Source organism: Arctopsyche grandis, chromosome 8 (assembly GCF_051622035.1).
Source record: "Arctopsyche grandis isolate Sample6627 chromosome 8, ASM5162203v2, whole genome shotgun sequence".
Lineage (NCBI taxonomy): Eukaryota > Metazoa > Arthropoda > Insecta > Trichoptera > Hydropsychidae > Arctopsyche > Arctopsyche grandis.
Window position 1 is genome coordinate 27,902,052 of NC_135362.1, and position 288,358 is coordinate 28,190,409.

At 33.0% G+C, this 288,358-nt stretch overlaps 1 protein-coding gene across 1 annotated transcript; it reads right to left on the reverse strand.

The window, feature by feature from the left end:
- Positions 1-12,769: 12,769 nt before the first annotated feature.
- LOC143915705 (spondin-1-like) lies at positions 12,770-222,659 on the reverse strand. The gene is made up of 14 exons (XM_077436459.1): positions 222,468-222,659; positions 179,928-179,988; positions 113,777-114,004; positions 62,931-63,142; positions 52,687-52,878; positions 52,396-52,602; positions 52,015-52,269; positions 49,721-49,895; positions 26,078-26,264; positions 18,568-18,757; positions 17,198-17,363; positions 15,240-15,652; positions 14,254-14,404; positions 12,770-14,052 (listed from the first exon to the last, which is right to left on the reverse strand). The coding sequence occupies exons 3-14, from the start codon at positions 113,976-113,978 to the stop codon at positions 13,862-13,864; spliced, it is 2,541 nt and encodes an 846-aa protein (XP_077292585.1). The 5' UTR covers positions 113,979-114,004; positions 179,928-179,988; positions 222,468-222,659; the 3' UTR covers positions 12,770-13,861.
- Positions 222,660-288,358: the final 65,699 nt, after the last annotated feature.

A 288,358-nucleotide genomic window follows, 5' to 3' on the forward strand; every position in this document is an offset into this window, starting at 1 on the left:
ATTCATAATACCTATCAAATATTAACGCATTATTGAATTATAAAGCATTCGTAAAACATTAGAACTGTTAAAACTTAACTGTTATATTACAACTGGCGCAAATTGTTAAAGGCATATTTGCACTATAATTTACAAGTTGAATTGTTTTCAAATATAAATGACTTAAAACGCCAGTTGGAATATATTACAACTCGTGTTGTGACCGTTGATTTAAACGGGTGGTTTCAGAAAGGATTTGATACACGAATTGAAATGAAGTTTGGAAATTTATCTGATTTTCATTTAAACGGTTACAACAAATTGGCAACCATACTCATTTTTTCGCAAATCTCGAGTTTTCAGCAATCTAGAATTTTGCTGAATTGTATAGAATGCTGCAAATTTATAAATTTTACCATAAATGTCTCTGTGGCTGTTAATTGATATGTATTTACTGAATCTCGCTGAATTGTTTTAAATGCTGCAAATTCACAAATTTGACCAATAGATATCTGTGTGGAATATTAATTAATATTTATTTTATTAATTACATACTAGGAAGGCATTACATGCAACCCCAATGCGCCTTCCTGGCCAATTACAAATATTGCAGCATTTTTTATTCATTATATAAGTCACTGAATTACGAGACATTGAAAAACTCGCAAATCAATGAGACATCTATCAGATTGTACACAAACTTATTTATTGCACATTAATCAATCACAAATTATAGGTGAAATATTGTATATAGGAAGGATTTTAGCCAATTTTTACCGGGAACCGTTTCAACAATGAAATCAGAGAAAATTGGCAAACTCTGATAGGAAACCTGGAGCACAAATCCAGGTCTGACCAACAGCATACTCTGAAAAATTCATTTTCACTTGAGGTCCGGCCCTGGGATCGAACCCGGCACCTCACGACGCTAAGCATAAGCTTAACGACCGATCTATGCTGCTGGCTAATATGTATTTATATGTGCTGGATATGTATAATATATATGATAATATGTGCTGGATATGTATTTACATATGTACTTCGTATTATACTAATGTTTGTATTAAAATTTTGTAAAATATTTCTGGTAAGAAATGTGCAATAGGGTTACCTGTTACTCGCATTCCTGGTATAAATAAAAAATAAAAAATAAAATACGTATTTTTTTGAGACAAAATAAGTAAACATATTAAATTTTTAAGATATCATGCTTTTGTAGGAACAAATTTTTTTTTTGAAGCACAGAAAAGTAATTTGAATTTGCTCAAATCTAATTGTCGGAAGTGAATTGGTTTCCAAGTCAAATATTTACTCGCGGGTTGTATGAAACCCTGTGCGATTCACATTACGAGGATGCAAATATAATATCATGGTGATATTGAACGTTGACGAGTAGCAAAACAAAAAAGTTGAATTCGTTCAAAACAATCCAGTAACAAGGGAGAGTAATGTTTCCGAAACATAAATTACGTTTTTGGAAGCGCGTTATACATATTACATGGATGCGACCGAACGAAAGTTTTTCCATTTCCCGCACATCCGACGGAAACGAAATTTGAAAATTTATCCCGGCCTTCATCGTGAGCGTCCTTCACACGAGACGGCATCAAAAATTCGCAGGTTCTATTTCCAACCGTGGGTGGGGGGGAAAGTCCGAAAAAACCGAGACCTTAAGGCTCGCGCGCGACTTCACCTCTCGAGCTTTCCCGGAGCTTTTTATCCATCAACAAGTTTCAATTTGAAATTCAGGGCTCGTAGCCGTCTAGCGTCGAGTTCTGAGGGTCTTAACAACCCCCAGCATCCCCGAGTTGCCGCCAAAATTTCGTGTTAAATGAATTTTTCGCGAGTCTTGTGTTTATACAGTGACGGCGGGTGAGAGGCGAATACCTGAAAAGCCTCCGTCGACCAAATGAATTTATGCCCGTCTAACCGGCTTTATTTTATTTTGTCGATGAAAAGGAATGGAAAATGAAATAAAAAGCATGGAAAAAAACTCGGTTGAATAAACGAATTAAACGCTTAGCCGGTCGCGGGTGCGGAATGGCTTAAAAGGAGATTTTTCGTACGACGAGAGAGAGGGAGGAAATAGACCAAACCGGAAATTAACATTTTTTTTAAGTACGTTTCATTTTGTTATTACATTTGGATTTTTTCACAGACATACTATATCTTTGTATTTTTTTTTCGTATCAAGAAAATACGTACATATTTTCCAATATAAACAAGCATATTGAATACACTTCATAAAATAAACACAGAAAATTATCGATTTAAAAGGGCTGTATACCCGAAACCTTAATTTTGCTGTCGTTCCTTTTTCCGATATATATATATATATATATATATATATATATATATATATATATATTGAGTGAATGTGACAATATATGTATATCAATATATATATTGAGTGAATGCGACAGTTGCGCTTCGACCAGATAATATGTATTTTAAATCGACAAAATCGAGGTTTCGTATTCTCCAGTTTTCTCATTTGAAACTAAACTAATTTTAAAAAAAAATCATCATCGGTATGAGAAAGATATTTTCTATGTTTGTGTGCTCGTATTTTTTTAAAAATCAACCGTTAAATAAGCACGCTGGACTCTTTTCGTGAGTGTAAAAAAGAGGCGATTTTATAGATGTTTACACCCACGAAAAGAGTCCTGTGTGCTTATTTAACGGTCGATTTAAAAAATAATAAATACGCACATAGTTGCACAGAAAATATCTTTTTCATACCGATGATGAAATTTTTTCTTAAAATTGGTCCAGTTTCGGTGGAGAAAATAGGAGAATACGAAACCTCGATTTTGTCGATTTAAAATACGTTTTATCTGGTCGAAGCGCAACTTTCGCATTCACTCAATATATATATAGATATATATTGTCGCATTCACTCAATATATATATCGAAGAAAGGAAAGGCAACAAAATTAAGGTTTCTGGTGTACAGCCCTCTTAATAACACATTCTACATAGTATTGGAGCATATGCTAAAAGGAGCCGCGGTTTTAATAGGTTTTCGAGGATTATCTCCAGGCTTAAGTGCAGTCCGCTAACAATTGAGACCCCCGAATTGACTTAGTGGTCGGTAACGGCATTCGGTCACTTCCCGCTATAGTTCTCAGAACTGACTGCAAAAGCGTGGGACTGCGTATCTGGTACGTAACTATAACAATAGGTAAGCAAACGCGTCGTGGAAGATGTAGTGATTGACCTGCCTTTTATAAGCAGGTGCTTAGGCCACATGAAGGCTTTCTGGACGGAGCACTGGCAGTGCGTGGATCTCCTGAATGACCCAATAAACGCTGTGAATCGACTTTGGCCTTTTATTTTGATCCTCCACCCACCCCTACGCAACAGTATCATTTGAATAACGTGCGGTACATTTTGAAAACATTTTTTAGTATTAAAAGGTTTTATTAGTTTTACTTCGCTAATTAGTCTGACAAACTTCCTACATTCTTCCGATCGCTTTGAAACTTTGCCATTTTGCGAGGTTTGGCCACCGATAGAGATTTCAACTGCTTCCACTAATTCGAGGCTGAAATATAATCGTATTAAACACGTTTAAGTATTCAAAAATTTTGGAGACGGTGACAGCTAACCCATTTACAATAAATAGCCTTGTTTGTTTGACTTTAGGCCCTCACTCATTTTGTCAGATTTTAATTGTTTAAACGCCTATAACTTTACCATTTTCAAACTATATCTTATAAAATTTTCATTATAGGCTCTCATTACCTCTTATATATATTTTTAATTCACTAATAGGTTATATAATGAATGATAAAAATATGCTTTTATAAAATTGAAATGGCCGATGCATTGTTCGTTCTTTGGCCAAGGCATTCTCCACCCTTGTTTGACGTCTCTCTTTTCTATCTTTGTTTCCAACTCTCTGATTTCGCTTTTTTGGATTGTTTTTTTTATGATTGAAAATATATTACTATATTATAAACACATTGGAATTAATTTAAATAGCATCAAATCAATTTTTTATGCTTGTTTATGTATTTAAATATCGTATTATGCACATTTGTATAATGCGATATATTTGAAAGTGGAGGAAGTCCAATTTTCAGTTCCAAAAACACTATTTCTGTTTGACTTAATTCACAAATTACTATCACTGATTTTTATTCGATATGTCCAGAATCTTGGAAAAGCAGAATAAACGTATACCAGTATTTTTAAATATTTTTAAATGCAAAACATTATATTCAATATTTTACGAAATAATTTTCGAAATGAAGAAAAGTGGACCTATGCCACTTTTAAATATAACGGCTCATATTTACATACTTATTAGGCTGAAGCGAAAAACCCAAAATTTAGGATTTCCCATAACAAAACTAGTAGAAAACTTTTATCAAATCGAAGAAATATATAATAAATAAAAAAAGATCAATTTTAAACAATGTATTGTGCCTCAAATTAATCGATTTATCTCGACAAATATCGCAAAAAGTTGATATTATTTACATTTTTTTTTAAATGTTTTAACTTTTTACTATTTAAATTAAAGCACTGAACAGTAACATATTATAGTTTAATTCAGTTAGATATGATTATTTTTAATAGATTAACGCGAAATCAATAAGTTTTTTACAAACCTCTTTTTATATGGGGAAACAGTCATAACAGAAAGTCGACATTTTTCATGATTTCCTTTTTGTATTGATTATAAAAATAGTCATGAACTTCCTTGGGTATCTATATTTATTAAATATACAAAAAAATCCGAAAAAATATACGAAATAAAAGCAGACCAAAATGTCACACTTCAGCGTATAATAATAATTCCTTTCAATTCTCAGAAATTTTACACTCCATTGAAAGCCCCTCGCAACAAAGCGTTGGTAACACGCCACTAGTCGGAAAATTTTATTAATATTTTCCCAGCAAACATTTTTCATTCCTCCAATCCTCGTCGGAAATAGTTAGTTAACTCTCTGTGAATATCCCCGCATTCAACGCTTTCCCAGAAGTGTGCTTATTACGGCTCACGTGGGTACGAAAGGTAACGTTTATCCCCAACCCTATCCGCAGTGCTGGGGATATTACAGAATTGTATTACCTTCGGGATCTCCCCTTCCTTTTGACGCTTTATATTTCATTCCGGACCTACAGTGAGAGAACGTTCACTGTTCGTTGGCATATGGCGTACGCAGTTTTCGGGCAAAGGGCTCGGCCCATCACAAAATATGTTGCAAGCATCAGCACCTGTCTGCGAATATCACGTTCGGCCCTTTGTATATGTGTCCATCCAATCGCCTATATCTAATAAGCTTTCGGACGAGAGGTTGGGTGATCTACCTGAGGCAAATTGGATCGGCCGTAATACGTGCGTGCTATTGACAGTGTATTATTCGGGTATTACATATGTACATACGAGTGTAATATATTGGAGTGATTTTCGCTTTGCTGAAGGTTACTTACTTATTTTTAAATACAAGCTCTTTGATGAAAGTATTGCTGTAATGTTATTATGTAATTTATGAATTTCCATTGTATTATTAATCAATAAGCATTATGTGCCAAAATATTATCCTTTGAACATGTCATGTCGTTCTGAAAACAATACACAAGATTCGAACAAATCCTTTATCACACAGAATATATAAAGCCCTTGTCGAATAGGACGAATCCTCACAAGCTGACTCTATTTTTCATACAGATATAAGATGGTTAAGTAAAGATAAAGCTCTTCGCCGATTTTTTGATCTTTTGGAAATTTTGAAAAAATAAATTTTCATTCCAAATGGTCATTAGAACAATTAGATAACCTTTATTGGCTGAAAAATTGAACAATTTAAATCTTGAACTTCCGGGGAAAAATATTGTAGATATAGCAGAAATGTTTAGTCCTATAGTCCTATATATGTACTATAGTACTCATACAGCCTTCAAAGCTATAATTAAGTTCTGGATAAATAACACTGTTCGACAAATGACGACTTTTAAAATGTTTCAGAGACGGAATATGACTTTTATTATAGATCTATGCCCAGTGAACACGAATCTGGTAATAAAAAGTGTTGATTGGCTCGAGATTCGGAGATATATGTGTCTTTTAAATCGCGCGATTTTTCTATATCTTGGTGTTGTTTGGTCGATTTCTCAAAATCTGTTAATTTTCTGTTCAAAATGAATATTGGAATCTATAGTCGGGTATTTTATCTTTCATTTGTAGTACTTTTCAGCTTTCAAATCTCTCTATGTAGTCGTCCAGTTCAAATCAAAAGTCAAAATTACGTATTTTCACTTGTGATTTTTTCCCACTGTTAATACTATATTATATTGAGTATTTTCTATTGAAACATGTTTATTAAGATAGTTTTCTGGCCACACTATTTTTTGATTTCGTTTAAAACGGTTAATTGGATGTGTGGTGAATTTTAAACCGGTAAAATTGTGACCAAAAACTTCGTATTAGTAGAGCACAAATTTGTGTTGTGTGCGCTGCATTATTGTACGCTGCATCATGTGCGTCATTGTATACAACGATATAGTGGTCACAAACTTTTTTCAATGTGTTTTTAAATAATTTTGTAATGAAATAATTAGAAGGATTTGAATTTAATAATATATTTATAAGAAAAGTCATATTCCGTCTCTGAAACATTGTTCGTGCCGAACAGTGTAATTTATCGAAAAATTCTCTTGTAAATTTTTCAAAGATGAAAAAAATTGATTGGTGAAAATGTTTTTGACCTAATATAATTTATTACTAGTCTAAAGAAGCATTGAGAGCAATTTTAAAGTGGATTCCAGCAATTTTCCACTATCGAACCAGTGTCTACATTTTTTGTAAATCCTTTTAATACACTGAAATTGCTAATTCCATAGCGGAAATTCTTCAAGAAGAAACATCAAAAGAATCTGTCAGATGAGAAAAATCTAGTGGAAAATATAAAAGTTGAGAAGGTAAATTTGATGAAAGTTTCCAAACATTCAAAGGTGGTATAAAAATATTGAAATAAGGCATTTAAGAATGTGGTGGAGGAAACTGGTATTGAATAATATAGAGTATTTCCAGTTTCCTTGTATGTATTATAATATAATCATTGATTAAACTTTTACTTTATCTATGTACGTAGTAACAATATATAAAGTTTTGTGATAATGCAAAAATTCGAACCCGATATTTTGACTGATTCGAAATCAGAATCGATCATTGATCACGTTAGTCCTATCCAACTAAAACTAAATTTCGGTTACTGAAATTCTTATCCATGCTACGTAATTTTTTTTCAAATTTTTAGATTGACTGGAAATGGTACGTCCCCTTATTTATTTTTTTTTGATTTTGAAATGCTTTTAATTATTACGAAATTATGTTCAAAACATCTTATATCTATTTTAATAGTTACTTATCTACTGATAATTTTACAATTTTAATTTAATTTTGTTAGTAATAATATTATTATATATATAAAACAACCTCCCGTTATAGGTGTCCTCTTTTTTATGTTTTTGAATCAATTATCTCCCAAACCGCAAAACAAATCAGACTGAAATTTTTTCACATGTAATATAAATTATAGATTTGATACTTTAATATTTTTAGCTGAACCGGAAGTTGTACTTTTACTCTAGAGAATCGAGGTTTTTTATGTTTTTCTCAGAAACCTTTTGATTTGTTGAACTGAAATTTGATATCTAGTTTTGTAAGTAGTATGATTTGATATCAATAGCATTAAGTGAATCCAAATATATGTGGTTATAGATTTTGAAAGAGTAAAAATCGTTCATTTATTTATATTATGTTTATAGCGTCGTTTTGTAGAGCATTTGTTGTAATTGTATCAGTTGAAAAACGTGTGCAAAACAATGTTTTTAATTATCGTCGGAACAAAACGAAAGACAGCCAGCAGCGCTCGTCGGAAAAGCATTTTTCACGTCGACGCGGTTTTCCCGGAAGCGGAAGCGTAAGCAAGAGAAACGACAGCTTTTAAAACGACACATTACATTGATTGATAGACGCGAGAGAGTAGCAACAGCACGCTCTATTTACCTTATTTTCCTCACCTACATATGTACATACTAGCACACAAGCTCGAGTATCGCACAATCTCCATTTTTCTCCACGTTATCGAAATGGGTGGTGGCGACGTGGGGTTTGTATCGGTTTTTTTTTTCATTTTATTTTTTTCGTTTTACTTTATTTGGGCGTGCACACCGTGCGGCGTGGAAACGAAAAGCATTCTTCGCTCTCTGTAGTTCGACCTGATAAATCACTCTGAATGGTTGCCTTCGAATTTAGACTTAATGATTTGCCTCGGTATGTTCGAAGGCGATTGTATTGATTTGACCCAAATAATTTATAAACTGAATTCGATTAAGAATTTGCGCCGGTTGAATTTTTCCAAATTCAATTTAAAGAAAAATTTTCATATTAAACATAATATGAACGAGATCATGCAAATTACGTGCGGCATAAATACGAGTTGGTACATAAATTTTAAGACATTTTTGAAACTTTATTTTTATTATATTTAACCCTCCCTCATCGAAGTGGGGTATGCGAGTGCCCCAATTTTTACGTTTTTCGTAATAACTATGTGGTTTTCAAAGCTATACATCCTATATTTCTTGTATACTTAGAATGGACTACAAGAAATTTATTTTAATAGATTTTATGTGATTTAGAAAAGGGGTACATCGTAGTAGGATTTAAAGACGGTAGCGATAAGTCATGTTTTTGACTGTTCGCTTGCATATTCTTGTTGATCGATGAATTAATGCGAGAGAAAGAGACAGCTATATTTTCGTAAGCTATTGTTTTCGTCGGCTTAGGCTCGTGGCTATTGAGTCATGCAGTCGCCTGTTGGCCTTACCTGTGTGCGTTTGCATGTCGATGGTTGTCGTTATTTTGCATATGCATATGCAATTATTTCGTAAACCAGAATTAGTAATTTTTTTTAAAACAACATTTCATTATTTTATTTTGACCTTTTAAGATAATTTTTATTTTATTGATATCTAATGTGTGTAATATAGTTATAGTGCTATAAATAAATGAACAAAATTCAACAACCGAAAGTAAAACTTTTGTCTTGTGTAAGTTTCCCTACATTTGCACTCAATTTGTATCGAAAATGCTCTCGTAACGTGTATGTGTGAACGTGTTATGTACATATGTATGTTTGATGATCGAATTTTGTTTTTTATCCTTCTTTTATTCCTCAAATACATAGATAAAGTCGTGGGTTGTTCACATCCGATTTTTTTTAAATATTGTCTCTATACAAAATGTAAAACAATTGAGCAATTATTCAAAAAACAATATACACATTTTAAATCATTACTCAATTATTATTCTTACTAAATATATAATTTAATTTATTTTTATATTTAATTAAATTAAAATATGTGTTTTTAACATGTTTTAAATTAAAGTTATTTTATTAAATAATTTAGAATTATTTTTAAATAATTATATTCTCCCGTATTTGTGCCGAATTCACTATTACGTATATTGTTGCTTATGTACATAATAATGTATTGATGCATTGCCATTAGTCTTTCATTTAATTTCAAACAATAATTTCAGACGTTAGCTCTATCCAGAGACGTACACGCTTTCCATTTTATATACCCTTTATATCATAACTGAGGTCTGCCCGAATTGCAAATCACGCGGTCTAGTAACATTTCTCTGCTAGCAACGAGGAATTTAATTATTAGAATTTCAGTCATGAATTTCGAGAATAAATTTTATGATTGTACGACTCAAGGTGTATTTTCGTACGTGTCTATTCGCAATAAGCCCGACGTAATTCGAGCACCTCGAGATGGAAAATGCTAATTAAAATGCAGCAAGTGGATCGGATTAAGCGCTGGTAGAGAGGTCCCCTCCATTGCTCGAAATTAATCGAAAAAGAGAGGGAAAATGGTCTTTTTGAAAGCCGTTATGTTCCCGTCGGCGGTCGCGCAAATTGACAATTATTTAAAATTTCAGGATTTTTAGCTCGAAATTTCCCTCCGAAGGATAAAACCATTCCGAAAGTAAATATCACGGCTTCATTTGGAATCACGTGCCGTTTTCATTGTAATATTTTCGAGCCATTATAAATGCAATTTGCTTTAATGTGTACGCATTTTTTACACTAAGCTGATTTTACTCAAGATTTGCATTTCACATAACTTTGACAATCCAATTTGATTAATTTTCCTTTTTAATTTAAATCGAATTATATTTATCATCATCTAATTGGCTCAAAAGATTCCAATCTCATCCATCTCACCCTTCACATTTGTCTAATTTCGTTCAATCATATTTCATGCAGTTTTTCTTTCATTCTTTTACATTCTTTCGGGTACCATTTCAGCACTTCCTTCTAGCATTATCTTTCGTTCATTATAGTAGTTACGTGATCTACCCATTGACATTTCAATCTCTTCACCCTTTCTACTATATCCATTACTCTTGTCATATGTATTTCTCACCTTCGTATTCCGTTTCCTATCTCTGTTGAATCTACATTCATTATAATATACCTATAATCTATGAAATAAAAATGCTTTCTTACGTCAAGCATAAGTAAAGACTGAGTTTAGCCAAATATGCCACAGGAGAAAATAATTTGTGCAATAAATGCCTTTATTATCTCTATCATATTGTTTATATGCTACAGTCGAAGTGTATTTTCAATTGTAATATATTACAACTGGCGTTTTAAGTAATTCATATTCGAATATAAATTAATTAGAGAATTTAGCTCTATAAGCGCAAATACATTGCCAACAATGTGCGCTAGTTGTAATACATATAAAATCATTGAAAGTTGAGTTTTGACAGTTCAGATGTTTTTATGAAGGATTAAGAATTAAATAATGCGTTAATATTTGATAAGTTTTATGAAATATGGTAGTAAGTATCGTCATTGAATAATTTTTTTAAAATATGTGTCATTCCAACCCAATTTACTAGTCGAGTAACATTTTTACGAAAATTCAACCTTTCCATTTAACCAGCTGCCAAATTATAGTTGCATTGCATTGCATACATTGACTAGTTGGAATACAGTGCGCCATATTAATCAATTCACATGGGTTGGACGGAATATATTCCAACTAGTCAAAAAATATAACAACTGGAAGATACACTTCAACTCTAACATTTATTTATAACACTAATCTTTAGTCACAATTCCTTTATCCATACAACGTTAAAATGAGAAAATCCTCAATTTTAACTACTGGCAATTGATTTCGATACTATTAAAAACACAGATTACCTAAACACAATCTGCTTTAGATCATCGACTTTAGAGAGTCTTTAATTAATATTATGTATTAGATGTATTATGACCATTTATAAGAATTGTAAATAGGTTTTTGAGCTATTTTTCCTATTATGCTGTACATTAACATTAGAATAATATAGATCATTAGCTATTAAAATAGATATAAGATGTATTGTGAATATGACCAGAGTCAGTGGTATATTTGTGTCTGGATTACATCGGAATAAATTGCAATCGTACTTGTACGTATGTGTATTCCCAAAGGATGTGTATAATATATGATACTTACATTATTCAGGCAGCTTTCATAGATACGAGACAAAGTTAAGGCCATACATAGACTATAACGTTTCAGCAATAGATCGAGGTCACCAACCTTTTCCACCTATGCACATTTTATTATCAAACGAGCGCGTTTTAAGTGCCTTCCGGTACGAAACCCCAACCCTTAACCCACCCTTTCCCGAAAGCGCGCTCTGAATACTAAGTCAAAAGCAGATCTCCACCCCCTCCCGGTTCAAAACGTAAATATTACCACTCTTTTCTTGCTGTGCTATTTTTCGAAAATTGTACAGGAATAAAAAAAGATTTGAACCGGCTTATACTCGTATCGTATATCGCGTTACGCTTTTCCCAATATATTGATAGGAGGGTGAAGGTTTTAACACGCGTTGTGTTTTTTTCGGTTGACCCCCATTTTTTGTTGTAACAAATTGAAGGGATAGTTCGGATGGACTCGATATAGGTACCCAATTTCGCGAAAAGCGATTTTGTGGAATTGGGGGATTAAGGTCCCACAGAGTCGAGTCTCGAAGTGACAAGATCATTATTTACGCAATTTATCTCCTATGAAGAGGGTATAAATTAAAGCGATAGCAATAAACAGACCATGTTCTCTACGATTTTAAGAGAATCTTGTCTTTTTGTTTCAGTCTAGTAGGTATTGAGTTTGATATTACAGCCGCTTTAAGAATTATTTATTATTATAGGTGAGCTTGGTGGTTTTCTCAGATTTTCTCTGGTGGTTGGGGATTCGTTCAAATGATCTTATACGGCTTTGAAGATACATAGAGTCAGACAGTTAGTTTCATCGTTTCTCAAATATTATTTCAGCACACAAAGTCTTTGACATGTAGAAAATTTCTAGGCTTCAAAGCAAAGGAAATGGAAAATTAAACACACAAGTTTTGTTAATTAAAATTTTCTTACGTATATATATGTATATATATATATATATATATATATATATATATATATATATATATATATATATATGCATTTATATTATAATAATTACAACATACGATAAATCATTCACAGTTTTTTTTTTATATTTACAACCATATCGTTTATAAAAGATTTTATTGTCACTCCTCTCATCCCCCATTTTTGCTATTATTATTATATAATATTAAAAACTCAAGTTTTAGCATTAAAATGTACATTTTTTATAACAAACTCGCAAGGGTTAGAATAAATTATATCTAAAATTACGAAAATCACAAAGGCTCATTTGCTTTTTTTTTCTTTTTGACTTGCTAAAAATTTAATATAAAAATTTTCGATGAACATTTTCCTCGTACATGAGTTTTCGTACCGCTTCCATTTAATTTTATTTTTGCTAGTCGCATAAAACATTCCAATTTGAAGGTGTGCAATTTTTATTTTATAATTTATATATGTATGTATGTATGTATGTACAAGGTTCATTTTAACGATTAATTCCTAACCTACTTGTTCCTGCTTGATATAAATCACAATCGCATTAAATTTGACGACTGCTAACATGAAAGCTTCTACTGTGTACAAATATTTGCTTTTACAATAATAAATAAATTACAATGTATACGTATTTATACATTATCGATTTATAAAAATACTTTTTAAGGGAAAAATTGTGTGATATATATATTTGTTTTCATTAAATTTAAAATGAATATGAATATTTTAGTATATACAAAGAACTAATATTTTAATTTTATGGAAGACTATACCAATATGTCTACGGTGAACGAAATTTTTCTTTAAATTTGAAATTAAAATAATTAAAAAAAAAAAATAAAAACACTCTTTTACAATACGTGAAATGTCTAATAACAATTACAAGAGCGATAAGCATTATTTTCTTCAAGTGCTTTACAAAAATACCAATACTATAATCGAATCTTTTCGTATAAAACTCTTTTCGAAAGCATTTTAAAAATGCCATACGTGATATATATTTTTTATCATATTAAAAAATGTATACTAAAAAAGCATATCACACCATTCGTTTGATATGATTCAATTTTTTTTTAATTATTATTTGAGTGGTTTGATCTTTTAAAATAATAATATATGTATATTATATTTATATAAACGTGTACTATTTACATATGGGAACATAAAATGCTATATACATTGTTGAAATTAAATTAACATTCACTGTGTATACCTAGTATACTTACAAAAGCTTCGAAGATGCTCCCACAAATAATTCATCTCGATACAAATTAAATAATAAACTTATATTTGGACCCCTTAATTATAAGGGTGTGACGATAGGGTGTGCCTAAATATACCTCATAAGAGTACCTTCTTCTGCCACACATCATATTTACAAGATTTTAATCATAATATTGGATTTATTCAAAGGGACAAGGCATCAATTCGCAATTGAGCCTATCCAATCTAACACCGCATCGAGCTCCACGTCCTGAAGGAGCTCGCAAAATCCTTCTCGTCCTTTGTTTAACGGCTCTCGACCCACAAGTTTCCGTGCAAGGACTCCAAGGCGACCATTGCGAAAGGACGCAATCGATTTGAGTCGCTGGTACTGAAACAATGAATAAAATAGAAATATTTTCATCATAACACATACATACACACGTAGATAAAACGACATCACAATTTTTACGTAGATTTTTAGTATTGACAAATAAACCAAGCGACACATAGATCGTTAGTGAAATTAGTTCAAAGCTACATATGTATGTAATCAAGACGTGACAGATGAAAGCGATAGGTTGAAACTTACCATTATATGCAGATCCAGGTCCCCATGTGGGGTTCATCGAATCGTTTGGATCTCCTTCACTATTATCTCTGTAATGACAGTGACCCAAATTGCACCTCTTCCTCTTGAGCAACCTCTTGGGACAACTCTTACCACCGTTCATTGGAGTTTGCTATAACGAAACAATAAAAATCAATACAAAAAATACTATACAAGATGGCCCGATCTCCATAATTACACTATAGTAAAGTAAACGGTCTAGAATGGGGAACTTGAACAACCTTGAAAATGAACATTTTAATCAAAAAGTAAATATCTAATAGCAAAAAGGAAATACAATATAATACAGTCATTTTTTAAACATAATATCATTCAGCTAAGCTCAACGCGTTGTCAGACTTATCTAATCCTTTCCTAAGTATAATACCTGAAATTTATTGAATTGCATGCTGATTTTATCCTTTAAATTGTGGATTAGTCTATAAACATAAACGTTCTTCTTTAAATAGGAAAAAATCGCACATTGATGAGAGTGAAGGGCCGACAACGTCTTCAAAACGGGACATGACATGTTGCGGTAACTTTTCTCAGATGATTTATATGGACTTTTGTTTAGTATAATCCATACATTTTGAACCAAACTATTCAAAAACCGTAAGACTTTCGAATAGTCTTGAGGTAATGCTGAAAAAACTAACGAATCATGTATCGAACCAAAAGATTTCATCTAAATGAACTTATAAATCTTCAAAAAAAAAAAAAGATTAATTTGTATAATCTTATAAAGACTTCCTTTAATCAACTAATGAATATTTAATTTTCAATTAAAGTGTTAATTTCCAAGTAACTCTTGTATTCGTCTAATTGTTTCATTCCCATCGTGTACAAGTTTCAGACGAAACAAGTTCAACAGAGAGATTTGCAATGTAACATAAGATGTTGCGCCATTCCGTATACGTATTATATTATAATTAGATATACATATAAACTTCAAAGTGGATTCGTACTAGAATTTCTCTGATCTTTTCAGTGACTCCTTCCCCACAAGTTGCATTGCATTTGCTCCATTCTCCCCAATCGCTCACTCGACAATCTACAACACCGTAAGCTTCTTCGATCACATTCTGGTCTTGATTGTCACTATCGTCCTCGATTCTGTGCACATGATGGTTTTGCTTGGGTCTATGAATAGGTCTTTCATTCCTGTGTTTCGGTTCTGGCCTCCTATGGTGGACCACGGTAGTCTCTCCAGAATCATCATCATCCCCATCACCCATGTCGAAGAGCGGACGCGACGCAACCTCACCATCGACTCCGCTCAAAGAACCATCACCTGTCACCTTCAAAGATGTCACAGAACCTGTATATTTCGTCGATTTCGTGTGGCTGAGAGATGTCAGGCCTCCGTTAGAGTTTGTATCTGCAAATTAGATAAGATCGTTAACATATTAATAACCGAACCGCAGACGATCGTCCGTAAGCGTTCTACCGTAAAAGTTATCGGAACTTTCGTCCTGAAGCGCGATATCGTAGTACGTTCTATCCGTGGCTGAAGCACTCAATAAGTTGTCCTCGGTCAAATCCTCTTCAAGGATCTTCTCGATCCTGCGTAAGTCCTCTACGTGAGCAGCGTCCAAAGAAACAACACATTAAATAAGGATCAAAGGATACGGAGTGATAGTTGCGAAAATAATGCACGACTTTGACTCCCCACCAACTCTATAAATTCTATACGGCATACACAACTTAAAATTTATAATATTACTCATTTAAAATAATAAACAAAAATACGGCCAATTTGGAAAATAATAGATCAATCAAATTAAAACAATATTAAGGGAGATATCAGGTGACCAAAGGAGCTCAAATCATATTGTATGCAGCGTTGAACAGTTTAAAGGTACATACATACGTATAGAAACGTCCTTATAATAATAAGATTAAAAGCTTTTTCAAATAGGTTTATGTTTGTACATATAAATGCCTTGTATTTTCGGTTAAAGTGTAAGGATTGATTGATAATGCTTACATACATATAATATATAACATATCAAATATATAACAAATCTTCCGAGTATCATACGAGTTTCTTAATTTCCATATCTATCTAAATGTTAATAATGAGAATAATGAAAATTATATGCCAACCCTAAAAGGACAACATAACTTTGGAAAAGTGATTACTACTCTAAAATAATATATAATTTTATATGCTGAAGGTATTTTAAAACAATAGGTGAATTAAATTTCAGCTTGTTGAAAATTAAATGAGATGAAATTTAGATAGGCGATAAATTTAAAATCATCAAAATATCACGATAAGCCATTGAATTGTATCAAGAATATATTGAAATTAAGCTACATACTTGCATGATTGCTTTCAAACCTATTTTTTTTTTTTGAAAAAGCTTAAAATGAACTCTGAAAGAATTCAGTATTATAGAAAGCGTTTCTGTATTAGTCAAATTGGATAACCTTTTAAGAAATATTTATTAAAAACATAGATAAAGTAAATGTTTTTGCAAATGATTTGATGTTTTGCCTTGGATCGTCAATTTGGTCTGTTATACAGTTAATTCTATGAAGTGTTGGTTTATACAAATATAAAAGCATAATAATTTGATCACCCGATAACAACTGAAATATATTCATAGTTCGTGCATTATTTTTGCCAAATGTCAAAACAAGCACCTTTGTACGTTTGACACACTCGCGAGCATTCTTGATACGTCAAGAAATTATTCCTATTCCCTCTGCAGCCAGTGTAGCCAAAAGGCTCACAAGTCTTGGCCGAAACGTCAAAGAACCACCTCTCCATATATCCCCGACAAGGACCAACCACTTTCGGAAGACTGCAGATGACTGAAAAGTGCATGCTGTTAGTAATTCGGTCAATGACGTCAGACGTATACAATTTGTTAGCGATTGTTAGTCAATGTTTGCAAGATTTTACAAAACTACTCACATCTGGCATCGCCAGGGTTGATCTCACAACTGGTTAAAGCAGCTTCGCAATTCACCTCGTCTTTCATTGGAACATCTGCACAGGCATCTTCAGGTTCTTTATTAGCATCTTCAGCGTTATCTCCGTTGGTTTCTTCTTCTTCGTTCTCTTCATCACTATCATCACCCTATTAGAATTCATATATATTTTAAAATGAAACTCCATTCGCCTATTACTTATCTAAGATTTAAGACATTCGAAGAATGTAACATCTTATATATTGTACTTTAAAGTTTTCCACTAACGGAAAGATTTGCCTATACACATATTGGCAGAGATAACCCCATTCCTTATCCTATTCGTAATTGTCAAATAGTACAGTAGCGTCGCTAGGCCGGTGCGGGGAATGCAGTCTGCACCGGATGACACCATTTTTGGGGTGACATTGCAATTTCTGTATATATATAGCTTTCTGTATTTATACAGCTACCGCGAATCCGTCTGGTGTGGCTATACATATATAGCATCAAATTTGAGCCTTCATTGACTTTTTTTTGAATTCCTGAGAATTCAGTGTACATGCATATGTACCTAGAGGTAGGAAGGTTAACTGATTCAGTCAGATGGAGACAAAATCCAGAAAAAACGTATGAACTTTGCTTCTCTTTTGTCGGTTCTCTGTTGCAAATCATAACAATTAACAAATGTTAATAATCAATAAAAAATATTATTTTTTAATATGAAGTATCGTTACTATTTACATATCAATATTTTTTGGCTGATTTGCGTAAACTATTTTTTTTAAAGTAAGTCTTAAAGATTTTCGGGGATGCTTTATGAAGTTTCTAATGTCAGTCGTTCAGAAATTAGGTAATTGGTGATCGTTGATTACTAGTTTACCATCATTGATCGCCTGATCGCCAAAAAAGTCTCGGCAATTGAATAAATAAGCTGTATACAACATCCAATAAGTTCTTGCGACTCATCGACCAATGACTTATTTGTGTTGAAAGTAAACGCATATTCAGCGGATTTTTTCATTGCTTCATTTGAAGCGGGCTAATCAGCGAATCAACAATAAACTACTCCTACCATAACTCGCTGCGTCTTTCAATCCGATCTTCGAAATTTCTCTTCATCCCCACGTTAAAATTTTACTAAAAAATGGACCGAAAATTATAAAAAAGATTTTCAAAATCGAATTGGAGAGATTTGTCTCTCGATATATCTATCGTGACATCTTTTCAACGAGGAATTTCACAGCCAGAGATCCTACGGGAAATTTACTAGGCGATGGATCTCTCCGTCAGTGGATAGCTTAAGAAGAAAATTGCAATTTACCTATACATAAATCTGTAACATTTTCTATAAAAAATATTTGCTGTACTCACCCCAGACCAAAATTCTTCATGGGGTTTGGCAATATTTTGCCCTTTCAACTCGTACGTTTCAGGTTCAACCAGTGGAGTTCTGCTCCTAATTTTTTTACCCATACCACAAGTGACGGAACAATCAGACCAATCTGACCACTGACTCACCAAGCAATCTTTAGGCACCTTTTCAACTTCGTCTGTGCTGAAACTATATCGAAAAAAATATATAAATTAAAAAAAACAATAAAATAGTATCATACATATAACATACACATATAACTCGAATGAAAATAATTATAAAACTATACGAGAAGTATAATATAAAGAACATTTCCGGTGGTGTAAGTAGTAAGCGATACTCTCTTGAAAGTCTCTCTTTTGAAACTGTATGAAGTTACAAAACAAACAACTACGTAATATCAATGTACAAGTATCTTTGAGAGAACTTTGGCTATGCTTCTACGGCCTCATTACACCACTGTTAGTATATAATAAAATTTTATGATGCCATGCAATCTAAAACATTCAAATAATAAAACAAAATAATTTATCAACATATAGTATTCATGTATAATATACGTAAAATGTAAGGTTGGATATAATAGTCTGTTCGCGACGTGCCTTCTTAACATTCCAAACAGGATGTTTTGATAAAAAAATTAATTATGTAATATACAGGAACGTTTATAATTAATTAAATACACGTTTAATATGATATTATATACTGACGTGTATATTTTAGCGAAATTGATGTGAATGTTTTTGACGTTAAATTGGTACGCTGTGTAATATATCGACCAAAATATTAAGGTTTTTATTTTATAATATACACATGTACATATATTATATAATATAAAGCAATTATACGGTTGGGAAATAAATCTGAAAGCATTAAAAGACATGTACTTTATTTTTAAAATGAAAAATATTTCATATAACCGAGAGTGTTATATAAAATGAGAGTATTAAACTGTGAACAACGTGAAGCGCTAATCGTTGACGTTAATTAAATTTTGTATCTAAATTAATGAATTTTGTTATCGTTAACGAACGAACGCAGATCATTATCCGTTACATAAAACGAATTGTTTAAAAAGTTCCGACGCAATTTTTAAATCTCGTCAACGATGCTAAATTTGATTATGTCAAAGGAAACAAAAATAAAACGCAATTGAATCGAAATATATAATATGCATAGAGAAAAAAAATTGTGCAATGAAACAAGTGCAGGCGAAAAGATCATGCAAATATATAATAAGATTTCAACATCGTAATTATTATATAATAAACATGAATTTTAAACTCGAAATAAAATTAATTAAACTACGTAAAGTTCAAGACATACATTTTTCTATTTTTGGGTATTTATATGTGGAAATTTATTATATGAAATTATTTTGAATATATTTGTACTCATTCAGTCATGCCCGATTTTTATATGAGATGGTAAACGTAAATGGACACGAACTAATGCAATCCTTTAATATTGTATAATTACGTAAAAAGATGTATTAAAATAATAGAGCGTAGAAATTGGGTGATTGGTGCTCGTCGACTAATGGTTTACTATCACTAATCATCTGATCTGATCTCGACCAATAAACTCTGTATTATGAGTACCTTCTGGGTATAAATATTAGGCGGTTTTGATCCTTGCTTCATTTGGAGCTGGCAGGCCGACGGATCAATAATAATAAACTACCTCTACCACACTGCTGCGTCTTTTACACCAATCCACGCTACAGTACGTTTTTCTGCCAAACTTTTTATTATTATAATAAAACATATTTGAATATGTTTAAAATTATTTCCGATAATTTTTTGACATTTTGTAAATTTCATTATAATGTTGTTCAAGGATAGCAATCTGTTTACAGTAATTTCCGTTCAATTTTGAAAAGGTTAAAAAAATTAAAATCAATCAATAGAGACGATGGAAATTTATTAATAAAAATTGGAAAAACGACGCGAAACCTTCAAAATAATTTAATTAATATTGAAAAAGTATCAGTTTTTTTTATATTTATCATTATTATATAATACAGACCGTTCAAAGTTCGCCACAATATAATACAACGTTCTAAATATTGCAAATAAAAATTCAATATACCCAATATTTAATCGCTATAGTTCTTTATCAACTCAAAATAAAATAAAATTATATCGTGCGCTCATATTACCATTATTAACCTATGCTTCACCTGTATGGAATAACGCCTCGAATACTAATCTTTCCAAGCTCCAAGTAAATAAATCAAAATAAATTCAAGTAAATAAATCAAAATAAAATACAAAATAAATCCCTAAAAATAATTTATAATACACCCATATATACTAACTTGAAAAAACTGCATGCCATAAATAATATTCCGTTTGTTACAGACATTACTAACAAACTAACCAGTAGATTCTATGACAGAATCACTAATAACCATACTAACACACTTGTGAAGAGTCTCAGTGATTACAAAAAGATGTCTATACCCTTCAGGTATAAACACAGATTACCTAAACACAATCTGCTTTAGGTCATCGACTTAAGAGAGTCTTTAATTAATATTATGTATGTATTATGAGCATTTATAAGAATTGTAAAAAGGTTTTTGAGCTCTTTTTCCTATTACGTAGTACATATTAACATTATAATAATATAATACTATGATTACTAGCAAAATTAATTTAAAATTGTAAAATAGAAAATGATCAGTAAATCAGTAGCTATTAAAATAGATATAAAATGTATTGTGAACATAATTTAGTAATAATAAAAAGCATTTAAAAAAAAAAATTCAATATAATTTCTCATCATAATTAAAGCACCTATAAAGTAAATAATAAAAAAACTACATCTAAAAAAAATTCTAAGTACAGAGAACGTCTATATAATAGTAAACATTGTATGCGATTGTATACCCAGAAGGATCGACTTCTGGACATTCCTCTCCAGGGCCGTAGCAAGGAATCGTCTGCTGCAGTATAGGCCTCATCCTGTACCCGACATGACACTTTTTATAAGCACCCTTATGTCTGAATTTTCTAGACCGCACCCTGTTTCCAGGGGCGCACTTTCGGCTGCAGCTGGACCACTCTGACCACTCGCTCAGAGCACAGGGACCTTCCCTCTGAGCAGGATCCGGCTCGTACTCCGACGGTACCCTGGATACATATTCAACACATCGTGTCACAAATTGCCGTCGGTGATACACGCAGTTTGGAAATCGAGGAGTCTGCGAGCCGTAACTCGATTAGGGTGTGCTGACGTCGTCGACGTAAAAAGAAAGGGTCCCCTTAAACGTGACACGAGACCCATTTGCCAGGGGAGAATAGCCCTTCGGAGGGCCGCATTTAAAACGGCGGGTCCCCATTAAGAGGCGTTCGTGCTCGGCGAATGGGGACCCGGTGTAAATCTTTATGTGGGACACGGCTATGGAGCGTTCCTGTTATGCTCTCTTTCTATGTAATTAGGTCTGCTGGTGACGGACGTGAAACGTGGTCCATGATGGTTTTTGTGATTTCGAAGTGGAGATAGTGTATATGATTTTTTTTATGCGCTTTCGGTTGAGTAAATTTGTGATTGAGCCAGTAATGGCGATCGTTTTTGGTTAATTACGCACAAAATGAACGTCGTCTCACTTTAAATGTGGCGTGTTTTTAAGATAAAATTTTATGCGTATTTTTAAATCATATATACATATATCGAATTATATATCATATTTTATATGATAACAGATAAACCCCAATGCGCCTTCCTGGCCAATTAAAAACAATGCAGCAAAGTCGCTGCATTACGAGACACTGAAAAACTCGCAAATTAACAAGACATCTATGAATTCTACATAAATTTTATTGAACATTAATCATACCCAAATAGTGGTGACATAGTAGGTAGGAAGGTCTTTAGCCAATTTAACCGGGAACCGTTTCAACAATGAGATCAGAGAAGTTGGAAAACTCTGATAGGAAATGATCGACCTGGAGTCACAAATCTCCAGGTCTGACCAGCAGCACTACAGATATTCTCAGAAAAATACTCTTTCAATCGAGGTCAGCTCATGGGAACGAACCCGGCGCCTCTCAGTGTTAGGTAGAAGCTTAACGACCGAGCTATGCTGCTGGCTTTGTGAATAATTTGGATACAAAATCGGCCAAATGTCCGTTCGACCAACTGTCCATCGGCTTAGTCCGTCAACCAAGTGTCCATTCGCCCAAAAATTCGCGCACGGGTACAATTGGGTGCTTTTTACCGGTATATTTGGCAATTTAATTACTGAGCAATTTTTCGCCTCGATTTTATATTAAACAAATTTAGGCCCAATTTATGTTTAGTACTTTCCTTTTTTTATGAAATTTATTTTATTTTATTTGTACATACATATTTTTATATACATATTTGCCTAACATACATATTTTATATACATAAGGCCTAACAGGTAAACCCCAATGCGCCTTCTTGGCCAATTACAAACATCGATATACAGATTTTAGAATTTTAACAAAGCATCATTAAGACTATATCTATCCATAAATTTTTGATAAGCTAACATTTTCGGAGCATTTTTTTTTACATATGTTTAAATCTTCAAATTTCGAGATTTTGAAAAACTCGAAATTTGGAGGCATTTACAAAAAAAATCCAAATTATAGATGCTGAAAACTCGTAAATTGCTAGAAATTGTTACAAATTACGATAGACCGCTGATCACTATGTTCGAAAGCATATACATATATACATATTTATACTAGCCACTAGTCCATGCTACTGGTTAAATCATGTATGTAATTTAATATAACCAAATTTAATAAAAAATGTCAATTTATGAATACTTCATTGAAAGATAAGACTGATTGGAGTTTCTTTACCATTGATTTTAAATTTTAATCAATGCGATAAAATATATAGTGAAAAACATTTAATTTAAATCGCTTGTTTTAGTATTGCAATAAATATATGATAATATAATATATATAAAGACGGTAATCTGTGTGTGTGTGGGTGTGTGTGTGTGTGTCCTAACTCTCGCCGAACATAATGAATGAATCGATATAAATCGATAAATTCATTTTTCGACGAGATGACTTTGTCGCGACTCGAAGCGATCACCCCAAATAGCCCGATGATGTTTCATCGGGCTATTCACTAGATGTATAATAATGATAAAAATAAATAAGAAAGATTCAACTTAATGTAAACTATTTTTTTTTCAGACAATGTGTATAAGTTAAGTTTAATTTTATCGATATTATTATTAGCTGGTATATGAAATATTACGTGAAAAGATTAAGGCCTTGTAATAGGCTTAGGTTTGAATAATTCACTGTTATACAATGCGAAATCGAAGATTGAGGAAAAAGAGCTCGGAAAGTAAATAGAAGTTTTTCGTGTAATCCTCCGACAGATTTTAAACGGATTACGAGCGTCCAAAACCGAACGATAAATATTTGAGATTGAGGGCTAATGATCTTATCAGGCCCGAGATTGGAGGCAAAAATCGTTCTGTGGAACCAGCAAACCGTAAAATTGGATTCATTATCGCGATTTGCCGCCGAGAATTGTCTCGATAAGGGACAAAATATCTCCTTTTTTTCCAGCCCTCGAGCCATCCGACACAAAGCAGAACAAAAGCTGTAAAGTTTAATTAGCGATTAAAGCAAAGGGAAAAAAAATAATTCAACTAAAAAAAAATCGAATTAGATCTCGCGTTCTCTCGAAGTTAAAGCGGAAAATATCTAATCGAAGAAAATCTCCAGAGCACATCGGAAAATAACCCAGCTGAAGTTTCTCGATTACAACAAATCCAAAGAACGATCTGTTCTCGTTTAATCTTAGCGCACACGTAGCTGTGTGTGTGTGTGTGTACGTGCACGGAGAAAACTCTCGCAAAGTTTTCGCGGCGTCGGGAAATCATTTGAGTGAAAAGTTTTCCGGGTCTGAGTGGCGCAGGTGTGTCTGAGTGAAAATTACACGGCCAAGGTGTAAAATCAAACGGATCTGGGTCGTTAAGCCCCGGTACGTGTGTTCCCTTCTCGTCATTAGGCCAAGTTACATCTGGTTCAGACTGTTAATTTGACAGTTGACACCAAACGTTCCAAAGGTCAATTAAATATCACACTGTATTTAAGTAATTTTCCCGGAATTTAATTCATCAAAGTCAGTTTTAAGCATTGGTCGAATTACATACATACGTTCAGTGAACTAATCAACTATTCAACACAAGTATTAAAAAAACTTGTATTTGATGAAAAAGATTGCTGTAAATATAATAAAATCTATAATATTTAAATGGTCATTAACTATTACAAAAATTAAGTGATAATAGTGTACTATATACATACATATATACATATGTATGTAGATAAAAATGAACGGTAAGAAACCGTTTATTTTAATTTAAGTATTTTCCGACCAACATACAATAGTCTGTGGTCGGAATATATCAGTATAGTGATCGATAATATAACTTACTGATCATCTATTTATAAATCAAATCAAATGAAACTATTAACCAAACAAACACAGGCCTATTTTATATGATATTAAAGTGGTCCTAGATTTGCCTTTAAAATTAGATTTTTAGAATAATGGAGTGCATTTTGGGTGAATGAATACGAGTTTTAAATCAAAAATGCCACTGTGCCTTAAGAAAAAGATCTTCGATCTGTGTTTTGCAAATGATGACGTACGAATGTGAAATTTGGAGATTGAGTGCCAAGTTGCTACACAAAGTCCAAGGCACTCGAAAAAGTATGAAACGTTGTTTGCTTGGCATAACGAATAAAGACAGGAAACGGAATACGTGAGTTAGAAGTATGACAAGGGTAGAGTGAATCGTCTGTTGGAATAGTTGTCTTAATTGTTTTCATCAAATCTTACATTTTTTCCCTCAAAAAAATCCTATCATCTTTCATCAAATTGATTATTTTCAAAGTATTTTCGGAATTTCTTATCACTAGTGGCAATATTGAAAGATTATAAATCTTCTACTTTTTTTCATTATCTAATCATCATCATCATCTACTCCATTCACCATCTGGTTGAAAGCCTCTCCAACACGCTTCCACTCACCCCACACATTTTCCTAATTTCGTCTACCCGTTTTTCCCTGTTGTCTTCCTTTTACCCTTTTGCATTCTCTCGGGTAACATTCTAGTACTTCTTTTGCCCACCTTTCGTCCATTTTTCTAGCCACTTGGCCCACCCCTTGCAATTTCAAACTTCACTCTCTCCATTACGAAGATATATCCACTACCCTTATCATACTTACCCACGTATTCCTGTTACGTATTACTTCTCTTACCCACGTATTCCGCTTCTAATCTCTTATCTTTATGCTGAACATACAGCGTTCCATACAAATTTGAGTGAATTGACTTTATGCAGCATATTGGCGTGAAATGTCAAATTACATACATATATATATATAAAAAGTAGAAAGTGTACATGTTCAATCCGTATTTTTTTCATTCATTTTTCAGTGTTCTCAGAAAGGTTTTAAATATGCATGTTTTTAAAATATAAATGGATAAATACCTGCAATGTCTTCTAGGACCAATACACTCCTGTGTTTGAGACTCCATTACATTGCATTTTCTAGATTCTGCGAGGGTAGGATTAATATAATAACGTTGACGAGTTTGAGTTCCTTTTCCGCACGACTTTGAGCACTTGCTCCAAGAACGCCATTCTCCCATCGCACAGGGATTGTCTCCTCCTGCACCTGAAACAGAGACCATATTTAAGAAAAAAAATACAAATACAATACACCGGAGTTGAAAGGCTCTATAGAAGCTTTCACCCAGCAGAACGACAGACTATAATGATGATAGATTACACAAAGCACGAAGAATCCTTGGATATGGCGAGATAACGTGTCAAATACTATCGGATATATTTCATTCATACGAAGCAAAATTTGACAAATTGTCACTTACATTCCATATAATAATAATACATTAGAAAAGTGTCACAGAAACCACTTGTCACGCTCAAACACTACAATATTCAGTGGCACATTTCCGACAATGTAAATCACGAATAGAACTTCATTCGAACGCGCTATGAACATTTCAATTTTGACATTGATTAATAGCCGACTGGCTTGCATAAATTCACGTCAACGAAATTGACAAACTATATATTATCCCGTCGACCCACGTTGCATCACAATATACATACATAAACGGACCTTTATAATATATTATGACTGCAATGTGGAACGCCGTAATACAAAATCGATGGTATTGATTAAATTAATAAAGAGCACATGGTGTTACGCAAACGTACCTTACGAAATGTATATGTATATGTATGTATGTGCTTTCGGACCGATATTCTTATTGGAAACAGATAGTCGGAGATCGTTGTGCTTTTCATGGCCTGGCAGACAGGGAAATTGGAGGGTGGCGAGCCCTTATTTAGCGACCCGCCCTTTGTGTATCGGCGTCTCATTCAGAACACGTATCGGCCGATCAGGTATTGTCCCCAAATTAAACGTGAAGAGTGAAACGTTATCGATGGGAACCCTCTTCGATTCGTATTGAAAACGGTTTGGCAGATGAATGAGTCGGAAGGGGGAGAAAAAGGGAGAATTTGACTTAATTTTTATATAAATTATTTTTTCTTACAATTAAAAATTAATTAAATAAACTTATATGTATAGTGTGAGCTGTAAAATTCAAATGCCCAAGTATTCGATAATTGGTTGTCTAATTTTTTTAAATATACATATGTACTTACATATGTGACTACTTATATATTTTGACAGTATTTTAATAAATGTATGTACATATATTTTATAATTTTTATTTCATTTAAGATGGATTATCGTATGATTTCGTTTCAATGCATTTTTTTCATAATATTGTACGTGCGTATAGCGGTTGATAGAATTTGACTTTTATTTTTTGGTAGTTTTGAGTTCGTGTTTTCAAATATTTACATAAATAAAATTTTAATATAAAATACGTAAGTTGTTGATATTATTAATTTATTTATGAAATACGTATATATTTTCGGTCTCCGTGACGAGATTAATGTGCGCGCGCAGAATACGGGAGGAAAAGCATGTTCCTCTTGTTCCTGTTGTATCTTGCTCGCGCAAATTAAGTGAGTATGTACGTAAGTATGTACCGTTTACCATGCACCATTTTTTTTTGATCTTTTGACTTAAGATCTTTCGTTTTTCGATCTTTGCCTTCCGATATTTCTGTAATTTAACATTCTGTCTCGTCACGTAGACCCATATATTTTACAAATATTCATGAAAATTTATATTTTTTAGGCAATAAAAGTAATTGTCAACGTCAAGTTATGGACACCAAAACTTAAAGTAATATTATTACAAAACACGCCCTTAGAATGTTAAAACACATTGCAAGAATGCGACAGCAGCTTGGTTCTCGTAAACTTACGCTATAACGGATCGACTATTAATATTATTTATTTAGAAAAATCAGATAATATTCTTTTAGTAATAATCAATTCATCATAATTTCTTATTCTGAAGGTTAAACAGAATACAAATTATAATTCAGCTTAAAATGCTTAAAATATATTTAATATTAATAAAAAAACATCACTTTATTCTTGAATTTGAATCAAAGCACTTGATAGCCACTGTATGCTACAGAAAGCTAAACTGGAATCAATTCTCAAAAGCTATTTTTATGTACCTTTGATTTTGATTTTTAAATGCTTTTTATAATTACTAAATTATGTTCACAATACATCTTATATCTATTTTAATAGCTATTGATCTACTGATCATTTTCTATTTTACAATTTTAATTCAATTCTGTTAGTAATCGTAGTATTATATTGTTGTAATGGTAATGTACAGCATAATAGGAAAAAAAGAGCCTATTCTAATGTTATGTACCTTCAGTGCCGTTGATTAGTCGCATTTTTCAAACACAACCCAGTGTTATGGAGATATCATATTTGCGCTCTAAAAATGCAATGTTTTATTTTTATTTTTTACATACATATATACAAATATACCAGGTAAACCCCAAATGCGCCTTCCTGGTCCACATAATTATTACATAGATACATGTAAATCTAAACAATATCTGACATATATGGTCAGATATTACAAACATCGTATGCATACGATAAATAACAATGAATAACTTTCATGTAACAATACGAATTTTATATTCGATAAACAACCACAGACACATCTATGGTGAGCAATATGGCGAAACCTAAGATATAAAAATAACTAAAGGTTTTTCGCAACAGAAAATTGGATAATAAAGCCAATTTTACAGGAATCGTTTCAAATCAGAAAAAATTAACAAATTCTGATATGAAACGACCGACCTCGTCAAACCAAGGTCTGGCCAGCAATGAGACTCCAGCGGGAAGCGAGCTCGTAACCTATAGCACGAGATAATACAACACTTACCACTAGACCACACTGCCGGTTATATGTATGTAGTATAAAAATAAAATACTGATATAATTCCATATGTTTTTACATACAAAGCAGTAAGGTTCCAATATTGAAAATGTTAAATTATTGAAATTTAAGTATCGTTTCGAGCATTCGTCCGTGCGAACCGTTAAGTTCCTCCACCCTTTGGCATAGGCGAGTTTGGGGAGGAGGTGATGGGGATGGTTTCTACCCTGATTACTCGTCGAAGCACAATACAGATTATTAGCCCTCAGATCGAAGGACGTTTCCGCCCTCCGTAGCCGCCGTTTCGGCCCTACGATTAGCTTTGTTTCGCCAATTCGCCGGAGGTCGAATCGATTCGGCGGGAAGCCCTTTGTTCTGCCGTTTGTTATACGACCTCCTAAGGCTCCTACCGATTTCTCTTTAGTGGAAAATATAAATAAAATATATAGTTTGTTCTTTATTGGGCTTTTAAATCACATTGCACGGCAGAAAAAAGTCACATAAACTCGCAAAACTCGGACAACTGTCAAAAGCGTCAATTCTTACTAAAGAAATTATCATGAAATATACGAATTTTAAAACATAATATATGCAAAAACATATAATATTACAATACTAACATATGTAAATAGTTCAGCGTTAAAACGTGTACATTTATTTCAGTAGATAGACGAATATGTATCATATGTCTGTATAGGAATGTAAATAGGTTTCTTTTGAATGTAACTCGACAAGAATAAGTAATATGCATATGTATAGCATAATTACATAGACAAAATGCGACTTAATCGACCTACAATCAAATTTAATCAACTGTAAAATCACTGCGAAATTGGAAATGAATGCATTATACAAGTGAAATGTTGTTCATTTAGAATTTGACGATCATTAAACAATAATAAATTAAGCTTAACTTGTATTTCAAAGCAATTAAGCAAACATAAGTGTAGAAATATTTACCATTTGTATGTATGTATGTCAACGCAAAATCTATTTAATTTGGTATACTATACCATAGTAATCTTGCTTATACCGTGGACTATAAATATTAATTTTTTAAATTACTTTTATTCACCAGAGCAGCGCCAGGCAATCCCACGCTCAACAAATCAATACAAAATAAAATTCTGAATAGTATCTTTGTACATTAAAAATGCACATATCATTTTAAAAATTTACTATATACGTACAGCCACTAGCGCACAAAGAGTAACTTTACGTCTTGATACAGATTGGCCAAAAAATAGGTCCAAATACACACGCATATATGTAAAGACGATCTTTACAAAACAAGTTTTTCACTCCAAATTCAATATTTTTCATTTCAAATTAAATACTTTTATAATATTGATATTGACTTTTAAAATTTACATTGAAAAATATTCAATTTGATTTGTAAAATATTCAATTTGGAGTGAAAATCTTGTATGCTATAAGTAATACGCCTCGAAAAGATACTTGAATTAAAAATAGTCGATTTTAATGCATATTTAATTTAATCGAGAACAACACCAAGGATTGTTTATGTAAAAAAAATCTAATTTAATATTTCAATCATCACAAAAAGCGCATATATGTATGCCTGATGACCAGAACAAGAGTATCATTAGCCGGTCACGATCTGATACAATTAGTCGGGTAGAGACCAACTCGAGGGGGAGAGTGGGGTGAGACGAGGAGAGCACATTCATTTGCACAATCGTTGCCATGGGGAAGCAGGGGTGACCATAATTGCCGGTCTTTTTAGCGGGACACGGCCTCCCTTTTGGGCCGTTCTGTACCCTCAGGCCTAATGGCCTATTCAATACCTCTCTACACGCGGTTTCGCAATACAAAACGAAATATCGCGATACCACCCAGTCTCCCCCTCACCCTCAGTACCTCGTTTCAACCCTCCTAATTAGCTCGAAAAAAAGTGTGACGGAACCCAACCTCCCATTGTATCAGTGCAAATTCCTTTATGCATACTTATATATGTGCGTTGGTATGAATTTTTCGTTATCGTCTTTATTTGGGGGATGGGGGATGGATTATTCAGCTTTGTGTACGTGTGTTTTTCGCGTGTAATGGAAAACCACAATAGGCTTTTCAGATTACAGCACGCTCAAAGTGGGCTTTCGTCATACAACTATGCATGAAGAATGTGCATATGTATGTATGTATTGTGTTTGAATAAAAATCCACCTACTACGCTTATAAAAGATTGGATTATCCTTTTGGAAAAACAGACGATTTTGAAATATGTCCCGAAGGAAGAATTGTTCAAGCGTTGCACAAATTGTCTACTGGGATTTGTTCTGTCGTTTTTCGTTTGGAGAATGGTAATCGGATTCTGATATGAAAAAAGTTGAAATGAAGTTGAAATCACAATATTTAAATTTAGTATGGATATAAAGCAGCTAATCGAGTATGTTTTTACGAGTACGAAATTTTCAATTTTATTTTGAAAGCTTGCCTTGCTTGCCTCTGACCTATGTAAAATTTCACGTTTAGCTAATCCACCTATGAACTTTTCTTTTTTCAAAAATTTATATTTTCCCATGATGTAATTATGGATTGCCCCTAAGCGACACTTATGGTATTAAACTTAATATTTACATATATAAACTAAAAATTTACATATATAAATTTATAGATTATAAATTTGAAATCATATTCAAATAGTGGTGACATAGTGAGTAGGATGGTTTTGCCAAGTTGATGAGGAGCCTTTGCAACAATGAAATCAGATAAATAAGTAAACTCTGATAGGAAACGATCGACTTGAAGCAACGAACTACTGCAGAAATACTTCCAAATATTTTTTTTTCAGTTAAGGTTAACCCAGGGCTTAAACTCAGGAGCCTTTAGGTGGTTAGAATTAACGCAACCACCGAACTATATATGAAAATACATGAAAAATATAGAGTGAAAAAAGAAAAGGTTATAGGCGTTTAAACAATTAAAATCTGACATAGTGAGAAGGTGGCGAAAAGGGAAAAAACGATCGGACAAATGCGGTAATGTGGACAATAGACATCACCAAGAAAGATGATGGAGTATTTTAAAACGTGTCTATTACGATTATCTTTCACCATCGTAATGGCGGACTTCATTTCCACATGGCAATGAATTCAAAATGGCAAAATTTGAAAACGATCGGATAAGAACCCAAATTTCGTTACATGAAAAACCTTTCCTGAATACAAATGTGATTAAAAATAAATATTTTTACGAAGAAGAAATCCAATGAAGTATCATGACTAAATATATAAGTATCCAATGAATATATCATGACTTATTTTTAGAGAAAAAAATTAATATGAAATTTAAAAATAAATATTATTAAACGAATTTTATTTAAATTATATGTTAGGGGATTGATCGGTTAAATACCAAATATCATCTAAAAATTAACAAAGTAAAATAAATAAATTTATATATCAGGTAAAATACCATTAAACGAAATATACTACTATTATTTTACTGTGAATTTTTTTCTTAAAATGTAGGTATTATAAAACTAATAATAATATGCAATACAAATATTTAAGTATTACAGTTTGAGGCGTTATATAATATTTGAAAGTGGCAAGAGTCAACTTTTATTTTTTTTTATTTTTTTATTTTACATACATATTTTTACATACATATATACAAATATACCAGGAAGGCTTAACAGGTAAATCCCAAATGCGCCTTCCTGGTCCACATAATTATTACATATGTAGATACATGTAAATCTAAACAATATCTGACATATATGGTCAGATATTACAAACATCGTATTAATACGATAAATAACGATGAATAACTTTCATGTAACAATACGAATTTTATATTCGATAAACAACCATAGACACACCTATGGTGAGCAATATGGCGAAACCTAAGATATAACAATAACTAAAGGTTCGCAACAGAAAATTGGGAAGGAAACGCCAATTTTACAGGAATCGTTTCAATGAAAATCAAAAAAATTGGCAAATTCTGATAAGAAACGATCGACCTTGACAAACCAAGGTCTGGCCAATAGCGAGACTTAGCGGGAATCGAACTCGTAATATCAAGTACGAGATAATTCAACATTCACCACTAGACCACGCTACTGGTTAATGATGTTTTGAGTTTAACAATATTTAAAAATACTAGTGGCCTGTGATTTTTTTACTCTGCTTTTCCGAGATTATGGACATATATAATTAAAATAAGTGATAACAACTCGTGAATTAAGTTAAACAGAAATAGTGTTTTTGGAATTGAAAATTGAACTTCCGCCACTATCAAATATAAGTAATACGGTTTTTTTTAATAATCACAATTCAATACTGATTATTTCAAACGTTTGAAACTCGGCACGAAAAAAGGAGGGATAATTTATTTTTCACGATCAATTAATCAATTGTCTTCGTATTGCATGTAATTGTTATTAAAAAGACCGGAAGATATTGAGCTATTTTAGTTGAGTATATTATTTATTTAATCAAAGTAAAAAATAGAATCGATCCAATTTATTTTCATAGTTCAAAATACGAATTTAATAAGGCGCCTTCTCCAATTTGAGAATCACACTTGAAAAATATTAATTCCACGTCGCGAGCGAAACTCAATGGGCCACCGAAAAGGTTAATTTCATACAAATGTATACATTTGAAAACGGGAGACCTTTTTAATTGGAAAAATTTAATTAAAACGTTACGTCTCATCAACTCGGGCACACTTGAATTTCAACGGTGAATATTTTACGTTTTACAAACGTACGTGTAAAGAAGTGGGTGGTGAGAGACGAAGGTGTCGAAGTTCACCTTCGGAGGAGCAAAATTGAAGCTGTGATCTCTTGTGCCCGCAAAATAAATATTTAATCTCGAGTTTTATATCTCATTAGGCGCGAACAAAAACAAATAACTCCCCATTCGACTTATTAATAAGCCGGTGTTTAATTTTCCCGAGCGGAAAATGCGTGAAAATTGAATTTTCCGATCGACATCCACCCACGTCGAGTCGAGGGGATATGACGATTATACCAATGGGAAATATATTCAAATTGGTTCGATTTTAATTCCGGATAAGCATAATGCTCAAATTTGCTTGTCAATTTTTATACATACATACATACATACATACTGTCATGTTCCAAAACGCATTTTATATATATTTTTTAAATTACTTAAAAAACCAAGATTTCTTTATTATTGTTGCGTAGCGGTGGATGGAGGATCCAAATAAAATGCCAAAGTCACTTCACAGCATTTATTGAGTGATTAATTAGATCCACGCACTGCCAGTGCTCCCTAAGTACCTGCTTATAAAGAGCAGGTCACTCAGTGCATCTTCCTCGTCACGTTTGTTTATCTATTGTTATAGTCACGTACCAGATATGCAATCCCACGGTTTCGCGCTGTCAGTTCTGATAACTCTAGCGGGAAGTAGTTGGGTGCCGCTACCGACTACTAAGTCCATTCAGGGCTCTCCATTGTTAGCCGATAGCACTTAAGCCTGGAGATAATCCTCGAAAACCAATTATAACGGTAGATCCTTTAAGTATATGCTACATTATCATAAAAACGTCACATTTATGTAATTGGTAGATATGTATATTCGAAAACTACAGATTTTATTATGGGACGATGATGATTTTAAAATAAAATACGTAGAACTTTGTTTCACTAATTAACTTTGGTTCACTTTGTTCTGCTGCTGTGATGACCGTCACTTGCGGGCTTGATATTAATGACTACCACTCTCGGAGTCTCAATGGTGATGACTAACTTATGTGATCGAATCGTGATCTATGTAAATGATTTTTATCTTTTGGGCTGGGCAAAGTCCGGCATTCCTGGGTTGGCCAAAGTCCAGCACTCCTGTCTTATCTGACTATCCCTTTATAGGAATTTTAATGGACTTGTTACTCACGTATATGAATGTGAAAAAGTGAATTTGATTATTGTGGGAACTACATTGATAAGCGAGGTACATACCAATACATATATGCGTGTATATAATTATTTGTATAATATAACACTTCGTATTAACTATAATGGGGCTCGATATTAATGACTACCACTTTCGGAGCTTCGATGGTGATGACTAACTTATGCGATCGAATCGCGATCTATATAAATGATTTTTATGTTTTGGGCTGGGCAAAGTCCGGCATTCCTGGGTTGGCCAAAGTCCGGCACTCCTGTCTTATCTGATTATCCCTTTATAGGAATTTTAATGGACTTGTTACTTACGTATATGAATGTGAAAAAGTGAATTTGATTATTATGTGAACTACATTGATAAGTGAGGTACATACCAATACATATATGCGTGTATATAATTATTTGTATAATATAACACTTCGTATTAACTATAATGGGGCTCGATATTAATGACTACCACTTTCGGAGCCTCGATGGTGATGACTAACTTATGCGATCGAATCGCGATCTATATAAATGATTTTTATGTTTTGGGCTGGGCAAAGTCCGGCATTCCTGGGTTGGCCAAAGTCCGGCACTCCTGTCTTATCTGATTATCCCTTTATAGGAATTTTAATGGACTTGTTACTTACGTATATGAATGTGAAAAAGTGAATTTGATTATTATGGGAACTACATTGATAAGTGAGGTACATAACAGTACATATATTCGTGTATATAATTATTTGTATAATATAACACTTCGTATTAACTATAATGGGGCTCGATATTAATGACTACCGCTTTCGGAGTCTCGATGGTGATGACTAACTTATGTGATCGAATCGTGATCTATATAAATGATTTTTATCTTTTGGGCTGGGCAAAGTCCGGCATTCTTGGGTTGGCCAAAGTCCGGCACTCCTGTCTTATCTGACTATCCCTTAATAGGAATTTTAATGGACTTGTTACTCACGTATATGAATGTGAAAAAGTGAATTTGATTATTATGGGAACTACATTGATAAGTGAGGTACATAACAGTACATATGTACGTGTGTATATAATTATTTGTATAATATAACACTTCGTATTAACTATAATAGATGTAAAATAAAAAAATTTATAAGACTTAAATGAAATTTTTTCAATGTTAAAAAATTATGTGTTCCGAATAATCCAGGCATTTTTTTATTTAAAAAATAATAATTAATTCATGCATTTTCCTATTGAAATATTAACACGAAAATAGAACTGCACACATTTCCAATCATTGAAAACATTTTTTCCATACCCATACACGCATCCCTTCACATAAAAGCATCCCTATTTCTAAAAATAGATATTAATCCAGCTTAGTGAATTTTTTCCCTCGCTTGTATCGTCAACAATTGAAGCGTGCCAACGTTTTTACACACATATTCGTATATATGTATGTATATATTTTTTGAACGCATTTGAATTTCCCGTTTCTGATTTTTCCCTTAACGGCATGGCTGGCGAAGGGGGTGGGGTGGTAGGGTGAGGGGATTTATTTTCATTCGCTCAGCTCCAGTCGGTCGTAAGGGCAAATCTGCGATGCGAATCGGACGGGTCGCAAAAATTCAAGCCAAAAAATTGCTGACCCGCGGGGGTAGGCAAATAATGCTTATTTACTTGCCCCGCATTTGGCACCGTGTCATCGTTATTTAAACGAAACGCACCCCGTCGTAAAAAAACCACCCCATTAAAACCCGCTTTCCGTCAGCACAATATGGACTATTAAAGCTATACATAATATACACGTATAAATGTCGAGTTTTGCAAGTTAAGCTCGTGCAATTACTTTGCACGGTTTAAATGAAGAAAGAGATCGTTATATTTAATGTATATATTTGCGAAGGTAATATTGTAAATATGTCATGGTAAAAAAATACATGATTTTATGCGTTTGGGTTGAAAATTTGTGACCCGAAATTGAATGACGGTCAATCAAGTTGATTGAAAATTGACCAATTTATTGATGAGGGTTTATTCGATGGTATAAAAGCTACTTTCAAATCAGTTCACGTTTGAAAATTTTAAGTAATGTATATTGTGCGATAAAATAAGATAAAATATAATATATACTTATATTATGATCACCTGTAAGCGGACTTGGTTTCAGTCAAAACCGCGCGGTATAAAACCGCACCGACATAAGAGCGCGGCGTCAAAACCCCGTGAGACATGGTGACCACAAAGCGATAAAAAAGCGCGCCACAATTATATGAAAAAACTCGATATTTATACTTATAATGTGGTTTCAAATGTAAGTCAATTTCAATTTCTTCTTATATTCTATCTTATAACCTTTTCCAAATATTTTAATACTATATTTTAATTATGCAATGTACTACATATTTTGTCATGCCTTTATTCTTTACTTTTTAATTTGTTTTCCTTATATTTATCTTTTTCATTTTTGTAAAAATCTATTATTGGACTCGGATGTTACATATATTATTTATTTACTTTTTGTTTTTTTTATACCTATCTCTGTACATCCTGTCTGTTGATTTTTCAATTAATAAAATAAAATAAAATAAAATAAATAAAATAAGTCATATAATTTGATTAATTTATGACTATGAAAAATAATATATCTTATCGTTTTTCAAATTAGTTTAAAAAAAGTACTGTTCTTTTTAATTGACAGTAAATCGTGTTGTGTTAAATACCGACCATCGCTCCAACCAGGACCATCTTTTGACAAAACCTCCTTTACGTTTCACTTACGATTACAATTCAGGAAAAAATTTGCCTCTTATCCGATCGTTTTCATACTTTGCCATATTGCTCATTTTGGTCATTAATATAAGTAAATGGATCCACCGCCATTACGATATAGATAAAATATCGTTTAAGACGCGTTTAAAGCTTGCAAATTTGAAATCTGATGTTTATGTAGTCTTTAGTTTTATACATACATAGATGGCGGTAGTAAAATAAAATTATTGGTATTTTTATTCAAAATAATAATTTTTATATCTTAATATTATATACAAAACTAAAAAAGAGTTTTTTTAGTTTTGTAATGTTTTTTTTAGTTTTCAAAACTAAAAGTCTATTTTTATATCATCGGTCTAATTTTTATCAACAATCAAGACTGCTTTGGGATGAAATAACGATTAACGGTTTTTTTACTTACCTCTTATTAAGTTCACATGGTTTTCGTGTTAGTGGTCATTTTTTATATCTCTTATCTCTTATCCGATCGTTTTCATACTTTGCCATATTGCTCATTTTGGTCATCAATATACGTTAATGTATCGTCTGCCATTACGTTGGAGATAAAATATCGTATACAATGCGTATCAAATATCCAGAATCTCGGGTACGGTGACGTCTATGACGGTACGGCAAGCTACATAATCTATCTTCAACCTTTTCGCCTTGATATGGCCATTTCAGATTTTAATTGATTGATAATTTTATAAAATTTGCTCTATTAGACTTTGACTTGTCATTTGAAAAAACAGCACAGTTAATTGATGAAAACTTGGATAAATGAGAGATTTCATTTGTATAATTTAAATGTTCAGATACAAAAAAAAAAAACAACACTATAGTTGATATTTTAATTTTTTCACATATTTGTGACGCGTTTTTGTCGCTGCGCGTTTTTGTCGATGCCTCGATTATTTTCGGCATATAAACTTTTTTCAATTGAAAAAATCTACCCAATTTATCAATCCTTTCAAGGATTATTACGTTGCATTTTACACGTGATTAATAAATAAAAAAAGAGTGACCGCCGATAATTTGGCCCAGCATTGAATGTATGTATGTAGTATAATAGAAATATTTGAAATCGGTATCAACAATTCAGCTACTATTTTCAATAGTCAGCTGTTTTTTAATGCGGTTTTCAATGTCATTGAAATTATCATTATGAAAAAACATTTTTGCGGTTATAAATTGAGCAAATATTATCACATTAATTATTTACTACCTTAAAATTTTATTTCATACAGTATAAAGTATTCATTTTTAATGCAAAAGTTGCTTGGCGGATTTCAGCAGTTCGTCAAATTTGATCGATGATGATCTTATTTTTAATTTTAAAATGGGTTTAATCTGTGAGATGCTGATTATTTTAACGACGTATGATTGGTTATTTTTTTTATGTGGTTTTTCAATTTAATATTGTAAAAACATGTTTTTCTGTGGTAAAATGATACATACATACATATTGATAAATAATCTAGCGCTAGCCCTTAAACTTTCAGTTCGTTTTATTTATTTATTTATTTTATATTTATATAATTTTGGCTATTTAGCTAATTTATTTGTACAAAACTCAGGGAGGGCATCGTTTTTAATGCAAAATATGTGATTGATTGAATATCGCATTTACATTTTATTCCGATTGAACAAATATTACCTAAATAAAAAAAAGGTTACACATTAACGCCATCTCACTTACACATTTTTACTTTATATATGTATGTATGTATGTATGAAGTGACAATAGATTAAAACCCTTTTGAAATCGAGATTTTGACTAATTTGAACTCAGAAACGATCATTGATCGCGTGTGTGTAACTTAGTATTTGCGTAAGAGCGTGTGTATGTGTGGAGTTTGGATAAAATACGAATTCCTTTTATATTGAATGTATGTATATGTATATATACATATATACATATCGTGCTGCTTCGAAACAATAAAAAAAGTTTTTTAAAAACATACCTCTTGTATAATTTGTATATAAAATTATTATTTTGAATAAAAACACCAATATTTTTTTTACTACCGCCATCTTTTTATATAATTAATGACTACCAACTGTCACCGAGATTAAAAATCTTTGGACCTGAAATGCTTCTTATACGATATTTTATCTCTATCGTAATGGCGGAGGCTCCATTTACTTATATTGATGACCAAAATAAGCATTATGGCAAAGTATGAAAACGATCGGATAAGAGGCAAACTTTTTCCTGAATTGTAATCGTAAGTGAAACGTAAAGGAGGTATGTAATAATAAAAGTACCATGATTCCATATTGACAGCTCGAAAACGGAGCATCTTTAATCGAATCATGTAATATTTAAAAATTGATTTGACGGTTTAAATTATCATAGACGAAGCCATAAATTAGTCGCATCAGAATTTTTCTTTTTTCGCTCAATTCAAAGATAGTTCTAGTTGAATTTTTTAATTATTTGAGTTGAAAATTAGCTTTTGTTAAATTAGTAAAAAAGGTCAATTCCCCCCAAACATTTATATCAACAAGTAGTATGTATTCCTTACATTTTATCCTGTGTTTGAAAATAATCTTTTAATGATGACCTGTCATGGCCAAACCATTTTTGGTGCTTAAAAGCGTCCTGCTCGCCAATTTCTGGTCATAAAATTATTAAATATATGAAAACTTCAAAGTAAAGTTTAGTAAAATTTTCAATTTATAATGATTATTTGTACATTTCGATCCTACAATCTATGGGTTGAGTGTACATAATTTATCTATCGTTATAAAACCGCAGAATTAGAGTGTACGCAAAATGTAGTGACATCATTCACTGCATAACTGTTCAAGTGGTCAGTCGAACTTTGTTATTCTAAACACATACTGATTTCTACCGTATTTGTGATACATAATTTTTGCATTTCGCTCCGCAGAAAACTAAGAAAAAACCAGAAAGATGTTCGTAGTGAAGGCGAAATCCAATTTTGCTGCAAAACGAATAGAATATTTGTATGCTGCTTCGAAACAAGAAAAATACTACGACTCCATTTTTACTGCTCGAAAATGGAGGTACGTTCATTGGAATTAAAACATACTTAAATACAAATTGATTGGTCAGTTTTAATTACTATTTTTTCATAATTACAGCTTCCACGTGCACTTGATCGTGCTATCGGCGTGCAGTCAGTTCTTTGGGCAATACGAAGATAGAGTGAGTGAGATTTTTTCCGATTTTCAATTCATTGTAATCGAAGCAATACTGAAATATTGTTACACTGGAGAAATAAGTACGAGTTCATAAATATCCATCATAATTAATTAAACACGCGAGCTTTCGTCTTTTAATGTAATAATTAAAAATATGATTTCAGACATAGAACAAAAATACCACAAAAAATTAATAGAGCTAGCCAATCTTCTCGATGTGAAAATTCCACCGCAATTTAAAACGGTTAATCTTGATAATTGTCTGGAAGTTTTCAGTCTAACGGGAGATCCCAAATTGAAGAAAAGGGCAATGGGTTTAATTCTGAAAAATTTTGAGAAGGTGAATGTTGATTATACATACATATATAAAATAAGTTTGGACACTTTAATATTTTTCAATTCGAATTCTGTTTTAGATGTACAAAACACAAAAATTTCTCAATCTACCAGCCTTCAACGTGATCGAAATCTTGAAATCGGACGTTTTGATCGTGCCTTCCGAAGAAGACATATTCAACGCTGTGAAATTATGGGTAAATTTTGATGGTGCAAACCGTAATAATGAATTGGCACAGCTGATGAGTTCCGTCAGGTTATCCTTGCTGTCGATGGAGGTATTTGAGATTTATTGAATATTATAGTTACTTCAAAAAAATCTTTCGAATAATGTGTTATTATATTTTTAGTTTCTTGTCAACGAAGTATTGACGTTCTGTCATTCGTGTTCAGGGTGTATGACCTCTATCAGGCGAGCAATTCTGGACAACAATAATAAAGCTTTAAATGAAACAGAAAACCCTCGTAGAAAAAAAGAAAAAATTGCTCTGGTTGGAGGGCGTACTTTGGATGTGGGTTTTGTATAGTTTATAGTATAATATTTTGATTAGAATAAAAAACAATACTAACTTTCAGTTCGATAGGACTAACGGTGTTCAAAAAATCCCCAAAATACACAGACACACACACACACACATTTTTTCTAGATCAAGAAAACGTGATCAGTAATCGATTCTGAGTTCAAATCAGTCAAAATCTCGAGTCAAATTTTCGCATGATCACAAAACTTCATCTATTGTAACTACGTACATACACGATTAATAACAAAAATTCGATTATTTTATTGAGGTAAGCCAGTTATCAATAGAATTTTTGTTATTAATCCACAAGAATAGTCGAAATATGATTTTTCTAAGTGGAATATTATTTAATTTTCATATAAAGATAGTATTTATTCGTGTAAATATTTACTCGTGCTAGTATTTATTTGTGTAAATACGAGTAAATACTAGCACGAGCTTTTTGCTCGCAATTTTACCGATTTCAAGTTCAGTACACTTCCAATTAACCCTTTTAAACGAAAACAAAAAATAGTGTGATCAGAACATTATTCCGATAAACATTTGACAATAGAAAAAAACTCAATATAAAATAGTATTAACAGTGGGAAAAAATCCCAAGTGAAAATACGTACTTTTGATTTTTGATTTGAACTGGACGTCTACTTAGAGAGATTTGAAAGCTGAAAAGTACTACAAATGAAAGATAAAATATCCGATTATAGATTCCAATATTCATTTTGAACAGGAAATTGACAGATTTTGAGACATCGACCGAACAACACCAATATATAGAAAAATCGCGCGATTTAAAAAACACATATAACTCTGGATCTCGAGCCAATCAACATTTTTTATTACCAGATTCGTGTTCAATGGGCATAGTTCTATAAGAAAAGTCATATCTCGTCTCTGAACCAAAAAAAAATCGTCATTTGTTGAACAGTGTAATCAATTTAATTAATGCATAACGTGTTTTTAGGAAGCAAATACCATCGATTTATATGACGGAGAAAATAAAAGTTGGACACTGCTAAAAGACATTGGAATAAACAAATATTATTTTGCGTCTGTCATCGTAGGAGATTGGATCGTTATAATTGGCGGAATAGATTCTTCAAATGAAATGCTTACTTCAGTAACGTTTATCGATGTTGTGAAATACCTGCTTATAGTAATCGGAATTTAACAAATTGATTTGTTTTCAGGTGGAATATATTGATTTGAAAAACGGTCGGAAAAATCCATTGAAGCCATTAAATCATGCTCGTATAATTTTCTCAGCAGTGACACTTCATCGCGATTCGTCCACGGATGTCTATGCCATCAGTGGTGATGAACATAGCAAATCAGTGGAAAGGTGATTAACTTGCAATCATTTCATTCGATCAGTTGAAAGAGAAGCTAACGTTTATTGATTTCGGATAGGTGGAACAGCAAGACCGGAGATTGGGAGATCATCGCTCCTTTGATGGTGGCTGTTGATTTTTTTAGTGTATCTGCCATCGACGACAAAATTTATGTCACGGGTGGGAATAACAAAGATAATGGTTTGTCTATCAATACATTGCAAATGTATTCAGTAGAGTCCAATTCTTGGAGTTTCCGCCCCCATATGATTCAGGCAAGATCTCAACATTCGGTGAATATCAATCAATTAACAAGTATCGCAAAAAATATTAAACTATCCGAAATAAAATCACTCTATTTAGATTTCATCGTTTTTAGAGCGTCGCGTTCAAAGGGAAACTTTTTGTCGCTGGTGGCATTCACTATCAAACGTCTATTGCTGGTCCTATGAATCAGGAAATGAATTATCTTTTAGACAGTGTCGAGCAATACGATCCAAATGCAAATGTGTGGACAGCATTCACCAACCTACCGAAAAGGCCAGCCGGAATCGGTCTTTACTGTTTCCAAAATAAAATCCATTGCACGGGTGAGATTGCTGTACAACTTGATTTAATTTATATAACTTAAATGTTGAATGCAATTATTGTTTTGATTTTCAGATGGAATGAGGAGGGATGTTTGGGAATACGACTCGACACAAAAATTGTGGAAAGCTTCAAACAATCTTAACAAAGTGAGAATTTATGCGGTTGCACATGTCATTCCATACGATTCCATTATTTGATCGATTATAGTTTCTTTTGTATAACTTCAAAATAAATGTAATAGAAAATAAATATTATTTGTATTTAAAGCATAGTTTTTGTAATATTTGAATTTTTAATTATTATATTTGAATTTTATTTAAATGCTCGAATAAATATATACCTACTATCTATGCAACTATTTTTCAAAATATATTTTATTTTTATTTAAGTACTACTTGTTTTACCCGGCTTCGCTCAGTATTTGTAATATAAACAGCTTAAACATGGCGAATCTAATAGTAAATATTCATTTGTTTTTTTATTAAATTTATTTGAATCGAAAAAAATATATTCAACAAATCGAAGTTTTCGATTTCCAACCAACTATAGTTACAAACTTACAAAGTCTCTTTCGAAATTATATATATATATATATATATATATATATATATATATATATATATATATATATATATATATATATATATATATATATATAATATATATATATATATATATATATATATATATATATATATATATATATATATATATATATATATATATATATATATATATATATATATATATATATATATATATATATATATATATATATAAGATGTATTATATGTATATACGGGCGAAAGCCCGGGGGGTGCCGGGGGCATGTCGTCATGGAAATTTTGACTTGTTTTCAAAGTTCCCAACCATTTTCCAAACAACATTACTTACATACAAAGTCTCTTTCGAAATTATATATATGTATGGTAATATTATCCATATGAGCTAATGAATTTGTGTATATTTAAAAATAATTCAGGAAATTTTTATCTTCATGGATTTCATTTCTCATATACATATTTGTCTTGTTAAATAATACAGTTCCGAATTCCTAAAGTTTAATCATTAAAAATATAAACAAAAATTTACAAGTTGATAAGGAAACAAATACCTTATTTTTCTGAAGATTTTAACACATTTAAAACAAACCAATGGCTTTCAAATAGTTTTTTACACGTTTCGTCGATTAAATAATAGTTTTCATCGGATTTTTATTTTTTTAAATTTTTATTTCATACCAGGAAGGCATTACAGGTAAACCCGAATGCGCCTTCCTGGCCAATTACAAACAATACAGCATTTTTTATTATATAAGTCGCTAAATTACGAGACACTGACTTAAACTCGATAATTAAGGAGACATATATGAATTGTACATACATTTTTATTGTAATATTTACATTAATCATACTCAAATAGTGGTGACATAGTGGGTAGGAAGGATTTTTTAGCCAATTTTTAATCGGGAATCGTTTCAACAATGAAATCAGAGAAAATTGGCAAACTCTGAAAGGAAACGATCGAACATAAGTCACAAATCCTGGTCTGACCAGCAGCATTACAGATATACTCAGAAAAATTATTTTCATCGAGGTCAACTCAAGGGATCGAACCCGGCGCCTCTCAGTGTTAAGCAGAAGCTTAACGACCGAGCCACGCTGCTGGCTTTGATTTTTTTTATCTTTATCTGATTTTCCTGCAAACTTATAACGGACTTACGGTGTTCAAATTATATCCAAAACACACAAACAAACACATACCATGAAAACAGGATGTATGATCGATTTCGAGTCAAAATCTCGAAGTCGGATTTTTGCATGATAAGACAACTTCATCTATTGTAACTACAACGCCATACAAAGATAAAGTTAAAACCCAAGCATTTGTTATGAATTCTACATATATTACAATAACATAAATAAATTGCAAATTCCTTATTTGGTAAAACCTTTACGTTACATTTCACATATGCGATAAACTCAAAGGGGCGAATCCACAGATACGTAGCAGACCAAGCGTATACTGTATGTATGTATGTAAATGAAAAACAACATCTCTGTCGAAATTCCTGTGAATCACGCTATATGAATACATACATATGTACTTTATTTCAATTTTTATTCAAACAATCGTATTCGTATTTACATAGTTGTAGCTTTAATATAATGAGGCGAATTAGAAGACGACCTGCTTGGAACACTTGAATGCTCACAAGGACCCAAGTGCAATGCAAGTAAGAAGCTGCTTACATTTTTGCTGTTTATTGTGTGCAGTTAGTTCGCCGGTGCATGAAAATGATAAACGCTAATCTAGACTTAAATTTATGCACCGCATCTGCTCTGCACGGAAGATGCATTAGCAATTAAAATCGTTTCTTTACTAGTTTCTACTAGTTAAAATCGTTTTCTATATTTCATAATACACACAAATCACATGCATATGCTTAATTATGTAAAGCCTTTAGGTTACAGTCCACATATTTTTTTGACCATTGTGGCGCTTTAGGAATTCCTGTTATGCCACAATGGTCTGTTTAAAATAAATAAATAAATATGCGACAAACTCAAAGCTGCGAATCCACAGAGAGAAGACTGAGCGTATCTACATACATATATGTACATATGTATACGTATATGCATATGTAACACAATTCTGTTGAATTTCCCGTATATCTGACTATCAGACTATACACAGATATTCATTTTTTATGCAAACATTCGTATTCGTTTTTAATGGTCGCTTTTATAATAGGGCGAATGTCGCGCCCGTTGCAGTTGCATTCAATTACGAACCCGAGAGAAGAACAACTTGGAAGACTCGAGTGCTTACAAGTGCATACATACAATGCAAGTAGGTGGGTGCTTGCATTTTTTCTGTTTCTTATGTGCAGTTTGTTCGCCGGTGCATGGAAATGATAAACTCGCTGGGTTACGACTCCGCGTTATGCACCGCATCTCCTCTGAACGGAAGATGCATGTGCAATTAAAATTAAATTAAACCGATGTTTTTTACTAGTTTATGTATTATATGGTAGCAGTGCTTTTGGAGAGAAAAATTTTGAAGGCAGGATACATTTATATAAAATATACTATGTACTAAGGCTTCCAATCCCGGGATCCCGGTGTTTTCTGGTATCGTGAATCCCGGTGCTGAAACTAATCTGAATACCGGGATTACGGTGCTTGCAAAGTTTATTTTTAAATATTTTTTTTACAAAAATAAATAAAGAAAAAACATAAAACAACATTATATAATGAAAAATGGTGGGATGAGCAATGACAGTCATAGTCCATTTGTTTTATTTGACCCGTTTTGACGTCGGCTTGCCGTTCCCACGAAATGGTATCAACGGCCTGTATTGTGTCGCAGATTTTGTGCTCAACTGCAATGATATTTGTAGCATATTTTGACTGATTCGAACTCGGAATCGATCACTGATCACGTTTTCACGTGTGTCTGTACGTCAGTGTTTTTGGTGATTTTTTGAACACCGTTCGTCCTATCGAACTGAAACTTAGTAACTCTCTTTTTTACTAGCCTCTTTTCAGCTTGCTTTCGATTTTTTCGTCTGACAATATTTGGGTTCTTATCCACACTCTTTTGTGTCGATGAATAATTACTAGACGGTACAAACTATTTGTAAAAAACGAATCAATGAATCAAAGTGATGTTTTCTTACTTTATTTGATTCCATTAAAGGATGTCTTTTATTTACTCTTAGAAATCTAGAAATGGATGCGAACCTAAAATTTAAAGAATGTAGCCAAACTCTCAAAACAAGAACGCCAATATGAGAACTATTTTTTGCGTGAAACATCGGGAGAGTTTGCAAAATGCAATTGAACGGTTTTGAAATAGGAAAATATGCAATTGAACAATTTTTTCCTTTTTTTGTTATACATTTGATTCCCGGTGCCAGCACCGGGATCCCGGGATTGGAAATTCCTAGCATCGCAATCCCGGTGCTGAAGTAATCTTCTGGGATTGGAAGCAGTAATATGTACTATATACACCTTTACAATACGATTTCCTTTCAATCTCATCTCATCTACCTAATATTTTACGAATGTATGAATACTGGGGAGAAACATATTAGTTCCATATCTGTATGTATTCTGACCGACTCGTCCACTGTCAAACCCATTGGTGAATTCACAGGGGAAATTTGTAGATGTTATAAACGTAGCTTGATTTGTTTTGTAACTAAAAAGTAAAAGTTTAAATAAATATTATAATAATATAACGTCAGTGAATTTCAATTTCCGAGATACCATTCAATGAATGATAATATGATTTACTAGTTTAAGTTGTGGATGTTGAATTGTGGTGGAAAAAATAAATGCAAAGAATTTTATTTTTAGTTTCAAAAAGCTCCCAGTAAAAAGTCAAAGTATATTTAAACATCAATGAAGAGCTGAAGCTGATGTTGAAATCAAAATATATGTACTTCAAAGTTGGAGTTGAAATTGACGTGTGAACGAAATTCAAATTTACAGCTGAAGTCAAAGGCAAAGTCAATACAAAAGGCATAGTCAAATTTGGAGTCGAAGCAATTGAAATCGGAATTGAGTCTTTACAAAGTAACGTTGAGTCTGAAATCGTAATTGAGTCTCTGCAAACTTACGTACGTTGTATTTTAAATTCATTTTTGGTATATAATTTATATATTTTATTATAATATACCAGTTTGCTTACTTTGTATATATGTATGTATATAAATAATGAAGTTGAATTGATCAAAATAATACTCTAATATGAAAAGGATATTATAATAATAATATGAATACGATTGTGTTTGCAGATTGAATATTAATAATATTTTGATATTATTTGTTTTTAACACTTGCCTTACTGTGCTTAAAATGCGTTAACCGCTATGCTGGACTTCAAATGTCAAGTAAAAAATGTGCGTTTCAAGTTAAAATAATGCAAAATCTGCGAGGTTAAACAGTGTACATAATTAGCCATAAATATCATTTTATCGTGTATTAAACGTTGAATAATATATAATAATTATAGGTGCAATACATGAAAAAAATAACGACTGAAGCAGAGCTGTCATTGCAAGGCCGATATCATTCTAACACTGACCGTTGAGTACGTGTACGCGTACAAGGGGCTTTCCACGAAATTAATTATTTCTGTTGATATTGATCAATATTTTTATTTTGTAATGGTATAATTCGAATCATAGAGGTTTAGATGAGGAATATATAAAATACGAAGACCCTGCATTCAGTATATTTGAAGAAATAAAATAAAATACGAGTGCTGGTCCCTCGCTATCTATCACAGTGCAGACAAGTTTTAAGTCATCCCATGCATGAATAGATATTGAAATATGAACAATGCACCATTGATGCTTTATTTGTACGCAAAGAGAGAGACGAGAGTGTGCTTTTGCGAATGATGGTACCACATAATGGAGAAAAATGGCTCGGGCGGATTGGGTGGGTGAACGAATATGTATGTAGGTTTCCCCGAGGCCATGGGATGTGAGGTGCATGCGAGGGGGTGAGATCAGGTGAGGGTGCTACACCCACCAAGGGAGACGTAGCTATCAACATTTGACATTTCAGACAAAGGGAAGGCCAGAATGTGTGACTTGCATCTTGCCCCCAGGTGCAGCTGGCGACCCACTGAAGTTGAATGGGCCAAGAAAAAAAATATAAGAAAACTACAAAAAGGTCACCGGTTCACGCGAGCGGAATAAAATATTATTTTTAGGTACTTGTGCCTCCATCTGCGACCAGAAACGGTTTCAATTTTGAAAGAAAAAAAGCGCATGCAGATTAATATTGCATATATGCAAATACTTCACATTGAAATTTTCAAACGTTCTATTCCCTGCATATGAAACTCGCGTGGAACGTCTTGAAATATGCAACGTATGCGCTTTGACGTATAAAATAAAATAGACACAACTATCTTCGTAGCATACGTACATACAATGTAATACAACGAATCTACGAATTTTCCCATTACAGACGATCAATTCGAATAAAATCTGACACGACCGGAGAACGTAGCGATCGTAAATCTGCGACACGCGAGTGCAAAATCCGCCATTCGTATTCGCGAAACGTCACCTTGATCCCACTAAGGTGATATATTCACATTTGATAGCTCCGAAAGAATAAGTTTACACGTATAAAATTTTGTTTGTGTCGGAAAAATTGGACAATTACCTGCACCGTTGGTGTCGCAACTTTTCCCGTACAGTCTTTGTCTCGTTATGTTGAGGCGGGCCAAGGGCTTCATCTCCTTGCCTGAAGCGTCGTAGAAGGGCGAATCTGGATCCTTGGGATAGTTGGTTCCAATCCGACGTATAACTTCTCGAGGGCTTGTTGGCTGATCTGGAGACTGAAACAATAGCGGACCAACTATGACTAAATAAAAAGTCGAGTATTTATGTATGTATTGAGCGCATCAAAGACTTGACTACACAGTGAAGCAAAGATATGGGATGGATAAGAATTTAACATTTTTTAAATTATTATTAAAAATAATTCATTTACATTACATTAAAAACATTAAACGATAGAATAATATACTGAAATAAAATTACCAATTTAATGACCTAATAATGGAAAGCGAGCAAACATACATATGTATGTACATACGTACAGGTGGTTGACGAATGCTTCTACAAACGGATATTAGGCCAACGGACATTTGGCCGAACGGACATAAGCCAATGGTCATTAAGCCAATGTAATTTTTAATTGTTTAAATTTATCGAATTTTAATAAAGTCGAGGTAATTTCTGTATAATGTATCTGTTTTCAGTGAGTTTTCAATAATTTCGACACGCAATCGGCCAAATTTCCGTTCGGACAAAAGTCCATTGGCCTAATGTCCATTCGACTAAAAGTCATATGACCTAATGTTCGTTCGGCAAAGCGTCCGTCAACCAAATGTTCGCAGCCAAGTGTCCATTCGACCAAAAGTCCACACACGGTAAGGTGTCCAGTCAAAACTGCTTGGTACATAAGCGCCCCGACATTGTAGCGCGGTGACAAAACCACCTCAGCAAAAAGCGCTCGGCAACAAAACCGCGTCAAAATATATGAAATAAAATAATTAAGTTATAGTCGGAATTGAAGTTGAAATCGAAGTCAAAATCAAAGTCAAATTATTTTAATTTTTTCATATATTCTGGCGCGCTTTTGTCGGCACGCAGTTTTGTTGCCACGTAGTTATGTCTCCAGCGGATTTTTTGCTCGCAGTTTTGTCTCTCGTGCTTTTGTTGCCGCGCGGTTATGTCGGGGCGGTTTTGTCGGGGCGTTTTTGACTGTCGCGCAAAATCCGGAGTACAGGTGTGGCACAAATACGGGCGAATATATGTGCATATCTACGGTTCGGTGATTACTGGTCACAAATTACTCGTCACAAAGTCACTAAAATCTCTATAACGGAACATCTGGCAGCCGAAAAGTCCATCATACTAACGATAACTATCATAGTAACGAGAACTTGAGTGCCAAATATGGTGTATTCACGATTTTCATGGCAAAAATTGTCTTTGTGACCACCCCAATGTGACGAATAGTCCAATTACCCATATCTACATAATATTGAATTATTAATTAACTAATTATCATTTTAAAAAACCAATACATAAATTATCAAAAAAAAAAAATGTTAATGCTATTTTAGTATAAATATTAAAATTGAATATAAATTAAAACATTATATAATTTATCTCACATACATTTTTTTAAAAACAATGAACACTAACCAGTTTAAATGCATTATATACATATTTTAAAATATTAATTAAAATGATTAAAAAAAATACAATAAATTTTATTTTTTTCAACATATTTTATATAAAAAATGATGTTTATATATTCATGGGATGCGGTGCATCCGCTCTAAATTCGCCAGAAAAATTGAACGACAGATTAACGGACGGCTGCTTTAAATGCAATTCTCATCTTCTCGAATGATAGATTGCACATCAGATGACGGATAATCTTTCGATGTGCACAGATGCAATTATTAAAATTGAGTTGGATCTTTCTGGCGAGTTTAATAAGGCAAGATTCGGAACTTATCGAATCTTGCCTTATTAAACTCGCCAGAAAGATCCAACTCAATTTTAATAATTGCATCTGTGCACATCGAAAGGTTACTCGTCATCTGATGTGCAATCTATCATTCGAGAAAACGAGAATTACGTTTAAAGCTGCCGTTCTGTTAATCTGGCGATTTTAGAGCGAATGCACCAAACCCATATTTATGTAAGGTATCACATTTGCCACATTGTACTACATCGTACCATCAATATTAAAATCGAATCTGTATTGAATTTTAAAATAATTCTAAAATGTTATAAAACAATATTAAAAGTTTCAAAACGATGTGAATAAAATAAGGATATATTATAATAATTATCTCCCACATCTTCGCCGCATGTTTGATACTATGCACTACATATGTATGTATTTATATGTGTGTATGTGGGATATATACGAACCGTATACGTGACTCCACTATCGGTCCCGATGTCCCACGGGAACAGATTCCATATTAGGGATTCGATCCAGGTGCAATTGGGAAGACACAGCTCCAGTCCGGATATACCAACGATCCAATCAGGTGAAGGATCGATCCTGGACACGAGAGACATCAGATGATGATGATTCGTGACACGCAACACTGCGAAAGTCTTGCCCGACAAATTCGGATACGATATTCCACGAGCTTTGATGATAGTCCTTATGCTAGTGCTCTGAAAATCAAACACCACATGCTTACAATCCTGCCTTTTATATGTCTATATCTAAAAGATTATGTGACAATAACACTGACATACATATGTAAATCAGCAAAGGCTGCCATATAGTATAATACATACTTCATTTTTAAGCTCGCTCTCCAGCACAGTAGTTGCACCATGCTCGGCCAGCTGTCTAAGTCCTTCACTAGCTTGCTGGTCGTAATCCCAAAATCTATAGTCAGCAGTATGAGAAGCGCCTATTATGTCGCTGAATCTGGTGGACCATCCGTTTGATGGAAAGTCCTTTGGATGGGTATGGCGAGACCAAAGTCCTTCAAACGTCACCTATGTATGTAAATCCAATATAATACGTCATGTAATATTGAAATAAAATCCATTGAATATATGTACGTATGAAGAGTTTGTCACCTCGTATTTGGCCTCGTCACAGGCACAGCATGGTTCAACGATTGGTGGCTGCATATGTGCTGATCCTTGAGTATTTTCGCATAAGGTTTTGCTGAGAGCTGTATCGTCCATGAACCATACGTCACGATCTTCTAAAACGGTGGCTTTTATGGTGACACAACCACTACCTGACGGCGGGGCTATCCATAATACCTGTTGGAAAACATATGTATGTGGTTAGGTTTATTTATTTATTTTATTTTTTATTTATACCAGGAAGGCCTAACTTTAATGCACTTCCCTAGCCATAAACATTGTACATTTTTTTTATTACATTTTATACCAGGAAGGCCTTACTGGTAAACACCAATGCGCCTCCCTGGCCAATTACAAGTAATACAGCATTTTTATTACACAGGTCGTTGAATTTTGCGAGACACTAAAAACTCGCAAATTAACGAGACATCTATGAATTGTGCACACATTTTATTGTACATTAATCATACTCAAATAGTGGTGACATAGTAGGTAGGAAGGATTTTAGCCAATTTTTAATCGGGATCCGTTTCAACAATCTGAGATAATTGGCAAACTCTGATAGGAAACGATTGACCTGGAGTCACAAATATCCAAGTCTGACCAGAAGCACTACAGATATACTCGGAAAAAATATTTTTCAATCGAGGTCAGCTCATGGGATCGAACCCGGCGCCTCTCGGTGTTAAGCAGAAGCTTAACGACCGAGTTATGCTGCTGGTTACCGAGCTGTGCTGCTGGCTATTTGTATTATTATACAGAGTAAATACATATCAATTAACATACAAAGAGACATTTATGGCTAAATTTGTGAATTTGCAGCATTTTATACAATTCAGCGAAATCCGTGATTGCTGAAAACTTTTGTCTTGTGTAAGTTTCCCTACATTTATATAAATAATCCCTAAATAAAAATTAATAAAAATAAAATTTGTGCTCAATTAGTATCGAAAATGCTCTCATAGTCTGTATGTGTGAATTATTTTTATTTTCCTGACCTTTTAAATTATTTTTATTTTCTTGATATTTAATGTGTAAGGAAATTTTATTAACATAAGTTTTTACTACTCAATTTGTACCAATTATGTTCTAATAATGACTTATAAGCTCATTATTATATACATACTAGTATACATATATGTATGTAATATTGAGTTATTATTGTTATAAAATCATTAAATTTATTAAACCAAAAGTGCCTCGTTTTCCTCTTAGAAAAATCAAAAATGTGGTGACTACACGATTTCTTCCACACCACTGAACGTAACAAGTTGAAGATATATTTATTTGTATTTTTAATGAAATGAGTCGGTAAGTTTGAATTCGTAAACTGAAAGTAATATTTTTTTTAAACAATATTTCATCATTTTATTTATTTGGACCTTTTAAATTATTTCTATCTTCTTCATATTTTAAGTTGATAATACTAATAGTAATAATACTTTTTTTTAACAAAATTCGACAGCCGAAAGTTTTGTCTTGTGTAAGACACTTGTGTTACATTTGCGCTCAATTTGTATCAAAAATGTTCACATAGCTATGTTTGAACGAGTATATACATACATACATACATATATTTCATTATCAAATTTTTGTTTTTATCCTTCTTGTATTCTTCAAATACATAGATAAAGTCGTGGGTTGGTCACATCCGAATTTTTCCTTTAGCAGATTTATTATTATTGCTATTACATATTTACAGAAAGTTCCAATCAGACCCATTGTTACAATTTAATTTACCATTGTCAATAGTTTGTTATAGTATGCGCTATGGAAATTTCTAGAAAGGTTCATTTATTGTAAAAGATTCAGCAAATAAAAAAATAAGGATGAATATCAGAAAAATGGCAAAATCGAACTGACGAGCAAAAAGCGACGGGATAGGGGGATAAGGCGAGAAAAATCTCACGTTTTGATAGTGACGTTTTCCCGATACGGGAAAATTCGCTGCGACAATAGAAAAGTTATCGACGAATTTCCACCCCCACCCCTTATCCTTGTAGGCACTTTTTCCTCTGACTCATCCTAAGTATCACAAGTATATTACGCACACGGCGAAAATTAAATTTCGTATCAATTCAGATGACGGTCGATAAATTCCATTCAATGTTGATACGATAAACAGAGTGGTGTTGATCCAGCTCGTTGCGGGATTAATATCTAGGGGTACCAAAAATATATTTAAAAAAACCTCTAGCCCCGTGGTAGAGGGAGCTGAAATTGATAAAGGTTTGAGTCGACCATTTGTTCTGTTTTAAAATTTATCACGGACCAGACCCAAAGAGAATTAGCTGAATAAATTAGGGTTGACGGCACTCGAATATGTGGTCAAGGTTTCCCTATATTGAAATTGGGGGAAATTATACGAGAACTTCATTGAAACAAACTCTGCACGTATATAATAGGTATAAAATATATACAGTTTATTTTATTAATATAATAATAAACTAAATTTAGCCCTGAAGACGATTTAAAATTGCATATACAATATCATTGCAATGACAGATCATACATATGTATATCCATACTAAGATTAGTACTTACTAACATGAAATAAGCCACTTATATACAAGTGTATGGCCTAATACTGATTAACTAAATCATCGTTTTAGTTTTTATTTAAATGTTGATTTTGTACCTACATGTACATATACATATGTAGGTACAAAAGCACTATTTTAGTTTGACACAATTCACAAATTGTTATCACTTCATTTAATTCAATGTGTGAAGAATCTCAGAAAAGCAGAATAAACTTATTACAGGCCACCAGTGTTTTTAAATATTGGAAAACTTAAAATATTATATTTAATGCTTGCGAAATATTTCTCGAAATGAAGAATGTGGACTTTTGTCACTTTAAAATATATCGGCTCATATGTTGAATTTAAAACGTATTCAAAACAGAATAAGGGATGTGTTTAAATTTAAATTATTTCAGATTTCAGCTATTGAAAAGTTTTCTAAAAATGACCCGAAAAATAAAAAGTATTTAAAAAAAGTTACAATACCAAATAAGTTAAAATATGTACATACATTTTATATAATGGTCAGTATTAATCTGTATGAATTAGAAATATTTAGTATTTTTACATACCTCCTTTGCATTTCACATGGCTTTCGTGTTAGTGGTCATTTTTTATATCTCTTATCTCTTATCCGATCGTTTTCATACTTTGCCATATTGCTTATTCGGCCATCAATATACGTTAATGTATCGTCTGCCATTACGTTGGAGATAAAATATCGTATACAACGCGTTTTAAAAACGGGACCCGTAGACCTTCTTGACGTTTAACAAGCGTTCGTCCCGTGTCTTCCAACCTTTTAGCCATGAAATGGCCATATCTGATTTTAATTGTTTAAACGCCTATAATTCACTCTATATTTTATAAAATTTGCTCTAAAAGTTCTGGTTATCTCTAATATATAAATATTTATAGTTTTAACTCTCATATGTACATATATATAAATATATTGATTTTTTTGATATATATTGATTTTTGGCCAAATATGTCAGATCTGACATTTCACGGCTAAAAGTATATCTCTTCACGGAGTTTTATCTGCGAGATAAGTATTCAATAATAAGTTATGTTGTATCTAATTGTTAATATGATTTACAATGAGCTTACATACATTTAGTTTTTTACAATAAGCTTATTGTATACTTGGTAAGTAGAATTAAGTTAAAATACTTGGTAAGTAAAATTAAATTTGTATACCTGGTAAGTAGAATTAAGTATTGATAATGACCGGTGTGTACTAACCGTTTAATAAAATAACGTTTTAATATATTTAATACTATACACATTTCAACGATTTTAATTCAATAGAACATAAATTAATCTTTACGATTAAAAGAATCAAACAAATAAAATAAAGAGTTTTTGGAAAATAGTTACATATATTCTAACAAAAAAAGCCACTCCATTATATTTCATTTCATTTTCATGTAATTATCGTGTACTTTATTTCGCAATATTACATACATATGAATGTATATCGGTAGCCTGCGGGTGATACAATACATTATTAGTATAATAAGTTTGTGAGTGACGCACAGGAAATACATTTTCCGGGAAAACCACATTAATATGAAAATCTCCAACATATAATTCCCCGGGAAAACTGCGTGCACGAGCAGACGATAAAACGAATAACACGGCACATTTCCATTTCGACTCGGTTGACGGCTTTGTGTATGACGTGAGGGGAGGGATAGAGAGGGGGGAGGGGGTGGCGGAGTTGAAAAAGGGCATTATAATAATTATAATGACGAGAACAGCCCTGGCTTGGGGTTGAAGTGTTTGTGAATCCATTAAAAGGGGCCAACATCCATTCTCCAGTTTCAATATTGTTGTTGCGAACGTGAGTTTATTCCACTTCATTAAAAAATTATCGCTCAACGGCCGTTCGTTTCAATGCAAATGAAAATTTACCGAAAAAAACGTTAAAAAGTGGCTTTTCCGCAAATGAAAATTCGCAGATTTGTGTCGTGTAATTTTCCGACTTAACAACAGCCGGTCGTTTCGCGTTGAAAAATTATTTCGATCACACAAAACAACGACCATAATAACGGTGAGTGTTCCGGCTCTGAATTAGAGCTCGTTTCAGCTCAATTAATTCGTGTTTATTTGAGCTCGAATTATTTGTGGGCTTTTCTCTAAATTGAGTACAGCGTTTTTGGTTTCGGGAAAAAAATGTGGCACATTTATGACGTCGTGGCAAAGTTAGAAAATTTATTTATATAACCAAACATACATACGTACACGCGCGAAGGAAAGTTTTTCAATTTAACTTTCGGAAAAAAGTATCTTTTTAAACTCATATTCATATTTTTGCTTAGGTGTGTGTATTATATAATATCTATATAATACGTGCTATAGATATTTCAAACTGGCGATGAACATATTATATACTGAACAAGTTCAAAGCGCTTTTGAAAAATGTACTGTTCGTTCTCACAATAGACGAACCCATGTACGATGTAATTTGTTAACGACGTAAAGGGGTCGACAACAATCGTCCCCGAGTGCCGAGGACGCACATAAAAAATATTATCTAGGGAAAAATAAATCATCTCAAACGGTGCGTTACGCCTCACGCTTGACTTTATATAAAAAAAAATACATTACAAAAATTCATCGTGTTCATACAGAAAGTACACAGTTGAAAAAAAATTAAAGAAATTAACTCAATTGCAAAAATTTTATTTGCTACTAACGTATATACTGTCCGTTGTCGAGCAATGAGTATTGAAATAATTTTAATACCTACATATATATAAAAAAAATAAAGTTTTTTTTTTAATTTATTCCAGGAAGGCAACAGGTAACTCCAATGCTCCTTCCTTTTCAGAAAACTACATAAATACATATCAATTAATATCCAACGAGACATCTATGATCAAATTTGTAAATTTGCATCATTTCAAACAATTCAGCGAAATTCGAGATTGGTGAAATCTCGATATTTTGTGAAAAAATCGGTAAGGTTGCCAATTTGTTGGAACCGTTTCAATCAGATAAATTGGCAAACTCTGATAGGAAACGATCGATCTGTAGTCACAAATCCAAGCTCTGGCCAGCAAAACCAATGGGATTTGAAGCCACTAACTAACTACTAATCTATTGTGCTGGTATATATACATACTTTAATCAGTGGTGTGCCCAAGGCCAGCTCAAAGGTGCAGCAGACTAGGCAAGTGCCTAGGGCGCTATTGACAAGGAGCGCTGCGGGCGCCCCATTTTTACAAACCTCCTTTACGTTTCACTTACTATTACAATTATTATTTTTTTGATTATTAAATTGAAAAAAAAATAGTTTTCTTTGAACTTATTAAAACATTCTATATTCAACTTAATTTTTCTAATCTAAGTAACAAAACAGATTGTAAAATTAAATAATTTACGAAGAATGCTGGAAGATGACTGTCAAATATCAACGACTCGCGAATAAAACTTGTAAAACAACAAACTGTCATCGGTACAAATGGCAATTTGGACTTGTATTTTATATAAAATACTGCTGAAACATACATATGTACATATATGTAAAATAACGCTGTAAATAATCATATATGAAAGAAGAAATGTCACTATATAAAATTCTTCAATTCATTGTTATGTATAAATTAACGTATTCATTGCTGAATTTATTCATAGTTTTACGTATTTCATTTTATTTTATTCATTTTTATACATAAAACGTACGGATGCGGTGCATCCGCTCTAAAATCGCCAGACAAATTGAATGACAGACTAACGGGCGGCTGCTTTAAATGTAATTCTCATCTTCTCGAAAGATAGATGACGGGTGACCTTTCGATGTGCACAGATGTAATTATTAAAATGGTAATTATTAAAATTGAGTTGGATCTTTCAGGCAAGTTTAATAAGGCAAGATTCGACAAGTTCCGAATCTTGCTTTATTAAACTCGCCAGAAAGATCCAACTCAATTTTAATAGTTGCATCTGTGTACAACGAAAGGTTACTCGTCATCTGATGTGCAATCTATCATTCGAGAAAACGAGAATTTCGTTTAAAGCTGCCGTTCTGTTAATCTGGCGATTTTAGAGCGGATGCACCAAACCCAAAACGTACCTATTTTGAATAAAAATTTTAAATTTAATTTTTTGTTTTAATATATTTTCCTTCAACGTAAAATTTCAAGAACTTTCATGAAATGTATTGTTTAAGGGTGGGGGGGGCACTGAGACCTATTTGCCTAGGGACGCCATATACCCTCGGGCCGGGCCTGCGTGTGCCTCGACTTTTAAAAAGGTTCGATGATTATTTCGCATACGAATCATTAAAATGAAACGCCATAATAAATCTATAAAATGTATTTATTTCATATTGCATCTTCATATGTATGTATGTATGTACATATACATATGTATTTCATTTTGTATTATTGATTTTACCAAACAAACAGACAGTTAAGCATACAAAGCTGCCTGCCTCATCAGCCATGATCAAATTGCTCGTGAGCAAATTCAATACAATCGCAAAAACGGATGCACTTGACAAACAATAAAATACATGCACATGACAGACTGACACACATGAAAACTAAGGTACGCAGATAATATTTTTCACATACACCCAGAGCTTTAAGGGAGTGTTCAGTATTTAATTTAAGTACACGTCGCTGTCTAGTATTTTAATACGAACAGTAAAGAGAACTAACTCACGGCGTCTTGTTCCGACTCATAAACCAACCGTCGTAAAACAAAAGGCTTCACCTTCCCCCATCCCCATCCCCGACACTTCAAACACACACAAAACCTACCCGGGGGAGGCTGACGCTGTACCTCTACTTGTTCCCTTAACAAAATATTCACAAAGTATCCCCCGAATAAGCGCCGTATATCAACTCGTGCTAAAGTTTAACACTCGGTAATGCGCGAACAGTGGGTACTACACGTGTGCGGCTAAATTGCCATTGCGTGTGAATTAACCCTTATTTATGTGCCTCGTCCTTTTTCAAAGATAATCTGCAAAGCAGGTGGCAAATAATGCGCCAGTACGTGATCAACAATTTAACGTTAATTTTGGATGGCAGCGAGCGAAAAGAGTTAACGTCGGGTTCGGGCGAAATTTATTGTAAAAGCCAATTATGAACTTTCAAGGACATCATTATCAACATAAAACCCTTGCCTTTTAATTAGTTTGCTCACAATTTGCATAAGATTCTTCATACCGTCCTAAAGAAATGTTTTTCCGTTGTAAATTTTTGCTGTGCAACTTAATTTATAACTAAATTTAACTAGTTCGCTTAATTTTAACCCAGAATTACATTTATAGACAGTTATTTTTTAAAAATCAAACTACATAAAAAATGGTCTTCAAAATAAATTTATACATTCATCAATTCAAATATTCACAAATATATCTTCTACGAGCTATGGAATTATTTTTTTTTAAATCATCTTCAACATTCGAGTTTGTTACGAATCTTTTACTCATCTATAGAGCATACCACAGCCAGTTCAATAAAAATGATTAAAACCTTTATAATTCATATGTATACATACAATATCCATATTTCTAATTAGGTATAACTTTGCGAAAATCCGCTAATAAAATACATACTTGGCAAAAATTTCAATACCGATACTACCGGTTTTATAAATCAAAATTTGTTTTTCGTTTCTACCGGTAGTACTGAAATATGTAAAAAAATTTGAATTCATTGAATTTAGAAAGAAAAAAAACGTTATATTGACTAGTTTTTATGGAATAGTCAAAGAATTAGTCAAAACTCAACATCATTTGGACCTGCTATTTAAAGGAGCCGTTTAGTGTATCATAAATTAAAAATGAAATATGCCGAAAATATCACACTAGGAAAATGTGTGGAGTGAGATTGGATGAGATTTGAGCAAAACAGAGAAGAGTGGAAGCGTCTTGGAGAGGCCTTCATCCAGCAGTGGATGGCGATTGGCTGTAGATCAGTGGTTCTCAGGCGAAATTTTACCGTGGCCGCACATGTGATAATAGTGGTCCCATGGAAATGTCTGGTGGCGGCACCAAGTTGAATCAAATAAATTAAAGTTACAAAAAAAGTGAATCAATTTATTCATAAAATAAAAGAAATTTTAACATTTTGGTATCTATTTATTTAATAATAATGCAAATGGAAATTGCTCAATACTCCTTTCTTCCAATGCAAGCCGTATTCCTGCTTCTAAGTTTGCGTCTTTCAGCTGATTTCTAAATTTGTTTTTAATAAAGTGCATTACACTTAATGATCTTTCGCAATATACGGTAGTGGGAAAAATAGACAATATTAATAAAGCAATTGTTGCTAAATCCACTAGTGGCCACACTTGAGAACCACTGCCGTAGATGATGATGGTTATGAAATAAAAAATATTGACATAGAAGACCAATCCTTTTTAAAGTGATAAACACATAATAAATACCACGAGAAAAATGTGTAAAAAATGTGTTGACTTCGCTAGACAATTAGTATTTTAAAGCAATAAAATATCACAATCAATAGAAAAAATATTGATTCTAACAGACTATCGATTCCAATACCTATGTACTTTTGCCGCAGCAATACTAAATATAGAGTTAAAGACTGTAAAAGTAAAAAATACGTATTTTTTTTAAACGCTTACATATATTTACATATCTCATAAATTTAGTTAGGTCAAATAGAATTTAGTGGTTCAAACTTATATAGATTGACTGTTTCCTCTCCGGTATTTTTTTGTTGTTGCTCAGTGTAATCAAAAAAATTCAAGATACATACTATAAACTCGTTGCAAGAAACGGGTATAGGTTTCCAAATTGGTGGAACCGTTTCAACAATAAAATCAAATAAATTTTGCAAAATCTGGTAGGCAAAAAAGATCGACCTGGAATCACATACATATGTACATAAATACATACATATATCCAAGGTCTGGTCAGCAACACAGAAAGAGTCCATGACTCTTCAGTTGAAAGCATTATACACGAACCACTGAGCTATGTTGCTGATTAATAACTAATAAGGTTTGATTAATGCAAACAATTCTTATACACTTCAAAATGTCTAGATTCGAAAAAAATCCCATTGAAATCCGCAACGGTTTCTAATGCACATTGCCAATCATCAATGCGAAAAAATGCTTCGGAAATATAAATACAATTTCAAAAAAATCCCCAACTTGCATTCCAATTGATGCGCTTCATTATTTGCATCGCATTTTTCAATGCTTTAATTGAACCAATTAGTCTATAGGTTGAATTGAAACCAATCGACAAAAATGAACCCATACTTTACATTTTTTTTATATACCTACACCCTGTACATACTACCGCACATACGCAGTGGAGATTTAATGCAATTAGTAGAGGCTTTGTATACCATACATACATATACATATATATATACAAATAAGGGTTTTATTTAGAGGGGCATTCGGTGTCACCGAGGCTTCGAGGGCCCAGCATGTTTGTTTCGAGCTCGCGAGCTTTTGATTGCACGGCAAATTTGCATAGATACTTTGACGACCCTCCTGTGGACTCGCATACGTAAATATGTATACATATACATACACACGTATACATATACCCAAGGGGTTATGGCACCCTCGAAGATAATTCGGTTACAGGGGACAAACAAGCGTGATGAACATACGCGAGTAATTCGGTTAATACGCCGATCGGATTGGACTTCAATTCAGTTGGTCAGTTTGATGATTTGAATTTTGCAATTGGATACTGACCTCGACCAGGTTTTTGGCCATGTGGCTGGTTTGAGTTACGGCGTTTTGGCACTTGTCGCTGTATTGGGTCAGCGAGTCGCCCACTATTTGAAAGTTTCCAGCTTTCCTTTTGTGCGGTGGGATGACGTCTGATGACTCTTTGCCCTCCGATTCGGCGACAATCATGAAGCCGATGAACTTGTCGAGCATGACTCGTTGGCCGTATAGTGATACTGAAAAATAAATAAAATAACAAATTAATTATTACATATACTGTGAACGTACGATTTGACGTGGACTAAAATAAATAGTGATTTTCTCATCCAAGAACATACATACATATACGTTTAAATGGATGGATGTTTATGAAACTGTATGATATTATGTTCCACTTATATTTGCTATTAATAGAACATCCAGATTTAATACAGATTTTAGATATTTGATCTTAAAATATATCTATGTGTGTTGTTTAAGGTAAAAATTCCGACCAAATTGTGGATTACCCGATATGTAGGTATTAATTACAAATTATAACAGTAGCTGTTTTTAAAGCATGCCAAAAAAAATTGTGTATATAATATATTTAATGTATTGCTATATGAGTGATCTATTTTTATTTAAGTCTTATGAAACTAAAAATCATGTATTTTTTGGTAAATTCAGTTATTTTTGAGATTAAAAGGCATCATATTATTTATGATATTGTCTAAATTTTGCATTAAATATAACAAGACTTGAACAGTGAAAGTTAATACTACATATAAATACGTAAAATAGTTTCCTTTCACTATCAAAAATAAATTCATTAGAATAAATATTACACTTTTCCATTGGGATATATCAAAGATGGCTATTTCAGAAGTCGTACACATGCCATTGGTTTTATAAATCCCCACAGGCTAGATAAAACTATAATCTGTTCACATATAACAATAGTTTCTACATATTTATTTATTTATCCATTATATGTCAATCCCGATCATAGGTGCCAGTATAGTTTGCCTAAGGCTAGACTTATGGTCAAACTTTTGTATATATGTAAGTACCAAATACCATCATTACACATGATGATTATACACAAAATATGAGTTGAAAATACTGTAACAACCCCGTTCTGACATATCCATATGTAAACGTTCCCCTTCCTAATTCATCCAACAAAACTAAAGACTTGATAACAGTGCACCTCAATATGGCTACTGCTTCACTCAATTCAACCAGGAAGGTCGACTATCATCGATATTACATCATCATTGTCATCAGCCAGTTTTGCATCCATCCATCATTCCATCGATGACAGCCAAACTGCACTCTGCAGCCCTTCTTATCAAAATGTTGAGATTATTGATGCGAAATAGCAATTGCGAAACACAAAAGATTTTATTGAATATATCTTTCACGATAAGATAGTTTTAATACGATACTATTAAATTATTTAAAATGTTTCAAATTAATTTCTATACGAAAAAACAAATGACAATACTTAATCCATTTTCCAAGTGAATTTTCTTGACCATTTTCGAAGGCAAATTTAAACACATGACAATTGAATTCTTCCGATTTTTTTATCTCCAATTAAGCACACTGGTTGTATATTAAATTTTGCGAAACACATACACTTTTACACGATTCGAAAATTGTAAAATTTTGTACGAATAAAGGACGATCAAAACTTCGACTTGTCAGTTTCTAGGTAACCAAGCAACTGAATGCTTAAAATTCATACATTTTTATTTTTAATTTATAATTTATAGCAGGAAAGCTTAATAGATAACCCAAATGCACTTCCCTGACCAGAAACACTGTACATTTGATACAAGTATTATTAGTATTATACAAAGTAAATACATATCAATTAACATCCAAAGAGACATTTTATGGTCAAATTTGTAAATTTGCAGCATTTTATACAATTGAAAGAAATTTGAAATTGCTGAAAACTTGAGATTTGCGTGAAATTGGGCAAGTTTGCCAATTTGGCCAATTGGAACCGTTTTAAAGAAAGTCAGATTAATTGGCAAACTGTGATAGTAAACGATCGACCTGGTGTCACACATCCAAGGTATGGCCAACAGAAACCAGTGGGATTTGAACCCGTGACCACGTTGTTCAAAGCATTATATGCTAACTACTAGTCTATATTATACATATATACATATATAAAATATATTATATATAAATTTGAAGAAGAAAAAGTGAAAAACAATATATTATAGCATTATTTACATTAATTTATTTTCAAATACTCAATCATATATATATGTACATACATCCATAGTATATTATAAAACGTCTCTAAAAGTGCTTGAAAGAAATAAGACTCGTTTTATAGTAAGTATAAGAATAAGGCTATGGAATGTTTGCCGAGATTTTCTTCACTGTATTTTTATGTATGAAAAAAAAATTTCTTTGATCCTCATTTTAAAAAAGGTTAACTTTAATATTCAAAAGATTTCATCGGATTTGGTCAGCTCTTTTCAACTTTATTTATCATAAGGGAAAAATATTTCAGAAGCTTATTTCCCGGCGAACATTCAGCCTGTGGGGAAATTAAACACACATAAGAAACGTCATGTCTGCGGCAAACGAAACAAGAGCCGCACACTTCCGGTCGGGAAAACTTCTCGCAAAACGCACAGTCCTCATTCTAAAACGGAATTTATTTTTTCCTCGGGGAAATTCGGCGCATGTAAAATATGCACGGTATTTTAGCGCAAAGCAAAGAACAACACTGCGCACCTTTTCCAGTACACACCTGCAATATAAATACAACGCGAATCCACCCACTCCAAATACAAACAGATTCTGTTTAGAATCGACCTTATTAAAGTTAAATGTTTTATCGCTCAAATAATGGCGCGACGATAAACAGACGCGTATGTGCGAAAACAGGTCGATTTTCGCCTGCGGCGTAAATTAAAACAAATTTATAGGCAATTTCCTTAAGCCGCAGACCGGACGTTGCCAAGCTAAGTAAAGGCCCTTTAATATCCCCCATTCGCCCTTAATTTACTTCGTGATATTATCAATATGCGAATAATGACCGCGTTTCGTGTACAAGGGAACGCAGTGCGGCGCAAAAACGTGACACTATTAATTTCCTCGTTTCGCATAAAAAAGTAAATAAAATTGCAAAAGCGATTCAAGCCAGGGAAAGAACGACTAATGCAATGCTTTATTATTTGGAATTGCGTCTGTTTTTAATTAAAATTTGTACATCGAAGCAACGTTTCTTGCGTACAACTTCAATTTTTCCCTAATGTACCTTCTACCCGGTGGAGTGTATACAATGCTGTGTGGTAGAGCTTTAGCGTGTCATAATAGAGAACTCGACTTAAGAGAGGTCTTAAAAGAGGCCTCAAACGATGTCTCGGAATAGCTAAAATTGCTCAAAGCTTTTTGTGCAAAATGCCGAGATTAAAAATCAGGCGATTTTGAGTGTAACATGAATCAACAAGCTTTCCTTTCGCATAATAGAACCTGATCCACACTACAAAGAAAACTTTGTTTCAATTAGCTATTTACTATACGTGCATACACTGATGTATATTACTTTAAGTTATCCGTTATAAAGTGTAATGGAAATGTCCAAACCTTAAGTGAACACTTCATAGTGCTTCAAAATGTATTTAATTAAAAAATATACCAAGACTGAAATGGACTTGTTGTTGTATTTGAAAGTAAAACTTGCGGAGATGAAAATCTGTTCTAGAGTAACTTTTCTATAAAAAATTTTAAAGCTAACAATGTCCATAGTTCTATGTAAAAATATATAAATACATTTGAAACGATTACGTTTTGAATTATAACAAATATTTGATACGTACTACGATATCTGAACTTTCAGCCGAAATAAAAAATAGCTTCGACAACTGCATCGATCTTTCAAAACATATGAAAGCTCTTAATGCTCCAGCATACATATGTACATATAATATAATATGTAAGCATCAAAACATGTAAGAGTTAAAAGTGGAGAAATAAGCTTTTAAGCCTCGTACGAACATGTCGACTGTAATTCTCGTTACATTACACTTCCGACGAGGTTTATAATCTCGCTGAAAACTTTCCCTAAGTCCCTCCTTTAAACGTGTTTATACGTTTACATAAATATAATAGGATTTATGACAAATGTTGCGAAAGCGTGATATATTATAGATATACTATTCCCATACATACATAATATAAGAATTATATAAAGAGGGAATTTGAGCCAATTTCGCAGCATCAGCGACAAAGATAGGTATGTCCGGCATTTATCGACAAATTCACTGAGCAAATAAATAAAATGTCCTGCAGACAATGGCCATAAATCCTACGTTGAATGTACGTACATATATATGTATGTATGTATGTATGTTTGTGATGTTTGTTCGTAGGATTTTTCTACGCTTTATAACAGACGGAGATGAACAATGGCTCTCGAGCTGTATTTAAAAATCTTTTGTAAGTCGAAAGTTATGAGAAAATCTTGTTCTTAAAAATGTGTGGTTTAAATATTTCGCCTTTGATTAAATTCAAATTCTTTGTCATTGAGATCAAACCATACAATATGACGACGTTTATTCGACTTCAATCATTTTCCACCGAATAAAAATGTATAATGGGAAGATATAATATAATGTAACGATTTTGGTACAAAAGATGAATGGACTTGTAATTATTGTAATAAAAGAGCTGAAAATTTTGAGCCAAACTATATTTTTTATTTATCCACATATCATAGGCATGCATAATATTAATTTTCTAATTTAAGCCCGCAGTCCCTCAACCGGTAAACGAATGCACTTAATCAGAGAGCTTCGATGTGAAACTTCTCATGTGAGTTTCTCATAGTTTCAGAAGTGTACTAAAACTTGAATCTGGTGGAAATAAACTATCTGAAAAATTGAATTGAATTTATACATTTTATACATTTGTTAATTTCTCATCGTTTTCACATTTGAGTGTTAACACTCGCCGCACTGTGATGGACAGCGAGTTACCAGGACTTATATTTTATTTTATTTCTCCAAATATATTGAATGTAGTCTTCATATTTTATGTGTTCCTCATCAAAACCTCAATGTTTCGAATTATGTCAATTTGAAATATAAATATTGATCAATATGAACAGAAATAATTATTTTCGGGGAATTCAGTACGCGCCACGTTTAACGGTCAGTGAGAGAATGATATCTGCCTTGGAATGACCTCTCTACTTCAGCCAGTATTTTTACTTTATCTATGTACGTAGTAACAATAGATGAAGTTTTGTGATCATGCGAAAATTCGAACTCGAGATTTTGACCGATTCGAACTCAGAATCGATTACTGAACACATTTTCATGATCTAGAAAAAATGTGTGTGTGTGTGTGTGTCTGTGTGTCCGTGTATTTTGGGGATTTTTTGAACACCGTTAGTCCTATCGAACCGAAACTTAGTATTCTTATCGACACGACGTAAATTTTTTTCAAATTTTTAAGTTGACCGGAAATGGTACCTCGCCTTAAAGGTGTCCTCTTTTTTTTAAGTTTTTGAATTCGATTATCTCCCAAACCGCTAACTTAATCGGATTAAATTTTTTTTACATGTAATAGAAATAATAATTTTTATAACCTCATATTTTTAAATATTTTTATCTGAACCGGAAGTAGTACTTTTACTCTAGAGAATCGAGGTTTTTTATGTTTTTCTCAGAAACCTTTTGGTTTATTGAACTTAAATTTCATATCTAGAAGTTTAAGTATAATACCAAGCTATGTATAGAATTTAGTAAGCATCCCTCAACCGGAAGTGGCAGTTTACTCTTGTTCGATTTTTCTTCCACTATTTTTTTCGACCCCTTATACACGTGTGATCTTCACGAAAAAAATCAAATATTATACTTCTATCAATGTGATGAAAATAAAAAAAATCACAAAATTTAATGAACCGGAAGTGGGATTTTTATCTCCTAGAAAGATCTAAAATGTTGTCGCCTGGATCCTGTCCACACCCCTGGACGTATTAAGCTGAAAATTTTTTTTTTAATTTATTGCCCTTATTTTATATTATTCAAAGTTAAACACACGATAAAATGATTTGTATAGCTAATTATAATAATTAACCTCGCAGATTTTGCATTATATTAACTTAAAACATACATTTTTAATTGGACTCTGGGCGTCCAGCACAGTGACTAGTGCATTTTTTAGCACAGTAAGGCGATTGTTAAAGACAAACGATCTTAAAATATTATTAAACTTCAATCTGAAAACTCGATCCAATTCATAAATGTTGAACCTAAATTTTTTACATTTCTTGCACTTATTTGATATTATTCGACGATTAATATATGGTAAAATGATTTCTATAGCTAATTACAACTATTAACCTCGCAGATTTTGCACTTAATGGAATGTCCAATAATGGCATTTTCAAGAATCAAATCGAATCGTTTCTAACCATTTCAGACACACAGTATCGACATTGAATTTCGTTCGATTAATTTTGTTTTTGTCGGCGTTGGTCAGCATTCAAAGGGTTGAATAGAAAAGTGCTCGATTTCATTATACCTATCCGAAAATATCAGTAAACTTGTTTTGTATAAAAGTATATAATATACAGTACGAATGTTTTCGGTGACCGTAAAAATGCACTCGAGATAGTTGCACTCTCGAGACATTGAAACTTTTTTTGTGGAATTCTATTGCATTGGTTTATTTTGAGCGCCTTTAAAAATGATGACTTCTCGAAACTGCGCTACTATTCTGTGCAATTTAGTGCATCTTTCCGGGAACCATGTTTTCAGTCATTCTCTCGGGTAATAGCAGAGAGAGTAGCATCCAGACAATTGGTGTAGTTGGCCATTATTCTAGTCGTAGAATAGTGTTCTGTCGTAAACGAAGGCTAAGGAGACCCGATCAGACATGTGACTCCTATAGACGTTGCGCTCACCAAAGCCCATAATCAATAACGAAAGCTCTCACAAGGGGAAATGGGAGTTGGGTGAGAAGACTTTCAGGGGCTTAGCAGCCACTGCATCAGACAGGTGAGGCACAGGGGGAGTGAAAAGTGGGTGTGAGTGTCTGCGGGTACGGCAGCATGATGAGCAGAAAAAGACCCAGGGATCCCCGGTGTCAAAAGAATTATGGATGGAGATAAGGCAGAAGCTAGACGTCACCGGGGAGTATTTTGGAGCATGATGGATGTTTTTCGCGATATTTTTGGGGTAAGCTGCGCTATTATTATGGCCCACATTGTTAATCCTGCAAGCAAGATTAATGCTCCTGTGAACGCGTCTCACTACTGCTTCCTGTGTGTGTATGTATGTAATGATTGGTACTGTATAAGTCGGTATTTATTTATCTATTTTTATTTACGACTATTTTTAGGGTTCATTTATTGATATTTCAGATGTTGCAGAACTTTTCAATGGCTTCAATGTCTGGGAAGCAATTTAATTGAACGAGATGTGACGGTTTGATGAAAATTTCTTATGACGGGAAGTTAATCTCGGTTGAGTTGTTTTTCGCTTAGTAATAATATGGGATTAAAATAAAAATCGATATTTTTTTTTTAAATAATTTAGCAAAATTATTATTAAAATGGATCTTATATACTAAAAGGTTAAATGAAATTGACTTTGACACAATATAATATATGTATATTAAAGCGGACGCGATAATATATGTATATTAAAACGGACACACAGCCAATCAGTGTGGGGGGGGGGGGGGGGGTGGAGTGTCATGTGACGTCAGGCCGAGCGACAAGTGACATATACACACTTTTCATTACGATTAATACGTTACGCGCACGCCTGTCTGATTACGTACGCGTGTGCTATAAATTTCCTTACATTATATTTGTATATAACATATAACATTATTTTAATTCGTGTATCAATTATTTTCCGAAACCTAATAATAACTATTTATGGATAGTTTTAAAAACTATCCATAAATGTCATTGTAAAGAGACCGAAATTAATTTAGCTTCGTTAAAGACTATTTGCCCACGGACGGGCGCGTGGTGGTTTCGAACCCAGCCTAAGTGCTCACTGGTGGGCGCTCGGCGACGGAGTGGTAAGGTTTGGGAAAATGTTTAATATTGTTAATTACATGCAATGCTACACAAATAAGTTAATTATACAAATAGGCCGTTATATTTGAAAGTGGCGAAAATCCACTTTTTATTTCGAGAAATATTCCCCAAAACATTAAATATAATGTTTTAAATTTAACAATATCTAAAAATACTGGTGGCTTCTAACACTTTTATTCTGCTTTCTCGAGATTTTGGACATATCGAATAAAAAGAGGTGATTACAGTTTGAGTTTTAAGTCAAACAGAAATAGTGTTTTTGGAACTGAAAATTGGACTTCCGCCACTTTCAAATATAACGGTTCGTTGGTATAAATTTATATGCCATATGTGTTGCTTCTTGGCGAAATCCGTAATGGTACTATGGTAGATATAAATTTAAAAAAATATTATAAAGTGGTTGAATTTTAAAATTTTACTGAATAAGTTTTCCCAATTCGATTATCTTTCAAATGTTTCGGTGATTATTCGGCAGATCTCGCACACGTCACTAAAATCTCGATCATGGAACATCTGGCACCCGAAAATTTCATCCACCGAGAGTCACACATGCGAACTATCATACTAATGAAAGCTCGAGTGCCAGATATTCCGTATTCGCGATTTTCGTGGTAACGAATGTCGTTGCGCACATTGCGCGATCGCAATGTGCGCAATAATCAGTTTGCCCTTTCAAATATAACGACTTATATATGTAAACATAACAAAATAATATTAATATACAACATACTAGATTTAACAGGTTAATATAGCAATATTTAAATTGATTTATTAATTAAATTATGGCTTTCATTATATTATAATTACGTACGCGATCTAAAAACATGTCTCATTTACGTTTTTTTGCTAAAATTTCTTTAAGAATATGTATATATGTATATATATAAGGGAATAGGTACATCTTCATTTATTTTACTTTACAATCTGAAGGTAAGAAAGGGGACGGTAGATAATGTCAATAAATTGGTAGGTAAGCGAGTTGTAATTTACCAAATGGATTCTCAATAAAGATATATTGACTACTTTCTTTTGAATCTAAAATACTGATAATTGGATAATTCGAAGCCAAAACGATTGAAATAAATTTAGCCAAACAAAACAGACTGTTATTTAATATCATCAAACTTTATGGAAGTGCTTTAATACTATACAAAAGCAATCATGAAGTTACGAATTTCATATGTAGAAATTTATACGTGTAAAATGAATAAAATCATATTATTATATACTAGCTGTATTACCCGGCTTCGCTCGGTATTTGTAATATAAACCACTTAAACATGACTTATCTAATAGTAAAAATTTTATTAAATTTATTTGAATACTCATTTGTTTTTTTTATTAAATTGACTGTCACGAACAAAAAAAAAATATAGTAAGTCTCATAAAAAATTATATGTACACCTTCGGCGTCTACGCCTCCTTGGGCTCCGCCCTCGGCGTCTGCGCCCCCTAGGGTTCCACCCTCGGCGTCTGCGCTCCCTAGGACTTCGCCCCCGAAGTCTGTGCCCCCTAGGGCTTCGCCCTCAGCACCTAAACCCCCTAGGGCTTCGCCCTCGGCGCCTACGCCCCCAGGAACTTCGAATCCTCAGCGTCTGCGCCCCCTAGGGTTCCACCCTCGGCGTCTGCGCTCCTTAGGACTTCGCCCCCGACGTCTGCGCCCCCTAAGGCTTCGCCCTCGGGAACTTCGAATCCTTTGAATCGGAAAAAATCAAATTATTTGTTCAATGACGTCACGGATTTCTACGAACGAAGGATACATACATACATATATACAAAGTCTCTTTCCAAATTATATATTAGATTAAACGAGTATAGTAATAATTCCACTAAAGATAAAATCGAGTGTGTAATAACAAAAAAAAATGTATCGGAAATTAATCATTACATTTTCAAGCCGGCTTTGATCACATATGTTTGTGCCCATTAGTTATTGTGATGATGAAGAAAAATGACGCTTCACTCACTCGACAAAGCCTCACCAAATGAGGTTTTTCAGACTCTTCCTGAAGATATTTCCCACCGCTTTACCACCTATACACTCTTCATAACCCCCCCCCCCATTTTCCAGACAAAGAGCAATCAAATAAAGTTTCCCGGATGAATGAAACATCTTCCCCAACCGCCTTTGGAAAATCTCCCTTTTGTGAATGGATCGTCGGAGAGATTTTCCCCATCCCGCTCATCCTCCATCGCAGTCGTACTTCATAAATTCGACGTGCGCGCTCGGAAGCGATTTGTTCGAAATTATTATTATATACCCCATCTATCCATTATATCTATATGGTACATATATCTGAAGAACGTGGAAATTCCACATTTCAACGATTCGGTTCGGGCTTTCCGGTCTTTTGATGTGCGGTCAAGTCGACGTCAGAATCGCTTTCCATTGTGATGTCGCAAAGTTTACGGTGTGTGTGTGTGTGTGTTTGTTGAAAAATAAGTTCGCCTTTCGCAGAATCTTCGTAATATTAATAAAGCGAGGCTTCGGTGGCTTCGCCGCTAATGAGCGGTCTAGCCGCAAATTGTGGCTTCGCTCCTCGCTGAATGTCTTAACGCGCTAAGTGCGATCTTTCAGTCGTTAGGACTATGTAGTTTAAAGTTTGGATGGACGACAGTATGCAATTTAATGCAAATTAAGAAAATCTACAAACGAGTATGAAAGTTATCTTAAAAATTGTTCATCGCAACATCTCGAGCGATTTAAATCATCCTGAAACAACTTTGTTGTGTTCACTTTACATATGAAAATGGTCTTTTGTTGTAGTAAATGAGTTTTAATTTTTGCAATAAGAAAAATATGCATGCTAAAACGTACATAGACAGATGATGACGATTCAAAATTTTATACACGTAATTTATATTAATCCCAATTCTTAAGAAGTTATCATCAAAACAAGAATTACACTTGAATTTTGGTTGAAAAAAATAGTGGAAGAAAAATCGAACAAGAGTAAACTGCCACTTCCGGCTGACGGATGCTTACCAAATTTTATACATAACTTGGTATTAAGCTTAAACTGATAGATATGAAATTTCAGTTCAATAAACTAAAAGGTTTCTGAGAAAAACATATAAAACCTTGATTCTCTAGAGTAAAAGTACTACTTCCGGTTCAGATAAAAATATTTAAAAAATATAAAGTTATAAAATTTATAATTACTATCATATGTAAAAAAATTTCAGTTTGATTCAGTTAGCGGTTTGGGAGATAATTGAATTCAAAAACTTAAAAAAAGGGGAAAAAACTTACGTCGTGTCCATAAGAATTTCAGTAACCAATACTAAGTTTCAGTTTAATAGGACTAACAGTGTTCAAAAAATCCCCAAAATATGTTCACTGACACACAAACTTTTTTCTAGATCATGAAAACGTGATTAGTAATCGATTCTGAGCTCGAATCAGTCAAAATCTCGAGTTCGAATTTTCGCATGATCACCAGATTGAGACCATTAGCTCAATTTAGATCCATATTCAGGCTATTTGGGGTGATCGGTTCGAGTCGCGACAAAGTCGTCTCGTCGAAAAATGAATTAATCGATTTTTATCGATTCGTTCATTATGTTCGGCGAGAGTTAGGACACACACACACACACACACACACAGATTACCGTATTTATATATATGATGTAAAAATCTGGAAATTACAGAACAGTCACGCTCATTTCTCATCCAAGTAAAGTATTGCTCTATATACTGAAGGCATGACTGAAGACCTTGACTGGCTAATTCCAGAAGAGCAAGTTAAATTTACTAAAGCTGATGTACACGAGGACAAATTTTAAATACATACATATATGACAAATAATGGAGAAACGTCGAGAACTAAAGGTTCCCGTAATCTTTGCTTCAAAGATTACACGAAAGCTTTTGACTGTGTCAAATAAAAATGCCTCTTATTTGACACAGTCAAAATGCCTTTTATTTGACACAGGTTTTAGAATAGATGAGTGACCCAAAAGGAATAATAGCACTCATTCATAATTTACATATACATAATTTATATGTAGGTATACATATGTTACAGTTGAAGCGTATCTTCCAGTTGGAATATATTCCACCTAAACCTTGTACCAACTGCCGTTATAGTTGAATGTATTTTCAGTTGTAATATGGTTTGACTAGTTGGAATATTTTCCGTCTAACCCATGTAAGTTGATTCATATTGCGAATTAAATTCCGTGGTATCCGGCGAATTACATTCTAAGTAGGATGAGGAGGTTTTCGTTAAAACATCACTTGACTGGTAAATGGAGTGAGAAAGTCACAATTTTGTTTTGAACACATTCTTAGCTATCAGTTAACAGCTATCGCAATACAGTAATCGTTACCTTTATTCGTAAAATCTATTATTGAATTCTAAAGCATTCGGTAAAACATCAGAACTGTCAGAACTCAACTGTTATATCACACCATGTGCACATTGTTACAAGTGTGTTTGTGCTTGTAGATAGAGATATAATTTATTAGTTGCACTGTATTTGAATATGAATGAACTAAAACGCTATATATTACATATGAAAGCATACTTCGACTATAATATATACATGAAGCGGCAACAGTAAGAATAGACGAGTTTCTTTCGGAATAATTTCAAATCCAAAAAGGATGCAAACTCTATTCTGATATTTTTTAATATATACGGCGAAAACATAACGAGAAATGAATCCAACGGATGGGAAGGAGGAATAACAATAGTTGGCAGAAAGATTTCTAACATAAGATTCGCAGACGAGACGACGAGGATGAAATGGCTGAACTACTACGTAGAAAAGACATAGAGAGTAGACACCTGGGTCTAGAGATAAACCCTATTCGTTGACATATTTGAGTCTCTCATAAAGTCTAATGCTATGAGGAAGTCAACAACTTTGTCCAACTAGGTGTCTTGATCTCAAGGTAAGGAGGATGCCAATCAGAAAACCGCAGGTGAGTAGAAATGGCGAAAACGGCTTTAGTCAGTGTGATACAGTTATGGAAGAACCACTGTATTATGAGAAGAATGAAAATCCATCTGGCGCGATCTCTGGTGTTCCCCATTATATTGTATGGAATCAATATATATGTAGATGCTGAAAAATAGAGAAAGGGACATGCTAAATGCATTTCAATGTGATGTTTGAGACGGTTGCTCTGTATCCCATGAACTGCAGTATCTGAGAGATTCTCCACAACATGTAAGAAAAGGGTTATTTTTTACTTTAGCCATATTGCCAGGAATGTGATGAGTCTGAAGAAGCTGGTAGACTCCGAAACGTAAGAAATGGTCAAAGAACTGACCAAATTGTCCCTTAACGCTGCCATCAACAATATTTCAGACGTCATCAATGACCATAATGCTCAACATTGAGCAAACAAGAAAGAAAAAGGAGGTATAAAATGCAATGCGTATTATTAAATTCATCAAAATATAATAAAAATTCGATTTACATATATGCCAATAAAAGACGTGATGAATATATCAAGCCGTGCGACCCGAATAATGATCAAAACAAGGGCAGACTCACGATCGCATTAGTTTACGAAATTGTTTCATGAAATTCAGTATCGAAATTTTCTTTGAATATTTATAGAAACACTAAGATTTTAATGAAAATAAAACATAGTAATTATATTCCGTTCGCTTCAAGCGGTTTAATTAATGCAGTTGCACACGAAAAGTTTACGCCATGAGAAACTCTACCACTACGACTATCTTCTTCACGCAAATTTATACAGAAAACGAGGGAGAAATATGCATACACACCCACACATACATACATAGAAGTTGTAGAAACTTTCATCCAGTAAGTTTAATTAACGAAAGTGTTGACTTTCAGTTTTGGCGAAATGCGCCACCGCGGGGTAGGGGATAATTCAAACGACTATGCGAATTCGCCGCCACAAATGCGCCAATTTGCAGAGTTGCATCAAAGCGATTGCAGTCATTTGGTTGTGAAATTGGATAAATTGCAAATTTCCACAGTCAAAATCGGTCCGGGAAATGGTGAGGCGAACAGATGGGAATCGACGCTACATACATAGCATGGCGGGACAAAAGACTCATCATTTCGAGCAGAGTTTCCCGAACGGTGAGAACGAACGACATCCGTAAAATCTTGATTGGTATATCGTAAAAAAGCTCGTCTTTCTCTAACGGGAATGTAGGTACTTGATTTTGAGTGTGGCTTTTATGCTTTTTGACAAGCATTTTTATGTCCGTCTCGCTGAATTATATGGAAGATGCCTTAAAAGGGTAATAAAAGTAAACAATAATAGAACAGAACAATAATTGTTAAATCGTAAGAAAAAATATTTTATGAATTTTGTACAAAATAGCCTCCAGTGGACAAAAAAGAAAGAAAGAATGAACAATAAATGCGTTTTTATAAAATGACGATATTATATGTATGTATGTATGTGTGTGTGCTAGATTAATATATTTAATTCTTAAATATATCTTTTTCTAAAAATTCTAAGGGGTGAATGTCATCTTCCTGAAGTTCTGTGTAATCTTAAACTTAGAGTACCTGAGAAACTGAGAGAATCTCGCTCCAGAACTCTATTCCTGCCTATTCAGGCCAGAACTAATGTGCTTGATGACTCACCCCTTTCAAGAGCCATTCGACTATTTAACCTGCTTTCTGGAAACCTCGATGTTTTTACTTCATCATACAGTTCTGTCAGGCAGCATATTTTAAATGACTTCTAGCTACATACATATTTACACATGTTGTTTTCATTTTGTAATTTTATTATTTAGCATAATGTGTATGTATGTTGGTTTTATCTTTATTTATATATGTATGCTATTTTTTATTTTTATATATATGAGTAATTTATCTTTATTTATGTGTTTATGTGTATATGCATGTATAATGTTTGTATGTTTATGGATGTATGTAATGTATGTGTATGTGTTTATGTATATGTATATGTGTATGTATGTATATGTGAATATATATATTTGTAGGTGTGTATGTATGTATATGTGTATTTTTATATTTATGAATGTATGTGTATTTGTGTATACGTGTAAGTATTTGTGTATATATGGATGGTGTACATATATGTTTATATAATTGTCTTTGGCCAGGAAGGCGCATTTGGTTTACCTGTTAGGCCTTCTTGGTGTAAATTAAATAAAAAATAAATAAATATTGTTTAAATTAACACCATGAGTGAACTAAATTTTTTTATAAGAGATAATGAGAAACTATAAAGCAATTTTTATAAAATACTAGCTGAACCCGGCATGCCATGCAATGCCACAATGCAATTGTGCAATGCCACAAGGCAAAGCATGCAATTCCCGTTCCCGTTCCCGTTCTCGTTCCCGTTCCAATTTGTCAGAAAAATGCAGGCAGCGAACACATTTGAAATTATTGCGTTGCAATGACACTCATTCCCGTTTTTTCCCATTTTTTTTCACAGCAATCGTCCCGGACATGTATACAACAAATCCTGAAAGTTCCGTCGTAATCGGTTCAGTGGTTTAGGAGACTATTCGAGACATACAGACAGATAGACAGGCAGACAGTCATTCATTTTTATATAAATATATATAGATAGAGTGAAAAAAAAAAGTTATAGGCGTTTAAGCAGTTAAAGTCATAGCGAGAGGGTGGCGAAAAGTGAAAAACCATTGAAATATTATGGATAAATCCTGCAATGTGGACAATAGACGTTACTGAGAAAGATAATGAAGTATTTTAAAACGTGTCTTTTACGATTATCACCATCTGGCGGACTTGATTTCCACATATAAGAATCCAAATTTCGACAATCGAAATCAGACGTAAAAATCGAAAGCGAAGTGTCAAACTAGCCGTGTAGGTCCTAACAACCTAAAGTACTACCAACATCTTCTTACTTTCGCATATATCACGATTAGCATTTACAACAATATGAGTGACCTAAATATATATGAGAGATAATGAGAACCTATTGAACACGATATTTTTGCACCATCGTAATGGCGGAGGATCCATTTACTTATATTGATGACCAAAATGAGCAATATGTCAAAGTATGAAAACGATCGGATAAGAGGCCATTTTTTTCAGAATTGTAATCGTAAGTGAAACATAAAAGAGGTTTGTAAAAATAGGCAATTACATAATTCGAGAAAATCTAATCTAAAAAATACTAATCAATATATTGCTAAAAATCATAAAATTGGCATTTCAAAAGGGTTGTAGATGGAACATTGAAATGTTGCGTCCATCAGTTCAAAACTAATTCACAACAGCTAAAAAATAAATAAACCCAAACATAATTAATGTGCTTTAAAGGAAATAGACATATAAATTATATGGGTCTACGTGACGAGACAGAATGTTAAATTACAGAAAACACAAATATCGGAAGGCAAAGATCGAAAATCGAAAGATCTTAAGTCGAAAGATCAAAAAAATATGGTGCATGGTAAACGGTACATACTCACTTAATTTGCGTGAGCATGGTACAACAGAAACAAGAGGAACAGGCTTTTCCTCCCGCATTCTGCGCGCGCACATTAATACGGGAGGAAAAGCCTGTTCCTCTTGTTCCTGTTGTATCCTGCTCGCGCAAATTAAGTGAGTATGTACCGTTTTTCATGCACCATTTTTTTTGATCTTTCGACTTAAGATCTTTCGGTTTTTTGATCCTTGCCTTCCGATATTTGCGTTTTCTGTAATTTAACATTGTGTCTCGTCACGGAGACCGAAATTATATAAGGATATTTCATCAAAGGGTCTAGTTACACTCAACTTGGAGGATATAAGTAAGGAGATGGCGGGCAATTAATATTTAACGCGTTGAGTGCCAGTGGCGAGCGCGCCAGGACGAAATTAACCCGCTTAGCGCCAGGACGAGTCAGACCCGCGCGCCGTTAAGTAACTAAGTCGGTAATTAGAGGGGCGGCACAAATACATAAGTATATGTGTGTAAACACAAACACACACCCTACGACAGATTGTGCCGGACGGCGACCGGAAAACTCCCCGACCCGGAAAACTCCATCCGCACACATTTTCCGAACTTCAGAAATTTTATCGCCGACATGTGTCAACTTACTGCGCTGTACGTATCGTGACGATAATTAGCGTTGACTTTTTCAATTGCAAGCTTATAATGTAACTTTGACTTTTGACCAAATTTGTTAAATTGGGTAGTCACTTCGTAAGTATTACATCTTAATTAAAATATTGTTTTTATATACTAGCTGAACCCAGCATGCGTTGCAATGCCACAATAACTAAAGAGATAAATCTGACTTATCCAGCGAACAAATTTGAAATTATTCAATTGTTTGTTTATTTACCCTAACAACGCAGGTTGCGACGCGAAAGCATTTGAAATTGTTGCGTTGCAATGTCACTCATTGCCGTTCCCGTTTTTGGGGCGATTTTTTTACATTAAGCTTCCCGGACATGCATACACCAAATCCTAATAGTTCCATCGTAATCGTTTGAGTGGTTTAGGAGCCTATACGAGACAGACAGACAAACAGACAATCATTTTTATGTATTTACTTGCTGAACCCGGCATGTGTTGCATTGCCAGAATAAGGCATGCAATTCCAGTTCCCGTTTCCGTTTCAAATGATGGTTATAGCTCTACTAACGTTTCTTCAACGCCGTGTCGTCATAAACCAACTGGTAACGTGGTTACCAACGAACACATTTCCTTGAATACACAATGGCGCTTCAAACTTTCGCATCGGTAAAATCGTAATTACGAATATTATTATTAAGAGGTTTTTTCCCGTTTTTTATTCACAGTAAGCTTCCCGGACGTGCATACAACAAATCTTGAAAGTTTTGGCACCTATACGAGACAGACAGACAGACAAACAGACATTCAATTGTATGTATAGATTGTTGCGTAGGGGTGGGTTCGGGATCCAAATGAAAGGCCAAAGTCGCTTCACAGCATTTGGTCCACACATCACCACCGCTCACTCCCAAATAACTGATCTACCGTGTGTACCTCATTATAAAGGAAAAGTTGCCCAGCATAGCATCCCCGATCCGTTGGCGTGTCTATTGTGTAGGCACGTAGGTCCACCTGCACTCGCCACGTTCTGTGAGAACCTCAGCACATCCTTTGTTCGGGCACTTACTGAGTCCCGTTAGGGCGAAAACACACAGCGGTGAATGTGGCACGTGGTTTTTTTACATACCTCCTTTACGTTTCACATGGCTTTCGTGTCAGTGGTCATTTTTATCTCTTATCCGATCGTTTTCATACTTTGCCATATTGCTTATTTTGGCCATCAATATACGTAAATGTATCGTCTGCCATTACGTTGGAGATAAAATATCGTATACAATGCGTAACAAATATCCATAATCTCGGATACGGTGACGTTTATGACGGTACGTAAGGCTACCATAATCTATCTTCAACCTTTTCGCCTTGATATGCTATTTCAGATTTTAATTGTTTAAACGCCTATAATTCACTCTATATTTTATAAAATTTGCTCTATAGGTTCTCGTTATCTCTAATATTTAAATATATTTATAGTTTTAACTCTCATATGTATATATAAATTTCAAATTTGGCGTCTAGCTTCATGTAATGTAATACACGATATATATTGATTTTTGGCCAAATATGTCAAATCTGACATTTCACTGTATATATCCTCAGTCCGTTTTATCTGCGAGATAAGTATTCAATAAGAAGTTATGTTGTATCTAATTGTTAATATGATTTACAATAAGCTTACATACTTTTATTTTTTTACAATAAGCTTACATACAAACATCACATACAATTATTTTTAGTTATCAGCTGATTTAATTTTTAGATATTTTTAAAACATGTGAAAAAAATGAGCCGTGTCATGCACAGATTCATTGAACACCTGGCACGTCCCGCCCCAAAATGACCCTCTGGACCTTTTTCGGTAAAATTTTATGCTTGTATTTATCCTTGCTTGATAGTGATCGATAACGGTGTATCCAATATTTGAAGAAATGTAGGAGACCACCCACAGCGATGAGTCATGCACACGATGTGCCGTTCGCCGCTGTGTGTTTTCCCCCTTACTCTCTCCTATGTTCCCATGTTACAATATGAAGTTGTGTATGAAGAAAAAACTCATATACATATGCTGTTATGTACCTCACTTACTCATATACATATGATGCTACATCAGGCATTCAATAACTATAGAATCGACTATGTAAACCGTATATTCAATAGTCATTGCAGTATGTACATATGTACATACATACATATGTATATCCAGTGTAAACAGTTTGAGCGAAAGCTCATTATGAACAGTTTTACGCGTCAATTACGAGTTCAAGATCAAAGTGTCGTTCGAATATACTATAATGATAGTTAAAAAAATGTACAATTAAAAGTTAATATAAGGAGCTAATATTAAAGATATTGATATTGAAAAATTGAAAAGTTTTAATATTAAGCTAATATTAAAACTTGTCAACTTAATAAGATTATAGTAAAATTTAATAATAATGAAATATTGATCGGGATGCTGACTGTATCGTCTTTCAACTTTTAAAAAATACAAACAACCCCTGGAACGTGAAAATACACATATTATTAAGGTATTTAAATTATGAACTGGCAATTTATAACTCAAATCCAGGGCAAAAAGGTTGGTAAGCTTAAATAAAAATAAATACAATAATGGATTAAAATCATACTGCATAGCATAAAAATAAAATACGCAACTAAAAAGCGGTTCCGATTACTTCCAGCAAAAAATTCAAATATTCCTCTCAATTTATGAAAACTGTCGAAACATAAAAAGAGAAATTCAATATTGCACAGCAAAATTGCATTGATAGTACAAAAATGTATGAAACTTTAACAACAGTCGAATGGCCAAAGCTATATATCGAGTTTATTATGTTGAACTGAAAACTGCCAATAATTTCAAAGGACAACAACAACAACCGAAACGCAACTTAATAGGATGTTGATTAAGAATTTAAAACGTGCACATTGGTTCCGTGAGAAACTTTCGATATTCCCTTTATAAAGGGAATTGTTTTAATATTGAATACTACAACTTAAAAGCCATATCTTTGTGTGCTGTAGGCCAAAGTTTCTCGAAATGTGATTCGAACATTTCCACCATCACTGCCTTTGTTGAAATTTGTGGTAATTTTTAAGCAAAAAATTAAATTAATTTTTAAAGAGATGAATAATTTAACGTACACTTCATCAAAAGCTATACAATACGTACGCACTGCGCAATATACACTGTGTACATCGTCCTTAAATGCTCGCAGATCAAGAATACATATAGTAATAATAATATATATAAAAACGGACTCGATGTATGTATATATGTGGGTATATGGCGGACGCGTCGACCTTTATGGAGATTTCAAAAAAACAAATTTTAGAATGCCAGGAGTATATGTTGTGCCTAGAGATCTAATATATAATTTCGAAAGAGACTTTGTATGTATATATGTAACATTGGTTGGTTGGTTCATTCGTAGACGACACGATCGATTTATATTTTTTCGATTCATAGGCACCGATTCGATTTTTTTCGATTCAAAGGATTCAAAGGGGCGAAAGCGCCAAGGGAGCAGGCACCGCCGGGGGCAAAGGTTCCGGGGGCGCAAGCACCGGATTCTGGTATACATATAATTTCGAAAGAGACAAATGAGTATTCAAATAAATTTATATAAAATAAAACTATTCATATAAATTTAATAAAATGTTTACTATTAGATTAGGCATGTTTAAGCGGTTTATATTATAAATACCGAGCGAAGCTGGGTAAAACTAAAAGTAAAACTAAAAAGTAAAACACGCGAACGACCAATCAGCGTAAAGTGGCCCACGTGGACTAAAACGCTAGACCAATTAGAGCAACGACGATACATTCTGACCAATGGGTGCATTTTAAGCATCCGCTATATACCAATCGTGTATGACATGTGCTCCTGATATTGAGCACCTGACTTGGAACGGGTGACGTCAGCGTCAGATGTGCTGCGCGGGAGCGTACACACATACACACACACACACACACACACATTTATTCATCATTTTGAATAGGTGAACTGGTTGGATTGGCGAGCGTGTAATGCGAGCACTCAACATTTTACTATTAATATGTACGCGTTGTTATAAATTCACTTACATTATATTTAAATACATACATATAACATACTAGTGTTGTACCCGATGACATATTATCGCATGGATGTTGGCATATTAAGTTAATAAATAATAAAAAAAAATAAAAAAAATGTGTCATCAGTCATGTGTTTGATCCCCCGCGGTTGAATTTTTTTCAAATACCTTTTAAATATATTTAATTGTTTAAAATGGTAAAAACTACCTACATATAAACAATATAAAACACCGATAGAAAAATTAATTGTTTAATTAAAAAAAATTCTATAGATGGCGATAAATTCTCTGCCAAGCGGAAACATTAGTATCGATCAGTATACATGAAAGTTTTTTTATTTTGATATTTTTATTTATTTATTTTATTCTAAACAAACCATTGTGGCATAACAGGAATTCCTAAAGCGCCACAATGGTAAAAAAATATAACACAAAAAAAACAAAATAACAATTAAACATGAATTAATACATAATGAATATTGTATTCGTATATACGTTTTGGCAATGGTTTAGCTGTGACGTACATACATACATATGTATGTACACATATATGATAACTTTATTTTAATTCGTTTATCAACTGCTTTCCGAAAGCACCTGTTAAAAACAACGGGCACAACTCTAGTATTAAATAATCATGTTATTCATATACTTAAACCCATACGGCGTGAAAGTTTTTATGATTTTACGTTTTGTATATTTTTAACCGATACCAATTGTGAATTTATCTACCTAACAAGCAGCAATTTCATCGTACAAGTCATAGAATTATTACTTCATATCGATCATAGATTACTTACAATGTCGTGAAAAGTTTCAGAAACGCCCCTTGTAGACTTTGGATGATATTTTAAGTAGGCACGTGTACTTCAGGGTGCGTGAATAATTTTCAGGGTTGCCTCCCCACCCACCATATCAAATATTTGCGAAACATAATTCAATTTCAGTACATACCTGGCCTCGCAAACGGTCACGGTTTGCTTACCAGCAAATATATTCGACGTGGAAAGAGCTTCAGCGCCAAACTCGGTATTTGTTTAGGCCATTTCATACCTAGAGGGTCACTGTTTGACCTGAAGTGTTGACTTTAAGCCGTAAACGCTTTATTGGATATGATATTATACGGCGATATTAACAAAATGGCGCAGAGGGGGTGGTCCAGAGGATCTCGCGACGCGGTTTAGTGCTAACGAATTTCTCCAGATCGTGTATGTGTAATGTATGCATACGTCCTTGCGGAATTTAAGTGTATTTTGTTTGCGAGAACAATAGCAGTTAGTGAAAATTTCAACGGAAAACGGAAACTGTTTGTGCCGCGCTGTAAAGAGAACATTTCGAATAGTTTGCCGGAGCAATATGGCTCGTTATTATTATTCTCGCTAGAAACTCGCCATTGTACTTGAGTGAATGTTTTGATGTATACTTATACGTGTAAACGCCTTGGATGGGTGTGGGTGTTTTAATTTATTATTATAATGATATAAATTTGCAAAAATGATAATATACGCATCGTACGGAGCAAAGGAGTGTATAATTTCACGGTCGGGTTGCGTTGGAAAATATTTTGACAGTTGAATATATACAATTTTTTTTTGAATTCATATATTAAATGTACTGTGAACTTTCATTAAGTTGATAAAATATTTTGTGAAATTTAAATAGAAATGTTTATAATGAGACTTCTTATATTCAAATTGAACCCATTTTCTTCTAGTCAGAATTCTTATCAAAAGTAACCATGTTATTTCATTGAAAAGGTATTCTAATATAAATACAGTATTTTTATCTTACGAAGACGTTTTAAAAATTGTATTTGAATGTATGGGATATATAATAAATTTGTATCGAAACTGTATTGCGTAGTGACCGATAAATCTAAATATGTTTCCATCTTCTTAATTAAAGTAATACAAAACTATAAAATTGCGATAAGATAAACATTGACATCATCAAATCTTCTTTATAAGCCGAACCGCAGTACGAGAATTAGTTAGGATATTCAGTTCATTCCTATTAATATAGTTAGTAAGAGCGGAAGCCGTATTAATCTACTACGCGTTTCTCCAGTTCATCGTTCCATGTACAAAATCAAAAGTGTTCTGGTTAATTATTTAAAATACAATATAAAAATTCAGTGTTAAGTGAATCTTTTTTATTTCATATAACTTGTATAGAAATTTAAAAATTAAATCAGCTGATAACTAAAAATAATTGTATGTGATGTATGTATGTAAGCTTATTGTAAAAAACTAAATGTATGTAAGCTTATTGTAAATCATATTAACAATAAAATACAACATAACTTATTATTGAATACTTATCTCGCAGATAAAACCCAGTGAAGAGATATACTTTTAGCCGTGAAATATCAAATCTGACATATTTGGCCAAAAATCAATATATATCGTGTATTACCCTACAAGAACTAAAAGAGTTAAAACTATAAATATTTATATATTAGAGATAACGAGAACCAATAGAGCAAATTTCATAAAATATAGAGTGAATTATAGGCGTTTAAACAATTAAAATCTTATATCGCCATATCAAGGCGAACAGTTTGGAAGATACGGGACGAACGCTTATTAGACGTCAAGAAGATTTACTTTCCGCGTGTTTAAAACGCGTTGTATACGATATTTTATCTCCAACGTAATGGCAGACGATACATTAACGTGTATTGATGACCAAAATGAGCAATATGGCAAAGTATGAAAACGATCGGATAAGAGATAAAAATGACCACTGACACGAAAGCCATGTGAAACGTACAGGAGGTATGTAATAAAATAAAAATAAAGAAATATTGATTGGGAGGTTACCTGAATCGTCATCATCCTAAAAACTTTTTAATAATATAAACTACCCTTGGAACGTGATAATATGTATGTAAATTTTTTTCGATACAGAAAATATACCATCGTAATTTACCATCGTAAATTTAATATCAAAATATTTCAAAATAAAGGTTTTTGCAGTTAATAGACTTTCGTTGTATTATGTATGTATGTATATGTACATACATATGTATATGTCAGCGATATAAGCAGTTTTATATAAAAAAAGGAATTGCCCTGTAAATAAGATCAAAAAATTTTTTAGTATGAAAATTTGTGTAAATAATTCTCTTGCTCTAATTTTCAATGGAGTCAAACAGTAAATAAAATATTTTAAGACCGACCATGCTACTATGTGGAAACGATCGATATGACAATACAATAATATTGTTAGCAAAACTTTATACCAATGCTTTCAGTTGCTACATATAGTAATGAAGTGAATGAAAGTAAAGAACATATTACACATGCGCATTCATGAAAGTGATTTCCGATGATGAAAATACATATTTGAATAATGCGATCTTATTTTATTTATATCGAGTGGTTTTGCGCGAAAATTTTCACAATTAGTCACATTGAAAGTGCGACAATATTAAAGCTCAAAATGAGCCTTCGAATCGTGGAAAACTGGGGCGGGAAAACTGGGTCAAATTTGAAGCATTAACAAAAGAAAATGAATAGCAAAAGTACAAACACAGAGGAAGCAAACGAACAAAAAAAAAATCAGTAAAAACAAAATAAAACAAAGACAAAACGTCTTGGCGTAAAAAAGAGCACTACATTAAGGCACCATCACTGAAGAGGAAAGCTCCTTGTTTCATCGCGGACGACCGGAGGATCGCGTCGTAAAATCCCCGGGCTAAATTAAACTCATAAAACGGCATTAAGCACATTAATTTTGGCAGCACTAAAAACAACACAATAAAATAAGTTGCACAACCCTCTCGTCTAGCTATTCCATCGAACTCATATACGTACGTACCTCCCCTGTATGTACATATAAATACACCTTTACCGTCGCGACGGGTTAAGTAGATTTACGGTGGAAAAGCTCGCGGAAAATTTCACCCCATCCCAGATAGCGCAGATGAGTATGGCACTTTTCGCTTAAGTGCCTTTTACGGGATGCATCGAATGCTATAATTATACCTATACTAAAATATAATACTGTAGTAAAACCTGCTGGGTATTACTTCATCCTGAGGAATATTCAGGTGAAATGTCTTTAGAAGGGTCTAACTATTGTAATATGTAAGTGTGCTGCGTATATTGAAAGATCTAAAATTTCAATGAAGAAGGGTTGATGATTTTGTGAACAGGATAATATTAACATTGATAACGATTCTCAGATGAATCTTACACAATTTATATTAAACATGATGAGTATTTTTATGAGATCCCCAATTTCGCGAATCGTTTTTGCATATGAGATGCCAAAAAAAAAAATGTGTACACAAAAAGATACATGAAATTGCAGTAGTCTAAAATTGGCACATTGTAAGGACTGTTAAACAACCTATATATTTCTATATATATGTAATGTAATGTATGTACCTTGAAGTTGTTTACAACTAACGCTAATAGATTTACAAGGATATTGGAAATTTTTCGAGTGTGATGGAAATTTCTGAACATAGTTGATGTTATTTAAAGCAAAATTAAATCTAATAATATCTAGGAGAAGTTTTGAACTGATACGTTCCTGACTATAACATTTTTCGTTCATATTAAAGTTATAAAGTATCGAACATACATACATATATTAAAACTTTATTGAATCAAAATCGCCCAATACATTTAAAAAATTATTCAAAAGCTTTAAATCAAATTCTGAAGTAAGGCTTTCTATAATCCAAGCTGAGATTTATGTACTGTATATGTACATATGTCTAAAATCGATGTACAAAAGAAATGACTAGATTCCTATGATATGTGTATATTTGTCTTTCATATGAAGTGAACCGGTTCTTAATAAAAGCCGTTCTTTTGTTGGCAATCGCCAGTTTTACAAATCGCAAGATGTCGTCTGAAACACTCGTGGATGGTGAAATATCGAACAGGAACATAATAAAACTACTGGCAGCTTTCTACAGGGAACGTTGTCGTGCAATTTCTTTTGCGAAAAAATTCGTCGAGATTTTCGTGCTTTCGTGATAAAAATATACGACCTGAAACGAAAACGTAATATCGTCAAGTTCAATAAATAAATATAAACGCTCTACTATTTGAAACTACTTTGTAATTAGTTTCAAAGCCACTGAGGTTAATTTTGTATTATATATTATCATTGTGACATTAATATTCAGCTTACACTCCAATTAGCCTCATTAAGGACACCCTAATTCAAATAGTTTTAATTATATAAAATTATCATTCCGTTTCGAGGGAATGTAATGCTTTTATAAAACTTACATACATATTTTACCTATTATACCTATTTTAAAGTTTGATAGTTGAGTGTGTTTAAATTTAATTAGACCAAAATATGTGAAACAAACAAATAGCGATGAAAAAAAATATAAAAATAAATTAAATCTTTCAAAAGAACATTCAAAACACAATGATGAATATCATCGTAAAAATCTGTTTTCATAACATGAAACTTTTGACATAAAATAGAAAATATCTTCAAAATAAAACTCAATTTATTCAGATAATAATACTACATAGATGTATCAATATATACATATGTATATATGCCCATTTTTGCGAGCTTTTATTAACTTCATTTACATACATATATAGTTGAATGAGAGCTTTCTATGTTTAGATGTATAGATGTTTCTATTTTATTCAGTGAAATTTTAGATTTTGGTTAAAAATTTTGCTTACTAATCCGTCAAATCTATATGCAATCCTTTGTCAATTGTCAATTTTATATATCTATTGAATGTAAGCAAAATGATTTCGATGAATTCATACGAAACTACCCATTTTGGGTAGTTTCGTATGAATAGTAGTGAGTAGTAGGTTAAAATTAATAGTAGTATGAGTAGTAGGCTAAAATGAATTCAATTTTATTTGGATGTATTCGCTTAAAAATAATTGTTAGACTCAATTTCACACAAAATATTTTGTATATTTTTTTTATTTATACCAGAAAGGCCTGACAGGTAATCCCAATGTGCCTTCCTGGCCAGAAACATTGTACATTGGATACAAATAGTATTAGTATTATACAAAGTACATTAATAAACATCAGTCAAATTTGTAAGTTTGCAGCATTTTATAAAATTCAGTGAAATTCAAGATTGCTGAAACTTGACATTTTGCGAGAAAATGGGTAAAGTTGCCAATTTGTTTGAACCGTTTCAATGAAAATCAGATAAACTGGTATTGAAACCCCAACAACCCAATATTAAATGAATAGGGCCAACCCTTACTTAACCTAACCTATCCTAACCCTTAAATAATATTGTAGCATATGCTAAAAGGAGCCGCCGCTATAATTGGTTTTCAAGGATTATCTCCAGGCTTAAGTGCTGTCGGCTAACAATGGAGGCCCCCGAATGGACTTAGTGATCGGTAACGGCACCCAGCCACTTCCCGCTAAAGTTCTCAGAACTGACAGCGCGAAGGATGGGACTGCGTGCCGAGACCGTGGGACTGCATATCTGGTACGTAACTATAACAATAGGTAAACAAACGGGTCAAGGAAGATGTACTGAGCGAAATGCCCTTTATAAGTAGGTACTTAGGCCATACCAAGGCATTCTGGACGGAGCACTGGCAGTGCGTGGATCTCTTTAATCACCCAATAAATGCTGTGAAGCGACTTTGGCCTTTTATTTGGATCCTCCACCCAACCCTTCGCTACAATAGAAAACGATCAACCTGTAGTCTCAAATCCAAGATCTGGCCAGCAAAAACCAGTGAGATTTGAACCCGTTGCCACTCTACTCTACTCTACTAGTCCAGTGGTTCTTAACCTTGTTGGAGGTACTCACCCCCACCAGTTTCATATACGCATTCACCGAACCCTTCTTAATGGAATCCTTCTTAATTGGCACCCGAATCATATGAGTCGGGTGTGTCTTGACTTCCGGCGAACCCCTGAGGACTCACCGAACCCCTGGAGTTCGATCGAACCCAGGTTAAGAACCACTGTACTAGTCTAAAAATAATACAACCACAATCCATTAAATTATTTTCACCTCAGAAGGCAATGAACGAAAAAGTTTCGAAATATAAGTTCATTATTTATTTTTTATTTTACATACATATTTTCACATACATATATACAAATATACCAGGAAGGCTTAACAGGTAAACCCCAAATGCGCCTTCCTGGTCCACATAATTATTACATAGATACATGTAAATCTAAATATCTGACATCTATGGTCAGTATACATACATATATTACGAACATCGTATTAATACGATAAATAACGATGAATAACTTTCATGTAACAATACGAATTTTATATTTGATAAACAACCACAGAAACATCTATGGTGAGCAATATGGCGAAACCTAAGATATAACAATAACTAAAGGTTCGCAACAGAAAATTGGGAAGGAAACACCAATTTTACAGGAATCGTTTCAATGAAAATCAGAAAAATTGGCAAATTCTGATAAGAAACGATCGACCTAGACAAATCAAGGTCTGGCCAACAACGAGACTTAGCGGGGAATCGAACTCGTAACATCAAGTACGAAATAATTCAACATTCACCACTAGACCACGCTGCTGGTTATGTATATTGCAAATCGGTCTCCGTGACGAGACAGAATGTTAAATTACAGAAAACGCAAATATCGGAAGGCAAAGATCGAAAATCGAAAGATCTTAAGTCGAAAGATCAAAAAAAATGGTGCATGGTAAACGGTACATACTCACGTACATACTAACTTAATTTGCGCGATCAGGATACAACAGGAACAAGAGGAACAGGCTTTTCCTCCCGTATTAATGTGCGTGCGCAGAATACGGGAGTAAAAGCATGTTCCTCTTGTTGCTGTTGTATCCTGCTCGCGCAAATTAAGTGAGTATGTACCGTTTACCATGCACCATTTTTTTTTGATCTTTCGACTTAAGATCTTTCGATTTTCGATCTTTGCCTTCCGATATTTGTGTTTTCTGTAATTTAACATTCTTTCTCGTCACGTAGACCCATTGCAAATATATAGTACAAATATTTGACGTCCACTACGTGTGGATTGGAGCAGATGTATATAGAAAAAGAGAAAAAATTATATTCCATTTCGAATTTCCATCTTATTTCCACTATATAGAAAGTGAAGGATTGATATTAGACTCTCTACATATTTACGGTCGTATATTTGATAAATCTCCGAGAAAATTTGTACGAATCGATTACGCATTCTGGCGAAGGGGGAAAAGGAACGGCAGTAAAAGCCAAAGTTTTCCCCGGCGATACACACACGTAGAGTTCTAGCTTGATGTATGGACAACCATCAATAGGGAAGGTGGGGGGTGAGAAGGCTTTGTGCGAAATCCTCCATAAGGGTCCCTTCTCTATTCCGGGTACCTCGTCTTAATGCCCGGAGCATAAAGTGCGGGCAGATAAGACAGACACAGCAATAAATCTGCTCGAGTGAGTCTATGACGTTGCCATGCTAACGATGTCGGGATTAACGATCCTCAACTTTCGAATGCGGGAGAAAACTTGCATCTGGACGGATGCTGAAATTTTCGCTGCTCTTATATTATAATGTCAAAGAGGGCTCTTTACAGAGGGAAATCGGATACGGTGCAGTCAATATTTGTCGCGCGCATAAAGTGCAATGCATCCGGTTAACTATGTATGTACTCGTATTATATATGTAGTCGCTTTGACATCTACTTCAGCGGATCCACTTCGATACTGTTATATAACAAGGTAATTAAGTTATCACACGATAGATAATGTTAAAACTTTTTACACGTTTTGATTTTGATTTTTAAATCCTTTTTATTATTGATAAATTATGTTCACAATACATCTTATATATATTTTAATAGCTACTGATCTACTGATCATTTTCTATTTTACAATTTTAATTTAATTTTTTTAGTAGTCATAGTATCACTATGGTGGCCGCTGACTCATATTTGTATCATGTTGGGTGCACAACGCTTAGGGCCGGGCCGCACCGTGAAACTTTGTCGGCCGACTAGTTGCGCGACACAAAAAAATGTGTTCGACAAACAAGTTGACGGGTGTAGCATGTCCCATCTACCTGCATGCATTGATCTGGTCGCCCTCAACCAAGTCGCTCGCAAGTCGCACGGTGCGGCCCGGCCCTTACTGGCCGCTGATACATACGTATATGATTCACGAGTGCTGCACGACAATTGATAGCTACATATATAACATGAAAAATAGATCACTAGACCTAGACATTGTTGATGAAATTGGATCATTTATCAATGATGGTGGGTGTGAAACTGAAATTAAAAGCGTACATCCAACGACACTGAAAAGGCTGACCCAAATCTGTAAGGGCCGGGCCGCACCGTGCAACTTTGTCGGCCGACTAGTCGCACGACACGAAATAATGTATGGAAATGTGTGCAACAAACAAGTTGACGGGTGCGGCATGTCCCATCTACCTGCATGCATTGGTCTGGTCGCCCTCAACCAAGTTGTTCGCGAGTTGAGCGTTGCGGCCCAGCCCTAAGAGCAGGTTAATAAAAGTTCTGAATCTGGTTTAAATATTGATTATTTATGGTATTTAAAGAAAATATATAGACGCCTTTAAGATATAGGGCCGTAGGCGTATGTTGAAAGTATCATAGACACTCAGGAAAACTAATCTTTCTGTCATACAGGAAGTTAATATCACCAATATATTATCATTAGTCTATTTTTAAAGAATCTACAGCTTCTACAGCTTCTTCATATTTAGAAGAGAGCTTAGAAAGTCTACTTATGACTTGATATATAAAGGGTTTTCAAGGAGAAGGAAAGTCCCCTAATCGATAGACCAAGCTGACTACTGGCTCTTCTATGACTGAAGCTATAAGCTTAGCTTAGTAATGGAATTATGTACATATGTTGGAAAAAAATGTTTACCTTCTATGTTTAATGTGAATATATGTATGTTTGTTTATAATTTTGAATCGGGCTGTTAATAATACAAATACATACATATATATTATATATGTATATTAAACAAATAAGTGTGTCTGTTTCGAATATACGCAATATATGTAGTATCAGTGATAATTGAAATGCCTAAATGTAAATAAACACACCAGAAGCCTTAATACATTCGTAGATATTACTATTGTACTAATTTCTACGTGAGTATATGTACATATATAGGTGTAGATATATGTATATATACGTATGTATGTATATTTCCCGTAAGAATAAATGCGTTTCGGTAAATACAAATCTAGTATGATATTACATTATAGATATAACTGTGTTCAATCAATTATTTCGAACAAAATGATTCAGGCCGCGCTCAAAAATAATTGCATTTTTTGTGGAAAATTTCACCGCCATGGAATTTTCCGGAAATGCGGACCGACTGCTGTTTGGTCGCAGAATGTAATTTATTTCGCCATTAAATTTGTCGAGCTTCATCGCATCGAAATGGTGTTCGCTGAAAAATATAGAAAGCTTTAATTGGCGTTTTTAATTAGAATTCATCTAACAAATGGCGACAGTTTTCCGAGAAAATGTATCTTATTTATTTAATTTTGATATTCGGATATAGCAACATTTTTAAATGGTTAAATATAAAAGATATATGTAACAAGCTTTTATAAAGTTGTGTCGCTTTAAATACAACACGTTTCTAAATATTATATAATAGAAAATAAATCCTTTATTGAGTCAAAGAAAAAACATTTCTAGGAAAGTATTATATAAAAAAATTATTTTGTACGTAAATATAATTGTGCACAAGAAAACGAAAAATACAAAAATATTTATTTATTACGTTAAATAAATCTGTTAATTAACGTAATAAATAAAATATTTCAATTACAAAAAAAAACACTTTATACGTTGATTAAATTTCCAGAGAAAATCTTTAATATTTTTTATAACTTTTATTTTTTTCATCTTTTATATCTGTATGAAATACGCGAATCAATTGAATTTTTACCATAAATTCAATTATTATTTTTATCCACAAGAAAAGAGTGGTTAAGTTTTGATTTTATTATTTTTATTCTGTAAATGGCACTTCATATACGAGTGTAACATAATTTTCATTTAATTGTATTTTCATTTCACTGTACTTTTTAACTATGCACAATTTTCATATAATATACTGTAAAATTGTAAAAAATCATTTTATATCAAATGCATAGCTTACTGAAAAAACGAGTATATTTTCAATATGCATTATACATATGTATGTATTAATTTACATTGGTGCGCAGTTTGCTTGAATCTGGTTCGGCCATATGGAGTCCTAATCATTTAAGGTACACGCTAATGTTAGAGAGGGTGCAAAGAAAATTTCTTCGCTATCTCTACATGAGAGAGTTTGGGCGCTATCCCTACTTATTTCCTAGTAAGTTTGTCATGGGCTCCTTGGGCTTTGACTCCTTAGCTTCACGTAGAAACAATCATCTTGGTAAGCTTTTTCTAAAAATTCTAAGGGGTGAATATCATCTTCCTGAAGTTCTGTGTAATCTTAAACTTAGAGTACCTGAGAAACTGAGAGAATCTCGCTCCAGAACTCTATTCCTACCTATTCGGGCCAGGACTAATGTGCTTGATGACTCACCCCTTTCAAGAGCCATTCGACTATTTAACCTGCTTTCTGGGAGCCTTGATGTTTTTACTTCATCATACAGTTCTGTCAGGCAGCATATTTTAAATGACTTCTAGCTACATACATATTTACACATGTTGTTTTCATTTTGTAATGTTTTTATTTAGCATAATGTGTATGTATGTTGGTTTTATCTATATTTATATATGTATGCTATTTTTTATTTATATATATATATATATATGTATATATATATATATGAGTAATTTATCTTTATTTATGTGTATTGATGTGTTTATGTGTATATGCATGTATAATGTTTGTATGTTTATGGATGTATGTAATGTATGTGTATATGTATATGTATATGTGTATGTATGTATATGTATGTATATATGTGTGGGTATATATATATATATATATATATATATATATGTATATGTATATATATATGTATATGTATATATATATATATATATATGTATATGTATATGTATATATGTATGTATATGTATATATGTATATATATGTGTGTATGTATATGTATATATGTATATGTATGTGTGTATGTATATATATATATGTAGGTGTGTATGTATGTATATGTATATATGTGTATTTTTATATTTATGAATGTATGTATCTGTATTTGTGTATACGTGTAAGAATTTGTGTATATATGGATGGTATACATATATGTTTATATAATTGTCTTTGGCCAGGAAGGTGCATTGGGTTTACCTGTTAGGCCTTCTTGGTGTAAATTAAATGAAAAAATAAAATAAATAAATAAAATAAATATTCTATGGTAGAGCGAATTTTCGATCAACATTTCTCGTTAATTTGATGATATTCATTCACAATATTCGAATATTGTGGAATATTCCACTATCCACTAAAGGTATTTTCCCTTTAGTGGAATATAAAAATTACCATATAACGATCATAATAAATAATGCAATGCTTCGTTCCGATACAACGACTTGTCCTATTCGACATATTAAATTTAAATATCTGAGGGAAAAAGAGATTTACATGCATTAAAGTAGGAAAATTTTACTGCCTAAGATTTTCCTTACGTACGTGAGCTCTTGATCCCTTTTGGCTCAACGTGGCTAATAAGCAGCAAGGAAAGAAGAACAAAAGAAAGTACACTTTGAGTGCCCCAGGACCGAAGTGCTTCGAATATTATTATATCACTCAAAGTAACATATCGTCGAGTACCAACGGAAAAATTTATACGAATTTTCCGGGACGTATTTCTACAATTTCCCGCAAGACCAATTATTATTACGTAGCTGGATTATTTCTCTCCTCATATTTCGCTTTGAAAACCTTTCAGATCCGTCCACGATATTAATTCAACGCATACGAAAATAAAGTGATCGATTTAATAATAACAGCAATGATAATAATAATAATCCGTTCGGCGTTATTAAAAAAATATATATATGAAAAATATATGAAAAAAATATTTTACGAGTTGAGCAATATCGGCAGTGTCGAATAAAAACCATAAAACAAATATTGGCCGAGGGATATGAGGGTTTTTTGAGCGATAACTTCGGCCAAAAGTTGTAACGAAAAAATATGGCCGCGAAGAAGTTTTCTCGTAAAAGAGGAGATAATAAACTTTGGAAGACGTACCGCGTTTTCGGGGAAACTGGCGAAAGACCGACAATCTCATTAAAAGAACCACCCTTTAAGGATATGCTCAAGGAGATAAGACTTGCCAAAAGATTATGATATAAAAAAATCGTGAAAAATATTTCAGCTATGTATGTAAGTACATATTATATTATAATAATGGATTATGTAAAAACTTCGAACGATAATCATTGTAGTTAAAAAATATTGTTTTGAAATTTTTTAAAACAAAAGCACACTTTAAATTAGTACGCAAATAAGACCTTTAAATATGTATATGTATATTTTAACTTTATAAACATCATATTACATTTTTCAGCTTATAAAAAATAATAATATCCTCTGGGGATCATACATATATTTATTGTAAGACTCAGTTATTCATTTTTTTCGTTATTTAAACTAGCTGATTTTTCTTTGTCGATAATTTTATATTAGTATATGAAAAACACAGATTTCATCAAAACAAATTGTGTATAAAATGGTACCCCGACTAAACTCGAGGGACAAAACCACGCCGACATAACTGCGAGGCGTCAAAACCGCGGTAGCTAGACAAAGCCGCGAGCCGACAAAATCGCGCCAGCGGAAAGTATTTCGCGACAAAACCGCGCCACAATATTTGAAAAAATGAAAATGTCAGTTTAAACAGTCATAAACCGTTAATCTTTTTTGGCGCATTTTGTGGGTATGTCCGAAATAAAATATTTCTTCGATAGAATAGTCATCCACATTATACATACATACTTATACATATGTATGTATGTAAAAGGCGGCCTGATGCTTTGTTTAACGTTGGAAGCAGGAAATCCACATCACCAATACATTATGCTTCAAATTTGTTTATTATAACGATTCTTTTATTTTTATATCTGAACGCTTAAACACTACAAATGAAGTCAAAATCGAAGTGAGAATTGATATTTTAATTTTTTCATATATGTATTCTGGCGCGTTTTTGTCGTTGAGGGATTTTTGCTGGCGCGGTTTTGTCTCCCGCAGTTTTTGCACCTCGCGGTTATGTCGGGGCAATTACGTCATGGTGGTTATGTACCGGGCGATTTTGACTGCACATCATATAATGAGTATGTATGTATGTTATTTTCAATGGAAATATTTTATACGAAATAAAAATGAATAGTTCAGATTCCATCATCATCTTGGATATACATATTAAACTAAGAGTGTATAACTAAGTGTAACTAAGTGTGTTTTTCAATCTTATTTCTTTGTTTTTATTTTGTGTACATATTTCTTACTTGATTTTTATTATTTTTTTATGATGTCTTTTTTATTTATGATTTTATTATTTTTTTATGGTGTTTTTTTTTACGATTTTTACTATTTGTATTATAATCACATTGACGCTTTGGGGCAACCTGTCAAGTCTCTGTGGTATTGATTTTTTAAAAATAAAATAAAATACGTATAACCGTTATAATATACATATAGTAACTATGTATATTGTAACGGTGTCACCATTTTTTAACTAGTAATATTTAATTACATACAAAGAAATTATATATTAGACATATAGATCATCATAAATAAAACTTATTTTATGACTAAAATTTGAAAATGCATCATTACTATTGATAATTTAGTTCTTGCGCTCTTTTTTCCCGCGCGATTTCGACTGGACACCATTGACAACATGATTTCGGCGAGTTTCCTTAATAATTAATCAAAAATTGAACAGAATCCCTCCAAAGAGCAAACTTTCCTTTAATGCATCCTTGAATACTTCTGTTTAATTTGCTCTCGACGCCTTCGGTAAAATTTACCCACGCTTAAAAGTCCCTTTTCCTCGACTCCGGGATTCGCGCCGTTCAATTTCCTCCGACCGGGACTCCCTCGATATCCGGTGAAAGTTTCCCCGGAACAATTTCCCGAGTCGTCGACACGGGATTGTTCGAATATTTGTCACACCAATCGAGAGAGTCAGCAGAAATTCGCTTCGACTTGAGCCAAAACCGAAAATGAAAAATTCACCCCGCCCACATCTGCACCCGCTCTCCCGCTTTTCATCGCTCACCCTTCGACTTGCACGCCGCCGGAAAAGCTGCACGAGACTCATCAGGATGTAATTAGAAAAGTTTCCGGATTTAATTAGTACCGGGACAGGAGGACCGGTGCGACAGCGGCTCTTAAAGGCCGCGTTGTTAATTTTTAATTTAATATCCGATTATTAAAACAGCCTTTATGTATACATATAATTTACGTTCAACAAAGAAGCTTATATATGTATGTATATAGGTACACACACACACAATGGAAGCTACAGCTACAATCCCTGACTTGGATAGGCTAAAACGACTCCTATGGTCTATTTGCCTATCCTTTCACTGTCCTCGATGGAAAGGGGGAAAGTTGCTATATTCTAGCTTCGCATTGTAGTGAGCCGGAAACTTTTCGCAAATTGCATCCGGGAGTAACAAACGAGCGACGAAGAATGCTCCGTTGACCGCCATTACGTGACAGAAGCCCATTTCACACAGACCACTTCAAAAAAGGTCGTAGCCGAATCTGGACATGGCAAAATTTTCATATCATACAGTATTAAAAGCACAGAGTCGTTAAAATAAAGTGACAATTACAAATTATTTTGAATAAAAATACCAATAATTTTATTACTACCGCCATCTACATATGTACGTTTAAAACTAAGAACAGGATAGACGTTGGTCACTTTTCAGAAATTCAAATTTCAAACGCGTCTTACACGATATTTTTGCAACATCGTAATGGCGGAGGATCCATTTACTTATATTGATGACCAAAATGAGCAATATGGCAAAGTATGAAAACGATCGGATAAGAGGCAAAATTTTTCCTGAATTATAATCGTAAGTGAAACGTAAAGGAGGTATGTAAAAAATAAAAATCGATCGATACTGAATACAAACCAGTAAAATTTTCTCCCTACATATATGTACATATGTACACAATGATATTTATTTTTTCATTTTTTTATATAGATATATACCAAGAAGGCTTGACAGGAAGACCTCAATGCGCCTTCCTGGACAATTAATTACAAACAATGTAGAATTTTATTATTAAATAAATCCCTGTATTTCGAGAAGTTGACGAAAACGAACTAACAATTAATTTATTAATTCATTAAAGAATTAATCCATTGAGACATCTATGGATTTAGATTTTGTTCATAATTTTTACAAATTATACACACAATAAATACAGAAGATTTGTGACAACAGGAAAGATGATTTTTTACCAATTTTGAGGAAACGTTCAACAATGATCAGATAAAATTGGCAAACTCTGATAAGAAACGATCGATTTGGAGTCACAAATACCCCAAAATCTAACCAGCAGTATAGCGGATCGAACCCACTGATCACTTGGTGCTAAACATACACGCTACCATTAAGCCATACTGCTGGCTGCTACATATCACTTCAGATGAAAAATTTATTCTCACATATGTTATGGAGTTTGAAATTTATGCCACACTTTGAGAGCCACTGAAATTTTAGAGAATTTTTGAATTCAATTTTACTACAGATTTCATTGCTCGTATATTCTTAATAATGTTAATAAATATTTGTTTATTTATCAATTTACATATGCTCTAAAGTGACATTACAAAATACTCTAACGCGTCACTGTGACCCACAAATCCATAATACAAATACTGTATATAATAAAATTAGCGAGGCATCTATGTGATAGATAATAAATTTTTGAAATTATATTCAAATAATGGTGACATAGTGGATAGGATGGTTTTTCCAGTTTGATGGAGGAACCACTACAATGAAATCAGTTAAATTGACAAACTCTGATAGGAAACGATCGACTTGGAGTCACAAATACCCAAGTCTAACCAGTAGCATTGAAGATTATACACAGAATAAATTCTTTTCAATCACGGTCAGCTCACGGGATCAAACCCAGTGGCCTCTCGGTGCTAACATAGTATCAACGCAACCACCGAGCCATACTGCTGGCTTGATAAATATACATATGTATGTATATAATATTTCAATTGATATATTAAATATATAATATTTCAATTGATGTATTATACATATCAGCTTTTTCTTAGTTGACATATTATACGTATATATATATCGCATTTTATTATTGTTTGTAATTAATTGTCCAGGAAAGCGCATTGGGGTCTTCCTGTCAAGCCTTCCTGGTATATATCTATGTAAAAATAAAATAATAATTTGATTTCACCTGTTGATATTTCATCATAAAATTTATTTAGATATTAGATATTTTAACATAAAACTACAACAAAAGCATTTATGGTCATAAAACGCATCTTCGTGATTGGGTGCAAATGGTAATTGGACTATTCGTCACTTTGGGGTGGTCACAAAGACAATTTTTGTCATGAAAATCGCGAATACACAATATTTAGCACTCAAGTTCTCGTTAGTATGATAGTTATCGTTAGCATTGTTGCGTAGGGGTGGGTGGAGGATCCAAGTAAAAGGCCAAAGTCGTGTCACAGCATTTATTGATGATTAAGGAGATACACGCACTGGCAGTGCACCGTTCAGAATTTCTTGATATCGCCTAAGTACCGCCTTATAACGGATAGGTCTCTCCGGGCATCTTCGACGTCCAGTTTGTTTACCTATTGTTATGGTCACGTACTAGATGTGCCATGGTCCCACGCTACCGCTGTCGGTTCTGAGAACTCTACCGGAATGCGACCGAGTTACCACTGCCCCCGCTAAGTGCATTCGGGGGTATCTCATTGTAAGAGAAAATCCTAGAGATAATCCTCGAAACCAATTATAACAGTCACACAGTATCTGCGATGCTACTCGGCCTAATCCAATTGCACTTACGCGGTGTACGTGACATTATGATGGACTTTTCGGCTACCAAATGTTCCGTTATAGAGATTTTAGTGACTTTGTGAGGAGTACTTTGTGACTAGTAATCACCGAACCGCTGCAAATACATACATACATTCGAATAACCCTGTCATAAATAAATTTTTAATCCAAATATAACATATGAAAACTTCAAACTTGTAGCACATAGTGAAATCAAATGCAATTACAAAATACAATAAAAATCTTAATCAACAGATTTACATCCCTGTATTCCATGGATTATACTCTTGACTGCACTCCATCTCGTCATCTTCGCCGGGGATCTTAAATCAAGTGGAAATTCGTCGTTATCGCCAAGCTGTGAGACTCCCCTTTTATTTGCGGTAGCGAAGCGTGGCACGCACGCAACGCCATATACTCGTTTATTTATGACGAAACGTAGTAATTCGACTACGGCAAATATTTATTTTGCACCGCTAAGTACGCACACTGCTAAATATTCCATACACAGTCGGATTGAAGATGTTTGCGCGCGCGTAAATCGAGTAGAAAGCTCGAGCGCGAGAGTGGGGGAGTATCCCGCGTTATTCGCGGATATAATTTCCAAATGGTTCGTAGACCATCTCGCATGATTTATAGAGATGCGAAAAAATTCACCTGGGATTTTGAGGGTCCGATGTATATTTTTTTAAGCCCAAACTCGAAATACAGCCGTGCGAAACGTGAGCGAAATAAATATTCTTTTGTGCGGAGGAATTAATCGACCGAACTGAATTGCGGGATAGCTCTATGTACATATGTATGTAGTTTAAAACAATATATGAACATTTCAAGGTGGTGTATTGCACTACAAACTTTCGACGTGATCAGCTTTTGAATGTAATTAATCATTTTTAATTTTAATATTTATTTATTGTGCATATGTGATATGCAATGTGCATGAAAACAGGTTGTGAAAGGTCTTCATCATTGTCATCCTCGATAATGAGGTATACAATGCAGAAGAATACTAAAATATACTCACATATTCTACAATTACAATAAAAAATGATTTAAATTCATATATTAAAACATATTTTAACTGTTTCCATGGTTTTAAAATGTAATTATGTCGATTGTTTGATTTACTTGATAAGAATTTTGCTTATTTTTTGGCTACTATTTTGGTAATTAAAGTTGTGTTATAATTTTACGTCAGATCTAGTGAGTGTGTGCATGCATTATAATAGGTTTCATTTTGAAAAAAAAAAGAATTTAGTTCATAAAAAAATGCACTTCAATTCAAAATGTATATAAAACAAATTCTCGAAGAAAAATAGCTACACTAGTACATACATACATATTGTATATAAATATACATCAAATTGGGATTTTTTCCTCTTAGTAAATACAAAAATGTTGTGACCACACATTTTTTCCATACCACTGAACGTATCTAGCTGAAAAATTATACTTATATTTTGTATGTACTAACTTAGAGTTGATACGGTTTTGGTTAGAATTCGTAAGCCAGAAGTAGTAATTTTTTCTAAAACAATATTTCATTATTTTATTTTGAGCTTTAAAATTATTTCTATCTTCTTGATATTTAATGACTATAATATTTATAGTGATGTTAAGTAATAAAAAAAATTTGAACAAAATCCGAAAACCGGAAGTAGACCTTTGGTCTTGTGGAAGTTTCCCTACATTTGCGCTAAATTTATATCGAAAACGCTCTCACAGTGTTTGTTTCACTATCGAATTATATTCCATACTTCTTTTATTTCTCATTTACATAGATAAAGTCGTGGGTTGGTCACATTCGAAGCTTTTTAACAATGGCTACTTATTATACAATCGTATGTATGTACATATGTATGTAGAATAAATAAATATAAAATATTCAAAACACCAACAAAAAGTAACTTGAAAAATCGAATCCCCAGTACGACTTAAGTGCCAAAGTGCGTATGAAAAATAAAAAATTCAGAAAACGTAGCGCTTTTCGTTCGCACAATGGCGATAATACAATAATAAATTGCCAATTTTGACCTCGCATGTGCGCGACTTTCGCGCACAATAACGGTCGTTTTAAAAATTCAAAATGCCGCCAAACTGTATTAAGTATAAATCTTGACAATGTAATGCTGATATACGACCTAATGCTAAGAACATCGAAAATACAGAAACGTATGTGCGAGACGTGAGCCGCAATAGAACATTTTCTTCGCGTATAATATGTATACTAATATACAATACCAGACATACTCGAACGTGCGAATATTATTTCCGATGCGAAAATGGAGTGTTGTGTGTAGCTAAAATACTTGAATGCTCTTTTGTCCATAAAATCACTTTAACAACCTTAATAAAACGCACAACTACTCCAAATACTGAATCTGTACATTTTTAAATATACCTCATTGTACATACTACATATATGTATGTACAGCTCATTGGTAAAGCAATTAAGTATATACATATAGAGAAGTGCGGCTTTAAATCTCGACCTAATACGTTGTTGGTGAGATATTTATGGTATTATGATATGTATTTGATATGCTACTAACATTTTTTATGAATGTAGTTCTCGCAATTTTGCTGTATATCAAATTTGTCGATTGTACCAGTTTAGCCATATATGTATGTACGTCTATAAACGTCTATATGAATACTCACTTTGAGCACATCAATACTAGATTTTGAGTTAAAGACCGCAAAAGCCAAAAAAATATAAAAATCGCGCGGTTTTTTAAACGCTCATATCTTGTAAACGATCACTAACTAACAAAAATCATTATCATATTCGAATTCAGTGGGTAAAACTTAGTAAAGATTGGTTAGTCTCCGCTCTGGTAACTCAAAAACGTGATTAAATCAGCTTATAAATAAAAAAAACTATCACTGTTTGATCTGTGTACATATATTAAGCTTGTATTGGTTAGAAAGTTTGTTTTGGAGGAATAAACAATGAAATTTGAGGTTATGAGTTATGTATACCCATCAATGCTGGAACCACACTATAAAAAATATGGCCTTGATTTTTAGTTGGTGGAAAACTTATTGTAAATCATATTAATAATTAGATACAACATTACTTCTTATTGAATACTTATCTCGCAGATAACGATCATTGAAGAGAAGTACTTTTAGCAGTGAAATGTCAGATCTGACATATTTGGCCAAAAATCAATATATATCTTGTATTACCTTACAAGAAGCTACACGCCAAATTTGAAATTTATATATACATATGAGAGTTAAAACTACAAATATTTATATATTAGAGATAACGAGAACCTATAGAGCAAATTTTATAAAATATGGAGTGAATTATAGGCGTTTAAACAATTAAAATCTGATATGGCTATATCACGGCGAACAGGTTACAAGACAAGAGACGTCAGGCAAGTCTACGGGCTCCGTTTTTAAACGCGTTGTATACGATATTTTATCTCCAACGTAATGGCAGACGATACATTAACGTATATTGATGACCAAAATGAGCAATATGGCAAAGTATGAAAACGATCGGATAAGAGATAAGAGATATAAAAAATTACCACTAACACGAAAACCATGTGAACTGTATAAGAGGTATGTAAAAAAATTAAAATAGTAAGACCCTACATACATGATCCAAAGCAAACGCTATTCAAATACACCTGTCGACATTAAAAACACTATGAATTGCAGGGTCCATACAAATGGGCTAGGCAAATTCTCGTATTCGTAATCTGATGTAAAATATGATTCGGGGTGCACATCCGTGAGTAAATAATTGAGGGTGTGCGTGTCTGGTGATTTTTCATCACGGCCACAATGAGGGATGGCGATGGAGCCGGTCAACTGTCCGCCATTGTGCAAATGGCGCAGGGCGCCCCGGGGCCATTACTGAAAGTGAATGTTAAGGCCGGGACGCCACTGGCCGCCCCCGAGTAACAAACGACACTCATTTGTTTGGGACACCCGATCCCGAACAGCAGGCGCTCCCCGACACCGACACTAAGCCGCGCACATATGCACACGGATCGACCCGGGAATATACGGATTTTGTGGTGTCTCGAGTCCACGGGTATTACGTATTTTATCATCGTTTTGATAATTTGGTTCATTCTGTAATGCCGCAATGGTACAAACTAACGTTTAAATAAATATTATACTCATTTTATGTTCAATGTACATAAAACTAGGAATAGGATTTGAGGATTTATTCTTTTATTTGATTTTTTTCACCTTTTATATATTATTTTTACTATCTCCTTCTTATTCTTTTTCTTTTTTACATACCTCCTTTACGTTTCACATGGCTTTCGTGTCTGTGGTCATTTTTATCTCTTATTCGATCGTTTTCATACTTTGCCATATTGCTCATTTTGGTCATCAATACACGTTAATGTATCGTCTGCCATTACGTTGGAGATAAAATATCGTATACAACGCGTTTTAAACACGCGGAAAGTAAATCTTTCTGACGTTTAATAAGCGATCGTCCCGTATATTCCAACCTGTTCGCCTTGATATGGCGATATAAGATTTTAATTGTTTAAACGCCTATAATTCACTCTATATTTTATGAAATTTGCTGTATTGGTTCTCGTTATCTCCAATATATAAATATTTATAGTTTTAACTCTCATATGTATATATAAATTTCAAATTTGGCGCGTAGCTTCTTGTAGGGTAATACACGATATATATTGATTTTTGGCCAAATATGTCAGATTTGACATTTCACGGCTAAAAGTATATCTCTTTACTGGGTTTTATCTGCCAGATAAGTATTCAATAATAAGTTATGTTGTATCTAATTGTTAATATGATTTACAATAAGCTTACATACATTTAGTTTTTTACAATAAGCTTATTCATTTACTATTTTTTAAATATTTGTTTTCTGCTTTTGCTTTTTTCTTTTTATTTTATGCATGTTATTGTATTTATTTTTGTGTTCTTCTCTTTTTCAAATGTAGGACATTGTGGTGCATTAGGTTGTTCCTGTAATGCCACAATAGTCCAAAACTAAAAGGCCTTGTTCATAGTCTCGACAATGTCGCTGCGACAAAGTCGCAGAAGTGTCGCTATTCATATTAATGTCTAGTATAAATAGACGCTAGACATTAGTATGAACAGCAACACTACTGCGACTTTGTCGCAGCGACATTGTCGAGACTATGAACAAGGCCTAATAGTGTTCATAGTAAGCGCGACAAACTGTCGCGCTTACTATGAACACTATTAGACATTAGTATGAACGGCGACACTTCGCGACACTTTTGCGACTTTGTCGCATCGACAATGTCGAGACTATGAACAAAGCCTAAATGAATACATTAATAGTTTTCACTTATACATTACCTGAATGACATATACATGTTGTTATAATCACCGAGACTCTTTACAGGTTTATTAGCATCATCATATAATATCACTATGCTGTGTGTCTGTGTGTGTATCTGCGATAACGCTCTCCGAACTATAATAGTCGTTTCGATTTGACATATGTACATACATACATATATACAAATGTACGTCACAGCTAAATCACTACCAACAAAATGTACGAATATAATACCGAAAGAAAAAAATACACAGGCACACACACACATTTTTTCTAGATCATAAAAACGTGATCAGTAATCGATTCTGAGTTCGAATCAGTCAAAATCTCGAGTTCGAATTTTCGCATGATCACAAAACTTAATCTATTGTTACTACGTACATAGATAAAGTAAAAACATCTATATATATATGTATATGTATATATATATGTATATGTATATATATACATATATATATATATATATATATATATATATATATATATATATATATATATATATATATATATATATATATATATATATATAATTTTTCATATTAAACAATTAAATATATTCAAAAAGGTATTTGAAAAAAATTCGACCGCGTGCGGATTGAACACAGAACCGACACATTTCTTTTATTTTTTATTTATTTAATAACTTAATTTGCCAACACCCATGCGATGATATTTCATCGGGTACAACACTAGTTAGAATATAATAATAATACAGTCCCGGGAATCTCGGGAACGGTGCAGAACTTGAATTCTCGGAATTGAAAAAGTCCTAGTATTCAGAAACTATCGTATTCAGAAACAAGCTCAAACTGTGACACAAACCCTGCACCGCACTGTGGGGTTCAATTAAATGTAAATTTTTGGATTCGTGTCTAGAATTATAGTGGACAAAGCGTTGTTTGATTGTTTGGTTCGCTAATGCGATATCATAACAAAAGTAGAACTATATACTTAGTTTAGGGGTTTTTGTGGAACTTAAAATATCAAAATTATTTACCAAATAAAAAGCAGTTGAGTATAAGCAAATGTACAGTTTTAAATATGTCAAAGTGGACTTTACATCAATGACATTTCCCTTTCAAATAAGACCATATTATTTTATATATGTAGAGTCATTTTCAGAATTTAATCCAAAATTTTGTATATTTTCTAAGATTTTTATAAGTTTCACTGACTGTGCGTTCGGCTTAGAAAATTCCACTCTTCTGATCGCTTTGATATTTTATCGACATACGTAAAAATTAGCTCACATTAAAGTAAGCAAATTTCTCCGACATAATGCTTGGGAATTTAATCATTAATGGAATCAAAAAAATGTCACCAGAATCGTCTGTCAAATCAACTTGATGAAAGCTGGTCATCACGATTTCAAGATTTTTAATCATCGCTGGAAAGCAAACAAGTTATTCTAATATAAATATAATTTATGAATACGTATATGGTTTTAATAATAATACAAGGTATGCCCATAAAATATGCAAAGTGCCTTTATTGGTTTTTCGAAATAATTCGCTTGAATTATTTGTTACATACCCAAACAATTTTATTTGCCTCTGATTTGATTTAAACTTGTAATATTCGTATTCGTATTCCATTTTAGGTAAATTTCCTTTTATATAATACTAAACCTATTCCATTAGAATTTCCGCTTATATGATAACGAACCGTCATAAATATCCATTGTCTTATTCACATAATAAAACTATGAATTATATTTTGTTTTCACGATACAAGTTGATCTTATAAACAACACATATTATATTATAAAATATAAAATCCGAAATGGATTTTTATTTCAATATATTATTCCATTTCCATGTGATGTAAAAATATTACTCTCATTCTAGAAAGCGTTGCTTAAGTTTTATATTTTAATATATGTGGAGTAAACAACATCCAGGCTTAACAAACAACATATTTTCATTAAAATGAATACAAAAAAATATCGTACAGTATGCCTAAACAAATTTGTAATCCATGTACCTATATAAAATAAATGATATTTTATTGTCTTTATATTATACTAATGTTTAACCGGCTTCGCTCGGTATTTGTAATATAAACCGCTTCAACATGGCCAATCTAATAATAAACATTTCATTAAATTTATTTGAATAGCTTTATTGTATTTGAATATTCATTTGTACATTCATTCGTTCAATCATTTGAACAAACAATAGTTACATACAAAGTCTCTTTCGAAATTATATATTCGATTATGTACGTATATATTCAATTTCATTAATTATTATTATTATTATTATTAATTATTAGTATTATTATTATTGATTAATTAATTTCATTAAATATTCTAGTAATTAACCTGTGAATATTATAAGAATTTCAAAAAAGCTTTGATATTAAACCTTTTTGTATAATTTAGATTTTAACTATAATAAAATTCTTGGGGTATAATTCAGGGGTCATGTTAATGTATCAAAAAGTTGATTGGGATCATCATCGTCATCGATGATGACAATCAATATATCTGTAATTTTATACAATTACAATTTTTCTTAAGTTATGAGAAATGAAAGAGATTCGTTTAACTCAGAATCTTTATATTATATTTTGAATATTACACTTTTAACTACCACTAAGTATATTCGAAGAACACTTTTGATATTGAACTTGGAACGATAAACTGGAGAAACGCGCATTAGATTAATATTTATTTATTTTTTACAATTTCGCCATAGTGAAATTACAGATTAGCTCCAGGTCGTCACTATGGCTAATTTATTACAAGACATTGAAAACTCATAATTAACGAGAAATATGAATACATAATTATTACATACATACACATGTAAATCGAAATAATACCTGACATCTATGGTCAGATATTACAAACATCGTATAAATACGATTAATAATATTTTTCATGTAACAATACGAATTTTTACATTCGATAAACAACCACAGTGTCATTTATGGTGAGAAATCTGGCCATACCTGAGATATAACAATAACTCAAGGTTTGCAACAGAAAATTAGGAAGGAAAAGCCAATTTTATAGGAACCCTTTCAATAAAAATCAGAAAAATTGGCAAATTCTGATAAGAAACGATCGACTTCGACAAACCAACTGGTCTGGCCAACAACGAGACTCTTAGTGGGAATCGAACCCGTGACCATCAAGCACGAAATAATTCAATACTCACCACTAGATCGCGCTGCTGGATAATATGATCCAACTCCATTCTTACTGACTAATGGGAACTGAATGTACTGACTAATTCTTGTCATGCGGTACGGTTTATATACATAGTATATTTGTTGGTGTCAATGTTTGCCTTTCCGCAATTTTATAATTTTTAATCACTTTAGTTATTAAATCACACCGAATAAATTTCTTGCGGTTGTGGGAAATTTCATAAGACTGATTTTCGATACCAATTATGCAACACGGTAAAATTTAACGTGAAAAACACTGACGATGAAAAAAAAACATTTAATTTTTTTCTAATTATCACCATTTTCCATTCGACTAGAGGTTTCACCGCAATTTTTCAATATTTTTCCGAAATTTTCAATACGTGATATCTCTAAAGACGTCGCCTCCAGGGTGCGGCAAACGTCTACTCGTGCGGAAAATGGTTTTTATGGTTGACGAGGCAACCAAAATTGACCTTTTATTGTACGAAACTCATCTGTATTCCCATTAAAACCACAAAGAGAAAAATCCTTTATTTTTATATCATCATCATTACACAACTATCTATCTATAGTCCGCACAAACGCTGCGATACAAGATCGATATGCCACTAATCTCCATTCGGAAAAGCTCACCACTAAACAATGGCACGATATCTACACTGAAATATGATACGATATGACTACACATTTTATTTTATTTTATTTTTTACATAGATATATACCAGGAAGGCTTGATAGGACGACCCCAATACAGTATTTTATTATTACATAAATCACTGTATTTCCAGAAGCTGAAGAACACGAAATAACAATTCATTAATTAATTAATTACAGAATTAATCCATTGAGACATCTATGGGTTTAGATTTTGTACATAATTTTTACAAATTATACACACAATAAATACAGAAGATTTGTGACAGCAGGAAAGATGATTTTTTGCCAATTTTGAGGAAGCGTTTTAACAATGATCAGATAAAATTGGCAATCTCTGATAAGAAACGATCGATTTGGAGTCACTAATATCCCCAAATCTAACCAGCAGTATAGCGGATCGAACCCACTGATCACTTGGTGCTAAACATACACGCTATCATTAAGTCATACTGCTGGCTAAACATGAATCTCACATATGTATGTATGTGAAATTCGTGTTTATTGCTCCGTCAAAAAGTTAATCATTTGCCGTCAAACGGTAGAAAGCGATGGGATGAGAAGTTCAGATGAGATAATTTGCTAAGTAGAAGCCTTTGTGAGAGACACGACGTTAATTACAAATTCACTTTCGAATTTTCCTTATGTTTATGTGAAAATTGGGGACCCGCCGGGGAAAATTGAGCGAAATTACCTTCGATGAAACGGTACCATTTTGTTGTGCACAAATATATATATATATATATATATATATATATATATATATATATATATATATATATATATATATATATATATATATATATGTATATAAATTCACCGCCGCCTTCCTGTACGTAATTACGAAAATATATTTTGCCCAAAATTACCGACTTTCTATGCAAAATTACTCTCTGCGGAAAATCCCTCATAATATTCGGTATAATTTTGCATTCCTTCCGAATTGCGGCGAAAATCGCTTTCATGAAGTGAAGCCCTAATTTGACCGATTCACATGTGTTGTTACAGATCATGATATACATATTATACAGCACTCTTTCGATTATCCGGCAAACTGGTGAAAAGGGTGGCACGGATAATTGAAAAAAATGTGGTTATATATTTTATGCGAGTAAATAAAATAACATTTTTCTAATTCAGACAACAGACGTAGTGTATTTTTAACTAACAAATTGTTTAAGTATATTTTAATTATATATTTATTTAGTAATAATATTAATTATTATTAAATATTTATATTCCAAATGATAGGGAGAATAGTGCGATCCCCATCTGTTCATACATATATGTATGTAATTGATTTGTAATATATAGATATTACAAATTAATGATAAAATAAATAAATATAATATAAAAATGTAAATAATAATAATAATTTAATTAAAAAAAAAGAGTATCTATTCTATTCTATTTGAATATGAATCGTTTGATTTACTTAAATAAGCCTACCAAAGTGCAGTGATAATTTTCTATTTTCTTTAATTTTCTTTAATCAATTCAGACTTTATTTCACTTTTCTCAATCTCAATACAATCCAAAAAATCTTAAAATTTGCAAAAAAAAAATTCCTCGGCAGTAGAATGAATATTTCCAGTTTCAATTTTTGACTAAGATTACAACTAGTGACGTTATTTTCATTAAAAAAGGTATAAACAGACCAAATACAAAAACGTTATTCGGTTTAAATTACATACTACCCATATTTAGCAGCTGTTCGTTTTCAAAGTGTTTTTTTTTTATTTTATTGCAGAGTACATATATATACCATATATTATTTTTAATTTGGTTCAAAGTTCATAAACATTAAAATAAGAAAAGTATGACATAATAAACAGAATATCGCAGAATTGTAAATATTTGGTAAACGTTAAATGGAAATTGAAATGACTCAATCGTTTTCTTTTGAAAGCGAATTCAATTTTGAATACGCTTGTAAACAAAACCCAATAGAAATAATATGAATTAATTAACAGGAGCTATAGCTGTTGATTTTGTACAACACTAGCTAACACTTGGAGATCGTACCATCTTACTTACATAATCCAAATTTATATTCGCAAATGAGAAATCAATGAATTCAATCAACCGAAAATAACATTCTTTTCGTATCAATTGATTAAACACGCACTTAATTACGTTAAGATGACAACCAATTCATCATTCCACACGAATTAATCGAATCCTTAACGAAACAGCACCGGTATAAACTCGAGCACTACTTCTGAGCGCTCGATAACGCAATTAATCCGCGGAAAAATAAACGGCGTTAAATAAGATTTGTCGTTAAATTCGGCGCTTAATACATCCTCGGGGCTTAATTTCACATACGTAAACATTTTCGGTACTAATTAAACCCATAAATCTATTCCGAGGGGGGGGATGATTCGTTAACAAAACGCGCAACGCGCTTATTTCGGATAGGCGTTGTACGCTAACGGCGCGTTATAACAATAGCGAGCGAATCCGCAATTCAAAATGATATATAAAGGTCAGCGAGGACCTATTTATACATGTTTGTAATGGATGGGTGTTTAAAAAAAATGAATGATTATAGGTTACCTGTGTATTCAGCGTTGGGTAAGTAACCGAAGCCATTGGAGGACATGTTGAGGGCGAAGCGCCCGTCGTAGGGCGTAGGCCCCGAGTTTTGGCCCTCGTAGCCCCAATCACAGCGAAGGGCCCCCGCAATTGATATGAGACCCCAAAATAGGGTTAGCCGTGCTGCCATGTTGGCGGCTGCCCTCTCAGAGGGACCGGCCATAGCCGGCTTTAATGGATGTTAACGATCTGAAACAAATTAAAAACCAGTTTAGTTAATGTGTTGTGAAGAATTAAAGTCGAATATTTAAAATTGGACGGGAATGAATGAGGAAGATTCATAAATGGTACCTAAAAGGTAAGGAGTAATAAGGAAGCAATCAATGGACAATTCGATACCTTACATATTACGTATTTTGATTTTTAAATGCTTTTTATTATTACGAAATTATGTTCACAATACATCTTATATATACATTTTAATAGCTACTGATCTACTGATCATTTTCTATTTTACAATTTTAATTTAATTTGATTAGTAATCATAGTATTATATTATTCTAATGTTAATGTACAGCATAATAGAATAAAGAGCTCAAAAACCTATTTACAATTCTTATAAATGCTCATAATACATCTAATACATAATATTAATTAAAGAATCTTTTAAGTCGATGACCTAAAGCAGATTGTGTTTAGGTAATCTGTGTGTTATACCTGAAGGGTATAAAAATTTTGTTGTAGTCACCGAGACTCTTCACAAGTGTTAGTATGGTTATTAGTGATTCTGTCATAGAATCTACTGGTCAGTTTGTTAGTAATGTCTGTAACAAACGGAATATTATATATGGCATGCAGATTTTTCAAGTTAGTATATGTATATAGGTGTATTATAAATTATTATATTACGTATAACGTTCCAGATATTGTTTGTGTTTTAAATAAATTGATTACCATGGTGAAGATTCAGTCAACAAAAAAATCTATTTATTTATTTTTAATTTTATCTATTTTATTGTAGTTCTGAATGAAAAAGATTCTTCGAACACTGAATATTTATATTATACAAGTTGAAGCCGGCATATGTTGCAATGCGTTCCCGTCGCGTTCCCATTCTCGCTCTCGTTCCCGTTCCCATTTGTCGGAAAAATTCAGACACATTTGAAATTATTCAATTGTTTGTTTATTTTACCCTAACAACGCAGTTCACGTCGCGAAAACATTTGAAATTATTGCGTTGCAATACCACTCATTCCCGTTTTTCACGTTTTCGTTCCCGTTTTTAGGCATAAAACAAATCTTGAAAGTTCCATTGTAATCGGTTGAGTGGTTTAGGAGCCATACTAGACAGAAAGACAAACAGACATTTTTATATGGACTTTAAAAGATCATAACTATTCGAATTTGAAATTGGAACGATAAACTTGAGAGAAGCGTATAACTGTTTATTATTTGCTCCACTGATTCACTCGGTCTGATGCTTTGACTATACTGAATCGGATATTATGACTGAATGAATTCTTATAAACTAAATTCTTTGAGTCGGATGCTTTGACCAATTTTTGAGATTATTGTTTTATCGCAAATATTTTTATACATTGTTTTGTTATTCCCACGTATGGATTTTTTGAAAGTGAAAATAGAGTATGGGATTGTGAAAAACAAGCGAAATCTATAACAATATGTACATATATTTTACATATTTTATTTTATTTTTACAAATATGAGCCGTTATAATTGAAAGTGGAAATTCACTTTTCTTCATTTCGAGAAATAACTCACAAAAAAATAAATATATTGTTATGCGCTTAAAAATATTTGAAAATACTGGTGGTCTAGAATTCGTTTATTCTGGTTTTTCAAGATTATGGACGTGTCGATATAAAATAAGTGATAACAATTTAAGTCAAACAGAAAAAGTGTTTTTGATACTAAAAATTGGACTTCTGCCACTTTCAAATATATACCATATCGTACATATAAAGTAAAGTGATATATTAGATGAAGATATTAAAAAGATTTATTCACATTCTTACGTAAATAAAAAGCTTGTAAAAATCAGTCAAAATCACAAATTTCATATATTTTTATACTCTAACATACAATGTATAATATATTTCTTACATAAATATTTACATATAAAATTTTAAAATGTTTATAATCACAGTTAAAATTATCTTAATTTTAAAGGACGTTCACTTGCCTGAATTCTTATTAAATGATTTTGTATAAAAAGAGCAGACCACAGTTACAATTAAGTTTTTGAAGATCACTTTTAGTCTTATTTAAAGATAAACTTTATATAAAAATCTATATATTCATTCGATCTGTTGCAGGCAATTATTGTTTCATCATTAAAAATAGATGAAACAATAATTGTACGATTTATTTTAATATTTAATATGAGTTGGTATTAACATTTGTATTTTAATCTCGTTTCAAACTCCGGAATAAGACACAAAAGGAAAACAGATAAAATTATCCCATTGAATTATTCCACGAATCATTGATTTCATCAAACAAAAACTAAAACCACTACCAATATTAAATACACAGACTTATAACAAACAGCATCACTCCGAAAAATATCCATTTCGACATTTCCTAGGAAAATTCTTCAATCAATTTAAGCGATCGAGTACAATCGATGCCGATACCGATACGTTGCATAGATACGTATACATATTGATTATATTTCCAGACATATACATATATATACCCAAGTAACGGTCGAACTTTCCCCATATCACAGGAAAATAAGGAGGGGGAGGGAAAGGAAAATGAAGGTTTTGTATTATCGGAAGGCTTCGCAGGACATTCTGGACTTGGGTCAAGCGAGAGTCCCGAAACGGTCCGGAAAAGGGTACCACGGCCAACCCTAATTGAATGAACGGATCTATTTGGGAGGGTGCCCTAGGTTTTCAAACCTGCATTGTTTACATACATTCGATCGAAACAAAGGTTTTGTGCCGAAAAGCTCCGAATTATTTGGGAGGATTTCGACCGCGCAGCTTCCACGGACAAATTTGGGGGAAAATCTTATAAACAAACGTACACTTTCCTTCTGTATTTTACTGAAAATAATTAAGAGAGTTAGTTAAGCTGTAAGATGATCTAAAAGCGGAGCTTTGTACAAAAGCTTTAATCAACACTATTATATAAAAATAAAAAGCGTGTAAAAATATCATACATATGTACTTAAGAATTAACCGCTCTTAAGAAATCTACGTAAAAATATTTTTTTAATTTTATAAAATATTATATAACCATTTTGATCGTTGAATTATTTCAATTTCAGTTATTAATTGCGTAATTTTAAAAACGTTGCAATTGAAATACGCTTCGATTGATCTGGGAATTTTACCAAAAACAAATTTTTAATATTTGTACATATGTATATGTACATATATTTGTTCTTTTATATATACTGAGTGAGTAAAAATCTTTAATTTTATACTTATTTGTAAACGAATTTGTCATCAAATATAATTTAGGATAGTAAATAATTCCATAGATGCAGTAATCAGTTGGGCAATTTGTCATTTCAAGGAATATTACTATATTATATTTTTCTACGACAGACAAATCACTTTGTCAAAATATAAGTCTCAAACACTATAACAGAATCTCAACATGGTTTTTTTTTCATGAATCTTCCACCATTAAAAACAATAAAAAATCAGTAAAAAAAACTTAACCAAAAACCCACGAGTTGAAAACAAAATAAAAATATCGAACTATAAAAATCGATTGAAATTTCCATCGTTGACCTAACCACACAAAATGTCAAAGTTTCAAAACGATCGGAAGACTAGGAAATTTAGCTCAATCGTTAGCGAATTAAACCATAGAAAAGCCTTGTAAAAAATGAATATCTTCCAAAAAAAAAAACATATTTTTCCACGATTCTTCAAATATTACATATGTTTAAGTCAATGTCAATATTTACAGTGCTAAAATTCATATAATAGTTAAACAACAAGGGTGTAGGGTGGGTGATGATTGAGTTTTGAAACTTGAATGGCTTCTTGTGCTACACTGGTGGCTTGTCGAGAAATTTATCAAATATGATGTAAAGGCTTCGGTAACGACGTTATAATCCTCTTCGGCATAATAAACATACATTTCGATTATCTTCGTATGAATTTATGTATTCCCTAATCTGCGAATATGTACGGAACACGTACATTTGTCGTGATGTGTGTGTGTAATATAATATAAAGATTAATTAGTACCACATATAACGAACCACATAAATATATTCATATTTATGTAATTTTTAACTTGCTTCACAAGTAGCAAAAAACCAGACACTATTCGTAAAAATCTTGTTTTTGCAATTAAAATAATGACGGAACACTTCACTAAGTGGAAAATTAAAATTAATCAAACCAAAACAGACACGATATTCTTTAGTGTTAGAAAGCATAAGCCAAGTTCAGATCTGAAAATCCCTGAAAGTCTGAAATGGCAATCAGTAATAAAATATTTAGGAGTAACGTTCGATAAAAAAATGAGATGGGCACCTCACATTGAGTCAGCAAAATGCAAGGCGATGCGGGGTATATCCTCAATACACCCAATATTTAATCGCCATAGTTCTTTATCAACTTAAAATAAAATAAAATTACTACCACTATTAACCTGTATGGAATAACGCCACGAATAGTATCCTTTCCAAGCTCCAAATAATACAAAATAAATCCCTAAAAATAATTTATAACACACCCATATATAGAGGTTGTGATCGAGAAATCTCGAGAAATTTTGATTCTCGTTTCTCGAGAATATTTTACTGTGAAATTTCGAGATTCTCATTTCTAGAGAATATTTTATTAATGAAAATTCGAGATTCTCGTATCTCGAGAAATCGATTGTTAGAATCTCGAAAATATCGAGAATATTTTAAATCTATCATTACATGTTTTTGTTCAATAAACTGACTGATTTGTATACTTGTTAACTCGTAAATAATTTTATGAAGTATTGTAATATGTACATATATAGATAGTATTTTTATTATTTGTCCAGTAAGTTATTATTCGGTCATCATATAAGTACATATACACATGTTACAACGAAATCGCACCAGTTTTAAGCTACATATATGTGCAAGTAGGTACTAGTCACTAGTGGGAAAGTATTCGGTTGATATGAAAGTATTCGGTTGATATGGGAAAGTATTCGGTTGTATGATACCACTAAAACGCTAGTGAAAATATATTTTCCGTGACAATATGACCCCACTGTACCACACATAAAACAAAGATTTTTGATTTATTATTTATTTATTCGTGTATTTGCTCCTTACATATTGATCAATTTATAGTCAGTATTTTAATATGCATAGATGGTCAGTATTTTTATTATTTGTCAGGTCGCATAAACATGGGCAAAGCCGGGTAGTGACACTGGGAATTTTATAAAATTATTTGTTACATATTGTTATTTTTACTATTTTAAATACCTTTTATATATTTTTATTTTCTTTTCATGCCTTCTTTTTAATTTTTTTTTTATATAATTACACTATTTTTTTCTATTCAATGTTCTATTTTATATCTCAATATCTTTCTTTCATCATGTCTTTAATACATTTATAAACCCCTGATATAATATATGTACATATGTAGTGTTTGTGTCCTTTTGATTTTGTATGTTGTCGATTTTATATGCTAAAAAAATCAATTCACTATATTAAAAAAAAAAATTAAACTTTCTCGAGAATTCTCGAGAATCTCGAGAAACAAAAAAAGAAAATCTCGAATTCTCGAGATTCAAATATTTCGAGAAAATAAGATTCTCAAATCCCGAGATTCAAATATTCCGAGAAAATGAGATTCTTGAATCTCGAGAATCAAAAAAAGTCGAGAAATCACAACCTCTACCCATATATACTAAATTGAAAAAACTGCATGCCATAAATAATATTACAAACATTACTAGCAAACGAATTAGTAGATTTTATGACAGAATCATTAATAACCATACTAACACACTTGTGAAGAGTCTCGGTGATTACAACAAAATGTCTATACTCTTCAGGTATAACACACAGATTACCTAAATAAAATCTGCTTTAGGTCATCGACTTTATAGAGTCTTTAATTAATATTATTAGATGTATTATGAGCATTTATTAGAATTGTAAATAGGTTTTTGAGCTCTTTTTCCTATTATGCCGTACATTAACATTAGAATAACATAATAATGTGATTACTAACAAATTTAGATTAAAATTGTAAAATAGAAAATGATCAGTAGATCAGTAGCTATTAAAATAGATATAAGATGTGTTGTGAATATAATTTAGTATTAAAAAAAAGTATTTAAAAATCAAAATCTAATGTTCAACGTCTTTGACACAATAATATCATAATTATACCATAGACCTTTTCCGCATACAGATGGCTAAATTTCGCAGATTTTATTTATATAATAGTCCCTCTCGTGAGGGTATGTATTAATGTTCTTTTTCCGCGTTGCACATCGAACGTAGGAAATTTGACGTGAAACATGGGAAACGTCGTGGTCCATCACTCACGCTAGAACTTGTGTACAAAGTGGAATCGCGTCGGTATATTTTATGGAAATTTTTATGAGATTCATTCGATATCGACTCGAACGAGCCACCCCATCCCCTTCGCCCCTCTCATACCACCCGTTTTCGCAAAAAGCGCGAATAAATCTTCGAAATTTATTACGCTTTATTGCGCGCGACTATGGAGAAACGAATCGTTTTTTAAATGTATCTACGCATACCGTACTATCGAGGGCTGGGATTCTCAAAATGTGAATTTACCTGAATTTTTACATACCTCCTTTACGTTTCACATGGCTTTCGTGTCAGTGGTCATTTTTATCTCTTATCCGATCGTTTTCATACTTACACATTAATGTATCGTCTGCCATTACGTTGGAGATAAAATATCATATACAACGCGTTTTTAAAACGGGGAAAGTAAATCTTCCTGACGTTTAACAAGCATTGTTTAACAAGGCGTAAACTGTTCGCCATTATCAGATTTTAATTGTTTAAACGCCTATAATTCACTCTATATTTTATGAAATTTGCTCTATTGGTTCTCGTTATCTCTAATATATAAATATTTATAGTTTTAACTCTCATATGTATATATAAATTTCAAATTTGGCGTGTAGCTTCTTGTAGGGTAATACACGATATATATTGATTTTTGGCCAAATATGTCAGATTTGACATTTCACGGCTAAAAGTATATCTCTTCACTGGGTTTTATCTGCGAGATAAGTATTCAATAATAAGTTATGTTTTATCTAATTGTTAATATGATTTACAATAAGCTTACATACATTTAGTTTTTTACAATAAGCTTACATACATACATCACATACAACTATTTTTAGTTATCAGCTGATTTTTATAAATAAACGTTTGTGAGACTTTGACATTTCGAATTAAACTGTTTCGTGCGTCAAGGGGATGAAACTTGGAGATATGGATGGGGTGTCTGAGTGTCGTATAGGCAGTGATTTCCTATGGGTCTAAAAAGGTAGCGATTACTGAATATGGCTCAAATTTTTAGTATTCCATTACGAACACACAGAAAAACGATTTTGAAATATACATACATACATTGTACTTCTATATATGTATTGTCACGTTCCAATGAAAGATTAAATAATTTTTCTGTTTTAAAACTACTTGGTTAACTAACCAAGATTTCTTTATAATTATTATTATTACGTTATATTAATCTTTTCGGTAGAATTTAATTATGGAATGGAGAATTTAAATGAGATACGTAGAACTGTTTCACTTTAACTTTGCTTCACTATTTAACTTTGTTCTGCTGCTGATGTGTTGACTTCTACTCTCGGAGTCGTGATGGTATCGACTATCACTCTCGGATTCTTGATGGTGATGACTAACTTAAATATGTATACATATGTATGTGGACAAATATCCTCGACAAACAAAGAGAAATACATGCATTTATTGGAATAAGATATGTGCTATTAAAATGAGAAATCTTTCAGATGATCGGATATCAAAAGAAAAAGCGATGAGTTTGACTCTCGACAACTTTAAAACTGTAAGTGTCGACTATTTATATAACAACAGCTAAATAATAAAAAAATACATAATGATTCTTTGCATTACATTTTTATTTTCATTTCAGTTGCACAAATCCAGCCAGCTTTCGTTTTAGTGGATATCCTAAAATCGGATAGATTAAACACATCGGCCGAAGAAGTATTTAATTCAGTGAAATTATGGATAGCATCTGATGAAGAAAACCGTATGAGTAAATTGGTAGAGCTGTTGAGTTTCGTAAAATTCACATTTGTTTCTATGGAGGTATCCTTTCAAATATTTTGTAAATTAAATTTCACATTTGAAGGAATAATATATAAATAATTCTTTCGATTTCTAATCACCTAGATTTGGGGCTATTGTTCTCCACATTCGGGGTGCAATGCAATTCTCAAGCGAGCAATACAGTCAATTTTTCAAAATTACCAATCCAAATGATCAATTGACGACTGGTTATTGATCATTGGAGGATGTAGTTCAACTAAAGTAATCACTTACGCAACGTTTTAGTTATATTGTAGTGTATTCTCTTCAATTTATTTATTTATAGTGAATTTATTACTTCTCAGGTGGACTATATCGATTTGAAAGACGGTCTGAAACATTCATTGAACCCGTTAAAATAGGGCCGTGATTTATTTTCAGACGTGACACTTCGTCATGATTCAACCACTGAGGTAAACGCAATCAAAAAAGGGGTGTCAAAAGTGCGGACAATTTATCATCAGTGGAGAGGTAATCTTGAAATGAGATAAATACTTCAATAAAATGATACTGAACGAATAACTTATTGATTTCGAATAGATGGAACAGCAAGACAAAAAACTGGGATCCAAACGTACCACAACTTTTGCATACTGTGTGTTTTCATAGTGCTTCTGTCATCGATGACAGTATTATTTATGTAGATTTTGTATTTGCGGCTAGTTCTTATATTATATATTGGTTCCGACTATACATACATACATAGATGCAAGACATGCCATACTTTGTATTTTATTATTTGATATTTTTACTATATCTGCTATTATAATAATGCTATTGTTTTGTTATGATTATGTATAAATGTATTTTTGTCCGTGTATATATATATAAAAAAATATTTTTCTCATCTCCCTGTATTTTTATCGACCATTGATGGAACTCCTGTAATGTCACAATGGTCCAAACTTAAACTTAAATAAATGTATTAAGATACTTTATTTTTGAGTTTGGCCAGTAATCAAAATATACATTCTGCAAAGCTGGAAACTCAAAGTGTTTTCAGTTTCAAACAATATGGCAAAGTATCAAAGTATGAAAGCGATCGGATAAGAGGCAAATTTTTTTCAGAATTGTAATCGTAAGTGAAACATATAAGAGGTTTGTAAAAACCATTTGTTTATGTGTAATAGTACAATAAAACTTCATTAGTCCAATTTCAAAGCAATAGTCAAAACAAATTGACTGTTAGATTTAAGTACTGACCATTAAATATGAATCACTGATCAATATGCATACATATACCACTGATTATTTATTTTATTTACTGTTGATTTGTAATAATTACTTTAATGAACATTGATTTATGAATTTCAAAGTAGTTATTCTTAAATTAAGTTTATGTTTATCAATGTTTTAAATTTTTCTCTAGGAGGTTTCATATTAGTACTCTTCTTTCACACTTTCACATTTTTTATAAATATTTTTACAATCCTCTTCTATGTTTTACTTCGCAAACAATTGTTCTAAAATGCCTAGTCTTCAAATCGCTATTATCTATTGTATTATAGCCATTATATACAATAACAAGCTAATTTGTGAATAGATACGAAAGCATCAATGTTATGAGGTTAATCTTAATATGTAAATTAAATTATACTATGCTATAATAGTCCGTAATTTCCCTTTCATATTCGATTTGACGTAAAATAATATTAAGTACACGGATACATATGTATATGTAAAATATATAAACATTATTTAACAAGATTAACTAATGTTGTATAACCTTGACGTTATTTTGAAATAAGCAAACAGATAACAGTAAAGTAAAGTATAATAAACCCTGAAATTTATTACTAAATGTATTCGCATATAAAATTGCGCAACATTTCGCAGGCAGCTCAAATTCGATTACATCCTCACGCGCGAACGCATTTTGCAAACCGTAGATCTACGCAATAAAACGCACCAGACCATCGAAATTAAATCGAAGGCGATTAATTCCCGATTCGCATAAATCACCCCCGATTTAAAGAAAAACCCGACAAACAATTCGCCCTACGATGATGCGAAGCAATGAACGTGCCTAAGAGGAAAACGGCAATAAAACAATTCCGTTGCTATTACAAGACAAATGGACGTCGGTCGTCCTGAAGGGGGGGGGGGGGGAAGGAGGGGGTGGTCGGAAAATTCCGAAGGGTGTGGGAAAAGCGCCGGAAGAAAAATCATCCGCTATTATCGCCGCTATTATTTAGTGGCTTCGGTATCCGCTGCCGCTTATAGTCTGACCATCATTTATCTTCGCGGAATACCGGCTACAAAACCGGGTATTCCACAGAGAGAAAGAGAGAGAGAGAGAGGCAGAAGTAGAGTCGGTAGGTGTCGAGTTCTTCTCTCGCCAATTTTCATATATGATAAATGCCCGGTTGTATCCGGAAAATCCACAGACAAAATGCTCATCCGATGCGCTTGTTACAATGTTCATACACGCACGCATATCATCGGAATTTCATAAAACAAATGAAGAATGACAGTGATAAATGATGTGAATATTAGTCGACATCATTTTCAGAAGAAAATTCATCATTTTCATACAAACTGAAGGCATCGTTAAATGATATTGCTCAGCATGCATTTAATACTTGCATATTTATGTTCACAGACAACTTCCTATAAACATACATATATCGAAATGACTATTCTGTATTTTAATCTAGAATTAGTCACGTTTTAATGTGTTGCTGTTTCATTAATAATTTACCGCAAAAGTTAGTACGTTAAAGTCCAATGCACTCAAAGAAGTATGGAACGTTGTATGTTTAGCATAATGAGGAAAGACAGGAAACGGAATACATGGGTGAGAAGAATGATAAAGGTTGTGGATATAGTGGATATAGAAAAGAGATTGAAATGGTATTGGTGGGCCACATGGCTAGAAGAAGGGACGAAATAAGTGCTAGAATGGTACCCGAGAGAATGCAAAATGGTAAAAGGAAGAACGCAGGAAATATGGGTAGACGAAATTAGGAAAATGTGTAGTGAGATGGATGAGAGTTGCGCAAAACAGAGACTAGTGGAAAGGCGTTGGAGAGGCCTTCATCCAGTAGTGTATGGCAAATGGCTGCAGAGGATGATGACTATGAGATAAAAAAATATTGAGATAAAAAATCAGTTCTTATAAAAGTGTTGACATCAAAACAGGTCAAATAAACGCATAGTAAATAACACGTAAAAATGTGTAAAAAACATATTTTATTGACTTTTAAAATTCTCTAGATAATTAATTATAAGTATTTTAAAGCAATTAAAAATTACTAGAAAAAATATGTGACTTGACTGATTTTGACCACAGAACTACTACATTTTAAGTTAAAGACCAGGAAATCCATAAAACTGCTATTTTTTTAACGCTTCTATCTCAAAAATGAGAGCAAACTGACAAAAATCATTATCATATTGAATGGGTTAAATTTAATTAAGATTGATTAGTATTATAATTGCTCTGATAACTAAAAAACGTGAATTTTGTTGCTCAGTGTTATTATCGTTAAATAGTGTCATTCTAACTTTATTCAATACAACGAAAGCTTTTAAAAATAAATAGTATTTTTAAGCAATAGAAAATATTGGATTTATATTTATATACAATTTTTTTTAATTCAATGCAGATTAATTAGGTATGTAGGTGTTACGTCAAAATGCTGACATTCGTAATTTTATTAATTTTTAGTACCTATATAAGATATACATACAAACAAATATAGCCTTTCAAGTTTAAAAATGATTTTTTTACATTGAAATAAAAATTATAAAGTTGGATATTTAAAAATAACTTACGTATATATTTATATGTGTAAATATGTACATACTATATATGTATATAGATTCAACAAAAATATAACATATTTACGACAATAAATCAGGGTACTATTTTTTATCATAATAATTAATTCAGAATATTCATGTAATATAGATAAAACTGTACGACAATACACTTATCGATTTAGCATGAAAATTTTTTGGAATAAATCGAATGTTTACAAGCCAAGCATTTAATGACGAGGTAATCATTAAATTAATTAAAGAACATAATTTACAATATACATACATATATGTATATACATTATCCTCATATTATTTAATAGAAATCTAAATTAGACTATTTCAAGCGTTTTGATTTCTTAAAAACATTTGAAGCGCAAATTTCTTTTTCGATATAAACAGTTTAGTACAAAAAATGACAATATTATTTACATAAAACCTTCTTTATAACCGTAACCATGATTTAAAAGTATGTTTACATCATATTATACGATGTTACCGATACCCAAATTTAAAGACGTCTGTCTCTCTTAAAAACGTATACGCTTTGCGCGTAAGACGCAAAACAAATTTATGTAATTTGTATATCTGGCCCTAAAGATGAAGTCAAATAAAACGGAGACTTTCAAAGCGCGCGATATTAGAAAAAAATTTCGTCTCGAAAAAGAAAACGTTTATTTACTTTCTTTTTGTACCGGTCTCATCCGAACGCAATTGGATTAAGGTGTCCCCCTTCTCTCCCCGTTCCTTGGTCTCGCCTGGAAAATCCTATTTCCTCGTGGAGGTTTTGTTTGAAAATCACACAAAGCGATTGATGAAAAGGAAACGTCTCCCCGGAGCGTAAATATGGTCCTCCAGTCTCATTTGTCCCGAAAAAGGCAAAGGGAGAGGGGAAGGCGAGTCGTTAATTAAATCGCTATGCAAATATCGCAATAGCGTCTTAAAACCACTTAAATATCGTTTTGTTAAAAAAATCAAGTGAACAAACCTTTAATATTGAATTTGCTTATATATTGTTGCGTAGGGGTGGGTTCAGGATCCAAATGAAAGGCCAAAGTCGATTGACAGTATTTTTTTTTTAATATATATACATATGTACCATGAATGCCTTACAGGTAACCCCAATGCGCCTTACTGGCCAATTACAAACATTGCAGCATTTTTTTTTACTATACAAGTCGCTGAATTACGAGGCACTAAAAAATTCGCAAATTAGCAAGACATCTATGAATTGTACATAAATTTTATTGTACATTAATCAATCTCAAATAGTGGTTACACAGTAGGTAGGAAGGATATTTATCCAATTTTACCGGGAACCGTTTCAACAATGAAATCAGAGAAAATTGGCAAACTTTGATAGGAAACGATCGACCTGGAGTCACAAATATTCAGGTCTGACCAGCAGCACTACAGATATACTCAGAAAAATTATTTTCAATCGAGGTCAGCTCATGGGATCGAACCCGGCACCTCTCGGTGCTAGGCAGAAGCTTAACAACCGAGCTATACTGCTGGCCAACTATCCACAGGTCCACACGGAACCACCACTTACTCCAGAATAAACTGATTTACCGTGTGTACCTCCTTATAAAGGACAAGTTGCACACCACAGCTTCCTCGATCCATTAATGTTTCTTTGTCTGGGCACTTAAAGGTCTACCCCGGCGAATCTACTGTTTACGCACACACTCGCCCAAGTCTGTAAGATCTCCAGCGTATCCTTTGTTCGGGCATTTACTGAGTCCCGTAAGCCTAATTCGGGGTCTCTATTGTTCACCCACGAATGCACAGACAGTAGATACTCTCTTTCATGTTCTCATGTTACAATATATAATGTTCAAAATATTCAATTAAAAGTTTTGGACTAAAAATTAATTTGAATGAAAGCCTAGAGCAAAGTCTAGAATTGAATTTATTATAATTTATATGTACATAGTAGTTGTTAATACTAAATATTTTCCCGATATAGCTCAAGTAAGTGAAAGTCAAATAAAAAAGGTCAAAAATGTTTTTATCTAAAATAAATTCCATCTTCAAAATTGACACACAAACATTTGTTTCATTTGATCTTTTCATTACGCAAGTTATTTGAATTGCATGCCTCTTAGGTACTGTTACATTCGTGGGTGATGTGTATTTTGTTGTTATTAATATTTCCGCTGCCACCAAGCGTTTTTGCGGAACGCTACTCCGTAAATAAAACTCACTTTATTTTATAAGATGATTATCTTCTTTAATAGTAGTAAGTATACACGAGATTAGTTAGTATTACACGTTACTAGTTAGTAGTTTACTAGTTAAGTCGTCTAATCGCGAGTCACTAGTTAGACGGTTCAATTGTAAGTCAGTGATTAGTAAGAGACGGTTCGGTTGTAAGTCAGACGGTTCGATCGCAAGTGATCTTCCATATGTTTAACATCAGTATATATTTAATAGACGTAACAATTTGGACCAATCATAGTTCGTGATAAAATAGGGGGGAACTCGAGTTAAGTAAAACAATATCTTAAGACTTTAATACTTTGACCCTTGAGTGTATCGAGAAATGGTTTTCACACAATTAGTTACGCAGCTTTAAAAGGGTTTTTGAGGGAATACGATTCGAGTCGAGTCGTGTGAAAAATGCTGGTAAACTAATTAAAGACAATATTTTTAGTGTTTGCATATGTATCCCTTGAGGGTAGATTTTACGCAATTCGTTGTGCGGATTAAGAGTCGTGAGAATAATGCAGAAAAGCGATAAAGTTAATTGAAAAACGATATTTTTAGTGTTAACATATGTGTCTTGAATGTATCGAGAAATGGCTGAGTAGATGCACGCAATTTGTTGTGCAGGCTTAAGAAGGGCTTTGATATTTTTGGGGGAAACATAATTCGTCTCGCAGATTGATTTAAAGGTCGTGGGAATAGAATACAGCTAACATAAAACAAATAAAGACTTATGTAGATATAACAGTACATTTGAAATTTAAGCATTGCTCCTTTGAGTACAAAGCCACAGATCGCTTTGAATATCTTCTCATGCAATGAATACTATGTAGAGTAACGATAAATTGCGATATCGTTAAATTTAACGACGGTAAACTAAACGGTAAGGCGGTCAATTGACTAACAATCAATTTACCAGAAGTCGATAAGAACTTCTAATTCGAATGTTCAAGTTATACAGCTCGTAATTAATCAACTGAATAAGACGGAACAAACTTCGTCGGCGTGTTTTTTGTTGTTTTTTGTAGCAAATGAAACATCGGCTTAAACAAAGTTGTTGGTAGCAAAAAATTAAAATCAAGTTATCCTTGGATGTGTGTTCATTATTATAAAATACGACATTACATTAAGTTGTAATTTTCAGCGGTAAGCTGATATTAGATATTGTTTCAAATAATTCACAATGAAGACTTAATATGTACCTACATATATACATATATTGTATATGTTTATTTTAAAATTGATAACGATCATTGTATTCAGTATTATCTTGTAAAATGATGCTTACAAAATCGATTTAATTGACACTTTAATATACGTGCAATCAAATAACAGTACAAAAATGTATAACATAAAGTCTTAGAATACTTTCTTTACATGACCAAATATAAAATCTTGGATTGTATGTACATATTATATTATCTTTAAATCATGTCCGTATTTTTTCGACCCTTTAAATATATGTACAAATGTGCTCTTCACGAGAAAATTCAAGTATAATCCTTGTATCAATGTGATGAAAATAAAAATCATAAAATTTAATAAACCGGAAGTGCGATTTTTTCCTCTAAATGTTGTGACCACACAATTTTTTCCACACCACTGAACGAATCAAGCTAAAATATTATATTTGTAATTTTTATGGATTAACTTAAGAAAAAATATAATAATTTAATAGAAAAATAGTAAGTAAATAAAAATTAAAAAAAAATAATTATTGAAATTATAAAAAAAAATTTATTAGAGTTGACAAGATTTTGGTTAGAATTCGTAAACTGAAAGTATTATTATTTTTAAACAATATTTCATAATTTTATTTTGTCCTTTAATTTTTTTCTATCTTCTTGAAATTTAATATTTATAAAAATGTTAAGTAATAAAAAAGATTTGAAAAAAATCCGACAGCCGAAAGTAGAACTATTGTCTTGTGTAAGTTTCCTTACATTCCCTACATACTTTATGCTTTTTAGAATTCCAAAATTTTGTGTTTTGTCTAAGCAAGCAGTCTAATTCTTCAGTACATTTAGTAATTTCACTCAATGAAAAAAAAAATGTATATTCTTATCGATATCCTCATTCCTGAGGATCGTGACATCAATTTAGTCTTCCAATGAGGAGTATGGACGCTCCAAAGCATCTTTAGTCAACACTCATCTACACCAAGTGACAGCTACACATGTATATGTTATGGTTTGGCCAAAATACTTCAATAGTTATTAGATATTAGATAGTAAAGTTTATAACTGTTCAACTGTTTAGCCTGTGAATTGTGAAGGGGTGGTAGAAAAACGCGTTTGAATAGCTAGCTAACATCACTTCAACCTGACACAAGATTCCGATGTAATTTTTAATTAGTTGGATAGTCATTAAACTCCTCTAACTTCATGTTGGAGACATTAACTAACTTCAATGTTAGCTAACCTCCGTAAGTCGGTAAGATATTTTTGCGTAGGGGTGGGTGGAGGATCCAAAGCCAAAATAAGCCAAATAAAAGGCCAAAGTCGCTTCATACCATTTATTGGTTAATTAAGGAGATCCACGCACTGCCAGTGCTCCGTCCATAATGTCTTCATATGGCCTAAGTACCTGCTTATAAAGGGCAGGTCACTCACTGCATCTTCTTCGACGCGTCTGTTGACCTATTGTTATAGTCACGTACCAAATACGCAGTCCCACGGTATCGGCAAGCAGTCCCACGCTTTCCCGCTGTCAGTTCTGAGAACTCTAGCGGGAAGTGACCGAATGCCTTTACCGACCACTAAGTCAATTCGGGGTGTCACCATTGTTAGCCGACTGCACTTAAGCCTGGAGATAATCCTCGAAATCCAATTAAAACGGCGGCTCCTTTTAGCATATGCTATTATACAATATCAATGCGACTTAAGAGTGGAAGTGGTTCAAAATCAAATCACAATTTTTTGACGGGCAAGAATGTCACTGAACATGATAACAGAGAGATGATAGACAAACTGCATATTGTATAGCTTTATGTTGAATAAATATATATTATTTCGTTGTCAGATTTTGGAACATACATAGAGCACTTGGTAATGTGTGCCGATGCTCTCCAATTCTGTATATGATTTTTCAATGGGAAATCTATCCGCATCTTCACCTTTCTTCGGCCAATTGCCGTTGGTCCAGTGGACAATTGTTAAAGGGTCAGCCAGTGTCGGCACTTGAACCTCTCATCAGCCACTCTAGGATGCTGGGAACATGAAATAAAAAGAGGTGGGAAAAAAGCTCTCCTATCAAGCTTTGTTCGTCGAGCTCGAGCACGAAGCTTTTTGTCCGCGGCGATGCTGCACAGACACGGGTCAACGAGTTTTGGTCTATTTTGAAGCTTTGGAGAGAGCTTTGTTTTTCAATGTCGGCAATGCTCAGGCGTCCAATGAATTTCGGTCCAATTTAAAGTCGCTTTTGTCAGAAATTTAATAACTTGAGCCCTCAATACGACTAAGAGGCCGACCCGCTTCCGTAGGTACGACGCGAGAGCAAATTGAATATTAATAAGGGCCAAATATACAACGGATACCTATGAAACAGCTTTCGATGTATCGTTGCTGGAAGCTGTTTATTCTAAACAGCTGCCTTTTATATGAAATGAAATATAAACTACTTGATATTTTTACACTAAAGATATCTTCTTATGTATCATAATTAGTACACGACAGTTATTGCTTCACGCTTTCTGCTCTTAGACAAAGAAACGGGGAATAATTGAAGAGCGTCTATCTCAAAATGTTTCATTATAACAGATGATGAAACGTTTGTACGAGTACGTACTTTGAAATGAAAGGATTTTTTTTAAATAAAACGTGCCACTATCTATAAAAAATGTATAAAAAGAATTAAAATCCAATTATACCGATACGTTTCAGTGCGCTCTACTATTGAAGACGTTCAGTAAGGAGAGTAAATATGTACTATTTTTTATCTAAGCTTTTATTCTATAAATTCCAATAAAGACGATGAACCTTAATAAGCAATTTGAGAATGTTTTATTTTATCAAGTTATTTACTTTTATCATTAAACAAGCTTATGTGAGTTCGTTTTAACTAAATGATTTTAAAAAATATATAAACTTTTACATAAGATTTTCAATCTTTTGAATAGTTTAACTACAAATTGTAGTTACACTGGTTTTCTTAAAATTTTTGATAAGGAAAAACACACATACATGCGTACAATATCTAGTTTAAGTATTCCAATACCGGCTCTACCGAAACCGGTTCAACCTGTAGAACAAAATAAACTACCAGGGTACCGAGATATAATAATTATAAGAAACGTTTCGTATTTAGAAGAAAACGTTTAATCGCCTAGTTTGTATGGATTAGTCGAAGAATAATTCAACACTGAAAATCCTTTTTAACCTGCTATTCAAAAGAGTCGTTACGTGCATCGTAAATTTAAAGTCAAAGATAAAACCTGAGACTATTTTCGAATACAAATATTGATTTATAACTGACTGTTGACAAAAAAAAGCCTCGTTTCTTTCCAACAATTTTGGAAACATTTTTTTCAATTGACAATTTGTATAGATATATAAAATTTAAAATCTAAAGCCATCCCTTCCACACAAAAAAAAATTCAATACAAGGAGCGCACAATATATTACTAAGTATATTTTTTAACACACACTGATCGGTAATTCACGCGATGTAAAAGGACATTATTTTGTAACCAATGAAGTAATTGATTCAAATAATTAATGATCACCTTAAAATCAAACTGCAATTAATTATTTAATATTATATTGGGTATTAATTTAATCGCACTAATTGCTTAATCAATACTGGTAGATATCGGTATTAAATATAGTCATTTTGTTTACCAGTAAATCCAGTCTTACTTTCGTTTATTATTAACTCCTTAAAATGATCGAGACATAATTTTAAAAAATTTAATGCTAATTTTTCGTCTTTAACACTTGCTGCAATGTGATGGATAGCTAGTGATCACTTATCAGGATCACTTATATTTTAATTTATTTCTCCAAATATACTGAATGGAGGATCTTCATATTTTTTGTACTCCTCATCAAAACCATTATAATTCGAAACTTGTCATTACAAAATAAAAACATTGATCAATATCAACAGAAATAACTATTTTCGCTGGCAACCCCTTGTACACGTACCTCATACATAGTTGAGAACCGGCTCTATTTCAGCCGCGATTTTTTTTCATTTCTTACAATTATTTTATATTATTCAACGTTTACTAAATTATTTATATTGCTAATTACAATAATTAGCCTCCATAGTTTTTGCATTACTTTAACTTAAAACACAGATTGTTAACTGGACGCTTAGAGTTCAGCACAGTAGCTAGCGGATTTTTTAAAAACAGTTATCAGTAAGGAAATTTTACCTATCGGAAAAACTGAAGAACGCTCAAATATATTATTATAAAATTATAACTTTCTGAAATTCAAGATCAAGTGTGGATTATATTGGAAAATTCTTCAAACGCCAACGTATGTTTTGTCTCAGAGAAATATCAATACTGGTGAAAGCGTAGTCTTTACTAGTTTGATTTTTACATACCTCTTATACAGTTCACATGGTTTTCGTGTAAGTGGTAATTTTTTATATCTCTTATCTCTTATCCGATCGTTTTCATACTTTGCCATATTGCTCATTTTGGTCATCAATATACGTTAATGTATCGTCTGCCATTACGTTGGAGATAAAATATCGTATACAACGCGTTAAAAAACGGAGCCCGTAGACTTGCCTGACGTCTCTTGTCTTAGAACCTGTTCGCCGTGATATAGCCATATCAGATTTTAATTGTTTAAACGCCTATAATTCACTCTATATTTTATAAAATTTGCTCTATAGGTTCTCATTATCTCTAATATTTAAATATATTTATAGTTTTAACTCTCATATGTATATATAAATTTAAAATTTGGCGTGTAGCTTCTTGTAAGGTAATACACGATAGATATTGATTTTTGGCCAAATATGTCAGATCTGACATTTCACTGCTAAAAGTACATCTCTCCACTGAGCTTTATCTGCGAGATAAGATTCAATAAGAAGTTATGTTGTATCTAATTGTTAATATGATTTACAATAAGCTTATTAAATGCTTTTTATTATTATTAAATTATGTTCACAATAGATTTTATGTCTATTTTAATAGCTATTGATCTACTGATCATTTTCTATTTTAAAATTTTAATTTAATTTGGTTAGTAATCATTGTATTATATTATTTTAATGTTAATGTACAGCATAATAGGAAAATAAGCTCAAAAACCTATTTGCAATTTTTATAAATGCTCATAATACATCTAATACATAATATTAATTAAAAACTGTAAAGTCAACGATCTAAAGCAGATTGTGTTTAGGTAATCTGTTTAAATCTGTGTGTCTTTACTAATTAAATTTCACTTATTTATAAAAAAAATTCAAAATTTTAATCCCGTCTCCCACTCAACAATCCACTGTTGTTTTGAAAAGTGAATTATTTTCGTACAGTGACACTCCCGTGAGAATAAATGGCCATTGGCCACGTTCCCAGTATGTGGGTCGGTCCATTTATGAAAACGTTCCCGAACTTCGAACGCCAAACGAGAAAATCTCTCAACCGGTCCAGACGATCCGATTCCGGATTTCGTACTAACCGCTATCTACATATTTATTTACGTTTCGGACCGATCCCATTCGACGAGGCGAGAGATACTTAAAGGCGAGAGGATTGCAAGAAAATACATTACAAATACAAAATTATTATGTACGAGTGAGCTCAACCGGGAAAATCAGTCAAGTATTGAATTTTCCGCAAAAGCGCGCAATCGCTCTTCAGATCGCGGAAAATTAACTAATGGCAACTTTGTCGGTGATGGCAAATTATGCGTGACTAATTAACAATTGATACTCGTTTTCAGGTTTGATCAATGCCAGGGCTAATTAAGCATTCAACGCATTTGAACGTTTCGGTAATTAGTGCTTGAGTGTTGTGTGAAAGTTAACCAGTACACAATATAGTTAGTATCTGAACATACAAACGTAATTTTATTAACATATGTTCCTACGACTCAATTTGTACCTATTTATGTTATAATAATGACTTTGTATGTATGTATATTCTCATTATTATATACATACTACATAGTAAATGATAATGAGTTATTATTGTCTTAAAATCAATAAATTTAATAAGCTGATAGTGCCTCGTTTTCCTCTTAAAAAAGTCGAAAATGTGGTGACTACACGTATCAAGCTGAAAATATATTTGTACTCTTTAGGAACTACATAATTTAGAGTTGGTAAGGTTTTGGTTAACCTGAAACTGAAAGTAATATTTTTTTAACAATATTTCATTATTTTATTTTGACCTTTTAAATTATTTCTATCGTCTTGATATTTTATGTTCGAAATACGTATAGTAATGTTAAGTAATAAAAAAATTTTGAACAAATTCTGTCAACCGGAAGTTGAACTTTAGTCCTGTGTACATAAGTTTTCCTATATTGGCGCACAATTTGTATCGAAAATGCTCTCATAGCCGGTATGTGTGAACGTATATGTACATAATATGTATGTTTCAATATCGAATTTCGTTTTTTATATTTCTTATATTCCACAAATACATAGATAAAGTCGTTAAATTCGATTTATTTTAAATTTCCATATTTTTCAATGTAAAAAAAACAAACACAAATCCTTTCTGTTATTTATGTATATAAATTATAATCCTATCGGCCATTAGTTTGAGGGTATTTAAATTATTTAATTAATATTTTAAAACATTACAAATTATTACTTTTGAATCTTACTTTTCATCGTCAAAGTAAGATCGTCGATTTTAAACAGTTTTATGTATAACATGAAATAATAATATGTATTATTAAGAATTACAAATAAGGCTTTTAACTTATTTTGCTATTATGCTGTACACCCACATTAAAATAAGATAATAATATAAATGCTTATAATAAAAATAATGTGTTAAAATACAATGATTTTTCAAACTCAAAATCAATTGTGAAAAAAACATTTCAATATCGAAATCAAATTGTGAAACTTACAATTGTAACGATTTGATGGTATATTCATAAAATAATCTACTTTTATGTTACTGTAGTTTTTGATTAAATATACAAACTCTTTAATACCGATATTTTAGAAAATATAATAAACCACAACGCGATCTTTTTTTAAAACCTCTTAAATATGAATTTTAAGTTTTAAATACCTCATAATTGGGGTTTTGCTTTTCCAATCTCAATTCTTTTACACAATATAAATTTGAAGTAATCCAAACAAAATGACCAGCGTTGCTCAATCGGGTGGAAAGCAAAAAATACATTTTTCAGGATGTTTTAGTAAACATGAAATAAACTAAAGTAGTGTTTCTAAATTTAAAACTGTGAATTAGTGAAATGGGCAAACAAACATTTATATATAATAAAGTAGAAGATATTAATTTCGAGACTCGATCTATTATATTAACGTATGAGAAGTTAAGCATATTAAAATTTTCTTTTGATAAACTTATATATTATTAAAATTCATATACTTGTGTAAGTTTAATAATAGTAAGATGAAATAATTTTTTAAATACAATGAATGAGATTTATTGCGTGAAATATTATTCAATACAAATCGTACCTCTTTATCAATTGAGCTTCCAATTTTCGATTGTATCTCTAATTTTCGATGATTTATTAAATCGCTCTTAGCTTCAGTGAGAAAAATTTGCCTTAATTAAAGGTTAATGATCTTCAGCGACCGAAATTAAAGGAAGGGGATGAAAATGAGAGTTGGCAGAGGTATAAAATTCGACATTTCGACTTGTGGCTTACTTACGGGCCAATTAGGAGCCCTCGACCGAGTGTTATTCAAATTAAGGCGGGTGTAATTTACTTTTTATTGTACTTCCGGTCGTTTTTGCGGTTTCCCGCATAAAAAATTCAGGCTTCGTCGCCCCCCATTTTTAGAAATCCTTAATTCGCTTTCTTTGCGGTCTTGTTTTGCGTTCGCTGAATAATGGCCGGCGTCGCTTTAAGTACAGGTACTACATTGTACTACTAGCCTTAAGCGAATTGTTCCCGTCTTGTAGAATAGGAAACATACATTATAATAACGTAAAAGTAAAAAAAAATAAATAAAAAATAAAGAAAGTTAGATCGTCAAGAAAAGCGCGCATCATAACCTTCCTTTTTTTAACGTTGCGGAAAAGTTTTTTTTCGCCTGCGGCAACTTTAAGTGAAGGAACATAATAATATATTTATTTTCAACGATGCTCGTGCAAATATGGAGCGTAGTATATTTTGTTTATTTTTATTTATTTATTTACATACATATACACATTTACCAGGAAGGCCTAACAAGAAAACCTTAAAGTCAATTACAAACATTGATATACAATTTTTTAGAATAATTTTTAATAATAAGTATTGTAGCATATGTGAAAAGGAGCCGCTGTTTTAATAGGTTTTCGAGGATTATCTCCAGGCTTAAGTGCAGTCGGCTTACAATGGAGACCCCCGAATTGACTTAGTGGTCAGTAACGGTACTCCCTCTAGAGTTCTCAGAACTGACAGCGCGAAAGCGTGGAACTGCGTGCCGAGACCGTGGGACTGTATACATATCTAGTACGTGACTATTACAATAGGTAAACAAACGTGTTGAGGAAGATGCACTGAGCGACCTGCCTTTTATAAGCAGGTACTTAGGCCATACCAAGGCATTCTGGGCGGAGAACTGGCAGTGCGTGGATCTTCTTAATCACCCAATAAATGCTGTGAAGCGACTTTGGCCTTTTAATTGGATCCTCAATCCACCCCTACGCAACAGTATTATACATATAGATACATCTATGGATTTTTTTTTTTAATAAACTTGCATTTTCAGAGCATTTTTTAATATATAAATGGTCAAATTACGAGATCCTAATAGAAGATCCTGGAAATTCGAGATACTGGAAATTTGCGAGACATTTATGGACAAATTTGCAGCATTTTTATATGAATAAGTGAAATTCGATATGCTGAAAACTCGAAAATCGCGAGAAATGGGTAAAAGTTGCCAATTTGTTGGAACCCTTTTGCAAAAATTCAAATCATTCAGTATCTCGATTTTCGCTGCTTAGAAAATGTTGCAAAAATGTATCCATAAATGTCTCAGTGGCTTTTTGTCTCGTTTGACCATAGATGTCGGGTTTAATAAATGGGTGTATAGCTGTTTAAATAATTATTTGCATAGCACACTCTTCGCATGGAGACAATCTGTTAGACTATTGTGAAATAAATAGACGATTAATTAAATAAATAAAGATATGATATCTCACAAAGCCCACTAAATTCGAATATGAAAATGATTTGGCGTTTAAAAAATGCATAATTTTTTCAGTTTTTTGTCTTTTGCGGTCTTTAAACTTAAAATCGTGTCATAAAAAGTATTAGATTCAATGTCAAATGTTTTTTCTATTGATTGCAATTTTTCATTGCTTCAGAATACTTACATATGTATAATTAACTATCTAACGAATTTTAACAGTAGAAAATTAGAAAGTTAAAATGCTACTATACATTTATTTGGTCGGTTTTTTATTTCACCACACTTTATAAAGATTGGTTTTCAGTCTCAATATATTTATTTTGTATCTAATCGTACGAATTGGATTCGTAAATTATTTGTCCTAATGCTCTATAGTTACATATAAAGCATATGACTTATTTCAAATAACATTACATCGATATTTAAGAATATATATATAAATATTAATTTATTATTTGAAATCTTTACTTTTCAATTAAGATTTTGGATTAAATTTGATATGTGTATGTACATACATATTAAATATATCTTATAATGGGATTCTAACTCTGAACGTAGACGTTTTTTGGAAGAGGTTTTTGCCCGAGCAATGCCGGATAGTTCGGCTGGAAAAACAAATTAAATTATCAAAGAATTTAAGACATATTCTGATGTCGAATCATCGGAAAATTCCAGATAAAATAAATACCCAATAATACCTACATGTTTTTTAATATAAAAAAACCAACTTTTCATACATTCAATCTTAATAGGATTACGGTTTTAATTTCATTCAATTTGGCAAACGTATTTTTTTCAATATTGCTTTCGAAGAAATATATTAATATTTATTTTCCAAAAATAATAACACAGCAATATTATTCATCAAATAACATCACAATTTGAAAACATTCAACAAATTTATTACACAATACTGATTAAATCCATACATTAGTACTTTTTTTTCATCGTTCGCTCGCTCTGAATGGGCGCCCAATTTCGCGACAAACGAGTACTGATGAAAACATATATTATTAATAAATTAGCAAACGCAATCCCGTACAGAAATCAAACGATGGCAATATATTCAATGGGAAATCGCACAATTATAAAGCGATTTTCGTTTATTGATGCGAGTGTACAGGATACGCTCGGGGGAAATTACGGGAAATGCCAAATAATAAAAAGAAACGGCGTCCTTTTTGCAATATCGGCGCTTTTAGCGAGGAATGCTGAAAGAAACGTCTTCATTAAGTGTATCGATCATTTTTGCTGTGTGCAAAAGTATTCAAATGCCCGCAGGAATACAGAAACGTCAGACATCGCCGAACTCGTCTATAGACTAACATTTGTGTGCTGATTTCAGTGCTTTTGAATGGTATAATTTATATTTTTCTTAATATATATATATATATATATATATATATATATATATATATATATATATATATATATATATATATATATATATATATATATATATATATATATATATATATATATATATATATATATATATATATATATATATATATATATATATATATATATATAAGCTTTTTTGTTACAACAAAATGTCTATACCCTTCAGGTATAAACACTGATTTCCTAAACACAATCTGCTTTAGATCGTCGACTTTAGAGTATTTAATTAATGTTATGTATTAGATGTATTATGAGCATTTATAAGAATTGTAAATAGGTTTCTGAGCTCTTTTTCCTATTATGCTGTACATTAACATAAGAATAATATAGTACTATGATTACTAACAGAATTAAATTAAAATTGTAAAATAGAAAATGATCAATATATCAATTCGAGTTTTTCGGCAAATCGGAATTTGACATTTTATATTAAAAAATGCTATGTTGCTCTATTAAAATCATTCTAAAAATTGTACATATATATCGATGTTTGTAATTGGCTAGGAAGGCGCATTGGGGTTTACCTGTTAGGCCTTCCTGGTGTGTGTATGTAATTAAAAAAAATAATATCCTTAAATTTCTAAAGTGATTTCTGAACTGATCACAATCCAATAAAAATATTTGAGTCTAATAACATATTTTGTATTTAGATTGGGTCATTAAATATAAGCTATTTTAAAAACTATTGAACTTTAAAACATAGTACATATGATGTATGGGTGTTTTGTTCGTAAAAATAATATTTTTTTTACACTGATGTCTACTTCGATAGTTTCAAAAGTTTTAAAGCACATTATGAGCGTAAAATGGCTATAAAATACAAAATTTCATATGTATATTTTTCATACAATGTGGTAAAAAGTAATCAATAATTCATAATACTTTATACAATATATGTATGTATATATAAAAAATGACAACAATTTAAATGATCAGTCTTTTTCAATAAATGGTCAGTAACTTTTATTAAAATTTTGTGATAAAAGTGAATTTTATAGATAAAAATGAACGGTCAGTATGCAGCTTATTGTTTCAAGTATTTTTTGATAAACAGATAATAGTCGAGCAGGAAGTGACCGATAATATAATTTATTGATCATATATTTACCGACCAAATAAACAGAAACTACTGACCAAATAAATAAAGGCCTATAAAAATGCATAAGGAAAAATATATTTTAACAAGTTTTTACTGTATTAAGATGCATAAACAATTTTTTCAACACAAATTTTCCGTATACTTGTGTAAACAAATCTTAAATTTGTACCTTTACATTATAATTTGACCTATGTATATTAATTTAAATGAATCAAAATAAAAAATGATGACAATTTTTCCATGTTGAATATTTTACTATATATTCTGACATATATAACCAGCAGCGTGGCTCGGCAGTTGCGTTGATACTAAGCACCGAGAGGTCACCGGGTTCAATCCCACGAGCTGACCTCGATTGAAAACAATTTATTCCGAGTATAATCTAAAATGCTGCTGGTCAGACTTGCTTATCTTTAATTCTGCTGGTCAGACTTAGATATTTGTGACTCCAAGTCAATCGTTTCCTATCAGAGTTTGCCAATTTATCTGATTTCATTGTTGAAGTGATTCGTCCATCAAATTGGCAAAAACCATTCTACCCACTATGTCACCACTATTTGAATATGGTTTCAAAAATCTATTACCTATAACATACATAGATATCTCGCTAATTCTTATACATATATAGTATTTGTATTATGCTAATATGACTGGTCACAGTGACGCTTTAGAGTATTCTGTAATGTCACTATGGCTAAAATATGTAAATAAATACATAAATAACTAATCAAACTTCAAATTGTCCACTCTAACATTGGCTTAACATATATTATATTAAGTCCCAGTTAAATACACTCTGTGAGCAAACTCTCTGTAATCGTATAGGAATTTGCAGCATATAAAGCAGTTTCATTATATAAATAAAGTTGAGGTTATATGTATTGAGCACAGCATGTTACTCGCTTGCAATCTCCAACGTACCATTTCGTAAAAACACACATTCAAACCACTTTAACAACCCCATTGCACCAACAAACACCCCTTTCCGTAAGCCGATCCAGTATCCAAGAACCGTGCTAGCTTGCTTTAACGGTTATATTGGCGAGGATCAATATTTAACTTGCATAGTGCATATATGTACATATATTATACTAGCGCTGTCATCGAGCAAGTTCCGGAAATCTTTTGTCCGCAATTTAAAATTCCGGAAACCTGTCTCTAAAACTTCATACTTAAGCTTTAATTTGTTAGCATTGAATTTGTGTAGTCACAAATTCGGTAATATTATTACAATATTACGAATATTGGTGTCCTGTTGGGTGTCTCGGATCTCAATGAACCATCTGTATCAATTTCAACGTGTTTAAACCTCTTTTACGTTTTTCGTAATAATTATGTGGTTTTCAAAGCCATACACTTTATATTTCTTGTATTCCTAGAATGAACTACAAGAAATTTATTTTAATAGATTTTGTATGATTTAGAAAACGGGTACATCGTAAAAAAATACATTTATACATTTCTACGTTCCAAAGTATGATTTAAAGGCGGTAGCGATAAGTCATGTTTTTGACTGTTCTCTTGCATATTCTTGTTGATCGATGAATCAATTCGAGAGAAAGAAACAGCTATATTTTCGTAAGCTATTGTTTTCGTCGTTTTTGGCGTGTGGCTATTGCCTGTTGTGCCTGTTGGCCTTACCTATGTGCGTTTGCTTGTCGATACTTGTCGGGTATTTTATCTACAAATGAAAGATAAAATATCCGACTATAGATTCCAATATTTATTTTGAACAGGAAATTGACAGATTTTGAGACATCGACCGAACAACACCAAGATATAGAAAAATCGCGCGATTTAAAAAACACACATATCTCCGAATCTCATTTGTCAAACAGTGTAATCAATAATAATAATAATTTAAAATATACAAAACTCCAAAATGAATTGTATTTCAATCTCTTTTTCTTGTCCTTTTCTCGATTTTACAAATTCCATCATGAATAGTCTAAAAATATTTAAAATAAAATAATAATAATATAATAATAGTAGATATATACTTTTATTAAAATTTACTTTCGATAACACAGAAGGCAAACGCTAACTGGAGACTAAAAGTCTTTTAAATTGATATTTATTCTATTTACTACAATAAATTGAAATTAAATATTGTATATAAATTGAAATTTAATATACCACACTCAATTTATTCTTATTTGTTACTTTACTTTATTATTAATTATTAATTACACTGTTCGACACGAAAACTGTTTCAGAGACGAGATATGACTTTTCTTATAGATCTATGCCCAGTGAACACGAATCTGGTAATAAAAAGTGTTGATTGGCTCGAGATTCGGAGATATATGTGTTTTTTAAATCGCGCGATTTTTCTATATCTTGGTGTTGTTCGGTCGATTTCTAAAAATCTGTTAATTTTCTGTTCAAAATGAATATTGGAATCTACAGTGGGTATTTTATCTTTCATTTGTAGTACTTTTCAGCTTTCAAATATCTCTAAATAGTCGTTCAGTTCAAATCAAAAGTCAAAATTACGTATTTTCACTTGGGATTTTTTCCCACTGTTAATACTATATTATATTGAGTATTTTCTATTGAAATATGTTTATTAACCCATTTGAACCCAGAGCTCGCGTGAAAACACATGTCCCATGTGCCCAGGACTATTTTTTCGTTTATTTTCCAAAATCTTTGAGTTATTTCATGGGAAATATTTTTTATAGGATAGGGATGGATAATTAATTGATTTTTCAACATTTTTAATTTTTTTCAAGGTGGTGTCGTGAACGACCTTTGGGGCTAATGAAACATGTTTTTTAAAATAAAACAAAAATCACAATGGAGTCACATAATCAGTTATAATACTTTATCACTGGTTATTTGTAATTTTATTGTTAAGAAATTTATAAAATTAATTTTAAAAATAACAAACACGCATCTCTTCGATAAAATGATATTTTCAAATCGCATAACATAACACACGTAGGTACATATATTGTGACATATACACATCGTCAACAAAAAAAAGGGTGCACCCTTTTAAAAGAAGAAATGTCATAAACGAGATTTTGGGTTCAAAAGTCGTAAAAACAAAATACATCAAGACAAAATAATTAATTATTATGATACGGTACAAAACATTTGTCATGCAATGGAATTTCACAGTTATCACAAGCGGAAAACGTTTTATTTTTACAGTGTCCACAATTTCTCCTTTTCTGTTTGACCAATATCAAATGTCTTCCAACTTCCTTTTGATTTTGATTAACTTTGCCGGGTCTGAATGGGACCAATTGTTTTCGTTTTTGACCATAACACTTGCACAACGTCTCTGTTACCTGTCTGATAAATCCTAATTTATCAAATTTACAACCAAAACTTTTGCTTAGAATCCAAGCGTTATTCACAGCTACATCGATGTTCCAAAACAGAATAGGCATGTACCATTTTTTCCCTCTAATACTTATGTTATAGTTAGAAATATGGTTATCCATTTGATCAACCCCACCCATATATTTATTATACATATTTATACTAAATGGTTGATTGATTTCCACCCTACTTTTTTCTTTAACCGAATATCAGTTTCCAGGGGTGGTAATATGTATGTATGTGGAATTCGGAAGTTGAGACTCGTCCCAATTATCAATTTCTTCCCGTATCTCTGCAGTAGTAAAATTGCATTCTCTGGAAAAAAATATGTGTCATTATCCCAAGGAGTCATATACGACTCCGTCGACTTTTGATTTTTTTTTTCAGGAATATGAGATATATAAACGCAATTTCTTTTATGCATATTATACAATAAGTCCTACTGTATTAGAAACATAAAGATAAATAAAAAATATGTAAAAATAAAAAACTTACGTATGTTTTCTCTTCGACATATCTGCAAGTCGAAAAGCGCTCGATGTTATTCCCTCAAAACTCCAAAAGGAACTGATTTAATTTCGTGTGACTTTCTTAAAATTCATCACCAACATCTAACCAAGCGTAACGAAAGGTTTTACGGCCGGCCTGAGTGATCCCTTTATTTTACGACGCAAAATTGTAAAATGCCGTGAATGACCGCGCTGGCATACATCGTGTAAGTTCATAACTAACCGCGTGGGTTCAAATGGGTTAAGATAGTGTTCTGACCACACTATTTTTTGTTTTCGTTTAAAAGGGTTAACTGGAAGTGTGCTGAACTTTAAATCGGTAAAATTTCGTGCAAAAAGTTCGTACTATTGGTTACTCGTATTTACACGAATCTGAATTGAATTAATAGGGATAATATATTAAATTATCTTTATATGAAAACTAAATAAAATTCCACTTAGAAAAATCATATTTCGACTATTCTTGTGAATAACAAAAATTCTATTGATAACTGGCTTACCTCGATAAAATAAACGAAAAATCGCGCGATTTAAAAAACACATATATCTCCGAATCTCGAGGCAATCAACATTTTTTTATTACCAGATTCGTGTTCACTGGGCATAGATCTATAAGAAAAGTTATATCCCGTCTCTGAAACATTTTAAAAGTCGTCATTTGTCGAACAGTGTTATTTATTACTATTTTTATCCATGGTGGGGTTTTTGGCCGGGGGTATGTGTGCGGGGGGTACGTTTCCAGGGGTACATGTCCGGATACCATTAGAAAAGCTATTTTTTGGAAATCCGTTTTTTCAAAAATCGGATGACAATTACATACATACATATGTAGAATAGAAAAAAAACATACTTCTTATACGAAGACATTATTTTATAACAATCGAAAGTCCGATATTCATAGCAAATAATTCGCAAGTAAAAAATCCCGACAAACAAGTCGTCACGTGTTCTCGGGTCAAACGGCTACTTGTTAAGACGGGCACGTGGCTCCTTTATCTCGAGAATGTACCGTGTTATGTGCACATTATTAAGTCATGCAATCTACGCTGCAAGGCGAGTTAACCCTAGATAGTTAATCTAGTGTGTGAAACTCACCCCTCGTACACCCTCTTGTTGAATTCCCATTGTCTTTGTTCTCAATGGTAACAAGCTTCAGCTTTGTGTATCGCGTCACTATGCTACGGTCTCGTTTATATCAACGCAGCAGCTGAATTTAGATGAACGCCAGATATGTAGATACGTGCTAAGATACGATATGCTAACATTTTCGTTCATTGTTAGCTGAGAGTTATAAAGGTTGGGCTACACCGTGACGTTGTAGGCTTGTTTAGTAATGACACCGATACATGGATAAGCTTCTAAATGGTTTCCTTGATTGTTCCGATTTACTGGGTAAGTTTGGTTTCAGGATCCCAGTTAGATATTCTAGACACGTTGCACTCTTTTCACTTAATCCTTTCAAAACCAATTCCATAGAATATTTCTATCTACTGCGTGTTTGTCGTATGCTTAACGGGGAGCTGAATGAGGTCTATTTGGTATTTCCTTAGATCAATTCAAGACTGCCATCAGGAGAGTCTTAATTGATTGATCCATTTCAATTTGTATTTCCATTATTTATTCTTTATCCAATTATATCATATCACTTTATGTTTAATTATGCATTGTCCTATTTAGTCATATTTTAGTTTTTATTTTTTTTTTAATTTGTTTGTCCATATGTACTACATATACCTACATATTATGTATTTTGTAAAAATCTATAATTGGGCTCAGATGCTATTTTGTTATATTTATTCTTTATTTTTACATACCTCCTTTACGTTTCACATGGCTTTCGTGTTAGTGGTCATTTTTATCTCTTATCCGATCGTTTTCATACTTTGCCATATTGCTCATTTTGGTCATCAATATAAGTAAATGGAGCCTCCGCCATTACGATGGTGCAAATATATCGTGTAAGACGCGTTTGTAATTTGCCCGCCGACATTCTATTTGACGTTTACGGTTGACGTTTGTTTGTTAGTTTTAAACATAGATGGCGATAGTAAAAAAAAAATATTGGTGTTTTTATTCAAAATAATAATGTTTTATACAAATTATAGAAGAGGTATGTTTTTAAAAACTTTTTTTTACCGCAGAAGTTTTTTTTCATTATGAATTTCTACATCTGAGGCCTGTTGATTTTTTATTAAATAAATACATTGTACATATATGGATGTTGATCACATGATACTATATAACATATACACACAATGAATGTATGAATTAAAGTAAACATTTCACAAAAATTTGCACCTAGCAGCGTGGACGGTCTCATAGCTTATTGGAATCGTATTTTTTATTCATCGAAATCTAGAAGATTGTTCAAAAGCTGTTACATTGAATTAATTCGAATATATAATATAATTAATGAAAAAAAATTGAAGAGGCTACTATACGTGCAAAAAAGACGCTGGCATTCTTAGTATGTGTCGTCGTGATTTTCCCAAAACTCACCCTCTGGAGTGTTTTCGGTGATATTTTACCCTTGTATTGACATATGTAGGTTTGACAGTGATCCTATATTTGAAGAAATATAGGAGAAATTTGTCGAAATAATAAGATCGTACGAATTAAGAATGACTTGAAGAAACGCTCTTCACAGCTGGAAACCACGAACTCGCCCATACCTTTCGATTCAGTGCGTTTGCACCCTTACGATTGGGCCTTTTAAATGAATTGTATACATACATACATATATATATGTATGTAATATATTTCAAATACCAAGGCTTTATAATTTGAATCATCTTGACGCTTTCATATGTATTTATTTTTATTTACACACACACACATATATATTATATAAACAATTTTTACCATTGTACCGGAGGATTTGATTTACACATTTATTGATGACCAAACCGAGCAAAATGGTAGAGTTTAAAAACGATCGGAAGAGTGTAGGATAACAAACCCAAAATGTTGTCAGACGAAAGAGTCAAGTGAAGTATAGAAGAGGCTTGTAAAAAAGATTACTATTCCAAAACAATGTATTTTAATATACGAGATGGATGAGTGTTGCGCAAAACAGAGACGAGTGGAGAGGCCTTAATCCAGCAGTGGATGGCGAATGGCTGTAAATGATGATGATATGCAAGTGAAAATATTATAATACAGTTTGTTAGTTCTAAATGGATAACTGTAGATTTGAACAGCGGCCGAGCTAACAACCTATTCAAAGTTTGTCTTTATTTATACCTATGCATATGTACATATGTAGTAAAAAGATAAAAGATGGTGAAGGAAAAACATAAATTAACGGCCATTAATTTACCTTCATTTATAAGAACCTTTTATAAGAAATCTACTTCAGCCATTCCTTACCAACGTGATATAAATCAATATAAGCACTGTTAACCTTCCACACAATTTTTCACAACCACATCGCGTTAAAGTCGCGTGTTGGTCACACATACTTTTCCCCCACGATTTATAATATAATATGGCATCGGGAAAGAGGCTCTCCGAGGCTTATCCGAGAGACCATTTATTCAGTTCGCGAACCAAACGACAGAATTATTATGCGAGTATAATAAAAAGTGTAAACGGCTCATTTTACATGAAAGCTCGCTCTCGTTTTATATGAGCCGTTTTATTGGTCGTTATAGGCGTCGTTAGCGAGCCTCATCCTCCCTTTCAACCCCGTCATCCCTTCACTACCCTTCCTCACCAGTCAAATATTCAAACGGTGTACATATCATTACCGGAGAAGGAAAGGAAAAGGGAATCATTCGCTCCTAATGTAATTCGTCAACGAGTTCATATGGAACCGTACTCCTGTCAAGAATATTCACAGGTACATAATTATCTTATTTGTTTATATTTATTTACATTTCACATTCAAACAGATCTACTAAAATACATATATACTTTCTCACAGTCATATACGTGAGTAACTAGTCCATTAAAATTCCTGTAAAGGGATAGTCATATAAGACAGGAGTGTCGAACTTTGCCCAACCCAGGAATGCCGGACTTTGCCAAAGCCAAAAGATAAAAATCATTTATATAGATCACGATTCGATCACATAAATAAGTCATCACCATCGAGACTCTATCATCGAGAGTGATAGTCATTAATATAGACCCCGCAAGTGACGGTCAGCACAGCAGCAGAACAAAGTGAACCAAAGATAATTGGTGAAAAAAAAGTTCTACGTATCTCATTTTAAATTCATCATCGTTCCATAATTAAATCTGTATTATTCGAATATATCTACTAATAACATAAATATAACGTTTTTATGATAATAAAGAAATCTTGGTTTGTTAACCAAGTAATTTAAAATATATATAAACTGCGTTTTGGAAAATGACAGTACATTCTCGAGTTTGATACTCAAAATTGTAGTTTGATATAATCAGTACATACTCAAAATTGAAGTTTGAATATCAAAAAATTGTAAACAATCAAAGTTGTCTGGCCGGCAACACGGGATTAGAAGTACCAAGTAATTTAAAAAATATATGATATATACATATGTATGTACATATATACCATCACGTCATCTGTCTGTGGCCTCAAAGTGGAAATGGAAGCCATGTAAAAATGTCATTTTTGTCGTCATTGAATTAAATTGTGACCGTTCGGAGAGACTGACACGAAAATTGAATTTGTTGCACAGAACAGAAGTATCATATTATCGGTGGGGCAGATGGCACTCGCACGTATCGACAGCGTTTTTCAAACTTTTCCACGAATTATAAACTTTATCTATAGTTACTGGGACCATATTTTTTTTGAGAAAGTAAAGGACATACATAATATAAAAAAATGTTTTTTTTTAAATAAATCTTATGCGTAAGTATTAAATAATCATATTTAATACACATTATTGAAATTTAAAAGAATTGGTACGTTGAGATGAAAAAAAAAATTGAGATAGAAAAGCCATGTTCATAAACGTTGTAAAGTTAAAATTAGAAGAATAAAATGATAATAATTACATCGTGGAAAAATATGTATAAAAAAAGTATATTTTTGAGTTATAAAATTCGCTAGTATTTTAAAGCATTGAAAAGTCACAAGCAATAGAAAAACATCTGACTTGATTTCAATACTCACTTTTAGCATAGCAATACTAGATTTTGAGTTAAAAATTGTGAAAATTTCGCATTTTTTTAAATGTTTATAGCTCATAAACAAAAAGAAACCAACAAAAATCATTGAATTCATTGGGTCAAACATAGATTATATCATAGAAGACTTTTGAAACATCTACAAAACATTTATTGTCAAATGTGTAAATTTGCAACATTTTATACAAGTCAGGGAAATTCGAGATTGCTGAAGACTTGAGATTTGCTTGAAAACGGGTAAGTTTGCTAATTTGTTGGAACCGTTTCAATGAAAATCGGATAAATTGGCAAACTCTGGTAGGAAACGATCGACCTGGAGTCGCAAATCCAAGGTCTGGCCAGCAAAAACCAGTGGAATTTGAACCCGTGACCACTCTTTTCATAGCATTATATGCTAACCACTAGTCAATTCTGCTGTTTTTTTATTTAAATAAGATCACGTTTTTTAAGAGATGCATCAAATTTTCTTTTACAACAAGTCAAGACTCACGAAAATCATCCAGACTCCTATTTGAATGAATTTTCATTTAAATATCACATATAGTGACAGCAACGTTTTCGAAAAAACTCTAATTTGAATTTTAAATTTGACAGTTTGGGAATGACTAGTGTGTACGTTAAAAACGAGAAATGCACTGCGACAAACAGCAAATTGCAACTGCAACAAAGACTAATGATACTTTGTACATATGTACATATGTATATACGTATATATGATATACTAGTATACATACATATACATACTTAATATACAAAATATCAAAACTAGTGACTCTTATGTAACAAATATGCATGCAGAATATGTCTGTGTGCTCTTTGTCAAAGAGAAAATTGAACAAAATTAAAAACGAACACTTTGAGAAGCACCGTTATTAAAAACATATGTATTTTATACGTAGATTGAACTACGAACCACGGTTTATCTTGTTGTCTTGCGAACGATATTTTGCCCGTATAAATTATATTATATTTTTATGTGTTAATTCACAGAAGCGTTGAACGATATCGTTCTCGTTGTTGTGACTGTTAATATAATATTATCAGTATTTATTAAATAGTATGCAAATTTTAAAAAAATCGACGTCGCAAATAATAAACTAATAATAACAATTTGTTTATTGCGAATAAGTTACAATTTCGTAAACAAACATTATTCACTGCACACTCATACGACACTTATACGATAAATTATCACATTCTGATGACGTTGGACCACATAGATTAGTCTTTTTTATATAAATTTAACACAAGCAGATTCACCCGTTGTTCTTAAACGTAAAACTACTATCAAATGAAAATATCAAAGCTGATGTTATACAAAAACTCATTTATTTCATCCTAGTCAGTGACTACGTGTATGTACGTACTTGTCACCATTGCCTCGTACATTTGCTTTATGAAAATAGTTTCGGTTTATATTGATTTTAAAGGCGCAAAAAATAATTAATAATATAATTTAACTAAGCATATCTATAAGTGTGTTATAGATTTAAATTATAATATTTTAAAGTGTTTCAAATTGCGTTTTAAAGTGCCACACAGAAAACCCGACTTTGGACGGGAGCGCTGAATTGAGTATTATTTTCACGGTTACATTTTAATGTGATCACAATATTTTTTCGCGTTTGAATTAGTCTACCCATTCAATTTCAATTAAATAATATTTATGTTGCCGGAAAAGAATCAACTGCCAAATAGTATTTGCATTTGATGTCGACGTTGTTGATTTTGCGTCTCGATGGCACTCGAAGGGAATGCTACCCTTTGTGGCATATGTATACGTATCTGTGTACCTATAGGTTGTTGTGGAAAGCTATTATCACAACATTTCGTCGGTGATAGACTCGAGAGAAAAGCTTTTTGTTAACATTGTAAGGCAATTCTTTTTGGGTCAACGTTACATTTTACGGCGCTTTTGACGTAAAACCACTATTTTTTTTTTTACTCGCCATCCCTCAAGGATGAAGACTTTCCGCTGATCCGAAGAAATAACTTTTGTATCCCGTTGTGTTTTTACTATCGAATCCCTTCTTTATTACGGACCAAAAAAAAAAAAATCAGGCACGTCCTTCAAACAATCTACAACTACATATAAACATTACACGATAAATACGAAATCTAAACCACTTTACGAACTATTATATCAAATACGCATTTTAAAACCAATAAAACTTAAGCATTCGTTTTTAAATACATACTCCAGTGATTGAGCCACATAGCAAAATTGTGGAATACGTCACTATACGCAATATACGCTCACAGAAGTACAAAACGCACATAAAGACACAAGACCAGTATTGTGTCTCCGTGCTCGCCTTGTGTAATTTTGACGCAAATTTACAATACAATCACATATTACGATTTTTATACGCTTTTTACTAGATTCACCCTGTTAGTTCAGTGACATTCCTACCATCAAAAATTTTTGGTCTGATTTTGAACCACTTCTACACTATAGGTAGCTTTGATATCTTACTGATATACGGGGTTTACTTAACATTGAAGTAAGCTAATGTCTCCGACACAAAGGATTTTAATAGGTAACAAAATCATAAAAATTTACTCCGGAATCTTGTGTCGGATCGGAGCGATGATAGCTCGCTATCAATAAGTGTCTTTCTACCACCCCTTTGCAATTCACTTACACTGTTGTCAAAGTTACTTTTTTTACTGACATATATGTACATATTATAACAATGTATACAAATGACAAGCGAATAATTGGCTGATTCTGACCGGGATTTGAGCTCTCAACCTCTCTACCGGTAAATAATGGCTTAACACTTGCCACACTGTGATGGATAGCGAGCGACCAAGATTTACTTTTTATTTTATATCTCCAAATATACTAACCGATGAGCGACGCTGCGGCTAAAATTGACATATTCTAAAAAGGAACCACTGTTTGGATTTCATGATCAAAGAGATTTTGCCAGTAGCGATAGATTTAAGGCACAAACAGATAAACCGGACGGTATCGATGAATTCTGCTGTGAAATCACAATATATGTAGGTCAACCGAGTCAAGTCAGTCAAGTGTATGTGACCTTGCAAATATGTATATGCCAACGGTATGGCTCGGTGGTTGCGTTTATGTTTAGCACCGAGAGGTAACTGGGTTCGATCCCGTGCTTATCTTTAACTCTGCTGGTCAGACATGGATATTTGTGACTCTAAGTCGATCGTTTCCTATCAGAGTTTGCCAATTTATCTGATTTCAGTATTGAAACGGTTTCTGCATCAAATTGGCAAACACCATCCTACCCGCTATGTCACAAATATCTGAATTTGCCTTATGTAAACATGTATGTACAAATCTAAATCCATAGATGTCTCGATGGATTAATTAATTAATTTCGCTCTCGAAATACAGCGATTTATGTATGTAATAAAAATGCTGCAATGTTTGTAATTAATTGTATAGGAAGGCGTATTAGGGTTAACCTGTAAGGACTTCCTGGTATATAAAATAAAATAAAATGTATGTGAAAATAAAATAAATTAACGAATCCATCACTGTCTTCATATCAGATAGGGAAAAGCGTTGACCCTATTCAAAGTCCAATAATGTCAAAGATTCGTTATCCATATGGAAAATCTTCTAAGCTGGAAAATTTGATAAATCAAATTCTAGATTTTAAGATATTGTACATATGTATATGGAAAGAATAAGTAGCAAAGTTAAAGTGCATGAATGCACACGAGTTTTACAGTCTCGAACTTATAATTGGTGCAAATGTGTCACGACAATATTGCATGCACGTTTTGATCGTGTCTGAGAAGTTGAGGGGAGCATCGTAGATTTGCATATTCATATCGTTGCAACTTTGCCTGTGCAAACTCCTTGCTAATAAATTTAATCGGAAGTGTACGACGTACATACACGCTTTTCGCGAAAAGTAGCGCAAGCCGGATCATCCGATGATCTCCAGTGCGGGAAAATTAATTGGATGATGAAAATTCAAGGTATTCGGAAATAATTCGAGGCGGATAAATGAATGAAAAACATTAAGCTGAAACACGGCTACCGTGAATAAATTAAAAAGGTCGAGGGATTCGTTTGATCCTTGATTTTTCTCCTACAGGATGTATCCCGAAGGTGTTCTTTTATATTGTATGTAAGAGGGTCGTTTGGAAAGTTTCATTCATTTTTATTACGAAATGACGAAATAAAATTCTGACAATTATAAATTTTCAAACTTTCAACCAGATGTTAACGGTCGATACACTACGCACCAAATAACTGAAATTTCCTTATTCAAAGTGTGTAGTGGGTAAGAAACAGGCTAGGTTTGTAAATTATTATTTCGACACATAGCCAGCAGCGTGACTCAGAGGTTGCGTTTATGTTAAGCACCGAGAGGTTGCCGGGTTCGATCACGTCCTAATATTTAATGCTGCTGGTCAGACTTGGATATTTGTGACTCCATATATTTGTGATTTCATATCAGAGTTTGCCAATTCATCTGATTTCACCATAGAAGTAGAATGCATAGAATCGCTCTCAGCCTCCAAAAATGTTGCTACAAAAACTCTGCGCGGCCGAGTTTGTTCATTGTTTGCAAAACTTCGTCTCTCTCTCTCTTGTCTCTCTTCTGACTTTCCGTCTCTCTCTCCGTCAGACTTGGATATTTGTGACTCCATATATTTGTGATTTCATATCAGAGTTTGCAGAGTTAAGAATCGTCGATTGGCCATGCATATTGACTTTCACCCCCCCCCCCCCCCTCCCGTTTTTTCAAATGAAACTTTTTTTTTTAGTTGTGCAACAGTTATGTTGGACCCGTTGATATTTCACTATGTGGTTATGGATAGGGATTGATACACGAACCACATCCGAGGCTATTGTCGCTAGCAGTTTCAGCATACATAATACGCGCTACTGAAGTTGAATCGTATTTCATGCGTCTTATGAGACTATTTTATTTCATAGAACATGAACAGTCGCCTTTATAGATCGCTCCAAAGCGACCAGTGCATTTTATACCATGCGAATTCATACAAACATCCACAGTGATACATCTATGGAAAAAATTTTGCAGCATTTTATAATCAAATTGACGAGCCTCAAGACGCTGAATGACTTGATATTTGCAAGAGAGATAGAAAAGGAGATGAAAATCACAAAAATTGGCAAATTTTGATAAGAAACGTTCGACCCGGAGTCACAAACCAAGGTCTGGCCAGCGGCGGGACTCGAACCCGTGACCACTCATAATATGCTAGCCACTAGTCCTGGCATATTGATGAACATTATTGAAAAACCCATGAGCGAGTTTTGTGATGCTATAAACATCTCAAATGTATGGAAGTAGAGTATACAAAAAATATAATATTGTGTAGATTTTCAATTTCAACGTTGGATGGAAAGATGTTAGAAAGAGTGAAAAGATTCAAATACCTGGGTACCTGGCTGAATGAAGAGATGGACCCAGATGAAGATCTAAGAATCCGCATCGAGATGGCTAGAACATCATTTATCAAAATGAAGGCGGCGCTTACAAACAAGCATCTCAATCTTCGTACGCGTTTGAAATTCGCGAAGAGCTACGTCTGGACAGTGTTACTACATACATAGATGTGAAACGTGGACTCTGAAGACCAGGATGATCAGCCGCATCGAAGCTTTTGAGATGTGGGTCTACAGGCGTATACTGAAGATCCCGTGGACCAAAAAAATATCAAATGAAGCTGTCCTCGGCATGATAGGGAGGGGCAGGGAATTTGTTTCTGTCATCAAGCGGAGAAAGAAGGAGTACCTCGGACACATGATACGGGGTCCAAAATATGAATTTCTACGTTTGATAACCAGGGTGAAAATAGAAGGTAAAAAATGGATTGGCAGGAAAAAGTTGTCTTGGCTTCGAAACATGCGCATGTGGACCGATATGAGCGCCGAATAACTATTCCGAGCCGCTGAAGACCGATGCGGGCATCTTCAAATAATCGACGAGGTGGTCGCCAACGTCAGGATGCAGACAGGGCATTGAGAAGAAGAAGAAGATTTTAAATATTTCAATATATCTGTGTGGTTATTTAACACAGATAAGTAGTTATCAAAAGATACTATATGGGTACATATGTATGTATATTGAAAAGTAAAAAAAAATGTGTGTTTGGCTGTTTTGTACCAACTTTTCAAACCACCCTTGTACCTAATAATAATTATTGGGCATGAAAAGGGAAGTTGATAATACACCGTGTCAGACTATGATTGAGCTCGGGTGTATATTGAATTAATCGAGCCAGGGTTTTACTTGTGCCGTCTCTTCTCCGACACTTAATTGAAGACGGAAATTCAATTTTCCGACGAGTCTACCTAGATCATTGAAAGCAAGGGAAAAAAATCTTGAAAGGACCGATGAAAAAATATTTTTATACGAGCGCTGACCTATATCGAAAGTTGAGGATGTGTACACGATAAAAACGAGCCAGAATTATAGATTCATATCGTATAATTTATTCTTGTATAAATTTCAAGTTTAATTCCCATCAAGAGGAAATTTTAATGCTCTCAGTATGAACTCGAAAGGCTTAAAAATAATCGTTTAACTTTGTACTTGAATAGTCTGCTCGGTATTAAAGAGAATCGAAGAGGGATTTAACCTTTCGTAAGAAAATTACTTCGCTTTAATTTAAATTTAGATTTGATAACCTATCAAATGTAATTTTGCTTTTAAACGTGCGGAAAGTTTCGGGCGGTTAAATTTTTGAACGTAAATTAATCGAAAGCTTGAAAGTGTCGTTGAAGAAATTGTGAGGTAAGAAATATTGGATTGCAGAAGTTCCAAAAAACCGCACAAAAGAAAAAGCCAGTTTTCGGTATCAAAGTTATTTTATACATCCGTTTTAGCTTAAAACAACAACGAGTTCTTACTTACTATAACGTTTTCTATACTTTTATTTTATATCTGAAAACCCGATTTGCCGAAATTTTGAAAGGCCTTGTGTATGTTATTGACACTACTTTCAATAATATTTTATTGGTTTATGACCTAGTCTTCGTCCATTACTAAATCTCAAAGCCACCGCTAAGTACTGTACCTTTTTTGTTGTTCAAAGAAATATACCCCTATTCCCGAAGAAAGTTTGGATATACACATTTGTTTTGATCTTTCTTTAGGGAAAAAAACATTAATTAAAGAAAACTTAAAGAGCCGGTAGATCGAGCCACAAAAGCCGGTTTTCGGTTTTTTTGAAAAGTGGTAAAAAAACCGGCTTTTCGGTTTTGGTTTGACCGGCTTGGAAGACCTAGTTCATGCCTGATTTTCATGTAAAGTGGTAAACTTGTTTTAACTGTAACGGGCATGTATGTACATACATATATACATATGTACAATGTACATATAATCATAATCATCTGCAGCCACTCACCATCCACTGATGGATGAAGACCTCTCCAACACGCTATCACTCGTTTCTGTTTTGCACAACTCTCATCCATCTCACCACACACATTTTCCTAATTTCGTCTACCCATCTTCCCTGCGGTCTTCCTTTTACCCTTTTGAATTCTCTCGGGTAACATTTTGGCACTTTTTTTGTCCACCTTTCGTCCATTCTTTTACCCATGTGGCCCGCCCGTTGCCATTTCAATCTCTTTACTCTATCAACTACATATGTATGTCCCCCACTCTTGTCATATTTGTCACCCACGTATTCCGCTTCCTGTCTTTTCTCGTTATGCATACAGCGTTCCATACTTTTTTGAGTGCATTGGACTTTGTATAGTATCTTGGCATTTAATGTCCAAGTTTCACATCCATACGTCATCACTGGCAAAACACATTGATCGAAGATCTTTTTCTTCAGGCAAAGTGGCATTTTTTATTCAAAAACCACATTCATTCGTCCAAATGTACTCCATCCTTACTACCGGACATGTCTATTATTTGACCTAAATATAAGTACTATTTACTGCTTCTACTATTTTATCATCTAATGAAATGCTATCAGGCATGCAATAACTATTGAACATTAGTTTGGTCTTATCTACATTAATTTTTTAATCATGCTTTCCTACTTTCCATGTCCAGCTGTGTTAGTTTGTTAAATAGGTCAGCTAGATCACGAGCTATTAAAACTATAATATATACATATGTATTTATATGAGACGGTATATTTGAAAGTGCAAAAGCGGAAGTCCAATTTTCAGTTCCAAAGACACTATTTCTATTTGACTCAATTCACAAATTGTTATCACTTAATTCAAGATGTTCAGAATCTCGGAAAAGCAGAATAAACGTACATATTTTAGGCCACCAGTATTTTTTGAATATTGTTAAACAAAATCATTGTTTCTCAAGATGACGATAAGTAGACTCATGCCCCTTTCAAATATGACGGCTCATATACATATTGAGAAAATAAAAATATATACATATTGAAAAAATAATTTGAAAAACTGACATTTAAATGAAATGTATTAAGATTTTTTTCTTTTTGAAATATATATAATATAATAAATTAAATTTTCTTTCAAATGGCATACCAACATAATTTCAATCTTAAAATGAATTCTGAAATTGAATGTAAAATACTACAGTTTCTTTATTGAATATTTTTAACAAATTTATTTACTTTGTATTTGCATATTTCATCCATCAAAGCATTGATCATTTAATTATAAAAAAAAATTGAATTTCGACTAAATAAAGTCTGAATTTAAACATCAAAAATCCAATTTATTATTCAACAAAAAATTACACTGTTCGACAAATGACGATTTTTTTTTGGTTCAGAGACGAGATATAACTTTTCTTATAGATCTATGCCCAGTGAACACGAATCTGGTAGTAAAAAGTGTTGATTGGCTTGAGATTCGGAGATATATGTGTTTTTTAAATCGCGCGATTTTTCTATATCTTGGTGTTGTTCGGTCGATTTCTCTTTGTTAATTTCCTGTTCAAAATGAATATTGGAATCTATAGTCGGGTATTTTATCTTTATTTGTATTACTTTTCAGTTTTAAAATTTCTCTAAGTAGTCGTCCAGTTCAAGTCAAAATTACGTATTTTCACTTGGGATTTTTTCCCACTGTTAAGAGGGCTGGACAGCAGCGCCTTGTCCATACAAACGTACTATACTTCTCCCTACCTCAATTATGGCACTAGAGAAATTATTTTTTAATATGCTATGGATATCCACCATTGGGGTGCATCTATCGTTTTATTTTTTTGATTAATTATTTTTTATAGGAGCTAGGAGCCGCCAAACATCTATAAAATCGCCTCTTTTTTACACCCACGAAAAGAGTCTAGCGTGGTTATTTAACGGTCGATTTTAAAAAATATACGCCGATAGATGCACAGAAAATATCTTTCTCATACCGATGATGAGATTTTTTTAAAAATTGGTCCAGTTTTGGAGGAGAAAATAGTTGAATACGAAACCTCGATTTTGTCAATTTAAAACACGTTTTATCTGGTCGAAGCGCAACTGTCGCATTCACTCAATATATATATTGATATATATTGTCATATTCACTCAATATATACATACACTCAATATATATATCGAAGAAAGGAACGGTAACAAAATTAAGGTTTCAGGTGTACAGCCCTCTTAATACTATATTATATTGAGTATTTTCTATTGAAACATGTTTATTAGGATAGTATTCTGGCCACACTATTTTTTGTTTTCGTTTAAAAGGGTCAATTGGATGTGTGCTGAATTTTAAATCTGTAAATTTACGAGCAAAATATTCGTATTAGTAGAGCACGGATTTGTGTTATAGAAATTGAATGCGTTTTAAATATATCATTCAGATTAAAAATCACATATTTTTTCATTTGATATTATTCCATTCAGATATTTTTATATAATCCATCAAGACATCTTTGGATTTAGATTGTGTTCATAATTTTTACAATTTATACACACAACAAATACAGAAGATTTGTGACAATAGGAAAGATGATTTTTTACCAATTTTAAGGAACCATTTCAAAAATTATCACATAAAATTGGCAAACTCTGATAAGAAACGATCGATTTGGAGTCACACATACCCCTAAATCTAACCAGCAGTTTGGCGGGTCGAACCCACTGATCACTTGGTGTTAAATATACACGCTACAATTGAGCCATCTTGCTGGCTATTGTCGATATTCTACTTATGATCGATATTCGAATATTTTGTTGCCCTAATACATTCGTATCTACACGACTGTCTGATTATATAAATTAATTGTTTAGTAAAAAAAATACATATAAATTTTTAATTATATTTAGTTTAAATTACATTAATTAAACCCCACCAGTGACTACCCTGCATTAAGCTCTCTTATTCTATCTCCCAAACTACTCATCCCCAATCCAACCACGTCCGAATTCACCCTACACAAAAACTACCCAGCGTCCTCTCACCCATCCCAATACATACAACCTTAAATAAATCCTTTTGATCTGAGATGCGGTTTGGACCGTCACGGTCGTACCTATTCACGAATGGGGTGGCAATAATTCAAATCGCGAACGAGACACTTCACAACTGGCCCGGCACACACAAGAGAAAAGTGTTTACGGCTTCACTATCGCATTAATCCATTTAGTTGGTGAAAATGGGACGTTAATAAGTCGGTCTCGGTAATTAAACCGCACATTTATTTTGATAATAATAACTTCTTTGCCGAACCCCCTGACTAATTATCATTAATGTCGCGTCAAATTATATGAGGAAAGCCTCGCCCTTGCGAATACCGACGCAGCCCTGATGATACTTTACGAGGCAATCTGCCCTTTTATACCGGCATCACTTTATTACACCGCATTCCGCCAGGTTAATGTGCCGATTCTATATCTCGTAATTATTCGCAGTAATTGCCAGAGAGAGTGACGCCGTGTCGTTTCGATTTATTGCCGATTTCGACTTTGAATAATTTAATTACGCCATGAAAAAGTGCGCTTAATGCGAGATGACGCATTAGCGTAATGAAAGATAAATGTATTATTTGAGCTAATTTTATTAATGAAAATGCCTGGATGAAATTTAAGACGAATAAATATTGCTTCGAAATGCTAAAAAATGTAATGAATGTCGTTGATATTACTGACAAACTAACCAAAAGATTCACTAATAAGCATATTAATACACTTGAGAAGAGTCTCGATAATTACAATGTAATATCTATAGTGTAACCTTCAGATATAAACACAACTTTAAGTTTAAGATCCTCGAAATTATAGTCTGCAGTTAAAAATAGCATATGTACATATATACATATACATATGTATGTATGTGTAAAACATATTATGAATTGTAGGTCTTTGAGGTTTTTTCCGCATTTTCCTGTATACACTAATATTAAAATAATATAATAATGTAAATTTTTACAAGAAAAATGATGTGTAAAACAGAAAATAATTATTGGATCGAAAGTTATTTTTCAGATTTTCTTCAAAATAAATAATGAAGTTATACTTCAATTCAATGAAGGCTTCAATTGTATGAATATACTTTTCTACATACATATGTACTAGGTATTGCAATTTACCGTAAAATTTCATGAAACGGTAAACGGTAAATGATTTTTCCTACTACCGGCATACCGGTATTTACCGGTAAATGAAAAAAAATCGTGGATTATATATCTGTATTAGGTTTATTTTCCTAAAAACGTTAACCTAGGTTGAATTGTAAATAATTAAAAACAAATCTCTAGTGAATAATGTCTTATAAATGCATTAAAGTAAATTCGTAATTATAAATAACGTTTTTTTTTGTATTATTAACCAATCATATTTATTTATTTAAAGTTTGGACCATTTAAAAGCTTGGATCGTAATGAAAACAAATGTCTGATCGCATTTATTATGATTTGGTCGGTCTGTATTACCAGTGAATTTATCAATTTGAAATTGTAACATTTAGTGCTGAAAATAAACAAATTTCAGAATACCGTATTCAGTATATGGCATTTGCATCGATTTTTAATGTAATATTATAAGACTTTTAAGGTAATATATTAATAATATTCCTGTACATACATACTGAATTCGCAATAAAATAGTATCCGGCAATTTCCGGTAAATTAAAAAATAAACCGCTAATTACCGATTTCGAAATTTTGCCGATCAGAGTATACCGGTATTGCAATCCCTAATATGTACTAGTAAACACGTTAGAAAATTAAAATAAGACAATATATAAAAAATAAATATATATAAAAAAAACCTTATGTACTAAAATATAAAAAATAATTATAAAATAAAATAAAAAGGCAATTTAAACAATATTTCAATAAAAAATGTAAGACAATATAAACTATAAATATATAAAATGTGTGGGATTTCAATCAAAATTATGATCCCGGCTTAAACTAATGTAATTAAATATATTACTAAGACGCTTGGGCCGCGTAAGTACGTATGTAATGATATAAAGGTGGCCCAAACATATTTAGTATACAAAAATAAGGTTGCTTTTTTTCACCTACATATGTATGTACTTTGATAAAGTAAAATTCAGGTAAATACCAACCATAGAAATCCATTGGTAACGAGCAATGAGACTAAAATTTTAGAAAAGTATCAAACGGTACAATATATGAATGTATTATAAGCATTTCTGGATCATAGCTATAGAAATATGTACCTATATAAGTATATAAGTCATCCTAAAAATATAATTGTGTGAATGAATAAGTATTGGCAAACTGACAAGAGCGTATATATGTATGTATGTATGTTCGTACACGCAGTATATAATTCCTACTAAGAAAAAAGCTCTATCTCTCCTGAACGGGCTCAATAATACACACATAAGTAAAATTACACATTTTATTTTATCACATATGTATCTGACCTTGACCAGCATCCTGTCAAACAAACAGATATCCAGCTTATTTCCTGTTCCTTGTACATATTGAATTATCATATCCGCGTCTCGGCGATAAAACAATTTTCACGATTCAACAATCAATTCCATATACAATAATATAATACGTACATGTGTATATATTTACTCGTATATTGAACGAGTGCGAAATTAGCACATAAACATAATTCCATGAAATCACAATGGCACGTGACAATAATTCAAAATTCAAATCCCCATAAACAATGCGAGATCGGATCTGGATTATGGTATTTTAATTTATCCGAACCCATGGCGACCGGGGAATTATTACGATGTTGATCGTCGTTCAATCGCGGAAAAGAAAACAAACATCGATCTGGAGTTTAGGGTCTCCGGGGTTCGAACAATGGGGCTCCATGGAAAGGGATGGAGAAGTCAGGATGTAAATCGTTATCTCCACATCTCCAGGGCCACAATCCCCATCTCACACTTTAGACCTAACCTCTTCGTCTACATCTACACCCGCCCCACCGCACACTCCACTGCCTCTATTATTTACCTACTTACTTGCTCTCGAGAATACGTCTCGGTCTCATCAAGGCTGTCGACGTCGAAATTCGAAAAATTTGCATCCATTTCGAATATTCGATAAGGACGGGGTACGAGCTTAAATATTTGAGGCCGAAGACGACATCACATTATTGAAATAGTATTCAAAATACTATGGCGAAAGATTAAGTTTCCAATTTATTCTCGAGATAATATGAATCGGTATTAAATTAATTATTATTATTTAAACAATGTAATTTTGATAAATATATTTGTACTAGTGAATAGCCCGATGAAACATCATCGCATGGGTATAAAATTATTATATACTCGTATAAATCTAAAAAAAAATCCGAAACCGGAACCGTTATTTTCGTAGACTCTCATAGATAGTTTTCAATTCTTTATTTGTAATAATTTTCAATTCTTAAAGTTAACGTTAACAAAATGTAAAATTTTCCAATTATACACAAACGGTCATTGACCTCGTAGCGTTGAATAGTATTATTACACATCACAAATTAAGTACATATTCATATGATGTGTATTTTCAACACATATCCTGGGCGAGAATATGGCGTGCGGAGCGGGCCCGTGAACACATCGCGTTTGGAATCAGAGGTCCGAGGCTCGATTCCCGGCGCCCGCCCGTAAATAAAATCAATTTTTTTCAAACATCGTTAAAATATAAATTAATTTCAATAATTTCAATTAAAAATATATATTTAATTGTTGTATATGAAAAGAAAAAAAATGATTCAAAACCTCGCTAAATAAAATTATTATAACTACGTATTTTTATATGGCGAGAAGGAATATTTCAATTAATGTTTAAAAAAAAAGGCGAAAAGATTAAAATTGCCTTCATTTTTCAGAAAAATTTTGGTGCTTTGGTTTTTCAATGAGTAGGTACATACATGAATGTATATATATATATTTTGATTAAAAATCTCATATCCTTACTCAATAAAAAAAATAATAGCATTAAAATTCACAAGAACGTGTGTTTAATGTCATTCAAATTGGGACAACGCACACGAAAAAACACAGGCACATAAGGCACTCACCCACGAACACAGATGCAAAAAGCATTCCATCTCACCAGTCATAATAAAGACTTTATGAAATTTCAAGTGAGATAGTCTAAAGTAGTACGAGCCAAAGCGGTATACGATTATACACAAAACCAACGGATATAATTTAACAAAATTAAATTTAAACACTTCAAAATTACTTTCGATTACATACATAAGATTCCAATAGGCGGTAGAATTCAATTTCACGATGTGGCTTCGTCCAATTTTCATTCGGGATATAATAGATCAAACAACCTTACCGACGAACCGTTCGAGTCGACATTATATAGATAAATGTACCTATAAACACATATATATATATATATATATATATATATATATATATATATATATATATATATATATATATATATAAAACGAAAGGCTTCCTTCCAATGAGATTGACTCGCCGACGAATACAAATCATCCCCTTCCCTCCCCCATATTGAAATTTCGATTTAAATTCGAAAGATTCTTTGCATTTCGAGCGTGCACTCACTTGGCCGAACAAAGTTTCGCAATCGAATTAAATCGAACGGCCTGGCTTGCCGTCGTTTTTAACGGGGTAATTCCGTGGAAAACAACTACAAAGTAGTCCTCAGCCGGTCGGATTGCGAACGGGTGGGTTTTAAAGTTTGAACTGGAAGTTAAATTAGGAGGTGTATAGTGTGGGGAGTGAGTGTAAATAGAGGAAACATTGTCTGAAAGGGCGAGTGGTTCCAGATTTAAACTATTCGCAAGTTTAAATCGCGGATTCCTTTTCCCCGGCAGGGAATTTTCCCTCTACAATAACTTGGATGGATTACTACTAGTATGTTTAATATATGTCTATATATTCACACGGAATGTTATTAGAAAATTGATCCAAAACATAACTAAAGACTCGGCGATATAAATCAGATTGTTTTTAGGTCATCTGTGCTTATTCCTAAAAGGTATAGACCAGTGTTTCCAATACCAATACTACCTAACCGGCTATTTGAACTTCGGTACTACCGGTAGCCTATTTCACACAAAGATTTTCAACCTTTTCAGAAATGTACCTCGCTTATCAATATAGTCGACTAACCAGTAGGGATAAGAACCACACAATTGATTTGTGGCACACCTAATTTTATAAGTAGCACCATTGATTTGTGGCACCATCTAATTTAATAAGTAACACCATTGATTTATAGCACACCTTAAAACACTGACTAACCAAAATTGTACCACATGTGTCTTCAACACTTCATTGTTTTAAAGAAGAGTATATAAACTCATTACTGTTAGAATTTATGTTAGTCATCACTAGAGGTCGGAATCTGAAGGGGCCGGAAACGTGCCGCCTATTGTTCCATTGTTGTAAATCCTTTGTAAAAAAGGTTCGGCAAACCTTTAACAATGCATTTACAATCTTTGAACAATAAACAGCCCCTTCAGATTCCGGTCTCTAGTCATCACCATCGAAACTCCGAGAGTAGCAGTCAACACATCAGAAGCATAACAAAGTTAAAGTGAAACAGTTCTACGTATCTCATTTAAATTCTCCGTTCCATAATTAAATTCTTTCAATAAGTTAAATGTACCGTAATAATAATAATAAAGAAAACTTGCTTAGTTAACCAAGTAGATTTTTATTATTTAATCTTACATTGGAACGTGACAGTACATACAAATTGTACGTATGAAGCTAAACTGATTTTCTTAGAATGTTTACAGTCTACAATATTACAGCAATGAGTATGAAAATGAAATATATTTAAAAACACGAAAATATACCTCTAGTCTAAGGATTCCAATACCGGTAGTACCGAAACCGGTTCTAAAATTTTCGACCTTCGGTATTACCAGTAGCCTATTTCAACTTTTTCTACCTTTTCAGTAATGTACATAAAAATTGTACGTAGCTAAACTGATTTTCTTAGAATTTTTACAGTATACATAATATTACAGCAATGAGTATGAAAAGAAAAAATCTTTCAAAACACAAAAACATACCTCTAGTCTAAGGTTTTCAATACCGGTACTACCGAAACATGTTCTGCCGATAGTATAAAATAAACTACCGTTAGTACCGAAATAAAATAATGTGTTGATGTATGTTAGTTGCTTCAAATTTAGAAGAAAACGTTGTACAGCAGCATAGATTAATGGTTAGCATATAATGCTTAAAACGAAGTGGTCACGGGTCCAAATACCACTGACTTCTGTTTGCCAGACCTTGGATTTTTGACTCCAGGTCGATCGATTTCCTATCAGAGTTTGCCAATTTATCTGATTTTCGTCGAAACGGTTTCAACGAATTGGCAACCTAACCATAATTGAGCAATCTCGTATTTCGCTGAATTGCATAAAATGCTGGATCCGCTAATTGCATCATATCATATTTATAACTGACACTATTACTCAATACATATATTGATTTAAAACAGACTGTTAACAATAAAATTCGACTGTTAAAATAAAAAGTCTCGTTGCCTCGCTGATCGGTAATTCACGCGGTGTAAAAAGACTCGACACATTATTTTTAAATTAAGAAGTTATAAGTATTAAATAAATCAATACCGATAAATACTAGTACTACAGATAGTTTTATCGGTAGTGGTGAATGACTGTAATTTTAGTGATTAATGAATGGTTTTTTTTAGCATAGACTTGGTCTTCGTGTCTATTTATGAAATTTCTTGTATTATTATGACTATTGGTAATTCAATCATATTGTTACGTACACCGCGGATTAAGCGAATAGAATCCCAGAGACTGTGTGACCGTTCAAGGATTACCTGTTAACGGATTAACTAAGTGCATACCGTGCGACCGGGATAATTGGTTTCAAGGATTATATCTAGACTCTAAGTGCATATAGGCTAAACAATGACCGTTATTAATCCCTTCGCAGAACTGACCCATACCGTGGGAAGACATATCCGAACACATGACTATACAATAGGTAAACAGATTAGACGTCCTGAGAAATCTACCCTTTATAAGGCGGTACGTAGGCGATATCATGTAATTCTGGACTGAGCACTGCCAGTGCGTGTATCTCCATAATCATCAATAAATGCTGTGAAACGACTAAGGCCTTTTACTTGGATCCTCCACCCACCCCTACGCAACAATATGTAGAATCTCCTGGTTTGTTTGTTAGTGACATCTACGACTAGTGGAATGTTATTTCAGGTCTGTCGTATTTTCAGCTTAGTGTACATGGGCGTGTTTTATACTATTTTTAAGGATTTCGGTTTGCTTTTAGTGTATGACGAAAGTTTCCCTATTCAAATCTGGCTAAAAGTTGAGCTAAATGGGTAAAAAATATTCATTCATTCAAACCTTGTAAATATGTAAGTTTTTAATAGAATTCAAATTTCGAAGTTCATATCAAAAACAAACGATTGTACCAAATCAAATAATTTTCTATCAGCAACTTATTAATTATTTTTAATTATTAAGAAGTTGCTGATACAAAATGCGATTTTGTCTTTAATAAATCTCCAGTAAAAATGTGGTTATTAGAATCCAGCATTTCAACATACAAAGGTATGGATACATACTATATGTTTATATATTTTTCATATATATATATACCATACACAACTGGAAGTACGTATAGGTACTTCTGAAAAGCGAATTTATCTCCAGCTTTCGAAAATCCGCGCCGGTAAGTATCACCCCTAGTTTGGTTTGCGATTAGCCGTTTAGCTTATCTCTAAACTTCCCCATTCGGTAGGTTATCTCTGACGGGAATGACAGACGACAAGTTTCCTAGCAGATTGCGAGATTAAGAACCTGGAAGACTTTAAAGTTTTTCAGGCGTGAAAACAAAACTAAAGGCGCAACTTGATACGCAAATCAAGCCTGATTTTCCAAATACATACATTCATATTGTAATGTACATCACATTATTCATGAAATAAGTTTTGAAAATTGGATGATAACAATATACGTATGTATATATGTTATATAAGATTTACATATGTATATGTATAATCTCTACGCCTATTAAAACGAAATTAAAATACATATACATATACATAGTTATATGGAAACATGTATTTAACATCCGAATTCGACAATTTTACATATGCTACATATCTTTACTCAAATTAGATTTCGAGGAATGATCTGTGATGAATTCTAAAATCTGAATAAAAAAAATTCAATTTAATGAGGCAAAATATCGAATTACTTGAATGAATAAGGCTTCCATCAGTAACTCAATACTGTGACATTGACCGAAAATGCTATACGACAAATCATATATGTACATATACCAGTCAACTCATAGTTAATAGAAAGTATTGCAATCATTTCTGATATGATATATGATATGAAAAGATTAAAATTCAATTACAAAATACATATTTATGAATTAATAAAGACTTATGAATAAACTCCCCCCGCATAAATATTTGCACATAAAACCTTCCCGATAGCATTATATCGTAAAATATGTATGTATGTACATAATATTTACAATGAAAAATAAAAGATGTTATACCAGACAAACTCAAGCGCAGTGATTCGAATGATTCGAATTTAAATAATGATTATACGATTTCAATATACATATGTATATTATATAAGAGTACATGTTCGAGCCTTTTAAAAGTCATATAATGAGCAACTAAATTGTATCAAGTAATGAAATTTATATAATAATTTACATTAAATATTTGCAAAGTTCTGTTTGAACTTTCTGGGATATTCAACATATTAAACATATATGTATGTATGTATAATAGATTGTGTTGAAATAAGATATGATAGATTAGATTTTGAACAAACATACAAAGATACTTTCATATATAAAATGTATTTATAAGTACGTGGTTTTTTTTTGCTATATTAAAAATAAAATTCATATTTATTTAAATTTAAAATGATATGGCTGTTTTTAAAGTTTTCATTGCAACTATGTATGTAAGTAAATATGCTCCAATGTACTCCTATCGATTGAATGAAGCCATACTAAATGATTCAATACACTCAATTATTGCTAACAACATTTTTTTAAGTGTTCATATAGGAAAAATTCTCGTTTGAAAATAAAATCAGATATAATAATTGTTATTTACATAGTAATCGAACAGAGTTTGTAAATTTGGCAACATATTTGTCCAAGTGTTTGCAAGTTATATTTTTCACTGAAAACCTATCAGTGCCGCGTTAAAAAAAACAGTCTATTCAAATAAATAAAAAAGAAAGTCTATAGCCTTCACGCAAACCCAGACAAAATGAATCATATAATAACAAGATATATTTTTACAATGTATAATATAATCAAATATCATTCGTTCGGCCGAAAAAAAAATGAAAATCTCGTCTTATAATTACATAAAAATTGTAAACGAAGAATATCATATTATTCCGTAGAATTGTAAATTCAATTTCAGAGATCGCAAGGCTCCAAAAGTGCGAGGATTAATTAAGAGAGGTTTTTTTTTTTATCAAAGGAGGAAGAAAACCCTAGACGAACTCTTGATTCTTTTGTATTGAATTACAAAACAAAAGGGAAAGAATTGTACAAAAATTTTTTAAATGAATTATGCGATTCGGTATAATTGAAGTTTTTTCCGGCGTAAAAAAGACCAACTCGTCTAGATTCTGCCCCGTCTTGAATTTTCCCGCAACCCCCTCGTCCTGCAGATGGCCGAAAGCGGATTCGTCCGCGAAAGATCCCTTAAGGGGATGATTTATGGTCGTTCGGCGTTTTAATACAGTTATTCGAACACCGATGGAGATAATGAATGGAAGTGAGAAGGTTTGGAAAGAGAAAGATAGGCGGGGGGAGAACTTTTAATTTATGCGTTGTTCATTTTGGAAATGTAGAGAATAAAAACGAGCAGCTAACACTTATCTCGCGACCATTTATCTTTATTTAAATTAAGCGCACTCCTGCTACTATCGCTGTGAAGGAAATCGCACAAAAGTAAACAAATAACCTTCCATTTCCCCGGCCAAGGTGGGATGAGATGCTGGGAAAAGAGTGTAAGGTGACGGGGAGACACCTCTCATTCTTTATATAATATATATTCGCGCTTTATTTTTTATTTTTATTTTTTCGAAAAATGAGGAAAAATTGTATGGAGACTGAGATAAAGTCAAAAACGCGAAAGAAGATTTATGATGTCGCATAAGAGACGATAGTGACTCCACGCGTTTGCTTTGCACTCGACTAATGCGATGAAAATTTTCAAGTGAACTTTTTTATGAACGCTGTCAAAAGTGGTGATATATATTTTACGTCTTGTGTCGCTTTTGAATGTCAAAAGTTCACTTTTTTTTTAATATAAATATAATGTATGTATGTATATACCAGTGGCGTACGGTGGGTGTTGATGTTGGGTATATGAAAAACTGTTTTTATCAAAGCTTAAATGAAAAAACATGCCTAAAGAGCGAAGAATAAAATTAATGTATAAATAATAATAAAGTTCGGTTGAAAAAATAACACTTTTTATTTATTTTTACATACCTCCTTTTAGCTTCACTTAAAATATCATTGTGTACATATGTACATATATGTAGGGAGAAAATTTAACTGGTTTGTATTCAGTATCGATCGTTTTTTTATTTTTTACATACCTCCTTTACTTACGATTAAAATTCAGGAACAAATTTGTCTCTTATCCGATCGTTTTCATACTTTGCCATATTGCTCATTTTGGTCATCAATATAAGTAAATGTATCCTCCGCCATTACGATGGAGAAAAAAATCGTTTTAGATGTGTTTGAAATTTGAATTTCTGAAAAGCGCCTGACGTTTATCTAGTTTTTAGTTTTAAACATAGATGGCGGTAGTAAAATAAAATTAATGGTATTTTTATTCAAAATAATAATTTTATATATGTACACATTATAGAAGAGGTACGTTTTTAAAAAACTTTTTTTTTCCATACACAGCACACCCAACCTCAACACCACCGTACGCCACTGGTATATAAAATACATGTATTCGGTTTTATTTACAGATATTAATATTTTATTTTGAAGAATTATAAGGCGAACTGCGAAATGGTAATTGAATAGCTTTGCCGTTGATTAGTAATTGAAACAAGTATCCGAGAAAAAAAATAATTGATTGGAATACAAATTGAGATGATTGTCTTTAAATTGAATTTTTACCCCAATGAAATAATATGAAACGTACATAATTATGACACGTTTTAAGACTACGTATCATTAACACACTATTTGAAATTATTTTTTTACATTCCACGTTACAGTGCCAGCAGTATGGCTCGGTGGTTGCGTTTATGTTTAGCACCGAGAAATTACCGGGTTCGATCCCGTGCTAATCTTTAATGCTGCTGATCAGACTTGGATATTTGTACCTGCAAGTCGATCTTTTCCTATCAGAATTTGTCAATTTATCCGATTTCATTGTTGAAACTGATCCTCCATCAAATTGGCAAAAACCATCCTACCCGCTATGACACAAATATCTGAATTTGATTTATGTACAATATGTAAAAATTACGTTCAAGTCTAAATCCATAGATGTCTCTATGGATTAATTAATTTTTAATGTCGTGTTCTTAATTTCGATCTCGAAATACAGCGATTTATATTTTAAAAAACCGCAATTTTTGTTATTAATTATCTAGGAAGGCGCATTGGGGCTTACCTATTAGGCCTTCCTAGGATATATCAATGTAAAAATAAAATATGTCGGTACTTTATTTGAAAAGGTTCTAACTAACAGCTAAAACGGGTGCAGTTAGAACCCTTTCAAAATAAGGTAACGATGTATATACATATGTATATACATTGTACATAATGAAATAATATATATTGTATAGTCATTTTGAAAAAACACGTCATGAAATGTAATTCTCAAATTTTTCATATTTTTTTCATTATATCACGAAAATTTATGTATATATTTGAATATAAGATTTATACAAAATTATTTCTGTAGTATTTTAAAGCAAATTATACCTCTTGTTATTTAATTTGAAGGCAAAACTTATTTAGCATAAATACAAATCTGTATAAAATCCAGCAAAAATGAATTCTCAAAAGATACAGGCCTGAATTCAAGTAAGGTTTCTTCAAAAACCATTTCTTTTTTTATTCAATATATATTTGATATTTCAATTAATCGATCAATATACATTTTTTTAATTGAAAACTAACCGGTGATGCTCGGCGTTGATCGGGGTAATGAAAATTGGAAAAAAAACCTCTTTCAGAACTCATTTGTCCAGCGTTACCCGGCGTTGAAAAAACCATTTAAAAATTTATCATAACCATATCTCATAATATTCATCATTACCTATATATCATTGGTATTCGATATCTCAAATTAGACCGTAGACAAGGATACATAGATAGGGATCAGTAGCCTTTGAAGGTTTCATTCTTTGAAACTTTCATCCAACCGAGCAATGCCATGGGATTCCCCATTAATCACTAAAAGCAGAAATTTCATATAACTATTCCCACATATTTAAACTAACTATAACGAACATTTACAAAAAAACTTTATATGTAAATACTGCTACGTTCGAGAGATTGTTTGTATTTTTAAAAACGTTGATTAAGATGATGACAAATCAGTCAACATCCCAATCAATATTTTTTAACAATGAATCCTTATATGTTTTATATTTTAAAAGATACACTTTTAACTATTACTAATAAATTCAAACGATGAAGAAATGCGTAAAACTGTATATAATTTACTGCACTAAAGTTGTAACTCTCTCGATGAGTCGGATGTTAAGACTGACTGTCGTACTTCGGACACGGTTTGTATACAGAATCTGATGATTTCAGTGTTTTTCTTATAGTTATTAAATTATCTTATCATTTTTATAGTTTTATATTCCCCATGTATAGTTTGTGAATTAAGCATAATAGTTTCAAATACCTTTCGTAAGATTTTAGTTTCAATTGAATAGAACGATTCCCACAAGATGATCAGGAATACTCTTGAAATTGCAAAAAACATGTAAATGTTCTCAATAACTACACAGTTATTTATTTTATTTATTTTTTACAATTTCGCCATAGTGATATTATAGATTAGCTCAAGGTCGTCACTAGGTATGGCTTATTTATTACAAGACATTGAAAATTTATAATTAACGAGACATCTAAATACATAATTATTACATACATACACATGTGAATCGAATCAATACCTGACATCTATGGTCAGATATTACAAACATCGTATAAATACGATTAATAACATTTTTCATGTAACAATTCGAATTTTTTACATTCGATAAACAACCACAGAGACATATATGGTGAAATATGAGATACAACAATAACTCAAGGCTTGCAACAGAAAATTAGGAAGGAAAAAGCCAATTTTATAGGAACCGTTTCAATGAAAATCAGAAAAATTGGCAAATTCTGATAAGAAACGATCAACCTCGACAAACAAAGGTGCTTGATGTCACGGGTTCGATTCCCACTTAGAGTCTCGTTGTTGGCCAGACCTTGGTTGGCCAAAACCAAACTTTGTTGGCCAACAACGACACTCTAAGTGGGAATCGAACCCGTGACATCAAGCACGAAAGAATTCAATACTCACCACTAGACCACGCTTCTTGTCATACATAGATACAAACAACCATGCAAAAAGGCATTCTTTTCACCGACGTCCACCATAATAAATTTCCCTCAAAATGAATTTCCCGAAGCTTGATACGATCCAGCAGCAGGTACCTGGCGATAAATCGCAACTGTACTTTTCAAGGGAGGGGTCGATCGCAGCGAAAATTTCATCCCAGATGGCCCAGATGTGGCCCAAAACAGAATGAATCATCGCAGAATGCCACGTCAAAATGAAAAATTACCACCAGCTGCAGGTGAGCCAAGAATCGGCACCCCAAACCCGCAACTCATTGTAAATTCATCGAAATATACTTCAAAGTCAAATTAGACCGCGGACAACTTGATTTATATTACATAACGACACTTTGAGGAAAAACAAGTATCGATTTTATACCGGGGAGGTCAACGTGTGGTCGTCTGAAGGCAAAGTCGTCGACCGTCGCTTGCATGGGGTGCTATTACCCTCCACCCCCCCCGCTCCCCTGTGGGTGTATAGGGGTTGAAACCGGGTGTCTGGGGTGTTATAAATTGACAAAATTACACGGAAGCCGAGTCGCGGCGTATGTGGGGGTTCTCAGAGACATAGCGGCCCGCTAACTGAATGCGAGCCCTGCATTATTTATCGCTGCAAGCTTGAACACATCGTATGAATAATATGAGAATGACGTTTTTAAAACGAGGACGATTCATCACTTTAATCTGCATATTTATATTTTCGAAATTAGCTTAACATGTATATAATTTCACATATGAAACAGAAGACATATGTAAGTTGTATCACGTCTTAATATGTTGTATAAGCAGATTACGATACTACAGCATAATAGGAAAAAGAGCTCAAAAACCTATTTACAATTCTTATAAATGCTCAAAATATATAATATTAATTGAAGACTCTCTAAAATCCATGACCTAAAGGTTTGTTTTGTTTAAAAGCTGAATTTAATGCATTATTAATTTTTAAACCGCATGTGACAAATTGTACATTTGATTTTTGTCGCTTTTATATGTAAACTTGTATAAATGCATACGTAGGTAATATGTTGGTAAATCTGTATGTAAACCTAAATCAATTCGATAATAAAATACGACACGCATATAAGTCTTGTTATTGAAAGGTTTTTAATCTAAGCGTGATCTAGAATCGATACCAAATATAAATCAGTGGAGATATCGATACTTTGTATACAAAATAAACAATTATTATAGGACCAGTAATAGTTAGAATAGATGTAAGACATATTACAATCATACATACATACATATGTACATCATATGAAAAATAAAAAGCTTTTAAAAATTAAGTTATTAAATAAAAATTTAATTTTAAAATAATAATAATAAATAATTATTTATTTTTACATCAAATATAGTGGGGTTGATCGATAAAATTTTAATAATATCCAAATTAAAATGTTTACTAATATTCAATCGGACGAAACATTGATTGACATATGTATATATAACAAAGTAGGTGTTATAACAGAACAACTATTTGTACTACGATTGTAAATGGTATACATTATTTTAATAAATGACAGTTAAAAAGTAACTTTGACTACTGTCTAAGTAGATTGTAAAGGGGCGGTAGAAAGACCCGTATAAGTGGGCTGTCATCGCTCCAATCCGACAAAAGATTCTGTTGATGTTAAGATTTTGTTAATGATTAAACTCCTCTAGCTTTATGTTAAAGATATTAGATTACTAAGATGTTACATTAGATTACTTAGATCTTCCGTATGTCGGTAATATTTCATTTACATATATGAGGTGAGAGTAAATGAAAGAGAAAAAAGTATCTGTTATAACTTTTTAGTTGTGAAGAGGCGGTAGAAAGACGTGTTTGGAAAGCTTCATCATCATCACAGGCCACCGCTTCAATCTGATGCAATATTTAATGACTCCGTTGATGATTCAACTCCTCGTATCGGAGACAATAACTAACTTCAATTTTATCTTAACACCGTATGTCGACAAGACATCAAAGCGACCTAAAGAGTGGAAGTGGTTCAAAATCAGATCAAAATTTTGGTCAGGAATGTCACTTAAATAATAATAATCTTGTAAAATACACCCGTAACTATGAAGCGTTGATTGAAATTATCAAAATTTTCATATGTTCAAAAAGTGATATCGTTTTCTACATACAAAAATGCGACAGAACTTTCAATCGGTCGTAACTTTTTTTACGACGCCCTTTACGCAATCGCGGATCGCAACCTCATTTGAAATTTATGAATTGTGCGAATTCAAATATGATAAATCGCCATTTGCATACTACAATTTTGACACGCACGCGGAACGCGCATAAATTACGCGGGCGAATTTTCCGGAGATGGAAAAAGGTGTTATCTATCATATTTTCACCCCATCCGGCGGGCGTTTTGCATCACGCACCGTATCGAATTCACAAAACTCGACGCAAATAACATTTAAATTTATTATAAATATAAACATTTATAAAATAAACATTCTGTTAAATTATTCATGTACGCGTCGACGACGAAACCGCACAAAGGCAATTCTCAGATAAGCCTTCGACGTTGACAAATGTATTAAATTGCGGCTCATTGTTGGACTTGATTTATTATTCGACGAATAAACATTTTTTAATGTGTCCCATTGTCTAAAAAGGCGACCGGACTCGAGACGCCCGCGAGGACTTTCCTCGCGAATTTGCACAGAAGAAAATTCAGAAGTGAGGAAAAATTTTCTCACGCTCGATGAATTATTGATACGGCGCGCGTCCGTTTTAATACGATACGATTCAATCACGAAATGGCGTACATATAATATATGTATTATATAATATATATAAAAGCAGTATTCGATACGTTTTTGTGTGCAGTTTGTGTACAAAAAATATTTTATTCCATCAAGCGGGAATAAACTGTAATAAAAAGACACGGTATTGGTTCGTGCGCTATGGGAAAAGGAAAACCTAGCAGCAGATGAAATAAATACATACAAAATGTATGTACCCGTCATTCAGTCTACGAGTAATATCATCGTACCGAATGTATAGAATGATTGATTCAAATAGGGCTTCTCAAAGTGTGTAAAAAAAAAGTTTTGAAGCACTCGGGGTTCGACTGAATAAATATACCTATTTTTTTCGTGTTGTATTGTGCTGAAACTTTATTAAGAATTGATTTATCTTATGCCTTATAGTATTTTATATGCATAGAATGGTTTTTTCTTAATTTTACATACATATATATACTTATAAATTCAACTCAAAAACATTGAATTCAACCATTATGAAGTTGTTTTAATTAGCAATATAGTTAACATTTTAAAATGCAATTTTCAATGCTATTTTGAATCAATTACACAAAAATGTAATCTAAAATATACATAGTTTTACAGTTCAAAATTAATTTTATTTATAGTTGGAATTTCTTTATTCATATCAAGCTAATTTAATACAATTTATTTTATAAATAAAAAGGAATATTTTGTATTAATAAATACATATTGAAGAAAGCTTACATTAGTTTTCCAAAGGTCACCTTCATACAAAAATTAAAACATTTCTTTAAGAAATATCGAATACTTTAACCATCATCAGTTAATTTAGAACCACAGTTCACTTATAATAGCATGAAATTTAACATTAATTACTTTCCAATAATTTTATTTGGAAAAACATGTAAAATAAGTATATAAATGTGCATTAAGTTTCCAGTGTAAAATATAATACGTGACACATATTTGAAACACGATTTTGTTAGAGTTCAAATCATTGAACGTTCTATTTAGTACGTATTTAGGGGTTCCAAAAAACCTCCCGAAATAAAAAGCCGGTTTTCGGTTTTTTTACAAATAAAAAGCCGGTTGGCCGGCTTTCACCGGTTTTAGAAAAATACGATTTTTTTAAGTTAAAAATTTTTATATCGAAAAAAAAAAATGTAAATATGTATATATTTGCATAATATATATCTATATTATGCAAAAAAATAGTTTTTTATAAATTAAATTAAGTTATAAACATTATGAACTTTCGTAAGATCATTACTTTATATTATTATTACAAATATTACAAATAATAAAATTTGTGTTATATGTACATCTATCACAGTCGTAAAATGGCAGATCCTAAATACGCACATATAATTAAATGATTTAAATGAGCTAGATATATTATAGATAAAAAGATTTCAAAGTTGTTTTTACGCATGTGTTTTAGCTTAAAAAATCCAAAAGCAACCGTTGCAAATTTCAGAAAAAAATTTATTTGAAACGGCAAATTTATTTGATCACGATTATTTTAAATCCATAATAAAAGTAGGTATGTGGCCTCAATATTTAAAGGGAAATTCCTTCGAAGAAAAATCAATTATATTTCGGAAATTCCTATGCATTTTGCCATAAATCATTTGACTACTTTTTTTGTGTTTTCAAGTACAAGGATTTGCGATAGATAAGGATGCTTTCTATACCTGAAGTTGGGTAGGCCATTGAAACTACATACTTTCAATAATATTTTATTGGTTTATGACCTGGTCCATTACTAAATCTCAAAGATACCGCTCAAGAAAGAAAGTAGTGTAGTTTTTTTTTTTGTTCAAAGAAATATACGCCTATACCTAAGAGCGTTTATACACATTTATTTTGATCTTTGATAGAAATTTAAAATTCATTATTGTTAATTTTGAGGAAAAAACATTAATTAAAGAAAACCTTAAAAAGCCGGTTGATCGAGCCAAAAAGCCGGTTTTCGGTTTTTTGAAAAATGGTCAAAAAGCCGGCTTTTTGGTTTCGGTTTAAACCGGTGTGGAAGCCCTAGTACGTATTATACATATATGTATGTATATAATTTTTGAGCAAAAAAACTACCATTTTTATACCTACATATGTGTATAAAATAAATATCAAATTCAATAACACAAAGCAATCAAAAATCCTTACGTTAAATATACCGAAGTCTTTCTACATACATATTTTCATACGTATGTATATATAGAGTAATTCAAAACCCAACACAGCATTCCCAGACAAATTTCAAGAACATAAGATACATATAAACCACATTTAAATAACATTCTAAGGCGTAAGTTACGCAAACTATTCCAGCAATACTCACACAAACGACAAAATCAAATATTCAACTTGTATCGAAGCTCTATTTGAATTTCGCAATACACACTAACAAATATAATATTAATACAAGCCACACAAATACGAACACACGTGTACATACATATGTAGAAAGCATATATCTACATATATATTTCGACTCCAGTAGGTATTTAATTTAATATTATATTAATATATTAAACATACAAATGATGAATGCTATTTTCGTTATTAATATGTCGGGTTTTCCTGTTGCTCTCGCGGAAAAGCGGATTCTTGTACAATATAATATATTTTCCGCCACACGATCATCAATCATTTCCTCTTCCGTTTCATACCGTCTAGTCTGCGCTCATATATAATTTGCCCGATATGCAAAAAATAAGTAAATAAATAAACAAACGGACAACATTTCGGCTAAGTCGCTCGATATATTATTCTATTGCCTAGTAACTATCGGTGTATTTTTCTTTCAGAATTGCGATTACTCTCCTTTTTTCGCAAAAGAGCACGCTCAGGACGATCGTACATTTTCAGCAGTATCTCCTAATCACACTAATAACAATAAAACCTTTTATGTGGACCTTTTACGAGTGTGGAGAGTGCTGAAAGAGTGGCGGGATATTTACGCACGGACAAGTGAAATTAGAGTTCGGGAAATTTGCTTCTTTCGCCACGGGGTCGAATTAGAACCAACACCATTGCGTGTTCAAGTAAAAACAACCACAAAACACGGTAAGGTAAAAAAAAAAACCCCCCGTAGAGATAAAGAAAAGGGTAAATAAAACGTGAAACCCCTCATTACTCGTATATAATGTATATTTGGGGTATAATATGTATAGGGGTCACGTACATACATACATATGTGCGTGCGTGTAGGGAAAATTCGTAAAGGTGAAACGTGAAAAGAAAAAGGTGGATAAGCGTTTGACGTGTTCAAGACTTCAAAGGTATGAAATAGGATTGATTGACATTGATCAGATTAAAAGCGTGCTTTATGTAATCAAATATGTATTCACCTGTTGAATGGAGTTGTGATGTTGACGTTTTCCTTACGGAAAATGGTCCTTTGTAGGCTTTCTGCAAACAAAAAAAAATAAATGTATTAATCAAATGAGTAATTTAATTCTTAAAATATAAGAAATCTTATTATATTGTAGCATATGCTAAAAGCAGCCGCCGTTATAATTGGCTTTCGAGAATTATCTCCAGGCTTAAGTGCTGTCGTCTAACAAAGGAGACCCCTGAATGGACTTTTGGATTTTTTCACAGATTTTTTTCGTATCAAGAAAATACATACATATTTTTCAGTATAAACAAGCATATTGAATACACTTCATAAAATAAACACAGAAAATTATCGATTTAATAACACATTCTACATAGTATTGGAGCATATGCTAAAAGAAGCCGCCATTATAATTGGTTTTCGAGAATTATCTCCAGGCTTAAGTGCTTTCGTCTAACAATGAAGACCTCCGAATGGACTTAGTGGTCGGTAACGGCACCCAGCCTCTTCCCGCTAGAGTTCTCAGAACTGACAGCGCAAAAGCGTGGGACTGCATGCCGAGACCGTGGGACTGCATATCTAGTACGTGACTATAACAATAGGTAAACAAACGCGTCGAGAAAGATGCAGTGAGCGACCTGACCTTTATAATCAGGTACTTGGGCTATACCAAGGCATTTTGGACGGAGCACTGTCAGCGCGTGGAACTCCTTAATCACCCAATAAATGCTGTGAAGCGACTTTGGCCTTTTATTTGGATCCTCCACCCACCCCTACGTAACAATATTATATATAAAATTTACAGGTATTCCTCGACGTACTACGGAGAAATGTTCTTACACTTTGGTCGTTGAATTTCATACAAAATGTCAAAATATTAAAAAAATTTATCAATTTTATTCACTTCAAAGTATGCATATTTAATAATTTCTCGAAAATATGCACTATTAAACTTCTTTCAAAGAGCAGTGTCATAACAGCAGCCCACAATTTATTGTTTAAAAAATTTTTTTTATTTTTATTTATGATTTTTATTATTTTCTTATGTTTTTTTTTATTTATGATTTTTATTATTTTTTTTATGATGTTTTTTTTGTAATTTTTATGATTTTTATTATTTGTATTAAAATCACATTGACGCTTTGGGGCAACCTGTCAAGTCTCTGTGGTATTGATTTTTTAAAATAAAATAAAATAAAATATAAATCATATATATATATATATATATATATATATATATATATATATATATATATATATATATATTTATATATATATATATATATATATATATATATATATATATATATATATATATATATATATATATATATATATATATATATATATATATATATATATATATATATAAATATAATTTATTTTTAAATTCAAATCCAATTTAATATCTTCATTCATACAAAATAACAGTTCTTTCAAACTTCATACAATTTTAAACGAATGTCAATATTGAAACTGTGTATGCAAAAGTTGCTAGTTTTCGCTTAGCTCCGTGCATTTTCTTCCATATAAAGTGACCTTATATACAGAAACATTTTCAAGACAGAATTTCCAGAATATTCGATTCAACATCATACAAAGACTTACGTTTTTCGTAATAACTATGTGGTTTTCAAAGCTATACACCCTATATTTCTTGTATTCTTAGAATGTACTACAATAAATTTAGTTTAATAGATTTTTTATGATTTAAAAAAGGGGTACATCATAAAAAAAATACATTTATACATTTCTACGTTCCAAAGTATGATTTAAAGGCGGTAGCGATAAGTCATGTTTTTGACTGTTCGCTTGCATATTTTTGCTGATCGATGAATCAATACGAGAGAAAGAGACAGCTATATTTTCGTAAGCTATTGTTTTCGTCGTTTTTGGCGCGTGGCTATTGAGTCATCTAGTCGCCTGTTGGCCTTACCTATGTGCATTTGCATGTTGATGGTTGTCGTTATTTTTTAATACAAAAATAGTCAAAAACATGCTATAGGACTAAAACTTTTAATATTGATGTATAAAATGATTAATTAGATATATATTGAACCCATTTGTATTGAGAAAAGCTGTATTTTGATTAAAAATTACTGAGGTTCGATCTCGACGCTCCGTCCTTCAAAGGTTAATGCGTTTCGTGGAATAAAGCTATATCTCAAACAGTCAACGCAATTCCAAACGAGATATAACTAGTCCACAGAATTCAAATTCAAACACGGCATTATTAACTTTTCGGAAATTCACCGCAGTTGTATTTAAAATTGCATCAAAAGCCAGGATACGAATATGCGGTCAGTTCGCATTGCATGTAGGAGTTTCTCGTCTTTCCGTTTTAAACCTTCGGGCAAAAATGTATTATTCAGTGTAAAATAGCTCTCTGGGGAGAAACAAAACCCCTCGTTCTCGTTAGTAAAATTTTGAGCGCAATATTTTATATCAGTCGTATAAATTCCATTCTCTGCAAATGTACGTAAAACGCCTAACTTGCAAATGCAACTTTACGAGTATACATATCCGATGCAAGTGTTGTTTGTCGTTCACAATGTTATCCAAAGTTTCTTGTAAATGTACATAGATGGTATCGTTCGACGTCTAGCCAAAATAACAATATCCATTCTGTCTGTTTGTATTTTTTTTTCCGCTGTTTACAATTCGGTACACATCGGTATCGATTGCTCTCGACGAAATTGAAAACGTCACCGTGCGAATTCTTCGTGAAAGACGCGACAAAGTTAAACTATACCGAAATGGTAATTTTATTATTAATCATAATGAAATATTGCCATGTTTGAATTCTTGGAAAGTTTGCCATCGATTTGAATATTCGGTTCTTTACGCATAAAAATATTTGTATATTATTACAAATATATTATTTTATTTTACCAATATATTTATAGGTATATACCAGGAAGGCTTGACAGGAAGACCCCAATGCGCCTTCCTGGACAATTAATTACAAACAATGCAGCATTTTTTTTATTAAACTGTATTTCCAGAAGCTGAAGAACACGAAATAACAATTAATTAATTAATTAATCACATAATTAATCCATTGAGACATCTATGGATTTAGATTTTGTACATATTTTTTACAAATTATACACACAATAAATACAGAAGATTTGTGACAACAGGAAAGATGATTTTTTACCAATTTTGAGGAACCATTTCAAAAATGGGTACCAATAAACCAACCATACAAAGAGCACATTTATTTATACCATTTGAATATAAAATATAGCCGGTTGATTATTTTATTGACCACAACATACTCTAGATCAGTGGTTCTTAATCGGGGGTGCGGGAGGCGTTTCTAACAATATAAATTTAGTTTTGTGATATTTGAAAACTATTTTAATATTTGATGACATCGGCCAATTTTTTTCGTGACGAAAGCGGTTTGGTAGCTATAACTAAAATAATATAGTTTATGGCAGGATATCGCGTCAAGCTCTCTACTCATCTCTCGCAAATAATAACGACAGTTTCCTCAGAATTTGCACACCATCGTCTCCACTGGTATACCGTTTACAATTATTTTTGCGACAGTGGCAGATAGCAAAAAGCTATCTGCTATATAGTTAGATAGATAGATAGATAGATAGATAGATACATAGATAGATACATACATAGATAGAGATATACATAGATAGATACATACATAGATAGATATATAACAAAAAACTTATTGAGACTAGCATGTGTACACACACGAAATTTGGATGGCAAACGTTATCTACCATTTTAAAGCAGAAACAAATACACACTTCAGTGATTAAAGCCCGTATGGGAAATAATGATCACACAAACGTATATATTATTATTATTTTATACACTATTTCTAATTATTATTTATTAATTATTATTTGACCGCAGTAAATCCCGCCATTTCAAAAATAAAAGCCAGTGGAAAAACTATTATGTTGGTTACGGATTCACTTGTGCAACAGAAAAAGATGTTTTCTTATGTTTCCAAGATGTTTTCAAACTCCAATCTTAAACCATCAAAGTTGTTAGAATATTTAAACAATGTGGATGGTGGTGAAGGAGCAGGTCATAGTCTGAACATCTCGAAGTCAAAGAAGGCTCGATTGCCAAAACGCCTTATTGCTCGAAACACCAGTGGTACAATCATAAAATTATGTACCGCAACAATTCAAAAGCCCTTGTTAAAAGTGTCCTATGAAGTGGCTAAGTATCTGCGCTAAGAAAAAAAGCTTGCAATAAATGTATTTTTCTAAATTATAGAATCCAAATTATTCAAGGACCCCCTAGAAAATGGGAACATATTTTCAGATTTCAAGAAAAGGTTAAGAACCACTGCTCCGGATGCTCTCAAATAAAATAAAAAGTACATAAAGATTCATAGCAAATATTACAATGCAAATTTTCAACGCGGAAAATCCCAACCCATAACGGTAGTACAAGTTCGAGCGGATGCTTTAAAATCAATGAACATTTAACCGCCAACGATTTTTTTTTCAAATTGTACACACACGAATGTATATATAAATACCTGTCAGGTATAGATATCTAGATTCATATTTGCAAGTTGATAAATGGGCTTGAAAATGTATGCGAAAGTATTCGAGCGCACTCGCCGGGAAAGGTTTGATAAATTCATTCACCCTTGCGTGGTCGGATCTGAATATGGAATAGGGCGCTTCTTCGACAGTTTTTTTTTTATTTTTCACTTTATTTTATTTCATTCCGGGCAAATTTTCACCGAAAATCGACATCGTTTACCATAAATCCCCCCCCCCCTACGATATAATATACGCATATATAAGTCTCCTTTTCGATCACGTTCGCTCCATTAAAGTCCGTCTGTGTCTTAAGACGTGTCGCGTTATTTGCACGCCTTTCGCAATATCGCGACCGATCAAGCCCAAGCCCTCACGAAGAGTCGGAAAATTGCCAACCCGGTCGTATCCACGTCTATCTCCATCTTTATCTCTCAGGGGGCAATGATGGAATTTTACAAGCCTATCCTCACATTTCACTTTCGCCGTAAATTGAGTGTAATATTGAGAAAGTATTGCGATTACGCTGAAGAATGCGATCCCGGAAATAGACCCAATCTGACGACAAACTACGCTCATATCTAAGGAAAATGAAAGAAAATCCCTCTCGGCTACAATCAATTCGATACTTTGGATATCCAATAAGAATTGTATTCAATTTGTGCCCAATTTATATTTAAATCGATGATAAATTTCAATCATGCCGTAGAGTATCTAATAAACATTGATTCCCGTTCGCGTGTCGAGATTGCCAACTATTTTCTCTTTTATCCTTATTTCACTAGTGCGAAAACTTTTCTATAAACTCGCTCGTTTATTGCGATTATCCTCCATTTACGGAACACTGAACTGTGTGTAAATATTTATAGAAAAGCCTCTCTATTCTCTATATACAAACGTACGTATAAAACGGCAAAAAAAGTCTTACAAAATTGTTTTGACAATCAACTGAAGTGATGTGATGTTTTTTTTATATTATATATATAAAGAAATAATTCTACTTCCGGAGAGGAAACATACCGAGGACCATCAATCTTGAAGCTTTCAACGAAACCATAAATATAAATAAAGAACTTGTTACACTGAGTGTTGACAGAAATCTCCACAATTTTTTACATGCGCAAAATCTCTAACTGAAGACGAATATTTCGTCGGAAAAAAATCGTTTTACTTTTTGTTCAACTCATTAGCGGCCAGTGTACTTCACAGCATCTGGTGTAGGTATTTTATCAGTGGTGAAATAAAATGACGAAAGTAATGTGGCGTGTCGAGGCTTTGGCCATTTTCATGATGTATAAAAAGAAAAATAGAAGACGAAGAAAGGAGAAAATGTCGTAAGACTCGGTGAGTCCATTCCTGTGGAAAGACATAAAAAATCTACTCACTTTTAAGATTGACAATTTAGAAAACCTGTGACCTATTCGTCTATCTATACAGCTTTCCTTCGGCACTTTCGTATAATGCAATAAGAAAATAAAGGAGGGAAAAGGCTACACGCAGACGAAAAAGCAGTCACAGTTAATGGAAAAAAAATCGTCAACAATGAAAATTAAATCACAACGTAAATTAATATTACAATAAATTCAACCCCGATGTTAAAACACGTGTAGACAACTCTACTGAAAATAAATACATGATGTAAATAATGCTAAAAATACTTTGTACAAAAATAGCCGAATTCAAATTTACACAAAAGAAACAACAAAATAAATAACTCATGTTATTGTATGACCCGTTATATTTGAAAGTGTCATTTTTAGTTCCAAAAGCTTTATTTTTGTTTGACTTAATTCACAAATTGTTATCATTTCATTTAATTCGATATGTCCATAAGCAGAATAAACGTATTACAGGCCACCAGTATTTTCAAATATTGTTAAACACAAAACATTATATTTAATGTTTTGCAAGATATTTATCGAAATAAAGAAAAGTAAACTAATGCCACTTCAATTATAACGGCTCAAATATGATAAGACCATACATATTTCCATTTTTAAATTGAATATAAAATTCTGTCGTCTGAATACAATAACATCTAACGTCTAAATGCGTGCCATTTTAAAATGAGTTAGCGGAATAGAAATATAAAATTTTGCATACAAAATACCCCAAACCAAACATGAATTTTAGTTTATGTAAATTTGTGAGTGAAAGCTTTGGCAGATTAAAATATGTATGTGTATCATGAATATTCAACTTAGTTTAAATTTAATTATGAAACCTTACTAATTAGTACGTATTATATTCATGTATAATGTCAAAACGAAATTAAATTTATTTAAAAATATTTAATCGCCGTTTTTATACGTACATATAATATATGCGTATGTGTTATTTGTATTTGTACAATTTAAAGCTTTTTCCATACAAACTATTTCCAACTCAATGAACTCTCCAGTTGAATAGATGCTCTGGTGCCGAACAGAGATGATGAAAAAATTCTCGTAGAAGTACTTTTTCTAAATTTTTTTTCAAACTAGCTATTTGTAAGGTTTTTCCCGGTATATTTTCAGAGAGAAAAAATCGAGCCGTATCGATTTTTTTGCCCGTTTTCCCGTTGCAGCCGAACGCAAGCGAACTTCTATCTAAACAAATGCACTCACAAAAAGCGTCCTGTAAGCTATAAAGAAAAAACTTCGCCGCTTTTAAAAATGTAAACCTGAAATAGGAGGATAATGAAAAGCGACGAAACTTCGCGGAAATTCAATTTGTGATGGGCTTTCATCCTGTAGCGAAATGAATATAAATGGAGAGGATAATAGCACCATTCTACGAAGCTGCGTGTTTAAAGGAAAAAAGATATTGGATGAGATCTAGTCTCACTATATCAATGCCTTTCTGAGAAAGCCATTCGTTTTATTATTGCTATTCTAATGGACCCTCAATATAAATTTTAATTTTTCAAATATATGTACGAAATCCCACAATCACTTATTCGTATATTCGTTTCTTTTCTATTTGTACGTAACATACTTATATGTATACAAAATTTAACGTTCTATAAATACGTAATTATAATATAACAAAGTGCTTCATGGTCTCACACGTAGATAACTTTCAAAAGTATTTTAAAATCATAGTTCCAAGTTTCTTCACAGAAAAAAAGCTGAATCGAGCTTTTAATTTAGATACCACCTTTCATACTTAAGTTTTTTAAGTTTTCCATATAAAAGTTTTTACATTTAATCATAGAAATTGAATTTTTATCTTAAACGATCACAAAAGACCGAAAAAGTTCTCTTGGAGAATAGTATTTTTTTAGTCATCAATATAATTAAATTTTCTTTGTAACTATAGCAATTTTTTTATTACAAAAATGATCACATTTAAAAATAATTCAAATATAAAAATGATCTAATTGTAAAATAATTCGAGTACTAAATGGTATACATATAATTTCGTATACATATAAGAGACGAAGGTCCCGGTGCCCGGGGGGCCGACGGATTCTGGTATACATATAATTTCGAAAGAGACTTAGTATATATGTTTGTTTGTTCGTGACAGTCAATTTAATAAAAAAAAACAAATGAGTATTCAAATAAATTTATATAAAATAAAATTATTCAAATAAATTTATATAAAATAAAATTATTCAAATAAATTTAATAAAATGTTTACTATTAGATTAGTCATGTTTAAGCGGTTTATATTACAAATACCAAGCGAAGCCGGGTAATACAGCTAGTGTACTATATGTTGACAATAATCGATTAATATCTAATGACTGTACCTACATACATACATATATATACATCCGAAAAGTGTGTAACGATTTAATTCGATTCTCATTCACGAAGACGCCTCTTATTCAAATCCGAATCTTTATAAGACCCTTTAAAATTGTATGAAATCTCCACTTTATTGTGATTAATTATTGTCGGGATGTTTTATGCGGAGTAGAGTCAGCGGAAAGTTTTCAACGAAAGTTCAATTGTAAAGCTCCATTCTCTGCGGCTCTTATAAATGCTAGAAGGGAGGAGACGACGAAAGGGGAGATGGGGTGGGGGTCTTATCTCCCGACATGCGCTTTAACGTTCCCGTTAAATATATAATATAATCCAGAATTTGAAACCCGCTGCGGACGGGACCGCAAAAGCTCCCGTAAGCCTCCTCTTCGGCCGCGGGAGGTCTTTCGATACAAAAGAAAGCTCGAAAAAGTCTACAACAATAACAATTTATGCAAGAAGGAAAAGAAATCTAGAAGGGGGAGGGAAGCCGAGGCAATGAGAAATTCAGAGGAAGCCGGATATTCTTTGTGATCCTCCGGAAACGGAGCTTTTCGAGTCCTCAACACCTGGAAACAATGAAAATCATTGTTCTGAAATAATTTGTATCTGATGAAGTTTGGTGTATTTTTTTCAAATAATTTAAATGCATTATTATAGAGCTGAATGTTCTATTATTAAATTTTTCAATTTTATCAATGATTTTTCAATATTTCTATATGTTATATCCGACTTGGTTGTATGTAGATGTGTTCCGAGAAACACACGATTTTATAAAAGAAGATTTTTTTTTTGATTTTTAAATGCTTTTTATTATTACGAAATTATGTTCGCAATACATCGTACATATGTATATCTATTTTTATAGCTACTGATCTACTGATCATTTTCTATTTTACAATTTAATTTACATAATTTGGTTAGTAATCATAGTATTATATTATTCTAATGTTAATGTACAGCATAATAGGAAAGAGAGCTCAAAAACCTATTTACAATTATAAAGATTTATAAGTAGGTCAATGATTAAAAAACAAGTGCAAACTGCAATATTAAATCACTGGGTGAATAGCCCGGCGTTGCCTTGGCGCGTATTTATGTATGTAAAAAAAAGAAAAGACCTAGAACTTTTTCGAAAATCAACTAAGTTACAAGTCTTATAAGTAAAGAACGGACCAACTTTGCGCCGTTCATTTTTCATTGTTCGTTGTGCTTTGTTCATTTTTATTATGAACCTTTTTTATGCTCCCTAGTTTTGTAGTTTGCCCTGTTTTCTGGAAAATAGACCCAAAACGCCCTGTTTCCTGGTAAAAGCACGTTTCCGGTCCTATTTCTAGTTATAAAACTATGTATACAAAATTCTCTGTCTGGTTTTAAAAATGAAGATTAGACAATATATGATTTTAATACGTATATGTTGGTATATATGTATGTACATACATATGAATAATTTACTAAATAATTCCTATAATTATTGTTGATATGAACCTTGAAATGATTATTCTTGCCGTCATAATCTAAATATTTTATAGTACTATATTTATTTATTTTAAGAAATAGCTCAATAGCTAATTTATAACAACAATAATATAATAAAATATAAAATAAACAAATACAAAAATAATATACATACCTATCCATATACACTCACATATGTATATAAACATATGTACATACATACATACACAGACTATTACGCACACACATATATACATATGTATGTACATACACACACGTATATACATACATGCGATAATTTCCAAATAAATAATAAAAATAAAATAAACTATACTATTCATATACATATGTATGTACATACAGATGTCTATAATAATTTGAGTTTGTATTTTCAACATTAATTTAGCTGAAAGCTCGCATTAGTTGAAAGCACTTAATACAGAATTTTGCATTGCATTTCGCATTCGGTTTTTCGACGTGAATTTTATTTATTTGAAAAGTTTCAAATTCTAACTGTACAAAGTCACGGGAAAAATTCATTCAAAGCATAAACGTACATGCATTCAATTACCCGAATAATTAAATACTGACGCGTCGATGTCTCTCGTTACCATGCATGAAACGAGAATTTTATATATATTTTTATATACATATAAAAAATATGACCATATACAATAACTGAAAAATAATTTACTTTTTTCTTAAAAATAATCAAAACTTTAAATTTAAATTAATTGAATTTCAATGCCCAAGAGTTAACTACTAAAAACTTTAGTCCTTGAACAGCCGTTCAAAAACAAATAAGTTGGAGTGAATTTGAAAACCTTCAACTACTATGTTTAATAAGAGTTATAAAACAATTTTATTTCAACACAAAATATTTGCTAATCGACAAAGATTGTAAATGAATAATTTTAAATAAATTATTAAATATACAATACTCGTCTTAAATTCAGTTTATTTGTGCGTTCCTTTCCAACCTTGATAAGATATTACAATAAAATAAGAGAATTAAAAGTATCGAAAAAAATTTGCACTCATATTTGACACATATCTATATTGAAAAAAATTAATGTTGATATTCAAACAAATTTAAAAGTCACTCATACTTAATAAAGAACAAAAAGTCCCTTAAATCTGATGTATGTACTGTCATGTTGCAAAACGCAGTTTAAATATTTTTGAAATTACTTGATTAACAAACCAAGATTTCTTTATTATCATAAAAACGTCACATTTACCTTATTGGTATTCGAAAACTACAGATTAAATTTTGAAACGATGATGAATTTAAAATGAGATACGTAGAACTCCAATTTTATAAAAATACATTTTTATCATTCATTATAAATCCTATTATTGAAGTAAAAATGTATATGAGAGATAATGAGAGCCTGTAATGCAAATTCAAAAAGATATAGTGGGAAAATGATAAAGTTATAGGCGTTGAAACAATTAAAATCTGACAAAACGAGTGGGAGGCGAAAAGTCAAACAAACAAGGCTTTTTAGATTCTTAAACGTTTTTATCACGATTATAGTTCACCATAAACTTACCCAATTGAAATCTGTATCGGCGGCCAAACCTCGCAAAACAGCAAAGTTTCAAAGCGATCGGAAGAGTGCAGAAAGTTTCTCAGACTAACGAACGATGTGAAACTAAGAAACATCTTGTAAAAGATATCACCAACGATATAATTGTAACACGAGATGAATTTAAAATGAGATACGTAGAACTTCATTTCATTAATTAACTTTGGTTCACATTTGTTCTACTGATGTGCTGACCGTCACTTGCGGGTTCAATATTAATAACTACCACTCTCGGAGTCTCGATGGTGAAGACTGACTAATGTGATCGAATCGTGATCTACATATATAAATGATTTATTTTTCTCTTGGGCTGGGAAAAGTCCGGCATTCCTAACTTATGTATGTGACTATCCTTTTACAGGTTGAGTCGGATGGTAAGTGGCTGACTAATGGGATTGAATCGCGATCTATATATTATATATTCTTTATTTCTTGGGTTGGACAAAATCTGGCACTCCTAACTTATCTGACTATTCCTATACATGAATTTTAATGGACTTGTTACTCACGTATATGCATGTAAAAAGTGAATTTGATTATTGTGGGAACTACATTGATAAGCGAGGTATGTACATATGTAAATATATAAATATACCTGACATCAAAATGTTCTGCTGCTGTGCTGACCGTCACTTGCGGGTTCAATATTAATAACTACCACTCTCGGAGTCTCGATGGTGAAGACTGACTAATGTGATCGAATTGTGATCTATATAAATGATTTCTTTATCTCTTGGGTTGGGCAAAGTCCGGAATTCCTATCTTATGTATGTGACTATCCTTTTACAGGTTGAGTCGGATGGTAAGTGACTGACTAATGTGATTGAATCGCGATCTATATATGTATTATATATTCTTTATTTCTTGGGTTGGGCAAAATCCGCCACTCCTAACTTGTCTTAACCAGCAGCGTGGTCTAGTGGTGAATGTTGAATTATTTCGTACTTGATGTTACGAGTTCGATTCCCCGCTAAGTCTCGTTGTTGGCCAGACCTTGATTTGTCTAGGTCGATCGTTTCTTATCAGAATTTGTCAATTTTTCTGATTTTCATTGAAACGATTCCTGTAAAATTGGCGTTTCCTTCCCAATTTTCTGTTGCGAACCTTTAGTTATTGTTATATCTTAGGTTTCGCCATATTGCTCACCATAGATGTCTCTGTGGTTGTTTATCAAATATAAAATTCGTATTGTTACATGAAAGTTATTCATCGTTATTTATCGTATTAATACGATGTTTGTAATATATGTATACTGACCATAGATGTCAGATATTAAGATTTACATGTATTTATGTAATAATTATGTGGACCAGGAAGGCGCATTTGGGGTTTACCTGTTAAGCCTTCCTGGTATATTTGTATATATGTATGTGAAAATATGAATATATGTATGTAAAAATAAAATGAAATAAAAATCTGACTATTCCTATACATGAATTTTAATGGACTTGTTACTCACGTATATGAATGTGAAAAAGTGAATTTGATTATTGTGGGAACTACATTGCTAAGCGTGGTACATAACAGTACATCTGTACATAAATAAATATACCTGACATCAAAATGTTCTGCTGCTGTGCTGACCGTCACTTGCGGGTTCAATATTAATAACTACCACTCTCAGAGTCTCGATGGTGATGACTGACTAATGTGATCAAATCGTGATCTATATAAATGATTTCTTTATCTCTTGGGTTGGGCAAAGTCCGGCACTCCTGTCTTATCTGACTATCCCTATACAGGAATTTTAACGGACTTGTTACTCACGTATATGAATGTGAGAAAGTGAATTTGATTATTGTGGGAACTACATTGATAAGCGAGGTACATAACAATACATATGTTTATAAATATACCTGGCATCAAAGTGATTTTCAAGGATTCGAGCCTTTTTATACGGAAAAAAGCCTTCATCTTATTTTGAAAAGTCCAAAGAGTTATCAACGAAAAAACACACCGATACGAAAATCTGACCGAAGCACATCTTCAAACGCCACATGTTTACACCCGGATCCTCGCCCACGTACGAAAGGGTAACAACGCAACATCCCCCTCATTATTTCAGATAGCAAACCGAGAGGGTTTTTCCGCAACAAAGGAATGCTAACGTCGTTATGGCGGGGGATTTTCACGCGGTCACATCGTCCAATGATACCCATATTTTTAACCAGCGATGTGGACCACGCCAAAGTCCCCTGGCATGTTTTATTTATAAACACCTCACCTTGGATACAAACATCCATACATGCATACGTACGTACACATTCATAATGGCGCCCAGGTACGTGTACGTGCGTTTCCGACCCCTGACTGTGCTGGAAAATCCCGTGGAAATCTGCCGTACTATATACTGTTTATTACCTCGGCGTGGAAATATTATTCAGAATGAATACATTATAAACACACGGCAGGAGAGAAGAGGAGTAAGTACATTGTATATAGCATTTTATGTGCGGTAAACAAAGAGTGGCGGCTTTGCGCACTGAATGATTTATTGCTTTCAATGAGACCGTAGTGAAATATTTAAGGTGGCCTTGGTGGGTGGGTGGGTGGGAGGTGAGAGTGGGCGGTGAACAGGATTTAGTGGAAATTCACATCTCAAAAGGTGAGAGATGTGTTAGGGCTGGCCTGAAATGTGACATTAGAAGTAGCTGAATGCCCAATTAAGGAGTCAAAATAAGTCTATTTTTGACCTGCATATGTATTTACATGTATATTTTATTTTATTTTACATAGATATATACCAGGAAGGACTGACAGGTAAGCCCAATGCGCCTTCCTAGACAACTAATTACAAACATTGCAGCATTTTTTTTTTCATAAATCGCTGTATTTCGAGTGGCTGAATAGCACAAAATTAACAAATAATTAATTAATTGATTAATCCATAGAGACATCTATGGATTTAGACTTCCAGGATGACATTTCATGACGTGTTTAAAGAAACCTTACTTGAATTCAAGCCTGTATCTTTTGAATATTCATTTTTGCTGGATTTTATACATATTTTTATTTATGCTAAATAAGTTTTGCCTTCAAATCAAATAACAAGAGGTATAATTTGTTTTAAAATACTAAAGAAATATTTTGTATAAACTTATATTCAACTATGTATGTACATAAATTTTCGTGATATAATGAAAAAAAATATGAAAAAATTCAGAATTACATTTCATGACGTGTTTGTTCAAAATGATTATAAATTATTTAATTTCATATACATATACTTACATCATTACCTTATTTTGAAAGGGTTCTAATTGCGCCTGTTTAAACTGTTAGTTAGAACTTTTTCAAAGTAAAGTAGATACTATATACCAGGAAGGTTTGACAGGTAAACCCCAATGCAACGTCATAGACAATTAATTACAAACATTGCAGCATTTTAATTACATAAATCGCTGTATTTCGAGATGCTAAAGAACACGAAGTTAACAATTAATTAATTATTGAATTAATCCATAAAGACATCTATGGATTTAGACTTGTACATAAATCAAATTCAGATATTTTTGGCAAAAGCAGGTAGGATATTTTTCGCCGATTTGATGGAGGAACCGTTCCAAAATTAGAGTAAAATCCATAGTAGAATGCATAGAATGGTCATTGTTAACAAAAGTATCGTCTAAAAGCGAGCCACCGAAGAGAGAGACGGAAAGTCAGAAGAGAGACAAGAGAGAGAGAGATGAAGTTTTGCAAACAATGAACAAACTCTGCCGCGCAGAATTTTTGTAGCAACATTTTTGGAGGCTGAGAGCGATTCTATGCATTCTACTTCTATAGTGAAATCAGATGAATTGGCAAACTCTGATATGAAATTACAAATATATGGAGTAACAAATATCCAAGTCTGACCAGCAGGAATAAAGATTAGCACGGGATCAAACCCGATAACCTCTCAGTACTAAACATAAACGCAACCACCAAGCCACACCGCTGGCTAATGTACTTATTGATGAGTGTATATACTAAATATATTTGTAATATTCATCCGCATAGTTAAATAGAGTAAGAATGACGCTTTTTAATAATAAGTTATGCGAAAAATCCTATAAATGGCTATAATAACAGAAAAAATGTAAAATAAAATGATCAATCTGATGTACATACATATATGAATTTTTACATTTGAATAAAAACGGGTGAATCCACTTTAATTCCCTTATTATTTTTACATTTAATTGGAAAACATTATTTTGTGTTCTGTTATGTATATTATTTTATATTATGTAGAGTTTATTTTCCAATTATAATGGCATTGAAAGTTGGAGGTGTTTCAAACGAAACGAATCCATTTAGCACAATAATATCCTAACTGCCTTCATATTCGAGTACGACAAGGCTCAAAAGTTTGTATTCGTGTTGTAAAATATAAGAAAATAATACATCAAAGGCATTTATGTCTGAGAGTTTATAATGATTTATTTATAAATTTTCTTCCATTACGAAATGTTACGGATAAGCAATGGATCATCGTCACTTTACAATATTATCAAAATGGTATAGACACGGACAGATCGCAAAAGAGAAAGCTTAACTTAGCAATATTTTAGAATGAATATTAACATAATCATTGGGACGATATGTATGTGCCGTTTGGTGTGAAATATATATGAATGTGACATATTTTTCAAATTAAAATATTTACAACTTTTGGATAGAAAATTTCAGCATTCAAATACAACTTTGCCGACTGACTTTTGCCGGCTGAAAATGTTTTTTATAAATGTGTATGAAATCATTTACATATTTTGTACTCTAACGATGATTAAATCATATGTGAAGTAACATTAGATAAAGTATTGTTGTCGTTGAAAAACTCGATCTTTTTTCAAACAAAGTCATACCAAAAGAAGACTGAAATTTGATATCTTAAATTTAGATCAAAATTGAAAACATTGTGTTTCTGTGATGCCTTATTTTAGTCTCAACAAGAAAGGAAAATGAAAAGACGTATACGAAATGTACTTTGTGTTGTTGTTTATTATTTGGCCTTAGAAGCCAGCAAATGAGTATATACATATACATATATACATATAAAGCGTCACCCAAGCTAAAAACATTCAACAATTTACACTGTTTAGTATGTATATATTTATACATATGAGACATAACATTACCCTGGGAAAAAAGCCTCGAAGTAATATCAACATCTTTTTCAAAGCATTGAATTACAAATGTATAATATAATATAAAATCCATACAATATTGAGTTATTGAGTTCATATTTCAGCCTGAAATCTCACGCTGAAAAAATATTTATATCCGATATTGTAAAGAGCATATTTTTGAGTGAATTTTCCGCAACTCGCCTTACATACAAATTGTATTCGTCCGAGGCGAAAGGAGGCGAAGAAAAAAAAAACGGAAAAGAAGAAACATTTTCTCGTCGAGGCGAATCTTTGACTTTCCGGCGAAAATTAGCATTCGGAAAAACCGCCCCGTACACACAATATATCGGAGAGAGGGTACGCACGGGGTAAGAAACGCGAAACATCCGATATTGAAAAGGAACGACGTTTTCCGGAAAAGTGGTGAAATATTTCCAGATAATATGCGAGGAGCGGCATACATACATATATTGAGGGTGTGTGTCTGGGCGCAATCTGGGGCAGACAGTCAAAAGAGACGGGGGGGGGGGGGGGGTGAAAGCTCTGATTTAATATAAGGCCACCCTGTAGCGAAGCTGCTCAAAACCACCCCTCTCAAACCCTCCCCCGTACATGGCGTGCCGTCTTCTTCTCCTCCTCTCCATAGAGGGAATTTGAAAAACGTCACTTGTCACTTACGCGCCAATAATAAAACGTGCCGGTGAGCCACCCCCTCTAAACCGGAAGTACCACTCCACTATACTAGGATAGAGCGCACGTCCCTGTTTTCGACCCACTTATCCCCGTTGACTCGCAGAAAGACCGAAACGTACAATATATATACGTGTTTGAATTGATTCGCAAATTTGACCTAATTCGATGCTTTATTTATTTATTTTTTTTACATAGGTATATACCAGGAAGGCTTGACAGGAAGACAACAATTCGCCTTCCTAGACAATTTAATTTAAAACAAATTTTATTTTATTTTTTATTTAATTTACACCAAGAAGGCCTAACAGGTAAACCCAATGCGCCTTCCTGGCCAAAGGCAATTCCATCCATATATACACAAATACTTACACGTATACACAAATACACATACATACATACATAGATATAAAAATACACATATGTATATACATACACACCTACACACATATATATATATATATATATATATATATATATATATATATATATATATATATATATATATATATATATATATATATATATATATGTGTGTGTATACAGCCAGCAGCATAGCTCGGACGTTAAGCTTCTGCTTACCGTCAAGAAGGTGCCGGGTTCTATCCCTGAATGAAAATGAATTTTTCAGAGTATGCTGTTGGTCAGACCTGGATTTGTGACTCCAGGTTGATCGTTTCCTATCAGAGTTTGCCAATTTTCTCTGATTTCATTGTTGAAACGGTTCCCGGAAAAAAAAATTGGCTAAAAATCCTTCCTACCTACTATGTCACCACTATTTGAAATTTGTAAAAATTGTAAAAATTTATGTACAATTCATAGATGTCTCGTTAATTTGCGAGTTTTTTCAGTGTCTCGCAATTCAACGACTTATAATAAAAAAATGCTGCATTTGTATTTGTAATTGGCCAGGAAGGCGCATTGGGATTTACCTGTAAGGCCTTCCTGGTATATATGTAAAATAAAAAAAAAATAATAAAAAAATAATATATATATATATATATATATATATATATATATATATATATATATATATATATATATATATATATATATATATATATATATATATATATAAATATATGTATATATATATATATATATATATATATATATATATATATATATATATATATATATATATATATATATTCACATATACATATACACATACACATACAATACATACATCCATATACATACAAACATTATACATGCATATACACATAAACACATAAATAAAGATAAAACCAACATACATACACATTATGCTAAATGATAAAATTACAAAATGAAAACAACATGTGGAAATATGTTTGTAGCTAGAAGTCATTTAAAATATGCTGCCTGACAGAACTGTATGAGTACAGGAAAAACATCAAGGCTTCCAGAAAGCAGGTTAAATAATCGAATGGCTCTTGAAAGGGGTGAGTCATCAAGCACATTAGTTCTGGCCCGAATAGGCAGGAATAGAGTTCTGGAGCGAGATTCTCTCAGTTTCTCAGGTACCCTAAGCTTAAGATTACACAGAACTTCAGGAAGATGACATTCACCCCTTAGAATTTTTAGAAAAAGCTTACCAAGATGATTGTTTCTACGTGAAGCTAAGGAGTCAAAGCCCAAGGAGCCCATGACAAACTTATTGGGAAATAAGTAGGGATAGCGCCCAAACTCTCTCATGTAGAGATCCCGGCTTCGCTCGGTATTTGTAATACAAACCGCTTAAACATGACTAATCTAATAGTAAATATTTTATTAAATTTATTTGAATACTCATTTGTTTTTTTTTATTAAATAGACTGTCACGAACAAACAAACATATATAGTAAGTCGCTTATTAAAAATTATATGTACACTCCCGGCGTCTACGCCCCCTCGGCGTTGCGCTTCCTAGGGGGCGAAGTCCTAGGGCTACGCCCCCGGGAACTTCGAATCCTTTGAATTGGAAGAAAGCGAATTATTTGTTCAATGACGTTACGGATTCTACGAACGAAGGATACATACATACATATATACAGAGTTTCTTTCCTAATTATATATTAGATGTAGCATTTTATTTTATTAAATAAATCACTGTAGTGCGGAAAGCTGAAGAACACGAAATTAACAATAAATGAATGAATTAATTAATAAATCCTTTGAGACATCTATGAATTTACACTTGTATATAATTTTTCACAAATTGTACATACTTTAAATACAGAAGATTTGTGAGAGCAGGTAGGACGATTTTTTTGCCAATTTTGAGGAACATGTTTAATAAAAATGTATATATCTGAAAATTTTCAATTTATTGTACCCGTTCGAGAAACACTGAACAGTTAAGCAATTATATACATATTTGAGTATCTTTTGGGGGTCGAGTATGCAATTATTTGATAACATTATAGATAAAACATTTTTCATTTTCATTCATTTCAATTGAATTTTTAGTGATGCTTCGTTATCTTGACATAATATAAATACCTTAAGTGACTGTCATCGTACTCTGAAATATCTCAAGAATGAACCGTTGGTTTAAGTTAAGCACTTTATACAATTAAATTAGATCAAATTATAATTCATATTCACAAAAGACAACTCAAAATCTGTTTTAAACAAGTGAAACTAAGAAAAACCTCATAAAAATAGATAGATTCATCAACTTGTATCAAAATTTCCATTGAAAGGGTTTCTGGTCTGATTTTGACTATAATCATAAATAATTTCATAAAATTCTATAATCACGAATACAAAGATTTGATAAATGACTATTTTTTGTCAAAATGAATTGCCAGAATTTTATGAATTCAGAAAAATCATAGCTCCAAATCATATTTAAAAAAGTCATATCAAAAACTTCTGGCCAACAGTATTTAAAAGCGTAGTTAATGCGGGGTATAACCTCAATATATCCAATATTTAATCACCATAGTTCTTTATCAACTCAAAATAAAATAAAATTTTATCACGCGTTCATATTACCATTATTAACCTATGCTTCACCTGTATGGACTCACGCCTCTAATACTAACCTTTCCAAGCTCCAAGTAATACAAAATAAATCCTTCAAAATAATTTAAAATACACCCATATATACTAACTTGAAAAAACTGCATGCCATATATAATATTCCGTTTTTTACAGACATTACTAACAAACTAACCAGTAAATTCTATGACAGAATCACTAATAACCATACTAACACACTTGTAACGAGTCTCAGTGATTACAACAAAATGTCTATACCCTTCTGTTTACCTAAATACAATCTGCTTTAGATCGTCGACTTAAAAGTTTCTTTAATTAATATTATGTATTAAATGTATTATTAGCATTTATAAGAATTGTAAATAGGTTTTTGAGCTCTTTTTCCTACTATGCTGTACATGCAAATTAGAACAATATAATACTATGATTACTAACAACATTAAATTAAAATTGTAAAATAGAAAATGATCAGTAGATCAGTAGCTATTAAAATAGATGTAAGATCGTGAACATAATTTCGTAATAATAAAAAGCATTTCAAAATCATAAATATAAAAAAGCGTACTTAAAATGAATTTAAATCTAATTTAATAAAATTAACTTGTCATATAGACATACTCATTTAAATAATAATATCTCTAACGTCTAAATGGACATTACTTATGTACATGTGTACCTATATATTCGGAACGTTAATACATAGCCACTCGTTCAAACTAAACGATTCAACGATTCAACAAAGAGCTTTGAACCAACATGTACAGTACATATGTATATATGTAGATATGTACATACATATATAACCAAGTGGTGAAGATCCTTTGCTACAACTCGGTCAACATAATACAGACTACGGTTTAAATCCCCATCGAGCTGCTGAAATATGTAGCGAACCGACAAGATCGGGCAGGGATTTTCACATATCAAATCGACCGTATCGTCTAAACCGAACGACCATCTCCATACTTTTCCACACTTAATATATGTACGTATGAACAAAGTCTGGTCTAAAAATACCCAACAGACTGCCTATTTATATAGGTAAATATATACAATATTACAAATAAATTAAAAAAAAGGGAAGTTCGATTGAATTAAAAAACAAAATGTATACATCTTGTATAAATAAAGCCAGCAGTATATCTTAATGGTAGCGTGCATGTTTAGCACAAAGTGATTCGATCCGCCATACTGCTGGTTAGATTTGTGACTCCAAATTGATCATTTATTATCAGATTTTGCCAACTTTATCTGATCATTGTTGAAACAGTTCCTCAAAATTGTCAAAAAATCAACTTTCCTACTGTCGCAAATCTTCTGTATTTATTGTGTGTATAATTTGTAAAAATTATGTACAAAATCTAATTCCATAGATGTCTCAATGGATTAATTTTGTAATTATAATTAATTAATTAATTGTTATTTCGTGTTCTCCAGCTTCTGGAAATACAGTAATTTATGTAATAATAAAATGCCTGCTATGTTTGTAATTAATTGTCCAGGAAGGCGCATTGGAGTCTTCCTGTCAAGCCTTCCTGGTATATATCCCGGCGCTACAAACGATTGCAAACCAAGCAGACGCATGCTCATTTCATACTGTTGTCTCGGCCTTTGCTATTTTAAAATTGCCAGAAAGATCCAAATCAATTTTAAGAACTGCCAATCATCAATGTACATCGAAATGTCATCTGCGCAACCCCGTGAATATCTCGTCTTTCGTACATTCAAATTCAATCGAAATGAGCATGCAGCCGGGTGGTTTGCAATCATTTGTAGAAAACCCGTTATATATGTATGTCTATGTAAAACAAAATAATAAAAAAATCTTGACAGAATACATATAGATGTTGTTGCTGAAGATTTATAACCATTTTAAAGGGGACACTCATTCGAGTCAAGGCTACTGATAATATGTGTGGTTACTCGTCAAAAATTCAATTAAAATTAATTAGCTGTGCCCAAAACAGAACTGTGGCATCGTTGGGGGTAGTTTTCCCAGGCGAAGCACCTAAATAGGTATCTACAAAGTGGCCAACTTTGAACATTGTTTACAGAATGTTAGCTCGGCCGATACTGTGTTGTTGCGGGCTCGGGTTTTACGTGCACAATATGTTGTTGTTGTTGTGGCCCGGAAAAGCGACGGACAAAGTTCAAGTGGAGAATGGAGGCTGCACGTGGTGATGACTTATCTCCAAGTTGGTCCATGCAACAAAGAGGTGCATGCACCACCTGTCTTGCCACGTATTTAATAACTACCACCCACCCCCACCCCCAGACTTGACAAACAAAGCCATACTATCATAACGCCCTTACGGTGTGGGTACTTCAAAAGAAAAGCTCAAGTGTATAAAAAGTCCGACTTGAATTTTTTATTTTTAATTCTGTGAAAATTTTAAGTGCGACGTGTTTTGGAGAGATCTCGCTTTTGTATTTTTTTTATTTTTATATGAAAAAGAATTTTGTGGTATTCTATATATGTATGTATAACCGATATTGATTTTTATTTTATTTGGTATATATGTACATACATACATGCATATATCACATATGTATATAAATATAAGAGGATTCTAATGATAGAAATAAAAGATTATATTTGTATTCATCTTTTTCAAAGAATTGTTTTTCTCATATTTTCTTAGTAAAAATATCAGAATTTCTTCATGAATATACAAATATATTCTTATTTGCACATATGTATGTACATATTTCATAATATTTAAATACATCACAAAATTTTTTTTACGTTTTTTATCATGAATTTATTACCAAGATAATATTGTTACATGGTATGTATGTATGTAGTAAGCTCCTATAAGAAACACCTGTTTTTACAAGACTTTTTTTTAATAATGTACATACATATGTACATATATCATTGAATAGAACTACACTGATCCTGTGTAATAATAATAATCGATTAAAATATTGACTTAATTCTGACAATAATTCTGCAGGATTGCGTAAAAGTAATGCAAAAAAAAAGTATGAAGTTTAATAAATCACTACATAGTAATGAAATTAATACTAAAACTACAGCTAAATATGTATATATGTAGGTATAACTAATTCGATTAAACAGAGCAGGTGAATCTATGTACCTTAGTGGTTTTACCCGCTCGGCATTTGTAATATGGCTTGAACATGGCTAAAAATGAATCCTGATCCGGAACTAAAAAATGAATCCGGATCCGTAACTGAAAAAGGATTTCGGATCCGAAACTGAAAAGGGAATCTGGATCAGGAACTGAAACAGGAATCCGAAACGGAAACAGGAATCCGAAACTGAAACAGGAATCCGAAACCGGAACTGAAACAGGAATCCGGACTGGAACTGAAAAAGCAATCGGAATCTGGACCTGAAGCAGGAATCCGGATCTATAACAGAAACAAAAATCCGGCACCGGGACTGAAATAGGAACCTGGAAATGGAAATGAAAAAGGAATCTTGGTCCGGAACTAAAACAGTAATCGGGATCCGAAACTAATAAAGCAAATTTTATAAAATATAGAGTGAAAAAAGAAAAAGTTATAGGCGTTTAAACAATTGAAATCTGACATGGCAAAATAGTCTAAACAAACGCTGGATAAACGTCAAGCACTTTTTCGTGGGAGCGTTTTCAAACGCGTCTTACACGATATTTTTGCACCATCGTAATGGTGGAGGATCCATTTACTTATATTGATGACCAAAATGAGCAATATGGCAAAGTATGAAAACGATCGGATAGGAGGCAAATTTTTTCCTGAATTGTAATCGTAAGTGAAACGTAAAGGAGATTTGTAAAAAAGCAATCCGCAACTGAAAAAGGTATCTTGGTCCGGAACTGAAAAATAAATCCGGATACCGTACAGAAATCCACACTATTGGTTATAAGATCACAGGTATATTCTGTATCACTAAAATATACCTTTATAAAAAACAATTAATTGAAAATGATGTAAAATTAATTGAAAAGTTGAATAATATGTACAACAAACGAAATAACATCAGTATACATATGCATGTGTAAGTACATATGATAATCGATATTGACACGTAGGATGAATAGAAAGGGCGAGCTTTCAACCTCATGCATGTACGTATGTACATATATACGTATTTACGGGTACGTGGAAGAGCTTTAGCGACTGGGAAACAGAGTGGAAGAGGAAACGAAACGCAGGATGCCAGGTTGAGCGGCTGTCAAAGCTTCGTAGAGCTTTGCAGACGAATCAGACCACACAATACACAGACATAATAAAGCTTAAAAGCTCTCTGTGACAAAAATAATTAGACAAGAAGCTTTCCCGATGCATACACGCGAAACTAAGCATTAAAAAGAAAAATATACATACATAGTGCGAGTGTTTTTGTTGTAATGAACATAATCCCAACACTCCCATATGTTCATAGTATAACCATACCAACACACTTGTGAAGAAGTCTCGGTGATTACAACAACATGTCTACACCCTTCAGGTATAGACACAGATTACCTAAACACAATCTGCTTTAGGACATCGACTTTAGAGAGTCTTTAATTAATATTTCGTATTAGATGTATTATGAGCATTTATAAGTATTGTAAATAGGTTTTTGAGCTCTTTTTCCTATTATGCTGTACATTAACATTAGAATAATATAACGACTATTATTACTAACCAAATAAAATTAAAATTGTAAAATAAATAATGACCAGTAGATCAGTAGCTATTAAAATAGATATAAGATGTATTGTGAACATTATTTCGTAATTATAAAAAAGCATTTAAAAATCAAAACCATATGTTCATAGCTAATCCTTGAAACACGTACCGATTGAATGCACATATATTCTGTGGAAAATGTTAAAACATACACTGTTTATGTTCCTCGCAAGAATTAATAAAAGTATATTTTATTTTATTTCTTAGAACATGAACACTCGCCTTTACAGATCGCTTCAAAGCGACGAGTGCACTTTAAACAGATAAATACAATCAATAAATCAATACAACATATAAGCATTTTATAAATAGATTTTTGAGCTCTTTTTCCTATTATGCTGTACATTAACATTAGAATAATATAATACTATGATAACTAACCAAATTAAATTAAATTGTAAAATAGAAAATGATCAGTAGATCAGTAGCTATTAAAATTAAAATAGATATAAATTGTATTGTGAACATAATTTCGTAATAATAAAAAGCATTTAAAAATCAAAAAAATATCTATGAATAATTTTTTGCGGCATTTTTATAATCACATTGGCAAACCTCAAGACGCTGAATAACTTGAGATTAGCAAGAGCGATTGGAAAGGAGATGCCAATTTACAGGGACCGTTTCAATGAAAATCGGAAAACTTGGCAAACTCTGAAAGGAAACGATAGAACCGGAGTCACAAACCTAGGTCTGGCCAATTATGCTTATTAGGTCACTATGCCGTCATATTGGGTAACTGTGATGTAACGGATATACATATGTATGTCATATTGGGGTAGCCTGTGGGGTAACCTGGTATTTATTTTTTATTTTACATAGATATATACCAGGAAGGCTTGACAGGAAGACTCCAATGCGCCTTCCTAGACATTTAATTACAATCAATGCAGCATTTTTAATACATAAAAATAAAATTAACAATTCATTAATTAATGAATTTATGACTTGTTCAAATTTTTTTATATGTTTATTAAAATAAAAAATATGAACCTTTGTACATATACATATGTATGTATTGTTATGTACCTCACTTATCAATATAATCAACTAACCAGTAGGAATAAAAACCACACCATTGATTTTTGGCACATCTAATTTAATAAGTAGCACCATTGTTTTGTGGCACACCTAATTTAATAAGTAACACCATTGATTTATAGCACACCTTAAACACTGACTAACCGAAATTGTACGACACGTATCTTCAACACTTCGTTGTTTTAAAGAAGAGTATATAAAGTCATTACTGTTAGAATTTAAGCTAGTCATCACCATCGACACTCTGCTGCTGATGTGTAGCAGTCAACACATCAACAGCAGAACAAAGTTAAATAGTGAAGCAAAGTTAAAAGGAAACAGTTCTACGTATCTCGTTTAAATTAAATTCTACCAATAAGATAAATGTAACGCTTTAATAATAATGTTACGTATACTAAAAAGAGTCGCCGAGTAATTGCGATCGGATTAGGCCGGGTAGCGTCCTGAGAGACCGTGTGACCGGTATAAGTGGTTTTAAGGATTAGCGACAGGCTACGTGCAAGTAAGCTAAACAATGATTGCACTTCCCAGAATTGACCTGTACCGTGGGAGCGAATGTCGTGGGAAGACATATCCGTACGTGACCATAACAATAGGTAAACAAATTAGATGTCGAAGATGTCCTGAGAGATCTATCCCTTATAAGGCGATACTTAGGCGATATCATGTCATTCTGGACTGAGCACTGCCAGTGCGTGTATCTCCTTAATCATTAATAAATGCTGTGAATCGACTTTGGCCTTTTACTTGGATCCTCCACCCACCCCTACGCAACAATATCATTGTGTACATATGTACATATATGTAGGGAGAAAATTTAACTGGTTGGTATTCAGTATCGATCGATTTTTTATTTTTTACATACCTCCTTTACGTTTCACTTACGATTATAATTCAGGAAAAATTTTGCCTATTATCCGATCGTTTTCATACTTTGCCATATTGCTCATTTTGGTCATCAATATAAGTAAATGGATCCTCCGCCATTACGATGGTGCAAAAATATCGTGTAAGACGCGTTTGAAATTTGAATTTCTGAAAAGTGACCAACGTCTATCCAGTTCTTAGTTTTAAACGTACATAGATGGCGGTAGTAATAAAATTATTGGTTTTTAAGTAGTTTTAAATATGGAAAAATCATTTAATCTTTCATTGGAACTTGTATGTATATACATAGTGGTGCACACATATCCAAGATGGCAAAGTTTGAAAACATGTGTTCCGTTTAATAATGCACCTCGTTCAATATTTGAATTAAGTTCGAAGACTTAACGAGTGAACGTTCCCAAGTTCGACGCGGCGTGTAGGTATGGGTCGTTAATACTTTACGTTTTCCCATCTCTTCGTTTATTGATCCGTGGGAAATTCGTCAAGTTTCGCCGTTTCGATCGGAAAAGCCCAATTCGAAAACGCATTTCGTTCGTAACAAAGCCCCGACGAAATCTCAAGGCTTATTATTTATCGTCGGCCGTCCGCGAAGTTCATAATTTATGTCGGGTAATACCTATGTACATATACCCATACCAACCGCGAATTATATTTCATATAATTCGAAATCCAATTTCAAAAGGCATTTCCGTTTTTATGTTTGCGCAGGTACGCCTTTGTAAACACTGAATTAATTCCGAAAACGAAACGAACACATGTTGTGCAAATAGCGATACGTGGAAATGATAAATAAACAACCGGATGGAAAAAATACGTAACACTCACTGTACGCAACATGTACGAAACTTTTTAGCAAGATTTAAAATATTAAAAATACGCCAGTGCATATAACCTTCATTTGAAAAAAAAACAAATTATCGCATTTTATACACTTAAAATTATATTACCGAGAGGGAGGAAAGTAATTGCATTAAATCTCTATATTCAAATGAGCGGTTTTAGTGAAGCTTAATTGCGAAAAGCGCTTACGATATTTTAATTACGGAAATATTTTAACGCGAATGGTTGTAACCAACACGAAACTTTACTTCGATTTAAAACGGTCAATATTTATCTTATACATATACTAGTGGCTTTAGCCGGCTTCGCTTAGTATTTACGAATCTAATAGTAAACATTTTATATAAATTTATTTGAATATTATTAATTTTTTTTGATTAAATTGACTGTCACGAACAAACAAACATATATACTCTCTCTTTCGAAATTATATGTATACCAGAATTTGGCGCCCCCCCCCCCCCAGCACCCTCTAGGACCTTCGCCCCTTAGGCCTTAGCTCCCTGGGCCTTCGAATCCTTTGAATCGAAAAAAAAATCAAATCGGCGCCTATGAATCGAAAAAAAATTGAATGTGTTGTTTCCAACTAACCAACCAATGTTACATATATGTATATATATACATATATAAAGTCTCTTTCGAAATTATATATGAGATATATGTATATGTACATACATATATATATGACTTCAACGATTGAACGGACATTTCCAATTATTAAATTCGATTTGCATTCAACCGAACGGCAAGCTACATATAATTTCCAGCTGACTAATTTGGACAATGTTTGCATCGTTGATTTTCAATTGAAATTTTACGTTGGTTTTAATTATTTTGATTGAAAGTTGTGCATGCAAATTCAAAAAACTCATAAAAATGCTTGAACCCAGATACATACAACTCATTCATTTTATTCTACATTAGATGCAAAAAAATTCTTGCGCGCAGTTTTAGCCGAATGGACACTTGGCCGAAAGGAAATTTGACGGAATGGATACTAAGCCAGCGGACGTTTAACCGAACGGTTTGAAATTTTGAATTGTTTTAAATTTTCAACAGTTTCCCTGCGATTGACCTCTATAGACGTCATGCGTCATGTAAAATGCCATTAGCGAGAATGGCGTGACACACTGTGTAAAAAAAATACCTCGGACGTATTTCATTCTTAAAAAAATAGTACAAGTGTCACTTATTATACATATTTGGTCACTTGAATAAATATTACAATAAATCTATGGCTTGGTGTACAGATATTGTATGTCCATTTTTTAATTCGTATCGAATTTTAAGTTTGCCGGTATAATTCAGGTTTTTCCTTTCAATGTATTTAATGTACACTTAGAATTCTATACAAATTCAAAAGTGGACATACAATATATGTGCACCATGCCATCGATATATTCATGGTCAGAAATCCGTGAAAGTTGTCAACGGAAAGTTGTCAACGATCTTCGCTCACTCGAGTCCTCGTTAGTACAATATTTTGCATGGGTACCTTTCGATTGATGGAGTTTTTGGGTGCCAGATGTTCCGTGATCAAGATTTTAGTGACGCGCGCGAGATCTTTTTTGAAGAACAATTACTGAACCGGGTTAAACATCGTTTTTATAGTCTATTATTTACCAAATACAAATATCATTTTCAAAGAATTTTGTATTTTCATCTATTTTGAAGAAAAAAAACGCAATTTTTTTTATATTAAACGATAAAAATTAATAACTATGTGTCGAAATCATTCAACTTAAAATAGATATGTACATTTTTCAGATATCACTTCAACGTAAAATGATATTTTCGATAAATTTAAACAATTACAAATGTATGTACATACATATGTATGTATGAAATCATAAAAAAAAATTTCAACTAAGAGCTATAGCTTTTATATTTATATATACCTTATATTCACTGGCAAACAGCCAATGCCGGATATTAAATTAAATGCCAAAAACAAAGTGAGTTTTCCTCTATCATCTTCTATAACGAACGTTTCGCTTAATGCCGTTCAAATAATTTCTCCCTCGTCAATCCAATGACTTTCGCAAACAAAAATTCTCTTGCTTATTTTTTACATGGATAAAAATGATCATGCATATGTATTATATAATAATAATAATAATACGGCAGAAGCCATACATTTAATTTAAGGTCAGGTAAGAGAGCAGCGCATCCTTTGTTAGTCGTTTCGTACGATATTTATGGATTCTAATATAAACTTCCTTAGAAGGAAAAACGTCGAGGGGTGTTATTATTTTTCATATGGAATATATAGGAAAATGTGCACACACATACACCAAAACCGCGGTAATGATAAAAGGTTTAACTCTAGCTTATACATGGGATATAGATATTTTATACGAGCTCGTATTTTTAGATCTCCTTCTGGATATATTTCAATTACATTAAGGACATCCGGGCGGGCTTTCGCATTTGGAAAATTACTCTTGTGTTGATTTAACTGGAGCCATAAACCTTGACAGGAACGCTTAAATTCGCCAGGATGAAGCTGCGGGTCGTGAGAGATTCATTTGGAGCAGCTACCGTTTCCCAGAGCGCAGTAATTGTGCAAACAAACATTCCTCAATGTCGTTCGAAACAATTTGCATAATAATAAACATATAATTTTATACCAACCTCGATTTAATTAATCGAAATCTAAAGGTCAACAGTCTAGCAGTTTGTAATAATTGCGATTGCATACGTTGCGAGATATGACACGGCGCTGAGAGTGTGTGCGGGAAGCTGTGGAAAATTCGGCTATTAGCTCGTGGGGAAAATGCGAGGACGAAATTCCCCGGGAAATACCCGAGCCATTCAAGATCCGTGGAATTTTAATTTTTGCGAAAACCATAAAGAAGAATGGTACACGCTATGACAAGAATTCCGAACGGATTAGTTTAACTAGGACGGATATTTTCGTATAAAATTCGAGGATGCTTTTGTATGTAGTAAATTTTCAATCGACGACCGTAAATAGCTTACTTTGTGCTCGAAAATAGAACGGCATTATCTAAACGCAATATTATAACCGAAATTAGTACAAGAAATTCCAAGCAAATTAAGTCAATATTTCCGTAGAACCACGCCTATTATCCGTATTCACAACGCGAAAAAGTATCGATTTAAAATCACAATTAATCTCTAGTATGGCAAATAAAGTTATATTTTTGAATATAACAGAGATGACGCTTTGTTATAATAATAGATAATTGCTTATTTAACTTACAGTGAGTTTATCCGGTTGCGTCAAATATGTATGAAGTTCAAAAATGACCGTAATTGTTAATTGCAAAGATGCTCACAAATCAAATATACAAGACAATGGTAGCACCAATGAATGAATTTTTATAAAATAGAATGTCTTCTTTTTCCATTTTGGATAGAATATAAATTCAAATATTTGGATTTAGAAAAAGTGTAATTACATACAATTGCGATGAAAAAATATTTTTACTGTTGATTTCGCATTTATTATGAATCTTTTTCTCTGTTTAAAAGCATTTTTTTTAATATACCTACATTTGAAATTTATTCAAAAAAATTCTTGAATAATATTGAGGAATCTCCATTATTATTATTTTCATAAAAATATACGGTGTAAATTTTCGAAACGCATAAAACAACAGCAAAAATATTAATATACATATGTATTATATATGGAGGTACATAGAAATACACAAATTTAATTTACAGATTTGTTGATATTTAAATCAAATTTAAACACAATCGTTTAATAAAAACATAATTATTATCATTTGCTAAACAATACAAAAATTTACGCTCGCGTAAATAAAACGCTTTGTTAGCTTAGCTTTAACTTTACGTTAAAACGCCAGCTTGATATTTACATACAAAACAAAATTCGCATAATAATACTACCGAAAATTAATTCAATAATATTACTTAATTTACCGGAAATTAAATACCGGAATAAATTACAGGAAATTAATTTAAAATATTTGCTATTTTTACTTAGGTACGTATATAGTTTAAGTATTATATGTACAATTGTTTGATATTCAAACTTCATCAAAAACCTCAATGGAAACGATCATGTACGATCAAAGAAAAAGGAGGTATGTAAAAAATGCCAGAATCGAAGAATATTCATTAACATAACCAGCAATATATGTATGTACATATGCATGTACATAGTTCAGAGGTTAACGCATAATGCTAACAACTGAGGGGTCCCAGGTTAGAGCTCTAATCCCGTGTTGCCAGACAACTTTGATTGTTTACAATTGTTTGATATTCAAACTTCAATTTTGAGTATGTACTGATTGGGTCTACGTGACGAGCCAGAATGTTAAATTACAGAAAACACAAATATCGGAAGGCAAAGATCGAAAATCGAAAGATCTGAAGTTGAAAGATAAAAAAAAGGGTGCATGGTAAACGATACATACTCACTTAATTTGCGTGAGCATAGTACAACAGGAACAAGAGGAACAGGCTTTTCCTCCCGTATTCTGCACGCGCACATTAATACGGGAGGAAAAGCCTGTTCCTCTTGTTCTTGTTGTATCCTGCTCGCGCAAATTAAGTGAGTATGTACCGTTTACCATGCACCCTTTTTTTTGTTGATATTTCGACTTAAGATCTTTTGATTTTCAATCTTTGCCTTCCGATATTTGCGTTTTCTGTAATTTAACATTCTGGCTCGTCACGGAGACCGGTACTGATTATATCAAACTACAATTATGAGTATCAAACTACAATTTTGAGTATCAAACTCGAGTATGTACTGTCATTTTCCAAAACGCAGTTTATATATATATTTTAAATTACTTGGTTAACAAACCAGGATTTCTTTATTATCATAAAAACGTTACATTTATGTATGTTATCGGTAGATATATTCGAAAACCACAGATTTAACTATGGAACGATGATGAATTTAAAATGAGATATGTAGAACTTCATTTCACTAATTAACTTTGGTTCACTTTGTTCTGCTGCTGTGCTGACCGTCACATGCGGGGTCCATATTAACGACTACCACTCACGGAGTCTTGATAGTGATGACCAACTTATGTGATCGAATCGTCATCTACATACATATATAAATGATTTTTATCGTTTGGGTTGAGCAAAGTCCGGCATTTCCGGGTTGGCCCAAGTCCGGCACTCTTCTCTTATATGACTATCCCTTTAAATGAATTTTAATGGACTTGTTACTCACGTATATGAATGTGAGAAAGTGAATTTGATAATTGTGGGAACTACATTGATAAGCGAGGTACATAACAGTAGTATGCGATATTTACAATATGCAAATTGTAAACTTTCGCCGGGCGTATTTAACTTGGACCCCCTCGCGCCGCGCAGACACAATATATTGCACGGTGTAATATAACGCGTGTAACGTATTTTCCGGAAAACTTGGCAGTCGCTCGTAAATTTAATAAGATGAGAGGTATTTTCGGGGAAACAGCTGTCATTACGGGGCGAACCCGCCATTGACTCGTAAGGGAAAGTTTAATAAGCCCGGCCCAGGCACAATGAGCCTACGGGCGCGGACGGAAGCTTATTATAAAATTTTGCGCTAAGAATTGGACCAAACAAAGGCAACACAAAAACGACCACCTTCCTTCACAGAAGTCACTCCGCAGACGCTTACTTAAAAAGATAAGAAGAAGTGTTGAGAAAAAAAAACTGACGCTTTGTACGTAGTGTGTAACGTTGACCCAGTTCCGAAAGTGTGTACGTGAGTACGAAAGCGTCGCGCTGAAGATTTTTGATGATTATTCAATGTCTTTGGTGATAAAGATCAAAGATTTGTATGATAAAAATATGTTTACACAAATAATGGTCATTTATTACTTACCTCTTATACAGTTCACATGGTTTTCGTGTTAGTGGTCATTTTTTATATCTCTCATCTCTTATATGATCGTTTTCATACTTTGCCATATTGCTCATTTTGGTCATCAATATACGTTAATGTATCGTCTGCCATTACGTTGGAGATAAAATATAATATACAATGCGTATCAAATATCCAAAATCTCGGGTACGGTGACGTCTATGACGGTACGGCAAGCTACCATAATCTATCTTCAACCTTTTCGCCTTGATATGGCGATATCAGATTTCAATTGTTTAAACACCTATAATTCACTCTATATTTTATAAAATTTGTTCTATAGGTTCTCGTTATCTCTAATATTTAAATATTTATAGTTTTAACTCTCATATGTATATATAAATTTCAAATTTGGCGTCTAGCTTCATGTAATGTAATACACGATATATATATATATATATATATATATATATATATATATATATATATATATATATATATATATATATATATTGATTTTTGGCCAAATATGTCAGATCTGACATTTTTATATGTACATATAATAGTGTTGTACCCGATGAAATATCATCGCATGGGTGTTGGCATATGAAATCATTAAAAAAAATTCGGGTGTGACCAACCCATGACTTTATCTATGTATTTGAGGAATATAAGAAAGTCACAAAACAAAATTTTATGTTGAAACGTACATACATACATAGTCACAGATACCGGCAGCATTATGAAATACTAATAGCTAAGACAGCATTTTCGATAAAAATTGAGCGCAAATGTATGGAAACTTGCACAAGACAAAAGTTCTACTTTCGGTTGTCGGATTTTGTTAAATTTTTTTTATTACTTAAAATCACTATCAGTATTATACACAATAAATATCAAAAAGATTTAAATACTTTAAAAGGTCAAAATAAAATAATGAAATATTGTTTTAAAAAAAAATACTACTTCCGGTATACGAATTCTGACCAAAACCTTATCAGATCTAAGTGAGTACATAAATAATACTAATATAAATTTTCAGCTTGATACGTTCAGGGGTGTGGACAGAGTAGAGTAGTAAGAGGAAAAAATCCCACTTCCAGTTTATAAAACTTAATGATTTTTTTTTATTTTCATCACATTGATACAAGAATTATATGTGAATTTTTTCGTGACGAGCACACAAGTTTAAGGGGTCGAAAAAAATAGTGGAAGAAAAATCGAATACTCCCCAAATACATACATAGATGAAGTCATGGGTTGGTCACACCCGAATTTTTTCGTCTGACGAAATTTGTGGTTCTTATCCAATCGTTTTCAAACTTTGCCATTTGCTCCACATATAGATGACCAAACTCGGTTTGGTCATCTATATGTGGAAATCAAATTCGCCATTCCTATGGTGAAAAATAATCGTAATAGACACGTTTGAAAATACTCCATTATCGTTCTCGATGGCGTCTATTTGCCGTATTTATCCACGTTGCCGGATTTATACACACTGTTAATTAAAAATGAAATGTCCACCACTTTTGAAAAAACGATACGACAAAATGATTGTCGTTTTTTGAAGTTTCAGAGTGACAGGATTAACATTTATATATGTAATATGTCAATTGAATGGTTTGATAATTCTAAAGACACCTTCTCTTAATTTATTATAAATTCACTGTGAGAAAGGTGTGTATTTTAATTATAATTGAACGATTCAACAATATTATATTACATAATTTAAAATTGAATCGTTAATCACTCCTATTTATTATACACACGAGTGTTTTCATACAAAAATACATTGCAAATATTGATTTTAGTTATGTTTTTTTTTTCATTTTACAAGCTATAAACATATCTTGGAAGAATCCAAAGAGACGGAAATATTTGAGTATGAAATGTAGGGATTGAATAAATAATATGGTTTCGATGATCAAAGTGAAAGAGAGACTGAAAGGTTTTAAAAGTGTTTAACGGGTGTATTTTAATGTATTTAAATATATACAGAAGGCGGTGCATGCATACTTATTGTTAGGTTTAATTTATTTACATAACTTAACTTCGAAAAACATTAGCACCAATTAAATAACTCCCGACAAATTGCTAGCTTTTTAAGTCTCAACCTGTATTTCAGGCCCTAACGCTTTATTATAAGAACACGCTGAAAAGTGCGGCATAGTACGTGCTCGTGGTTTCCAGCTGTGATAGTCGTATCTTCATGTAATTGTAAATTCGTACGATATTATTATTTGGAAAGAATTCCCTTGTATTTCTCCAAATATAGGAATTACCGTTACCGATCACTGTCAAACAAGTATAAAATATCACTAAGGAGTGACTTTTGCTAAGGATCGCGATGGCATTGATGGCATACCACTCTTGTGCATCTGCAACAATAGTCAAATGTTTGCTTGTTCATAAAGTGATGGAAAAAAACTAAGCTGTTTGATATAAACTATTTATAAACATATATTAATGATCCACATACGTACATATTTTTACGTATCCTGTGCTGCTATAGCACGCGTTTTTATATCTAATTTTAACCATTTTCCCGCGGATGACCGCTATAAACGTCATGCATAAAATCCTAGGAGCGATAATGACATGACTTAAAAATAGGTATCAATTGAAATATTTGGTCACTTGAATAAATCTCACAATATATATATATATATATATTTTTTTTTACATATATACCAGGAAGGCCTTACAGGCCTTAAGCCCCAATGCGCCTTCCTGGCCAATTACAAACATTACAACATTTTTTTTATTATACAAGTCACTGAATTACGATACACTGAAAACTCGCAAATTAACGAGACATTTTTAATTGTACATACATTTCATTGTACATTAATCATACTCAAATAGTAGTGACATAGTAGGTAGGGAGGTTTTTAGCCAATTTTTAATTGGGATCCGTTTCAACAATGAAATCAGAGAAAATTGGCAAACTGTGATAGAAAACGATCGACCTGGAGTCAAAAATATCCAGGTGTGACCACAGCAGCACTACAGATATACTCAAAAAAATTATTTTCAATCGAGGTCAGCTCATGAGATCGAACCCAAACCCGGCGCCTCTTGGTGTTAGGCAGAAGCTCAACGACCGAGCTATGCTGCTGGCTATCTTTTAAAAATGAAAATCACGAAATACACCTCGTGCTTTTCTTCATCCGAAAGGACAGATACAATAAAATAAATAAATAAATAAAAAAACGCATCGCAAACGAACGTAACTTGTATACTGCTACCGAATACCACATTCGTGTTATTTTTCCATTCGATTTGTTCTTTCTATTACTCCGGTCGGAGTAAGGGTCGGTTCTCATTTTCCGCACGCGTTCATTCCCATTGCGAAATATATACGCGAGACGATACGGGGAGGACGGGCTTGGGGGGGAGGGGGGGGAGTTAGTTTGCAGTTTTCCTTTATATTTTATTTATTTTTTCATCCTCTCTTATGTATTTCGAAACAGGAAACGTACACGTGCCGCGGCCAGATCAACCTCGAAAGCAAACAATATTGTTATTTAACCCGCGAGTTTTCATTTCGCGAGAATTTTCCGCTCGCCGCACACTCGAGTTTTCCAGGCGATCGGCCAAACCGTACAGTAGCGCAATAATTGTGTCACGGTCACACCGAACCGTGTTCGTGAACTCGATACGAGATAGACGTGTTGTAAACGTTTCTTTGTTTGTTTTTATTGCTTTTTTTGACGTTTTACACTATCGAACGTAAACAACGCGCACTACGTAATAACGCGGACGGACGACTTATCAATATTTTACATAATTGGCATGTGTAAATGCGCGTGCTTCGAAATCGCAAATATTCGCCGACACGAGATTAAAGCATGGACCCAAAAAATATATATGACGAGACCAACATGTGACTGTTCCCCCCCCACATATAATTTCATTCGAACAAACATACATATGTACATACTTATTTATTTTTATTTTTACATACATACATATATACAAATATATCAGGAAGGCTTAACAGGTAAACCCCAAATGCGCCTTCCTGGTCCACATAATTATTACATATATACATGTAAATCTAAATATCTGACATCCATGGTCAGTATACATATATTACAAACATCGTATTAATACGATAGATAACGATGAATAACTTTCATGTAACAATACGAATTTTTATATTCGATAAACAACCACAGAAACATCTATGGTGAGCAATATGGCGAAACCTAAGATATAACAATAACTAAAGGTTCGCAACAGAAAATTGGGAAGGAAATGCCAATTTTACAGGAATCGTTTCAATGAAAATCAGAAAAATTGGCAAATTCTGATAAGAAACGATCGACCTAGACAAATCAAGGTCTGGCCAACAACGAGACTTAGCGGGGAATCGAACTCGTAACATCAAGTACGAAATAATTCATCATTCACCACTAGACCACGCTGCTGGTTAATACACCATACACCATACACCATAAGGCAACAAATTTTTGCATCAGTTGATTACATTTCATTAGCAATTTTTAAATTAAATGACCAGTACAGGATAGTTTATCAGTTTGATATATAAATATGTACTGTTATTGAATTAATAAAATAATATCCCTCACATAAATAAAGTCACATATTTTCAACTTCAACAAAAATCAGTTCACTATGCGTAATAGTATATGTACAATTATTAATTTTAATTTTTCCCTCTTATTTTCTTATGGAGGCCATTTTGGCGCATTTGGTTCTTCCTGTAATGCCACAATGGTCCAAACAATGTTTAAATAAATATTATGCTCACTCTATATTCAATGTGTAACTAAGAATAGAATTTGATGATTTTATTTGATTTTTTTCACCTTATCTTCATTTTTACTAACCTCTTCTTACTTTCACTTGCCATTTTCCTTAAAAGTAATTAAGGAAAAATTTTGGCTCTTATTATGTAATATTTTCTTTTGTGTTTTTTCGTTTATTATTTATTTTTTATCGTGTTTGTCTGCTTTTGCTTTTTTCTTTTTATTTTATGTATGTTATTGTATTTTATTTTTGTGTTCTTCTCCTTTTCAAAAGTAGACCATTGTGGCGCATTAGATTCTTCCTGTAATGCCACAATGGTCCATAACTATAAATGAATAAATAAATAAATGAATATGTACAACGGGACTTTATATGTCAAATTGTGGTGCAACTATCTAAATAAAGATATTAAATACTTATTTATTTAAGTTTGGACCATTGTGGCATTACAGGAATGCGCCTAGTGCGCCATAATGGTCGAGAATATACTTATATGTGACAGACAGAAAAAAAAATATAGGTAATACTCAAACAAAAAAACGTTTATACACAATTTATAAAAAACAATAGCATTATAATAATTGCAGATAAAGTAAAAATATCAAATAAACAGAATACATATTAGGAAATGTCTTGTATCTACAGCCAGCACCAATATATGTACATACATATTGTCAATATAAAAACCAGCCGTAAATACAAAACATCCCTGCAAGGAAGAAAGAACATCAAAAGAAGAAAGAACATCAAAATTCCACTCGAACATCACATCCAATTATGAAAATAATGATGAGCGCAGGCCACCATAAATAGGTTTAAAAAAATCTCAGATAACCTAGTCTCACCGAGGTGAATAATATGACATTCAAGCACGGCAGCAACGATTTCATTAAAAAGTCGGATAGCTCTTGAAATATGATCCGTCCGATAAAGAACTGTGCGAGCAGGAGGTATAACTATCAAATGATGCTGTCTACCGCGCACATAATTAATAAATAAATGTACTGACCGTTAATACAATAGTTTGCTAATTTGGTCACAGTAGTTTGCTAATAGTGGACTCGGTCTTAATGCACTCGTATCGTGTCAACCCGATATAAATACAAAATTCTAACCAATCGATATTCAGCTTGCCATCAATTATACCCATGTTTACTAAGCGTTTTTTTTTCAGCTAACCCAAATGTAGCCAGCAGTTTGGCTTAATGGTAGCGTATATATTTAGCACCACTGAGGTCAAAGGTTCATGTCCGCGCCAAAATCTGCTGGTTAGATTTGGGGGTTTTGTGACTCCAAATCGATCGTTTCTCTATCAGAGTTTGCCAATTTTATCTGATCATTGCTGAAACGGTTCCTGAAAATTGGTATTAGATCTATTCCTGTTGTCACAAAAATCTGCCTGTGTATAATTTGTAATAATTATGCACAGTAGTCTAATCTAGTAATCATAGATGTCTTTATGATTATTATTTCTGATTAATTATTATATGCTATATATTCTGATTGTATATGTATTACTGTATTTCTGATTTTCTGATTATGTATTCTGTATTTCGATAACGTACACCCGTCGCATTGGAGAAATCTGTAATGACGAGTGTATATTGATTTGTATCAATAAAATATATGTACTGACGTACTTAATGTACTGACTATGTATATGTATATGTATTATACATATGTACAAACATCGTTTGAAGATCAAAACCATTTAAAGTTATTAACCGATGGAATTCAAAGTGTTTAATACCAACATTTAGTATTCATATGTTTATTGTAAATCGTAATCGTTATATGAAAAACTCTCACATATTTACAATCAACATTTGTGCATTTTTTTTCGTTTTCAAATTATTCCGATTAAAATAATAATTACAAGATTTTATTCGGAGGAAACAAAAAAAAAAACATAAACCGCAACTTCCGTTCAAAATATTTATATCAAAATAAATTAAAAATTCCGATTCCGCTATCGAACAATTTGTCGACGAAAAATGTAAATAATGGTCTCGATTTTCGATAGCAACAGTGATGAGGTAGGTCACGGTTTATTCCACGCATATGTACATATATGTATTTCGCCATATGATTACATTAAATAGGCGATTGCATCAAACCGAATTGTGTCTAAAATACGACATAGCTGAGACGAACACATTTTCATTATAAAATTCCAAAAAGTAATAAAAAAAATTAAGCCATTATCCTTAGGCGAAGTTTATACCCGGTCGTATAATACGCATACATATGTATATAAGATACGGCGATGAAAATGCAAATTTTCCTCATAATAAAAAAGAAAATGTCGCATTTGTCCTGAGCGTGACAATCACGCGGACTTAAAGCACGGATGATTCTCCACCGAATTTTCCCCATATTTTATACATCCGAAATATGTACATACACAAATACAACACAACAAAATAACCATACGAATAAATATGCTCGCGAGAGTATTTTCCCAAGTTTTCACATAAATTACGACAAGTCTCGAAGCGAGTATCGATATTCTATATACGAGCCGAATAGGTAAATGACCGAATCCCCACAAATCTCATTACATGCGGAATTTATTACGATATTTTACGTCCACATATTATATTAAACATATGTATATATATACATATACAATTTATACGAAAATCGGACGGATAACAACATGTTGACAAATTTATTTGTATTGTATTCAAATCGAAATCAAAATTACCCACTATTACGAATATATGTACATACGAACGAAAAATATCGTATACACATGATTAAAAATAATCAAAGCTTATTTAGAACTCGATTTCGAATACAAACCTGTCAAAATTTTGCAACACATCTAAAGAGTAATTGGATATTGCTAAAATAGGCAACGAATTAGATGTAAATGTTCGGAAAATGCGCAATAGTAAACCAGTGATGCAACTTACTGATCAAATTGAACAAAATATTACTGACCAAATTAACACAGGACGAAATATGTACATTTGTATATAAAAAAAGTAGATTTAACTGATTTTAATACATTAAAAAAAAGCAGAACAAATTAAATTAGATCTAATCAAAAAAAAATATGCATTTACAATATCATATTATTTTAACCTATTTGTCTGGTCCATAATCGAATGTATTGTATGAATGGAATTTTGATAATTTCTAATCCATTTGGGCCTAGCAGGGATGGATTTATATTTGAGGCTGGTTCTTATATATTGATACTGGCTGTAGATGCAAGACATTCCATACTTTGTATTTTATTATATTATTTGATGTTTTTACTCTATCTGCTATTATTATAATGCAATTGTTTTTTATGACTATTTATTAATGTATTTTTATATGTGTATATCTCTGTAGTTTTTCGACCACAATGTTCCAAACTTTAACTTAAATAAATAGGCATCTAATACATATACGTCGTAATAAAATAAATGGCTATTATTATGGCAATTTTAAACAATTCCACAACTAACATAAAATATATACGCATAAGTATTGACTCACCAAACTTTCAGTGGCATTTCTGTTTTATATCGTCGACTTTAGGGAGTCTTTAATTAATATTATTTATTAGATGTACATATTATGAGCATTTATAAGAATTGTAAATAGGTTTTTGAGCTCTTTTTCCTATTATGCTGTACATTAACATTAGAATAATATAATACTTTGATTACTAACAAAATTAAATTAAAATTGTAAAATAGAAAATGATCAGTAGATCAGTAGCTGTGACAAAGATATAATATGTATTGTGAACATAATTTAGTAATAATGAAAAGCATTTAAAAATCAAAATCAGTGGCATTTAACATATGGTTACAAACTTTGAAATCCAATCAAACGTGAGTGTCAACTCAAAGAAAAATCCAATATATAATTTCGAAATAGTCTTTGTATGTATTGTTATCTATTTTAATAGCTACAGATCTACTGATCATTTTCTATTTTTACAATTTCAATTCAATTTTTGTAGTTATCATATTATTCTAATGTTAATTTACAGCATAATAGGAAAAAGAGCTCAAAAACCTATCCCTCACATGATGAGAAAACATTAACTCACCTAAATGCATTCGAAACGCACGTGCTCGTTCATACACATATGTACATATTACAAAAATAAATCCACAGACAGACACATACACATTTTTTCTAGATCATGAAAACGTGATCAGTGATCGATTCCGAGTTCGAATCAGTCAAAATCTCAAGTTCGAATTTTCGCGTGATCACAAAACTTCATCTATTGTTACTACGTACATAGATAAAGTAAAAATACATTGAAAACGCGCACAAATCCAATCACATACATCCAGTCAAATCCAGACAAAAAATAATAATAATCGAAAGCGTAGGAATCGAACTGCGAAAGCGTGCGAATGACACGTGTGCTGCGCCGATAAGTACATACAAACATAATAGAACTTACGTGCGTGCTCGACAGCTCGGCTCTGCCCAGGGGTCAGGTTGCACACGCGATAACGTACCGTCCTTTCGTGGAAGCTGTGCAAATTATTTTAGCAAAAACGAATGTCCGACGTGATTGACGTATGAAGATCGCGCGCCAAAGTTCGAGATGCTGCGACACACGAGCGACGTTCGCAACGCCCCGGCAGCGACTGGCTCTTCTCCTCTCGCGACGCCTCTGTTTACGTTTCGAGGTGTGCGCACACACACTATACACATATAATATTAACCTTTTGCGTGCCGGGGTGTCGTTGTCGGGGTATCGTCACGAACGAACGCCGTATTTAACACCCCTGAGCCTCCCATCCCACCCCCCCCCTCGTCCATTTCATCGTCAAAATTGAACCCGAAACTGGCTGCGATTATTGTTATTACTATCGGGACACATTTCCGAATTGATATCATTGTATTATTTGAACGCGCGAATGAATTTGACTGTGCATACATATTTATTTAATAGTTTACATATATCGTACCCTATAGACTAGAATCAAGGAATATGGCATTTTGATTTTTAAATGCTTTTTATTATTACTAAATTATGTTCACAATACATCTTATATCTATATTAATAGCTACTGATCTACTGATCATTTTCTATTGTACAATTTTAATTTAATTTTGTTAGTAATCATAGTATTATTTTGTTCTAATGTCAATGTACAGCATAATAGGGAAAAGAGCTCAAAAACCTATTTACAATTCTTATAAATACTCATAATACATCATATTAATTAAAGACTCTCTAAAGTCGATAACCTAAAGCAGATTCTGTTTAGGTAATCTGTGTGTTATACCTGAAGGGTATATACATTTTGTTGTAATCACCGAGACTCTTCACTAGTGTGTTAGTATGGTTATTAGTGATTCTGTCATAGAATCTACTGGTTAGTTTGTTAGTAATGTCTGTAACAATGGGAGTATTATTTATGGCATGCAGTTTTTTCGAGTTACTATATATGGGTGTATTATAAATTATTTTTAGGGATTTATTTTGTATTATTTGGAGCTTCGAAAGGTTAGTATTCGAGGCGTTATTCCATACAGGTGAAGCATATGTAGGTTAATAATGGTAATATGAGCGGAGGATATAATTTTATTTTATTTTGAGTTGATAAAGAACTATGGCGATTAAATATTGGGTAAATAATATATATATATATATATATATATATTATATATATATATATACATATGTATATATATATATATATATATATATATATATATATATATATATATATATATATATATATATATACATATATATGACATTTTGGCCTGTTTATATTTCATAGAATTCGTATATTTTTTAAACATTTTTGTTATTTATTATTACTAGGCTTTTATTAGCTCGCTTCCGATTTTTTCGTCTGACAAAATATGGGTTCTTATCCGATCGTTTTCAAACTTTGCCATTTCGCTCGTAATGGTCATCAATATATGTGGAAATCAAGTCCGCCATTACCATGTTGAAAAATAATCGTAATATCACGTTTTAAAATATTCCATCATCTCTCTCGGTGACGTCTATTATCAACATTGGCGCATTTTTCCACGCTTTTACCATCGTTTTTCCCCTTTTCGCCTATTACTTTTTCTTTCTTCGTTCTATATTTTATAAAATTAGCATTATCGGTTCTCTTTATTTCTCTTATATATTTTTACTTCACTCGTAGGTTATTGTATAATGATTGTTAAAATTAATATTCAATAGCGTGGTGTTTCGACGAAAAGTCGAATGACGTTTACATGTTATTTACTTAAATCAGGTTACTTCATACAGGTTTACATATAATTAATTATACTAAATTACATATCATCAAATACGATGGTTTTTTTGGATAGTATGATTTTTTAAATACATGTAGATGCCCCAAAAAAGCTTTCAGCAGTGTTTATTTTCAAAATTATGACCGTAACATAAAAAAATACTATTTTATGAACAGATCGCTTGCGTCATTATTCACTGCGCCAACTTAATTGAGAAGTCAAATACCTCTTGGAATATAAGCCATTCGATAAAGAACTGTGTGGGCAGGAGGTACAGCTCAATCAAATTATGGTGTAGTTTACCACGAAGATAATTATTAGCGACACAACAACCCGAATGTTCCAGCAAGGACGGGCATAGTGTACATATATTATCATCACGTATAAGCTGGAGAACGAAACTAATTAATGAGAAACGAATTAATGAGAATTGTATCCAAGCATGCAACAACCATCTCATTCTCCGATGAAACTGTATTCGTTGGGGGGGGGGGGGGGGGGTGGCCTCGTGTTGAGGGCTTTAAGGGTCAATTCCTTGAAGGTTGGGTAAGGTTGGGTAAATGGGCAAGGTTGCCAATTTGTTGGATCCGTTTAAATGAAAATCAGATAAATTGGCAAACAACTCTGATAGGAAACGATCGACCTAGAGTCACAAATCCAAGATCTGGCCAGCAGAAACCAGTGGGATTTGAAGTCGTGACCACTTTGTTCAAAGCATTATATGCTAACCACTAGTGTATTCTGCTGGTTATGAATGATTGGAAGATGAATCGATTGGTTGGAGGAGCAGAACATTAATACGGCGCAAGCTTCAAATTTTACAAAGAATATACCTAAATTTAATTATGGATAAATATACGCCGATAAGCAATGCTGAAAATAACGATTTTCACCAAAACAATAGTTGCCTCACATTTATTTCTTTATATAATTTTTTACACGATGCAAGCATTTTATTATAGAAAGACAGATCAGGTCTCTCAATCGAACCAACTTATATGAGTTAACTTGTACATAGCTACCATCGGCTGAACTTTTAAGTTAATTTCCAGAGTCAATGTTAGTCATAGACCCATTCACAGCTTACTTAACCCATTCGAAGCCCACCCGGTGATGGTAAACCTACCACCACAAATGCGACAACATAGGTTTTGCCACATTAAGATTTGTAAGATAAAAATTTGATAAATTCGTATATATTAAAGCCTTTAAATAAATACATACGTCTATACCCTTCAGGTATAAACACAGATTACCTAAACACAATCTGCTTTAGTTAGTTAGTGCTTATATACCCAATATTTAATCGGCATAGTTCTTTATCAACTCAAAATAAAATAAAATTACGCGCTCATATTACTATTATTAACCTATGCTTCACCTTCGCCTCGAATAATACAAACCTTTCCAAGCTCCGAATAATACAAAATAAATCCCTAAATATAATTTATAATACACCCATATATACTTACTTCAAAAAACTGCATGCCATAAATAATATTCCGTTTGATACACACATTAATAACAAACTAATCAGTAGATTCTATTACAGAATCTCTAATAACCATACTAACACACTTGTGAAGAATCTCGGTGATTACAATAAAATGTCTATACCCTTCAGTTTACCTAAACACAATCTGCTTTAGATCGTCGACTTTAGAGAGTCTTTAATTTATACTATGTATTAGTTGTATTATTAGCATTTATAAGAATTGTAAATAAGTTTTTGAGCTCTATTACAGAATCTCTAATAACCATACTAACACACTTGTGAAGAATCTCGGTGATTACAATAAAATGTCTATACCCTTCAGTTTACCTAAACACAATCTGCTTTAGATCGTCGACTTTAGAGAGTCTTTAATTTATACTATGTATTAGTTGTATTATTAGCATTTATAAGAATTGTAAATAAGTTTTTGAGCTCTATTACAGAATCTTTAATAACCATACTAACACACTTGTGAAGAATCTCGGTGATTACAATAAAATGTCTATACCCTTCAGTTTACCTAAACACAATCTGCTTTAGATCGTCGACTTTAGAGCGTCTTTTATTTATACTATGTATTAGTTGTATTATTAGCATTTATAAGAATTGTAAATAAGTCTTTGAGCTCTATTACAGAATCTCTAACAACCATACTAACACACTTGTGAAGAATCTCGGTGATTACAATAAAATGTCTATACCCTTCAGTTTACCTAAACACAATCTGCTTTAGATCGTCGACTTTAGAGCGTCTTTTATTTATACTATGTATTAGTTGTATTATTAGCATTTATAAGAATTTTAAATAAGTTTTTGAGCTCTATTACAGAATCTCTAACAACCATACTAACACACTTGTGAAGAATCTCGGTGATTACAATAAAATGTCTATACCCTTCAGTTTACCTAAACACAATCTGCTTTAGATCGTCGACTTTAGAGAGTCTTTAATTTATACTATGTATTAGTTGTATTATTAGCATTTATAAGAATTGTAAATAAGTTTTTGAGCTCTTTTTCCTATTATACTGTACATTAACATTAAAACAATATAATACTATCATTACTAACAACATTAAATTAAAATTGTAAAATATAAAATGATCAGTAGATCAGTGGCTATTAATATGCATATATACGATGTATTGTGAACATAATTTAGTAATAGTAAAAAGCATTTAAAAATCAAAAACACCTTTAATAAACTGTCATCATTAATGTGATTGTAACATACATGTGTAATATTCAAAAGCAAATGAAACCGTATATCTGATATATGTACATATACTAGACTATTCTAGTACGTTTTCGCAAATTGCACAAATACAATCCTTACTCTACAGTTACATACAAATGCATGTATAATATGTACACACAGCTCACAAAGCTCTACAATCAAAAATAACCAACCAAACTGAACAAAACCTGCTTAGTTCGGCTTAAAGTTTCTTCCCAATTATAATAGCACGCAAGTAAATTTTCCTTCCAATTATACACATAACGCAATTAACTTACGATTTAACTATCACGGCAAGCAATTTCGCAACGGCTAGAGATGAAACATTATTCGTTTCATATACATAAAATAACCAATTGTGGTACGATATTATATTACGCCACGACGTCAAATATTGCGCCAGAATTTGGTATCGATCAACTATTTATTATTATCGAATCAAATAATCGTATTTTCGGTCATCGAACACACCCGACACGCAAACTGACCCTTACTAATATGTGGCCAATATTTTTCGACATATCGGTATATCGATTCGATCGGCGCCTCTTAATGCTTTCAAAGTAAAATGTAATAATACCTTCAAAATTCGAAATTAAATTGAACCTACACAATCGTTATAGAATTTCTTTGAAGATGATATTTAAGATTTAATTTTGAAAATTAAATCAATCATATTGCTACGCTTTATATTTGAAAATATAATTAATTTTCCAAGTGAGCTTTCGACATTTTAAGAATTTTGATTAAAAGTATGTTTAATTAGCCTTAATAATCTGACTGAAGAAACAATTCTATTAATGAGATATTCTGGATAATTTGCTATTGAGTTAGCTTTATTGAGAAAACAAAAGTTTGGAAAATACGTTGATTTGTGCGCATTAACATTTCAAATAAATAATAAACAGTTTGTCTTTTCAATTACAATATGATTGTTTAAAAAATATAATATAAATTATCACCATTTATTTATTCATAGGTCGAGCAAAAGTTTAAAAAGTAAAATAAAAAAAATACTTCTTTTGCAATCTGTGGCGAGTACTATTAGACCGAGTTTAGTCGTTTTTAATTTAAAACAGTAGATTGTCATAACAAATTGATTTAAATTCATCTGTATCCATGTATTTATCTATATTTATATACATACATATGTATATAAATACATTTACTGATCTTGATTTTAATGGTTAAACGATGGATAAAAATATAGTCAAATATTTTATAATGTATATTTTTCAACAAAGCTCAGTGCTTAGCGTTTATTGCTAACAACTGACGGGTAACGGGTTTGATCCCTGACCAGATGTAACTGGCCAGACCTCGGATATACACGCCTCCAGGTCGATTGTTTCATATCATAGTTTCTGATTTCACTGTCTAAAGTTTAGACAGGTTGAGAACCACTGGTCTAAACGGTTCCTACCAAAATGGCCACCTACCCTCATACCCTCAAAAACATGATGAAAAAAATAGTAAAAAAAAAAATAATACATAAAAATAAACATAAGGTGAAAAAAAATCAAATAAAGGAATAAATAAAATCCTCAAATCCTTTGCTTAGTTTCACAATGCATTTAAAGTGTGTATAATATTTATTTAAACATTAGTTAGGACCATTTTGGCATTTCAGGAAGATCCAAATGCGCCACAATGGCCTCCAGAAAATAATATCTATATACATATATAGGTATGTACATATGTATATAAAATTGAATGTCTGTTTGTCTGTCTGTCTGTCTCGTATAGGCCCCTAAACCACTCTACCGATTACGATGGAACATTCAGGATTTGTTGTATGCTTGTCCAGGAAGATTACTGTGAAAAAAAAAGGGAAAAAACCTCTGAATAATAACCATTTTACCGACGCGCAAGTTTGAAGCCCCATTGTGTCGTCAAGGAAATGTGTTCGTTGGTAACCACGTTACCAGTTGGTTTATGACGACACGGCGTTTAAGAGGGTGACACGACAACTCGTTCACTGATTTTCCGTTAACCGAGGATGCGCTCCAGGCATTACGTATACGGCCATCTCTTTCTCACCCCGTCTGTTCACCAAGATCTCATTTACTATGCCACTACATATGCAGCCATCTCTTTCACAGACCGTCTGTTCACCGATAACAGACGGTCTGTGAAAAATGGTACACGAGAGATATGTACACCGCGTAAAAGTGGCATGTGCTAAATAATCACGAAAATGTAATTCAATTACAAAAAAGATTCGAAAATGAATGTTTCATATTTTTGTGATTGTATTCTTATATGTATATATATTTCTAGCTTAACTTTGACACAATACTGCGTACTGATTGTAAATCACCGAACTGATTAATAACACTGTTCGACAAATGACGAGAGATGGCTGCATACGTAATGGCATAGTAAACGAGATCTTGGTGAACAGACGGGGTGAGAAAGAGATGGCCGTATACGTAATGCCTGGAGCGCATCCTCGGTTTACGGAAAATCTGTGAACGAGTTGTCAGGTAACCGTTTAAGAGACGTTATTTGAGCTCCAACAATCACTTGAAATGGGAACGGGAACGAGAATTGCATGCCTTATTCTGGCATTGCAACGCATGCCAATAAATAAAACCAATAGAAAAAAAACCTATAAATATTGACTAAACTACGGGTACTTGTGGGTATTAATTAATTCGTCCACGTAATTTTTTCAGCACAAAATTCCAGTTCAAAAGTCAAGCAACTGTTTTCATTACATTCTCTATGTGAAAGTATTCATATTATTATTAAAATAATAAATTACAAAGTAACACACACACACAGTGAAAATCGCCGCAATCTAAAGCAAACAAAACGAAATTACGTTGTCAAGAGAGAGAGAGAGAGAGCACAACAAGCACATAAGAAGCGACAAGTCAATTTGGTCAAAATGAAGAGATTGACTTTATGTCACGTCAGCTGACGTCACTCTGACGTCCCCTTGTCGAAACAAAAATTTCGCAAAATAATTGGAAAACAACAAGTGAAAAGGAAACACGGCAATTCCAACCGGCACAAAAGCACGACAGCACATTTTCTTCAAACAACTTCTTCCAGACACGTTGAAAAGTTTCCCTGTTACGTCAATGCCAAAAAATAAAAAAATTACACGTATAAGTACATACATACATACACACTTAAAGAAAACACAGTCGGATCATAAACGAGCATTGTCGAGAGAGATACCATCTTCTATATCGGTCGTATTAAAATGAGGATGTGCAACATTTTGAAAACGTCTGGTCTGGACCGCGGCCAAGTATTCGCAGAATGTGTTGGCCAGCTCCGCCGACCGACCCATCATTATCAATCAATTAATGCGACATAATTAAATTAACCGTGCCGATACGCACAAATTGATCGAATGGAACATTATCATCGTCCGTGCTCGTTTGTTTCCGTGTGCATTATCAATTATTACGGTCGAAATTAGTGTATTTTGAACCAAAATTGCACAAAATTCGACTCTACTTGCGCATGCATGATTTTGACGGACTTTTGTCCGAAAGAACACTTGCCGACATACATTTGGCCGAATTTAAATTATTATTATTCAAATTTATCACATACATATATCAAACTTTGATGATACGTCCAACTGATTTTTGAATAATGTATCTATTTTTAATGAGTGTTGAATAAATTCGATACACAATTATTAGTTTTTATTTATTTGTCCCTGGGAGCGTTCATAGATATCTTCAACTCCCCGGAGCCATTGGCCCAACACATTCGAAACTGTTGTGAACTTAAAGTGTAGTCAAAAGACAAAATTTCCGATTGGAAAAAATTTAAACTAACCTAACCTAACCTAACTTATTTTATCGCGTGGACTTTCCGCAATTCCGAGAAACAACCTAATTTACCCTAACCTAATCTTAATAAGACACGCGGACTTTCCGCAATTCCAGGAAACCTAATCTAACCTTATCTAACCTAATCTAACCTTATTTTAACACTTAGACTTTCCGCAATTCCACGAAACAATCTAACCTAACCTAACCTACATACCCTCACCTTATTTAGATACGTGGACTTTCCACAATTTCGGGAAACAATCTAAACAACCTAATCAAACCTTATTTTGACACATAGACTTTCCGCAATTCCACGAAACAATCTAACCTAACCTAACCTACCCTCACCTTATTTAGATATGTGGACTTTCCACAATTTCTGGAAACAACCTAACCTTACCTAGGCTTAAAATTGATCACAAGACAAAATATCTGATTGAAAAAAACTTACACTAACCTAACCTAGCCTTATTTTATCGCGTGGACTTTCCGTAATTCCAAGAAATAGCCTAATCTAACCTAAACTAACCTTAAGAAGACACGTGGACTTTCTGCAATTCCAGAAAACAACCTAATCTAACCTTATTTTGACACGTAGACTTTCCGCAATTCCACGAAACATTCTAACCTAATCTAACCTAAGCTCACCTTAATAAGACACGTGGACTTTCCACAATTTCACGAAACAACCTAACCTTATTTAAGCTTATTTAGACACTTGGACTTTCCACAGTTTCGGGAAACACGCAAACCATAGAGCTTCATCTTGTAACCGTTGGGACAAACCATTTTGTTTGGAAATACGCCTCGTTGTTGTAATGACTTCACGACTTATTTTTTTTCCTAATGAGACAGATTGAAGATGTTCATTTTGTCGAATGAAAAAAATCAAATAAAACATCGAAGAAAAAATTATTTTCATTTGAAAAAATTAAATCGAATGAAAAAAATAAATTTGACCCGCGTTACATGATAGTATCCCTTTTTACATCATCATCATCATCAATCACAGCCATTTGCCATCCACTTCTGTTTATAAATAAATTAAAGCAATTAAAAATTTCCAATGTCCGTTCGGCCAAAAGTCCGTCGGCTTAAAGTCTGTTCGGCCAGACGTCCTTCGGCAAAATGTCCGTCAGTCAAGTGTCCATTCGGTCAAAATTTTCACTGTAAAATTTGAATAATCAATAGTCTTATAAACGCTGCTAGTTTATATAATATTTATATACATTGAAAAGAGTAAAAGAAATGTATGTATAATTAGTCACACTCATCTATTGTGTAGAACTTAAACAAGTAGATTCAATTAAAACGATTCAGCGAATTATACAATGCGAGTGAAGAACTTTTAAAATGAAGATGAGAAAATTAAGTCGTTATTTTTAATGAATTTAACTTGGATGTTATAAATTTCGCAAGAAACTATTAATAAGACGCTACTCTATATCGAAAAGGGTAGCAATAGGAATAAAATTGCATATGCTTAAGCCTAACCTGCATCTCTCCTTCAATTGTATGCCTTCATGTATCAATTATGCTAAAATTAATTAATAATTTCTGCTTTAGTCGATCCGATGTGGCGTGAGACGAGAAGACCTAAAATAATGTCTTTATTTTTTTTTTTTCTTATTTAACTATATAATATTATTACAATATAATTCAATGCAAGATCTTTAATACTATTTCTGTAAATTTTGCTGTCCATAACATGACGATGACAATCACTTTCATCGACTAAAAAATATTGGACTTAGTCAATGCATATACAAAATGTATAAATTTATCTAAAAAGCTTTAGGCTACGGTTAAGTTAAATTATTCGCGTGTTAGACCTGGACAAGGATTGGTTTGTGTAGGTCTTATATAATAACATAATTAAACTAGAAAAGGTTTTGACGAGCACGAAGCTAACTTACACGAAGCATGGCTCGTACTTTAAACCGCACAAACCGAACATTAAAAAGGGTTGAGAATTTATTTGATAGACTCTTACCATAATGTGTAATGTATGTAGAAAATTTGACATTTGACCCACACACGTGAATCAATATATCTATCTAACCTAGGATATAATAACGTGTATAAAAATCAGTACCGAGAAGATCTTCCTTCGGTGAAAAATTGAGAGCTGCAAGTGACGCAGCATCCAGCTGGGATGAGTAATTAAACAATACGCCACATGACAAGCCGCTTTATCGCATCGACACGACCGATTATTCCGTTAAATTGACACACGAGGTCACAAACGCACACACACACACACATACAAAAGCGAACTGAATTCGATATGTATGCGATCAATAAAATGGAAAAAAAAATGGTACACGAGAGATATGTACACCGCGTAAAAGTGACATGTGCTAAATAATCACGAAAATGTAATTCAATTACAAAAAAGATTCGAAAATGAATGTTTCATATTTTTGTGATTGTACTCTTATATGTATATATATATTTCTAGCTTAACTTTGACGCAATACTGCGTACTGATTATAAATCACCTAACTGATTAATTACACTGTTCGACAAATGACGACTTTTTTTTGGTTCAGAGACCAGATATGACTTTTCTTATAGATACATTGAACATATTTCTTTTATTACCAACAAAGCATTTAAATCTCTTGGATTCCTACTCCGCTCAACAAAACCCTTTAATGATCCTTATGTACTAAAATTACTTTATTTTTCCTTTGTAAGGTCTCACCTTGAATTTGCCTCAATTATCTGGTCACCTTTTTATTTATCCCATATTAATTGTATTGAGAAAGTTCAATTTAAATTTATTAAATCCTTACGCTACTTTTTTCCTACCTATACCCATTCTACTGTTTCCGACATTTTAAAAATCCTTTCTTTTGACAATCTTTCTGTCAGGCGACGACATACTGATGCTATATTCTTCTTTAAGCTCATAAATGGTTTCCTTGATTGTTCTGATTTACTGAATAAGGTTAATTTCAGAATCCCAGTTCGGTACTCTAGACGCGTTGCACTCTTTTCACTTGATCCTTTCGATACTAATTCCCAAAAATATTTTTATCTGCAGCGCGTTTATCGTATGTTTAACGGAGAGCTGAATGAGGTTGATCTATTTGGTATTTCCCTACATCAATTCAGGTCTAACATCAAGAAAATCTTGACCGATTGATTCATTTCTTCTCCTATTCTATTTTATAACCTTTTTCCAATATTTTTATACTTTAGTTTTGTTATGTAATGTGCTACTTAATCATATTATAGCTTTCATTCTTTTCCTTTTCATTTGTTTATTTTGTATTTACCTTTTTCATTTGTTTTATATTTGTAAATTTCAATTTCTTCTAATATTCTATTTTATTACCTAAACCAAATATTTTAATACTATAGTTTAATTATGCAATGCTCTACATATTTTGTCATGCCTTTATTCTTTACTTTTTAATTTGTTTTCCTTATATTTATCTTTTTCATTTTTGTAAAAATCTGTTATTGGTCTCGGATGTTACATATATTATTTATTTACTATTTGTTTTTTTTATACATATCTATGTACATCCTGTCTGTTGATTTTTCAATTAATAAAATAAAATAAAAAATAAAAATAAAATAAAAATACATATGTATATGCCCAGTGAACACGAATCTGGTAATAAAAAATGTTGATTGGCTCGAGATTCGGAGATATATGTGTTTTTTTAAACGCGCGATTTTTCTATATCTTGGTGTTGTTAGGTCGATGTCTCAAAATATGTCAATTTCCTGTTCAAAATAAATATTGGAATCTATAGTCGAGTAATTTATCTTTCATTTGTAGTAATTTTCAGATTTCAAATCTCTCTAAGTAGTCGTCCAGTTCAAATCAAAAGTCAAAAGCACGTATTTTCACTTGGGATTTTTTCTTACTTTTAATACTATTTTATATTGAGATTTTTCTATTGAAACATGTTTATTGGGATAATTTTATGACCACATTATTTTTTGTTTCCGTTTAAGAGGGCTATACACCCGAAACCTTAATTTTGTTACCGTTCCTTTCTTCGATATATATATTGAGTGTATGTATATATTGAGTGAATACGACAGTTGCGCTTCGACCAGATAAAACGTATTTTAAATTGACAAAATCGAGGTTTCGTATTCTACTATTTTCTCCTCCAAAACTGGACCAATTTTTAAAAAAATTTCATCATCGGTATGAAAAAGATACTTTCTGTGCATCTATCGGCGTATTTTTTTAAAAATCGACCGTTTAATAAGCACGCTGGACTCGTTTCGTGGGTGTAAAAAAGAGGCGATTTTATAGATTTTTGGCGGCTCCTAGCTCCTTTAAAAAATAATTAATCAAAAAAATAAAACGATAGATGCACCCCAATGGTGAATATCCATAGCATATTAAAAAATAATTACTCTAGTGCCATATTTGAAGAAGGGAGAAGTATAGTACGTTTGTATGGACATGGTGCTGCTGTCCAGCCCTCTTAAAGGGGTTAATTGGAAGTGTGCTGAATTTTAAATCGGTAAAACTGCTAGTATGTATTATTTACTCGTATTTACACGAATCTGAATTGAATTAATAGGGATAATATATTGAATTATCTTTATATAAGAATTAAATTAAATTGCAATTAGAAAAATCATATTTCGACTATTCTTTTGGATTAAAAACAAAAATTATATTGATAACAGGATTACCTCGATAAAATAAACAAAAGGTTTCTGAGAAAAACATGAAAAACCTCGATTCTCTAGAGTAAAAGTACTCTAGAGTATAAGTTCTGGTTTAGGAAAAAATATTTGGATATAAAATGTATAATCTTTATTATATGTAAAAACGTTTCAGTCTGATTTAATACGTGGCTTGGGGGATAATTGAATTCAAAAACTTAAAAAAAGAGGACACCTATGTACATACATACATATAAGGCGAGGTACCATTTCCAAACAACTTAAAAATTTGAAAAAAATTGACGTCGTATCGATAGAAATATCAGTAACCGATACTAAGTTTCAGTTTGATAGGACTAACGGTGTCCAAAAAATCTCTAAAATACACAGACATTTTTTCTAGATCATGAGAACGTGATCAGAGTTCGAATCAGTCAAAATCTCGAGTTCGAATTTTCGCATGGTCACAAAACTTCATCTATTGTTACTACGTATGTACTACATAGATAAAGTAAAAAAATAAATTTGGTAAAGTAATACTAAATTTTCAGTCAAAGTCTGAAAAAGACACAAATCTGTAAAAAAATTTCCCTTTTTTTCTAACGCTTAAAACGAGAAGAAGCCATCAAAAATCATTGTCATATTCGAATTTAATGGGTCAAACAGTAAAAATTGATTAGTCTCCGCTCTGTAAAAAAAGTTTTTTTTTTTTGTTGCTCACTGCTATTATTAATTACAATCTAAAAAATAGTTTTTGATTTATAGCGATTTTAAAGTCGACATTTATTCAAATCGCGCCATTTCTAATAAATTTTTATACCCATAGATATGCTTAATATATTGTATCTTGTAAGAATTAAAATATAAATTGGACTTTATTTTGAATTCTTTATCACAGCTTTTGAATTTCTAACGCAATTTCAATGTTAAAAAGACGAATAAATTAAATTCCAGTAAAAGAATCGCACTTTACCTTCAGGGTGACATCTAGAGCAAATCTGAAACATTCCGCAGACCTTTTTTTACAATATTTTATTTTATATATGTACATACATAAACGTCCGTTGCGTTGAAGCCAGTCTTTATTAAAATATTTGCCTCGAAGGCCAAAAAATTCTTTAAATGTACAAAATAATGTAACATAAATTTTCAACGGTTCGTTGAACAGCCTACGTCTCCAGCATTGTGTTCAATATTTTGAAATTGAATGAATATTTGCATAATTAGGTGCGAATTGTTTTGCAAATTTGATCAAGGGCCGTTTTTGTCATGTAATGAAATTTAAAAGGTTGTGTGCGTAGTTAGTAATGATGGATTTTGCTCGATCTATTGATCAGGAAATTGAAATTGTTGTACTTTGACAACTGGGAATGAGATTTTACGCCAAATAAGCATCATATTGTGTGTCGTATCATATTATTTTAAGCTTCTTGATATTTATTGTGTATGATAAAAATAGTGATTTTAAGTAAAAATAAAAAAAAAACCACTTAATTTAATGAACCGGAAGTGGGATTTTTTTTCTCGTAGGAAGGGCAAAAATGTTGTGCCCACTACTCTGTCCACACCCCTTAACGTATTAAGCTGAAAATTTATATTTCTATCCTTTATGTACTAACTTAGATCTGGTAGGGTTTTGGTCTGAATTCGTAAACCGGAAGTAGTATTTTTTTTTAAAACAATAATTCATTATTTTTCAATTATTTTATTTTTACCTTTTAAATTGTTTTAAGCTTCTTGATATTTATTGTGTATAATTAAAATAGTAATTTTAAGTAAAAATAAAAAAAAAATTACTTAATTTAATGAACCGGAAGTGGGATTTTTTTCCTCGTAGAAAGGTCAAAAATGTTGTGCCCACTACTATGTCCGCACCCCTGAACGTATTAAGCTGAAAATTTATATTTCTATCCTTTATGTACTAACTTAGAGCTGGTAAGGTTTTGGTCAGAATTCGTAAACCGGAAGTAGTATTTTTTTTTTAAACAATATTTCAATATTTTATTTTGATCTTTAAAATTAATTTTATTCTCTTGATATTTAATAAGTATGATACTAATAGTGATTTTTAGTAATAAAAAAAATTTGAACACAATCAGACAACCGGAAGTAGAACTTTTGTTTTGTGCAGGTTTCCATACATTTGCGCTCAATTTGTATCGCTATCATAGTCATCAGTTCAATATCGAATTTTGTTTTGTAACCTTCTTATATTCCTCAAATACATAGATAAAGTCATAGGTTGGTCACACCCGAATTTTTTGTATATTTTTGCAATGTCGAATTCTTTGAATCCGGTGATGGTTAGGTTAGGTTGGGTTAGGTTTGGTGAGGAAAGCACGTTTTTTGTATATTTTTGCAATGTCGAATTCTTTGATTTCTGTGATAGTAAGGTTGGGTTGGGTTAGGTTTGGTGAGGTTAGCGAGTTTTTTGTATAACTTACAATCTCGAATTCTTCGATTATGGTGATATTTAGGTTAGGTTGGGTTAGGCTTGGTGAGGTTCCCACGTTTTGTGTATATTTTTGCAATGTCGAATTATTTGAATCCGGTGATGGTTAGGTTAGGATGGGTTAGGTTTGGAGAAGTTTGCACGTTTTGTGAATATTTTTGCAATGTCGAATTATTTGATTTCTGTGATAGTTAGGTTAGGTTTGGTTAGGTTTGGTGAGGATAGCACGTTTTTTGTATATTTGTGCAATGTCGAATTCTTTGAATCCGGTGATGGTTAGGTTAGGTTGGGTTAGGTTTGGTGAGGAAAGCACGTTTTTTGTATATTTTTGCAATGTCGAATTCTTTGATTTCTGTGATAGTAAGGTTGGGTTAGGTTAGCACGTTTGGTGAGGTTAGCACGTTTTTTGTATATTTTTGCAATGTGGAATTATTTGAATCCGATAATAGTTAGGTTAGGATGGGTTAGGTTTGGAGAAGTTTGCACGTTTTGTGTATATTTTTGCAATGTCGAATTATTTGAATCCGGTGATGGTTAGGTTAGGTTTGGTTAGGTTTGGTGAGGATAGCACGTTTTTTGTATATTTGTGCAATGTCGAGTTCTTCGATTTCTGTGATAATTAGGTTGGGTTGAGTTAGGTTTGGTGAGGTTAGCGAGTTTTTTGTATAACTTACTAACTCGAATTCTTCGATTTTGGTGATAGTTAGGTTAGGTTGGGTTACGTTTGGTGAGGAAAGCACGTTTTGTGTATATTTTTGCAATGTGGAATTATTTGATTCCGATGATAGTAAGGTTAGGATGGGTGAGGTTTGGTGAAGTTTGCATGTTTTGTGTATATTTTTGCAATGTCGAATATTTTGAATCCGGTGACGGTTGGGTTAGGTTGGGTTAGGTTGGGTTAGGTTTGGTGAGGATAACACGTTTTTTGTATATTTTTGCAATGTCGAATTCTTTGATTTCTGTGATAGTAATGTTGGGTTGGGCTAGGTTTGGTGAGGTAAGCGAGTTTTTTGTATAACTGACAATATCGAATTCTTCGATTTCAGTGATAGATAGGTTAGGATGGGTTAGGTTCATTGAGGTTCCTACGTTTTGTGTATATTTTTGCAATGTCGAATAATTTGAATCCGGTGACGGTTGGGTTAGGTTGGGTTAGGTTTGGTGAGGATAGCACGTTTTTTGTATATTTTTGCAATGTCGAATTCTTTGATTTCTGTGAAAGTAAGGTTGGGTTGGGTTAGGTTTGGTGAGGTTAGCGTGTTTTTTGTATAACTTACAATATCGAATTCTTCGATTTTGGTGAAAGTTAGGTAAGGTTGGGTTAGGCTTGGTGAGGTTCCCACGTATTGCGTATATTTTTGCAATGTGGAATTATTTGAATCCGATGATAGTTAGGTTAGGATGGGTTAGGTTTGGAGAAGTTTGCACGTTTTGTGTATATTTTTGCAATGTCGAATTATTTGATTTCAGTGATAGTAAGGTTTGGTTGGGTTAGGTTTGGTGTTGTAAGTGAATTTTTCGTATAACTTACAATCTCGAATTCTTCGATTTCGGTGATAGTTATGTTAGGTTAAGTTAGGCTTGGTGAGGTTCCCACGTATTGTGTATATTTTTGCAATGTGGAATTATTTGAATCCGATGATAGTTAGGTTAGGATGGGTTAGGTTTGGAGAAGTTTGCACGTTTTGTGTATATTTTTGCAATGTCGAATTATTTGATTTCTGTGTTAGTAAGGTTGGGTTTGTTAGAGGTTTGGTGTTGTAAGCGAGTTTTTCGTATAACTTACAATCTCGAATTCTTCAATTTCGGTGATAGTTAGGCTAGGTTGGGTTAGGTTTGGTGAGGATAGCACGTTTTTTGTATATTTTTGCAATGTCGAATTCTTTGATTTCTGTGAAAGTAAGGTTGGGTTGGGTTAGGTTTGGTGAGGTTAGCGAGGTTTTTGTATTACTTACAATCTCGAATTCTTCGACTTCGGTGATATTTAGGTTAGGTTGGGTTAGGCTTGGTGAGGTTCCCACGTATTGTGTATATTTTTGCATTGTCGAATTATTTGAATCCGGTGATGGTTTGGTTAGGATGGGTTAGGTTCGGTGAGGTTCCTACGTTTTGTATATATTTTTGCAATGTCTAATTCTTTGATTTCTGTGATAGTTAGGTTGGGTTGGGTTAGGTTTGGTGAGGTTAGCGTGTTTTTTGTATAACTTACAATATCGAATTCTTCGATTTTGGTGAAAGTTAGGTAAGGTTGGGTTAGGCTTGGTGAGGTTCCCACGTATTGCGTATATTTTTGCAATGTGGAATTATTTGAATCCGATGATAGTTAGGTTAGGATGGGTTAGGTTTGGAGAAGTTTGCACGTTTTGTGTATATTTTTGCAATGTCGAATTATTTGATTTCTGTGATAGTAAGGTTGGGTTGGGTTAGGTTTGGTGTTGAAAGCGAGTTTTTCGTATAACTTACAATCTCGAATTCTTCGATTTCGGTGATATTTAGGTTAGGTTGGGTTAGGCTTGGTGAGGTTCCCACGTATTGTGTATATTTTTGCAATGTCGAATTATTTGAATCCGGTGATGGTTTGGTTAGGTTGGGTTAGGTTTGGTGAGGTTTGCACGTTTTGTGTATATTTTTGCAATGTCGAATTATTTGAATCCGGTGATGGTTAGGTTAGGTTGGGTTAGGTTTGATGAGGATAGCACGTTTTTTCTATATTTTTGCAATGTCGAATTCTTTGATTTCTGTGAAAGTTAGGTTAGGTTGGGTTACGTTTGGTGAGGTTAGCACGTTTTGTGTATATATTTGCAATGTGGAATAATTTGAATCCGATGATAGTTAGGTTAGGATGGGTAAGGTTTTGAGAAGTTTGCGCGTTTTGTGAATATTTTTGCAATGTCGAATTATTTGATTTCTGTGATAGTGAGGTTGGGTTGGATTAGGTTTGATGTTGTAAGCGAGTTTTTTGTATAACTTACAATCTCGAATTCTTTGATTTTGGTGAAAGTTAGGTTAGGTTGGGTTAGGCTTGGTGGGGATAGCACGTTTTTTCTATATTTTTGCAATGTCGAATTATTTGTGTTTTTTGTATAACTTACAATCTCGAATTCTTTGATTTTGGTGAAAGTTAGGTTAGGTTGGGTTAGGCTTGGTGAAGTTTGCACGTTTTGTGTATATTTTTGCAATGTCGAATTATTTGATTTCTGAGATTTTAAGGTTGGGTTGGGTTAGGTTTGGTGAGGTTAGCGAGTTTTTTGTATAACTTACAATCTCGAATTCTTCGATTTTGGTGATAGTTAGGATAGGTTGGGTTACGTTTGGTGAGGTTCCTACGTTTTGTGTATATTTTTGCAATGTCGAATTCTTTGATTTCTGTGATAGTTAGTTTGGGTTGGGTAAGGTTTCGTGAGGTTCCTACGTTTTGTGTATATTTTTGCAATGTCGAATAATTTGTGTTTTTTGTATAACTTACAATCTCGAATTCTTTGATTTTGGTGAAAGTTAGGTTAGGTTGGGTTAGGCTTGGTGAGGTTCCCACGTATTGTGTATATTTTTGCAATGTCGAATTATTTGAATCCGTTGATGGTTTGGTTAGGTTGGGTTAGGTTAGGTTTGGTGAGGTCAGCGAGTTTTTTGTATAACTTACAATCTCGAATTCTTCGATTTTGGTGATAGTTAGGTTAGGTTGGGTATATTTTTGCAATGTGGAATTATTTGAATCCGACGATAGTTAGGTTAGGATGGGTTAGGCTTGGTGAAGTTTGCACGTTTTGTGTATATTTTTGCAATGTCGAATTATTTGATTTCTGTGATAGAAAGTTGGGTTGGGTTAGGTTTGGTGTTGTAAGCGAGTTTTTTGTATAACTTACAATCTCGAATTCTTTGATTTTGGTGAAAGTTAGGTAAGGTTGGGTTAGGTTTGGTGAGGAAAGCACGTTTTTTGTATATTTTTGCAATGTCGAATTCTTTGATTTTGGTGAAAGTTAGGTAAGGTTGGGTTAGGTTTGGTGAGGATAGCGCGTTTTTTGTATATTTTTGCAATGTCGAATTCTTTGATTTCTGTGATATTAAGGTTGGGTTGGGTTAGGTTTGGTGAGGTTAGCGAGTTTTTTGTATAACTTACAATCTCGAATTCTTTGATTTTGGTGAAAGTTAGGTAAGGTTGGGTTAGGTTTGGTGAGGAAAGCACGTTTTTTGTATATTTTTGCAATGTCGAATTCTTTGATTTCTGTGATAGTAAGGTTGGGTTGGGTTAAGTTTGGTGTTGTAAGCGAGTTTTTCGTATAACTTACAATCTCGAATTCTTCGATTTCGGTGATAGTTATGTTAGGTTGAGTTAGGCTTGGTGAGGTTCCCACGTATTGTGTATATTTTTTCAATGTCGAATTATTTGTATCCGGTGATGGTTTGGTTAGGTTGGGTTAGGTTTGGGGAGGATAGCACGTTTTTCGTATATTTTTGCAATGTCGAATTATTTGGCTTCTGTGATAGTTAGGTTGGGTTGGGTTGGGTTTGGTGAGGTTAGCGAGTTTTTTGTATAGCTTACAATCTCGAATTCTTCGATTTCAGTGATAGATAGGTTAGGATGGGTTAAGTTCGGTGAGGTTCCTACGTTTTGTGTATATTTTTGCAATGTCGAATTATTTGAATCCGGTGACGGTTAGGTTAGGTTGGGTTAGGTTTGGTGAGGATAGCACGTTTTTTGTATTTTTTTGCAATATCTAATTCTTTGATTTCTGTGATAGTTAGGTTGGGTTGGATTAGGTTTGGTGAGGTTAGCGAGTTTTTTGTATAACTAACAATCTCGAATTCTTCGATTTCGGTGATAGTTAGGTTAGGTTGGGTTAGGCTTGGTTAGGTTCCCACGTTTTGTGTTTATTTTTGCAATGTCAAATTCTTTGATTTCTGTGATAGTTTGGTTGGGTTGGGTAAGGTTTGGTGAGGTAAGCGAGTTTTTTGTATAACATTCAATCTCGAATTCTTCGATTTCAGTGATAGATAGGTTAGGATGGGTTAGGCTTGGCGAGGATAGCACGTTTTTTCTATATTTATGAAATGTCGAATTCTTTGATTTCTGTGAAAGTAAGGTTGGGTTGGGTTAGGTTTGGTGAGGTCAGCGAGTTTTTTGTATTACTAACTAACTCGAATTCTTCGATTTTGGTGAGAGTTAGGTTATGTTGGGTTACGTTTGGTGAGGTTAGCACGTTTTGTGTATATTTTTGCAATGTGGAATTATTTGAATCCGACGATAGTTAGGTAAGGATGGGTTAGGTTAGGTGAAGTTTGCACGTTTTGTGTATATTTTTGCAATGTCGAATTCTTTGATTTCTGTGATAGTAAGGTTAGGTTGGGTAAGGTTTGGTGTTGTAAGCGAGTTTTTTGTATAACTTACAATCTCGAATTCTATGATTTTGGTGTAAGTAAGGTTAGGTTGGGTTAGGCTTGGTGAAGTTTGCACGTTTTGTGTATATTTTTGCAATGTCGAATTATTTGAATCCGGTGATGGTTAGGTTAGAATGGGTTAGGTTTGGAGAAGTTTGCACGTTTTGTGTATATTTTTGCAATGTCGAATTCTTTGATTTCAGTGATAGTAAGGTTGGGTTGAGTTAGGTTTGGTGAGGTTAGCGAGTTTTTTGTAAAACTTACAATCTCGAATTCTTCGATTTTGGTGAAAGTTAGGTAAGGTTGGGTTAGGCTTGGTGAGGTTCCCACGTATTGCGTATATTTTTGCAATGTGGTATTATTTGAATCCGATGATAGTTAGGTTAGGATGGGTAAGGTTTGGAGAAGTTTGCACGTTTTGTGTATATTTTTGCAATGTCGAATTATTTGATTTCAGTGATAGTAAGGTTTGGTTGGGTTAGGTTTGGTGTTGTAAGTGAGTTTTTCGTATAACTTACAATCTCGAATTCTTCGATTTCGGTGATAGTTATGTTAGGTTAAGTTAGGCTTGGTGAGGTTCCCACGTATTGTGTATATTTTTGCAATGTCGATATATTTGAATCCGGTGATGGTTTGGTTAGGTTGGGTTAGGTTTGGTGAGGTTTGCACGTTTTGTGTATATTTTTGCAATGTCGAATTCTTTGATTTCTGTGATAGTTAGGTTGGGTTGGGTTAAGTTTGGTGAGGTTAGCGAGTTTTTTGTATAACCCTCAATCTTCAATTCTTCGATTTCGGTGATAGATAGGTTTGGATGGGCTAGGTTCGGTGAGGTTCCTACGTTTTGTGTATATTTTTGCAATGTCGAATTATTTGAATCCGGTGACGGTTAGGTTAGGTTGGGTTAGGTTTGGTGAGGATAGCACGTTTTTTTTATATTTTTGCAATGTCAAATTCTTTGATTTCTGTGATAGTTAGGTTGGGTTGGGTTAGGTTTGGTGAGGTTAGCGAGTTTTTTGTATTACTTACTAACTCGAATTCTTCGATTTTGGTGAGAGTTAGGTTATGTTGGGTTACGTTTGGTGAGGTTAGCACGTTTTGTGAATATTTTTGCAATGTGGAATTATTTGAATCCGACGATAGTTAGGTAAGGATGGGTTAGGTTAGGTGAAGTTTGCACGTTTTGTGTATATTTTTGCAATGTCAAATTCTTTGATTTCAGTGATAGTAAGGTTAGGTTGGATAAGGTTTGGTGTTGTAAGCGAGTTTTTTGTTTAACTTACAATCTCGAATTCTTCGATTTCGGTGATAGTTATGTTAGGTTAAGTTAGGCTTGGTGAGGTTCCCACGTATTGTGTATATTTTTGCATTGTCGAATTATTTGAATCCGGTGATGGTTTGGTTAGGATGGGTTAGGTTCGGTGAGGTTCCTACGTTTTGTGTATATTTTTGCAATGTCTAATTCTTTGATTTCTGTGATAGTTAGGTTGGGTTGGGTTAGGTTTGGTGAGGTTAGCGAGTTTTTTGTATAACTTACAATATCGAATTCTTCTTAAAATTGATCACAAGACAAATATCGAATTCTTAAAATTGATCACAAGACAAAATATCTGATTGAAGAAAATTTAAACTAACCTAACCTTACCTTATTTTATCGCGTGGACTTTCCGCAATTCCAAGAAACAACCTAACCTAACCTAACCTAATCTTAATAAGACACGTGGACTTTCCGCAATTCCTGGAAACAACCTAATCAAACCTTATTTTGACACATAGACTTTCCGCAATTCCACGAAACATTCTAACCTAATCTAACCTAAGCTCACCTTAATAAGACACGTGGACTTTCCACAATTTCACGAAACAACCTAACCTTATTTAAGCTTATTTAGACACTTGGACTTTCCACAGTTTCGGGAAACACGCAAACCATAGAGCTTCATCTTGTAACCGTTGGGACAAACCATTTTGTTTGGAAATACGCCTCGTTGTTGTAATGACTTCACGACTTATTTTTTTTCCTAATGAGACAGATTGAAGATGTTCATTTTGTCGAATGAAAAAAATCAAATAAAACATCGAAGAAAAAATTATTTTCATTTGAAAAAATTAAATCGAATGAAAAAAATAAATTTGACCCGCGTTACATGATAGTATCCCTTTTTACATCATCATCATCATCAATCACAGCCATTTGCCATCCACTTCTGTTTATAAATAAATTAAAGCAATTAAAAATTTCCAATGTCCGTTCGGCCAAAAGTCCGTCGGCTTAAAGTCTGTTCGGCCAGACGTCCTTCGGCAAAATGTCCGTCAGTCAAGTGTCCATTCGGTCAAAATTTTCACTGTAAAATTTGAATAATCAATAGTCTTATTAACGCTGCTAGTTTATATAATATTTATATACATTGAAAAGAGTAAAAGAAATGTATGTATAATTAGTCACACTCATCTATTGTGTAGAACTTAAACAAGTAGATTCAATTAAAACGATTCAGCGAATTATACAATGCGAGTGAAGAACTTTTAAAATGAAGATGAGAAAATTAAGTCGTTATTTTTAATGAATTTAACTTGGATGTTATAAATTTTGCAAGAAACTATTAATAAGACGCTACTCTATATCGAAAAGGGTAGCAATAGGAATAAAATTGCATATGCTTAAGCCTAACCTGCATCTCTCCTTCAATTGTATGCCTTCATGTATCAATTATGCTAAAATTAATTAATAATTTCTGCTTTAGTCGATCCGATGTGGCGTGAGACGAGAAGACCTAAAATAATGTCTTTATTTTTTTTTTTCTTATTTAACTATATAATATTATTACAATATAATTCAATGCAAGATCTTTAATACTATTTCTGTAAATTTTGCTGTCCATAACATGACGATGACAATCACTTTCATCGACTAAAAAATATAAATCTCCATTAATATAAAATATATACGTATTCCATAAGTAAATTAATAAAAATAAAATTTTATTAATGTAAATATTTTAAAAAACGAAACGCGAACTCAAAACTAACAAAAAATAAAAGTCAAATTCTACCGACCGCTATTACACACGAAAAATTTTGTATTTCTTGACCAAAATGCAATACAAAACTGAAACGAAATGAAATTGGCCATCGCGGGTCGAGTGGATGGTGAATGCTAACAATGATAACATTTACATTTTACGTAAGTCTCATACTACATACATAGATCGATTCGGTAATTTATTTATTATTTATTTTTTACGATTTCGCTATAGTGACATTACAGTTTAGCCCCAGGTCGTCACTATGGCTATTTTATTACAAGACATTGCAAACTCATAATTAACCAGACATATAAATACATAATTATTACATTCATAAACATGTAAATCGAAACAATACCTGACATCTATGGTCAGATATTACAAACATCGCATAAATACGATTAATAACATTTTTCATGTAACAATACAAATTTTTACATTCGATAAACAACCACAGAGACATCTATGGTGAGAAATCTGGCGAAATCTGAGATATAACAATACATAACTCAAAGTTTGTAACAGAAAATTGGGAAGGAAAAGCCAATTTTACAGGAACCGTTTCAATGAAAATCAGAAAAATTGGCAAATTCTGATAAGAAACCAAGGTCTGACCAACAACGAGACTCTTAGTGGGAGTCGAACCCGTGACATCAAGCACGAAAGAATTCAATACTTACCACTAGACCACGCTTCTTGTTATACATATACATAGATACAAACAACCATGCAAAAAGGTTAAAATAAAAAGTTATAATATTGGACTTAGTCAATGCATATACAAAATGTATAAATGCATCTAAAAAGCTTTAGGCTACGGTTAAGTTAAATAATTCGCGTGTTAGACCTGGACAAGGGTTGGTTTGTGTAGGTCTTATATAATAACATAATTAAACTAGAAAAGGTTTTGACGAGCACGAAGCTAACTTACACGAAGCATGGCTCGTACTTTAAACCGCACAAACCGAACATTAAAAAGGGTTGAGAATTTATTTGATAGACTCTTACCATAATGTGTAATGTATGTAGAAATTTTGACATTTGACCCACACACCTGAATCAATATATCTATCTAACCTAGGATATAATAACGTGTATAAAAATCAATACCGAGAAGATCTTCCTTCGGTGAAAAATTGAGAGCTGCAAGTGACGCAGCATCCAGCTGGGATGAGTAATTAAACAATACGCCACATGACAAGCCGCTTTATCGCATCGACACGACCGATTATTCCGTTAAATTGACACACGAGGTCACAAACGCACACACACACACACATACAAAAGCGAACTGAATTCGATATGTATGCGATCAATAAAATGGAAAAAAAAAATGGTACACGAGAGATATGTACACCGCGTAAAAGTGACATGTGCTAAATAATCACGAAAATGTAATTCAATTACAAAAAAGATTCGAAAATGAATGTTTCATATTTTTGTGATTGTACTCTTATATGTATATATATATTTCTAGCTTAACTTTGACGCAATACTGCGTACTGATTATAAATCACCTAACTGATTAATTACACTGTTCGACAAATGACGACTTTTTTTTGGTTCAGAGACCAGATATGACTTTTCTTATAGATACATTGAACATATTTCTTTTATTACCAACAAAGCATTTAAATCTCTTGGATTCCTACTCCGCTCAACAAAACCCTTTAATGATCCTTATGTACTAAAATTACTTTATTTTTCCTTTGTAAGGTCTCACCTTGAATTTGCCTCAATTATCTGGTCACCTTTTTATTTATCCCATATTAATTGTATTGAGAAAGTTCAATTTAAATTTATTAAATCCTTACGCTACTTTTTTCCTACCTATACCCATTCTACTGTTTCCGACATTTTAAAAATCCTTTCTTTTGACAATCTTTCTGTCAGGCGACGACATACTGATGCTATATTCTTCTTTAAGCTCATAAATGGTTTACTTGATTGTTCTGATTTACTGAATAAGGTTAATTTCAGAATCCCAGTTCGGTACTCTAGACGCGTTGCACTCTTTTCACTTGATCCTTTCGATACTAATTCCCAAAAATATTTTTATCTGCAGCGCGTTTATCGTATGTTTAACGGAGAGCTGAATGAGGTTGATCTATTTGGTATTTCCCTACATCAATTCAGGTCTAACATCAAGAAAATCTTGACCGATTGATTCATTTCTTCTCCTATTCTATTTTTCCAATATTTCCATTATTTTTATACTTTAGTTTAGTTATGTAATGTGCTATTTAATCATATTATAGCTTTCATTCTTTTCCTTTTCATTTGTTTATTTTGTATTTACCTTTTTCATTTGTTTTATATTTGTAAATTTCAATTTCTTCTTATATTCTATTTTATTACCTAAACCAAATATTTTAATACTATAGTTTAATTATGCAATGCTCTACATATTTTGTCATGCCTTTATTCTTTACTTTTTAATTTGTTTTCCTTATATTTATCTTTTTCATTTTTGTAAAAATCTGTTATTGGTCTCGGATGTTACATATATTATTTATTTACTATTTGTTTTTTTTATACATATCTATGTACATCCTGTCTGTTGATTTTTCAATTAATAAAATAAAATAAAAAATAAAAATAAAATAAAAATACATATGTATATGCCCAGTGAACACGAATCTGGTAATAAAAAATGTTGATTGGCTCGAGATTCGGAGATATATGTGTTTTTTTAAACGCGCGATTTTTCTATATCTTGGTGTTGTTAGGTCGATGTCTCAAAATATGTCAATTTCCTGTTCAAAATAAATATTGGAATCTATAGTCGAGTAATTTATCTTTCATTTGTAGTAATTTTCAGATTTCAAATCTCTCTAAGTAGTCGTCCAGTTCAAATCAAAAGTCAAAAGCACGTATTTTCACTTGGGATTTTTTCTTACTTTTAATACTATTTTATATTGAGATTTTTCTATTGAAACATGTTTATTGGGATAATTTTATGACCACATTATTTTTTGTTTCCGTTTAAGAGGGCTATACACACAAAACCTTAATTTTGTTACCGTTCCTTTCTTCGATATATGTATATATTGAGTGTATGTATATATTGAGTGAATGCGACAGTTGCGCTTCGACCAGATAAAACGTATTTTAAATTGACAAAATTGAGGTTTCGTATTCTACTATTTTATCCTCCAAAACTGGACCAATTTTTAAAAAAATTTCATCATCGGTATGAAAAAGATACTTTCTGTGCATCTATCGGCGTATTTTTTTAAAAATCGACCGTTAAATAAGCACGCTGGACTCGTTTCGTGGGTGTAAAAAAGAGGCGATTTTATAGATTTTTGGCGGCTCCTAGCTCCTTTAAAAAATAATTAATCAAAAAAATAAAACGATAGATGCACCCCAATGGTGAATATCCATAGCATATTAAAAAATAATTACTCTAGTGCCATATTTGAAGAAGGGAGAAGTATAGTACGTTTGTATGGACATGGTGCTGCTGTCCAGCCCTCTTAAAGGGGTTAATTGGAAGTGTGCTGAATTTTAAATCGGTAAAACTGCTAGTATGTATTATTTACTCGTATTTACACGAATCTGAATTGAATTAATAGGGATAATATATTGAATTATCTTTATATAAGAATTAAATTAAATTGCAATTAGAAAAATCATATTTCGACTATTCTTTTGGATTAAAAACAAAAATTATATTGATAACAGGATTACCTCGATAAAATAAACAAAAGGTTTCTGAGAAAAACATGAAAAACCTCGATTCTCTAGAGTAAAAGTACTCTAGAGTATAAGTTCTGGTTTAGGAAAAAATATTTGGATATAAAATGTATAATCTTTATTATATGTAAAAACGTTTCAGTCTGATTTAATACGTGGCTTGGGGGATAATTGAATTCAAAAACTTAAAAAAAGAGGACACCTACATACATACATATAAGGCGAGGTACCATTTCCGATCAACTTAAAAATTTGAAAAAAATTGACGTCGTATCGATAGAAATATCAGTAACCGATACTAAGTTTCAGTTTGATAGGACTAACGGTGTCCAAAAAATCTCTAAAATACACAGACATTTTTTCTAGATCATGAGAACGTGATCAGACAAAAAAAATCAGTCAAAATCTCGAGTTCGAATTTTCGCATGGTCACAAAACTTCATCTATTGTTACTACGTATGTACTACATAGATAAAGTAAAAAAATAAATTTGGTAAAGTAATACTAAATTTTCAGTCAAAGTCTGAAAAAGACACAAATCTGTAAAAAAATTTCCCTTTTTTTCTAACGCTTAAAACGAGAAGAAGCCATCAAAAATCATTGTCATATTCGAATTTAATGGGTCAAACAGTAAAAATTGATTAGTCTCCGCTCTGTAAAAAAAGTTTTTTTTTTTTGTTGCTCACTGCTATTATTAATTACAATCTAAAAAATAGTTTTTGATTTATAGCGATTTTAAAGGCGACATTTATTCAAATCGCGCCATTTCTAATAAATTTTTATACCCATAGATATGCTTAATATATTGTATCTTGTAAGAATTAAAATATAAATTGGACTTTATTTTGAATTCTTTATCACAGCTTTTGAATTTCTAACGCAATTTCAATGTTAAAAAGACGATAAATTAAATTCCAGTAAAAGAATCGCACTTTACCTTCAGGGTGACATCTAGAGCAAATCTGAAACATTCCGCAGACCTTTTTTTGCAATATTTTATTTTATATACATACATAAACGTCCGTTGCGTTGAAGCCAGTCTTTATTAAAATATTTGCCTCGAAGGCCAAAAAATTCTTTAAATGTACAAAATAATGTAATATAAATTTTCAACGGTTCGTTGAACAGCCTACGTCTCCAGCATTGTGTTCAATATTTTGAAATTGAATGAGTATTTGCATAATTAGGTGCGAATTGTCTTACAAATTTGATCAAGGGCCGTTTTTGTCATGTAATGAAATTTAAAAGGTTGTGTGCGTAGTTAGTAATGATGGATTTTGCTCGATCTATTGATCAGGAAATTGAAATTGTTGTACTTTGACAACTGGGAATGAGATTTTACGCCAAATAAGCATCATATTGTGTGTTTAAAAAATTGAAATGCTAGTCAATATATGCATTACTTATCTAACATAGATGTTGCTATGGACAAATAGTAAACAACGACATAATTGAGTAATTAAATAAACATCACAATTATTATTCAGACAAAGCTATTGATACGTAATATGTAATAGATAAACCTTAGACTATAATACGAATCGTCCAACCGTTTTAAATATTACCTTCATATAGATTAAATACTGAAAAATTGAAATCAATCTAACGTATCTCAAATATTTTACTAATGTGTTATATTGATGAGATTCCTACTATTATATTGATGATATTCATATTGATTATATGTACATGCATACATATACATATATAATACTAGCTTTATTACCCGGCTTCACTCGGTATTTGTAATATAAACTGCTTAAACATGACTTATCTAGTGAATAGTTTTATTTTATATAAATTGATTTGAATACTCTTTTGGTTTTTTTACAAACGTCCTTTACGTTTTTATTAAATTGACTGTCACGAACAAACAAACATATATAGTAAGTCTCTTATAAAAAATTATATGTACACCCCCGGGGTCTGCGCTTCCTAGGGGGCGAAGTCCTAGGGCTACGCCCCCGGGAACTTCGAATCTTTTGGATCGGAAAAAAGCGAATTATTTGTTTGATGACATCAGAACAATAGACTGTTGACGAAAAATACGTAGGTACATAAATACATAAATACATACATATACGAACAAACTTTAGTGTTTTAGTTGACGAAAAATACATAAATACATACGTATACGAACAAACTTTAGTGTTTTATATAGTAGATTATTTGTTTATTCGTTTAAGTTTGGGTTTTGGACCATTTGACATTGCAGGAGTCACTGATGCGCTACAATGGTCGAAAAAATCCAAATGAGAAAAATTAAAATATATCCATATGGATATACACAGACAAAAAATACATTTATACATAATCACAAAACACAATAACTTGTAATAATGGCAGATAAAGTAAAATTATCATATAATAAAATACAAAGTAGGGAATGTCTTGCACCAATAAATAGCCAGCACCAATATGTACATATGTATATGTATATAGAATAGAAGAGAAAAGATCAAAATTCTACTCATACATCAAATTCAATTATGAACATAATGATGAGTGCAGACTACCAGATATTTAAATATTCTCCAATAACCTACGCTCTCTGAGGTGGAAAATATCACATTCAAGCACGACAGCAGCGGTTTTATTAGGAATTAGGATAGCTCTTGGAATATGAGACATTCGATAAAGAACTGTGCGGGCAGGAGGTATAACTATGAAATGATAATGTCTACCATGCACATATGTAATTATTAGGGACATTAAGTCTCAACTGTTCCTGCAACGACGGGCATGACGTATTACAACGTAGAAGCTGGGGAACAAAACGAATTATTGAGAAGTTTCTCCAAAGTTCAAGGGAATTATACCCAAGCACGCCCAAAAGGAAAGGAGTAGAATAGAGATATGGAAACGAAGAAATGCTTTTTGCACTTTATCAATCATTAGAGAGTAATTTGCTTCATGCGGATTCCCTACAATCGCATAGCTTGGTTACATACATATCTAGAACTCGATTAACTTTTCCGCGAATCAATTACCTTACATAAATACGAAATTCATATTACACAACTTCTCAAACTTACCTCTCGTCACCCAAACATAATAATTATAATACTATAATATGTTATATATGTATAAATGTAACAGCATATATAACTTATGTAACAAATGCAAACAATCAAATACTTTTAACTTGGGAGACGCCATGCATCTCGTACTGTCGTGTAAAACTTCTCATATGCATTGTAAAACTTCTCAATGTAATGAAATTCAATGACGTATGTTATAAATTAGATGATTGACTCAATCATCTATCAAAATCGATAGATGATTGAGTCGTCAATTTTGGTATAATATTATCATATATGTATGTAGGTATAATATTATCAATTCAGATTTCGCGTATCAAATTTACATTGATTTTTAGTCAAATTTCATATTAATCAAAGTACCTTTATCTTCAGAGTAGTCTTGTACGAATTCCGCACAGAAGCACTTGAAATTTCACCCCAGGCTTGATTTACTTTTGCACAAAACACACACTAATCGATTCGATGAAAGTATTACGCACATAGAAACTAAAACAGAACCGTTGAACTGAACACAATTCAAATAAAAACACAAATAAAAATCACTAAGCAACGTATAAGTACGAGTAATTTTCATTTGAAAATACAATCGAAGTTCAATTGTTTTAATTTCAGCTAAATTTTCACACACGGAAGGCAGCCATTAAGGTCAGACTAAATTTCAACTTTTATGCTTCGATTAAATCGGTCATACGCTCGGGAAAATGCACGCATGCATTTTCCAACCGACGAGCGAATCCAAACGAACGCAAATATGCGAAACGCTCTCGAAAATACGACCGTCAGATAAACTCGAGCACGAATGTCGCAATAATTTCGACGTCCAGATAACGTCTATCCACCCCTGCTCCCCTTCTCGTATAACAAATATAATATAGATTTTTCCATCACGAACCCTCTCACGCGCGAGATTATCCCGCGTTGCGATATGACGTCCCCGCAAGACATTGAGACGTATAATGGCATAATCCCGCGGGAATATGCGTAGGTATGATTCTCTGGATATATGTAGGTCAATTTTCTTCGTCAAAATGACCCGCAAAAATCGCCCCGGTATTATATTTCACTTAATGGTTTTTGTCGCCGAAGTGTGGCCTCACTAGATCATATGTAGCTTCAGGCCACGGCGTATATAATGTTCCGAAAGGCGTATATAATGTCATGTTGTTAATCAAATGTTCCCTTCAGATGAGTGAAAGTGTGTTCGTAATCATCTTTTTTATGTCTGTGTGTGAAATTTGATGATGTGCTATCATTATATAATAAATTGTGTAAGCTTAATGCTAAGTTAGTTCAAATTAAGTAAGGTTAGGAAATCTTATATAATCATATATATAAAGACGGTAATCTGTGTGTCCTAACGCTCGCCGAAAATAATGAATGAATCGATAAAAATCGATAAATTCATTTTTCGTCGGAGACGACTTTGCTGCGAGTCGAACCTGCGATCTCAAAAAGCCTCATATAGGTCTAATTGAGTTTCACGGTCTCAACCACGACACCAAAGCCGCTTCTTGATTTTGCCTTTTTTTTTAAACATTAATTGAAATATTCCTTCTCGCCATATAAAAATACGTAATTATAATAATTTTATTTAGCCAGGTTTTGAACCATTTTTTTTCTTTTCATATAAAACAATTAAATATATATTTTTAATTAAATTGAAATTGAAATTATTTATATTTGACGGTATTCGAAAAAAATTGATTTTATTTACGGGCGGGCGCCGGGAATCGAGCCTCGGACCTCTGATTCCAAACGCGATGTGCTCACGGGCCCGCCATATCTTCGCCCAGGATATGTGTTGTAAATACACAGCATATGAATATGAACTTAATTTGTTATGTGTAATAATAATATTCAACGTTACGAGGTCAATGACCGTTTGTGTATAATCGGAAAATTTTACATTTTGTTAACTTTAATTAACATTTTGTTAACGTTAACTTTAAGAATTGAAAATTATTACAAATAAAGAATTGAAAACTATCTATGAGAATCTACGAAAATAACAATTCCGGTTTAGGATTTTTTTTTAGGTTTATACGAGTATATAATAATTTTATACCCATGCGATGATGTTTCATCGGGCTATTCACTATTATTAAATACTCGCCAATGCGTTTTGCCAGTGATGACGAAATGGATGCGAAACTTGGACATCGAACACCAAGATGCTACAAAAGTCCAATGCACTCAAATAAGTTCGGAACGCTATATGCTCTGCATAACGAGGAATGACATGAAGCGGAACACGTGGGTGAGAAGTATGACAAGGGTAGTGGACATAGTGGATACATTAAAGAGATTGAAATGGCAATGGGAGGGCCAAGTGGCTAGAATTGACGAAAGGTGGACAAAGGAAGTGCTTGAATGGTACCCGATAGAATGCAAAAGTGTAAAAGGAAGACCGCAGGAAAGATAGGTGGATGAAATTAGGAAAATGTGTGGGGTCAGATGGATGAGAGTTGCACAAAACAGAGACGAGTGGAAGCGTGTTGGAGAGGCCTTCATCCAGCAGTGGATGGTGAACGGCTGTAGATGATGATATAAAATTAAATAATTGCTCATCTGCTGTTTAAAACTATAATTTTCAATTAATAACTAATAAATTTTGTTTACTATCTCATAATTTACGAAATTTTAAATAATTATAGCGCAACTTATGCAATAGATATACGGTTTTAGGAATAGGTCAAGCTCCATACAAAATTTCCCTATGAAGTTCTGTTTTTTTATTATTTTTTTCAACTTTAACTTATCTGAGCAATGCCGAGCTTTTCGGTTGTTTAAAAGAGCTTCATTTTTTATTTTTATCATATACAATTTTATAAAATCCGTATCGTGTAGTTCAATATTAGTACGTTGTGTAAAAATTTAATGGAATTAGTTGATTCAATTATTCAAAAATCTATATATTGATTTTTATATCAATGTTTGTCTGTTTGTCTGTTTGTCTGTTTGTCTGTTTGTCTGTTTGTCTGACTGTCTGTCTGTTTGTCCGTCACGTATACATTCCTAAACTATTCAACCGATTGCAATAAAACTTACAAGAGTTATTGTGTGTATGTAAAAAAAAATCCCCAAAAACGGGAACAGAAACGGGAAAAACGGGAATGACTGGCATTGCATGGCAAATAATTTAAAATCAGTTCACTACCTACGTTGTTACGGTAAAATAAAGAAACAATTGAATAATTGAAAGTTTTCCCCGCCTTCTATTTTTACTTTATCTATGTACGTAGTAACAATAGATGAAGTTTTGTGATCATGCGAAAATTCGAACTCGAGATTTTGACTGATTCGAACTCAGAATCGATCACTGATCACGTTTTCATGATCTAGAAAAAATGTGTGTGTGTGTGTGTGTGTGTGTCCGTGTGTGTGTCTGTGTGTTGCTGTGTGTGTGTCTGTGTGGGTGTGTATTTTGGGGATATTTTTAACACCGTTAGTCCTATCGAACTGAAACTTAGTATCGGTTACTGAAATTTTTATCGACACGACGTAAATTTTTTTCAAATTTTTAAGTTGACCGGAAATGGTACCTCGCCTTATAGGTGTCCTCTTTTTTTAAGTTTTTGAATTCAATTATCTCCCAAACCACTAAATGAATCGGACTGAATTTTTTTTAAATATAATACAAATAATAAATTTTATAACCTTATATTTTTTAAATATTTCTATCTGAACCGAAAGCAGTACTTTTACTCTAGAGAATCGAAGTTTTTTATGTTTTTTTCAGAAACCTTTTGGTTTATTGAACTGAAATTTCATATCTAGAAGTTTAAGTTTAATACCAAGTTAATTATAAAATTAAGTTAGCATCCGTCAACCGGAAGTAGCAGTTTACTCCTGTTCGATTTTTCTTCCACTATTTTTTTCGACCCCTTAAACATGTGTGTTCGTCACAAAAAAATTCAAGTATAATTCTTGTATCAATTTGATGAAAATGAAAAATAATTATTATATTTTATAAACCGGAAGTGGGATTTTTTTCTCTTAGAAAGGTTGAAAATGTTGTGCCCACTACTCTGTCCACACCCCTGAACGTATTAAGCTGAAAATTTATATTTCTATCCTTTATGTACTAACTTAGAGCTGGTAGGGTTTTGGTCAGAATTCGTAAACCGGAAGTAGTATTTTTTTTTTAAACAATATTTCAATATTTTATTTTGATCTTTAAAATTAATTTTATTCTCTTGATATTTAAAAAGTATGATACTGATAGTGATTTTTAGTAATAAAAAAAATTTGAACACAATCAGACAACCGGAAGTAGAACTTTTGTTTTGTGCAAGTTTCCATACATTTGCGCTCAATCATAGTCATCAGTTCAATATCGAATTTTGTTTTGTAACCTTCTTATATTCCTCAAATACATAGATAAAGTCATGGGTTGGTCACACCCAAATTTTTTGTATATTTTTGCAATGTCGAATTCTTTGAATCCGGTGATGGTTAGGTTAGGTTGGGTTAGGTTTGGTGAGGAAAGCACGTTTTTTGTATGATTTTGCAATGTCGAATTCTTTGATTTCTGTGATAGAAAGGTTGGGTTGGGTTAGGTTTGGTGAGGTTAGCGAGTTTTTTGTATAACTTACAATCTCGAATTCTTCGATTTTGGTGATATTTAGGGTAGGTTGGGTTAGGCTTGGTGAGGTTCCCACGTTTTGTGTATATTTTTGCAATGTCGAATTATTTGAATCCGGTGATGGTTAGGTTAAGTTTGGTTGGGTTTGGTGAGGATAGCACGTTTTTTGTATATTTGTGCAATGTCGAGTTCTTTGATTTCTGTGATAATTAGGTTGGGTCGAGTTTGGTTTGGTGAGGTGAGCGAGTTTTTTGTATAACTTACAATCTCGAAATCTTCGATTTTGGTGATAGTAAGGTTAGGTTGGGTTACGTTTGGTGAGGTTAGCACGTTTTGTGTATATTTTTGCAATGTGGAATTATTTGAATCCGATGATAGTTAGGTTAGGATGGGTTAGGTTTGGAGAAGTTTGCACGTTTTGTGAATATTTTTGCAATGTCGAATTATTTGATTTCTGTGATAGTTAGGTTGGGTTGGGTTAGGTTTGATGTTGTAAGCGAGTTTTTTGTATATTTTTGAAATGTCGAATTCATTAATTTCTGTGAAAGTAAGGTTATGTTGGGTTAGGTTTGGTGAGGTTAGCGAGTTTTTTGTATTACTTACAATCTCGAATTCTTCGATTTCAGTGATAATTAGGTTAGGTTGGGTATGGTTTGGTGAGGTTCCCACGTTTTGTGTATATTTTTGTAATGTCGAATTATTTGAATCCGGTGATGGTTTGGTTAAGTCGCGTTAGGTTTTGTGAAGTTTTCACGTTTTGTGTATATTTTTGCAATGTTGAATTCTTTAATTTCAGTGATAGTGAGTTTGGGTTGGGTAAGGTTAGGTGAGGTTAGCGAGTTTTTTGTATAACTTTCAATTTCGAATTCTTCGATTTCAGTGATAGATAGGTTAGGTTGGGTTTGGTTTGGTGAGGTTCCCACGTTTTGTGTATATTTTTGTAATGTCGAATTGTTTGAATCCGGTGATGGTTTGGTTAAGTCGGGTTAGGTTTTGTGAAGTTTGCACCTTTTGTGTATATTTTTGCAATGTTGAAATCTTTGATTTCAGTGATAGTTAGTTTGGGTTGGGTAAGGTTTCGTGAGGTTCCTACGTTTTGTGTATATTTTTGCAATGTCGAATTATTTGAATCCGGTGACGGTTAGGTTAGGTTGGGTTAGGCTTGGCGAGGATAGCACGTTTTTTCTATATTTTTGCAATGTCGAATTCTTTGATTTCTGTGAAAGTAAGATTGGGTTGGGTTAGGTTTGGTGAGGTCAGCACGTTTTGTGTATATTTTTGCAATGTGGAATTATTTGAATCCGATGATAGTTAGGTTAGGATGGGTTAGGTTTGGAGAAGTTTGCACGTTTTGTGAATATTTTTGCAATGTCGAATTATTTGATTTCTGTGATAGTTAGATTGGGTTGGGTTAGGTTTGATGTTGTAAGCGAGTTTTTTGTATAACTTAAAATTTCGAATTCTTTGATTTTGGTGAAAGTTAGGTTAGGTTGGGTTAGGCTTGGTGAGGATAGCAAGTTTTTTCTATATTTTTGCAATGTCGAATTCTTTGATTTCTGTGAAAGTAAGGTTGGGTTGGGTTAGGATTGGTGATGTTAGCGAGTTTTTTGTATTACTTACAATCTTGAATTCTTCGATTTCGGTGATATTTAGGTTAGGTTGGGTTAGGCTTGGTAAGGTTCCCACGTTTTGTGTTTATTTTTGCAATGTCGAATTCTTTGATTTCTGTGATAGTAAGGTTAGGTTTGGTCAGGTTTGGTGAGGTTTTCGAGTTTTTTGTATAACTTACAATCTCGAATTCTTTGATTTTGGTGAAAGTTAGTTAAGGTTGGGTTACGTTTGGTGAGGTAAGCACGTTTTTTGTATATTTTTGCAATGTGGAATTATTTGAATCCGATGATAGTTAGGTTAGGATGGGTTAGGTTTGGAGAAGTTTGCACGTTTTGTGTATATTTTTGCAAAGTCGAATTATTTGAATCCGGTGATGGTTAGGTTAGGTTTGGTTAAGTTTGGTGAGGATAGCACGTTTTTTGTATATTTGTGCAATGTCGAGTTCTTCGATTTCTGTGATAATAAGGTTGGGTTGAGTTAGGTTTGGTGAGGTTAGCGAGTTTTTTGTTTAACTTACAATCTCGAATTCTTCGATTTCGGTGATAGATAGGTTAGGATGGGTTAGGTTCGGTGAGGTTCCTACGTTTTGTGTATATTTTTGTAATGTGGAATTATTTGAATCCGATGATAGTAAGGTTAGGATGGGTTTGGTTTGGAGAAGTTTGCACGTTTTGTGTATTACTTACAATCTCGAATTCTTCGATTTCGGTGATAGTTAGGTTAGGTTGGGTTAGGCTTGGTAAGGTTCCCACGTTTTGTGTTTATTTTTGCAATGTCGAATTCTTTGATTTCTGTGAAAGTAAGGTTGGGTTGGGTTAGGTTTGGTGAGGTAAGCGAGTTTTTTGTATAACTTACAATATCGAATTCTTCGATTTCAGTGATAGATACGTTAGGATGGGTCAGGTTTGGTGAGGTTTTCGAGTTTTTTGTATAACTTACAAACTCGAATTCTTTGATTTTGGTGAAAGTAAGGTAAGGTTGGGTTAGGTTTGGTGAGGATAGCACGTTTTTTGTATATTTTTGCAATGTCGAATTCTTTGATTTCTGTGATAGTTAGGTTGGGTTGGGTTAGGTTTGGTGAGGTTAGCGAGTTTTTTGTAAAACTTACAATCTCGAATTCTTCGATTTTGGTGATAGTTAGGTTAGGTTGGTTTACGTTTGGTGAGGTTAGCACGTTTTGTGTATATTTTTGCAATGTTGAATTCTTTGATTTCAGTGATAGTTAGTTTGGGTTGGGTAAGGTTTCATGAGGTTCCTACGTTTTGTGTATATTTTTGCAATGTCGAATTATTTGTGTTTTTTGTATAGCTTACAATCTCGAATTCTTTGATTTTGGTGAAAGTTAGGATAGGCTGGGTTACGCTTGGTGAGGATAGCACGTTTTTTGTATATTTTTGCAATGTCGAATTATTTGATTTCTGTAATAGTTAGGTTGGGTTGGGTAAGGTTTTGTGAGGAAAGCGAGGTTTTTGTATAACTTTCAATCTCGAATTCTTCGATTTCAGTGATAGATAGGTTAGGTTGGGTTTGGTTTGGTGTGGTTCCTACGTTTTGTGTATATTTTTGCAATGTCGAATTATTTGAATCCGGTGACGATAAGGTTAGGTTGGGTTAGGTTTGGTGAGGATAGCACGTTTTTTGTATATTTTTGCAATGTCGAATTATTTGATTTCTGTGATAGTTAGGTTGGGTTTGGTCAGGTTTGGTGAGGTTTTCGAGTTTTTTGTATAACTTACAAACTCGAATTCTTTGATTTTGGTGAAAGTAAGGTAAGGTTGGGTTAGGTTTGGTGAGGATAGCACGTTTTTTGTATATTTTTGCAATGTCGAATTCTTTGATTTCTGTGATAGTTAGGTTGGGTTGGGTTAGGTTTGGTGAGGTTAGCGAGTTTTTTGTAAAACTTACAATCTCGAATTCTTCGATTTTGGTGATAGTTAGGTTAGGTTGGGTTACGTTTGATGAGGTTAGCACGTTTTGTGTATATTTTTGCAATGTTGAATTCTTTGATTTCAGTGATAGTTAGTTTGAGTTGGGTAAGGTTTCGTGAGGTTCCTACGTTTTGTGTATATTTTTGCAATGTCGAATTATTTGTGTTTTTTGTATAACTTACAATCTCGAATTCTTTGATTTTGGTGAAAGTTAGGTTAGGTTGGGTTACGCTTGGTGAAGATAGCACGTTTTTTGTATATTTTTGCAATGTCGAATTATTTGATTTCTGTGAAAGTAAGGTTGGGTTGGGCTAGGTTTGGTGAGGTAAGCGAGTTTTTTGTTTAACTTACAATATCGAATTCTTCGATTTCAGTGATAGATACGTTAGGATGGGTTAGGTTTGGTGAGGTCAGCACGTTTTGTGTATATTTTTGCAATGTGGAATTATTTGAATCCGATGATAGTTAGGTTAGGATGGGTTAGGTTTGGAGAAGTTTGCACGTTTTGTGAATATTTTTGCAATGTCGAATTATTTGATTTCTGTGATAGTTAGATTGGGTTGGGTTAGGTTTGATGTTGTAAGCGAGTTTTTTGTATAACTTACAATCTCGAATTCTTTGATTTTGGTGAAAGTTAGGTTAGGTTGGGTTAGGCTTGGTGAGGATAGCAAGTTTTTTCTATATTTTTGCAATGTCGAATTCTTTGATTTCTGTGAAAGTAAGGTTGGGTTGGGTTAGGATTGGTGATGTTAGCGAGTTTTTTGTATTACTTACAATCTTGAATTCTTCGATTTCGGTGATATTTAGGTTAGGTTGGGTTAGGCTTGGTAAGGTTCCCACGTTTTGTGTTTATTTTTGCAATGTCGAATTCTTTGATTTCTGTGAAAGTAAGGTTGGGTTGGGTTAGGTTTGGTGAGGTAAGCGAGTTTTTTGTATAACTTACAATATCGAATTCTTCGATTTCAGTGATAGATACGTTAGGATGGGTCAGGTTTGGTGAGGTTTTCGAGTTTTTTGTATAACTTACAAACTCGAATTCTTTGATTTTGGTGAAAGTAAGGTAAGGTTGGGTTAGGTTTGGTGAGGATAGCACGTTTTTTGTATATTTTTGCAATGTCGAATTCTTTGATTTCTGTGATAGTTAGGTTGGGTTGGGTTAGGTTTGGTGAGGTTAGCGAGTTTTTTGTAAAACTTACAATCTCGAATTCTTCGATTTTGGTGATAGTTAGGTTAGGTTGGTTTACGTTTGGTGAGGTTAGCACGTTTTGTGTATATTTTTGCAATGTTGAATTCTTTGATTTCAGTGATAGTTAGTTTGGGTTGGGTAAGGTTTCATGAGGTTCCTACGTTTTGTGTATATTTTTGCAATGTCGAATTATTTGTGTTTTTTGTATAGCTTACAATCTCGAATTCTTTGATTTTGGTGAAAGTTAGGATAGGCTGGGTTACGCTTGGTGAGGATAGCACGTTTTTTGTATATTTTTGCAATGTCGAATTATTTGATTTCTGTAATAGTTAGGTTGGGTTGGGTAAGGTTTTGTGAGGAAAGCGAGGTTTTTGTATAACTTTCAATCTCGAATTCTTCGATTTCAGTGATAGATAGGTTAGGTTGGGTTTGGTTTGGTGTGGTTCCTACGGTTTGTGTATATTTTTGCAATGTCGATTTATTTGAATCCGGTGACGATAAGGTTAGGTTGGGTTAGGTTTGGTGAGGATAGCACGTTTTTTGTATATTTTTGCAATGTCGAATTATTTGATTTCTGTGATAGTTAGGTTGGGTTTGGTCAGGTTTGGTGAGGTTTTCGAGTTTTTTGTATAACTTACAAACTCGAATTCTTTGATTTTGGTGAAAGTAAGGTAAGGTTGGGTTAGGTTTGGTGAGGATAGCACGTTTTTTGTATATTTTTGCAATGTCGAATTCTTTGATTTCTGTGATAGTTAGGTTGGGTTGGGTTAGGTTTGGTGAGGTTAGCGAGTTTTTTGTAAAACTTACAATCTCGAATTCTTCGATTTTGGTGATAGTTAGGTTAGGTTGGGTTACGTTTGATGAGGTTAGCACGTTTTGTGTATATTTTTGCAATGTTGGATTCTTTGATTTCAGTGATAGTTAGTTTGAGTTGGGTAAGGTTTCGTGAGGTTCCTACGTTTTGTGTATATTTTTGCAATGTCGAATTATTTGTGTTTTTTGGATAACTTACAATCTCGAATTCTTTGATTTTGGTGAAAGTTAGGTTAGGTTGGGTTACGCTTGGTGAAGATAGCACGTTTTTTGTATATTTTTGCAATGTCGAATTATTTGATTTCTGTGAAAGTAAGGTTGGGTTGGGCTAGGTTTGGTGAGGTAAGCGAGTTTTTTGTTTAACTTACAATATCGAATTCTTCGATTTCAGTGATAGATACGTTAGGATGGGTTAGGTTTGGTGAGGTTCCTACGTTTTGTGTATATTTTTGCAATGTCAAATTATTTGAATCCGGTGACGGTAAGGTTAGGTTGGGTTAGGTTTGGTGAGGATAGCACGTATTGTGTATATTTTTGCAATGTCGAATTATTTGATTTCTGTGATAGTTAGGTTGGGTTGGGTTAGGTTTGGTGTTGAAAGCGAGTTTTTTGTATAACTTACAATCTCGAATTCTTTGATTTTGGTGAAAGTTAGGTTAGGTTGGGTTAGGCTTGGTGGGGATAGCACGTTTTTTTCTATATTTTTGCAATGTCGAATTCTTTGATTTCTGTAAAAGTAAGGTTGGGTTGGGTTAGGTTTGGTGAGGTCAGCAAGTTTTTTGTATTACTTACAATCTCGAATTCTTTGATTTTGGTGAAAGTTAGGTAAGGTTGGGTTAGGTTTGGTAAGGAAAGCACGTTTTTTATATATTTTTGCAATGTCGAATTCTTTGATTTCTGTGATAGTAAGGTTGGGATGGTTTAAGTTTGCTGAGGTAAGCGAGTTTTTTGTATAACTTACAATCTCGAATTCTTCGATTTTTGTGAAAGTTAGGTTAGGTTCGGTTACGTTTGGTGAGGTAAGCACGTTTTGTGTATATTTTTGCAATGTGGAATTATTTGAATCCCATGATAGTTAGGTTAGGATAAGTAAGGTTTGGTGAAGTTTGCACGTTTTGTGTATATTTTTGCAATGTCAAATTCTTTGATTTCTGTGATAGTTAGGTTGGGTTGGGTGAGGTTTGGTGAGGTTAGCGAGTTTTTTGTAAAACTTACAATCTCGAATTCTTCGATTTTGGTGATAGTTAGGTTAGGTTGGATTACGTTTGGTGAGGTTAGCACGTTTTTTGTATATTTTTGCAATGTTGAATCCGATGATAGTTAGGTTAGGATGGGTTAGGTTAGGAGAAGTTTGCACGTTTTGTGTATATTTTTGCAATGTCGAATTCTTCGATTTCAGTGATAGATAGGTTAGGTTGGGTTTGGTTTGGGAAGGTTCCTACTTTTTGTGTATATTTTTGCAATGTCGAATTATTTGAATCCGGTGACGGTTAGGTTAGGTTGGGTTAGGCTTGGTGAGGATAGCACGTTTTTTGGATATTTTTGCAATGTCGAATTCTTCGATTTCGGTGATAGTTAGGTTAGGTTGGGTTAGGCTTGGTGAGGTTCCCACGTATTGTGTATATTTTTGCAATGTCGAATTATTTGAATCCGGTGATGGTTTGGTTAGGTTGGGTTAGGTTTGGTGCGGTTTGCACGTTTTGTGTATATTTTTGCAATGTCGAATTATTTGAGTTCGGTGATGGTTAGGTTAGGTTGGGTTAGGTTTGGTGAGGATAGCACGTTTTTTGTATATTTTTGCAATGTCTAATTCTTTGATTTCTGTGATAGTTAGGTTGGGTTGGATTAGGTTTGGTGAGGATAGCGAGTTTTTTGTATAACTAACAATCTCGAATTCTTCGATTTTGGTGATAGTTAGGTTAGGTTGGGTTAGGTTTGGTGAGGATAGCACGTTTTTTCTATATTTTTGCAATGTCGAATTCTTTGATTTATGTGAAAGTAAGGTTGGGTTGGGTTAGGTTTGGTGAGGTTAGCGAGTTTTTTGTATTACTTACAATCTCGAATTCTTCGTTTCGGTGATAGTTAGGTTAGGTTGGGTTAGGGTTGGTAAGGTTCCCACGTTTTGTGTTTATTTTTGCAATGTCGAATTCTTTGATTTCTGTGATAGTAAGTTTGGGTTGGGTAAGGTTTCGTGAGGTTCCTACGTTTTGTGTATATTTTTGCAATCTCAAATAATTTGAATCCGGTGACGGTAAGATAAGGTTGGGTTAGGTTTGGTGAGGATAGCACGTTTTTTGTATATTTTTGCAATGTCGAATTATTTGATTTCTGTGATAGTTAGGTTGGGTTTGGTCAGGTTTTGTGAGGTTTTCGAGTTTGTTGTATAACTTACAATCTCGAATTCTTTGATTTTGGTGAAAGTTAGGTAAGGTTGGGTTAGGTTTGGTGAGGATAGCACGTTTTTTGTATATTTTTGCAATGTCGAATTCTTTGATTTCTGTGAAAGTAAGGTTAGGTTGGGTTAGGTTTGGTGAGGTTAGCGAGTTTTTTGTATAACTTACAATCTCGAATTCTTTGATTTTGGTGAATGTTAGGTAAGGTTGGGTTAGGTTTGGTGAGGAAAGCACTTTTTTTGTATATTTTTAAAATGTCGAATTCTTTGATATCTGTGATAGTAAGGTTGGGTTGGGTTAGGTTTGGTGAGGTTAGCGAGTTTTTTGTATGACTTACAATCTCGAATTCTTCGATTTTGGTGATATTTAGGTTAGGTTGGATTAGGCTTGGTGAGGTTTCCACGTTTTGTGTATATTTTTGCAATGTCGAATTATTTGATTTCTGTGATAGTTAGAGTGGGTTGGGTTAGGTTTGGTGAGGTTAGCGAGTTTTTTGTAAAACTTACAATCTCGAATTCTTCGATTTTGGTGATAATTAGGTTAGGTTGGATTACGTTTGGTGAGGTTAGCACGTTTTTTGTATATTTTTGCAATGCGGAATTATTTGAATCCGATGATAGTTAGGTTAGGATGGGTTAGGTTTGGAGAAGTATGCACGTTTTGTGTATATTTTTGCAATGTCGAATTCTTTGATTTCTGTGATGGTTTGGTTAAGTCGGGTTAGGTTTTGTGAAGTTTGCACTTTTTGTGTATATTTTTGCAATGTTGAATTCTTTGGTTTCTGTGATAGTTAGTTTGGGTTGGGTAAGGTTTCGTGAGGTTCCTACGTTTTGTGTATATTTTTGCAATCTCAAATAATTTGAATCCGGTGACGGTAAGGTTAGGTTGGGTTAGGTTTGGTGAGGATAGCACGTTTTTTGTATATTTATGCAATGTCGAATTATTTGATTTCTGTGATAGTGAGGTTGGGTTGGGTTAGGTTTGGTGAGGTTAGCGAGTTTTTTGTAAAACTTACCATATCGAATTCTTCGATTTTGGTGATAGTTAGGTAAGGTGTGGTTAGGTTTGGTGAGGATAGCACGTTTTTTGTATATTCTTGCTATGTCGAATTCTTTGATTTCTGTGAAAGTAATGTTGGGTTTGGTTAGGTTTGGTGAGGTAAGCGAGTTTTTTGTATAACTTACAATCTCGAATTCTTCGATTTTGGTGATAGTTAGGTTAGGTTGGGTTACGTTTGGTGAGGTAAGCACGTTTTTTGTATATTTTTGCAATGTGGAATTATTTGAATCCGATGATAGTTAGGTTAGGATGGGTTAGGTTTGGAGAAGTTTGCACGTTTTGTGTATATTTTTGCAATGTCGAATTATTTGATTTCTGTGATAGTAAGGTTGGGTTGGGTTAGGTTTGGTGAGGTCAGCGAGTTTTTTGTATTACTTACTAACTCGAATTCTTCGATTTCGGTGATAGTTAGGTTAGGTTGGGTTATGCTTGGTGAGGTTCCCACGTATTGTGTATATTTTTGCAATGTCGAATTATTTGAATCCGGTGATGGTTTGGTAAGGTTGGGTTAGGTTTGGTGAGGTTTGCGCGTTTTGTGTATATTTTTGCAATGTCGAATTATTTGAATCCGGTGATGGTTAGGTTAGGTTTGGTGAGGATAGCACGTTTTTTGTATATTTGTGCAATGTCGAGTTCTTCGATTTCTGTGATAATTAGGTTGGGTTGAGTAAGGTTTGGTGAGGTCAGCGAGTTTTTTGTATTACTTACTTACTCGAATTCTTCGATTTTTGTGATAGTTAGGTTAGGTTGGGTTACGTTTGGTGAGGTAAGCGAGTTTTTTGTATAACTTACAATCTCGAATTCTTTGATTTTGGTGAAAGTTAGGTAAGGTTGGGTTAGGCTTGGTGAGGATAGCACGTTTTTTCTATATTTTTGCAATGTCGAATTCTTTGATTTCTGTGAAAGTAAGGTTGGGTTGGGTTAGGTTTGGTGAGGTTAGCGAGTTTTTTGTATTACTTACAATCTCGAATTCTTTGATTTTGGTGAAAGTTAGGTTAGGTTGGGTTAGGCTTGGTGAGGATAGCACGTTTTTTGTATATTTTTGCAATGTCGAATTCTTTGATTTCTGTGATAGTTATGTTGGGTTGGGCTAGGTTTCGTGAAGTATGCGAGTTTTATGTATAACTTACAATCTTGAATTCTTCGATTTCAGTGATAGATAGGTAAGGTTGGGTTAGGTTTGGTGAGGATTGCACGTTTTTTGTATATTTTTGCTATGTCGAATTATTTGATTTCTGTGATAGTGAGGTTGGGTTGGGTTAGGTTTGGTGAGGTTAGCGAGTTTTTTGTAAAACTTACAATCTCGAATTCGTCGATTTTGGTGATAGTTAGGTAAGGTTGGGTTAGGCTTGGTGAGGATAGCACGTTTTTTCTATATTTTTGCAATGTCGAATTCTTTGATTTATGTGAAAGTAAGGTTGGGTTGGGTTAGGTTTGGTGAGGTTAGCGAGTTTTTTGTATTATTTACAATCTCGAATTCTTCGATTTCGGTGATAGTTAGGTTAGGTTGGGTTAGGCTTGGTAAGGGTCCCACGTTTTATGTTTATTTTTCCAATGTCGAATTCTTTGATTTCTGTGATGGTTTGGTTAAGTCGGGTTAGGTTTTGTGAAGTTTGCACTTTTTGTGTATATTTTTGAAATGTCGAATTCTTTGATTTCTGTGAAAGTAAGGTTGGGTTGGGTTAGGTTTGGTGAGGTCAGTGAGTTTTTTGTATTTCTTACTAACTCGAATTATTTGATTTTGGTGATATTTAGGTTAGGTTGGGTTAGGCTTGGTGAGGTTTCTACGTTTTGTGTATATTTTTGCAATGTCGAATTATTTGATTTCTGTGATAGTTAGGTTGGGTTGGGTTAGGTTTGGTGTTGAAAGCGAGATTTTTGTATAACTTACAATCTCGAATACTTTGATTTTGGTGAAAGTTAGGTAAGGTTGGGTTAGGCTTGGTGGGGATAGCACGATTTTTCTATATTTTTGCAATGTCAAATTCTTTGATTTCTGTGAAAGTAAGGTTGGGTTGGGTAAGGTTTGGTGAGGTCAGCAAGTTTTTTGTATTACTTACTAACTCGAATTCTTCGATTTTGGTGATAGTTAGGTTAGGTTGGGTTACGTTTGGTGAGGTTAGCACGTTTTGTGTATATTTTTGCAATGTGGAATAATTTGAATCCGATGATAGTTAGGTTAGGATGGGTTAGGTTTTGAGAAGTTTGCACGTTTTGTGAATATTTTTGCAATGTCGAATTATTTGATTTCTGTGATAGTTAGGTTGTGTTTGGTTAGGTTTGATGTTGTAAGCGAGTTTTTTGTATAACTTACAATCTCGAATTCTATGATTTTGGTGAAAGTTAGGTTAGGTTGGGTTAGGCTTGGTGAAGTTTGCACGTTTTGTGTATATTTTTGCAATGTCGAATTATTTGATTTTGGTGAAAGTTAGGTAAGGTTGGGTTAGGTTTGGTGAGGATAGCACGTTTTTTGTATATTTTTGCAATGTCGAATTCTTTGATTTCTGTGATATTAAGGTTGGGTTGGGTTAGGTTTGGTGAGGTAAGCGAGTTTTTTGTATAACTTACAATCTCGATTTCTTTGATTTTGGTGAAAGTTAGGTAAGGTTGGGTTAGGTTTGGTGAGGAAAGCACGTTTTTTGTATATTTTTGCAATGTCGAATTCTTTGATTTCTGTGATATTAAGGTTGGGTTGGGTTAGGTTTGGTGAGGTAAGCGAGTTTTTTGTATAACTTACAATCTCGAATTCTTTGATTTTGGTGAAAGTTAGGTAAGGTTGGGTTAGGTTTGGTGAGGAAAGCACGTTTTTTGTATATTTTTGCAATGTCGAATTCTTTGATTTATTTGATATTAAGGTTGGGTTGGGTTAGGTTTGGTGAGGTCAGCGAGTTTTTTGTATAACTAACAATCTCGAATTCTTCGATTTTGGTGATATTTAGGTGAGGTTGGGTTAGGCTTGGTGAGGTTTCCACGTTTTGTGTATATTTTTGCAATGTCGAATTATTTGAATCCGGTGATGGTTAGGTTAGGTTTGGTGAGGATAGCACGTTTTTTGTATATTTGTGCAATGTCAAGTTCTCCGATTTCTGTGATAATTAGGTTGGGTTGAGTAAGGTTTGGTGAGGTCAGCGAGTTTTTTGTATTTCTTACTTACTCGAATTCTTCGATTTTTGTGATAGTTAGGTTAGGTTGGGTTACGTTTGGTGAGGTAAGCGAGTTTTTTGTATAACTTACAATCTCGAATTCTTCAATTTTGGTGATAGTTAGGTTAGGTTGGGTTACGTTTGGTGAGGTTAGCACGTTTTTTGTATATTTTTGCAATGTGGAATTATTTGAATCCGATGATAGTTAGGTTAGGATGGGTTAGGTTTGGAGAAGTTTGCACGTTTTGTGTAAATTTTTGCAATGTCGAATTATTTGATTTCTGTGATAGTAAGGTTGGGTTGGGTTAGGTTTGGTGAGGTTAGCGAGTTTTTTTTAAACCTTACAATCTCGAATTCTTCGATTTTGGTGATAGTTAGGTAAGGTTGGGTTAGGTTTGGTGAGGATAGCACGTTTTTTGTATATTTTTGCAATGTCGAATTCTTTGATTTCTGTGAAAGTAAGGCTGGGTTTGGTTAGGTTTGGTGAGGTTAGCGAGTTTTTTATTGTATAACTTACAATCTCGAATTCTTTGATTTTGGTGAAAGTTAGGTAAGGTTGGGTTAGGTTTGATGAGGATAGCACGCTTTTTGTATATTTTTGCAATGTCGTATTCTTTGATTTCTGTGATATTAAGGTTGGGTTGGGTTAGGTTTGGTGAGGTAAGCGAGTTTTTTGTATAACTTACAAACTCGAATTCTTCGATTTTGGTGATAGTTAGGTTAGGTTGGGTTACGTTTGGTGAGGTTAGCACGTTTTTTGTATATTTTTGCAATGTGGAATTATTTGATTCCGATGATAGTTAGGTTAGGATGGGTTAGGTTTGGAGAAGTTTGCACGTTTTGTGTATATTTTTGCAATGTCGAATTATTTGATTTCTGTAATAGTAAGGTTGGGTTGGGTTAGGTTTGGTGCTGTAAGCGAGTTTTTCGTATAACTTACAATCTCGAATGCTTCGATTTCGGTGATAGTTAGGTTAGGTTGGGTTATGCTTGGTGAGGTTCCCACGTTATGTGTATATTTTTGCAATGTCGAATTATTTGAATCCGGTAATGGTTTGGTTAGGTTGGCTTAGGTTTGGTGAGGTTTGCACGTTTTGTGTATATTTTTGCAATGTCGAATTATTTGATCCGGTGATGGTTAGGTTAGGTTGGGTTAGGTTTGGTGAGGAAAGCACGTTTTTTGTATATTTTTGCAATGTCGAATTCTTTGATTTCTGTGATAGTTAGGTTTGGTGAGGTAAGCGAGTTTTTTGTATAACTTACAATCTCGAATTCTTCGATTTCGGTGATAGTTAGGTTGGGTTTGGTCAGGTTTTGTGAGGTTTTCGAGTTTTTTGTATAACTTACAATCTCGAATTCTTTGATTTTGGTGAAAGTTAGGTTAGGTTGGGTTAGGTTTGGTGAGGATAGCACGTTTTTTGTATATTTTTGCAATGTCGAATTCTTTGATTTCTGTGAAAGTAAGGTTGGGTTGGGTTAGGTTTGGTGAGGTTAGCGAGTTTTTTGTATAACAAACAATCTCGAATTCTTTGATTTTGGTGAATGTTAGGTAAGGTTGGGTTAGGTTTGGTGAGGAAAGCACGTTTTTTGTATATTTTTAAAATGTCGAATTCTTTGATTTCTGTGATAGTAAGGTTGGGTTGGGTTAGGTTTGGTGAGGTTAGCGAGTTTTTTGTATAACTTACAATCTCGAATTCTTCGATTTTGGTGTTATTTAGGTTAGGTTGGGTTAGGCTTGGTGAGGTTTCCACGTTTTGTGTATATTTTTGCAATGTCGAATTATTTGATTTCTGTGATAGTTAGGTTGGGTTGGGTTAGGTTTGGTGTTGAAAGCGAGTTTTTTGTATAACTTACAATCTCGAATTCTTTGATTTTGGTGAAAGTTAGGTTAGGTTGGGTTAGGCTTGGTGAGGATAGCACGTTTTTTGTATATTTTTGCAATGTCGAATTCTTTGATTTCTGTGATAGTAAGGTTGGGTTGGGCTAGGTTTGGTGAGGTTTTCGGAGCATTCCTCAACCGCATCGGAAAGGAAACGACAGCAGGATTTCACCACTGTGCATCAATCAGAGATGACGCAGAACATACACTCCTCGTATGCCCTGCATGGGAATCTGAAAGAGCGACACTCGAAGAAAGCACCCCGGTCAACACTGAAGACATAGCACAGAACATCACTAAAGACGTAGCCTCTTGGGAAGCATTCGCAGAGTTCGCAAGGAGCGTCATGAAGCAGAAGGAGGAGGCCGATCGGCTAAGGAAAGCGGAAAGACTTATAGAAGGAAATGAATAGATGTCAACCCATAGATATAGATATACTATTACCAGCCTATGATTAATACTGCAAATAAATGTTTTTCAGGAAACAAAAACCAAGCGGGTCAACTTGATGAACTGGAAAGGAGGGATCCGCACAAAAAGGAGAAGCCAACAAGGACGAAATCAGCCCCTGCGGAAGCAATCCACCAACGAGTGGGGTCCCCAAAGGGGTGAGGTGAGTCGGGGGAGTTTTTTAGTCAGTAAAAATCTGACACTTCCCTCTAGTGCGGACTAGAGGGAGTCTTATTGAAGATTTTCTCCTCCCACGCATAGGAAAAAAAAAAAAAAAAAAAAAAAAAAGGTTTGGTGAGGTAAGCGAGTTTTTTGTATAACTTACAATCTCGAATTCTTCGATTTCAGTGATAGATAGGTATGGTTGGGTTAGGTTTGGTGAGGATTGCACGTTTTTTGTATATTTTTGCAATGTCGAATTCTTTGATTTCTGTGATAGGAAGGTTGGATTGGGTTAGGTTTGGTGAGGTTAGCGAGTTTTTTGTATAACTTACAATCTCGAATTCTTTGATTTTGGTAAAAGTTAGGTAAGGTTGGGTTAGGTTTGGTGAGAAAAGCACGTTTTTTGTATATTTTTGCAATGTCGAATTCTTTGATTTCTGTGAAAGTAAGGTTAGGTTGGGTTAGGTTTGGTGAGGTTAGCGAGTTTTTTGTATAACTTACAATCTCGAATTCTTTGATTTTGGTGAATGTTAGGTAAGGTTGGGTTAGGTTTGGTGAGGAAAGCACTTTTTTTGTATATTTTTAAAATGTCGAATTCTTTGATATCTGTGATAGTAAGGTTGGGTTGGGTTAGGTTTGGTGAGGTTAGCGAGTTTTTTGTATGACTTACAATCTCGAATTCTTCGATTTTGGTGATATTTAGGTTAGGTTGGATTAGGCTTGGTGAGGTTTCCACGTTTTGTGTATATTTTTGCAATGTCGAATTATTTGATTTCTGTGATAGTTAGAGTGGGTTGGGTTAGGTTTGGTGAGGTTAGCGAGTTTTTTGTAAAACTTACAATCTCGAATTCTTCGATTTTGGTGATAATTAGGTTAGGTTGGATTACGTTTGGTGAGGTTAGCACGTTTTTTGTATATTTTTGCAATGCGGAATTATTTGAATCCGATGATAGTTAGGTTAGGATGGGTTAGGTTTGGAGAAGTATGCACGTTTTGTGTATATTTTTGCAATGTCGAATTCTTTGATTTCTGTGATGGTTTGGTTAAGTCGGGTTAGGTTTTGTGAAGTTTGCACTTTTTGTGTATATTTTTGCAATGTTGAATTCTTTGGTTTCTGTGATAGTTAGTTTGGGTTGGGTAAGGTTTCGTGAGGTTCCTACGTTTTGTGTATATTTTTGCAATCTCAAATAATTTGAATCCGGTGACGGTAAGGTTAGGTTGGGTTAGGTTTGGTGAGGATAGCACGTTTTTTGTATATTTATGCAATGTCGAATTATTTGATTTCTGTGATAGTGAGGTTGGGTTGGGTTAGGTTTGGTGAGGTTAGCGAGTTTTTTGTAAAACTTACCATATCGAATTCTTCGATTTTGGTGATAGTTAGGTAAGGTTGGGTTAGGTTTGGTGAGGATAGCACGTTTTTTGTATATTCTTGCTATGTCGAATTCTTTGATTTCTGTGAAAGTAATGTTGGGTTTGGTTAGGTTTGGTGAGGTAAGCGAGTTTTTTGTATAACTTACAATCTCGAATTCTTCGATTTTGGTGATAGTTAGGTTAGGTTGGGTTACGTTTGGTGAGGTAAGCACGTTTTTTGTATATTTTTGCAATGTGGAATTATTTGAATCCGATGATAGTTAGGTTAGGATGGGTTAGGTTTGGAGAAGTTTGCACGTTTTGTGTATATTTTTGCAATGTCGAATTATTTGATTTCTGTGATAGTAAGGTTGGGTTGGGTTAGGTTTGGTGAGGTCAGCGAGTTTTTTGTATTACTTACTAACTCGAATTCTTCGATTTCGGTGATAGTTAGGTTAGGTTGGGTTATGCTTGGTGAGGTTCCCACGTATTGTGTATATTTTTGCAATGTCGAATTATTTGAATCCGGTGATGGTTTGGTAAGGTTGGGTTAGGTTTGGTGAGGTTTGCGCGTTTTGTGTATATTTTTGCAATGTCGAATTATTTGAATCCGGTGATGGTTAGGTTAGGTTTGGTGAGGATAGCACGTTTTTTGTATATTTGTGCAATGTCGAGTTCTTCGATTTCTGTGATAATTAGGTTGGGTTGAGTAAGGTTTGGTGAGGTCAGCGAGTTTTTTGTATTACTTACTTACTCGAATTCTTCGATTTTTGTGATAGTTAGGTTAGGTTGGGTTACGTTTGGTGAGGTAAGCGAGTTTTTTGTATAACTTACAATCTCGAATTCTTTGATTTTGGTGAAAGTTAGGTAAGGTTGGGTTAGGCTTGGTGAGGATAGCACGTTTTTTCTATATTTTTGCAATGTCGAATTCTTTGATTTCTGTGAAAGTAAGGTTGGGTTGGGTTAGGTTTGGTGAGGTTAGCGAGTTTTTTGTATTACTTACAATCTCGAATTCTTTGATTTTGGTGAAAGTTAGGTTAGGTTGGGTTAGGCTTGGTGAGGATAGCACGTTTTTTGTATATTTTTGCAATGTCGAATTCTTTGATTTCTGTGATAGTTATGTTGGGTTGGGCTAGGTTTCGTGAAGTATGCGAGTTTTATGTATAACTTACAATCTTGAATTCTTCGATTTCAGTGATAGATAGGTAAGGTTGGGTTAGGTTTGGTGAGGATTGCACGTTTTTTGTATATTTTTGCTATGTCGAATTATTTGATTTCTGTGATAGTGAGGTTGGGTTGGGTTAGGTTTGGTGAGGTTAGCGAGTTTTTTGTAAAACTTACAATCTCGAATTCGTCGATTTTGGTGATAGTTAGGTAAGGTTGGGTTAGGCTTGGTGAGGATAGCACGTTTTTTCTATATTTTTGCAATGTCGAATTCTTTGATTTATGTGAAAGTAAGGTTGGGTTGGGTTAGGTTTGGTGAGGTTAGCGAGTTTTTTGTATTATTTACAATCTCGAATTCTTCGATTTCGGTGATAGTTAGGTTAGGTTGGGTTAGGCTTGGTAAGGGTCCCACGTTTTATGTTTATTTTTCCAATGTCGAATTCTTTGATTTCTGTGATGGTTTGGTTAAGTCGGGTTAGGTTTTGTGAAGTTTGCACTTTTTGTGTATATTTTTGAAATGTCGAATTCTTTGATTTCTGTGAAAGTAAGGTTGGGTTGGGTTAGGTTTGGTGAGGTCAGTGAGTTTTTTGTATTTCTTACTAACTCGAATTATTTGATTTTGGTGATATTTAGGTTAGGTTGGGTTAGGCTTGGTGAGGTTTCTACGTTTTGTGTATATTTTTGCAATGTCGAATTATTTGATTTCTGTGATAGTTAGGTTGGGTTGGGTTAGGTTTGGTGTTGAAAGCGAGATTTTTGTATAACTTACAATCTCGAATACTTTGATTTTGGTGAAAGTTAGGTAAGGTTGGGTTAGGCTTGGTGGGGATAGCACGATTTTTCTATATTTTTGCAATGTCAAATTCTTTGATTTCTGTGAAAGTAAGGTTGGGTTGGGTAAGGTTTGGTGAGGTCAGCAAGTTTTTTGTATTACTTACTAACTCGAATTCTTCGATTTTGGTGATAGTTAGGTTAGGTTGGGTTACGTTTGGTGAGGTTAGCACGTTTTGTGTATATTTTTGCAATGTGGAATAATTTGAATCCGATGATAGTTAGGTTAGGATGGGTTAGGTTTTGAGAAGTTTGCACGTTTTGTGAATATTTTTGCAATGTCGAATTATTTGATTTCTGTGATAGTTAGGTTGTGTTTGGTTAGGTTTGATGTTGTAAGCGAGTTTTTTGTATAACTTACAATCTCGAATTCTATGATTTTGGTGAAAGTTAGGTTAGGTTGGGTTAGGCTTGGTGAAGTTTGCACGTTTTGTGTATATTTTTGCAATGTCGAATTATTTGATTTTGGTGAAAGTTAGGTAAGGTTGGGTTAGGTTTGGTGAGGATAGCACGTTTTTTGTATATTTTTGCAATGTCGAATTCTTTGATTTCTGTGATATTAAGGTTGGGTTGGGTTAGGTTTGGTGAGGTAAGCGAGTTTTTTGTATAACTTACAATCTCGATTTCTTTGATTTTGGTGAAAGTTAGGTAAGGTTGGGTTAGGTTTGGTGAGGAAAGCACGTTTTTTGTATATTTTTGCAATGTCGAATTCTTTGATTTCTGTGATATTAAGGTTGGGTTGGGTTAGGTTTGGTGAGGTAAGCGAGTTTTTTGTATAACTTACAATCTCGAATTCTTTGATTTTGGTGAAAGTTAGGTAAGGTTGGGTTAGGTTTGGTGAGGAAAGCACGTTTTTTGTATATTTTTGCAATGTCGAATTCTTTGATTTATTTGATATTAAGGTTGGGTTGGGTTAGGTTTGGTGAGGTCAGCGAGTTTTTTGTATAACTAACAATCTCGAATTCTTCGATTTTGGTGATATTTAGGTGAGGTTGGGTTAGGCTTGGTGAGGTTTCCACGTTTTGTGTATATTTTTGCAATGTCGAATTATTTGAATCCGGTGATGGTTAGGTTAGGTTTGGTGAGGATAGCACGTTTTTTGTATATTTGTGCAATGTCAAGTTCTCCGATTTCTGTGATAATTAGGTTGGGTTGAGTAAGGTTTGGTGAGGTCAGCGAGTTTTTTGTATTTCTTACTTACTCGAATTCTTCGATTTTTGTGATAGTTAGGTTAGGTTGGGTTACGTTTGGTGAGGTAAGCGAGTTTTTTGTATAACTTACAATCTCGAATTCTTCAATTTTGGTGATAGTTAGGTTAGGTTGGGTTACGTTTGGTGAGGTTAGCACGTTTTTTGTATATTTTTGCAATGTGGAATTATTTGAATCCGATGATAGTTAGGTTAGGATGGGTTAGGTTTGGAGAAGTTTGCACGTTTTGTGTAAATTTTTGCAATGTCGAATTATTTGATTTCTGTGATAGTAAGGTTGGGTTGGGTTAGGTTTGGTGAGGTTAGCGAGTTTTTTTTAAACCTTACAATCTCGAATTCTTCGATTTTGGTGATAGTTAGGTAAGGTTGGGTTAGGTTTGGTGAGGATAGCACGTTTTTTGTATATTTTTGCAATGTCGAATTCTTTGATTTCTGTGAAAGTAAGGCTGGGTTTGGTTAGGTTTGGTGAGGTTAGCGAGTTTTTTATTGTATAACTTACAATCTCGAATTCTTTGATTTTGGTGAAAGTTAGGTAAGGTTGGGTTAGGTTTGATGAGGATAGCACGCTTTTTGTATATTTTTGCAATGTCGTATTCTTTGATTTCTGTGATATTAAGGTTGGGTTGGGTTAGGTTTGGTGAGGTAAGCGAGTTTTTTGTATAACTTACAAACTCGAATTCTTCGATTTTGGTGATAGTTAGGTTAGGTTGGGTTACGTTTGGTGAGGTTAGCACGTTTTTTGTATATTTTTGCAATGTGGAATTATTTGATTCCGATGATAGTTAGGTTAGGATGGGTTAGGTTTGGAGAAGTTTGCACGTTTTGTGTATATTTTTGCAATGTCGAATTATTTGATTTCTGTAATAGTAAGGTTGGGTTGGGTTAGGTTTGGTGCTGTAAGCGAGTTTTTCGTATAACTTACAATCTCGAATGCTTCGATTTCGGTGATAGTTAGGTTAGGTTGGGTTATGCTTGGTGAGGTTCCCACGTTATGTGTATATTTTTGCAATGTCGAATTATTTGAATCCGGTAATGGTTTGGTTAGGTTGGCTTAGGTTTGGTGAGGTTTGCACGTTTTGTGTATATTTTTGCAATGTCGAATTATTTGATCCGGTGATGGTTAGGTTAGGTTGGGTTAGGTTTGGTGAGGAAAGCACGTTTTTTGTATATTTTTGCAATGTCGAATTCTTTGATTTCTGTGATAGTTAGGTTTGGTGAGGTAAGCGAGTTTTTTGTATAACTTACAATCTCGAATTCTTCGATTTCGGTGATAGTTAGGTTGGGTTTGGTCAGGTTTTGTGAGGTTTTCGAGTTTTTTGTATAACTTACAATCTCGAATTCTTTGATTTTGGTGAAAGTTAGGTTAGGTTGGGTTAGGTTTGGTGAGGATAGCACGTTTTTTGTATATTTTTGCAATGTCGAATTCTTTGATTTCTGTGAAAGTAAGGTTGGGTTGGGTTAGGTTTGGTGAGGTTAGCGAGTTTTTTGTATAACAAACAATCTCGAATTCTTTGATTTTGGTGAATGTTAGGTAAGGTTGGGTTAGGTTTGGTGAGGAAAGCACGTTTTTTGTATATTTTTAAAATGTCGAATTCTTTGATTTCTGTGATAGTAAGGTTGGGTTGGGTTAGGTTTGGTGAGGTTAGCGAGTTTTTTGTATAACTTACAATCTCGAATTCTTCGATTTTGGTGTTATTTAGGTTAGGTTGGGTTAGGCTTGGTGAGGTTTCCACGTTTTGTGTATATTTTTGCAATGTCGAATTATTTGATTTCTGTGATAGTTAGGTTGGGTTGGGTTAGGTTTGGTGTTGAAAGCGAGTTTTTTGTATAACTTACAATCTCGAATTCTTTGATTTTGGTGAAAGTTAGGTTAGGTTGGGTTAGGCTTGGTGAGGATAGCACGTTTTTTGTATATTTTTGCAATGTCGAATTCTTTGATTTCTGTGATAGTAAGGTTGGGTTGGGCTAGGTTTGGTGAGGTTTTCGGAGCATTCCTCAACCGCATCGGAAAGGAAACGACAGCAGGATTTCACCACTGTGCATCAATCAGAGATGACGCAGAACATACACTCCTCGTATGCCCTGCATGGGAATCTGAAAGAGCGACACTCGAAGAAAGCACCCCGGTCAACACTGAAGACATAGCACAGAACATCACTAAAGACGTAGCCTCTTGGGAAGCATTCGCAGAGTTCGCAAGGAGCGTCATGAAGCAGAAGGAGGAGGCCGATCGGCTAAGGAAAGCGGAAAGACTTATAGAAGGAAATGAATAGATGTCAACCCATAGATATAGATATACTATTACCAGCCTATGATTAATACTGCAAATAAATGTTTTTCAGGAAACAGAAACCAAGCGGGTCAACTTGATGAACTGGAAAGGAGGGATCCGCACAAAAAGGAGAAGCCAACAAGGACGAAATCAGCCCCTGCGGAAGCAATCCACCAACGAGTGGGGTCCCCAAAGGGGTGAGGTGAGTCGGGGGAGTTTTTTAGTCAGTAAAAATCTGACACTTCCCTCTAGTGCGGACTAGAGGGAGTCTTATTGAAGATTTTCTCCTCCCACGCATAGGAAAAAAAAAAAAAAAAAAAAAAAAAAGGTTTGGTGAGGTAAGCGAGTTTTTTGTATAACTTACAATCTCGAATTCTTCGATTTCAGTGATAGATAGGTATGGTTGGGTTAGGTTTGGTGAGGATTGCACGTTTTTTGTATATTTTTGCAATGTCGAATTCTTTGATTTCTGTGATAGGAAGGTTGGATTGGGTTAGGTTTGGTGAGGTTAGCGAGTTTTTTGTATAACTTACAATCTCGAATTCTTTGATTTTGGTAAAAGTTAGGTAAGGTTGGGTTAGGTTTGGTGAGAAAAGCACGTTTTTTGTATATTTTTGCAATGTCGAATTCTTTGATTTCTGTGATATTAAGGTTGGGTTGGGTTAGGTTTGGTGAGGTCAGCGAGTTTTTTGTATAACTAACAATCTCGAATTCTTCGATTTTGGTGATATTTAGGTGAGGTTGGGTTAGGCTTGGTGAGGTTTCCACGTTTTGTGTATATTTTTGCAATGTCGAATTATTTGAATCCGGTGATGGTTAGGTTAGGTTTGGTTAGGTTTGGTGAGGATAGCACGTTTTTTGTATATTTGTGCAATGTCGAGTTCTTCGATTTCTGTGATAATAAGGTTGGGTTGAGTAAGGTTTGGTGAGGTCAGCGAGTTTTTTGTATAACTTACAATCTCGAGTTCTTTGATTTTGGTGAAAGTTAGGTAAGGTTGGGCTAGGTTTGGTGAGGATAGCACGTTTTGTGTATATTTTTGCAATGTCGAATTCTTTGATTTCTGTGATATTAAGGTTGGGTTGGGTTAGGTTTGGTGAGGTAAGCGTGTTTTTTGTATAACTTACAATCTCGAATTCTTCGTTTTTGGTGATAGTTAGGTAAGGTTGGGTTACGTTTGGTGAGGTTAGCACGTTTTTTGTATATTTTTGCAATGTGGAATTATTTAAATCCGATGATAGTTAGGTTAGGATGGGTTAGGTTTGGAGAAGTTTGCACGTTTTGTGTATATTTTTGCAATGTCGAATTATTTGAATCCGGTGATGGTTAGGTTAGGTTGGGTTAGGTTTGGTGAGGAAAGCACGTTTTTGGTATATTTTTGCAATGTCGAATTCTTTGATTTCTGTGATAGTAAGGTTGGGTTTGGTCAGGTTTGGTGAGGTTTTCGAGTTTTTTGTATAACTAACAATCTCGAATTCTTTGATTTCTGTGATAGTTAGGTTAGGTTGGGTTACGTTTGGTGAGGTTAGCACGTTTTGTGTATATTTTTGCAATGTGGAATTATTTGAATCCGACGATAGTCAGGTTAGGATGGGTAAGGTTAGGTGAAGTTTGCACGTTTTGTGTATATTTTTGCAATGTCGAATTCTTTGATTTCTGTGATAGTAAGGTTGGGTTGGGTAAGGTTTGGTGTTGTAAGCGAGTTTTTTGTATAACTTAGAATCTCGAATTTTACGATTTTGGTGAAAGTTAGGTAAGGTTGGGTTAGGTTTGGTGAGGATAGGACGTTTTTTGTATATTTTTGCAATGTCGAATTCTTTGATTTATGTGATATTAAGGTTGGGTTGGGTTAGGTTTGGTGAGGTAAGCGAGTTTTTTGTATAACTTACAATTTCGAATTCTTCGATTTTGGTGATAGTTAGGTTAGGTTGGCTTACGTTTAGTGAGGTTAGCACGTTTTTTGTTTATTTTTGCAATGTGGAATTATTTGAATCCGATGATAGTTAGGTTAGGATGGGTTAGGTTTGGAGAAGTTAGGACGTTTTGTGTATATTTTTGCAATGTCGAATTCTTTGATTTCTGTGATAGGAAGGTTGGGTTGGGTTAGGTTTGGTGAGGTTAGCGAGTTTTTTGTATAACTTACAATCTCGAATTCTTTGATTTTGGTAAAAGTTAGGTAAGGTTGGGTTAGGTTTGGTGAGGAAAGCACGTTTTTTGTATATTTTTGCAATGTCGAATTCTTTGATTTCTGTGATATTAAGGTTGGGTTAGGTTTGGTGTTGAAAGCGAGTTTTTTGTATAACTTACAATCTCGAATTCTTTGATTTTGGTGAAAGTTAGGTTAGGTTGGGTTAGGCTTGGTGAGGATAGCACGTTTTTTGTATATTTTTGCAATGTCGAATTCTTTGATTTCTGTGATAGTTAGGTTGGGTGGGGCTAGGTTTGGTGAGGTAAGCGAGTTTTTTGTATAACTTACAATCTCGAATTCTTCGATTTCAGTGATAGATAGGTATGGTTGGGTTAGGTTTGGTGAGGATTGCACGTTTTTTGTATATTTTTGCAATGTCGAATTCTTTGATTTCTGTGATAGGAAGGTTGGATTGGGTTAGGTTTGGTGAGGTTAGCGAGTTTTTTGTATAACTTACAATCTCGAATTCTTTGATTTTGGTAAAAGTTAGGTAAGGTTGGGTTAGGTTTGGTGAGAAAAGCACGTTTTTTGTATATTTTTGCAATGTCGAATTCTTTGATTTCTGTGATATTAAGGTTGGGTTGGGTTAGGTTTGGTGAGGTCAGCGAGTTTTTTGTATAACTAACAATCTCGAATTCTTCGATTTTGGTGATATTTAGGTGAGGTTGGGTTAGGCTTGGTGAGGTTTCCACGTTTTTGGTATATTTTTGCAATGTCGAATTCTTTGATTTCTGTGATAGTAAGGTTGGGTTGGGATAGGTTTGGTGAGGTAAGCGAGTTTTTTGTATAACTTACAATCTCGAATTCTTTGATTTCGATGATAGTTAGGTTGGGTTTGGTCAGGTTTTGTGAGGTTTTCGAGTTTTTTGTATAACTAACAATCTCGAATTCTTTGATTTCTGTGATAGTTAGGTTAGGTTGGGTTACGTTTGGTGAGGTTAGCACGTTTTGTGTATATTTTTGCAATGTGGAATTATTTGAATCCGACGATAGTCAGGTTAGGATGGGTTAGGTTAGGTGAAGTTTGCACGTTTTGTGTATATTTTTGCAATGTCGAATTCTTTGATTTCTGTGATAGTAAGGTTGGGTTGGGTAAGGTTTGGTGTTGTAAGCGAGTTTTTTGTATAACTTAGAATCTCGAATTTTACGATTTTGGTGAAAGTTAGGTAAGGTTGGGTTAGGTTTGGTGAGGATAGGACGTTTTTTGTATATTTTTGCAATGTCGAATTCTTTGATTTATGTGATATTAAGGTTGGGTTGGGTTAGGTTTGGTGAGGTAAGCGAGTTTTTTGTATAACTTACAATTTCGAATTCTTCGATTTTGGTGATAGTTAGGTTAGGTTGGCTTACGTTTAGTGAGGTTAGCACGTTTTTTGTTTATTTTTGCAATGTGGAATTATTTGAATCCGATGATAGTTAGGTTAGGATGGGTTAGGTTTGGAGAAGTTAGGACGTTTTGTGTATATTTTTGCAATGTCGAATTATTTGATTTCTGTGATAGTAAGGTTGGGTTTGGTTAGGTTTGGTGAGGTTAGCGAGTTTTTTGTATAACTTACAATCTCGAATTCTTTGATTTTGGTGAAAGTTAGGTAAGGTGGGGTTAGGTTTGGTGAGGATAGCACGCTTTTTGTATATTTTTGCAATGTCGAATTCTTTGATTTCTGTGATATTAAGGTTGGGTTGGGTTAGGTTTGGTGAGGTAAGCGAGTTTTTTGTATAACTAACAATCTCGAATTCTTCGATTTTGCTGATAGTTAGGTTAGGTTGGGTTACGTTTGGTGAGGTTAGCACGTTTTTTGTATATTTTTGCAATGTGGAATTATTTTAATCCGATGATAGTTAGAGTAGGATGGGTTAGGTTTGGAGAAGTTTGCACGTTTTGTGTATATTTTTGCAATGTCGAATTATTTGATTTCTGTGATAGTAAGGATGGGTTGGGTTAGGTTTGGTGTTGTAAGCGAGTTTTTCGTATAACTTACAATCTCGAATGCTTCGATTTCGGTGATAGTTAGGTTAGGTTGGGTTATGCTTGGTGAGGTTCCCACGTATTGTGTATATTTTTGGAATGTCGAATTATTTGAATCCGGTGATGGTTTGGTTAGGTTGGGTTAGGTTTGGTGAGGTTTGCACGTTTTGTGTATATTTTTGCAATGTCGAATTATTTGAATCCAGTGATGGTTAGGTTAGGTTGGGTTAGGTTTCGTGAGGAAAGCACGTTTTTTGTATATTTTTGCAATGTCGAATTCTTTGATTTCTGTGATAGTAAGGTTGGGTTGGGTAAGGTTTGGTGTTGTAAGCGAGTTTTTTGTATAACTTAGAATCTCGAATTTTACGATTTTGGTGAAAGTTAGGTAAGGTTGGGTTAGGTTTGGTGAGGATAGGACGTTTTTTGTATATTTTTGCAATGTCGAATTCTTTGATTTATGTAATATTAAGGTTGGGATGGGTTAGGTTTGGTGAGGTAAGCGAGTTTTTTGTAAAACTTACAATTTCGAATTCTTCGATTTTGGTGATAGTTAGGTTAGGTTGGGTTACGTTTAGTGAGGTAAGCACGATTTTTGTATATTTTTGCAATGTGGAATTATTTGAATCCGATGATAGTTAGGTTAGGATGGGTTAGGTTTGGAGAAGTTAGGACGTTTTGTGTATATTTTTGCAATGTCGAATTATTTGATTTCTGTGATAATAAGGTTGGGTTGGGTTAGGTTAGGTTAGGTTAGGTTAGGTTTGGTGAGGATAGCACGTTTTTTGTATATTTTTGCAATGTCGAATTCTTTGATTTCTGTGATAGGAAGGTTGGGTTGGGTTAGGTTTGGTGAGGTTAGCGAGTTATTTGTATAACTTACAATCTCGAATACTTTGATTTTGGTAAAAGTTAGGTAAGGTTGGGTTAGGTTTGGTGAGGTAAGCACGTTTTTTGTATATTTTTGCAATGTCGAATTCTTTGATTTCTGTGATATTAAGGTTGGGTTGGGTTAGGTTTGGTGAGGTCAGCGAGTTTTTTGTATAACTAACAATCTCGAATTCTTCGATTTTGGTGATATTTAGGTGAGGTTGGGTTAGGCTTGGTGAGGTTTCCACGTTTTGTGTATATTTTTGCAATGTCGAATTATTTGAATCCGGTGATGGTTAGGTTAGGTTTGGTTAGGTTTGGTGAGGATAGCACGTTTTTTGTATATTTGTGCAATGTCGAGTTCTTCGATTTCTGTGATAATTAGGTTGGGTTGAGTAAGGTTTGGTGAGGTCAGCGAGTTTTTTGTATAACTTACAATCTCGAATTCTTCGTTTTTGGTGATAGTTAGGTTAGGTTGGGTTACGTTTGGTGAGGTTAGCACGTTTTGTGTATATTTTTGCAATGTGGAATTATTTGAATCCGACGATAGTTAGGTTAGGATGGGTTAGGTTAGGTGAAGTTTGCACGTTTTGTGTATATTTTTGCAATGTCGAATTCTTTGATTTCTGTGATAGTAAGGTTGGGTTGGGTAAGGTTTGGTGTTGTAAGCGAGTTTTTTGTATAACTAAGAATCTCGAATTTTACGATTTTGGTGAAAGTAAGGTAAGGTTGGGTTAGGTTTGGTGAGGATAGGACGTTTTTTGTATATTTTTGCAATGTCGAATTCTTAGATTTATGTGATATTAAGGTTGGGTTGGGTTAGGTTTGGTGAGGTAAGCGAGTTTTTTGTATAACTTACAATTTCAAATTCTTCGATTTTGGTGATAGTTAGGTTAGGTTGGCTTACGTTTAGTGAGGTTAGCACGTTTTTTGTATATTTTTGCAATGTGGAATTATTTGAATCCGATGATAGTTAGGTTAGGATGGGTTAGGTTTGGAGAAGTTACGACGTTTTGTGTATATTTTTGCAATGTCGAATTATTTGATTTCTGTGATAGTAAGGTTGGGTTGGGTTAGGTTAGGTTAGGTTAGGTTAGGTTTGGTGAGGATAGCACGTTTTTTGTATATTTTTGCAATGTCGAATTCTTTGATTTCTCTGAAAGTAAGGTTGGGTTTGGTTAGGTTTGGTGAGGTAAGCGAGTTTTTTGTATAACTTACAATCTCGAATTCTTTGATTTTGGTGAAAGTTAGGTAAGGTGGGGTTAGGTTTGGTGAGGATAGCACGCTTTTTGTATATTTTTGCAATGTCGAATTCTTTGATTTCTGTGATATTAAGGTTGGGTTGGGTTAGGTTTGGTGAGGTAAGCGAGTTTTTTGTATAACTTACAATCTCGAATTCTTCGATTTTGGTGATAGTTAGGTTAGGTTGGGTTACGTTTGGTGAGGTTAGCACGTTTTTTGTATATTTTTGCAATGTGGAATTATTTGAATCCGATGATAGTTAGAGTAGGATGGGTTAGGTTTGGAGAAGTTTGCACGTTTTGTGTATATTTTTGCAATGTCGAATTATTTGATTTCTGTGATAGTAAGGATGGGTTGGGTTAGGTTTGGTGTTGTAAGCGAGTTTTTCGTATAACTTACAATCTCGAATTCTTTGATTTTGGTGAAAGTAAGGTTGGGTTTGGTTAGGCTTGGTTAGGTTAGCGAGTTTTTTGTATAACTTACAATCTCGAATTCTTTGATTTTGGTGAAAGTTAGGTTAGGTTGGGTTACGTTTGGTGAGGTTAGCACGTTTTGTGTATATTTTTGCAATGTGGAATTATTTGAATCCGACAATAGTAAGGTTAGGATGGGTTAGGTTAGGTGAAGTTTGCACGTTTTGTGTATATTTTTGCAATGTCGAATTCTTTGATTTCTGTGATAGTAAGGTTGGGTTGGGTAAGGTTTGGTGTTGTAAGCGAGTTTTTTGTATAACTAAGAATCTCGAATTTTACGATTTTGGTGAAAGTTAGGTAAGGTTGGGTTAGGTTTGGTGAGGATAGGACGTTTTTTGTATATTTTTGCAATGTCGAATTCTTTGATTTATGTGATATTAAGGTTGGGTTGGGTTAGGTTTGGTGAGGTAAGCGAGTTTTTTGTATAACTTACAATTTCGAATTCTTCGATTTTGGTGATAGTTAGGTTAGGTTGGCTTACGTTTAGTGAGGTTAGCACGTTTTTTGTATATTTTTGCAATGTCGAATTATTTGAATCCGGTGATGGTTAGGTTAGGTTGGGTTAGGTTTGGTGAGGAAAGCACGTTTTTTGTATAATTTTGCAATGTCGAATTCTTTGATTTCTGTGATATTAAGGTTGGGTTGGGTTAGGTTTGGTGAGGTAAGCGAGTTTTTTGTATAACTTACAATCTCGAATTCTTCGATTTTGGTGATAGTTAGGTTAGGTTGGGTTACGTTTGGTGAGGTTAGCACGTTTTTTGTATATTTTTGCAATGTGGAATTATTTGAATCCGATGATAGTTAGAGTAGGATGGGTTAGGTTTGGAGAAGTTTGCACGTTTTGTGTATATTTTTGCAATGTCGAATTATTTGTTTCTGTGATAATTAGGTTGGGTTGAGTAAGGTTTGGTGAGGTCAGCGAGTTTTTTGTATTACTTACTAACTCGAATTCTTCGATTTTTGTGATAGTTAGGTTAGGTTGGGTTACGTTTGGTGAGGTTAGCAAGTTTTTTGTATTACTTACAATCTCAAATTCTTCGATTTCGGTGATAGTTAGGTTAGGTTGGGTTAGGCTTGGTAAGGTTCCCACGTTTTGTGTTTATTTTTGCAATGTCGAATTCTTTGATTTCTGTGATGGTTTGGTTAAGTCGGGTTAGGTTTTGTGAAGTTTGCACTTTTTGTGTATATTTTTGCAATGTTGAATTCTTTGATTTCTGTGATAGTTAGTTTGGGTTGGGTAAGGTTTCGTGAGGTTTCTACGTTTTGTGTATATTTTTGCAATGTCGAATAATTTGAATCCGGTGACGGTTAGGTTAGGTTGGGTTAGGTTTGGTGAGGATAGCACGTTTTGTGTATATTTTTGCAATGTCGAATTATTTGATTTCTGTGATAGTTAGGTTGGGTTGGGTTAGGTTTGATGTTGTAAGCGAGTTTTTTGTATAACTTACAATCTCGAATTCTTTGATTTTGGTGAAAGTTAGGTTAGGTGGGGTTAGGCTTGGTAAGGTTCCCACGTTTTGTGTTTATTTTTGCAATGTCGAATTCTTTGATTTCTGTGATGGTTTGGTTAAGTTGGGTTAGGTTTTGTGAAGTTTGCACTTTTTGTGTATATTTTTGCAATGTTGAATTCTTTGATTTCTGTGATAGTTAGTTTGGGTTGGGTAAGGTTTCGTGAGGTTCCTACGTTTTGTGTATATTTTTGCAATCTCAAATAATTTGAATCCGGTGACGGTAAGGTTAGGTTGGGTTAGGTTTGGTGAGGATAGCACGTTTTTTGTATATTTTTGCAATGTCGAATTATTTGATTTCTGTGATAGATAGGTTGGGTTGGGTTAGGTTTGGTGAGGTTAGCACGTTTTTTGTATATTTTTGCAATGTGGAATTATTTGAATCCGATGATAGTTAGGTTAGGATGGGTTAGGTTTGGAGAAGTTTGCACGTTTTGTGGATATTTTTGCAATGTCGAATTATTTGATTTCTGTGATAGTAAGTTTGGGTTGGGTTAGGTTTGGTGAGGATACCACGTTTTTTGTATATTTTTGCAATGTCGAATTATTTGATTTCTGTGATAGATAGGTTGGGTTGGGTTAGGTTTGGTGTTGAAAGCGAGTTTTTTGTATAACTTACAATCTCGAATTCTTTGATTTTGGTGAAAGTTAGGTTAGGTTGGGTTAGGCTTGGTAAGGATAGCACGTTTTTTGTATATTTTTGCAATGTCGAATTCTTTGATTTCTGTAATAGTTAGGTTGGGATGGGCTAGGTTTGGTGACGTAAGCGAGTTTTTTGTATAACTTACAATGTCGAATTCTTCGATTTCAGTGATAGATAGGTATGGTTGGGTTAGGTTTGGTGAGGATTGCACGTTTTTTGTATATTTTTGCAATGTCGAATTCTTTGATTTCTGTGATATTAAGGTTGGGTTGGGTTAGGTTTGGTGAGGTCAGCGAGTAATTTGTATAACTAACAATCTCGAATTCTTCGATTTTGGTGATATTTAGGTGAGGTTGGGTTAGGCTTGGTGAGGTTTCCACGTTTTGTG

Coding starts and splice junctions, on each gene's coding strand:
- LOC143915705 (XM_077436459.1), bottom strand. CDS start 113,978: ATGGCCGGTCCCTCTGAGAGGGCAGCCGCCAACATGGCAGCACGGCTA. Junction 52,879..62,930: donor TGGCCAAAAACCTGGTCGAG/GTCAGTATCCAA, acceptor GTTTTCCAACAG/GTATTATGGATAGCCCCGCC. Junction 17,364..18,567: donor ATGAAGAATTTTGGTCTGGG/GTGAGTACAGCA, acceptor GAATTCTAATAG/GGTGATGATAGTGATGAAGA.